We start from the raw sequence: 288,358 nt of genomic DNA on the forward strand, positions 1-288,358 counted from the left end.
GTCAATTAGATAAAGAACGTTTTTTTAATGGCTGTGCATTATAAACACAAAGCTGACACACAGCATAAAATATGATGGATATAGAGTTAATTAAGTTATCCATATTAATAATCAAATTCTAAGAAAATCATTGATTACAGTCATTTTCATTGAATAAATTAGTTTAGATAAAAGTTCTATTCTCCGGGAGAAACCAGCTACAACCCTGAATCTTTATTTATTTTAGAGCTTGCAGCGAGTCTGCACTGCAACCTCAAGCAGTGTTTCATCATATGTGCCTCAGCTGTCCACGTGTTGCTCCACAGCAAAGGAATTTCTTGCCTTATAATCACACGCGTTTAAATTAAAATCTTATTTATGGTGGTCTTACTTCCATTGGCCCTGCTTTGCGCATTATAGGCTGCACAAAACCACCATAAGACAAGCACAGGGACAGAAAGAGAACCTTCAACAACAGCAGGTAATTGAAAAGCCATGTAAAATGTTGTATTTCCCCCTCTTCCAGATGGTCTCCAGAGCAGAGAACAAGCTGTGGAAACACAGACCCGAACTGTAAACGTGACGGACTGCATGGCTTACATTACCGTAATGACCATAAAAGATTCCATTGTACAGTATATACTTTTGGCTAAAAAAAGGTCTATAGTTTCAAATTGTATTTATTTATTTTACTGTTTCGTTAGTTTTTACGTGTATTTTTTTTACTTAAACACGTAATTTACTGTGAAATCTGTCTGTATTTACTGTCAGATTTTTGTTACTGATGCATTAATGTAGAAGCAGCAAGTTGTTGCTGTTAGTTGAGCTGGAAGACAATATATCTATATCTGCGTAAAATGAGCCATATTTTAAAAACTAAACACATAAGGACGAGTGACATGGTAAGCTATGAAATATAAATTATTTTAATATCTTATAAAGTATTTGCGGATTTTTGCAATAGAGTAAATACAATGATCTACACACACAGAAGGACAAATAAATAAACATATAACCCCACTAAGCAATCAAATAAATGCAGTGGAACAAATAAAGTAGCTGGAGAAATTCTATTTTAAAATCCAGAGGTAGATTACTTTGATTACTTAAATATGTTTGTAGGCTACTTAAAATTGTGGTTGAAAAACAAAAAACAAAATCAGGAGGCTGCACCAATCATTCTGTTAAAACATTATTTCTTTTCTGCCCATCTGTCCGTACTAAAAGCTCAGAATAACCTAATGTACCTTAAGGCAACACAATCAACCACGAGCAGGAATGTCCCTGCGCGTCTGTCAGCAGCATTACGGTCTGTGCTCCGGGAGGTTCTGTACGTGGCAGCTCCTGCAGCCCATCTCCGTGCTACATTCACAACCCCGTGGGTGCCAAGCGGGTCTGCGTCCACAGACCGGAGTGTGACTGCGTGCTTTGAAATCCACGAGAAAACAGGTAAGCTGTCAATAAATGTTATTTGTCGTCACGGAAGCTTTTATCTTATTGACATCCCTGTGGAACGGTGAGCCCGCGTGCCTCCCGAACATGCTGGGATGGTTGTCAATAACTGACTCCAACAGGCTGCCGTTGTTGTTTTTACTACACTAAAACGCGATTGTGGTACAAAAATAAGGTAAAATAGTGAGGTATGTGTTTATTTCCGCTCTGTTCGTTACACTGTAACACGAGACGTAGCGAGGCAGAGGGGTTACAATGCTCCACAGCGCAAAGTTTTGAAACTTTGCGCGAACTTTCTGAGGCAGCACCTCACAGACCGACCTTGTTTTTACGCTATTTAAAGTGGGGGGGGGGGGGGGGGGGGGGGTAAATTAAAGAAAGAAAGAGCGCAGAGCAAACAGTGCTGCACATAACTCTGAGCGGAGACAGCAGGACATTGAGTGGACCAGCAGGGCCGGGTTTCTAGAAAAGACTGTCTTGGCTGACGTCACCGGGACACCCTCAGCCCCAGCTGGTGATGATGAGCAGTAGACTCGGAGTGCTGCACACACTCCAAGTCCACTAAAAGTGTCCACTAAGGGTGCATTATACCATAGAAGAAAAGTCAAATCAAACTAGGATTGAGTTCATATTTGATTCTGACTTTTATGTAGAATCAGTTTAGTGTTTTTAGTTTTTTTATTAGCAGCCAGCTGATCTTATAAGTAGAGCGTAGGTCTTTGTCTGTCCTCAGCAAATGGCACTTAGTGTCACTGAGCACACAGCCTGAGTTTAAAAGGCTTTTTGCCCACAAGGTAAGTGAGGCCCTGCAGTGATTTAATGCACAGTACAATGGCAGTGATTGACTGTGGCAGCCATTGAAGCATGTATAAATGAAAGTCAGCAAATAGAGGGATGCCATGAATCTGTCAGGAGTAATTAGATGGGAAGGCAGGTGATGTGCACTCTCTGCCATTATTTATTTTATTTTTTTGCCCTGGTTAAGTGTATTTTTTGCTGGTTTAATATCATCTATGTGAGCACAAAGATGGCAAAAGCTTACGTTTGTATAGTATAAACATATTTCGTATAATCTGCCTTTGCATCAGCTTTGGATTTTATCAGAGACTTACACTGTCCAAACCTCTGCTGGCTGTCTTATGTATGCTGCACGAGACTGTAAAATTGCTTCTCAATAAAATAATGTTGTAATTCTCATATGATGATTAGTGGAAGTGAAAGTCAAAGCTAACATTTGGGCTGAGATCAGGGTGAACCGGATCAGTCTAAGTACAGGAGGAACAGCAAGTTTGAATCTGAAGTAATTTTCATTGCTGCAGGGGAGAGTTCACCGCGAGGTTTGTCCAAGCATGTCTCCAGATGCTGTACATGCACATGCATGTATGTGTGTAACATGCGCTTACCTCTCTGCAGCATGCAGTGTGTGTATGTGCCCCAGTGGTTGTGGGGAAATTGCAGCATGCGAGTCCAGCTTACTGATTACCATTAGCCAGAGAAATATCTGTTTAGCATCAACTGCTTTTTGTTTGTATCTCAGTGGACCTTTTACAAACAACCTTAGTGGAGGGAGGTGCTTTGACTAGTTTACTTAAAATAGTGGAATTTAGTGTTTGCTTCTAAAATGTAGGGCAGAAATTATGTGAATTGCTGCAGCGCAATGTGCATAAGAAAATCCAGGGTGTTTTCACACCATGCAAAGGAGAGAGTTTAATCATATTTAATCATATTTTCACGTTTTGCTCTTGGTGCCTGATGGATTTTTGTCACCTGCCTGTTCTTGCTGTAATTGTTTCATGGAATGGGATGATTAGTTTGCAGGAAACTTTTCTAAAAGAAGTTTTGGTTGAGGACCTTGGCAACGTTTTGTTTCGGTTGTCTTGACAACACTGCCTTTATCATTTCAAGTGCAGCTTAGTGTGTTCCTCTTATTTACACTGATGAAAAACTATCTAGGGGGAAAAAGGGATTGCTCAAGATCAGTCTAATCATTTCCAGGCTTGAGACTTTCGTCTTGACACATGCTTTTTCTTTCACTCAAAGAACAACATGTCCATTTTTATCATTTCCCCACATAGCACTGACCAAACACAGCTGTTGCCTGGACCAGAGTGTTTGCTGCCTGTGTGTTTGTTGTTAAGTGAAGTCCAGTAGAAAAGTCAAAGAAAGCAGTAAATTTTACTGTTGGTGTAAACATTAGCTCCTAAGGAACCCCTGCCCCACTGGAGACCTTGGATCCTTACTACTTTGCCAGTGTGTGTGTGTGTGTGTGTGTATTTCTTTGGCTTCTTATCGCACTCCGGGAGCCACGCCTCCATGTATGACAAAAGTCTGGAAAAAACGTAAGTCCATTTGGACCGAGCAGAGATTCTGACTTTTGTTGTCAATGTTCAGTCAAATAAGGGCATTTTTCGCCGAAGCAGGACATAACATTGATGCTGAGCTCAGAATTAATTTTGTTAAAGGAGCCAGCCACCTCCCATGTCCCGTTGAATCACAACCTGCCTCAGATAACCTACATTTTCTTCAATTGCCAGGACTCAAACATTTGTATAGTAAACGTACATGACACGGGTGTTTACAGAATGCAAACAACAGGCAACAGACTGTTTAAGCTGAGCACACAAATTAGAACAGGTTTGATTTGGGCAATTCATTTGCAGTTTAGGACCTGGGGATCTGGGACGGCACCTATTAAGTAAACCAAAATAACTCATAGATTTAAAAAAAAACAAAAAAAAACTAGAGAGAAGGACAACAGGATTATTTATGAAGCATTACAGTCAGTGAGGCGCAGATGTTCTTGCAGCTCTCCGACATCCAGGAGAGGACAGAAGCCCAGAATCTTTATTTTTTATATTATATATATTTATTTTAGATACTTTAATAATCCCAGAGGGAATTGTGTTGCTCTGTGGATTTCAGCCCAGTTGCATTCTGAACTGATTGATATACAGGCACTGATTGATATAGTCAGTACTGTATAATAAGTATAATAAGTACAAGCATTATGAGTAAAAATAGAAAGAAAATAAGCCCTTTCTTTTTTTAACTAAAAAATAGTATTCAAAGAGGCAGGCTGCTCATTATAAAAGCATTACACAGACACTATCCAGAGTTGGTATCGGATGTTTGCCCAGTTTGCCACAAAAAAAAACAAATTCTACCTTCTATTGTGATAATGTTACAAAGGATGTTACAAAATCCATGTGGTGGGCAGAGTGTATATGTGCACTGATATTCCTTTCTGAAAACATCCTATTTGCATTTTAAACATTAGGTTTGTGTCTCAGTGCCACTTTTGTGAAACTCTTTGCAGCAACAGTCGAACTGCTTTGTGTCATAAAGGTGAAAATTTCACCTGGAGCAGATTCCTCCCTTGTAGAAGAAGGTGCCAATTTTATGCTTCAGATCCTCTGCTGCTCTAAGCGCTTGATTACATAGTGGTGGAAATGGAAGATTGTGTGTGAGCTCGTATTTTTAAGCTTGGATTTACACGGTGAGATGTGATGTGGTAAAGCTGAATTAGAAATGGAAAGTGAAGCAGAGTGACTCTTTATTTTTTTTTTACACAGAACAAAAGCTGCTCTCAGTCTGTGGACTGTGAACAGAGAGATTGTACCAGGTGATACTTCATTATTCTGTCCTGCTCTTTCAGCTTCAGGCTCTGTTCTTGGCTCTGCTGTGGCTGAAATGCCACACAGCTCAAGTTCCCTTTGCAGACAACACTACAACACACACATTGTGTCTTAACTGTGACAAAAAAAATCACAATAAACAGAGAAACAATGGGCTTTACCCATTATACTTGGATTACAATCCAGAGATTACTGTCACTTTGGTTTATTAGATGGATGGATAATAAGATACACCATGCCCCACTCCTTTTACAGAATACACCGTATGTGCTTGTGCTTTTTTTTTCTGACTGGGCACAAAAGGCAGTAGTGACTCATTAATAGGAAACATATTGGAAAGTTTGAATTTTGTTAGGGCATCAGCTAATTTTATGCCAAAACACACAAACTGTCCACTCATTTGTGTTTTTTGTGGATTTGTGGTTTAAATATAAGACAATTTAAAAAAAAAAAAAGTGTTTGTCAGCTTTTTGCAGTCAGTGTGTGGGGAAAAAACAGACAGCCAGTTGTGACAGACCAGATTTAAAATATGATTAAAAGGCTTACAATGTCCTGTTTTGATTCCAGTGCGACAAAATGTGTTTGTGTTTGTCTTTGCAGGCAATTGAACGAGACAGAATGAGGTCATTTTTCATCCCCTGGGTCCTGCTCTGCTGCTGCTGCTGCTGGGCCACACAGGCAGAAATCTTCACTTCCATCAGTAAGTTTGTTTTCTTATATGTGTTTGGAGGCAGCCTTAATATTGTCATGTCATACTTCATTTGTGTTGTATTGATAACGGCATGCAAATAATCTAATTTACAGCCTGTTACACAATATATTCACACACTATAATTACAGAATATAATATCTGCTTCATCAATGCAAAACAAATTTGGCACACTTCAGCTCCTTTTATAGACAAAAAAATCTATATATATGGCTGCTGAACTGTATAGGAAATGAACAGTCTATGGAGGCAGTGGTAGTGTGTTTTTCTTCATCTTATTCCTGCTCCTTTGTCCACAAAAACCTACAAAAGTATGGCAATATGACCTTGTACTATACAGCTAGGGTATATTTGGTCACTCAGGAATGCATGTCTGTGCTTAGCCATAAAAATTGGTTTTAAATGGTGGATGTGGGCAGCAGGGTAGTAAAGTCCTATGACCCACATTCAGTTTTATTTTTGGCTTCCAAATCTTTTGGACCATACATTCTTTTCTCAAATCTGTGCAAGAAGGAGCATGGAAATGTGCTGATGTCTGCATAATGTTTGTGTATGGGACCTCGCTTGTAAGAAATGAAAACATACACCTCATATTGTTTTAGTAGTCTTTTTGGTTTATTTACAAAATGCCTCTTGTAACGCAGCCGGTTGCTCCTCCTGGGATAAACAGTTTACTTAAATCACAGTGAATTATAGCTATTGGCTGCATGCTGAAACAATGAAAGTGTTTCATTAGTGCTTTTCCCTGGCAGCCCTTGCGACCTAATCATGGCTGAGTGTTTCAATGCAAAATGTTTACTTAGCACACTAAGCCCCAAACTCCTCCACAAAGACTCATGGATGGATGCTCAACTGTAGCTTGTTGAGTAATTCTATACTATCAAAGTCCCACATTTTGTGGCTGAGGACCTAAAAACAGTGCTGCTAAAAACCATTTTATAGGTCTTAAAAACAAAGCCCAGCAGCTTTACTGTCAATACTCCTGTTACATAGAGCTCTAAATACTCGATGGGTAGTTTTATTTTGCAGATAATAAACGTGCATATTAACTGAACAGTAGTACAAGACATGGTGATGATGACTTTATCTTTGGTGACATGTCTGACTGTAATAACTGTCCTCTGTGTCTCTGCAGGTCAAATGACAGACTTGATTTACACAGAGAAGGAGCTGCTTCAGTCTCTGAGGGAGTACATCACAGCAGAGGAGTCTAAGCTTGCTGCTGTCAAAAGGTACATCCTGAACCCTGTAACTTTTAAGTGCCTTAAGACAACTACTGTTCTGAGGTACTTGTGTGTAGTTTTCTAGTTTTATATGTCTTGCATCCCTGACAGCTAAATTGTGCCAGTTACTTTTCATCAGTGTTGCAAACTCTCATGCTTTTGGAGTAAGACATCTGTTTTCAGGCCATGTCTCACACTAGTAAAACAAATAACATGCCAAAAAAAAGGACGCTTCAAGTCTGATCATCAAACTGTGTCTACATTTCAGCACCAATATTGTGCAACACTTCTCTTTTCCTCTTATAGCTGGGCCAGCAAACTTGACACTCTGACCAGAGTGTCCACCTCTGACCCAGAGGGCTACTTGGCTCACCCAGTGAATGCCTACAAACTGATGAAAAGACTCAACACAGAGTGGTCTGAAGTGGAGACCCTGGTGCTCCAAAACCCCTCTAATGGTAAAGACATGTTGCATGATGAGTTTGAGTTGGAGCATTATTGTTTCTTCAGGATTACATATCACTGCAGCTTGTGTACATGTTGCCTTCAGTTAGGGGCTTTAACTCTGTTAGTCTTCGTTCCTTTCCTTTCCTGTCCAAAATTGTACCTGAAGGGCAGCATTCACTACTCTTTCATAAAGCTTCTCTCAACATGAGCAGTGAGCGAGTGGCGTGCAGCAAATATAAAATCCAGAGCGGATGTGAGGAGAGTGATTTGAGAGTGATTTGACTGCAGAGTGGAAATGTCTGCTGTGCAGGTCTGCTCTAATACTTGAACACCGCCTGTTATGCTGTAGCTGCAGCTGTTCCTCATCCCTGCATATTTTGGCCATGTTCTCCCTTTTGTGTGTGTGTGTGTGTGTGTGTGTATTTTGGCTTGAAAGTGTGTGCGTGTTTAGACTTGGTCCATATCTGTGTGAGGCTGATAAAATAGGAATGAATTTGTGTATGTGGCTGGTTAGTTAGAGGAGGAGTAGAGGGGCTCACTTTAAACCTTTTAAACATAAATAAATGCAACACATACTCTATTTGCTATGACCTTAGGATATAGGTTATTATACAGAATATATATCATAGGTTATTATATAAAATGTATGTAATAGGACTGAAATAAAATGCTTCATATATGGAGAATTATAGTGATGCTCATCAATCTGACATCCAGACAGATCTGGATATAAGATATAAGTAAGCAACTTTATGTTCTGCTGACAGTGCTGAGTACTGTGAGTAGTGGAGTTGAAGTGCACTCTGCTGGACAAACTTTGCAACAACTCTTTTTTAAATTACCCCACAAATCTTTTGTTGGCAAAATTATAAAAATGAAAACATAGTTTTGCTTTCTTATCAGATTACACTGTCCACTGTCTCATAATTTGCTGTAGAATGTTTCATTTTGTTTGCTGAATTCATTAGTTGACTTTAATGCTTTCTAACTTTTTGTCTAGGGTTCATTGCCAACATAACCGTTCACAAACAGTACTTCCCTGATGAGGAGGATGCGACAGGTGCAGCCAGGGCACTAATGCGTCTTCAGGACACATACCAACTGGACTCTGAAGCCTTCTCCAAAGGAAAGCTTCCAGGTAGACAAGAAGAGGGCACTGACTTCCTCGAAGCAGGAATATATAGAGAAAAGACTAGAGATATACATGCGTCAAGAAACAAAAAATAAGAGTTTGGGATTAACTCTTATCTGGTTAGTGATGTTCTCATGGTACTTTGTGAGAACTAATAATTCACGATTGCATGTGTTACACTGCTTAAACTCACTACAATATACTGACATAGTTCTGGTGAAATTTTCTCAGGTATGCACTCCAATGCCGTACTGACAGTGGACGACTGCTTCGACATGGGAAGGACGGCTTACAACGATGCAGATTATTACCACGCCGTGCTGTGGCTGCAGGAGTCCTTGAAGCAGCTGGACGCTGGAGAGGAAGCTGTGGTTTCTAAGGCTGACGTTCTGGACTACCTCAGCTACTCTGTTTACCAAATGGGTGACTTGCCTCGAGCCATTGAGCTTACACGGCGGCTTGTGGCTATTGGTAAGGTGACAACATCTGCAAGTGAAACTCTATGCACACTAATGCACATGCCCTGCTATTGATTAATCCCAGCCTGTGTCAGGCTGAGTGTTTCCTTTTCTTCCTTGTAACCATAAACTGGGTGGATAGATATGTGGGTTCATGGTCTCAATATTTCAGGGACTAAAATAGCACTTTTAATGTGTTTTATTAAAAAGCACTGCTGACTTGTTTCCCATGACACATACAGACAGTGACCAATACAACCGCAGGTCTCTGCTGTGGTGTAATTGATGGGTTGTCTTGTTCCTGTTTCTCTGATCATTGCAGTCCACCCTTCTCTGTGAATGCAGTGAGGTGCTGTGCTTGCCAGAGCAGCAGGGAGTTGTCCATTCAGAGTGAGGGCTTGTGGTTTTAAACTGTTATTTCTGCCTCTGCATCAAGGGTTCTGTTGACAGCTGCAGGCCATCTTTTTAAAGCTGTGGTGTGTGCCTGTTTACAAGTGAAGTAAACCGAGGTATGGTAGAGTAGACAGAGCAGGGTAGGTCTACACAGACCGTCAAGTACTACTGCAGTAACAGAATAAACATCAAAAATGCTCACACAGATACTCCTACATGTAGAAATAGTTTAGGAGAAGGTGTGTTTAATGGGTTGTTAGTGCTAGATTTGTTGATAGATCTTTCTAAATATGTCAGAGGGATACAAGAATAACTAACTTAGACCCAGCAAATTGTCACGCTGCACATTTTCCTCCTAGAAAAACAACCTGAGGTCATTAGTTCCTTCTAGAAGTGAAAATGACCCAGTGCAAGAATTCAGTGTGCTTCCTTTAAAGTCCACAAGAGGGTGTGCTGGTTCTTTCTTCTGTCTCAACTTTCTTTAGTGTCTCACATTAACCAGCCCTCTATTGAGAGATATAATGATGATGAAAGAAGCGTTCTGTTTATTGCCTGACTGCTTATCAAGGAAAAAAGATGCAAAACCGCAATAATGCAAAAGAAATATTACTAGAAGACACACATCAGTTTAATATACGGCACTGCATGTCATTTCACTTCATCATTTGAAATATTGTTAACCTGTTATTTTTCATACTGACAGATTCTAAGCACGACAGGGCAGGAGGAAACCTCCGTTATTTTGAGCGACTGCTGTCCAAGCAGCTCAATGAGATGAATGAAACCTTCCAGCCTGCCTCTGAAGAGCCCATCCAGCTGGGGACCTACAGCAGACCTAAAGACCACCTCCCTGAGAGAGAGACCTATGAGGCTCTGTGCAGGGGAGAGGGGGTTCAAATGGTGAGACAGCATTTACATGTTAGGCTTTACATGCAAACTCACATTATGTAGAAAATGGAACTGAGACATAAACTGGCAACTTTTGAGTAGTTAAGTAATCAGAATTCTTCAGCGAGCAGACAAAGAAAATCATTTTTTTTGTCAAGTATTTTCCATTGTGATCTTAGGCTGTGCTTTTTTCCCCCACAGAGCTGTAATACTGGTGTATGAATGGAACTGTAACTTTGTGATAAATGTATTTTATTTCCTATAACTTCAAAAACCTGCCGCTGAAATGTAGCACAGCAACAAATGTTTGATTTACGTCATCTGTTACTTAACGCAGGCCATCACAATCATGTGTCTACAAGCACATCAATTCCTTTTATTGATGCTTGCATGGTGATCTAACATTCCAAAACATCGAGCTTATTTATCTGTGCAGTTCAAAATTAAACAGTGATTGAACAGTAAATTTTTTTTTTTTTCTAGAATGAACGGAGGCGGAGCAACCTGTTCTGTCGCTATCAGGACGGTAAAAGGAACCCCCGTCTCCTGCTGAAGCCCATGAAGGAGGAGGATGAGTGGGACAGCCCACACATTGTACGGTACCTGGACATGCTGTCAGATGAGGAGATTCAGAAGATTAAAGTGCTGGCAAAACCCAGGGTGAGACAAAACACACCTAGCATTAATGATGCTTTCACTTCTGCAACATGTAGTTTTTGAAAAACACCGTATTGATTCAGTTAATTTGGAGAGGGCTGAATAAAGTTTCCTAGTATGGCATTTTAAGATATATTACTTAGTTTACTTAAGTTAGATAGACACAACATGTAATTTGTAATGTATGTAATTGTATTTATATAGTTTTGTTTTTGTTTTTTTAAAGCTTGCCAGAGCTACTGTCCGAGATCCCAAAACAGGTGTCCTGACCACAGCCAATTACAGAGTGTCCAAAAGGTAACCTGCTCAGGGGAAAGGTTCCCTGGGCTTCCTCTTCCTCATGTTAGCATTTTTTTATGTAAACCTAGATTTGTGCTTTTGAATTTCTTAATGCGAACATAGCAATCTGTGTTTTTAAATGTAGGCACACCTACTAAAAATGCATTTTTAGCCTTGTGCAAGGCCGTGGAAAGGCCAGGGACTGTAGTCAGCAAAATGCAGGCAAAAAAGGAGAACTGAGAAGTTGACTACACAAACACAGCAGGGAGGACTACGCAATTGTCGACATAGAGAATCTAGCAAAGTAGGCCCTAAATAGTGACTAAACTATTTGAAATACTAATTGTTGATGAGGAGTATTTGCAGTAGTAGAAGGCCCATTTTAGGCTCTCAATTCAAATGTTGTGCATGTGTTGTTTTCTTTAGTGCATGGCTGGAAGGAGAGGAAGACCCCATCATTGATAGAGTCAATCAGAGAATAGAAGACATCACTGGCCTCACAGTAGACACAGCAGAGTTACTGCAGGTAATGTGCTTATTTCTACAGAACTACATTTTTATATATTCAGTTTTTATTACAAATAATAATGCTGAAACTGCAGAAGCAGAAGATACTAAAATAAACTGTGAATGAAATAAAGGTTTTTTTTTTATCCATCGTCATTCACAACTGCGCTCCTCCAAAGTAAACCCCAATAACAGTGTGTCCATCCAGAAACAACGTCATGGTCACTTATGGTTACCCACAGACCATTTATAAACACTGTTTAAGTTCCTGTCAAGGCACAGGTTATCTTTATCCACTGTTCTGCCTTATTTAACAGCTTCTCAGTAAAATTTGTAGTTTCCGTTCATTTAAATCATACACAGGGCAACATAATGACATTACTCAGTGGACAGAAGGGCTCATTACCTCTTTGTATGTATTACCTTTCTCATTGGTTGATCAGGTTGCAAACTATGGAGTTGGAGGACAGTACGAGCCTCATTTTGACTTCTCCCGGGTGAGTTCTCTTGTAAGGTCAAAGTTCGTGTGTGTGAAAAATGTGATGTGAGCTGAGCTGTGTGTTCTGTTTGTGTTTCTACTGGCAACTATATATGATTCATGTCATCCTTAAGTACAGGATACATTAGTATATATGACAAAGTAAGACATCTTTTCTTGGTTCAGTGCTCAAAATAGTGACAATGATTAATGATTATTGTCTTCTGCTTAAACCATACACATTTTTGTATAAGTTCTTCATGGTTTTCTTCTATTTATCACCTATATATATGCTTTGAAGTATGTAATTTAGAGCTACAGTGCTGATTTGGTAAGAGTTTGTGCACTCAGTGGCGGGCTCCTTGTGTGTCTTTTTGGTCTTGGGTTAAACATATAAATGTCTGTTGCAGCGTCCTTTTGACAGCAACCTCAAGGTTGATGGAAATAGACTTGCTACCTTCCTAAACTACGTAAGTAATGTGTGTGTTTTTTCATTGTGTATTTTCACTCTTAAATTTTATCTTCATAGAAAGATGAGCCTGATGCTTTCAAAAGATTAGGCACTGGAAATCGCTTGGCGACTTTTTTAAACTACGTAAGTACGCCCGTCCAGTCGCCGTTGAATGAGGGTCGTTGGTGGCAGATGCCTGAAATCCACTTTCCATCCTGTTTTTTTGGCTTCATTGGCATAAGCATAAGCTCTGGTTCAATCTTGAACTTGAATTGATTGACTAGGAAATAACATTTGTACAGATTTTGTTGGGCGTATCTCATCACATGGATGAAAAAAAGATGTCTAAAAATAGAGTTTTGTCAATCAGTTCCAGTACATGTTGTAGAGAGTTTTGTTGGCCATTCCTCATTAACATGCTGGCACTGAAGCCACTTTGTATACTGCCTTGCTAACACTGAGCTGTAGAAAATAAAATGTAAATGGGAATGTACTTAATTTTTTTCCTGAATGTAATGAGCGATGCAGAGTGTCGCATGTTTGAGCATATTCATGACATGCAAAAGCAAATGCAAGATACCCATAGGAAAAACAGAAAAGCATTAGAGTTTAATGTCTGGTACAGTAGAAACATTTTGTGTCTCAGAAAAATGTATTTTGAGGCGTTAGGATATTCGAGTCCCAGTGTGTGTTGTTGAAATGATGACATAGCCAGTTTTCTTCTTTCTTTCCTCAGATGAGTGATGTTGAGGCAGGAGGTGCCACTGTGTTCCCTGACTTTGGAGCAGCAATCTGGCCAAGAAAGGTGATTGTGTGTTTATGTACCTGTAAAGAAGAGCTATATTCAGTTATCTAGTATTGACTATGTTCACTTTATGCTGTGTCCACCTGGCTGCTACAGCAGGTTTCCTTGGCTTTATTCTGTATTTACATAGTCTGCCAACAGCTTCCAGCATATAGGAACTGATATACAGAGACAACATGCCACATTTTGACACTAAAGCAACCCCTAATGCAACCCCTTTATCACTTAAAAAGAATGAAATGAAAGAATGTTTAATATCTGTATAGAACAGATAACGATTAAGAACATTTTAGCTTATTCCTCCAGGACAAATCGCAGGTCATCTATCTGCCACCATAGGAGCATGTAGCCAGATGAAGGGTAACATTTCATCCCAGAGGCTTTGTCAAAAAACTCTGTGGTACAAAACACACTCCAGCATAATGTATATCTGGTCCGTCTGCTCCCACAAATGAGCTGTGGAGAGAGGGAGAAACACATCCAAAACATGCATTTTCTTGGTAACCAAGAATTAGACAAGCCTGGCACATATGAATATGCACAATTTACAAAGGACAACAGAGAACCAGCATTATTTTAAAACATATTCATATGTGCCAGGGGGCATATTGTGTCAAACGATATTCTGCATGTACTACAACAGAATGGCTAATGAGTCCAGGTGTTGAAAACTGGCCTGTCTGATGTCCACACTCGTCCCCCGTTGAAAACATTCGGCAGATAACGAAAACAAAATGATGTGCCCTAAAGGATTGAGTAACTGAAATCTGATATCAAGCAAGGATGGGAAAATATTTTACTTTCCAAAATTACAGCAGGTGGTCTCCTTAGTTCCCAAGTATTTAAAAGTTAAAAGAAAACCTCATGCAATATAAGCATAAACATGTGGCTGTCCCACATGTTCCTGACATCAAGTTTGACACAAGCATAAAAATAATGTTAAACTGCATCACCACTCTCTGCAAAAAGCCTCTTCTACAATCCAGATCCTTTGTAATGCAGCATCTGCTTCGTTGTTCAGCTGACACCCCTTCTCTCATAGGCACACAAGGCGTTTTCTACCATTTATTGACTGTGCTGTCATTTCCTCACAGGGGACGGCAGTGTTCTGGTATAATCTCTTCAAAAGTGGTGAAGGAGACTACAGGACCAGACATGCAGCCTGTCCTGTCCTCATAGGTAGTAAATGGGGTGAGTCACATTAAAAACACTCATTTGCGATGCATTAGTGAAGCAACACCCTCAGAAGTACAGGGTACCGTGTTCAATAAAACCACATTTCCCTTTTAAAGGTCACACACGTACACTATTGGGTACACAGTGTTCATAAAACTTTACTATTATGATACAGGTTACAATATGTAGCCCTGTGACAGGTGATAAAACCAGCTCTTCTGGTGATTCTCATTAGTTTCAGAAGCAGCATGAAACAAAGCAGCATTCAGGGACATCATGTGGATTTTTGTTATCTCAAACTAGTGCAGACTAGGGGGGGCGGCAGACTTTTGTCTGACCTTTCGTCATTCTCTTTGTTAGAAGACGTTTGCTGCACAAGCCAAGAATGTTGGACCTGTATGGACTTTTTCATTAACGTAGTGTATACCGAGTAGAATAATAACAGTAAAGTGGGAATCCAGTTTCACGCCATTTGCCTAAAGAACAGCACACCAAGTAGGTTTACTTTAAAAACTGATTCCAGCATGCTTCTATAAGCTCACAATTTCTACACCAACAACCTGAAATGTATTGTTACGTTTGAGAAATGTAGATATGATTGAACTATAGCATGTAGATGATGTTCACTGCAAATACAGAGTTCATATTTATAACCTTTTTTTGTAATGTTAGTAATGTAGACTGTGGAAAACTAGGGCTGAGCAATAAGACAATAATGATAAGTATTGCAAAAATAATGTTTCCTCTGTAGAAATATAAGTGGGTTATATGACTTCAATAGAACATACAGCACATAAAGCATGAAAATGATCAAGAGCATAATGCACACCAATCATGTGACTGGAATAGAGTCACATCAGGTTAGGTAGATGCATGGTGAGGACACATTGTTATGCTAGGTCAAAAAATAGCAAGGAATGCTAGCCACACATGAGCTAAACTGGACATTACATAGACTTTGTACAAGAGAGCAAGCAGAATGAAGTCTGCTTATTGTCTGATGTGACATTTGTGCTCTTAGTACACCACTGTGTGAAAAATGTCATGGCTGCAGAGCCTACGGTACATTCAAAACACAAAACACGTGTCAAACATTAACACTGCCAAACACTGTCACAGGAAGAGTGTGTTCTTAAAAAGCTCAAGTGGAGGAATCCTTTTACTACATTGTAAATAATAGCAGTAAGAGGCTTCACTAAATCTCAGATGCTTATGGTCCTTTTGTTTTTCCTCTTTGTTGCCAGTGTCAAACAAATGGATTCACGAGCGAGGACAGGAGTTCAGGAGACCCTGTGGACTGACAGAAGTAGACTGAAGTTAACCGCACTTCATTCACACATCAATATGTAGACACTCCCCCCTTTTTAGTGCCTTAATTCTGGCAATGATGCAACTCACAGACACATTCTACAACACTTACATAAGTGTTTTCTCTCTCTCTCTCTCTCTCTCTCTCTCTTAACTTGTCAGCGTGATTATTAAATGGTTCACAAGAAAATTTTAGCTCCCACTTGTGTGTGTGTGGGATCCGTCTGGATCTTTTATTTTGCCAGAGGCTGTAGAGCTTAGCTGAGCTGTCACGCATCCCCACGCCCCCGGTGCTTCTGTAACTAAGGACTACAATAATAGAAAATATGTTCTGAAAATAGGAATGACAGTGAAGGTTTACAGAACTCCACCAGTTCATACACATTTTTAAAAGGTTGAATTCTACTGCCAGGTTATCCCTACAATACCAAAAAAGGAGCACCAGGTCAGCTGTTTTACTTATACAACAAGCAATACACAGAATCAATTGACAAGTTAATATCTGTCGTGGCCGCTTGAGGCTGGCTTCGAAACCTTCACAGACCCCCAGGGTAAAATCCCCCAATTTCAAGACAATAATACATGAAAAAAGACAACTGTGACTTTTATACTATGTTACAAATATACAACAAACCTGTGGTGACAGCAGCTAACAACTGCTTTTCTCTATCAGCAGCCATTTAAACACAAATGATGTTCAGTGCTGTACTTTGACTGCTTTGTTTTCTTTTAATGAACAGTTACAATACTCCATGACGTACAGTATGTGCTAGAAAAGCACTATAAACCTGTTTCCAAACAGCCTCTTGAGTTTTGAAACTTCATTTTGTGAGGTCATTTGATGGTTATTTTCCCTTTCAAAATTGGCAGAAGATCATATTTCCTCCCAATCATGCCCATGCTGTGTTTATTTATAGTGTTTAAATTATTACACTGTTGTTATATTGTACCCTCTTTTTACAAGCTGGCAAACAAGAAAGTCAATAAACAGTGTGTTTTATTAAAAGGTGTTGTGTCTCGTCTTCATTCACGCTTGCATGTGGATTCACATTCTGTAATCAGACTTGTTCACTAATTTCTTCTTCTTCTAAAAAATCACTCCTCACACAGCATGTGGTGTAACATTAATCAAAAGACTAGCCATGACTGAACAGGCTGTGAACTCTGAATGCTGTTTGTCAGAAAGGCTCATCGAGTGATGCTGTTACATGTAGACAACCACAAGGCACATACACCATGCTTCTCCAGTACTCCTGGCCTTTTACAAAATGGCACCGACACTCAACATTTCTTACTCAAGTCTTAGAATAACGCCAACACTCATAAATGTTCTTCACACCCGCTGTGCATCACTGGCACTCGGCCTGAAGCCTGTGGGATCAGAAGTCAAAACTTGGAATAAGTGCGTTGCTCCGGCCCAAGAGAGCTCTGAGCTTGAGCTGGAATTGTGCATGTGTAGAATTACTGGAGATTTATAGGATGACACAGGGACACGATTGTGCAACTCTTAGAGCAAAAAACGTTTATTTGCCATGTGGCCGGGGTCAAGATCTGACACGTGTGCCTGCAGCAAGAGTGGGAAAAAACTGGGATGCTATCAAGTTTACTGCATCTTTGAAAAGGATCAGGGGGTGAGAGTGTATGAAATGTATATTCTGCATTTATAAACACACTTCCACATATGAGGACATGGAGCAAAGTTGTGAGGTTCATGTACCCAGCTCTGGAGGAATAATAATCATCTTGTTACATGATTATTTTAATAAAGACGCCCAGCAGACATCTGGCACAGAGAAGACCTGACCAACACTAAAATGAAATCAAAATGCACATCTGACTGTTTGATAACGATGACTTAAGAAGACGAGCAGAAACAGATCATGTAACTATGCTTTGGTGATTTTGAATGAGAATGATCTGCTAACATGTCTTGAATTGACATGCACAGTGTGTCTAATCAATGTGTGAAAACACTCATATAAACCTGTCCAAGTCAATTACGTTTGCGTTCATTTGAAATGTTAGGAAACGCCGCAGTTACGCATTGTTTACTTCTTGACGCTGTGACGTATGACCTATGACCCGTGCGCGTGCAAAGCCATCCCGGAAGTCTCCGGGCGAAGACGGATATATAGGGGTTATCTATAAATGTCACTTTTCAAGATAACAAAAAAACTTTCCTCAGTTCTTCGACGTTTTCCAATACCGGTAGCCGAAAGATAGCACTTCGTTACGGGTTCTGTGAAAGAAAAGAAAAAGAGCGGAAATTGACCGACTTCATGCTAGGCTAAAGGGCTAAAAACAAACCAGTTTCTTGGTCTACCTACAGACAGTCGACTACACGGCAAGAGTTTGGAGACTACAGCATGGTTGTTTTCAGGAATATATGTCTTGAAGAAGCCGTCATTGGGCTGGTCGTCTTATTTCTTGCCGACATTATTGCACCTCTGTGTGGTAAGTCTTGTTGTGGTGGCTGGTGTGTTGCTGGTGGAGCAGTGGAAATGTTCAGCTTCTACTAAATGTTGTTCTGGCTGCTCCTGATTTAAATACCTCTGAAATCAGCTAAGCATTTTTACATCATGATTAAAGTCTTGTTTAAGAAAATAAGCTAAACTAATCTCATCGAATTGCTTCGTTAATTAGTTTTAACACAATTAACTAAAAGTGGTTAAGTAAACCAGGCGATGGAGCAAGTGCTTAACAGGATATTTACTTATAGAACTTATACTTCAATTATAGGACCTGTTATTAATATAACATTTAATAGAATTACAAACATCCAGCAAGTCATATTTTTTTCTTCTTATTCCAAGTTTTATCAACAGGCTGCAGTTTATACAAGACTGCCTGTGGTTTAAAAGAATAAAGCCAGATATTTTTAATCAGACTTTTTCAGATGAACTCACCCCATCTTCTACACTATTCCAAACATGTTCATGTGAAATGAATGCAATTCATCAGATTTAATTACCACAGCTAATACTGCAGGTGTAATGCGTGACTTGGTGAAGTAAGCAGTAGGCGGTTGCTCTAAAAGCTTTAGATGTGCAAAGATGTTCACTCTTGCACCTCAGTGCCCTCATAGTTGCTAGCTTTTGAAGTGTGCAATTACAGCAAGCCAGACCTCCACTCGCCCTGGAGGAAATGCCAATTTTATACGTAAGCTTAAACATCTTACATGAGCTAAAGTCAAGACAAGACAGTAGGATTTTGTTTTGTTTTTTCTTTGAATTAATGAGATTTCACTTGTAGATTCAGTGATGAGATGTGCTCCCTAACAATGTTTTCCTTAGTGATTACATGAATGAATTCACTGATTCAAATGTTGCAGTCACATGGTGCCAGGTGCTGTTAATCTTATGAAATTTTAAAATGCTTAAGAACTTTTTGAGAAAGACATGAAAGAGTAATCTGAACACTAAAGGAAATACTGATTGGGAAAAGTGCTTCGGTTGTAGATGTTATTGACATGTGGGCAATGAGCAGAGATGAAGAAAGGCAATAACACAAAAATCATAAGGTTTGGCATGAGTTCAGCAGTCAGTATTTGATGTAACCCCACCTTCATTTCACACCTTTGATAGGTCTTGGCTTGCTCTTTGACAGTTCTTTAAAATTGCTTTTGGCTCCTGGTGTGTAAACGTCTCCAAGATGGTATTTCGAAGTTGAAAAAATCTTCACTATCAGTGACATTACCACTCTGATAATTATTTAGGCTTCCCTAACATACCTGTTAAATAATATTTTTTTGACATATTGCCCCAAAGGTATGTCAGTATTTTTCTTCAAGAAAGCCTAAATTTTGTTCAGTTGGCTGATTTTGAAAACAAGCCTTTCTCCTCTGTCACATAACAATGCTCATTTTAACTGCTATACTGTAGTGACCACTGAAATGTTAATGTTAATGTCAGAGGACAAACTTCTTTTCATGTAAGGGAAATATCTGCAAGGTTCAGACACCTATAGAACACAAAGGAGTTTTGTGCATACCTGGGATTTTACAGCAAATGTAACCCAGGACACAGATGTTGATTGAAGGTCCAGCCCTGTTCATAATAAGCAGTCAGCTTCTTTGTGTGGCAAGGCATGGAATCAAAACAAAAACACCTTATCAGCTGGTATCACTTAGTTCCCAATTTGTCACAACCTGACTGAAATATTTCACTCAATATTAATATTAATATTGGCTTGCTCTTTGACAGTTCTTTAAAATTGCTTTTGGCTCCTAGTGTGTACTCATATACTCATGTACTATACTGTACTGTACTCATATACTCATGTACTGTACTGTACTCATGTACTCATATACTCATGTACTATACTGTACTGTACTCATATACTCAACACTCAATATTTCACTGAGGTTTAGAGTGGAAATTGGGAGACATAGGAAGCTAAATTTTCAAGTCAAAGCTGTGCACAATAAATCCACCTGTGTATATTTTAACTTGCAGCTCTGTGGGTGTCTGCTAGAACAGAAATAGTGCTAGCACTCCATTATATCATATTAGATATTGAAAGAAATAAGTTTCATTTCAGTTAATTAATGACTTAGTTCTACAGGAAAGATTGATAAAATGATGGTATCCTTCATTAAGGGTTATAGGTGATTGGGACGATGTGCATGAAACACATTTATGGAAGGAACAAATTAAAATTTAGTTACATTACTTCATGTACAACTGGAGTGCATAAGTCTATATTAGAGTGGTTACAGTCTAAACCAGGTCTATGTTTAAGATTTCAGATGTGTGGCAATGATGATATAAATATTTTATTACTTATAAAAAATGCACAGGTGTCACATCAGGTAATTTAGCAAAAGTGTACTTAAAGTTAAGAATGGCCTTTGTAGAATAGAAAATCTATCCCATTATAGCTATTCTATTCACATTCACATGAGGCTCTAAATAAATTATATAGATCAATTTGGCACTATAATTTAGCACTTACTGATTTTGTCAAATATGACAAGGATTAATGCTATTTATGCCAATAGAGAATACACTGCCAACATCTTTTTCATCCAATTCAGATTTGCTGATGGTTTCCTAAAAATAAACCTTGCAGGAGGATTTAACATAAAGGATTGTGTTCAGTGCCCCTTGGCTTACAAAGGTGTGAACTCAGTAACAACAGATAGTAATTAAAACAATATAATTGGGTAAATTTTATTTAGCTGCTTACATTTCAGGGTCCTGTTGGCTCACTATCACATCATAGTCTTGTATTTTCTTGAAAACACAAACTCTAAAACATCATTGAATGACCACATCGCATTTATTTATCTGCCATCCATGTTTATTTATAGCCACAGTTTGTATACAGGGAAAGACAAATATATTACAATGTACCAACCAGCAAATCATGAAAAATACCATACACCCAACATATGTGGTACCCGTTTTAGCGTTTTTGTAAGCTGCCCCTCTTAGAAAAAATGCACATCTGCAAAAACCTGAACAGCCCATGTACCAGTACAACACATAGTATCCATTATTACCAAATTGTTACCTAAAGAAGTCTAAAGCCTAAAGCTATTTATGTTTGAACAGAAAAAAACAACCTGTCCTTTTGAGACACTTACAACATACATTTTAATCTGGTGTGGTGACAAAAACCATACATTTCCTGTTATTTTTAAATTATGTCAAATTGTTAATAGAAAATTGTAGAAAATTGTTTGCTATAAAGACATGTTTATATTGCTACAGCTTCCCCCAAGTTAATTTCAATAAAACATCCAAATCAGAGTAAGATGCCACTGAGAAAATGTAAGATTCCCTTAAAGACATGAAAAAGTTCCCTGCAATAGTTAAAATCCTTGCTACTGCTGCTCATCTGGGCAATGTTCAATACAGTGCACTTTAGCTGCACACTATGTTTTTGTTCACTGCTTGAGCTCCCCACTGTGGGTAAAAGGTCTCAGCTCTGTGTTAGAAGTGCAGCCATCAGATTCCCCTGCAGGAATGTAGGATGAGTGATCCTTGGGGAGATCATCTACAGGTTGACATAGCAACAAAAAACGCTGAGGAGAGAAAAGATACAAGAGGACAGTAAAATTCATTGAATTGAGAAAATACAACAGAAGTGAGGAGGAAATAGCATTATGCTTCTACATCTTCTACATCTGTCACAGTCTACTCTTCCATTACAACATATCAGCCCCACAATGGGATGGCCAATATGTACTCCCTAGTCCTAGTATATATGGCAGAGACAGTTCAGAAAGGCAGAAGAGATCATTCACCTGTCGAAGAGTGCCTTTTCCTTGGATCATTTTATATACCACAAACAGTGGGATGAGGGAGAGGGAGACCGTTGCAATAAACCACCCCAAGATGTTAGCCCAGAGTGGGTAGATGTACGTGTTGCTGAACTTTAGTGGAGAATAACTCACAATAGAGAAGATAAAGGTGCCCTAAAATGAAAGGAAACAAAATGGAATAGTGTTAAAAAAAACATGAAATTTGTAAAAGATGGACATCAGGCATGTTTTTACAGCGGTGTGCCTCCATCCTAGATGTGCTTATAATTCTCTCAGGGGTAGTCTTCTCTTTCCATTTCTCCCTTTAAACATTACATATTATACTGTACATCAAATGGAAACTTTCATGAGAAAGATGGTAACACAAATGGGAGAAACAAATCAATCGCATTGAGACAGTGAAAACAATTGCAGAACATACAAAACAGATGAAGGGAGTGATGTAACACCAGCTGTATTTCATAAATGGATGTGGCTGATAACCAATCATGTCTTTGATGTTTCCATAAAAACGGTCCGCACCTTTAAAGAAAAGAAATGACGTTTGTAAGTTTATATTCTGAGATAAATGCAGTGGTCTTTGCACCATTAAACATAGCTGTAACCTACCTATGTGAAAATATGAAGACTGAATGGCTGTATACTGTTTATGCCTTACCATAGACCCAGGCAACGCTGACAGACTGGCAGAAAGAGAGGAGGAGCAGGGTGGTTCCACTGCAAACATGATGGTCCAACAACTGGAGCAGGTATATGCCCCCCTACAATGATAATAATGACTAAGGATAATTGCTTTTTTTAATGCTGTCATACCAGCACCAGATCCTGCCTGTTCCTACAGTTTGTTGTTCTTGTTGGCCACATATCCAAATATTGAATAGATTATGAGATTATAAAAAGATTATAAGATCAACGTTAATGTGGCACCATAATCCCATTAAATTACTATATTATACTGTATTACTGTATATGAATTTACCCCCGGGATCAATAAAGTATCTATTATTTGAGTCATTCAAGGTCAGTACTCAAATCTTATTGGCAATAATAAGATGCTACAAAGACGCATCTTTGACGCATGTGTTTCCTATGCCAACTTGATCAACTCAGGTCCTGCAGAAACTCCTGTAAATATTTAACACTGCTGACATTGAGTCTGTTCTTTGTTCTTCCATCTCTGTGTGGTTTGGATCTGCAACTACACAGGAAAAGTGTTCATCGGACTGCTTAGATTGCAGAATAGATAGTCAATCTCTAGGTCCCATCCTGCCAGCACATTATTCCTGTGAGCTCTTACAAGCATCTTCCTCACATAGTCCTAGCTTCTTTTATTAAACAAAGACACTAATCCTCTGATCTAATCCTCTGTGCAACCACATTTACTATTTAATAATGGGAATAGTAAACCCTCCCTACTAGATACTCGTTGACAGCTCTGCCTCTCCTTTTTCTTAATGACTCATGTTGCTAAATTATGTGTTTTGCTTTGGTAGAAAAAATTAGGATTTCTACAGCGAAGGATCTGCACCCCCTTCAGCATAGCAACAGAGACAAGTTGAAAACGCAAATGATGCCAAATTATCTTACTGTAAAATATTGTGCAATAGCTTGTGACTTACACATACATTAAAGGATTATAGCTACAGTATTGAAATGATGTGACTCAACTTACTGAACTTACTGATCCCAAAGAACCAAGGCAGTCACTAGGTTATAGAACAACAGATTTAAAAACAATTGTTGTGCTTTGATTTGATGATTAGGCTAAATGTTAGTGACATGTGTCAGCTGTTAAGCGTAGTGTGTAGTGTGTACAAACCTCGGTGACCAGGAATAGTCCCAGCAAACAGCAAGTACAGCAGATAGCCAGCAAAAGCAGCTCCCGTCTGTAGCCTTGATGCAGATATTTAGGGAACAGGTCAACCAGTGATGTCATCAAACACTCCAGACCAACAAACTGAAAGAGAACATATCAGAAGAAATAGAGTGAGCCATGTATTTATTAATATATTGCTTCATCTACTTGGTCAGTACCTGACTATCCAGTCCAAGCAGAATGATCATGAGGAAGAAACACACCGACCACACCTGAGGCATGGGCATCAAGGCTACAGCACGGGGGTAGACAATGAATGCCAACCCTGGACCTACAGGTACAAACACAGAATTTATATGCAACAAACAGAAAATGTAATCAAAGTATGTCCAGACACCATGCAGATTTTTTTTTAATTAGCATGAAACAAGGTACAGCTGAGGCCAAAAAATGCAGTTCCTCAAGAGACCAGTTGAGGCTTTAGAAGCAGAGTAAAAAAAATGTAATCCGTTGATGTAGCTATGGTGCTTCTTGAAAGTTTGTGAGGCCTGTAAAATTTTCTACATTTCTACACAATGTGGCCCAAAACATGCAGTATGCACTTCCACAAACACAACAAACACATATTGGGAATGTCAGACTCTGATAGATCACTTTTGTTAAGTAAAACAGGGCATTCATTGACATCTTCCTTTCATGGGCACATTCTAATTTGCCCTTTAAATAAACAACTAATCATGAATAAATAAATGACAAGGTAAAAGTTTAGCTCTGCCTGAAACCTTATTGTATAAGAAAGGATGGATAAGAAAAGCACAAAGAAGAAAAAAGTAATCTTGAGTTTAACCCAGGGTATAAAGTCTTATTATTCCTCGAGCTTTGCCAGAAAGCCTTGCAGCACCAACACACAAGTTCTCACCAATTACCTGATTCTGCCACTTCGGAAATATCCACTCCTTGTTCATATGTCATGAAACCCAAAACAGAAAAAATGGCAAAGCCTGCCACAATGCTGGTTGCACTGTTAAGCAGACACAAGTAGAAGCAATCCCTGGAAGAAATACAGTTGTAGAAAGGTGTAAATACATATTATCAGATAAGCAAATAATGTGTAATATCTCATAAAGGAACATGATAGTATTAATCCCACACTTTATATAAGTTTCACTTTATTTCTCCTTCTGAACATATTTCTGACATCAAATTTCACAAAGAAAAGAAAATAAATGTCCACATGCATCAATAATTATCTAAGGCTTCAGCACACTTATCTAAGAAAAGTTAAAAAGTTACATTTTAATAAGCCTGTTTTGTCAGTATAGCACTGCTTTTACCTGTAACAGTTGTTGTTGTAAGTGTTGTAACTCCCAAGGGAAGTGAGGAAACCAAGGCCAATGGCATATGAGAAAAATATTTGAGTGCCAGCATCCATCCACACCTGAAACAGTCAAACACATATATGTTTGTTTGGGTTTGTAAATATTTGGGTGTAGCAGCTACATTTTCAAGACTCTAGGCATCTGTCTTCATACCTGTGCATCTGAGAGGCGAGAGATATCAGGATAGAGGTAGTAGATGATTCCTTTCATAGCCCCTGGCAGGGTTACACCCCGTATGAGCAGGACAAACAGCATAATGAAGGGAAAGGTGGCGGTAAAGTAGGCTGCCTGAAAAGAAAGAGATTATATATAGATTGTTGCCAGTTTTGTCATCTTTTCTTTTCTTGAAACAATCAGTTCCCATGAACATGAGTTTGATCCACAACTCACTTAATAGTGCAATGCAATTTTCATACTTCATACTAGCAGGAATCCAAATAGGTATTTATGAGGAAATCGAAGAGTTTTATAAAAATCAGGTGAGCTGCATCAATTGAAATGATGATGGTGATTAAAGAATATACATAAAGGCATTAGCTACCTCTTGATATGACTTGGCAAACAAGACTCAACTGAAGACTATGGAGAGTGGAGTTTAGACATGCTAAGAGAGAAAATTGTCAGGAAGCTAAAAGCAGATGATACTGTATCAATGAACTAGCTGCTCAAACATGATAAACCAGCTGCAACACTATAAAGTGATGCAAGCCTGAAAAAACATAATGTCCCATTTATCCTTCAGAAGACATTCATTAAAACTTGTAACTAGATCAAAGTCTTGTAAAAACGTTAAACTGATTTTTTGTGATTCCAGGTTTGTAAACTTTGTGCAACAGAATGCTTTCTCTGAATGTATTTATGAGTTATCTGGTCATTCAGATAGTTTGGATTCACATTGGGTGTGTTATGCATTTTGGGCCCAAGTTAGATTTATCTGTTATACAGCTTAACTCTGATTCTGCAAGTTTGCAACTGGTTGAGAAAATGGACGACATCAGCCAATCTGCAGTCATTTATTGACACAATCTCAAGGGTTTATAGGCTAAGGAGATGCACTATTCCCTGTGAATAGTGAACAGTGGGCAGCTGAAGTCAAATATGGTAGAGACCATGTGGAAGATGACCTCAGTCTTAAAAGGCCTGTCACAGTCACCACACACACATAAGCCATTAACAAGATCCTTTACATGACCATGTCTGATGGAAGAATAAACGCAACTGTACTTCACCACAGAGCTAGAAATCTGGAATGTTCATACAGTTATCCACAACAAATTCCATGTCAAGGAACAACTTCCTGCAATTTGTAACTGTTCTCTTGCAGCATGAGAATGCCCTGCATCTGAGAGGTTGCAAATTGACTGCAATGCTGATCCTGAACTCTTCCGGTGCCTGTCTGCCTTATTCATATGATATGACACTCTCAAACCTCTTCCCCAAGATAAAGAAGGATCTCATTGGACACCATTTTGACAATGACATTGATTTATTGCTGTTTGGACCACTTTCAGGAAGTCCAGGGTGGCAGTTTTTACCAGTAAAGGATGCTCAACGACTGCTAGATTCTATGTAAGGTAAATGTTTAAAAACAGGTTTTCTAATATGAACTTTTCAGGCCACAAACACATCAATCAGCCACCTATATTATTTCTTACAAACACTGAAGATGTACACTGGCTTATATTGGTAATTTATATTAAATGCTACACATTTGATTGACGGGTTTGATAGAAGTGAGAGTCCCTGGTTATAGAAACTGTATGATCAGTTTATTTGCTAGTGAGCAGGATCTGTGGAGATGTCAGATTTAATAACATACGTGATATTCACTGGCTGAAAACATTAAATTCATCTTTATTTATGCTTTCACTTTGGGGATTATTTTAATATAAACCTGTGAAATATTTATGAATGTATTTCAGTGTTACGGCCGCTAACCTTTCCTGTTGACTTGATGCCCTTCCAAACGCAAAAATAGCAGATGATCCAACTCAGGATAAGACACAGGACCAGTTCCCACCTCAGGCTGCCCACTTCCTCTATGCCACCAGAGATATTTAAAACCCGATGCCTGGTCAAATGAGGAGAGAGATGGTGGGGGGTGAGTGAGACAAATGAATGATAGGTGAAAGGGAGGGAAACAGAATAATGAGGGAGGGGGAGGAAGAGAGGCTCTGAAGAGATGGGGGAGGCTGAGAAATGACAGAGAAAAAAGGAAACTTGTGTGAGCCGACTACATGCTTACTGCCAGAACTCCACAACTGGAAGAGTGGTGTTCAGTCTGGATGGCATGCTCACATTCACATCGTTCAAGACCAAGCATGAGTCTAGTATAAGAGGATAAAACACCAGGAATGTTAAAAAAAAATGCTGAATCTCAATATTAATTGCCTTCAAAACAACATAAGTAATTTACAGTAATGTAATGTACATAAGTTGGCAATGTCGTAAAAACATAGATAAAACAAACGCAAAAAATGTGATTTAATGTATTTTTACTGATGGAAATGTCAACTTAACAAATACTACCTGTGTTCCAGTAGTTCCCACATGATGCCCAAGGTAATTCCGCACTGAAGGATGCGAACAGGTAAAAGAACGCCCATGCCAGGATGGTAATATAAGAAGTTGCACTGAATGTAATGATAAGGTTACTGGCATAGCCCATACCTGATGAAAAGAGGAAAATATATGATACTGTATATGAGCTAAATCTTATATTTAGAGATTTATATATATGTAAACATTTTAAATATTTCCTTTGCAGAACACCTCATGCCATTGTTATATACTTGCATATATTATAGTACTATTTATCTGTATTTATAGCTGTTCTGTCGTTTGTTTATGTTGTTTAGGCCATTTACAATGACAAGTCCATTTATCCATCATTCCGCTTGGGAGGCTGGAGCCTATCCCAGCTATCTACGGGTGAGAATACACCCTGGACAGGTCCAATGACAAGTCAATTCAAATACTGAAACGGTGTCCCTTGCACCAACAGGGCCAAATATTATATTACTAATATAAAATGAAAGTTATGTTTCAAAACAATAGGAAAAATTTCACAATATAGGTTCTCCGCGTAATTACGCGCACCGTGCCAAGTTGGAGATGTTGGCACCACATGAAATATATATATTATCATAGATTATTTAACGGGCATTTTTAAATGTCCTTTAGACTTACCTTGAAAAAGTGGGCAAATTTTTCTCCAGCATGTAATCCCACCCTGGCTGGTGTGCTGTCCTAAAGCAGTCTCAAGGAAGAATAAAGGGATTCCACATGCAAATATAAACAGGATGTATGGGATGAAGAACACGCCTGTAAGAGAGACGCGATTATTTTTTTTAAGTACACATTAAGAATAATACAAACGTCAGACGGACCGAATGCGCTCGCCAACTGACAGCACGCGTTCTGCCTAAAAGCACCCACCTCCGCCGTTTCTGTAGCACAGATAAGGAAACCTCCACACATTCCCAGGTCCAATGATTGCACCCATCACAGTCAAAATAAACTCCGCTTTGGTGCCCCACTGTCCCCGTTCCTTCACCTCTTCAGAATTCCTTTGGCATCTATGCCTATTTGACACCAAATGCGTAGATGTGCCATTCTTTCTGTCTGTGGTCATCTTCCACCCTTCAGATCTTTTAACTATAGAAATAAATGTCCTCTGTCCGCTCTGAGCAGACTCCTCACACCATGCACGAAGATGAGGAAATTAGGCGCAGCTCTATAGTGTCGGAACTAAAGGCTGTTCCATACGAGGTTTCAGAGGTAGGGTGTAAAAGAAGCGGACAGGGGCGGCGACTGATCCGCCCTAAAACCCCAAAGTGTGAAGTCTGGCAGACACAAACATTTAGTCTAGTGCTGTGACCGGCTGCAACTGCTGTATGCAAAAAAAAATATTATGCTGGAATATTGAACTTTATGCATTATCAAGTGCTTAGAGTGCAAATTGAGCGTGCTTGTGAGGGAGCTGCAGGCATCCCCTCACTAACTCAGGTGGCCCTATGTGTTTGTTTATTCATATTTGTGTATTTATGTATTGTTGGGTTTCTTTGAGTTTTTATTGTACCTGACCCTCTCTCTCTCTCTCTCTCTCTGAGGTGCTCTGACATCAGCGCAGTTGTGGAGGCGCGCCCATGAATGTACTGATGAGGCCCTGATGGAGACCTGGTGTGGCAGATCAGCCTTGTTGGGGCCTACTATGTGGATTGGAGAGAGAGGGGATTTATTTGTTCTTTTCATCTCTATGTTGGGTTAAATTAATTATAATATGGGTTTATGGGTTGGTTGTTTTTGCCTATTTTGTGTGTACATTGGTTTAGTAATTAGATTGCTTTGTATGGTTGAATATATTGGGTTGTGGTTACTTTTCCCCTCTTTTTGTTTGGAATGGAAGGGGTGGGTAGTTTTTATAAATATGGGAGGAGTGATTTTTTTTTGGCGGGCTTTTCTTTGCGTTTGGGTTGGAGGAGGGGATCCCTGGCTGTTTTTGTTTGTTTGGTTAATTAAATTTGAACTGAGCTCAACATCCTGGTCTTTTGTGCTGGGCTTTTTTTTCTCCAGAGGTGTCCGCCGTCATCCATTTTGTGTCAAGTTGCAGCTTGCAACGTAACGGTGCTTTTCAATTACCAACATTTTTAATGTTTTAAAAACATTTTCAACAAAACAAGTCAATGCAATGTTATAATTAAAGGGTTGCAGTTTGAAATATGCAAATCTTTTGCATATTAATTAATAGGCTACCCTATGGAGAACAAGGTAATAGCATTTACCTGCCTATATAATGTACTCATATATTTGCATATAGGTTTTATTCAAGCAACCTGTGTCATGAATATAATTAAAATAGCCTCCATGTGAGTGCGTAACTGCAGTTCACTCTCTCTTTCTGGTTATCTAGACTATGGAGATCCTGCTTGCTGGTGGACCGCAGTGATACTGGAGCCGCTGCAAGTGAGTGAGCTCATACTGGCTGCATGGAGAGAAGAGGAGGAGGAGGAGGGCGGGGCTCCCAGCATCATCACCACCGGCCATCACTGCTTCATTGTACGGGCTTGCTGCTGATGCAGAGATCATAGCGGAGGAAGGCGATCTATGTTTTTCTAAATAAAAAGGAAGGAGCATGCCATGGACAGGGGTTCACACAGGACTTCAGACATGATGAGAATTCATTACGAGGTAAGGCAGTGACGCCGTTTAAAGCCTGATTCTGTCTGTTGGAGGTTTATCATCGTGTGAACTGGGAGTTACTGGGACTAGCGGGCCTGTTGGGTTTAGTCAGATTGATCGTCTCAGTAGCGGCACGAGATATTTTACAATACAGCACAGTCGTGTAGAATAGGTAACACAGAAGGAATAGATGCTATATCCTTGTGAGCCATAACCGGAAAACGCGTCTTAATCGGCCGTGTAGCTGTGGCTTAGCCTGCCGGTTGGAAGTGGCAGAGCTTGGCCTATACACCAGCAAGCCCATGAATGACGGGGGAGAGAGCCTGTGTGTGTGTGTGTGTGTCCGCTGGGGGATTTTCATCGCCATGCAGAGCCTCTTTACACACGACGGATGCTCAAGCTGCACCGAGCATCCTCTGCATGTCTGCTTGTAGCCTTTTGACAGCCATACTTGTTGTGCAGCTGCTGCTGCTGCTGCTGTTGCTCCTGCCCTCAGGTAAAACCAGATTCACTTGTGTACACACACACACACACACACACACAGGGCCTGTGTCATGGGCTGTGTGTGTCTCTCTCTTGACAAATCACACATTTACTGGCCATGCTTTTAATGGATGCTGCAGTGATGCTGCGAGAGGATGCTTCAGTCAACAGTGGGTTGGCAGTGGCTTATACAGACTGAGGCACAGGGTCTGTTAGCCATGCAACTACCTCAGGGTGTTACACTGGCCTGATTTCACAGTCATCGCCCCGGCTGGGAAGGCATTTGTCCCACTAATGCTTCAGGGTCAGCACAGATGCAGGCCGGCCACTAGTTAATTGCTTATAGATTATTCCAATTCCAACAGAGTCATTAATAACATGTATCAATAGAGCAGAAAGTAGCTTGAATTTTGGTTGGTGTACCAGCAGACATTGCTGTACCCATCTACCATTGAGCCAGATACGTATACAACCTGCTTTACCATTTATCTGCTATGTGCAAAAACTCTATCAAAAATTCTAACATAGAAAAAAATGTATAATTGTATCATCATGACACTTTCAGCATTAATGTGCTTTTCACAGCTAAATACAGGCAAATGAGATTAAAGGGACAGTGCACACTAACATCAAATATTAATATTCCCCCTGTGGCCTAAAAGACTATGCAACCACTAAGCTTAGATTTCTGCCATTTCCTCAATATAAAAAAAATTAACCCACAATTTGTTTTATACAATATTTGCCACAATAGCTTGAAACAAGCTTTGTTAATATTCTCAAGTAAACTGGGTTATCATTTCTGGAAATAAATGGTTGATGCAAACCAACAGCCATGTTTCTTTTGCAATGTATAAATAATTTTTGACGCCAACTATTTCCAGCATCAGCGTTACCTTCCTCATACACTGGCTTGACATTTTTTAACCTCTTCCAAATGGATTAGAAGAATTTTTGGCCTGAGCTCAAATGTAATCCAAAAAACAAGCAGGAGAGTGCTGCTTTGCTCCAGCCGATGTAATGACACTTTGAACTAGCTTACGTCACATCTCCATCCCAGACTGATTAAACTTAAGTTGCTCATTGACATCGGGGAAACATTGGCATCAGTCTGACTAACTTTTGCAATTGCATAACGCAGATTAGCAAAATAAAGTCCTGAAATGTAAGAGTTTGATGGAAAAAGAACATGACTGGATGGTGGAGCCAAAAGTGGCAGGTGGTTGAGCAGTTATGAACACGTGGAAATCACAAAAGAGATTTGCCTGTCTGAGTAGGCAGTTGTATATATGGGCTGTCTATGCTGAAGTAATAATAGTGGGTTTTAGAATATATAAATTATATCCCTGGAATTTGCCTGTAATACAATGAAAGAATTTTAACAGCAATATTAGTGAAAATATGATTTTGTCAGCATTAAATTGGCTTTAAATGTATTAGTTGTTGCAGCTTGTGTGCGTGACCTGGATCTTTCAAAATTCTGACAGCCTCACTGTGGAGCTGTGTCTGTCTCAGCATAGTTCTAGAGGGCTTATACTAAAAGTCCAAATATAATCTCCAAAAAGCAGCCAAAGCTTATATTGTATGTCCCAATTCTAACCCCAAGCCAAGGCAAAGAGGGGTTTTCACAGGAGGAGAACTCAAGTAAGCAAGACAGCTGGTATAGTGGGTGCAGGTTGAAAGATTTATTTTGGAAATGACTATTAGAAATCAATCTTGTAATCAGAACTGTACAGCAATCCCATTGCATGTTTCAGGAATTCGTATTAAATAGACATTCTAATGGAATATTGATGCATACTGCGTCTCAGCAGAACACAGTTGCTGACTTTTCATTTCTCCTAGGACATATAAAACTAAAGTTAATGAGGACCATTTGGCAAAGGTGTTTTAAAAAATATTGCAGCATGGACATGCTGTCCAAATGTTCATTAAAAGGATAGGATAGAAAAAAGCACAGCTAAATCAACAACTAGTCATTTTTTATGTGGTTTATTAGGCCTTAATACCATCAGACTAAAGCTGACAGGCTGCGGCAAGACCTGTGTTTCTAATGCTGTTCTGTTAGACTCTGTCTGGAATATCCAATACTAACCCCCCAGTTTAATGTCTGAGGAATCAAATGTGGGTCATGGTGCCAGTGTGCTTCATGTTGTAGTATTTAACATACACAAGCTTGCACTGATAGGCTGTGTAACATTGGGATGCATGCGCGCACACTCACATTGAGAGTACGGCAAGAAAATAGGCCATTTGACTCAGCGGGGTGTCTGCCTGCTTTATTTCATTGCTTACTGTGTGTTGAGTTTCCTGAATCTGCTCAGACACACGGTTACAGTGCATGCACGCAAGACCTTTTGTCATCCCAATAGAGTTCCACTTGAATAATCTTTTATGTGTTTATACCTAGTTGTTAAACCTTCTGTATTGGATTTATTTAATGGTGACGACTCGAAAGATTACTTGCGGTAACACTGTGACGCTGTGATCAGTGTCAGCACATAACCACGTGATAATTATTGTTGATCTGAAAAGCCTCTTAGCATCTTTGTTTTATGGACTGCATGGTTATTGCATGGATATGTATATTACAGCTCCAACCACTCTTGTTTTAGCAGGCAAGTCCTGTCAGATTGATAAACAAGTTTCCTGCAGAGTAAGCTCAGTGTGGTGGGTCAGACTGTCAGTCATTTTGACAGCATGTTATTTCGCTTAGTTCCTGGCTAATCCAGCTAGCAACCTGTGGCACATCCAACTGTAACTCAAAGTGGCCATGTCCCCAAGTTCAGCTATAACTTAAATTAAAAAATAATAAAACAATTTGTTATAAAACATGTTGAATTGAACAAAAGAAGTGTGCGTGTCATTAGCACCCTGCTACACTTGCTTAGTATACACAGTGTGGAGGTAATGACTGTTTAAAATCCAGTGTTTTTAAGCCTTATAATTCAAGGCATGGCAGTGGGATGGATGCATGATGTTCTTGACCTGCTCACTAGTTCTTAAGGGAATACTGTAAACAGCTTCTGCAAGATCCAGCTCTTGGCATGAGCAAAGGGTTTTCATCAACTTATGTGAGTCCGTTAGTCCATAAAATGGTCCTCAGTGTGGTCAGATGGTCAGAGGAGCGAGTACCGCACTGAAGCAGTTTGTATTGACAGCTACCAGGAAAGCTGCCTAAGGTAATCATACCTCAATATTTTCTTCCTTTTTAAGATTTGAGGAATTGCTGACTAATGAAGTTGCTTTTGAATTTATGAATTTATGAAAAATTTAAATGAGTCTGCAAAGGCAGTAATCTTTTAATATTTCATTGTTTTGTTTTTATATAATGGTTATTTCAATCTCTACCTTTGCTCTACTGTGTTAAATATAGCTTGGTATGTTGCTGTTGCTTTAATAAGAACTACAGTTTTAGTAAGACAAAGTTTAGACAGTCAAGTATTGTAGTAGGAGCAAAGTGCCACAAAGGATAATAGAGCCTATCAGATAGTGATTTACAGGCTATAAAATTCTTTGGTGAGATATCTCCCACATTATTACTACCTGTATTTAAAATGTAAGGCTATTCCCTTGCTTAGCAAAAGAATGAATTGTAAAGCAAGAATATTCCTGAGGGAATTAAGAAGTCACAGGAGATGGAAGAGTGAAAACAGGAACTATACTGCTTGTTAATTTTAACACCAAGGGAACAACACAGTAAAATTAACCTAATTCAACCACCATGAAGAAAGGTGATACATTTAAAAATAGCAATGGATTGTCAACATAGGTTAGACAGAGGTGACATCCGGTGCATTCACTGCAATGCCTGTGTGTGTGCGCATGTGGATTATGTTTATTTGAATAGCCAGGCAGATTGTTTCCTAGCATAGTCCAAAAATGGAATGTGACAGTTAATGAGATTGACTCCAGCTCTCAGCAATTTCATATCTAGCCTACCCTTTCATATGTGTGAACAGTTTGTAGGTTAATACTGTATTAGTAGTCATGGTGAGCAGTAGTTGGCTTTGCTTGATGGGGATGTAGGCTGGCCAAAGATGAATCATCATGTGTGCGTGTGTTTTTTACATGTCGTTACTCAGCTTGATCACTCAGATCAGAATAAAAACAATATATATATATATATATATATATATATATATATATATATATATATATATATATATATATATGCTAAAACATTAAAGAGTAGTTGTTGGGTAAACCTTTTTTTGTATATAAACCTATACAGTAAAAAAATCATTTATTGCAGAAGATATAAGATATAATATTATTACATTACATTACACAAGGGTCACAGTGAGTTCAGCGAACAGATAATCAATAGCACCAGGGCACACATTCCATTTAACAAAAGCAACTTCAGAATAATTTCATTTAACGTCCAGAGTACAAAATGTAACCTGCTGGGCATTGCATTTTGTCTCTGCCCTTCTTTCAAAACATCAGCATGTATAATAAAGGCTGGTCTGAGATGAAGAGTGCAGTAGCTACTATAAATGGTTTGTACTCCGACACTATTACACAAACAAGTTAAGTAAACTCATTTGTCAAATAATTGTTGGTTAGAGGCTTTAGTGGTTACAGTTTATTACATAAGTGTCTGAAACTCAAGTTTTTTTGTTACTTGTTGTTATGTACATGGACAGCCTCCACCAGTGCTGCTTAAAAAGAGCAGCCACACTGTGTGACTGCTGAGTAATAAGCCCGTGTGGACTGAACGTGACGACTGCTTCATCTCTAATCTGCATCTCAAAATCTTTTAAGCAAGATTATGTCATCCCTCTACAGATTATGATGGACCCCATCATCCAGCTTCTCCCAAGTCATCCTGACAGAGTACATTTGCTGGCTCATTCAAATGCACTGTTGTGCATAGTTATTCCGAGTTACATACTTGTAATGTGCTATAGGCAAATCTTGTGATTTGTTTTAGAATTATTGTGAGTAGCATGATGGCAGTTCTTCACTAGAGGCTTCACCATTCCTTTAAAGTTAGAAGAATACTGAAGTGTTGTATAGTCCTAGTTTTGGTTTTGTTCCTGTTTTCTTTCCAGATCATTTTACTTTTGTTTTTATTTCTTTATTTACTTTAGGTTGCCGACCTTTTGGGTCTTGTTTTTCCATCAGCTCCTCGTTATATAATACCTTCCCCCATCATTGATCATAAAACAGCTTGAAGCGGGGAAACAGGACTTATTTGAGGTCCTTAAAAAGTTTTTTTCTGCACTTCCAAATTTAGCTTGTTAGGTTCTGACTTGTTTGGTGGGGAATGCAGATTTATATGTGTTAAAGGGCCACATATAATGGTGGATCTCTGTGAAACTCACATGAAAAATAGCTCTTCTCAATGAGTATGTAACAGACTTTAATGTCTGTCTTCGCTCTGGTCTCGGTAATGACGACCAACCCTGGGATTATGGGAGCCTGTGGTGGTAAAACTATTTAATGGACCGTTGTTTTAATGGAGCAGGTGTGAATCGGGGTGAAACTTTATTAGGAGGGCTGTTAACACAATATTGTATACGGCTGAAAGATAACTTCTGAGGTCGCCGGCACTGTTGAGGGAATGTGTGGTGATCTCATGTAGTCCAATAGTTCTGGAATTGTCCTGTATATCTTCATAGTTAGGTTCAAAATTAACGCCATTGTCAGTCTATTAGTACAGTTGTGCAATTATTGAATTAGCATTAATATGGACATGGAACAAATCCAAGCATCATGTGGTAAAGCAAGATGTTTGTGAGTTGGCTGCAGCAAGTGTCATGTGTACAGTATGAAGCTGCTATGTATGGATGGAGAAAATGATGCTCAGGTTAGTTTAGTTTGTGGTGTCATTCCATGATTTGTCCAGCAGAGGAAACTCCTACTCTTTACAATTCTGTCAACAACTGTCTTGAGCACATGTACTTACACAATATGTGCAGTGCAGTGTATCAGTCAATGTATCAGTATTTACCAGATTTGTTTGTTTCTATCCCTCACAATCTGTATTGGTTGGACTGTAGTTTCTGTAGGATGTGCATGTTATGTATTTTCTTGAGATCAGAACATTGTGTGATAAATATAATAAATAATAAATCAAGGAAAGTGAGAATGACATGCCATTGGTATTTATTTACGATGTGACTTTTCCTTAATCAGATAATGTTACCATCAAAGAAAACTGGGGATTTTTAACATTACATACAGCAGCTTCAGGGGGCAACATCCATTCAGCTATTCAGCACTGAACTCATCCATGTAACACAAACACAAACTTCTGCAGTCTGTGTGTATTAATCTGTTTCTCCTTTGTCTCTCTTTCACTCCAAGCCCTTGTGTTTAATAAGAGAATGAGGAAGAGGAGGAACTGGAAACCCTGGGAGCGCCTTGGAAAGTTTCTATGAAGACTCAATGAAAGCATTAGAGGAGCCTCTCTAGTTTCTGATTCAATGGCCAAGAAAGGGCGTACGAAGGGCGAGAAGCCCGAAGCACTCATTTCTGCCTTACAGGCAGCCAATGAAGATCTCAGGTCCAAGCTGACTGACATTCAGATAGAGCTACACCAAGAAAAATGCAAGGTACTGTACAACATCAAAAAAAAATCTTCATATTTGCTTATTTTCTTTTGGAAATAGTAATTAAATATCTTTTAAAAAAATTAAATTTGATTTAAACATGAGTAAATAAAACAATCTATGTTCTTCCTCATCAAAGGTAAGCAAGCTGGAGCGCGACAAGGTGCAGGAGGTGAAGCGCGTCCGAGAGCAAGAGCAGCATCGCCACACCGCCATGTTGACTGAGCAGAGGGCCAAGTGGCATGAGGATAAGCAAAAGGAGCTCCAGGCTCTCAGGGAAAACCTGACGCGACAGCACGAACAGGAGCTTGCACGCCATGCCAAAATCAAAGACCAGGAAAATCAAAGGCTTAAAGCTGCGCTTAATGCCATGCGTGACGGCAGCGGAGAGAAGGTGAGGTTAAGTTAAATTTTCCCTACACTCTGACAAGTGTTATGTTATGCCACATTAACACCCTTCCTCTTTCTGCCATCACTCCTTCAGGTACGCACAGCGCTGACACTGGAAGCTAAGGAGGAAGCTCGCCGCTTCTTTGACCAGGAAAGAGTGAAGCTTCTGCAAGAAATAGCAGAGCTCAAGTCTTCTAAGAAGCAGACGGACGAAGCTCTCAGCAACATGATTCAGTCCGACAAAATGAAGGCTGGAGACCTGCGGGTGGAGCACCAGCAGCACCAGGAGCAGATCTCTAAGATCAAGTGGGACTCTGAGAGAGATATCCGCAGACTGGTATGTACAATCAATGCTACAATTATGCTGCATGTGACCAGTGTGTGAGAGGATACATGGAAATCTTTTCAGCTTCAACATACTGAAAGTGAAATCTTACCCACGTGTGTGTGTGTTTGGGTCAGATTAATGAATCTACTTGGGCAAAAAAATCACAATATAGAAGAATATCATTAAAAAAGACACTTTAACAAAAGCAGGCGAGCAGCATCAAACCAGTATTTCCTTCTACTTTAACATAGGTGGATGAAATCAAATCTAAAGATCGCACCATATTCGCTCTGGAGAAGGAACTGGAAACAACAGCGGGCTTCCTACAGAAGCTGCAGCTTCAGAAGGATGCCCTGGATGAACAGCTGTTCCTTGTCAAGGAGGCCGAGTGCGGCCTGGGAAGCCCGAAAAGAGAGATTCCAGGCCGAGCTGGAGATGGTGCAGAGCACTGTGGCAGCCCGGTAAGTGGAGAGAAAAATATTAATATCAAGTTTGACCATTGGATTCAGAGGTTTCTTATCAGCTACAACACATGTTAAGTCCTATTAATATATCAAACAATTAAAAAAGGACATCATCAGAGTTTCAACTTAAAACATTAATTAAATGTCTTTATTATCTTTTCTCTGTCTTCTCTTAAGCTATCTTTATTGCTGACATCAGCCTCCTGAACACACTAATTTCCAATTCTAATAATACTAAACCTAAAGATAGATGGTAGTTTTGGGTCTAATAGAATAGTTATAGAAAAGAATGGTTGCTATTTGTTTGTTTTAGGACCTGAGGAGAAACCAGAGGCGCGTTGCAGAGCTCAACTCGACCATACGCAAACTGGAGGACCGCAACTCCCTGTTGGTTGATGAAAGAAATGAACTGGTATACCCAAAGGGTTTCATTGAAAGTTAAATTTCAATTTCCCAGTTTCCATCTCTGTTATTACTACTTAATATGTACCCGTTTGTCCTTTTCTGTCCACCAGCTGAAGCGAGTCCGGGAGTCGGAGAAACAGTGCAAGCCCCTGCTGGATAAGAACAAGCTGTTGAGTAGGAAAAACGACGAGCTGACCCAGACCATCCAGAAGCTGGACGAGAAACTGAAGGGTCTGGCAAAGGAGAACCTGGAGATGGTCAGCAAGTCATAATAGCATCATACTGTGTGTTAATGTGCAGGCTCACTTGGTGATGTGATCTCAGAGGACATTTCTCTTTCTGTTTCTGTTCTGTATATCTGCAGAAAGAGAGGATCAGCTCTCATCCTCCATTGAAGAAGCTGAAGTCTCTGAATGATCTGGACCAAGCCCATGATGACCAGGAGATAGCTTTTCTCAAGCTTCAAGTCTTGGAGCAGCAAAACATGATTGATGAACTGACAAGAGTAGGTTTTAAACATGTTGAAATTTTAGAAAAACAATCGAAATACTGACTACTGACACATTTTTTTTCCAGGACCGAGAAAAACTACTGAGGAAGAGAAGGCATAAAAGAAGTTCGAGGCCAATAAAGGTGTGTAAGATTAGTTAATTAGCCAAAGTGCAGTGATGTATGAGAGTGATGTATGTTAAAACATTAATCAAAGATGCTTCTATAGCTACACTGTAATCTACACTGCACTTCACAAGATATGCTCGAGACGCTCTGACCACAGGGGACAGTCACTTAGATCATTACACATTTTTCTTTCTTCCAACACATCAACTTCAAGAACTGAATGTTCGATTTCCACTTTTTGACAAGTGCCATCGTAATGAGAGCATCAATATTATTGTACACATAGCACACACAAGGCATGTTGATTATTCAGAGCTTAGTGTTAGCAACAGTTAAATCTTTGCCTTTCTTCTACAGAGGCACATTGTAGTAGACACGTTCTTTGGTTATGATGAAGAGTCGATGGACTCCGAGTCCTCCTCAGTGGCTTCATTCCGGATGGACAGGACCCCTGCTACTCCTGATGAAGACCTAGAGGAGGTGAGAACTCCAATCTATCAAGAAAGAACACATGCATTTATATTAATGACTTCAGAGGAAGGATGTTAGCCCACTGAAATGTTACTTTTGTGTGTCAAACACAGCGTTTAGGAAACGAGGAGTCAGAGCTTCGCTTCCGTCAGTTGACCAGGGAGTATCAGGCCTTACAGCGAGCCTATGCCCTGCTGCAGGAACAGAAAGGAGGCATACTAGATGCTGAGATGGAAGCCAAGGTACACACATATGTATGGGAACATCAAGTCATTTTGATGTTTTCTATTTCCCTTCACTGATTATGTTGGAGCCAGGTGGATCATGGTACATTCAGTCATATAAACTGTGGGAATTGAGTTAGATAGAATTGAATTAGCTCTACGCTGGAGAATGTATTGGAACACATGATTTGGAAAACATGTTTGTTGGTTATTCTATTATTAGAGAGGTACAGTATATATATGGTAATTTCCAGAGCATGGGGTTTTTATTATGTCGTTTCAGTGTAAGATGACGGACATCAGGACATAATCCTAAACATTAAGTTAACAGTGCAGTGGTTCTTAATCATGGTTTATGCATTGTGTGCCGAATGGCTTTGTAAATCTTCAAGCATGCAACATAGGCATATGAGGGTAAAAACCCTGAGCTAAACATTTAGGACTTTACCTCAAAAATGAAAAATTAGATTCATATACTATCTGTTCACAGCAAGGAAGGACAGAGAAATGTGACCTCAGCTTTGAATTTACTCTGGTCTTCTGACTAGTGCACACAACCACATTATATTATTGCTCTTGTGTGCACTATGCCTCACAGGACAGAGTAACCATTCTCCTTTAACACCAGGCAGATGGACCTCCTGCTGGAGAAACAGTTGTGAACCAGCTGCAAAGTTTCTTTTTCTTGTTCCTCATGTTTCAGGCTCATGAGCAGCTCCAAGCAGATGTTCTCAGGTATAAAGCCAAAATAGAGGACTTGGAGAAGGAACTAACCCTGAAGGGACAGGTGAGACACACAATCGTGTACACATGGTGGGGTGGGTAAAACAACAGTTTGATTATATACCGACTGATGAAAGACGGGCGTTTGTCCAGTGATTTTAGTGACATGAATGTTTTTTTTAAATTTCATTTAGCCAAAGAATCAAGAAAATGGAGACAAGGAGTTATAAAAAAATGTTTCGCCATGAAGGGGCTTAACCTGGGCTGCACATGTTTGTGAGGCTTTGCCAAAAAAGAATTAAATGATAAACCATTGGTTTAATTTTTTTCCTATCAGGACTCCAGGTGGGTGGAGGAGAAGCAGCTGTTCATGCGAAGGAATCAGGAGTTATTAGAGAAGGTGGGACTGTTAGTTCTTTATATATACACTCAACAAAAATATAAACGCAACACTTTTGCTTTTGCTCCCATGTTTCATGAGATGGACTTGAAGATCTAAACTTCATTCCAGATACACAATATTACCATTCCTCTCAAACATTGTTCACAAATCTGTCTAAATGTGTGATAGTGAGCACTTCTGCTTTGCTGAGATAATCCATCCCACCTCACAGGTGTGCCACATCAAGATGCTGATCTGACATCATGATTAGTGCACAGGTGTACCTCAAACTGCCCACAATAAAAGGCCACCCTGAAATGTGCAGTTTTGTCTCACAGCAAAATGCCACAGATGCCACAAGCATTGAGGGAGCGTGCAATTGGCATGCTGACAGCAGGAATGTCAACCAGATCTGTTGCTCGTGCATTGAATGTTCATTTCTCCACCATAAGCCGTCTCCAAAGGCGTTTCAGAGAATATGGCAGTACATCCAACCGGCCTCACAACCGCAGACCACGAGTAACCACACCAGCCCAGGACCTCCACATCCAGCAGGTTCACCTCCGAGATCGTCTGAAACCAGCCACTCAGACAGCTGCTGAAACAATTGGTTTGCATAACCAAACAATTTCTGCACAAACTGTCAGAAACCGTCTCAGGGAAGCTCAACTGCATGCTCGTCGTCCTCATCGGGGTCTTAACCTGACTCCAGATCGTCGCCGTAACAGACTTGAGTGGGCAAATGCTCACATTCGATGGCGTCTAGCACGTTGGAGAGGTGTTCTCTTCACGGATGAATCTCGGTTTACATTGTTCAGGGCAGATGGCAGACAGCGTGTGTGGCGTCGTGTGGGTGAGCGCTTTGCTGATGTCAATGTTGTGGATCGAGTGGCCCATGGTGGTGGTGGGGTCATGGTATGGGCAGGCATCTGTTATGGACAAAGAACACAGGTGCATTTTATTGATGGCATTTTGAATGCACAGAGATACCGTGATGAGATCCTGAGGCCCATTGTTGTGCCATACATCCATGAACATCACCTCATGTTTCAGCAAGATAATGCACGGCCCCATGTTGCAAGGATCTGTACACAATTCTTGGAAGCTGAAAATGTCCCAGTTCTTGCATGGCCAGCATACTCACCGGACATGTCACCCATTGAACATGTTTGGGATGTGCTTGACCGGCATATACGACAGCGTGCACCAGTTCCCACTAATATCCAGCAACTTCGCACAGCCATTGAAGAGGAGTGGACCAACATTCCACAGGCCACAATAGACAATCTGATAAACTCTATGCGAAGAAGATGTGTTGCACTGCATGAGGCAAATGGTGGTCACACCAGATACTGACTGGTTCTGAGTCCCCAGACCGCCAATAAAGCAGAAACAAAATGCACATTTCAGGGTGGCCTTTTATTGTGGGCAGTTTAAGGTACACCTGTGCACTAATCATGATGTCAGATCAGCATCTTGATGTGGCACACCTGTGAGGTGGGATGGATTATCTCAGCAAAGCAGAAGTGCTCACTATCACACATTTAGACAGATTTGTGAACAATGTTTGAGAGGAATGGTAATATTGTGTATCTGGAATGAAGTTTAGATCTTCAAGTCCATCTCATGAAACATGGGAGCAAAAACAAAAGTGTTGCGTTTATATTTTTGTTGAGTGTAAATATTCCAAATGTTGCCTGACATCAATGGACACTACTTCTACCTATCAACTAATTTACTGTGATTTTTCAAGGTGGAAAAGTTAGAATCAGACTGCAGTCGACTGCAACAGGAGCTTCAAGACTCCAAAGACCAAAATGAACTGTTAGAGTTCAGGATACTGGAGCTGGAGGTGAGTTCCTGACCAAGGCTGCGTGACAGACATGAGGAAAGTTGTGATCATGGGTCCAACAAATATTCTTGTAGTTCCAGTTACCAGCCAGAATATAGATCCAGCAGCGTGTTCCAGAGCGAGTTCCAGAATATAATTTTACTCCCCTGACAACACATCCTGTGCTCATTTTATTGGGATCCTATCAGGTTTCAGAATCAGAATCAGAAATACTTTTTAATCTGAGGGGGGAAATTGGTTGACGCACCACTCCTGGTGGTACTGCAATACCAGGTTGATGTGCGGAGTGGACGGGGCAAGCCCTTTTTCCATCTCCTGGATATAAAAATCTATTTAATATATGGGGACGTATTAGATATTAAACTGATAGAAGTAGAACAGATACTAACTACACTTGATCTTAGCCAAAAGGCAGAGAAGTGATCAATCTCCATTCTAGTCTTAGCAGGGCAGTTGGCCAATTCGTCATGCAAAAGACAAGAGGAAGATAACACATTTACAAGCTTTCAAAATAATTTTAATTTAACTTTTTGCCTTATGTTGAGGAATTACTGAGTTGGATTATATATTTAAATACCTTAATTTCCTGTTTATAAAAACAGGCATCCGTCTGTCAGACATGCTAAGAGAGATGATTGATAAGTTTGTGGCCACTGCGCTTTTCCTCTGGCCGTCAATAATAAAATGTGTCTGTCTGTGTTTATAGGAGCGTGAGAGGAGGTCTCCTCCTTTTAACCACTTGAGGATGCATCCCTTCTCCGAGGGAGTCAGTGCTTTGCAGATCTACTGTATGAAGGAAGGCGTCAAGGTATGAGCAGGTTTAGGAATCACACGCTTCTTCCACTGTTCTAATGGCTTTCTAATCCCAATGTTCTGTTTTTCTCACAGGATGTGTGCATACCAGATCTCATCAAACTACTAGATATCCTTGGAGACAATGGGGTAATTCATACATAGGGGTACATCCAATATCATTAACTGACGCTAAAAGTGTCACATTGTTAATGTTTTGTTTTTCCATTTGTACAGAACTTAAGAAATGAGGAGCAAGTGGCGATAATTCAGGCCAGCACAGTTTTATCCCTTGCTGAAAAGGTAAGATTATAAACATCACAGTTTATGTAATCACACAATGTTTTGTGCTTCAATAACTCATTCAATGTTTTGATGATTGTTGCCCTCTAGTGGATTCAGCAGATTGAAGGGACAGAGGCAGCGCTCCACCAGAAGATGGTGGATCTGGAGATCGAGATGGTGGGTCACAAGAATCACAAAATCATTCAAGATAAAGATAATATTTAAAGCAACACTTTTTCATTTTCACACATTTTCATTTTTCATTTGTTTTTTTACTTCTTTTCCAATCTAATTATCTAATGACCTGCTTCCTGTGTACAGGAGATGTTCTGCAAACAGAAAGGATATCTAGAAGAAGAGCTAGACTACAGGAAACAGGCCCTGGACCAGGCCTACATGGTATGTATATGCATCACATTATACGGCCAAAATCTGTTCACAAAGCACATTCCAGTTGACACTACATCAAAACCAGTGTTCACTGTGCCATGCTTTCAAGTATATTGTATGATTAAGGACTGGCGTCACATTTTTTTTTAATTCAGCTTCTCAGTATTTAATGGCAATTCTGTTTTTTTCTTTTCTCAACAGCAAATCCAGGAGCTGGAAGCAACCTTATACAACGCCCTGCAGCAAGACAAGGTGTTTTATACATACTGCATTTACAGTACAGCTCTACTGTTGCGATTGTAATGGAAATAGGCGGAGGCTTTGAATTTACAAACAAAAATACATAAAATCAGACATGCATTTACCCAGAAGTATTTAAATCAGTGTCTGATTCCACCAGGTGATAAAGTACGGCGAGCCCCTGGATGAACTTCAGAAGGATGAGCTGCGAGCGGCGGTGGAAAAGCTGAGGAGGCAGATGCTGAGGAAGAGTCGAGAGTATGACTGTCAGATCCTGCAGGAGAGGATGGAGCTGCTGCACCAGGCCCACCAGGTCAGTCTATGTCTGTACAAGTGAAATATGAGACAGGTGTAGCCTAATGTTATGTCAATAGCACTGAACTGAATTGTCTGTGAATGACTGCAGAGAATTCGTGACCTTGAGGACAAGACAGAAATTCAAAGGAGGCAGATTAAAGACCTGGAGGAAAAGGTAGGATGTGATTGATGTCACACGCACGTAAAACTTTCTCTATACACTGAGCTACTGTTTCCGTCTGCTGTTACTAACAAGTCCCAAGTGTACCTCTAATTCTCTCGTTTTCTTTCTCCCCTCTTTTTCCACCTCGTTCCACAGTTTCTGTTTCTATTCTTGTTCTTTTCTCTCGCCTTTATCCTTTGGCCTTGAAGTCTTTGGCGTGTCCAGTAGCAGAGGTGAGTCCTGTTAGGCTTTGAGCAGGAGGCATTCAAACCCACCACTACCACCATCACCGCCACCATCTTTCCTCTGTACATCTGTCAAATATTATGCTGTGAAAGCAGAACCTGCTCAGCAAGTGGTTCAGCTATGTGCAGCTGCCAAAGTAAAAGCTGCCGGTGCTGAATTGGCCTTGAGAAAGCACTGTTTGTTTTTCTGCTCAGGGTTGCTGATAATAGCTTCTGAGCTTCAAAATAAAAGCAGAGGTGATGTGATGTGTATTATTCTCACCATGCAGAATGTAAGTAATGAAAGAAAGAAATCTAGAGAAGTGACTGAAAATCAGCCTGTCTGAGCATAAAATAAATTGTTCTGAGAACTCTGCACATCTTATAGGAGCACCACAATACTCCTCTTTATCTGTGTTCAAGTCTTATAGTACTGTATTTAATCTGTTGTGTTTAAAGAAAGGAAAAACTGACTTCAGTGTACCAATTTTCTTTCTACAATTTGACCACTAGGTGGCTCCATGCTCTTAGAAAATTGACCTTGATCTGCACTCTTTTACACCTGTCTTAGCTTATTACCACTTTCTCTTTTTACTCCTTGTATCTTCTCACCTAAATGTCTCTGTTAATTGGCACATTTGTAGTGAGCATACCATTTATACTTACATGTTGATGAAGATTCTCAGTCATCCAGGTCATAACGTAGAGAAGATTGAAGCAAGGCGTCTGGACTTGTAGAGTTTTCCCTGAAGAAACATATATGTTTCCCCACCAAACAGTTAGACCTGATGAAGCTGCTTGGATGATCAGCGAAACGCCTTCAAGAAAACTCTACAAGTCCAGACTCCTTGTCTCAATCTTTTCTACATTTATACCTACTTACCATCAACATCACATAACTATGTGTTTTAACCACTGGGGGGCAGCAAACAAAGGTGTAGAAACAACTGACACTATCACCTAATGAAGTTGTTAATGCTAATGTATCCGCAACGTGCTTAGATATGGAGCTGCATTCATCGGTTTCACTCACCTCTTAGCTCCTCTGCTCCACCAGCTCGTGAGAAACATATCCTGCTCTTAAGCTGCGTCTGCTTTTACATTAGACCTGCCTCTAATTTTACTTTACTTTACATTAAGATGTTCCGATGAGCTGTTTTACTGTGCAGCAATCAAAAGATGACATGTTATTTGGCACTACATCACAATAAGGAAGCAAATGCAGCAGAAGAATAACTAAAAATATGTAGGAGAATCCTGGAGAAAAACACATATAGCTCAGAGTCAAGCAGGAAGCAAATAGGATACATGTCTTTTTGTCTTTTATAAATCTTTCTGACTCCTGTCTGTCTCTCTCTCTTCCTTTCAGGTGGTGTGTCAGCTTGGAGATCTTGTTTGTGACTGCAGTGTTATTTATTTTCTGGACAAGCATGAGACAGTGTGTGTAGCGGTGGCGGCTGGTGTCATAACATTGGTGACTGCTGTCAGTGTAGGTGGATATGTTGTGCGTTGGCCTCTTCTCACTTCTGATGTTTTTTTGTTGTTTTTTTTAATGGGGGTGGGGGTTTCTCAGGATGCTGCCCAGAAATGCTATTTATAGATGGACAAACAATAGAGAGTAACAGACTGCCTGCCTGCCACACAATTTGACACTTAAAGTACATGCAAACACACACACACACATGTACCTACACATGTAGTTTACGGACACTCATGCACACACACACACACATGCTTTGACAAATCCAAACCAAAGCCTGGGAAATGTTCTCTCTGCCATGCAGGGTAATAATATGTCATTCACCACCATTCAGCCACAGTGGAGATATAACCAGACAGACAACGAGGAAAACGAACCACCAGACCACAGCCGCTCTTCTTTTTTTTTTTCCTCTCTCTTCTTTCCTTTACTGACCAAACCTGAAAGAGGACGTTCTTCTTCACGAATGCAAACACTCGGTCAACAGGAGCGAGCCAACTCAGGGCCCACGAGTGCAGAGGCCGTTTGAACATCGCCAGTCTCAGGTCAGATTAAGAACACTCGGGAAGTTGTGTCTCGCCGGCTGGCCTGCCTGCCGCTGTTCCCAGAATGGTGCTTACACACTACTGCTTGCACTCGCCAGAGGTTTTATCTGGAAACATGACAAAAGACAGAACTGCACTGCAGAAACACTGGTGTGTACAGACACTAAAGGTGGAACGTCAGGTTGACGCAGACTTGAGTGAAGAGAGAAAAAGAGTGAGATTTTGGAGGAAGTGACTTCAAACCTTCGGATTGTCAAACTGCTTCTTAATTTTTCTCAAATGCCAGCAGACTGCAAGAGCTTTACTCTCTGGTAATTGCTTTTTTTTCTTTTTTACACCTCCCAACACTCAAATACTATGTGCAAGATTTCCACTGAGGAGACGTCCCTATGTAATATATAGACTATATTGTTAATATGTACATGTGTTGGAATTATTTCCTGTAGTCACCCCCCCTTTTTAATTTTTGTTAATAGTGACTCTTTTCTGTTACTCTCTGAAGCAGCCTGAACAGTTGATGTACTCTGGAGTTTATAAATGACTTGAATTCGCTCTGTTTCATTGTGGTGACGGCTGCAAAGATGAATTTTGTTTCCTTGAAAATAATAACTGAAAAATCGTTGGAATATGAACGTGGAATGATGGATGCCTCCCTGTTTCCTCGCCCCCCTCTGTCATCAACAATATACAAGACTCATTGTTCTACTGTGTGTGTGTGTAAATGTCTTGCTCTGGTTGAGCAGCAGGGGGTGCTGTTTTCACCTGAGCGACTTTTAAATTGCCCTTTAAAGTTACAGGATCTTTTAAAAGCTGTAAATATTTACAGATCAAAATCAAATCAGTTGAATTTAATGTGAAAAATGCAGATTATGAAATCACTTCTTTGTCCTAAACATACTGCAGGTTCTGTTCTATTCTCTTCACTGTTTTACTAACTCAAAGCACCTTTGATACTAACACCCCTCCATTCCCAGGAAGTTTGCACATACTCACAGCAAGAACAAAGGGCTGTCAACCAGTCCCCCTCCGGCAGTTTTATAGTCGTTAGCCAGTCGTTACACACACCTGGCCCAGTCAGCCAGAACATCACAGGTAATTATGGAAACATTTAGTTTTTTTTTTAAGTTTTACCCAGACCCACCCACATAGGTCTGTAACCACATATAAACCATGTTTCCCCACCAAACAGTTACAACTGATGAAGCTGCTTGGATTAGCAGCGAAACGTCTTCAAGAAAACTCTACAAGTCCAGACGCCTTGCTTTCAATCTTCTCTACAAACACCCCTCTTCCTAAATTCAACTGGCCATTTCCCCAGCATGAAACAGGAGAAAGTGAATGCAACACTACACCTGCTGCACTTCTCTCCTGTGAAGCTAACTTCTCAGTCCCTGAAATATTTACTAGCTGACTTGTGCTTGTCCCCCCTCCACCGTGTATCCGGGGCTAGTGTATCTGCCCCTTTTGTGGCTCCATTCACAAGCCGAGAGCAACCTCTGTGTGGGATTTTATTACATAGCGGACAGTAACTACAGCCCACTCCATTCACTAACAAAGGGGAATGTCTGAGACTATTGTTGTGCAAAGTCAGCTAACGAGCAGTTGCCTTAAATGCACTTCACCCTGTTTTTTCTGTTTTATGTTCCTTTTTAACAGTTATTTTTTTCAAGTTGTTTTATGTATGTCACATTTATACATTACATTACATGTAATGTATATCTATATATATAAATATATATATATATAATATATTGTTTTTATTTCACAGAGAAGTTTTTAACCTTTTTTCCCCGTCTGTCTTCCAACGAGACTATAATCCCTCCTGATTTAATTTAGATTATTTAATATACATAAAATGAGTAATGCTGTAATAATAAAAAACAAAGTCATGGCCTTTGACCTTTCAGATTAATTTGTCTTCTTTCTATATGTGGGAGTTCAAGATGAGCAATTTGAGCCCCCCTTTTTCCATTACTACAATTTAATCCATACCTCAGGTTCTTAATCCTCTGTGTGTTTGGATTATGTCAATTCCTCATGCATCAAGTGTGAAGTTAAAGGTATTTATTTAGTTGCCATAAATAGAATTTTTGCTTACATTTCAGCATAAAAGAAAGTCATAGAGGGCTTTTATTTTGAAAAATCCTAGTTCTAAAAAGGATTCAGCTGCCATTTACAAGGTCAATAAAAGGACCTTATATAATATATTTAAAAAAAACATTTACCCCTTGTGGATTTCATTTGACACTATGAAGCAGTTTATTGTTTGTGTTGCACTTTATTTCTGACTACTGTCATTGTCTGTTAGCAGCTGCTGCCATTGACAGGGTTCTGCTTTGTTCAGGTCAGGAAGAGGGGACAGGCACAGAGCTGTGGACGCTGGTATTGGTAAACCTGCACATGTTCCATTCATAATCAATAGACTTGAAACATCAGGGCTATTGTAGCTTCAGTACATCCAAAGGTCAGAGTGATTTTTTTTTTTTAATTTTAAAGTTGTTTTTACAAAGAGTTCAATGTTCACAAACAGCTTCAAGGCTTGTGATATAGTGTGAGAATAAAAATTACCCTGAATACTTCATTTGTTTCACAAGCTTGTTAAACAGTGAGGGCTTCCACATTGTGGGCTCTATGGGACACAGAGAAGAGTCAGTCCAGGAGAACAGTCTGTCTTTTCACTTTAGTCATGACTGTCCTTGCCAAACCAGACGAGAACAGAGGTCGAGCCAGGTTTTGTGCCGTATATGGACCAGCCCTGCCAAAGGATGTCTGTCATGAAAGCACGTCTATCTGTCCTCCTTTCACCGCTCACACCGAGGTCATGCTCAGAGATTAGGGTGTGTGCTGGCTAAATAACTACCATCTACAACCAATCTGAAAAGAAATTAAATACGTCTTAAATCACTTTTTTCCATTGATTTCCGAATGTGTCAGGCATAATCCTCTTTGCAGGAAAGATGCTTCTTTAGCACAAAAAGCTCAGAGAAAAGTGGTTGGTTTAATAAAAGTCACATTTTCAGCATCACCATAGTGTGTCAGAAATCCTCCCCTGAAATGTCTGACAGCACTTCCATCCTTGGAGGCTCTTTAACCTTATTTCAGCAGCAGCTGGTTCAGAGCCAAATCATCCCAGCCGGATGCAGCTGCCCAGTCTGCTCTGCTTCAGCTGCTTAGCAACACTGACTTCATAGCTTGTACTCTCACCCTTATTTATGTGCATTTGTTTTACCTACAATGTAGTTAGGAGTAATGATTCAATGCAGTTCATATTGTTCCTTTAAGGTCAAGTCATAGTATATAGGTAGGTTCATTAGCATTGTGGTGGTTTTTCTTCTACTGCAGCTTGCTGCTTCTTTTTAGCTGCACCCTATGTATTCTTATGCTGCTTGGGTTACTAAAGGTGGCTGTTGGACACCATGGAGACAAACGTTGTAGGTTTGATGGCATGTACAAACCATAGAGAGGGTTGCTACCTTTTGGCTTGCCTTCCTTGCCTTATCAGTTGACTTAAGTCTCACAGACTAGTCTGTGGAACAGTGGCCCACTTACCTACTTCTTCAAAAGGGTCTCCATTGCCGTGAGGCCTCTTGTGCCAAATCAATGAAGACCACTGGGCGTGAATTTGCCAAACTCTGTCCTATCTGCCATTACTCCATCATGCCTGAGTGAACATGCTTCTTAGACAGAGCCATTGTTTTATTATGGGGCATTTTACAAGCTATAAGAAAAGGACAGTCAGCTGCTTTCTTTACTTCTGTAAACACGTCCTGATGAAATGGCAAGCAAAAATTCATGATACATTTTTCTTTTTGTATAGATGAAGTAAACAAGTGTGTGTGTGTTTTTTGCAGCTATCCTGACTCTTGAAGCCAGACACTGCCTCCCAGTCAGTCTGCTCTGTCCTGACCTCAGTGAAACAGGGTACACTTCAAGACAAACACACTCAGCACCAGCCTCTGAGCTCTGTCCTTGTTCACCCTCACATAATATTTGATTCTCCCCAAGGCAGCCAAACTGGTTGGTGTCTGCACACCAGTGTGACATGAGGCCTGAAAAATCTAACTAACCCTGTCAGATATTTGTCCCCACCTCTGTCCAAACAAATCGCATCCTGGAAGACATGAGACAAGAGACACAGACAGAGTACTGTACACCACCACAGAATTACAGAGGAGGGAAATTTTAGCAGGCTCTTGGCGTCTCCACAAACCTTTATGCTTTAATCACATTCATGTGAGGGGAAATTTCTGCTGGCCTGACAAGTTGCTGCATTAGATGCCAGCTGAGCCACGAGAACTGCGACAGTGTGTTCAGCCGGGAATGTGTGGAAATAGAGCTACTTATTATATTGTAGGAAAAAATCTGCATCAAGCTGCCTTTTAGAAAACAGTTCATGATTATGTGGGTGACGTCAGCTGCACACTGACATTTCTACCTTTCAAATATATATCATCTTATCAAAAGTTTACTTTTTTCATGCATGTGAGGCACTTTTTTCTTGCTGGAGTAAGAGGAAACATGCTGATGTGACTGCCCTGCCCTGCCCTGTATGAAGTAAGCCCTCAGCTCAGGCCTGAAAAGCAGCCAAGGCTTCATTTCACTGTTGACAACCTGTTAGATGAGACCCGGGGACGCTTGACTTCACTGTAGCCTACAGTGTGACTGACCTTCATGAGTCTTTCTCATCTGTGCAGAGACATACAGGCAGGCCAGGCATGCTGCCGGCTGTTATTTCTAGTCCTCCTGATGAAAGTTTCCATCAGTTCTTTCACCACTCTGTGAAACCAACACCGTTCTCACACTGTACCAGACAAAGACGTGACAGTATAGTTTACACTAGTGTCCCAAAGTGTTTCTTACATGCACATGATTAAAGTGTAAAAAGTTTCCACACTGAAACCTGTGAAACACCTTTAAATGTGCCTGTTACATAAGGACATTCTGTCGTCCTCAGCAGGCTCAACAGCCTGAAAGCTGCTGCTGACACGATCCTGTCTCATTTGTGCTGGCGCAAGTAGCAATCAGCCCGGGGTGTCTCCGCTGAAAGGCCGGACAAGCGCTTGGAGAGCTTCTTTCTACTTTGAGTTGAAGTTCGGAGACAGCCTAATCACGTGTTTTGAGTGGTGCTGAAAGGACAGCGACAGCCCGTGGACGCTCGTGTAAAGAGCGCCACAGGTGTGCGCATGCGCTCTGCAGGTCCTGCAGGTGTCCAAGGCGCACACCTGCATGCGTCCATTTAAGTTAGCCTCACAAAAAGTTTGTGACAGCCAGAGGAAATGTTTCATATTTTGAAATATTTTTTTTTTAATCAACACAGATTACCGTATAAAAAACGTTTCCTGGTCACAGCATACCTCCTTTGCATCCAGCGCCACTACAGTGCCACCTCTGGCTTTAATTCCACTCCTGCCTGCCTGCCTGCCTGCCTGGCTTCCCTGTACGCACACACGCACACACACAGAAACAGACACACACACACACACACACCACTCCAGCACTTAGTTTCAACCGTCTTTCTAGGTTGCTTGTGCGGGGCTCCACCATGGCAGAGCGCAGGGGAAACTGGCCGAAAACAGAGGACGACCTGCCGGTCTACTTAGCCAGACCAGGCACAGCCGACCAGGTGCCCCGGCAGAAACACGGCGGTTTGTTCTGCAGCGTTGAGGACGCGTTTGAGAGTAAAACCATAGACTTTGATGCGCTTAGCGTTGGCCAGAGGGGCTCCCGCACACCGAGGACTTCCAAACGTGAGACCGGACAGGAGGCGAGGAACCCGGCGAGTGACAACAAGAGGAGCTCCCCCGCTGAGGAAAGTCAGCTTGAGATAAGGAACAGCGGGGGTAAAGAAGTGCTGCAGAACCTGGGAGAGGAAAAGGTAAGGAGACAGGAACTTTTGACAGCAGGATGAGGCAGCATGTGTCAATGACAGGACAGGTTTCCACAGACTGTCACTTATTTTACTATGTTTTATTGTGACCACAGCGCTCAAATAAAAAAAAAACAAAAACTGAAATACAAAATAATCATGATAATTAATATATTTAAAGTCTGCAATAAACGCGTTCTATTTTAAAGCCTAATTATAGGCTACATGAGCTGAAGTGCAGACAGTTGTAGTGTTAAAGAACCTCAAAGAGACAGATGAGTTTGGAATTTCATGAGCAAACTTAATTTCTCAGAAAGCATAATTAGGTTATGAGTCAGGCTTACCTTCCACAGACAGTCTTTATCAACTTTGTTTGGAGCTATTCCTTAATTCTAGATGAATGATGCTGGAAAATTCATCATAATGCAGAAAAAAAACAAACCCAAGGCCACAAAGCCTGAGTGGAAAGCCTGGTGGCCTGCAGCCACTGCAGACATCACTTCTGCTAAAGTGAAAGCACAGAGCCTGTGACCATGAGGCTTAATGTTCTTGCCAATAAAGAAGCAACAAGTGTTGCTCCCTAGTTACTATTGATGTACTGTTACTGTGTGACAGCCCATAACAAGCTGCAGAGCAGGTCAGTGACATAGTGGTGTTAGAATGCAACGTTTGTAATGTGCTGCACACTAAATCAGTGTGTAATCAGCACAGTGTGGAAAGCATGTTCCATATTGTGGAACATACATGCAATCCTGTGGCAAGTGATATGTTGTTATCATATGGCAAGTTTTCAGGTGGTTGCTATGGTGATCTGGTGGTTGATCCTATGCATATTTAGATCATTATAGTGGTGGTTGTGGTTTTAAAGGCAGGGCAGTGTGGTTTCCATGACATGCATACAGGTAGTATTATTATTATTATAAGTCATGGTAAGCAGACAAATTTCAGTGTTTTTACTGTAGTCAGAAAATAACATGTTATGGTTTACATGTGGCAGTAGGCTGGGTGTTCAGCACCATGGAGAGAGACCAAATTCAGTAATTAGCAATGCAAATCAATAATTACAGGTCACCATAAATGCAAAAAAAATAATAAATATTAGAAGAATGCAACATACTGGTGATGTCTGAATGTTTGACCAATCATGTATCCTTGGTATTTGCTCCATCCAGGGTTCTTTGGTTCTTCTTATGTCAGACTGAGATCATTCCTGGCACCAAAAAATGATGATTCACATCTCTCTCTCTCTTTAACTCTGGTGCACATACAGAGATGCTCACTCACAAATTATTTTGGCTGAGAGAGGAAAGAGTTATAAGAGAAAGTGAGGGTAATTACTAGTTTAGTCATTGCATTGCTGGCCACATACTGGCACACAAACACGTTTGTCTATAATAGGAAGAGAGTGAGCAGATGAATAACATATCACATATTACAGTAAAATATGAGCTAATAAAGTCTCTCTTTGAACCAGCAACTTTTTAAAACTCTTAATATAAGCTTTTAGTTTATTACAGTACAAAAAAAGAACCTATTAAATATAAAGTGTCAGCTCTGACACAAATGAATCTCAACATGTTTGCTACTGTTTCTGCTGTGGTGGCAGATCTGGTGCTGTCTTCCAGCTTTGACTCATCAGCAGTCAGGCTGACAGACAGACCTGTTGTCAGACTAATGTCTCCACATTAGTCTGAAATGGGCTGATTGAAGCTGCAAAGCTCAGTTTGTTTGAGAACAATAGTTCTTGTTGTACTTTTTTCTGCTCCCTGAGTTGTTCATCTGCTTTATGCCTCTGTGATTCTCGTGCTGTTATTGATTGAAGGTCAGTGTGGGATGGACTGCTGCACACACTCTAACTAACCCATGTGTATTATGATGTCAATTTATATTGTCCTCTATGCATTAATGTAGACATCCTGAATATGGCAGGCTGCCTGATCTTTCCCCCCCATGTGGTCTGATTGGTGAACTGCAATATTGCACCTCATGAGGGTCCAGATGATTCAGCAGAAACCAGACTGTGTGTGTGCGTGAGAGAGAGTGTGTACTCACAGACATCAAAGACAGGGCAGGCCTCTGACAAGATCAGATATAAAGTAAACCTTTTCCTGCAAAATACTGAGCTGATGCCTCTGGCTGCTTTCATCTGCTTTTTGCCTGCAGTGTGTGTCAATAACGGTCATAATTATAGATTTTATTGGTCTCTTCCTGTCTGCTGAGCTAATCCGTGCAATGAGCTGCCTGTAATGGACCGAATAATGGAGAGTGGTCAACCAGATGTCCAGAAGAGCAGCAGGGAGAAACCCCCACTTTTACCTTTGTCCCGCAGGGAGGACGTCTGTCAGATTGAGAAGAACAATTTGCAGCCAGTAAACAAACATGCAGCGATACATTCAAAATGAGACATTCAGCTTAAATGAGAGAAGAGTGTAGCTTAAACACTGACGGGGGAAGTTGCTACAATGGTACAAAGAAGACGTTCTGTTGCATTATGGGAAATGTATTTTGTGGAGCTTGTCTTTTGCATGTCTGCTGCTGGAGTTCCCCTGATTGTCCCAATACTCAAATGCAATTCCTGTGAGGGAAAGAAGCACTCACCAGTGTTACAGTGGATTATTTTGCCCTCCTAAATACATTCTATACAAAGAGATCACATACAAACTGGCGCAGTAAACTCTGGATCACTAAGGTGTAAAATGTGCTGGATGGGATCCCTTCTGCATCCTTGAGCTGTCCCCCTCCTCCCCCCATCTGTCTGTCAGTGTCAGCTGCTTAATGTGGTTTGCAGCGATAGCAGGCCCTGCAAACTTAAAAAGAGTGTGTGTTGTTGTTGCATTCTCAGAGGCCGGGGGAATGCTGAGGTAATGCTTTATACCGCTCTCACTGCCATGAAAGGACATGTCAGCATGCAGGCCCTGCTTCCTCCTGTAGCCAAGATGATCTCTGACTATTTATTCTTATACTATTCTTAAATCCCTTCTGCCTATATAGCATAATAGTGATTGTAGATGTTACACACACACACACACATAGAAGGCACGCCTTCAGTTCCTGCTCTCACATGTATGTCAGGACCTCTCTATGGCTGTTGAGGAGGGGAGTGGTGAAGGCAAGGACGGGTAGAGTGAAGAGGGGAGTGGGAGGTTGGGGAGGGGGTCCACTTTAGGTTCAAACAATAGAGACACATGGCTGGGTGGCGACATGCAGAGAGAGAGAGAGAGAGAGAGTGTGTGTGTGTGTGGTGTGTGGGGAGTAGACATGTGGGGTGTGTAATGTAGTGGACAGGCTCTGTGACAGCTGCTACACCATTTTGCTCCACAAAACAGCAGAGAAATAATAATTATAGATTTATGGACATAAATAAAGCTGTGCATTTAATGTTATCTCACACTGTTTATAAACATACTGTATGGCTTTTCTTCTCAGTAAATAGATTTTAAAATTTTATTGTAGTTTGTAGCAAAAGAAAAAGTGGTTGATTACTATCGACAGTGTATTAATCCTTCAACCTGCATGATAACGTGCTTTAAGCTACAAAAGTGTATTGGCTTGTTACAGCAGCTGGGCCTTCAGCCTTTAGGGTTAGGGGGCTTTGTCAGTGCTGGGCCTGGAAGCAGGCTATAGGCTAGATACCATGGTATCTAATGTCTGCTTACCCTGAGCTTCAGCTATTGCTGCATCTCATTTGTGAACTCCCTGTCTGTCAACATGATTGACAAGAGGTCAGAATGAAGAAAAATAGCTTCTCTTCTTCCTCTTCCTCAGTAGTCAGTTAGTCACTTTATAGCCTATCTTTGGTATTAGGATTAAGATTAAGATGAACCTTATTAATCCATGTAGGGAAATTAGGTAAAAAATAATGGTATAATGGTAAAACTAAACTTCTTTGGCATGCCACTTATAGTACATATCCCATTTTTTAGGTTTATATACTAACAATATATATATATATGTACATATTTTTTGCAAATACTAAGGATTCATTAAGGAATACAGTGTTTATGCTCCTTTTGTTCTTTTCCCCATATTACTTCTAATCAATCAAGTATTATTCTCCAATCAATAATCTTTCTCAATGGTTTTAGCGATCAATACACAGACATGGAATTTTAAACCAGCTCCTTCAGATCAATCTCCTTCCATCTCAGGCAGGAAAATCTCTGATATGTGAATTGTATCTTGTACTGGATGCACTTTATGTGTGGTAAAAATGTGTGACAGCTCTGTAATGCAAGACAACTGGATGGAGGCTGCTCAGCAGCTGCTCCACTGCGCCCTCAGGTGGAAAGATTGTGGCATCGAGTCTCTATAGAGCCTGCTGCTATACTGAAGGGAGGGGCCGTGCGAGTGGACCATAGACGCTCCCACAGCACTCCATACGAGGCACTGCACATCGCGCTGACAGAGGAGCGACCGTTCCTTCAAGCTCCCATCCAGGCGAGGCTCGCTGCAGCATCCGTAACGAGGGATTTATCGTGTTTTTGTAAAGGTGGACTCGGATAAAAGATGTCTTATCAAGGAAAAAAGAACATCCCAAAGATCACAGTGAGTTTTGAAAAAAGGGGAGTTATTTCTGCTTCACTGGCTGCAGGAACTTTAATGCCTGCTGCTGCAAATCACTGCGTGCGCTGTCGTTTCTCTGTGATTTATTAGGAGGAATATGCACTTGAGTGTTTAGTCAGACATGAGTGCAGGGAAAGACAATATAAAATGCGCAGAGTGATATGGCATGACCGGCTGCCATAGTGACAGCCAGGCAAAAGAGATAAGGCGTTTTCTTAAAGGTGTCCTGCATCTTCTTTGTTAAAGGGGATCCATGCCGGCTCACCGTGGAAAAAATCTGTGATGTTTCAGCCGGCAGTTCTGCTGCGCGCAGTGAAGGGTTATACCCCATTATACTATCATATATAATAATATGCATTATTGTAATTTTATTGTAAATTAAGGAAATACCTTTATTACAAAAAAACATTAATTAAACTATACACCAGGCTGATATTTCAATGAAAAGAGGCCGGTTTTAGCCATTTTTTGCCAACCAACCCAATCAATCACTAGCATGGGAGGATATTGAACAGTGCTGCTCTCATTTTCAATGACCCCCCCCCCCCTTCATTTTGATGCACTGTCTTTAAAGTATTTTCTAATATGTTAGAAAATGAGCAAGCTAAAGTGAGCAATGAAAAAAAATGTATTTCTTGTCCATCAGCTCATTGTTTCTTATTTATTTTATGCAAAGAATGAAGTACACCCCCACTCCTGCATGTTACAGACAGGGCCTGTGTTGCAGGCTGGTGTGGTGCAGCAGAGAGTGAGAGGGAGAGGAGGAAAGGAAAGGACATGAGGAGGAGTGGGGGAGGAATACACGCCCATTTGTGATGAGGAGCCGGCCTCGTAACGGGGCGCTTGCATTTCTGCATCAAGGGAAGGAGCGAGGATTCAGGCTGCCTGTCAGAGGAGGGGTGGGGAGAGAGGGAGGGTTGAATTCGGGGCAGACTGGTGTTACACACAGCGAGCCAGCTGGGTGTGTGTTACAACTGCAGAGGAACCTCTCCCACTCCCCACTCCTTCTTTTTTCTGTGCCACAGTCTGAAATGCCTGCCTTCCACTTCTCATTGTTGCGGCTCGGGCTGCGGCTCAGGGGTGTGTTGCTCTGCCTTTGTCTCATCTCCTCAGCTGATTTCACACCACGCAGGGATGATTTGAGGTAGACTTGTGTAGCCGGTGTATTGTGGCTAATAATGCCATTACTCCTAAAGTAGGGCATGTCACTGTGATGTGTCAATCTAGGCCAGAATTATCAGTGTGCACTTGTTTTACACAGTCATTATGAGGATGGACATTTTAATTTTAACAATGCCCATAAAGGCATGGTGATTATGTCAAAAAACACACATCCACAGACAGAGAGACAGCTTTAAATGGAGCGTGACACTCACCAAGATAAGATCTGTCTGCTCTCTTCTTAGATTATCAGGTAAATCACAGACTGCGAGGGTTTGTAACATGAGTGACTTGTGTGCACGTCGATGGCCTCAAGATACATGATATCAGGTTTTTAACAGGAAATTGAGACAAGATCTGTCCAGCTGCAACCAGCAAGTTAATGCAGCTCCCACCACAGTACAAAGTAACTCATTGATGTCACAGATATAATGTAGTTTCATGCTTCTTTTATCCACAAGGAACTCATTCATTAAGAAATGTTTGTATACAGATCTGCCAGTGTGAAGTGGAGTGCAAGCCTTAAATCTTCTTAGGTTTGTTGACACAGGTTTGGGGGTACAAGAGCTCTTAAAAATACTTCACACAATTCTGTTTTGCATCTTGGTGTCAAAGCTTTTCAGCAGCTATTATCATTCAAGCAGGATCCTTGTTATTTAAGGTAGACAACCTCCATATAAGTAAGCACCACTTATCATCTACTAACATGTGAGGAAGGTTGGAAGGGTGGATAGATGGGTCAACAACAACCAGCCAGTGTAGGAAAATGTCCATCCAAAGATAAAAACTAGCCCTAGCTGGACAGATGAAGTGTTTATCCCCCATGGTTGAGAATCGAAGCCAATGTGGAAGTGTTAAAAATTGCAGTTCACACCACAGCCTCTAGGGGCTGACTCCAACAATGAAAAATGCCCAACTCTACAGCCAGGTACAAAAAATGTTTCTGGTATTTATAAGTTCCCCTTATGGACTCAAAATTGTGCATAATTATGATCGCTTTGAGTGTCAGATGTGTGCTGTATCACAGCAGGAGCTGCCCATGTGTCTCTGCTTCACTCACGCTCCACCTCTTTGGAGTTAAGGCAGACTGTGATGCTGCCAACATGGTGCCTCCCAGAGACTCAAAACAGAGCTTGAGAAACCAAGGGGTGCTATCACAGAAGCTCCCTTCATAGTTTTGTTTATTGTAAATGTCAGCTTGATTGAAAGTATACAAGAAATAAGACTGTATAAAAGTGGCCAACCCTACTCCTTCATCCTCTCATATTAGACTTTAGAGCAGATGCTAGCAGCGCTAGCTGGTCACTTAGATAGATAGGTTCCTCTGCAGCACTATACTCTGACATAAAGTCACAGCTGTTCTTATAAATACCTAAAAAATAAATATTGGAGGCACTCAATTATCCTCGTTGGTTTCTTTAAGTAAAAATGTGTCCCCTCTTAGGTCGGATTAACACCACAAAATCCTTCAATATCAACACAAATCCTTCCACAGGGTGACGTTAAATATTGTACCTGTGTCCGACCCTCCTCACTTCTCTGACTCCCAGCTGTTTATACATGTCTGTCCTCTGCCAGAGTGGCTCTGTCAGATTTCTAGGTGTGGTTCTTCCCGTTCCCTCATATACCCACTTACAGCAGCACCAGTGTTGTTCCAGGCTGGGACATGTCACCAGTAATCCCCTCCTCCAGCTGGAATGAGCATCTGTGGGCATAAAAACACAGCAGCTCTGCCCGGGAAAATGAAACCTGTACCCCCACCACCACCCCACCGCCCCACACCCCACCCTAACTCCCAGACCAAACCGTCACCATGCGGGTTGCAGCAAAAGTGGGCTTGAGCGCAAACAAAATACCCCGCGGCCACCCAGACGTTGCAAGTGGGACTCGCCATGGCAACGGACATACAGGAAAATACAGTTCAGTTTTTCATGTGGCCATGTGATTTGACACACACACTTAGATTCAGCAACACACACAAACCAAAAAGAAAGTCAATGATTCAACTAGTTTGATTCAGACGGATCCCAATTTTTTGTGTTGCCATGGTTACGCAGTTACTCCTGCCTATCACAAAATCAGCATTCCAGCTGAGCAGGATCTCTGTGTGTCTGGCAGGAGACTCTGCAATTAATTTAGATGGATACGTTTCATTGTTTTCACGTTTCCAGAATGAGAACTGTGCAGTTTTTGGGTAAAGAGTAAATATTTTTGATTGCTAGGCAACAGTGCTGCAGCAGAGGCACTGGTGCACATTCACGATGACTTCCCTCTTCCACTGGTCCCCCGCCTGCCTCCCCACAGCTCCCTCCTCCACCCACACAAAGGTCTCCGTCACAGCTAATGGAGGTTTCCTCTAATATCCTGTCAGCCCTCTTTGACCTGATTTTGTGGTTGTGGAGTTTTTCCAAGAGCATTCCCACTTGTGGAGTGGCTATTAGTAATTTGCATCCCATTTTATAAGCTATTCTCCCTATACAGTCTGGTGAAAGTGGAAAAAAGTTGTCAGAGGATATCAGCGTAGTAGCACAAGGACAACATCCTGCTGGCTATTTTGGATTGCTGGCTGGCTTGTGTTACAAAAAAATGACAGTTTCCTGTGCAGAGAGAGAGAGAGAGAGGGACTTTATTTTTGGTCCTTTGTTTTTGCTAAGAGATAAATGGCGAGATATTTTTTTCCACCTGAACTTTCCTCTGCGTTGTTGGCAGAAATGAAAACAGATGAGCCTGTCAGTACTGGTGAAAAGTTGCAGTTGAAGCAGTTAAAAAGGTTTAAAAATAACTTCATATGCATCAAAAGTAAAAGCGAATACTGACATGTTGTCAGAATATCGAGGCATGATTTTTGCATTGAAGCTAATCCTCTGATCCTCTGAAGAGAGCTGAAAAAACATCCACTGTTAAACCAGAGTTGCAACTAGACCAGAGTCATGTAAGTTTTACTACCCAGAAAAAAACATCCAAAAACACACTGTGACCTTTCAAGCTGCCTCTGTGCTGCGTTTCTTCTCCTTGTTGCAATCATTCAGGGATTAGATCAACTAAAATGTTGCTTCATCATCATCTCTGTAATAAAATATCAATAAGGTACTTCATCGGTGCCAGACTGCTATACAAAAACAGAAGTTAGCCCGATTTGAGGCTTTTTGGAGAAGGAAGCCAGCCGTGCACAGCTCATCCATGGAGGTCTTCTCTGGAAGCTGTAACAGTAATGTGACTGACAAATGAGGACATGGCCAGTGACCCTGGAAGGTCAGAGCAAATCAGGATCAACATCATAAATGATGTCTTATGTAAAATATAAGAAGATCAAATGCTGAACCAATGCATATTATGATGTTGTTTTGAGGGTGTGTCCCAGTTTGAATGTTGACTTTTCAACATTAGGCCATGGTTTCAAATCAATGTCCACTACATAGGCAATGACAGGTCTGATGCACTTGATGTTTTGACTCTTTGTTTTGCATCTAGACTTAATTGGATAAGTCTCTTATTAAATCCGATGTTGTGCCAAAGATGCATTAACTCAAGGCTGCTAAAGGCCAATGTGCTAATGGTATTAATGGTAGCTATACACTCCACTGTCTCCTAAGTGGTCAGGTCAGAATTGTTGTAAATGGCATATGGACAGATGGAAGGAGATGGAGTTGTGTGATGTTTGATGTATCAGTAAGTTAAGAAAATGTTTGAATGTATACATCTATAGGTAACATTTGCATGATAAGTTTATTTTCTCACTTTCAGAATGTTTAAACAGTCTCTGAATGTACGTACAGTGACTGAAGCCACCATCTTGTGGTCAAGCAGTCCAATCTCACACTCCATAATCTCCATATGACAACATTAGCCACTAAGTTTCATAAAGTTGTTCCAGGGCTGCAACAACAAATGCATCACATTGTGGATTATTCCATCTCGTTAGTGTTGTGTCAAATGTTTTAAGTTCATTTCCATAACCGCATAATAGCACAGAGGGTTAACTCACTGCTGGAGAAATATTGATATATTAAGAAAAGCTGCAAAAACTTTTTACAGTGCACAGTCCTGGATAGATCCTGACACATTTAACCACACACATGCACATGTAACTGTGGCTTCATTTTGGCAACATCATAATGCTATCTGATATATTTACTGTAATATGTGTGACATATTGCTGTTTGCGGTTGAATGACATGAGCCCTGTGTTGTTTGAGGCCGTTGGTCACAGATATTCTAAGCCACAGTTAGATTTATGAAGTGTGAGTAAGACAGACTCTTTTTTTATGATTATGTGTTTTTGACAGGTTGGACATAGTCTGCACAGCAATCACTTGGATTTAAGGCATGGGTGTTTTTACATTTTGGACATGCTGGTTGCTGCTCAATAGATGCATACTGTTATATGTCTGATTGATGATTTGAGTTGTTGATGTTTTAACATCGAATTTCCACTGACTGGAAAGGCATTGCCTGAGCAGCTTAGTCCAAGGACAGATACTGGGTTATAATGGAAAGCTATTGATTGTTAAATGTGGCCTCTTGCTTGTTATCGGCCAATGGGCAGAAGCTAAAAAGAAGAGTGTGAGTGTTGTGAGAGAGCGAGAGAAAGAGAGAGAGACTGGTTAAGCACTTCACTGAGGGACCCATGCATGAAGGCACACCCCTCACTGCAGTGTTATAAATCAGACAAAAACTCTTCCAGTGCAGTTGATGAGAACAGGTCAGCATTACTGAGATGAACTCCATTACTGTCATGTTAGAGTGCCTGCTTATATTATCGATCATGCTTTTCATTAATCAATAAACTGATTTTTGTTGTGTCTAGCCATCTTTACAAAACATTTTAGGCAACAACGAAACAGTAAGAAGCCACAAATTATTAACTTTACTCGTTAAATGACTGAAACTTTCTTCACATACATTTCTGTGCATACTGGTAGATTCATTTCTTACTAACTTTTTGTGCTGTTTCTCATGCAACCAGTAGATTAACATACTCTCATGAAGTTTGAGTCCCTGGGCTAATGAGAGACAGTGTCAGAGCAGCGAGTTCCACAGTATGATCTATGCTGCTGCTGTGTTCCAGCTGCTGATCACTGTGTGTGTTGTAATGTGTTGCTTCAGGGTGTGGTTGCTTGGCAATTCTTTGGGCTCTGCTTCACACTCCTCCATCATCACCACCACCACCACACACACACAAACACAGGAATACTCACAACGTGTATGAGCTCACCAGATATTACGTATGCTTGTACATGCAAAACCATATTGTGTATTTTTTTTTCTGTTTTAATGTGGGAGAGAATGGCTGGAGTTTATTATAGTGATGAAACTCTGGGTCCACTGCCAGGGCTCTAAATCACTGCACACATTCACTGATGGGGAATATGGTAGTTTGTCCCTCCTCGCAGGGTGAGGAACTGAGTCATGCCATTTTACAGTGCAGATATATAAATGAGGATACAACTCTACATTCTTTTTTTCTTCAATAAATTACCTTTAATGGTCTTATTACATACACATATGTGCATTTCATGTTTCAGCTTAAAATGTCCTGATTCCAGCCAAAAGCTGCTGTGCGTCTTTGTCTGTGCTAGCCTCGCCCCTTTCTGGAAGGAAAGGACAGCCAAAGAAAGGCTGTGTGATTTCAGTACCAAAGATATCCCAGTGAAAATGAGGCAGGACATCCAAAATGGCAGATGAAAAGAAGCTATGTTAGGAGGCAGACTGTTGATCGTGGGGATATGTGCACCCTTGTGACACCTCAAGCTGTTTATTTTTTTCACTTGCTGTCAGAGCGTTATGCAACAGGGTATGGAGTTAGGTGAGGATCATCATAAACACAAGAATGTACAACATTAAGCACGTTATAGAAGAAAAACCACTGTGATGAGTCCCCACCCCGATCACTGCTTTCCATATGTGGCCGAAAAAACATGTTATATTTTCGAGGGCTGAAATATCGACCTCATGTTACATTTTCCCGGTGACAAAAACACACAGTTTGACTGTACACTTTAGACCCAGCTGAGAACAGGGCATATCCCCCTTGTGAAGTCACAAGGGGCTGCAAACCTTAATGGCTTACAGAGTGCTTATAGACATGAATTTTAAGCCCAAATAACCCAAATAAAATTTCTTTGTAGTGTCAGAATCAGCATTTGATTTGAATGATTTAACCACTACATCAAGACAGTGTCTAATTGAACTACCAGTTTAAACAGTTTGATATAAATCACCTAACCAGCAGCTCAGACTGCCACCTCACATCCCCATCTTTCCCTGCAGCCCTCCACCCTGCTGCACAGCCAGTCCATGTACTGTACATCACATCAGCAAATCCAGACACCCTGTCTCCCTTTCCACTCTGGCCTTTTTTTCCCCCCCTGTAGTCATCCCATTGCCATGACAACAGCCTGCAAGAGTCAGTCTATGGTGCAGCAGCATTTTTTTTAAATGTCTGACTGCGTGGCAACATGGAAATGCCCAGCACATCAGGCGATGTTACATTAAAGAGCTGCTCAGAAAGTAATGCTGCGTTATGGCTCCACAGTGGAACATATGTATCACATTAAATGATAAGAATGTTTATTTCATCATCATTAAAAAAAACCCTTCCTGTATTGCGTTTGGTCTGTTGGATAAATGGATTATGCTGTGAAAATAACATCCTTAGTTAGTTTTGTTGCGTAACAAAATCTGGATGAACGCGGTTAAGATGTTAATCCACGATCAGTCCTTAAAAGCAGCTTCCAGCACCAATCTCCCAGCTGATGGTCATTTCAGAAAACAAGACTGCACAAATCAAGAGAAAAAATCTTTACACTTGTGCCTTGTTTTGCTGAGCAGGCAGACCTACAGGGTGGTCCACAGCTAGATTGTGTCTGGATGAATAAATGAATGAAATATTGTTCATGCTCTCTGGGTGGGAAAGGGACATGTCCAGGCACAGAAGGATATTTATTATTTGGAAGTAATTCTTATCTAGATTCATAATAATTCTCCTCTTGTCCTCCCATTTTTTTTTCTCTGCAGAGCGACAGGCTTCTGATCAAAGGCGGGAGGATCGTGAATGATGACCAGTCCTTCCATGCTGATATCTACATGGAGGATGGCCTCATTAAGTAAGTCCTCCACTGACCCAGTTTCTGCTTTCACTCTTTTCCATTCACTGTATCTGTCTGCTCTTTCCTAAATTGTTTCTGGTGGTCGTTTACACCTCATTGCGGTTCAAACTTTAGCACCCAATCTTGTCCCCAAATCTGTCTCCACCCGACCAGATGAGGCCCGGGTAGTTTGGCTGAATTCCTCTCCTCTCTTTTTTTTTTCCTCGCTGTCCTGTTCTCTCTTGATTTTCCAATTATAGGCTCTTTGTCCCTGTCGCCCCTCTGAGAGAGCGAGGCACCCACAGAAAGCCTGGTGTTGCATAATAAACACCCAGATGCCTGCAGCACTATTGAGCTGCTGGCAAACTCACTGAGACACTGGCTTCTGCCTGCCTGGCTGCCTGTCTGTCTGGTTTGTCTCCTCTATAAAGTCTGAAAAACAGAATTTTTTTTTGTAACAGGGTGGAAATGTTGATGTGTTGACATGGTGACAATGTGCTGCTTCAGGCTTGAGTGACTGTTTAAGGGTCAATTGAGGACTTTTTTTTCCTGTGATTCAGTTGTATTTGGAAGTTGTGTTTGTTTTGTAATAGGCTGTAGTATGTGCTTATGGATTTGCTGAATCTGAGGAAAAGGGAGAACGACGTGAAATAACCTGCCATACCCTGTGTCACATTTTACATACCCAAAGTCCTTTTAGTTGTTTCAAACCGAATGTGAACTGTCTAGACCCTCCATTGTTTCTTATCAGACTGTTTTTCTGGGTATTGTTGTTATCATAATCTGTTGTAACTGTATCCCTACTGTGTTTTTACAACAAATTTTCCTCACAACAGGCAGATTGGTGACAACCTGATTGTGCCCGGCGGAGTGAAGACCATCGAGGCCAACGGGAAGATGGTGATCCCTGGGGGCATTGACATCCACACCCACTTCCAGATGCCGTACCGTGGAACCACGACCGTGGATGACTTTTCCCAGGGATCAAAGGCCGCTCTCGCCGGTGGAACGACCATGATCGGTAAAAGAGAACGGACATGCATGGGACAAGTGCTGGGAAAGCTGAACACAAGGGTGCAACAGAGGGGAGGGCAGAGGGGAAGAGAGATTTGGGCAGCCCTCCAAAAGGGGACTGCACAAAAGCTTCAGCATAGGGGGCAGGAGTGAAACAGGGCACCAGTTTGTGTGTGTGTGTGTGTGTGTGTGTGTGGAGACGCTATCACAGCCAACAGCTGGTAGATACCACAGTTCCATTAATACCATTAATGTCTTTTGAGCTGCTCTGTGTGCCCAGACAGACAGACTCACTAACAGGCGTGCTACTGTAGTAAGCTCCATTCAGGGGATCCATTCATTGAGGGATTATATTCCACGGGGTGATGTGTGAGAAAGTGGAAACTGTGTGTCTTGTGTGTCTTCACAAACAGATGATGGAGAGTATGCTGTGATGCCGAACACAGGATGTTTTTTTGTTCTGTGACTGCCGTTTCCAGCTCTATCCTATTAGCATAAGCAGATTGAGTTATCTTTAATGAGATAAAGAAGCTGGTCAGGTGGTGAGCCAGCAGGAGGCCTAACATTAATATTACAGCTGAGTAAGACAATGCGGGATATTCTGTGTGTAGTGATACTGTTGTGTACAATAAGGATTTACTATGTGCATGAATAATTTCAAAACCAGACAACAAGAGTAAATATTCTCTGTACAAAAACTTGCTGAAGTGACAAAAACTTTTTATGGACACACACACACACACTGAAAAAGATGTACAAAATGTAATGTGACATCTGACAAGGTTAGTCCCCACAGGCTGAGCACAGCAGGGACAGACAGCTGATTATGCAAGACAAACTCTAGAGGGAGGGGGCGAAAAAAGAAACACCAGCAGCAGAGAAATCCTGACTCTGTCCCGTCTTCATCTCCATATATTTGACACGATCTCCTCATTTGTGTCTGTCCATTCATTCAGTTTCAACTCTTCTCCTCCTTTTCATGATCTTTCTCTAGTGGACCATGTGATCCCAGAGCCCGGCACCAGCCTGATGGAGGCCTACGACCAGTGGAGGCAGTGGGCTGATGAGAAGGCCTGCTGCGACTACTCCCTCCATGTGGATATCACCCACTGGAATGACAGCGTAAAGCAGGAAGTGGATAATCTCATCAAAGAGAAAGGTAGTGTGTGTGTATATGCTTCACCAAAGATATCAATGAGTGTCCCAGGATTAGAATTGAAGTTTAATGATTGTTTTCACAGGTGTGAACACGTTCCAGGTCTACATGGCTTACAAGGACTACTACCAGATGACTAACAGTGAGGTACTATCATTATAATAATAATAAAAGTTAATCTGTGAATCCAAGTGTTATAATCCCACATTAATCTAGAAGTTTGACCTCTGAGCTAAATCTTAACAAGTCCGATGGTTTGTTACGAAGAAAAGATCGGGAAACCAGCCTCTGATTGGATGAAGCATCTGCCAATCACAACACTTCTTGCTATCACCACCGAATCTAAAACACACAATAAAGGTCTCATTGTAAATGATTTACTGCCTGAAAGCATCACATTAGTAAGGATTATTTTTATGGACTGTAGGAGTTAGAGAAATGAATACGACAACTGAAATCCATGTACATATGAAATATTTGTATGTGTGGCTTCAATAGAAACCTAAAAATGGCGAGCTATTACCTTGGTTTTACTCAGTGTGTAATTTAAATGACATTATTTTATTATAGCAGGCACATGCTTAAAAAATGAAAAAGTTGGCTCTAAGAATGTACAAGCAGTATGAATGATTCAGTATAAAGTATTAGAGAAGCATTTATTGTTATATATTGTTGCTATGTAAACTGTAACATATAGTTCAGAATCCCAGACAGAGGACCCTACATGTTTCTCATGAACCCGTAGTTAATGTGGTTGGTCAGAGGAGCACATGAGGCAACTGAAATAGTCCGGCTTGAAAAACTGATGTCATGCCACTCGCAAAAAAAGCAACACACCACCAACTTCAGCTCATCCCACACAATTCTACCATTTCTGGAGACCACACAGGATAATTGCAGTGTGTCGTGGCAGACATCACATGTAAATTGTGGGCTTCTTTTAAATTGTGGCTTATGGGTGACCCCTGAGTTAAAGAGGAGTGTCTTACGCTTTGTGTAAACAGCCGTGCAGGATTGAAAATATAAATGTGTGCGTTTCTGTTCCAGCTCTATGAGGTCTTCACCTTCTTGGCAGAAAGAGGAGGCATTGTTCAGGTCCATGCTGAAAACGGCGAGATCATCGCTGAGGTATCACAAAAAAAACCTTTTTCCGTTTACTTTCTTTTTTGTGTGTGATTTATTTCTGTTTAGTTCACTTCAGTTCACCTGTCAGGTCATGGCCTTATCAGAGTGCATCTCCACTCCACGCAGACTAAACATACTGTCACTGATGTGAGGACGACTGTGTCTCCTGCAGGACAGTAATGTGTGGGTGTAGTTTATACTGGGCTGGGCTATATTGTGCACCAAAGAAAGTGAATCAGCTGCAATAGCTGGTGGATTAAGAGGGTTGGCATTAGTAAGAGCTACAGGCCATGCCTGGATTCTGTCAGTGTGTGTGTGTGTGTGTGTGTTGGACCTGATTCATTGAAGCTTTGAAGAGCTTTTGCGAAGTCTGATTTCTTTCAAAAATTTTTTACATCCAGATGACTTCATGTCCTTAACTTTAGACCTCAGCTCAGACTTGTGTGTGATGAATGCTGTTAGTGCTGCATGCTCTAATCGAGTGACAGCCGCCATGGATACGAGCCGAAACTGATACTAATGTGCATAAATCTGTTGGGTCTGCTTCAGGTCAACACTGGCTTGAACTTGAATTTTTTTCTCTCTTGGGCCTATATTTATGGCCATTTTAAATTCTTGACACATGCTTCACCTTTCACTTCTATTGCAGGGAATCAGGGAAACACATAGTATGGCGAAACGTGGCCTAAAGCTAAATCCATGGATTGGGTATAGCGGCTATAGGCATCTAAGTACTTACAGCCAACGTAACCCTCTTACAGACACACCTGTCCGTTAATCTGGTGGCATCTGACTGTGTGCGCTTTGTGTCTGAACAAAGGACTGTCTTAATAGACTTGAACTGCCGTACAGTACAGCATATACCCTGTGTGGGCAGAGGATAATAATGCTGCTCATTATACCTTACACAGGCAGCTAACAGCCTCATTTCTGTGTGTTTGTTCAACAGGAGCAAGCCCGGATGCTGCAGATGGGTATCACTGGACCGGAGGGACACGTGCTGAGCAGGCCAGAAGAGGTATAACGTTCACACCCTGTACACAAATGACACGAACTCTTAAAAAATAAAGATTTAAATACCAGGACCTGATGTGTGATTACAAACAGACCGCTGAAGTACAAACATGGCTGTGCATAAACTCACACTTACATTGTTCAGCAGGACATTTTTTTTGGACACATTGTTCTTGTTACACACATGTGTTTTCAGGCACATAAGAGACGCTTAAAGAACAAAAAATCCTCGACTGTTGCTGCTAATGTTCGACAAACAGCAAAATCAAAGACACGCTTTTAACTCCGCAACTTGTCTGGCTTGGATTTTCCATTATGTGGTGCAGAGAAGGGTCCCAACACTATTATAATGTCTAGTGGAGTTTAAAGAATCGAAAACTTTTTTTAAAATTTATTTAATTGAGGCCAGGCCAAGTTGGATTTCTCTTTTTTTAATTTTTTATCAGTATCTGGTGTCCTGTTTGGTTTGAATTTATTGGTCATTGGACCCAGGCTGAGCTCGAGAGCTTAGAATGCAATAATCAGCTGAAGTGTTTGCAGAGTGCAAAACACATGTAGAAGACCATTGTCACATCTGGAGGCATGTTCTTTACTTTTTTCCGTCATTATGTATTGAAAGTGATTGGTGGTCTGGCACTTTTTCAAACTTGGGTGGATTGGGTAGAGTATCGGTGCACTCGCTGAGCCAGCTCTGGCCTGCCATATTCAGCTAAGCTCTGACTGCACGGATATGTCCAAACTAGGGTTGGATTTCACGACATTTGGACTGACATAAGCCTTTTCAAGGTGGATCAACTCAGAGAATGGAGCAGCCGTCACATTGCGAAGCCTTTGCACTCTGGACGTGTCCAAAAAATACGTCCTCCAGTTAGAAAAATGTGCAAGCATGCCTCAGCTTGGTTTATTTTAGTGATTGTTTTCTAAGCTTATTAAATGTGACTGAACATCCTTATTTTATGTAACAGAAGAAATCTTTAACCTCTCCAGTTTATAGAGTTTAAATTATAAGGTTCTGCTTGTCATTTGGGTTAAAGATAAATTGTATAAATAATATAGTTCCAAAAGTACATAACAGGCTGTGGTTAAAAATTTAAGGTTTATTTGAAGATAATTGGAAAAAAAACGTTCTAAGTCAACCGCGCTGTCCTGTCCTTTCTGTAGCTGGAGGCAGAGGCCGTGTTTCGTGCCGTCACCATCGCCAGCCAAACCAACTGCCCTCTCTATGTGACCCGGGTCATGAGCAAGAGTGCCGCCGACATCATCTCACAGGCCCGGAAAAAAGGTACACGTTGAACAGGTTCAAATCTGTGTTCCTGGATGGCAGCCTTTGCCACTGCAGATCCTCCTCTGCTCAGCTCCCCATGCCAAATCTTTTTGTTTCTCCCTCAGCTGTCTGAAGAGATCAGCATAGTAACACAGCCCCTTTACTGTTACTCTGACCTTCTTCCAGGTAGCCCACCAGCAGCACTCCCAATTGGTTCCCAGACAAAAGTGACTTTCTTGGGAGTCACACATTCTGAATGTTTACACTGTTTTGACCAAATTGTTGACGAAATCATCCAGGATCCCACTCTAGGCATCCCCTAGCCTGGCAAGCTATAGAAATAGATCTGGAATCCCTCCCCTTCACAGCCATTTCCACTTGGTTGAAACCTTATCATGCCAGTTATAACAGTTTCTCTATAATGGGGCGGGCTATATGTGATGACATGCTGCTTGCCTCCTTCAAGAATGACTAATACCACCTTGAATTTTCAAGTTTTATAGCAAAAACAGCCATTCACAAGTATATGTATTCCACTGCATGCCATATAGAATAGAAAAATATTAGGCTGGCCTGCCAGGCTATGCATCTCCTGCAATGTCTTAATGCTGCTTCCGGTTCTCATCTGTCCCCTGTAGCTTCAGAACCTAGGGAGCTGCTCTGGGGCAGAGAAGTATGTTGCTGCTGTGTCCTTGTGAATGTACCCTTGAGACACTGATGTTTTTCTCTTTAGATGTGTAGCAACCTTGATGTTGCTTTGCTTTGAAACTTCTTAGGTATTCCACCTTCTACATTGTGTCAAATTCACTGCTTCTATGCCCTTATAAGATGATTTTACTGTCTTTCCTGAAGCTATGTAGTCTGGGAGTCTGTGTCTCTGCTTTCCATAAGGAAAAAAAGATGCTATTCTTAGGAAGATCTTTTTCATTAAGGTACTTTTCTGTGGTTCAGCTGTCACACACATTTCTCTCAGGGAAGAGCAGATGTCTTTGTTAAAAGGCTGGATGTGAGTGCTGACCTCAGATGGCTTTGCAGCTGCATACACCCGTTAGTGGCCTTTAGGCACCTTTGATTGGATCCATTCCTAAGAACCTACATTGAAAGCAGAAACACTGATGTGTGAGGGTGAAGGACCATAAAAAAAAACTCAAAGGCAGACACGTGTTAGTGACAGGAATCAGACCCTGGATCACCACGCATGGAAGAAGAGGCTCAGCTGCAACTGAGCCAAAGTGGAAATTTGTACGTAGCCAAAAGCAGGATGGTTCCTCTGCTGCAAACACTCTGACGAATGAATTACTTAAGCTTTTAGTTAGATTAAACTGCTGGTAAATTAATCAGGCCTAAGTGATGCAACTCATGATTCTGTAAATGCCAAGAATACACCTGACATTTTGCTCTTATTTCTTTCTCAGGAAATGTTGTGTTTGGGGAGCCAATCACAGCCAGTCTGGGGACCGATGGGACACATTACTGGAGCAAGAACTGGGCCAAGGCTGCTTCTTTCGTAACATCGCCTCCTCTCAGCCCTGATCCCACCACTCCAGACTATCTGCACACACTGCTGGCCAGGTACACATCACTTATCACTTTTGATAAATCCACAGTTTTTACACAACCTCACCTGGCAAGTGAGTTATAGCAACATATAGAACCAGGAAACATGAGTAATGGCCCGTACTGGAGGAAAGCTGCTGTTGGTCTGTGTTCTGTCTGTAGATATATGTCATTGTTTGTAGAAAGTTTCTTATGTGCACAGACGTGATTTAATTTCATGTACATGTTTCCTCTTCTTCTCTAGTGGAGACCTGAGTGTGACTGGCAGCGCTCACTGTACCTTCAGCGTGGCCCAGAAGGCCATTGGCAAGGATGACTTCACTCAGATCCCAGAAGGTGTCAACGGAGTGGAGGAGAGAATGGTTCTCATCTGGGACAAAGCTGTGGTGAGGAATCCTTAGGTTATTTGTTTTTCCATTTTTTTTAAACTTTGGAAAATTAGAAGATTTGTTTCTTTTTTATTTTCATTCACTTGTGCTGTTCCACCTTAGCTTCAGCCATCTGGAGTGTCTTCCACTGCATTTTATTTTACTCTCCCTTTTATAGTTGTGTTTTGCTCTCTTCTTTTTTTTCATATCTTTTCATTTAGCACACTACCCTTATTTTTCCTCCTTTCACGTTATCACTGCATCAGAATGTGGCTAACGTGCAGCCTTGTTGAACTCTGTAAAGAAAACTTGGGCTAACAGCTGGTGTTTTTTTTAAATCATGACAGACCCCGACTTGCTGCTTCCCTCTGCTTCACCTTTTTAACTTCAACAAACTGTTCTATTTGGAAAAGATTTTTTAAAAAATGAACATAGTGAAAGATATAGTTCATCTGTTGGGCTTCATGTATCCCTCCGGTGGTCAGTACGCTAACATTTCCAGTCACTTTTTCTTCTTTTTTTGTTTCTTTTCTACCCTCAGACTACAGGTAAGATGGATGAGAACATGTTTGTGGCCGTCACCAGCACTAACGCAGCCAAGATCCTGAACCTGTACCCCCGTAAGGGTCGGATCGCCGTGGGCTCTGATGCCGACCTGGTCATCTGGGACACAGACTCTATTCGCACCATCACTGCCAAGACGCACAACTCGGTATGCACACTTTTCCACTGCAGATATGTATTTTAAAAAAGCACTTTATTGGTTCTCAGCTTCTCAGTTTGGTGATTAAATATGATCACTAAGTGGCAAAATCAGGAAAAGACAGTGACAGGGAATAGGAGTTAAACGCTTTGATGAAGTGGGGGGATTTCTTTTTAGGAAAGCAGTCAAGTAGAGTATGTGATACGAGATAAGTGTCTACATCTGTGTGTGTGTGTGAGTATGAGACAAAGGAAAAAAAGACAGAGAGAGAGAAAAAGAAGGTTTCAGAGGAGAGATATAGAGCGAGAGCACATTTTTGAGAAGCTTCCAGATTACTTTCAGTTCCCCTGAACGGAAATGAAGTCTCAGTGGATCTTCACTACTAATCTGACTCGCACCGCACTCCCCGTATGACCAGGTCTTAATGTGAAACTGAGCCAAAAACCATCAGCAATGAATTAAAGTATGGATTATTTACATGTACTTTTATTTAGTTTATAAATACAATAAAAAAAATCTGTCAGTGATACCCCAAAAAAATCCCTGTACAGTCTACCAACGGAACCTATGTGCTGTATAATCAAGAGGTATTTCCTTCCTCTATATCACTTTCACTTGTTCAAATCATCCAAAATACACTAATGAGTGGAAAAGTGGTTTTTATAAAGAATGTATTCACCACACAAGATTCTGCTAAAGAAAATACTAATGTTTCAAATACTTTTCATAAAACTCCAGAGACTTTGGACATCTGTACACACACTGCATTTCATACGTAGAAAAAGTTTTCTTTGTGGGGTTTTATGGGAAATGAGCAATTAGAATATGAACTGGAAGTTCAACATGACTTCCATTTACTGCATCCCTTTCACTCTCACTGTATTTACTTTGACTCTTTTTCGTGCAGTGGTCAGGGTCAGGGGTTGCAGGAGAAAGCCATAAATCACAGCTAGAAGGCCACCCAGTTTTAATACATTAATATGTGGAAAAGTCTGTTCACCTGGCTTCTCTCAAACAGTCCTTAGACGTTTTACATGTTCTAGCAGTGGTATTGTTCCAACAAGCGGTTTTACTTTTGGAAGTCTGGACCACCAAGTGCAACAAAAACACAAGCCTGTGAGGTTATCATTTGAAATGTCACATTATGAATGAGTATTAACATCAGTAACTTTAAACTTAAAGTAAATGATGGTTTTGGTCTCTGTTGACAAGTTCTCTGTTCCTTATGTGAGGGAGTGATTTTTTTTCCATTACAACCGTTTTAATTATATGAGGACTCACAATTATGAGTGACAGGCACAAGCACATTATAGCACAACCTGCCTTCCTCTGTGGCCCTAAGCTCACCTCAGCTCCACCGCTTTGCCTGTATGTGGTGTTTAGGTGGACTGTGACACTGCCAACATGGTCAGAGCCTCCTACAGGGAGTCAAAGCTCTCTTCAGAAGCCTCGGACACTCTGTCCATAGTTGTACACTGTCTGTGATCCTGCTGCATCCTTTGTCCTTACATAAGGTCTAAGAATTTGTCATGTACACACTGTGTGTATGTATCAATATACACAGACATATGTAAGTGATGAGGATCCCACACAGGCAGCAGAGGAAATTAAAGCTTTACCAGCCTTGAACAAAACATTTACAGAAGTACATGAGTGGGGGAAGAAAAGTGTTTACTAACAAAATATGTTAGACTTTATTTTGCCTTGTTTTAAGGTTTTATGTTGGCTTGTTATATATAGAATAGTGTGCTGTCTCCTGATGGAGGAGACAGTGAGATCTGGACTAATAATATGCTTTCTCTAAATGTGGAGTACTTCCACTGAGGATCAGTGGGATCTTACATAATGATGTCAACCTTTCATTTCCTGCTGCTGCTCCTTCCAGATAAAATAACAGAAGGAAGCAGAGGACAAGAGCGCAGCGGCTCCCAGTTACAATACCTTAATGGACAGTCTGAAACTGCAGTAACTCTGTTTACCAGCTCACAGTGGTCGGGGAATGCTTCCCTCAGTCTTATCACCAAACCTACATGAGGTGCTTGTTGCTGTCAGCATAAAAGTACATAGATGCACATAAGGATATCTGGATGCATAGAAGAGAACAGACAGCACTACACACACACCGAGACACACTCGGCTCCGTCATGACATCATGTTTGGCATGCAGTGAGTCTCAGTTATGTCCTGTTCTGGCCTGATTTTGGACGGCAGCAGAAAACTGTGCCGTGTGCAGAGGAAGTGAGCAACAATGGAATGATGGGAGGGGACCACCGCAGATCACACAAAACATGCTAAGAAAAAAAGGACATAAGGGCACAAACGGGTAAAGAAGACAAAAAATAAAGAAAGAATAACAGGAAAGAATGTGCCAGAGTGAGAACTACTACAAAAGACAGCTGGATGATGGCAGCTGCTTGCACATGCCAAACCAACAAGTGTAAGAAACAAGGTGATAAATGAAAAAGGATGGGAGAAAGAGAGAGAGAGAGAGAGAGGGACGTTTATGCCTCCACTTTTTCTCTTGATCGGTCCTCCCACAGCCACCCCTGTTCCTCATCTGCTGCATCCCTTATTATTTAATCAGGCCTCCAAGGGGTTTGGATGTTGCAAAATAACAATGCAAGCACACGACAAAGTAATTGAAAACACAAGTTTTTCTCTTATTGCTTTTTGCTGCTGTGTTACTTTAATGATCCTGTGTACCCATGTTTGTTTACTGAAGCCGCTCTCTTTTCTCTTGCTTTAAACACTGTGTTGAATTGGATTGAACAAAGTTTCCTTCCTATTTCTGTGTTTGTTTTAGGCTGCTGAATACAATATATTTGAGGGCATGGAGCTGCGTGGAGCCCCACTAGTGGTGATATGCCAGGGCAAGATTGTTCTGGAAGACGGGAACCTTCATGCCACCTCTGGAGTGGGCCGCTTCATCCCCTGCTCTCCCTTCCCTGACTTTGCCTACAAGCGTGTTAAAGCCAGGAAGCAGGTAAAAACGACCTCAGTATGAACCTACACTAATAATTTTACATACCAAATGTAGCTGGAATCTGAAATGCAGAAAGCCGTCACACTGTCGGATGGTTGTCGAAAGCCTGCGCCGTGACTTCACAGCATCAAACTTGTTGTATAAATGAAGGCAAACACAATAAGAAAAATAATTCTTGGTGCTTTAATTACACTTATTTTACAAAAGGGTGAAGTGTAGGGCCTGAAATCGAGGTTAGGATGATGGAGAAAAGAGACGGCAGGGAGGATGGAGGCAGTGAAGTGGGATGCGGGGGAGATACAGTAAGTCTGACATCACCCTCCAGGGTTCAGCCACAGGTCTGTACTGTGAGGGTGGTCTAGGCTTTGTCATCATGGCTATAAAGGGATAAAGTGAATTTGGTTTCAGATAACTCTTTCAGATAGACCTACCACATACAGTAAAGGACCACTTATACTTTAGAAGTTTTAAAAATGATTCCCAAATTTACAGTGATAGAAGTCTGTGCCCTTTCACACATGCAGCAGACTCATTCAAAGGGCCAGGATGATGGTTTGTGACAAGAAACACATTGACTGCAGGAGTCCAGGAGATGTATCTTTATGCTAAGCTAACTTTAGCGTACAAGCATGAGAGTTGTAGCAATATATAAGAAAGGATCCCATTCCTAAAAGAGGTCCAAGGTCAAAGGGAGTTTGCACCTTGAAAGAAGGTAGATTTCCATTCTCAGCACATCCTCCAGGATCCCATTGAATCAATAGATTTACATCAGCGTCTTCTTCAAGCAGACCCTGCTGTCTGCTCTCTCGCCATCATTCTTACGGCCCTAGAAATCTCATTGCCCAACAATTTCTTAATTCACAGCTGGCCTCTGATGAGAAAATTGAGCTGTAGTAACAGTGCGCTGTTTATCTTGGTAGCAGTCACTGTTATGCTTTCTTCATTCACAGATGTCTCTTTTTAAGTCTTGTCAAAGCTCCCAAGATTCCACTGAGTCACGCCACTGACAGACATACAGACAACGGCTTGTTCGCTAGCAGCGTAAAGTTTCAACATGAATTTCAAAGAATACAAATGCTGTGTTTGTGCCTCTAATCTCTAGAAGGGTTTGATTATGTGTCTGTGTTTGTGTGTGTTTGTATAAATCTGGAACTCGTTCTTAGGAAAAGGGCTCTGAGAAACGCATATATAATTCCGACAAACATTTATACAAACAGCTATGTAATACTAAACATGTGTGAACTTGTTTAATCTTTTGTTTTCACCACCTCCTGCTCTGGTTCTTTTTGTGCTGCAGCTGGCGGTCCTGAGGGCAGTGCCTAGGGGGATGTACGACGGCCCCGTGTCTGAATTCTCCATGTCCCGCGGCGGGACCCCCTCGGCCTCGGCTCGCACTTCGCCCACCAAACAGCCTGTCAGAAACCTGCACCAGTCTGGATTTAGTCTAGCAGGTAACCCTGCACCATGCGGTGAGCCCAGCTTTTTTAATAGAACCGAAACATCTCTATTAGTTTTGTATGTACACACGCCCATGACTCTCAGCCCATCATGTGATATTTAGCATGTTTAGATACAGTATGCATTCTCAAGATTGCTCTTGGCTGTAGCCTTCAGTCTGCAGAGTAATAAACTCTCATTATCTTGTTTCATGCAGCATATCACCCTCCCTTAAAACAGAGTTTGGACTGTTTATACAACAATTTGTCTGTTTATGCATGTCATTAAGTTAGCGCTCTAGCTAAAGCTAGCACATAAATCTCCACAGTCAGTTGAAGTTAACTGGATATCTGTGTTTACATGCTACATGTGACACTTTTCTCATCTGTTGACTACATTTTACACACAGTTAAGCCTCAAACATGCACTTTACCAACAATTTATTCACAGACTGCCTCAGGTATTCCTTTAAAATCTAATCTGAGCCACAAATCCTCACTTTGAATATCACACCTCACTAAATGTAGTCTGGAGCTTTACCAGCACTATGAGAGGTGATTGATGAGTTTGTAGCAACCATCACTGTTTTGATCCCTGAAAACCAAAGGCAATGACCTCGCTTCACAGAGCTCCCTTGAAGCAAAAAACTGTTTTGTTTTTCATCTCTGAAGTCAGAAGACGTGTTGGACCCAAGACCTCATTCAATCAGTGGGTCACAGTCTTGCATTGATGACAGTCCTTCCAGGACAGCTGTCATCTTCCAGGCTTTTATTTTCCATCTTAGGAAGACTGGCACCAACCAGCGCTGCCACTACATCCACATGGACCTGCTAGGGTGAAAAGCTCTTGTGGCCGTGGCAGTGGATGACTGAACTAAGGCGGATGTTCTCAGAGACTATTAATGATCCGGACCAGATGCACAAAATTGATCAAAATCAAATTAATTCAAAGGGCTGGACTGCACATGAGTGTAATCACAGCGGCACAATCAATCAAAGTGTTCCATTAAATAAGTCTTAATGTGACTAAAATATGTTTGAGGGCTCTGTACAGTCTCCTTTAAGCATTAAGTCCAAAAGAGTTTTGGCTTCAGTCCTGAAACATTCAAAGCATCTGGACACAGTCTGTTAAGAAGTGCCTATCTAATGTGAGAGATCACAATAGGATCATTTGCCTTTGACATTTGTTCCATTATGCAGGGCTGCTGAGTGACACTGATTGTGCCCATATGCCTGTTCTGTTCTGTGGATTAGTGTAGATTCAGTGGAGGCTTGTGAGAATGATCAAACTATCAAACAGTGACACATTATGGTGAAAAAACACACACACACACAGTCAGCTTTTCCACTGTTTTATAATCAAACAGAGCGAGCAAAGATAATTCTGTCCTCCCTGACAGACTAAATGTGTCCATGTGTAACATGAAATCAGTGAGAACAATCAATTTTTAATAGATGATAACTCATCTTGAAAGGAAATTACACAGACCCATGTTTAGCTTTTGGCTGTCCTGAGCGACCTATGAGATGATGTATGCTACCTCATTGATGCAAAAAGAAAGTGACCTCGGCTGGAAAGAATTTCCAAATTTGAGTACATGAATTTAGAAGGGGAGTAAAGCTGCTCCTGCTTTCCCAGGCCTCCAACGTGTGTGTGTGTGTGTGTGTGTACACTCATAAAGAGTCATATCTATTTTAGTTGTTTCAGGGGCTACCACCTGCAGAGCTGATTTACTGTCTGGGATAGATTGCTTGCTTAGACACAGTGCATCACCGTCTGACATCACTCTGCTTTCCATTTATACACTCACCGATAATTTGCAGCAGCAGACGTTGTGGCTCATGCTTTGGAAGCGCCCTTCTTTATGTCAAACTCTAGCATCTTTTGTTAATGTTTCAGCATACAGCACACGATCTGCTGAAATTTGAATTCGGCTGTCGCCTCGGCGACACACACACCATACATCACTGATGTCTCTAGTGCCTGGAAAGTAATGAGAGTGCATGACAACAATTATTTGTGTGTTATGCATGGAAGCTACTTCAGAACAATAGCCACTTTTGTCACAATAACCAACAGTATGAAGTCTATCTCATTACATTGTTGAATAAATCCTTTCAAAATAACAGTACAATTGTCATTTTACACACACAGAGTCTCTCCAGCTGCCATTTATGAATGAAATTCCATCAGTTTCCTTCAATTTTTTTAACTATTAACACTCTAAAAGGTAGGGTAGAAGTTTTGAAAACTCAGTGAGAGTCAGCCAGATCTCGAAAGTAAACACACGCCCCTTTCTCTCGGGGCTCACCCAAAAGCCACGCCTCCCAATCACATGGATGCGCATTACCTGAAGACGAGCTGCGGTCTGTGACTTCGGCCACCATGCACTCTGGTGCGTGCAGAGCAGGAAGAGAGCAGCCAACCAGCCAATACTCCGCGCAGGGGCGCCTCGCAGGATTGGCTGATGTTTAGCGTTTTATAGCTTCCACACGTGATTCATATTCTTCATTTTAATGTGAAACTGCCGAACTAATTGGTTGCTATCGGATTGTAAAGAGAAATTACACTAATTTAACAAAAAGTGCATCAGAATGAAATCTCCTACCCTACCTTTAATCTTTGAATTTCTCCTCTTTTTTTATGTCCAGGTCCCCCCACCCCAGATGACATCCCTATCAGGCCTGCTGGCCGGCGTATCGTAGTGCCCCCTGGTGGTCGTTCCAACATCACATCTCTCAGTTAAACAACCTAAAAGACGACAAGCCAGAGTGCAGGATGGTTGGAGGGAGGGAATGGGGAGGGAAGCAGAGAAGGAAAGAGGGAGGGAGGGAGAGGGGTGGAGGAGAAGATGCAGAGGACCATGATTAGTTAAAAAAAAAATGCAAAACACTGAATCCTCATGCCTTACCTGTCACAATGCTACTATGCTCGGATGAGAATAGCATCCTTTTTCCTGGAGAGTTTGGGCCAGACTTGGTTTGAAATTGTTACTAAAGCACACAACACATGACCACTGATAGCTTCACTTCTACTTAGTACAGAATACACCACACCTACAGGGGAAACAAAGGTCACTTGGTGCTTTAGTGATACAAAAATACACCAGTAGAAAAATCATATTAAAGCTTTGTATTCTCAAAGGAAAACGGATACAGCTTTTCTCATAATGATGCTCTGGTTCTTTCATCCTGTTTGGCTTTCAATGTCACCCGCCCCCTTTTCAGTAGCCTGCTTTCTCCATAGTCGGCAAAAACACTAGAACCCACATAGCCATGTATTATCTTGCAGTACCGTTGATTAGTTCTAGGTGGCATTGTATATATAGTAGATGTAGCTTTGTGAATGATGTTGTTGCAGCCTGTTTGGGATTACTGGACCAAGTAAAGAGGTACTTATCAGATCTCAGAGCAGGAGTGCTGTCGGGCGTGGAGCTGCATGGGCCGCATTTACACTGGTGACGTGATCCATGATCCCATTTGCTCCCCTCCTCTGAGGTGTGTGATGTATACCGTCCCCTATGATGTACTGTACTGACTATTGATGTTTTAAAACAAAAAGAAGGAAAGAGACTTTGTGAAGAAGAAATATAAGAAAGGATTTTACTAGTCTTTATCCCCAAAAGGTTTATGTCCGTTTTTATTTTCCTGCGCTCCAATCATTGCTCTATAAAAATAACATTGCAAGAAATTACATTTTGCATTTGCTTACTGGCTGCTCCTGTAATACTAAAATCATAAGAGAAGAAGGAAAAATATCACAATAATAACAATTGTCTCTTTGAATGGGGAGCTTTGCAACTGAGGAAAAAAAAGAAAACAAATAAATAAATGCAATGAAACAAGTAATAAAAACCTGCTTACAGATTACAGCTTTTCACCTCTGGCTTTACGTTTTTTCATTCCTGGCCAACTGGGCAAAAGACCATCATTCCCTTCAAAGCCCTCTAACGCAACGCAACATCAGCCTGATTATAACTGATCCCAGCTTGATTTACCTAAATACTCTGGATCTGATTGTGTTGAGGGGTGTGAGGGTTGCTCTTTTTTTTACATCTCTGCTGTCTCCTGATAAGGCAGAGGATTGTAGTGCAGTAAGGGAAGCTTTTATTGAGTTGTTGCCCCGATGTGGGGGGAGGGAGGGATGGAAGGTTTGCCATTTTTTATTTGGCAGGTTGTGGTTTGTTGTATTTATGTTAGTTTGACAACCTTTGTTACTGTTTTTTTTTTACTGTTGTTTTCCTTTTTTACTGTTGTATCAAAACCCAGAAATGGCAGGTCAAAAACATAAGGTGTGATGTGGAAGTATGAATTGTTTCCTGAATAAACATGAGTTGCAACTTACTGATGTCTGTTGTTTTTAATTCTCTTTCACACACAAAAACATATAAAAACAAGTGTGTTATATATAAAGGGTATATATATATATATATATATATATATATATATATATATATATATATGTGTGTGTGTGTCTTAATTAACCACTAGTGTTGTTTGTGTTGTGCCTGGAAAGTACAAGAAAATATGGCAAATCAATAAAAATGGTCAATGCCACCTTCTAGCAAATTAATAGTTTGATTGATGTAAAATAAAACATTTTATTGTATTTTATTTCATTTTATTTCATTTTATGCAAACTAAGTTTAATATCCTGACAATAAATCCTAATTGCAATACCAACTTGCAGCCACTATGGGGCATTGCTGACTCTCCAACACCGGAGGCAGCACTTCCGGTTTGTAATCAACGCCAGGTGCCTGTCATGCTAATGGGCCTACAGGCTTTGCTAAATAACAAACAAAAAGCAAAGCTGAAGTGTTGTTAAAGAGTTCGTTGGTGCCCACAGAGTGACTCTCAAAGCACAGCTGCACGCAATCAAACATGACGGAACTATGCGCAAACCTGCTTTTTAATAAGTTCAGCCTTAAGGTGGAGTTATTTTATGTCCTCTGCTTTTGAAGTTGTAGCTGTAACATTAGGAGAGTAGCGATGAAAATACATTTCCACATTAATTGCGCAGTTGTTTTATGGCGCTGAGTGAAGATGGAAGAATCCAGCAGGACGCACAGGTATGTCACATCTTTCCCCCACCCGCCTTCTCTGTGGCAGGATATTGGAGTGCACAGATTTCAGGATGGTGCGCAGACAGAATCTAACTGTAAGCTTTCATAGTCGGTGATTACAGTAACAATCCAATTAACACTCCATGCAGCGGTAAAACAGCTGCATGGAGTGTTAATTGGAGAGTAAATGTCCCATCACATTGTAGAGATTATGTCAGATGACAGAGAAGAGGATCATAAAATGCAGCAGTGTGTGTGCTGTAATCATACATTGCCCTGCAGATTACCAAAGACATGAAATCTTTGTGTATATGATATAAGATGCTGCTTTTACATGCTGTGATGCCAGACAGATTGTGAAAGCATTTATCAACTGAAAGTACCTCCCCGGGCCATTAATGTGGAAAAGTGCTGCCTCAGCTCTGAACACATGCCTTCTAGATGACCTAGAGAAGTGGTGGTCTCAAATGTGTAAATGTGAGTATGTGTGGGGAGGAGAAAGGCAAATAGTGCATGTCAGATGCTGAGAGTGCATTATCAAGAGACTAATTAGGAAGAAAAAACTATTAACAGCAGAGCAATGTGAAGATAAACAGCTTCCAATGAAGCTTTATGTTGCTCTTTCATTGCTTCCTGTGCCTTGGAGTGACTGTACTACCTGTCAGTCAACACTAGGGGGCAGCATTATGTTTAGGATACATAGACATAAAGTGAAATAAAGCCACAAGTCAGACTGGTTTCAGAAAAAGAACGTTATTATTTAAGGCACACCTTAATAGTTTGCAACTCCATCACGTTTGAATACAGTAAACACACAGTGACAACTGAAGAACAACAAAACCTTAGAATAGGGGTGAAATTCACTTCACAGGTGTTGAAACAAATGTGTTCTCAGATTCATTATGACTTTTTTCTTTAAAAATTGTATAACTGTGGTCAAATACTATTCGTCTGTGATACCTTCACACCTCTGTCATATGATTATCAATCTTTAACTTGATGCTACAAGCTAGAACAAGATAACATTTACAAATGGTGCTGACTCCAGCCGCACCTTAACTATCTCACTGCATCTTATACAACTTCTACAGAAAACCACCTTTGGAGCTGTAAAAGTACACAATGACAACAACAACAACAATAACAACAACAGCAACAGCAACGACAACACAAAGGTAAGTCAAAACTTTGTACCAGTCTTCAATAGAAAAGTGCCAATAGTAATGAGAGTGAAATAGGTTTTAACTGTAATTACAAGAGGATTGAGTTGTATTGGAGCTAGCTAGACCCAAGTCAATAGATGGACTATAGGCATTAGTAGAAATCACATTAAGTACTTATTGTGAAAAAACGTTGTTTTTACTAACATACTGTACACATACAGTTAAGGGAACCAGCTGTGTGCCATATCTGTGGTGTAAGGCATCCCTCTGCACATCTCAGAGGCAGGTGTGGTTTTAAACAGCAAATCGTACAGTATGAACAACAGGAGGGGGAAGTGGGGGGGTTGTCTTTATATTTATTATTCTGGTGCTGAATTAGCATCGAATGCCGTCTGCACAAGAAGACGGCAGACTGTAAATGTGTCTTTCTACTGTGGAAGCAATTAACAGCGAGTGTACAAATTTACAGACTTATCTGGTGGCACGTACGTAATTGGCTGTGTTGGACAATAAAAGAGGAAGGACGTTTAAAAGAATGTTGGACAAAAACAGATTTCAGTGCAGACATTAACTGAAAACCAAAAAAAAAAAAATCTTATCTCGGAGTCGGCTTAATCCTCATCTATAAAACCCTTCCCTAAGGGAATAAATATTCACTCACAGCTTTATTTTTTTTGTCTCTCTGTGTATAAATGCTACACATCATGAAGAAGCATGTGCAAAGCCAGGTTCAGTGCAGAACATATAACATCTACCACGTACCTTTTCTAGCTATAAAGACCCCAGTTAGCAGATTGAGGCAAAGATCAGTGTTTGTGTGCCTGAGCTTCTTCATTAGAAACACATTTTGAATAGCTGCTTCTTATTCTTTTTCACAAATTAAACTATATGCAAGACAGGGGAAACTTTGCCTATATCTGCTCTATCACTGGAACTGGGAAAATACAGCAAATACTGCAATTCTACCATCTTTGTTAGCTTGACTAGCAAAGCTCAGCATAATAACCACTACATCTTTGTACCTGCTGCAATGATAAAGCGAGCCATTCATGCCTAAGCCTACAGTTCAGCTCCGTGAATTCTACCTTAGAGGAATCTGTGGTTGCCATCTTAAGAAACCTAGAAAATCCTAGTGTCATGCTCATGAGCCCTGTCATTTAGAAGAGATGGAATAAAAGCCATCCACCCATGTGTTATTTAATATGCTGTGTGTTTCTAGCCAATTTTTGGTGAGTCAGTTTCCAAGTTGTTATATTTAAATAACCATAATTGACCAGAAAATGGCTCTCTTAGATTAAAAATCATTTTCCTTCCCTTGCAGCAGCAGCAGCAGCAGCATCAGCAGTAGCAGTAGAAGCATGTATAGCTTTCGGTCAGGGTTGACCAGCTGAGCAGGTGTGGCATTATCTCCCTATTTTTTTTTTGGCAGAGAAGTGACTTTTCACTTCAGCATGCTGCCCAGAGTAGAAGCTGAGCAGACATTAGAGCACCAGAGGGATGTATGGGAGCGTGCCATGAGTGACACTCAGCTGAGAGTCATCCTTCTTGGTGACAGGGGGGAAAGGGAAAGGGGAGGAAAGAAAGACCAGCTCTGGCATTGCTGCTGCTTCAGGAGTCCATTTCACTCCTGCAGCTTTGGAGTTCTTTTCGGCTTCTGTGAGTGAAGTGATGCACACAGTGCTGCGTTTGTGTAGACGATGTAGGAACATGGAGGACCAGTTCCAAGTGCCTGTGCTGACAATAGGTGTCTGAGTGTAAACAGCTGATCTACAAGCTATGGGCAGGTGCTAGTGTTGAGAGAAGTCTTGAGTCACGGGACCTATCCTGATAAGAAGGCAGCTGGCTCCACATTGTTGTTCTGTCCATCTTCTATTGCCTTGTTCTTCTCACTTATGGATAGCTCAGAGGACTCGGAGTCCACCAGTGCTTTTCTTGATCTGTGGAGAAAAGAACATGTCTTATTTCTGCAGTTCTTTGAATGGCCACAAGAGGCTGGCTTCAAAACTGAGCATATTTATTCTTATAAAACATCAAATATTAAATGTTTCCTGTAATGTTATAATTGAGTTATAGGCTTGGCTTCATGCTGCATGAGTAAACATTGCGCCTACATTTACTTATGCAAATCAGCGATGACTGTTGTTTGTTTGACTTTACTTTAATTTATTCAGTTTTGCATTCACTTCGAGAAACAGCATATCATCAACATGGGACACACACACACACACACAAACACTCTCCTTGCCAGTCACTGTGTTTCTGCTTTAATCACACACCCACATCCTGCGTTCGGGCCAGATCTTCAGCCACAAATAGACACTTTACTGTCCTCTCACACCATCCTACATGCTTTCACTAGCCAGCAAGGAAAACTGTTTCCTTCACTTTAAAAACTACTGAACATCAATGTAAAATTGTAGCCTTAATTTGAAAAAGCATCATTGTTTGGGGAATCTTTTGCAATAAGACAGTGTAGTTGGTGTGTGTGTGAGAGAGAGTGAGAAGGATACTAACTTTTCTCTGTTGAAGACAATAAAGTCTCTCTGGACATTGTCCAAACGCTGCTGCAACTGTCCATTCTGTTGGAGAGGTAAACAGAACAACATCAGATTATTAGGGACTTGTTAAAAAGGGAACAGACCTCTATTATTATTATTGTTCTAATTCTTCTAGTGAATTTAAATGCCCAAATAAGGGCTTTGTTGTCCTTTACAGGGAGGAAACATAGAGTTGTACAGTTTCTTGTGGCATACTGTACACACCTCATGCCTTTGTCCTTCAATAGGCTAGTTTAAGGAAATGACCTAACTTTAGAGGATGTTTGCTCCAGTGTCTCCACCTGCTTTGTGTACTCATACATATTTGGCCCACTTAATCATGTGAGAACACCCGGCTGTGTCATACCAGGCTGTCCTCACACTACTGGAGAGCCAAGACAAGTAGACAGGTGCTTTCTCACTCTCTGGAGGAGGCAATGAGGAGAGAGATCATGGAGATACATCATCATCATGACACTCTACACTGTGTGTGTTAGAGAGAAAGAGAGACACAAACTAGAATAGAAAGACTTTTATAATCTCTAAATCATTAACTTTAAGGGTATTCTCAATACAAGGCTGAAGGCTCACACATGTATAAGCATGTGCTGCTCCCCCTCAAAGCTCAGGCAGATTGGCCCTCAAAACTCCAAAATTGCTGACTTCCTGCCCGGAGCTGTCAGTCACACAACCCACAGAGAGGTTCTGTACAGGTGCTGTCACAGTCGGGGAGCTGCCACTGGCATCCAAAAGCCTTCAACTCATTTAGAGCAGGAAGACTGAGAGGAGAGTGGAGAGGCAAAGCTCACGACGAAAGCAGAAGGACTTGAGTCATTTTTACACAATTGTACAAATTTACGAGCATGTTTAGGAGGGAGGGATTAGCGTCCATGCACATGGACCTGTGGGGTATACAGCAGATTCAGATTCACTGTGTGTGTGTGTGATGTAGAAAGGACAAAGAAACAGGCAGACACAAAGAAAGGAGTGACACAGTACTGCACATCATCTGTCAAATATGAGTTATACAGTGGATGTGAGGCATAAAAAAAGACATGATGGATGGGACATATGATCATCTCTCCCTGGTGCTGTCACAAGGACAACACAAACACAACCTTTGGATTGCCTTTCTAACACTGCATATGTACAAGTGTGTAGTTCAAGAGAACTCAACAACGACTGACATTTGGTTTCGAAGGACTAACACACTCTTATTGGTATCTTGTTGGATGTCTGTGTTTTGAGAGCATCTGTTGTCATTTTCAGATACACAGGTAGAGCTCAGTTTTTGCATCCATCTTGGTTTTTGGCAAGCACATCACAATAGATGCTTCTCCTACATTTGGAGCTGGTGCCAAATATATGAAGACCAACCAGATTATAAACACTGAGATGTGTTTAATACTTTCTCCTCTTTTGTTCTTCAACATTTCTCTACATTGTATAACAGAATTTCTCTTGGCTTCTGTACTGAATACACTGGTTAGTTTGAGCCAATTGTTTGCCTACTTTGTCTTGATCGTTGATGGTCTGGTGGAAATTAGTGAAAGCTTCCTTTAAGATGGTGTAAATAGGTGGATGGATGGATGTATAGAGAGATGGTGATAGAAAATGATGGCCTCTAATGAAGCTGTTAAAAGAAGCCCTTGGCCTTTGAAATGGCTTTAACTGTAAACAATTGACTACTTGTTTATCTCTCTCTGACTCTTCTTCTCTCTTTATTTGATGTTTTTTTTTTAAAAAAGACAGTTCAGAAGCTAATTGCTAGATTAAACTTTCCATTTAATGAGACAAACCAAAAGGGAGTACTCTGCTGGATGGCAGCCCAGAAGGGACAATTCTCAAGGTCCAGATTTCTCAGGGGCCACATGTCTCTGTATGTGTGTGTGTTTATGAAAGAGCGCATCTGTGCCATTAATTCTGAAAGATTAAATTGTTAACAATGTTTGAAATAATATTTAATGGGGGATAGTAAAAAGAAAGGAGGATGCTCGAACTTGATCTCATATTTTATTTATTATATACTTTATTTCAGCTGTTGAGTGTAAAATCTATGCAGAACAACATGTTCTTTTTGAGCTATACAATGGTTCAGCAGTGTCTGGTGATATTCATGCTTTCAAATCAAAGCCTTTGACTCTGCACTTTTAATCAGTGGCACCCATGGAGCTCATCAGTCGGCCAATGGTCCGTCAATTTACATGACTCTAATACTAATTAAATGATTTTACATTATATCTATGCAGCTTCTGTTTACCTAGCAGTAAGTTGATCAATTCCTGTGCTACAACTTCGTCAGGAAACCTTGACCATTACCTTTTTCCCAACTCATGCGTTTATACCATTATATGTAACTTTTATTGATTTTTGGCTGCTTAAAAGACTGAGACACTGGAAAAGAAAAAGGAAGCTATAGTCACAACGGTGTCACAGGGTTGATGTGAACCTAGGTCAAGGTCCGGAGGTTGTCTAACAGGACACAAAGCTCTTAAAAGAGCATAGCCATGTAATGAATTTAAGGTTGTAGCTTCTTTAAGATGGCTACACACACACACACACACACACAGACTTTTTTCAGCTTGTATCTGTTCTGTTATTTTGATTGTACATTCAACAAATAAATTCAATTAGACACGTTTCCAGTGTATCTCATACATGCAGTAAATAATAAACTTGAATGACACCTCTGATTAGGAAAGAGGTGTGTGTGTGTTCGAGAGAGGAGTGTGCCAATTTATTTTGTTCACACAGCACAGGTCCAATTTTCTGCTGTATATTATCAGTGATTTAATTGCACTAATTCCATGCTACATTATGAGCGTAGCAGTGACAGAGAGGGAGCGGCAGAAAGATAAAAGAGCAGCTCGAAAAAAATTGATGAGGAACGGCGGGGGGAGAGCGACGTGTAGACGGCATTGTGGAGAGAGTCTGAGGACAAGGGAGGAGAGCGAAGGTTGGGAAAAGAGAAGACAAGAGGAGGAATATGCAAAAAGAATACAGAGCAGCCCTGGGGTAATGAGTAAGAAGCAGGCTGGGACAGGCATTAGGGCAGCTTTCTTCATTTAATATTGATCTGCTCGGCTTCAGCAGTGCTGTACAGACATCTCTCTCTCTCCGTCTCTTTCTCTTTCTCATACACATGCATCAGACACTCACTTTCTTTCTTAGCCTCTTTCTTATATGCATCCATCACAAGTGGCCCCACAGGGCCTTGGTAAATGGATATGGTAAAGCACTGCACAAGTGATAAGTGATATTTATAGACAGCAAAGCAAATGTTATCCCTGACAGACACGCAGACCAGCGCACACTGCAAAATATGATGCCACAAAAGGGGTGTTTGGCCACATCGGCTTCAAACAGGGAAACGGACGACTAGACTAGAGTAGGAAAAACTAAAGCTACATGATACTCTTTATAGTTTTAAATGTTTACAGTTTCGTCTGGCTGTACGCTCTCGCTTCATCTACCTCCATAAACATAACATAACGTTCCCCGGAAAGGCTGCTGTCATTATTTTATTAGAATAGGTGGCATTCTCTTTGTCTGAACGGGCCATCGGATGACAAATGCCGTCTAGCTGCACAGTAAGATATCACCGATATACAAGCATAGACAAGTCTCCACAAGCAGCTGTCAGCTTTCATAAAACATGGAGCACTTTGGGGCCAGCTCTGACTTCTTATTGCAAGCTGGCAAAGTACGTGCTCCAGAGTCTAGACTGCACAAATGGCTTCACTTTTCTTAGAAAAGACTTCCATAAACTGTTTTAATGTGACAAACACCGGGAGAAGGGCCAAACTTACTGACTTGGTAATGTTACATGAGCCACAGATTAGCTTGCATGCCAGTTTTAATCACGATTTAAACTCGGCATGCAAGTAAATACACATCACTTGATGCCTTTGGCCTTAAGATTTGACAAGTGCAAAAAAAAGAATCAAGGTTTTCAGTATCACAGTGTGTTAATGTGCACGTTTCTTCAAGGTCTGACTTGACCGGATGATCAAATTAACCTTTACTGTGTGTGTTTTTTTTTATACATACACACCACAGCTGATTTATGTTAGAAACAAATGGACACAATAAAACAGCTAGGTGATTTAAATCTCTGTCTTCCCGTCACACACATCGCAGTCAGGCAGCCTATTTATTTCAGTTGAAGGTGAGGAAGAACAGAGCTCTAAAATGTGTCCTTGGCTTTCTTAATGGTGCTCCAGACACATTTAAAAGACAAACTAAGGAGCAAGTTATCACCTGTAACTGGGCCAAATGGAACCAGCTTTAATGAATGATGATGAGCACTGAGAGGGTGAGAGACACTTAAAGAGCTACTTACTGTGACATACACATATGCCAAGGGCACACTAAACCAAAATAATAATCCTAAGGGTTTCAATAGGGCTCTTGCACCATTCGGTGCTCGGGTCCTAATAACTGAGTGAAATCCCTTTCAACACGTTTTTTTTCTCCCTGTGTGTAAAAGCTTACCTGTGGAGACTCATCAGACCCCTGGTCCCTGGTCTTTCTAGCAAGCCTTTTCTTCTTCTTGTGCAGAGGTTTAGACTCCAGGATCATTTCCTCCAGCTCAAATGTGGGGTCACAGTTCAGCCTTCGCCTCTGTTGATACACATAAAGCCAGAATTTAATCAAAGGGAGAGGGGTCATGTTTTTATAGAAGTACGTACAAATACTGACATGTTCCAGATACCAGTGAATTGCTGACATCTCCATTACAAAAATGTAATATGATATAGAATAGTGCTAATTTAAAGGGAAGGATTGCAACAGAATATATAAAAAAAAATAACAAAACAGTGTCTTCAAGCATTAATTGTCTTTAAGATGGGAGATGGGCCTGTAATTAGACAGAGAGACACTGTCAATTCCCTATTGATCCTCTGTGCTTTTCCACTGCTGTGCCAGCCTGACCGCTGGGGCTACCTGCTGCTCTGCAGTCACAATAGACTCAAAATTAGATCAAGTCATCTAGTTATCTATTTACCTCCAACAGTAATTCTGTGTTTTTTCAGCTCTGGCATCGAGCATTGACGGTCACCTTTACAGGAGAGTTTATGTGCTGCTCCATCATTATGCTCTTACACAATACTTCTAAAGGCAATTGTATAAATCTAAATCACATTTACCGAGGTCGCAACACACAAGGACTCGCACGCAGTCCTTGTGTGCTGCCAGCTGTACTGTAAGAAACTGGCACTACATCAGCCAAGCAGCTTGACGTCCAGCCTGATAACATTATTACATTGAAGCACCCGACTTGTCATAATGACCCACGGACCACCTGTACAGCTGCAGGTAGACTTGCTTTCTCTGTTTTTTGACTGTAAAGTAGGCGTGCTGCTTTAGCATCTGCCTCTGTGGGGGATCCCACCCAGCAGGGGGCGGTGTTTACAGTCTGAAAAATAAAGAGTGGCTCTACATTTTTGTTTGTACCCTTAGGGGAAATGCTGGTGTGGGAATAAGCATCAGAGAACAGTAGATGAGAGGATTGGTATTGCATGGAGAGATTGTATTCTAAAATGTTAAAGAACTAAATGACACCTTAAGAAAGCTCAGTTCTCAGGCACTGGCTACAAATTAAAGCAGTGGACTTATTTAAGGGGAATATAGGGTAAAATAGTGAAAGTGTCTTATCTCTCTGTGTGTATCTGCTCTTTTCGGATGTCAACATTTTGTGGTGTTGCACAGTGAGGCAGTGCTGAATTTCTTTCTGATACTCACATTGGGAATAAAGCCTGGAGGAACTTGTTTGCTGAGCACAGCATCCCAGTTGACGTCTGACATGTAGTCCAAATCCTGTAGCTCTGCTAGACAGGAAATGCGCTTCTGGACATCTATGCAGAGCAGCTGAAGGAGACAAAAAGGATAAGAGTAAGAACAATTGCCTACGGGAAGGCATGGCCGAAAAGTTAGCGTCAGAGTCCCACTGAGGCACGAGAACATGTTTACCCTTAAGGATGTGTCTGAGAATGAGGATACAAGGACAAAGGGGTTGAAGGTGGATTAAGATGATGGGAGGGAGAGAGGGAGGTAAAGGGTAACACTGGGAGGAGGAAAAAAAAAAAACATAGAAAGCAAACGGTGATGAGGAGAATTCAGTGGGCTGCGTAGCATGGCAGACAAAGGACAAATAAATTGGCCATAGAATTCTTCTCTTACATTCTCACTTTTCAGCTCTCCTCTTTCTCTCTTTCTACCATTCATTCCCACACACACACACATACACACACATACATGCATCTGGAATGCCAATGAGCTTAGAGGAGTCTGAGCACGAAGCAATGCAACAGTTTGACTGCAGTGGATTGCTGCCAGAACCAAAATGCTACGACAACAATGCATCACAATAAGGACAATACACTGTTAGCAGTTAATTAATGGCAGACTTGAGGTTTCAAGAGTAGACTAATTACATTAAAACACTATCATCTAAATCACTATAATCAAGTAGTGATATTAATAGTGTGCATTCGCACGTTTTTCTGTTGACTCTCTTTGTTGTACAGTTACACTCTGACTCACCGACACACATTTCAGTCCTGATTGTACTTGATAATTATCATTCAAAGCCACACTGCATGCACGTGGGATGCAACAATGGAAGTGACCCCTAATTAAGATTCAAACTAAATGCCAGGTATGAATAATTGTCTTCCCAGGGGGGCATAAAGATTTTAAACATTGACGAGAAATTTCCTTAAAAAGTAGAGAAGACAAAAAGAGACAAATCCATATTATTCTCTGCTCGGTTTCTACCTGTACTACTCATTTACCTTTCTGAGAAGAGACTTCATCTCCAAAGACCAGGCTGCCGGGTAACTAGGATGGACCTTGTGGAACGTTTGAAGGATCTCATTAGCTGGTGTGCTGGATCTCATCACGTATGGTCTCTGAAATATGGAGAGGGGAAAGAAAAAGACAACTTGTATTCACAGTCATGCACTGCCTGGAGGATTTTTTTGCTAAATGTGTCTTAAAGTTTGCCCTCTCCTTCCCTCTCTGTCTCGCTTTTTCATTTCTCCTTGTGTTCACCTTGCATGGACCCATTTTCTGCCCTGATGAGGACAAATGACTGTTATGACTGTACAAAAAGCAGCCAGTATGACCTCTTGAGGCTGTGTAAAATTTCATGTTACCATGGAAACGATAGAGAAGCATATTGCAAATGCAGATTTAAGACAGTATCTGTCTGGTTTAATCTAACATTAGAAAAAGAAAAAAACGCCATGGAGACAAAAAGAGGAGGAACTTTGTCACAGTGACCGGCGCTGGAGTTATCCAAACCAGAGCCTGGTCAGACCGAGCAGGGGACATGGTCATAAAAAGGTGTTAAATGCTTAAATGAAATGGATCAATGTATGTAGTGAGAAGAGCTTAAAAAGAGAGTTGAAGTAAAGGGTGAGAGGGGATCAAAAGACGCCTGCAGCCGGATCTCACTTTTCAACAGCCGAATAAATCTACACATTCTACAGGCTAGTTTTTACACCCTGAATATGACTTTTGCTTTAGAAGAGTGTTGAAATGTGGCAGTCGGAGAAAAGTGTGAGAAGCAGACGAGGGAGATGAAGTGAAAATGAATGTCTTGGTGGAAGGTGAGGGTGGTGAAAGTAAGTACGGTGGGGAGCTCAAATCTGTGGCATTTTATGAAATTTGGTGTGAATATGTGTTAACAGACCTCTCCTGAATAATATGTAGCTTGGAGGTCAGTCAAAGGACAAACATATATTTAGGAAGTGACATAAAGCTTGATGGTGGACTCAGGAGAGAGAAGGATATAATTGAAGGTCAGCAAGAGGACAGATGAGGTAAAATAAGTGTTAACAGTGTTAGGAAGAGGGGTGAGGGGCTCTAAAAATGATTTCAGAAACACTTCACGGCAGCTTCAGATCGGTTTCAGGAGTTCCAGGTTGCCGTCATTGTAGACGGAGGTTACGGCAGTTTGTGCAATCATCATCCTGAAATTTGAGAGGAGCTACTGCAGCTGCAGTCTAATTTGAGTCCACAGTGACCACACCACTTTCAGACTAATAGATTGAGTGAAAACATTATGTCCTGTGTTTATATCCGTGACATCAGAATTAAACAGATGGGACCAGCAGTTATATATAACAATCAATTCTAATTATATGGCTCTTGGAATAACTTAAATCTCATTGTCCTGCAGCAATTTGTCTCACACCATGACTAAACAATTAGGCACCTTCCCAGTAAGGTCAGCTGAAATGTAAAATTCAGTTATGGTTTCATTCTTTTTTTTTGGGTAGGATAAAGGATCTGACTTCCTGCTGACATGATTCTTCTAGCTCTCACTTGTAGGTGCCACAATTATGCGTTATTGACTGTCGGAGTTACCTGTCCTCTTAGGAGCTCGTAGGCTGTTATTCCCAGTGACCACCAGTCGACAGAGAAGGAGTAGCCAGGGTGGGACCCCTCAAAGGACTGAAAAAGCTCAGGAGCTGAGGGACAGAAAATATAATAATCACATTTCAGATATATGAACATTCTTATTTTAACTATTTTAGCAGTTATATTAGAATTTGTTGTGATAGTTCATCCATCTGTTTTCATAAACCGCTTGACCTGAATGGGGTCATGGGGGTTGGAGCCAATGCCAGCTGTCAACGGAGAGAGGCACAGAGATCCCTGAACTGGTCGTCAGTCTATTGCAGGGCCAACATAGACAAACAACTATTCACACTCGCACCTACTGCCTACACCCAGGCCCTGTTCACACTGGAGCAAGTCAATCCAGCTAGAGTAGGATTGTATCCTGTTTGTTGTCCTCCAAACCACTAGGTGGTGCCTCGTAATATACAAAGTCCGTTCAGGCTGCTTGGCGCATGCATTGTGTGTTTTGATGTTGAGAATCTTCATCAACATTGTGTGTTTTCTTTGTCCCGTGTCGCTTGTTCTTTTGTTCTTTTGTTCTTTTCGGTTCAAAAATCAGTTTATTCCTTTGTAGCCCTGTCGAAAATAAACTTATTGCAAAGCTGTCGTAGTTGGACGGTTGTTTACATACGCCTTTTGTACGCAACCCGGACACTGTCCCGTGAACCGGAAGTATTAGGCCGCTGAGCCACATTTGAGCTAATCCGGCTAGATCCACCTCCGAGAGGTGGATTGAGATATATCCGGATATATCCTGATTCGCATTGTTCAGACTCTGAAAAAAACTATCAGGATATATCCAGATACAGCCCGAATCCCTCTAGCTGGATTGATTTCCCCAGTGTGAACGGGGTCTAGAGTCCCCAATTAACCTAATGACCACGTCTTTATTATGTGGGAGGAAGCTGGACAACGCCCATGTGCAAACTGCTGAAAGGGCCTTAGCTGGATTCGAACCAGGAACCTTCTTGCTTCTTGCTACGTGGCGCCGTGGCTTAGTTGGTTAAAGCGCCTGTCTAGTAAACAGGAGATCCTGGGTTCGAATCCCAGCGGTGCCTTTTGTGGGCAGCAGTGGCTCAGTGGTAGAGCAGGGTTGTCCAATAACCGGAAGGTTGGTGGTTCCATCCCAACTCCTCCCGAGTCACTGTTGTGTGTCCTTGGCCAAGACACTTTACCTGCATAGCCTCCAGTGTACTCACTGGTGTATGGCGCTCTTTGGGCTGCCTTAAGCAATTTCCCCATTGTGGGACTAATAAAGGTTTCAAATTTAAATTTAAAAAGTTGTCCCTAAATAAAACATGCCAAGCTAAAGAAATAGCGATGTTGAGTTGTAATATAATTTTAAATCGCCCATGACTCATCTCTTCCCTCTGTGAATCTTTATCTGCATTACAGTCAAGATTATGAGATATGTAAGATATGCAAAGCCCTCCTCCTCGTCTGGTTTGTTGTGCTTTCTTGTTGAGGAAAAAGTGCAGTTTATCTTCAGTCGCCTCGCCTCTATGAAGAGTTAGAGAGAGACAGAGATGGTCGGGGGCTGTGTTTTTCTCAGAGTACCCATGAATTATCTATCATACCTCGCCTAAAATCCACTCACACATGGTTACAGAATCCTTCTCAATCATGAGCACATGCAAGGGTAAAAAAAACAGGCATACACAAACAACACATGCATAAACACACACACACACACATGCTGTCTCATCATTCAATACCTCCCCCCCGAAATCCTGTTAGCTTCCATCAGATCTCTCTCTCGAGCTAAATCTATCAATGTGATCACTACATGGAGGGCGACTGCAGCTGGGCTGGAAAGGATAAGTGGCATTTTTATAGATGCAGTGTTGCTTTAAAACTGTTTATGCTTCCATCCCTCAAAGTTTACAATAAAGTAGTGGGCTGTTTATTGTCTCATTGCAAACATTTAAGTGGCACTACAAAAAAGCTATTTTCTATTCTTAAAATGTCGAATTAACTGCATAGAAATTCAAAACTGGTGACTATTGAACGCCTATGATTTTGTATAAATTAAGGTCATAGGTTCATTTCTAACCTCTGGCCTGCCTTGTCAGAAATGTGGTTTTCTTACCCATGTAGGGTTTGGTCCCAGCAATGGATGTTGCTTTAAGGTCTTCTTTTACAATAGCTGCAATGTTGAAGTCCGTCAGATGGACATGCCCTGCAGAACAGAGTGACACAGAGCATGTTTTAATATACATTTACAGCATCTCTCTTATGTGCATTTTAAGATCGGGGAGCATACACATTTAATCTAAGCTCAGCTCAAACATTTACACTCATTGTATTGTAATTACAAATGAGTGTTAAATTTGGAGTCAAACGCTGAAATGTCGGAGTGATTGTTGATAAAAATGTGCATGTTATTATACTGCAGCAGAGGTGGAGGAACAACCTCTGTGTTGTTTCAAAGTCAAATCACTGACCTGTGTCTCACTGTGCTGCAAGATGGCCCAGAGTCTTTGCCATGCACACCGAGCACACAGTAATGAGCTGCATTCAGTGTAAGAGTTTGTGTGTGTGTGCGTGCCGCAGAGTGATTGTTCGGATGAATGGCTGTCCCTGGTTTCCCTACATAACACTTACAGTAGGACCACCACACGAGCTGGGTTTTAAAACATGCAACTGTCAGAATAAGCATTAACAATTAAAAAGAAATCCACCTCTTTTTTTTCTCTCCTTCTATCTCCCCCCCTCGTCTGCTGCAGAGCTTTCTTCCCCTTGTCTTTACTGTCACCATGCATTATCACACATGGTATGTTTTTATTTCCTCCTCTCCTCTGTTTTCCATTTGCCAGCGATAATTTTCTCTATCCTCTTTATTATTATTCATTCTTTTCCCTTCCCATTCGATAAGCCCCATATCTCTCTTCTGCCGCTTTATGCTCCTCTTTCCTTCACCCCTCTGTGTCCTTTGCAGTTTGGGGGACGCTCACACACGGCATTCAGAGATGTGCTGTGTGCACATTGGTGGGAGATTGGATGGGGCTCTGTTGATATAAAGGGACTATTGTTAATGAAGTCACTGATAGCTGTGAGGTGCAGCAGGACTGAAATGTCAGATGATACTTTAAATGACGCTGATGTGAGTGTCTGGCTTCTCTCTCTCTCTCTTTCTCTCTCTTTTGCCTCTTCGCAGCAGACAGATTTAGGACAGATGTTTTGGATAACAGTCAGTGGAAGAAACAGACATCTGTCATCAAAATGTTGGGCTACTAGGCAGAAGTGTGTAGCAGCCACAGGAAGCAGTCTTACTCCTTGGTTCCAGTAGAAGCCTTTTTTAATAAGTAGAATTCCCTACTGTCCGTGCTCATGTCTACAGTAACTGTGTGGACAGTGAATGTTTCAGCGGGATTCCTGGTGGCTTAGTTATCTAACATGTTTTACTGGGATTACCTCCACAACTGTCGAGGTTTGATCCTTAGGTTATGTCATGCTGCCGCATATCTCTTCTAATTTTAATTTCTCTTTGCTTACTGTTACCTCAGACCACCCCCTCACCCCCCCTCCTGCCCCAGATGACAATCGCACACAGTTCTGTACACAGTCAAATCCATTTCCTTGTGATCCTTATCGTTATCTGTAGGGAATTTGTAAAGCATAGCACACGTGCTGCAGACTCCCATTAGTACTGTCTATCCAAAGCCTTTTTGCCAAATCATACAACCACTTGATACCACAGCAGTTTCCTCTTTGTTGTGTTTCAAATGTATTTCTGTAATCCAGCAACAGAAAATGGAAACTTTACTGTCATTTTAACTAACATTACTACATTAGGCACATTAAAGCCATTTTGTTCCTCATATAGATGGATAAGACTACAGTCCTCCTCAGTCAGTGCAGTGATGTACCGTATATTATGCTGGGGCTTTGTGATGCAAAGCCGTTTTCACATCCTACTTTCACAGACTTTGTTTGCATGCACCCACCCCACCATCCTACCTCTGCTGTTGTTTTACAGTGAAAGGGGTAAAGTACAGGTCTGTGCAGCAAACATGGGTAGAGCGTGGGTTGAATTCATGCGAAGGGAGAGAGGTGCTTATTGAGTTTAAAAGCAGAAACCACAGGTGAAAATGTTGTCCTGTTGGAAATCCAGCTGAGGCTGACAAAGCTGCCTCTTTATGTCCCTCCTCCCTCAATCTGTATGTTCTTTTTATCTTTCCTTCCGTCTGTCTCCCTTTGTTGATTCCATTTTACCTCCTTAGACAAATCTTTTTTTTTTCCAAAAATGTTTGCTCATGATTTTCCTCTTTCTTGTCTTATCCTTGTGGATGTCCCCGTTTGCCTCACTCTCTCACTTCTCCCTCTTTCTTTCTTTCTTTGTCTGCATTCAGGTTGTAGTGACAGCAGGGCTGTCATCCTGCATGTCCTCTCAGGAGGCCCAGTGGCCTCTGAGATCTCAGGACTTTCACATGTTTATCTTTATACACATTGTGATGTATAACCTGGAGTGTTTAGGGTTAGGTTGCTTTGTGATGTAAAGCTGTGCATATAGCAAAACAGATGACGAATTGTGTGTGTGTGTTTTGTTTTTTGGTCTCATATGCTAGAGTATTTCTTGGCCAGACACAATAATCTGGAATTTTGAGATTGCTAGGCAACCAGCTGAGACTTTAATTAACAGGACTGATGGGAGTCCTTTTGACCAGACTGATTCTTATTTCTTGTTCAAAATGGCACTACAAATGTAATGATGAACCAACCCTCACTCATATAGGTTTTAGAGCTTATAGTTAAGCCTCCATACAGAAACTGTTTGACTGAGTGGCCTGAACTATAGTATGTCACGACCTCAACCTCACCTAACCCTGGCTCACTTACTTCACTAATGGTCCTGTTGGTGAATAGAAACAAATCCCTTTGACATATTAATGCCCATAGTGTGATTATTGTAACACATGTGGGGACATATCACACCACACCATATGAAATAGTCACTTAATCAATCACTCAGAGCAGGACTTTCCCTAACAGCCCAGAAGAAACATGATGGATATCCTGTTATATCACTCAGTTTTGGATCATTGAAAAGTAGATGCAACTGTCTCCTATTTGGGCCCAAACTCTCAGTGACAGTTTGAGAAAGGAAGTGTTTACTTGTGCTTCTCATATGTTACATTTTTCCAAAATAAATTACAAGGTATTTTTTTTCTCCTTTGTGCTGCGAGGCTGTGAAACTGCCTCTGAGCATTGCAGCTCCTTTGATCTGTGCAAAAATGATCCCAGAGGCTTGAGGTTTGGTGAAATCCTCAGTCAGAAGTAGTTAAAGTCTCCAATAAGTCGGGTCGGGTCAATTCAAAAAAAGTGACTTTTAGTCACATGGTGCCACTTCTTGGCTTCCAAATGATTCATTATAAATGGGTTCTTACCATGCTCGTCCAGGAGTATGTTGTCAGGTTTGATGTCTCTAAAAGAGGGAAAGCAGAGAGTAGAGTTATTATTTGTTTTTATTTGTAGTGGCTTTAATCTGGATTACTTTCCATTTGCACGTGGTTTGTGTCCTAAATATTCAGATTGCAGCGGTATGAGCCATAAAAAGATTTGAAAAGAATACAGTAAAAGACAAACATTCATGAAAAGTACAGTTGTTTTTGTTAAATAATAAAAAAAAGCTAAAGTAGCTTAGTTAAAACAGAAAATAAAAGATGGAGTTGTAGCTGTTTGAACTTCACCACAGTGGAGGAAAATTATAAAACACGACAAAGCACGTACAGGTTCATCAAATGTAAAAAGCCATGTATTTTGAATTTTTAACTATCATATCACATTACATCAGTCAGGGGATCACTTCGTCACTTCACTTTGTAATGATCAACACAATGCTGGACTTGTTTTGTTCCAACATCTTCTATAATAAGCACCCGAAGCTTTGCTGCGGATTGCACCTCCCACAGTTCACCTGTAAATAATACGGTGTGGGTGTTATTTTGTTCGTATTTGCCGCTGATGACGTTTCAGGTTCTGTAGGTGGCAGTCTGCTCTCTGTCTGTCCTTCTAGCGGGTGCATAGATTGCTCAAATTAATTAGTCTCCAAGTCTCCTACTTATTCTGAACAAAGCACATTTCTGCAAAAACAAAACACATCCAGCCAATTTAATACCCAAAATTGAATGCACAAATCACCAAATGTAAATGCTTCAAGGAGGTGAGTGGACTGTAAACATGAATCATTCCCCTTCAAAAATGGACAACTTAATACCTCAGATGGAAACTTTAAGAGTCTGCCAGGTGTGCGATGAAAACAAATGATAATGCATTTGAGAGGGAAGACGGAAAAGCAGGTTAAGTTGTGGGAGTAGCTGAGACACCTGAGAAGGGGGACAGGTGTTGACTAAGACTCATCCTGAAGTCACAGCTTCTGCTGGTTTCTCATCTGATTAGCACCTGCTTTTTAAATTAAAAGCACCACAATTACACAGCTTGGTGCTGAGTAATGTCCCTCCTAGGACTTATTTTTCCTTGTTGTCACAGCACTCTTCTTCTTTTAAACTTTTAACAGTTATGCACTGCAAAATTCTGAAGAATGTCATATTCTGATAACTATCCTATGACATATAAATGAACGATGCATGCACGAGTGCACTTGTGTGGCTAAAACTTGTGTCAGTGTCAGGGCACAGCGTGTTCTCAGCCTCTCTCTGTTCTCTGGAACATATCCCTACACCTCTAAAAATGCTTTGAACTGCAGAGATGATATTCAATATTCAGAGTCCTTCTCAGATTATCCATTTGTTCTTGATCATCAAATGCAGCTTTCATTTCGATATTACCAGATGAACACATCCTGAGAGGTGCGTATTATGTGTACATTATATGAGATGAGGACATCACGCCATGATTTCTTGAAGTGACTTAATTTTTACTGGCATTTTTTAAATTTATAAAACTACAGTTTAGATTTTCAGTATACATAAATGACAATAGAACCAGCAACAAGTGAGCTGCTCTCTAACACATTGTGCATCCTTGCTGTCACCTAATTATGTCTGCTGCCCCATAGGAACACAGCAGTATTTAGCATATCACTGCCACGCTGACCTGTTGTTTGTGCATGCACATGTGTGTTTCTGTGACGCACACTTGCCGATAATGACAACCTGCAGCATGCACTTTGGCTCTTAGGTGCTCCGGCAGATCGAGTGGCAACGGCCCAGGTGTGGGTGAGAAAGGTCGACCGTGTAACCCTTAATTAGATGGCATTTGCCTCAAAGGATGGCACTAAGGGAGGAAGGAGGAGGGGCTAGTGTCGCTGCTTAAAAAAACAGCCTGTGAGTAAGTGAGAACAAGGCAGCTTCTTTTAGAGCTAAAGGCCACGCTGTCATTGTGAAGCCACACACATGATGACCAGGAGGGGCCAAGACACCTGGCTGCTGAGATAAAGCAAAGCAGCAAGTCTCATTAGCAGGTGGTGCATGGTGAAAGCCGAGCTGTCGAGATAAGAGGTGATGGTGGCGATGATGATGATGATGGTCATGACTGCTTTTTTTCTGACTGTTTCTTCTGAAAGTCATCATTAGCTTGAATGTAGCAAACCTGTAACATAATCCAATGCTGCACTGTTTTTCACTTGCAGGGACCAACATGTAGGAAATGTAGCTTAGGACATTGCAGGTACATTTGTCTCAAACATAACTTCATCTCCAAGTTGCAGATGATGACTTTGACAATGATGTCAATTCGCCATCATCCAGTCTTGTTGTAGTATCTAGGGGAGCAAAGGCCTCAAGCCACTTCACCCAGCTCCTCTCAGAGCATCCTGGGAGATATTATCCCTTTGTAAATCCTGGCTGTGCCTGGTAGACCTTTAAAAGTATGAGCCTTATTAGCAGTATCAGACCAAAGGTGGGTCAGCAGCAGTTCTTGAGGGTATGCACTGCTATCCTGCTGTTTTCAGCTGCTTGTATTACCCTATAGGACTTTGGTGCTATGGCATGAAGGCTTTTATGTTCTTGTGAGCAGAATACTCTGGACAGATTCAGACAAACCCAATCCAAAGAACCTCTTTGTAAAAATGGACGAATAAAGTGTTTCCTTTGAACAGGGAAACCAGGACCTGCCTCTGGAGATAGGTCTGGGCGTAAAGTTTGCCAGCAAGCGGCTGGTAGCAAAACTCAGCCCAAAATGGGGGTGCTGCATAGTCCAGATTAGCAGTGAGGTGCAATGTCTGTCCAGTGGCAGGTAGGGAAACTGGCTTTTAGTATGTGGAACAGTTTATGCTGTCTTATTATGACAATTCACCTTTATTTACCTACACTCACTATAAAAAAATCTGGTAAATTAATTGCTTAAAGAACTATATTGTTAGTATAAAAAGGGTTTCCGGCAAAAACGAGTAAATATTTTATAAACCTCAGAGACTATGCAGACAAGTTAAAATCAATACGGTTTTTTTCTTTCAGTTGTATTCTGTTTAATGATCCATGAATTAAATTCTGTTTTTCTTTCAAAGAAGCTGCCATAAAAAGAACTACCCAGCAATTACCAACTAAAGTCTTTCTATCAAATCCAGTTGTAACAGAAAATAGGTCAGACAGCACTGTAATGATGATGTCAGGGGAAAAGAAGAACAGTGCTAATATTCACAGAATTCTTTTTCTCCTTGACTGTGCTGAGACAGTTTTTACCCTGCCATTCACCTTTTTATGTCCCAGTTTACCAGTACCAGTCCCTGTTCCAATCCTCTTCATTAAGGATTTTTTTACACTATTACTGATTTATTTTAGAGAAGATGTGAGAAACAACTTTTCACCTTCTCCTTTTTTTTAACCAGCTGTTCATTAGCTTAAATAACTGCAATGCACCAACTATTAATGCTGAGAAACAGATGGGTCTGTTGCAGCCTTGATGACACCAGGGCTGTGCGAAGATCAGACTGCTTGGCTCGGTCACACCTCAACCATCTGCAGCCGTTAACAACTTTAAGCAACATGCTTTCGGGGGTGACAACAAAAAGGCATAAAAGATGAAAGAGTGGCACTATTCTGTAATCTGCTTCATAGAAAACAACAAGTCTTTACTTAGACTTGGTAGACTTGTAGCTCTGTGTGTGGGCATCTAGATCTGAAACTGTACTGTGCGCTGACAAGCCAGTTTCTGTCTTTGTAGCACTTCCAGTCGCTGCTTAGGTAGCTTAAGGCAATCAAGATTTAGATTCTGAGTTTAACTAACCAGCATCAATCCTGCTTTTTACTTCTTGCCCTGCAGGAAGCAGTGAAAAGAATACTCACTTTAAAACAATTATGTTTGGCTGACGATCACCAAACTATGAGCCAGAAATTTGTAATCAACAGCCATTCTTTGTCACGGCTGTAGTGCATGAAATTGTCGCCATTTTTGAAAGACATTTCCCAGCCTGACTCCTGTTTTCTTTCCTCTTTTCACTTGAAAAAAGTCATTATGTAAAACTATAATCCATAAGGTGTGAAGTTGCAGAGACAAGGAATGTGATGTATGTATAAAATAAGACATTCAATGATGAATTACAGGTACAGAATTAAAATAAGTTTGATCATTTCAGGCACAGCTGCCTTGCTTCAAGCTCTAGAGAGATGGTGTGCAGAGAGAGAGAGGCACAGACTACAAAGAGTAACTTGAGTGAGTGTAGAATGAAAGGGATGAAAAGAGGGATAGAAAGAGCAAACAATGGAGGTTAAAATTTGGGACTCTCATGATCGAGGAATGTGTGGATGAGCCTGGATGGCTCAGTGCAAACTGATCCTCTTGGCTTTTCTCTCAGTTGACTGACCCTACAAGCTATTAGCAGGATCTAATGGCCTCATTACAGCCTGCTATCAGAGGCAGAGGGGTAACTGAACCCTGTACCTGGTCATACGATACTGCACTGATACTGGAGTGGGACAACACACCTGAGAATGGAGGCTAATACGCACACACAGGTCATGCAAACACAGTCACTCATTCAGATCACATAGGAAAGCATATACATGCTGACTGCCAAGCCTTATGCAGAGACATAATAAGAAAGTATGCATGCCTGCCAAGTTACTTCCATTAGATGGACGTCTGGAGGGATTTTCAGGGTGTAAAATCAGACGTGTTCACACTTGTTTTGACAATAGTGACACAACGGTTGATAACAAAAACACTAAGATACTTGCAAATCTGACAGCATATTTTTTTGGTCTTTATGACTACCTATATTTTTATACATTTTTTTAATTGTTTTTGGACCAATTTTGCAATTAATGGATTGTTCTGGGACATTTAAATATTTGAGTTGTTTTGTACTTTAAAAAACTTGAAAAAAAATCTCCCTGTCCCTGGTTCTCTGGACATAGATTGCTGGCACTTTAATCACAGGCTCTTTGTAGCTCTCTTCTCCAGCCTGGCATTAAAGCAGAGAGCTGTTTGAGATTGTGCCTCTCTCTCTCTGTCACAAAGGAGAGTCGAGGAGCTCTGGAAGCCCCAAAAAGCCCAAAGCTCAGCTACATCACACACTCCAAACAAGCCTTACACACACACACACACATAAAAACACACATCAGTGCAGTAATACACAGTCTGTGCATAGAAGTATGCACACACGCTCACACACAGTGTCACAATCCCTCAGTTCTAAGTACCCGCGCCCACCAGCCATTGAAGAGCGAGTCAGACAGCCGCTGCCTTTGAACGTGAATTGAAAGCTCAACTCGACCCACAGAGGCTAACAGCTCCGATCCAACAAACTGCCGCGTCTCTTGCTCGCCCCTTTCTTCTCTCTGTTAAAAGAAAGCAACTCTGACAAGTGTGAGAGTGGCACAGGTGCACACGTGTGTGTACCTGTCGCCTTGTTTATGCACATTATTTAACATTCTTTTGTGTGTGTGACAGTACCAACTCTTGAGCTGAGAGATGTTTATTTTTTATTAATCCACAAATACTAAGTGTGGCTGGCTGATGAAATTGGCCTTGGCACGTCAGTGGCCTAATATAGAGCTGATATCTGGAAGATGGAGAGTGACATTGAAAGCAGCCAGCCAGCACAAAAAAAACCCCAGACACTGCTATAGCCTAGATATCATCCAGCAACTAACCTCGGCACACTATACAGAAAAAATCATGCCACCTTTATTTTGATAATTCTATATTTATTTATTTAAAGGTGCTTTTTCTATTTTATGGTAAGGGTGAACAGACCAAAGCAGCTCTTAGGGCCATCTTGTTGCGGAAGTCCAACAGCAGCATTAGCTAACCAGCAGTGACGGCTTTGACAATGACTGCCAAAAAACTGATACATGTCCATATTGCCACTGTATGTAGTGATGATGGTGTGAGTCAACAACCAGGGAAGGATTGTCCACGCTGATGCTTTGTCTCATAAGTGGTGAGTGGTCCATTGTGCTGAAACAACAGACACAATGCTGGCATTTGTAGCCACCACTGTGTAAATATGAACTGTGTGGAGGTGATGTGACTCTGTGTGTGTTCTGTCTTACAAGGTGTGCAGGCTGTCCAGCTTAGTCAGATGTTTAGCAGCAGTGCACTGGTTCAGGTCAGCGTCACACTCTGCTGATCGCAGTAAGGGTTGATCAGATGCCCGAATGGTTGGATAGCTTGTACGCCAGGTCTTGTAAGAGAAAAAGTCAAGCACAGAGGGAGCCTGGACTTGTTAGTGCAGGTAGACTAGCTGATAGCAAGTAAACAGGTCAATGGTTCTCTCTACTGCCAGGAGTCAGTGTGATAAGAAGCATGTGACCTCCCTTGTATCGTTGAAAGCTTGGTAGTCATTGTCAAAGCAGTCACAAGATCCTGTTATGCAGGGTGGCAAAGGTGTAAATACATTTGTGATTATTTTAATCTAGCTTCATTGGCAGTGCCAATCCATCTCTTTAATCATGCTACAGCCAGTGTTTCATTTCCTCTTTAAGCGGCAAGTGGTTCGTTGTCTAGAGGCAGCGCTTAACTCTAGTGTTTGTACCAGTGACTGCGTAAGTGAGCTTAATGTGAAAGGAATGATTTTTAAGCCAACATGGCTCCATCTGTTTGACTTTCCCTCTTACAACACTGGGTGTACAAACTGTGAAATGGGTTTCTGTTTCGGGGTGGCACAGTGGTGCACTGATCAGCACTGCTGTCTCACACTAAGAAGATTCATGATTCAAATTTCACGTTTCTGGTTGGAGGTTGCACTGTATCCCCATACCTGCATGGGTTTCCTCAAGGCACTCTGGCTTCCTAGCTCTAGATCTTACATGCAAGATGTGCATGTTAGGTGAACTGGGCACTCTAAATTGGCCACGGCTGTGATTGTAACTGGTTGTTTGTCTCTCTGTGTGAGCCCTGCGATAGACTGGCGACCTGTCCAGGATGTACCCTGGAGGCTCCCCACGACCTTGTACATGACAAAGCAGGGTGAGAAAATCCATGGATGGCACAAAATTGTTGGATGGAAACACATTTGCAGAATCAGTTCTGACGTAGTGTGAGCTCACATATTAGGAAAAGCCTATAATACTAAAAGCAGAAAGTAAACCAACATTAACAAAGTGTGCATATATTCTATAAATTTACAGCTGATGCAAATGTCATTCTTATTTGTAACAACTATTGCCTTACACTGTTATTCAGTGACAATTTGAAGTGGTGATGCACTTTCTTTGAACACCACTGATGAATAATTCACTGAGTCAGAAATATTCATAGAGTGTTACAAATTTTTTTCTACTCTCCACACTCTCTGCCTGGCTCTTTGACTCTTTATCTTTGCCTTCATCTCCTTCTCTCTGCCTCTTTGACTTCCTAAATACTCTGATTTTTGCCAAAATCTCTCTCTCTCTCTCTTGGTTGTTTCCTCCTGGAGGCACACACGTGGGTTAGATATACAAGCAGAGGCAATTAGGGATCCTTTTGGAGCAGACTTGCTGGTAAACAGTCTATCGTGTTTGGAGGGGAAGAAAAAAAGAACTCCTCCCATCTTCTAATCTGCTGTTGTGAGGACGGGCTGAGCTAAGGGAGATTTTCCACAATGATAATGCTCAATTCATCGTTTCGCGGTGGAAATCAGAGGGTTGGCACCAGCTGCCACCTTAATCTGCATTTATGAAGTATGAGCATATAATTTCCCTCCCCTCTTCTCTCCCTCTTGGTTCTTCTTTTTCTTCTTCTGCTGGGAAATAAAACATTAACACACTCTCACACTCCATGAATAAAGAATACTTCAGTTGAAGACATGACAAACGCTCCCCATCTCAAACAGCTGATGTGGAGTAAGAGTAATGACGCTGCCTCTGTGCAGTCTGCATATTATCTCTTCTTCTAAAGAGCCATCCAGGAGAAGAACCTCTTCCTTTCACCTGCAGTTAACCAGAGAGTTGAATTAAGACCATATTCCCATTTGGCAGCTTAGAAAAAGGCCTCTGGAGGAGAAGACGGATGAAGAGGCAAATAAATTATTTGAAGCTGTGCTGTGTGGTTGTGCCACTTCCTTATGAGAAAGACCAAGGAAAGAGGATGCAGGAGAGCAGAGCACACTGGAAAAGTACAGTAGTAAAAATAGCACGGGGTAGTGATAATAAGAGAGCTTATAAGGGTAAAAGGAGGTGTATACTATGGCTATGAGAGAGAAGATGGGGAAAAGAGATAAGAGCATGCAAACAAGAATCGTCCTCGCCTGAAATAGGCTTGCTGCTGCAACAGCTGGGTCTCAGTGTGCTTCAGTTCATTTATTAAGATGTAGGAATCTGAATAAATAGGCTGGTCAGCCAACAATGTGATCTGTCTCTCAATATCTTCTGACTTCCTTAGCCTGTTCTTATGACACTGAGCCCCAATACGTTAGGTCCAACTGAAGTGATGATGAAATTGTTAAAAATGTATGGAGGTTTGATGTTTTCTATTGCAAAGAGGAGTAAACTCTTTAACGAGGCTTCTGTCAAACACTTTTTCATAGAAGTAGCTGAAAATAAGTGAACTACATTTCCACCACTTTGATTTCCTTAAAGGTTTAACAGCTACTTGAAAATTCAATGTCATAAAAAAGCTTCTTTTTTTAAATATCAAATTCAGCCATGACTTAACTGCAGGCAAAAACCAAACAGCTCGTGGTGTCAGGGGGGCTTGAACTGAATTGGACTGAGTGAATGTTTGTTGTGTTGCAGGTACCTCTAATATGCCTCCTGATTCTTGTAGCGTCCCATGACGCAGCTTCTCATACCGTAAATGTAACATAATCTTGTATGTCGGTTCTGTTAGCATAAATGTAACCATGTGTCTGCTGGATCGACCAAATGTGGCATTGTTTGCTTGCTTTAAACCAGTCTCACATAAAATTGTTCAACACGTTTTTTTTTTAACCCCATTAACTTATTTATTTATTAAATAAATTAATTAAATTAAATAAATTTATTAATTTATTTACTTATTTAATGCTGCTTTGTTAATTTTAGACTTCAAACGCTTCCCTAAACCACTCACTCTCAGTTTGATAAAAGCCAAACAATAAGTCCCTTAAGACTAAGACTTTAATGGGCAGTGTGTTTCCTAAATGACAAGCTGCAGAATATTGACTCGTTAAAAGCATCTGCTAGCTGACAACATGCATGTGTCTTTCCATTACGAGGATTCCAGGAGGCACCAAAATGCACCTGAGGTTTTTTCCAGGGATAATTGTTGATGTCAAAGAGACTGTGGTGAGGTAACCTTGCACACAACCACCACAACCACAAAACCCACATGCACACACACGTACGCATGTTATCCCCCGTCACACACTTGCCATTTATCTTTCCACTTGTTTGCAGAGAGTCATCAGGTCTCAGAAGATGGCATCTAATTGAGACTCAGTCTGTTGTTAATAATTTAAAATCCCTGCAGAGCTTCATGTTAAAACACTAACTATTCTTCAATTAGATATATGAGAGTCACCGGAGTGTGACACAAAATGTGGCGAGATATTGTGAATTTACACACATTTAGATTCCATTTTACTGTTTATATTTTTTTCCAACTGCTCTCAAATGTGAATAAAAGGAGGGAAAGATGCAATACTGTTGAACCCTATGGGGGTTGTTCAGTTGTGAGCAACGGGAAAAGCACCCAAATGATTTTTGTATTTGTTACTTGAGGCCTTGAAATGCAAAGTTTCATAAAAGCAAACACACCTAGAAAGTTTTTTTTTCTGTTTCACTGTCAGTTTTTACATTGTGTAACATTACACACACACCAAATTTTAATTTCTCTCTGAGAGATCTGAGACATGGGTAAAATGACCCAAAATGGCCAAAACCTCAGAGCATTAACCTCCACACGTGGGTGTAGATTTGAGGAAATTACAGAATCGGTTGGACACAGCTCTCCCTAATCCAGTGTCAAAAGGTTGTTGGGATACTTCGGGATCAGACAAGCAGAAATGACGTATACAGGCCTTTAACTGACCATCTGTCAACCACTCTATTTATATTTATTATATATTGTATTATATATCACTATCAGTCTTCACTTGCCTGGATTTTACTTGAATGTTTATTAATGTTTAGAATTTATTAGGTTTTATTTTTATTTTACTCTTACTACTTTACCACATTTTATATTTCTAACCTGTTTTTTTTTGAGTATACATGACGCGCCTGGAATGAAAGCAATTCCCCCTGGGATCAATAAAGTATTTCTGATTCTGATTCTGATTCTGATATAGGTTTTGAGGTAGCCAATCCTTATAATAAGAAATAAATACAGTAAAATTCTTTTCCATTTGATGGAACAGTGAAATTACACAGACCTCCACCTTCGTCAGCGGTATGTCCCATGATGCTTCTGCCTTCCCTTCTATTTTCCATTTGAGATGAACTGAACTGTTATTAATCCCATTGTTGCTCTGTCCTGGCTCTCATGAGATTACTAGCGGTATACTTGCCATACAGCATCATCAAGTGCCAGAGGTCATTGTTGAAAATAATAAGCAATACTTAACATGCTGCTGTCATCACTGCTGTTTTCATGGATTATAGAATAGATACAGAGAGATCTTCATGATGGTTGCCGTTACTTCAGTCAAACTGTGTCTAAATTTTTACAGAAATAGGACACATTTTAACACAATGTCCTACATCTGCAAGTTCCAGGCCTCAAGACTAATTGGTACTACTTTAAGCTTGTTGTTTTATATGTACAAATTGTGATATTTTAAGTAATATTTCTGTTTGTTTTTCTTATTTTGTAACTTACGTGTCCTGATCTTTTTGTAAAATACACCCTGATTTTAGTCTGACTAACATTTAATCACGCTTCTGTGGATGCCGAGCCATCATATAGAAAAAAACTATCACTAGCACATCCTGTCATACACATGATAAAACTTGCAACTCGCACAATTACCACATCATCATGTCGCATGCAATTAATGTCATTACCGTCATCACATAACCTCATTATCCTTATCAGTAAAATCAGGACCAACGCAGCCAGAAATATGTACATCCTGCATTCACATAAACACTGTTGACAGGTGCACACACACACACACACACACGCATACATACAAACACATTCTGAAGGCTTCAAATGCTGTCACACTTGCCGTACCAAAGTCACCCGGTCCACATCTGAGGAAGGAAATTATATATTCAATTTCCATAGAGATGAGCTGAGAGTTACTTTCAGCTCCTCTTCCTATTTGAAGCTAATGAATGCAGATTGAAAAGATGTTGATTCCATCTAAACAAACGCCCCCAACACCTGCACATCGAGTGGCAAGACTGTCCTCTCCGGGACTAAAATAGAAAACATAATTTAAATATTCATATCTCCCAGTGGACTGGATGAATAAGCAAATTATTAATCCAGCCCATCTATTCCTCTTCTTCTCTAGTTCCTGTGGAGGCTGGAGAGCATGGACAAGAGCAAGTAGCCTGCTTAACGTTAAATGGTGTAATTTGTTATCTGGGGGTGTTGATAAATTAGTGTTCTCGCTTGCAGTGATGTTTCCTATTAGTCATGATCTGAGATGGCCTCTATTTCTATGTTCACCTCTTTGCTCAGTCACCAGATTGGAGGAGTAAGTCCGAGTGCTAACCTGCGTAGAAAGTGGGTTTTTTAGGTGTTTTTGCTGTCCATCACTCAACAAATCAATATCTGTTCCACCAAATCTATCAATCCACTCTGACACTGAATTCCACATGAAAATCCATAAAAATGAAGAATGCTGAGTGTTCTAACTTAGCTGTCAAGAAGACTATTTTCTGTGTTTGTCTGCAATTTGTTCCAAATCATCTTTGACAGATAGATAGCTTGTTCTGAGGATACAAACTCCAACGAGGTTAGAGGTGGGACAGACTAGATTTTTCGGTAGTATTTATAATTTCAATGTGAAATCACAATAATAAGGTTTGTTTTAGTGACCAATCACCATGATCTACACCTGCTTTCTTTGATGAAGTAATGGCAGGAGTTTAGGCATTAATGCCAGTGACAATAAGAAGCAGTCTGATTGGTTAAACTAGGCCTGTGATAGGCAGCTGGTGCATCAAAGAACGTTTGGTTCCAAATAGTTATGATATCTGGTGCAAATTAGGTGTTATATCATCACCTTTGCCCTGTACAGTGTTAAAAGAATCACTGGAGTGTTCTGTTTTATGATGATAAAATGCAAAAATGTGCAGTCGTAAGAAGTGGAGGGTCGTGTCATGATGTAATCATGTAAGCAGCTTTATGCATCTCTATATGTTCATGAGGGCATGGACAAGTCTGAAAGTGACAACTGTGCAATGGTGTATGTTTAAAATGTGTTTAAATGCAATGAATTGGTCCCATGATCAGATGGGACTAGCACGCTATGTTACACTAGCACAACACAGAATAGAACATAACCGTGTGTCGCATCTGGTAGACGTATTATTAGACCAATGTGGTGTTTTTTCATGAGGACATGTTGAATTTTATTTTGTTACAGAAGTGAAACTGAGATCAACACAGGCTTGAGTGTGGCATTGCATTTGTGTTGCACAGCCTCAGTTATTGTTATAGAGGAAAGTCCAATTAAGTCAGGACAGCAGGAAATAATTAAGCATCTTTAACAGCTCCAGTGGGGAAAACAACAGTAAAACACTTTACCGTTTTCTTCTCTGCAATTGAGGTAGATAACTTCTTTATCCCAGCAAATAACCACAAAAAAAGATTCAAATTCTAGACTCTGATGTTGAAATTCTGTGCACAGCCGCCCACACTGACCTCTCATCACCCTTGGTAAAAATTAACCATGCCACACTGGCAGGTTTGGAAAAAAGCACAGTAGCAATTATGCAATTAGGAAGAAAAAGTAGCATTGGTCAAAATTGCTTTTTATGTTCGACTTCTTTGCTGTTACATGAACAAGGCAGGTCTGTCATGTTCTGAGCTAAAAGAGAAAAAGTTGGTATTTTGCTAACTTAGTTCATGGACTGCATTTTGGCAGTACCTTCAGCTGTAATGGAATATCCTAAGCACTTTCAGTCAGTTCAACAACTTAAAATAATAACATCTGGCAGTAGCCATGCTTTTCTTGGCCCTGTGAGCTCATGGCTCTGCCTTAGCAGCAGATATTTCTGCCTAAAAAGCACTTAACCTGCATTTTGTAAATTAAATAAGGCATCAACACGGCAGCATATTCACGACAGTCATAGTCTGCAGCTCAGGGTAAACTGTTGTGTCAGGTGTGACCTTCATGTCAACACATCCTGACCTTTCCTTCATATTAGAAATTATATATAAGTGGACAGCCAAGCAGAAGAGAACAAGAGGCTTTAAACTACACGGTGAAAAAACAAGGCAGTAAGCAGAAACCAACAATAAGCTGTTTGTTTTATGTTATCTGCTAAGATAACCATAAACCATCAAACTGATAGGAATAAAGAGAAAACTCCTCACCTGTGTATGATGCGCTTGGAGCGGAGGTATCCCAGAGCCAGGGCCAGTTCACAGATGTAGAGCTTGACCGTGCTCTCTGAGAAGTGGACGTTCTGCTGCAGGTGGTAGCGTAAGTCGCCTCCCAGGAGCAAGTCCACCACCATAAACATGTCCTCCTCATCCTGGAAGGAATACCTGTGGGGTGAAAAAAAGAGACAAGCCGAAGTTAAGATGATGGGGCAACCAGGCAGTGGGAAACCCATGAACAGGAGTTGGAGAGAAGAGGGAGATGAGCAATCACAACAGGAGAAGTGGAAATCAGAAAACAAGTGGAAACAAGATTGGTGATAGAAAAGTTGAGGAAAAACAAATTTACACTGCAGGCAAGGTAAATGTGGAGAGAAGAAGAAGTACAATAAGCAGCAAGAAGAAAAAGAATGTCAGAGAAAACCCCGAGAAGTCACATGAAAGCCCATGCTGCAAAAATGTCCTGACGTTCTGTATTGACAATGGATCCTTTACAAGCAAATACCTCCAACAACAGCTGCAGCTCTAACACTAAGCAGAAGGATCACAGTGTTTACCATGGCAGGGGGAGCACCTACATGCTGGCTCTGTCATGCCTGAGGCAATGCTCATTATCATGTCTTCAAGTCTAATGAGGCAAACATTCCATTTTATCTTAAGTGTAAGGGGCTGTGAAAGACACATTTTTGACTTCTTTGACAAGATCTATATCTATAAGACTATATGAACTATTAAAGTTTTTTATTAGTCGTCTGTTTCAATCCTTAGAAATCCTAGAACTAGATATATATATCTATATATATATATATATATATATATATATATATATATATATATATATATATATATATATCTATATATATATCTATATATATATATATAGATATATATATCTATATATATATCTATATATATAGTAGATAGTCAGCAAAGACGTGCTGTTGTCTTGATATTAGTGATCCACTAACGGATTACCCTGGCTCTTTTTTTCCACATGACATGGTTCTATTGGGTCAGTCTCCATCCCATCATCATTGCAGCTAGTGGTCATCCATCTTCCCATCAATCATCATAACACAGCAGGCCTGCATCAGCTGTGCCACCCTTTGAGAAGCTTTTGCACAAATTATTGATTTCAGATTGCCAGCAGGGCTGTACCTTTTTTCTTTTTCTTCTCCCTCTACACAAAGAGCTAATTACATTGACTCTCAAAATAAACTAATTATGCAAAAGCTAATTGTGCAAAAATAATAACAAAAATAATTAGTCAATTTCTAACACACCTGAAGCGTTGCTCTGTGCACAACGCAGTGTCCTACATCTAGAAGTTTAAACCTTGTATATAATTTGAGGTTGACCGTGAATCTGTTCAGCTGCAGCACCATTCTAATCTAAGCTGTAATTTCACCTTTCAGTGGTCTCAGTAACCGTCCACAGAGGTTTCTGCTGGACTATCATCTTGGTTCAATGCTAAATGACCAAAGGTAGTTTTTTTTGCCACATTGGTAAACTGCTTTCTCTCTGGAGCCTTCAATAATAAACTAGAGGTGGTGCTTTTTTTGCAGTGGATGGATAGGGATTGATTGAGCTGACTCCAAACTGTCTGCTCAAGCTCAGATAATGCTGAGACCACTTAACATCTGATTGCCTCCAGAGTGTGGAAAGAGTATATGTAAGAAGAAGACGCACAAAGTCACAAGGACCCGTGAGGTGTGCAATAATATCTTTCTTCTCAGGTCTCAGGTGCTTCAGATGGCACATTCATCATTACACTCAATGAGGTACATGCTTTTTAAAAATAATCTGGAAAAAAAAAAAGAAGTCATGAGTCACTAACCTAAACACTCACAGATGCACAATCACGCACACAGCACATCAATAAACAGTCCCCTGCAAAAAAATACAAAAAAGTATTGCTTTTAAAGAAAAAAAGAAATAAGACCTGTGAATGCACTGTAATACGGCTGAATGGAAGGAAGATGCTATCAATCATTCAGACAAGCAGCAATTACTTAGCCACACATGCAGATGCAAGGGTTCACCCAAGTTTTTGGTTAATGGGCCTGAACGTGTGTGTGTGTCTTTATACTCTTCCATTACTAATGCTGTGAGGACATAAAACAGTTACATAGATACAGTTAGAGTACTTTCGATGGCTCCAAATCATGAAGCAAATTTGCAGCTGCGACACAAAAGGTGAGAAACTGCATGGGGAGCCGACAAAGACTTAAATCTGCTTGAAGCTCAAGCTGCTGACATTAGATGTACAGAAAGGCAGAAAGTACTGAAGCAGAAGAGTGACTCAGTGTGTGTGTATGTGTGTGTGTGTGTAAAGATAAAAGTAAGAACTGGAATAATATATGACATGACTCAGAAGAAAGACCCAGATCAAACCTTGACTCTATATATATATATATCATTATATCCCCCTAAATATCAAAGAAAGGCTTCACTTTGATAAGATTAGTAGTTTGTGGTAAAAATGTTCATATATGGTCAAATATTCCTCACAATGATACTGTATGTCTATATACTGTAGAAAAATAGCAAACATTTAAGATTAAGAATTACTTTATTAATCCCTGTAGGGAAATTAGGTTGTAGATCCAGCAGCACACATAAAAAAATGAAAGAAAAAAGTACAGCATCACACTGGAAGCTGCTGCTGCTGCCTGAGACAGCGCCATCTTGATGTAATTGGGATAAATAAGTGTAGGATTATATCCCCTTGTAGATGTGGAAAGTAGGTTTTAAGCAATCTGTATGTTATTTGATGCTGTTTTGTGCACTTTAACTCACGTTTTAAGCTATTTATGTGTTTTTTGACACTGTTCATGGCCAAAACAGGACATAGGTGACGTATTGAACAGATCATTGAACGAATAAACAACGCTAAAAACAAGGTAAGCTGCAAACAGCAAGCCATTTTACTCTGTCTGTTTATTAATCTTTTTATTAGCTGTCTTTGTCCCCTCAGTTACACACATACACACACACAATGTAAATACTACTAACCCAGCAGAGTTACTTAAAGCAGAAAAGAATCTAAGCGGCTGCTGTCACAAGCATTTAGGAGACAAAGAGTGGACATTAATTGCTCTTTTCCTTGGCAAAGAAACAGCAGCCTCTCCCAGGAAAACAGCAGTTTATTTATTTAATTGCTAAAGTAGGTGATACAAGAAAAGGCTGTCTTCTCTAGTGTAGTAAGATCTGCAGTAGATGCAACATATAAACATTACAATCATACAGTAAATAATGATTTGCTTGCTTTTCAGGGGAGACAGAAAGGCCATTAGGTCAATCGATATCACACTTGAGTCCTCTGTGAAACCAGTTTAATCGGGTAGAAAACCAGCTCTCATGCTTGACTGAGGTTTCTGTGTTTTCTGTCCCACTAGGCTTTCCATCAAAAAGCCAAAGTGGTAAAAACTCAAAATGGGCTTAGCCGTCATTGTTGTCCTCAAAGCAAACAACGCTGACCGACTTGCTATCTCTCACATGGCTGCTCAGGAACAAAACGGCCTTAAAGACACACACACACACACACACACCAGTATTCTGTACACAAGTCCAATCTTTGTGCTACTCATACAGTACTTTAACAGCTGCTAATCAGCAACATCTCTCTGGAGCTACCTAACCTGCTGCTAATCTGCTCTCTACTTAAAAGTGCAAATTGGTCTCTCCCTCTCTCTCTCTCTCTCTCTCTGTGTTTCTTGCTCTCTGACCATGGCGTCATGGTACTTTGCAGCCTTTTGAATATGAATGAGGTCTCGGCTGCCCTGCTGCCACTGCTGTCAAAATGAATTAGAAATGGCAATGATTAAGATGTTCGTCACAGGTAGACTTTGGGTCACATAGGTTACCTGAGTTACTATGGCTATGACAACCATACCAATGTGATGTAATAGAGCCAGTTTCAGAATTAAAGCTGCACTTTTAAGTTAAGATTTTACATGAAAACTATAAAAAGGGAACCTCTCATGGCAAAAGATTAAAGGGGAAGCTGTCCATACAGACAAAAACAGTTTTTGTACCATGCTTTGATTATGTATTTCTGTTGTAAAGATGGGTAAAGTCAGGTGGATTGGCTCACTTTAGGATCCAGCCTCAAGTGGTTACCAACATGTTTGATTTTACTGCTTCACAGCTTGCAGGAATGTCAAGTTTGCATGGATTTTATGTGCGTTACTCTTATAGGTAAAATGGATATTATAAACTGCATTAGAGCATGGCGATGAACAGATGTAATCAGCCAGCCATTTGTGTTGTGCAGCTGCAGCGGACTGAAAAAACAGGCAGAACACAAAGTCCTCAAGCATCCATTAGCAGCTGTTGCTTGATGCCTCAACCAGCATTTCAGACTCCAGATTAGCACCTGTACACTATGTTGAAATGGTGCAGACTTTTCATTAGCCTCCCTGGCATCGAGCCTGGTCTCTCCATAGAGTACTTGTTCTCTTCTTGTCCTTTCTCTTACTCCGTCCGTCGTTCAGTATCTCGGCTCATGTCACACATGTATTTCAATGTGACCTCCTGGTGGCCTCCAGGCAGTGAGTCTGATGGGAGAGCATCCTGCACAGAGCTTTTAGAGGCACAGGCACCCCAGGCCACTTCAGTAATGGAAGGCTTGAGAAACCACAGGGGCTCACTAGCTAATGTGTTCTTACAAAAAACCTCCCTTTTCCCTTCTGTCAAAATAACAGTCGTGGCGTGTAAGGCAATACACAATAATATGAAAGCTGCTGAAGTTTCTAAAGAGATTTCTGTTGCTTATGGAAAATTATAGACCCTAAATCCACCATGACAGGCCCTCGAGCTGCAACACTTCAGCATAAAATCTCATTTTAAATAGTATAATAAATTAACTAAGGTGAGGGGTCCATGGATATGTTTCTTGCATAAGGTACATATATATGAGTTATACAGTTCATTACATGCATGTTCTGTGTCAGCACTGTCCGAGTAAATGGACATCACACAGACATGATCTTGGCTTATCACCCAAAGAGGTCATGGAATGACATGGTGGCAACAGAACGGGAGGGTAAATGTTACAGAGTGGTCAAGATTTGATCAATATGTGGGATGCTACAGTATAAAAAAATCTGTGAATCTCAGTCATAAAGTGCTTAATCAAAACGAACGTCCACAGACACACATCTCACATCTGACCGCAGCATCTTTGCTGAAATGGACACAGCCAGCCAGCCGCTGAGGCTGTGACATGTTAGATCGATGCCGACAGCCCTCCGACCTTCCTCCCAACACCTCCCTTTGACTGACAGCTCTTATCAGACTGTGTCACCTCGAGCATGCACCGTGTATTGTCATGCAAAAAATACACACAAACAAAGCAAATCCATTTTAACAAAGACATATATATGCAAGTATTATTCAAAACCTTACTTTTTGATTGATAGTTAGCCTGGTCTTGTTGTGTCGGTTTCTTACTTCTTACATTTTCCCTCTTGACTGCTCAGATTCTGTGATGTTTCATTTTACCAGGTCACCTTGACATCAGGCCAAATACTTGACATGCTGAAGTGCCTGTTTCTAGTATTTGCCAGTGTCTGCAGTGTTAAAAGTAAAATAAGGATGTGGTATGTATATTTTGCAGATGATAAAGGATACTGTTTGCACCTTAAGTACAAGCAGTCCTTACTATTTTGTACTTGTGATGGAGCTTTTAAGCTTTTCTTAGCTTTTCCAGCTCTTTTAGCAGTGTCTCCGTGTCAGCTTGATTAAACCTTTTCTATCAGGGAGTGATGTGAGCAGGCAAGTCAGGGAAATGCATGGAGCCCCAGGGCAGTCAGAAGCCCCCCAAAGGTCGAAAAACTTTACACTTACTGCAAAGAGTTTACAATGGCAGTAGGAGACCTCCCTAAGGGGGCCCCACCTGACTCTAGTCATTTCTAATTAAATTTATGACATAAATAGACAATGGTTGGAGTCCACACTGACTCTGGAGGAGCCCCTGCTCTCAGGATTCCTGTTTTTTGAGAGAAGCCTTGCCTTGTTGGGACATTATGGCATGGCTCTTTGGTTGTCTGAGAATAAAACAACATGTGAATGGAGAATAACACTGAATGCTTGGCAACAGAAATATAATGCATTTTGTAAGATTACATAAGAAGTGAGCAAAAGAAGTACTCCCTGAAGCAAGTGAAGCTTTTACTACATAATGTTTCAGACTTTTATAAATGTTTCTCTTCTTTTCCTTTGACAGTTTCCAGTACAGTTACTTTTTACAATAGCACGTTATGTCATATGCGAGCAGCAGCTGTCCCAAAGTTTGCCTGTGAGTATTATTACAGTGCACTTAAGCTGTACAGAAAAAAATAATACTAAACACAAGCCTATTTTTAAATTATTTTATTTTAAGCATTCACTCCACAGTCTCTACGACAGACAGGGATCTGCTAGCTTGCTAACACAGAGTCCCACTGGTGTGATTTTCTGTTGAACTGGATGAAATTTAGAATAGAATAGAATAAAATAGCATATACTTTATTAATCCCTTTGGGAAGGTCCCTCAGGGAAATTCAAAAATTTGAAAACAGTATAGCCATAGCATTTACTATTTCTATACCTGTCTTAGAAACCTTGAAATATTATTGATCTACTACAGAACAGAGCTTTGAAATGTCCAGAACTTGTAGCATTCTCACAACATATTGATGGAGAACAGAGTTTACATGTTTTTCAAGCAGAAGCTCTGCCATTCTCCTAGTTGTTGTAGCCTACTGAGCCTCTGTTGTGTGCTCTACAAACCAGTCATTGCTGATTAATGTGTGTAGTTGATAATAGGAATGTCAGCACAGACACTAGATTTAAAACTCTGATGTGAAATACAAAGAGGTGTACCTGGCCTTGTGTGAACTTGTTTGGCAGTGGCTTGAACTTAGCTTTCAATCATCTAACTAAATGTGAAAATGTTGCATTATGACTCTACCAAATGACACGTTTGCAGTCTGTGGAATTATTTCTGCATTATACTGTTTTCTTGTAGCTAAACTAATATGTACACGGCCTGCACTCAACACATCCATCACACCAAACTTCAAAAAGGAAGAGGTTTGTCCTCCATCAACAAACAAATCAACTGTGAAATCCACAGTTAAACAGACAGCATAACTGAAAGGAATCTTAATGCTACCTGTCTGTCTATCTACCTCTCTCCCTCTCTCTGTCTGATACAGTGTGAGTCGGCCCTTATGTCAACTTAGTGCCAATAAGGGCTCCCCTTACAGAGTGGGACTTGCAGACACACAAGGGAAGTGCCGCTGGTGCTGACACATCAACAAATTCTTCAAAGTCACTTCCTGTTTTTTATGGATAGAAAATAACTTGTTTGGAAGTCAAAAAAAGCTTTTGTTGCTCCTGTCGTCCAAAGTGCACCATTGTTTGGCTGCACACTGCATAGAGATAGACATCTGAGGTCAGGCCCTGTAGCAAGTGCAGTGACAGCAAGAGGAGAGAAAAGGATGTGAAGCAGGTGGTGGAGGATGGAAATAGGAGAGGAGGGGGGAAAAAAGTGGAAGGTGAGAGAAGATGAGAGACTGAAAAGAGGACAGAGCAGGAAGAAGAGACGACAGGCAGGGGTACGGGTTTCTGCTTGTCGCTGGCTCAGTGCGATTCATATGCTTGCAGGTAATTTCTCCCCGTGTCTGACCTTCATCGCTTACCTCAGGACAATCATAACTTGTGCCAACTCAACACAGCGAGAGAGACAAAAATGAGAGAGAGAGAGAGTGGGCGAGTGGGCACAGCGCTGACCCAAGCACATCTCTGGAGGAAATCACCCCCACACAGGGGGGGTTTACGCTGCCAGCAGCATTAACGTCTTTTTTTTTTTGTCCATCACAGCATGCAATCAAGCAAGAAAGCAAGCACGGCCATTGTGGGTCTGATGAGTCTGTGCACTGCAATTCTCCCTATTTTTTCCACTCCTTCCTTTCTGTGAATATCGCTGTCATTTTCTATCCTCCCTTCTTTTTTTTCAATGCTGTCCCACAAGGAGAGAACATTTGTTTCCTTTATATTAGTAATTAAATGATAGCTATTGATTCTGCCAAAGGGAGCTTGAATGTAGATAAACTGAAACCAGAGGATAGATACCTAACAATAATTCATTGAACTGTTTTTTTAATGGCTGCAAGGATTAAGGCTGTTGCTTGGACAGACATGCCCTCCTCTCTGCTATTCAGTTAGACAGAAAACCAGCATGGCTCCTCTCAAATGTTGCAGAGTAGGAGTGCTTATCAAGAATTAATGATGCCTTTCAGAGGGAGACTTAACAAGCCATACTTATCAGGCATCTCAAAAGTGCGGTTCCTGGTGCTCTGTAAACTCTGGCTTTCAAATTATGATGAATGAGATGCTTAAGAGTACCTGATGAGTCACCTTAGATTAGCGCTCACGGTTTGAACGGGCTTCCTGAAAAGGTTTCCTCAAAACGCACTGAAGCAAACATGAAACTGCCAAGAGAGAAACCCATGAAAGTTCAGCTTGGATCAGTGAGCAAACTATATTTTCCTTTTAGCGACTTCAAAGGGTGAGATGATGTAGATGGAGGATTGTGAGATTTTTTTTTTGAAAGTGGTCAACACCTGTCAGAATGAATCTGCTACCCAAGGCTGTGTAGGAGGCTTTTTTAATAGGTGATGTGTGTTTTTTGTGTCTGTGCCCTCAATGTTTTAATGGACCGGATACAATGAAAACGAGTGACAAAGAGTGTGCAACAAAATCAATCAAACTGCTGCTCATAACAAGAAACACAAGCCTTCTGCGGAAGTGAATCACATTCAGGCAGGGTGCTTAAGATTTCAACAGCAGCTTCTTCCATACATATTTAACATGTCGAGGATCTGTCCTTTATTCACAGCATGCAGACACTTCACATCTCACATTGTGACTCACCAGAAGTTGACCAGGAAAGGATGTTCAAGGTTCTGCATGATCTGCAGCTCTTTCAGGACATTTCTCACTTCATTCCGCTCCACGCATTTTAGTTTGTTCATGTACTTCATGGCGTACATCTTCTTAGTGTCTTTCTTTTGGACAATGCAGACCTGAAAAGATCAGACAAGGAAACACTCAACTAGTGTGCAAAATAGACATACTGCTGTAGGCAGTGAACAGTTCACATGCAAAATGAAAACTGAATCTAAATACAAAATATCAACATGCAGCAATGAAGGGTGGTTGAAAAGTTCCTGGACTAACTGAGGTTTTAGAAAAAAAAACCCACCATATTTGTTTGTTAATACAACACATTATATTTATGCTAAGGGGATATGTCACATGATTGTACTGCCCGACTAGTCAAGTTGTTGATGGCTGCGCAGCGGACCTTCACTCAGGGGTCTGTGGTTCAGGTTCCCCTGACACTGCAAGCTGTTTTGTTTTCACTCATAGTTGGAGTTAAGGATTAAAACCTACTGGTTAAGGTTAGACATTAAAAACTAATGGGTTAGGGAAAAGACTATGGTTTTCTTAAATTAAACAAATCTGTCACATTAAACCCATTTTACAAGGAAAACTGTTCCCTCCTGTAGTTGTGTTTTCAACTACCATGGCGACAAGTCCCATGAGACTCCCATAGACATGTGGCCAAAAAAACATGCACATGTTTTGTTGTTAAGAACTAAAATATCAACCTCATGTTACATTTTGCTGGGTATAGGGCACTTTCCAACTTGTCACTGATCTTGTTATTGTGGTTTACATGATCGGCCATTTTCTAAGACTGTGCTGCTGTATTTTTTGAAAACAGAACATTTAAAATGCAGCCAGGCATCATCCACACAGTGTGCAGCTTTTATTGCATGTGATACATGAACACATGTTGCAACATTCCTGCAATAACCAGAAATGTTGTCCATCTAACAAGGTCAAAGGAAACTTTCGAAGGAGAGGATTTGTCTTTAATCTGTGTGATCAGTAATTTAATCTTCTCCTAACACATCTAACTTTTCACACCAGTATATTTTGCATTTAAAGATAGACAGCATCATGTTAGCATTCATTACAAGGGCTAGTGAATGTCAGCACATACACAGTGAGTTCTTTCAAAACAGTGTAACGGACATCAAAATGCACAACATGTCCCCCAGTGCATCCTGGGAACTTGTTACTGTGTGCATAATTTCAAACAAAACTGATATACATTATATTTGATTTCCCCCCTTTTCGACAGTGGGGGCTGAGAATAGATGCATGCATACAGTAATAAGCAGAGGTGTAATACCTAATATTTATTTGTAGCCATGCTCGTCTGTGCTACAAGCGTCAATAAGCCAGTGATTACTGCTATCTAAGAGACTGATCTGTGGACCAGCTGGCACAGTTAATCAGCCAAACCCTGATCACATCACTCCTCCCATTGAACAGCTTGCCATCCACTGTGATTAGACTGCTTATCTGTTGTTGGGATTGTGCGGTGATGCTGTGCTCCATGAATGCATGTGAGTGCGCATCTATATATGTGCTTACACGTGCTGTTTTGAATTACTCGGCACTATAGGGCTTAACACCAAGTGCGAATGCTATCACCTCAGATTTGTTTTCGCTGGCTGTTCACAAGCAAATTAAACCCGAAGGCTTTACTGTTGTTTATGACAATAACATACTGTTGGCCAGACAGATGATATAGTATTATTTGTCATCATTATTATGCTGTAACTTATGCTGGAAGGGGCCAGTTCTCCTTACTTAAAACATCCAAGATCAACCGGGTGATCCGAGATCTGCAGACCCTGGTGACTATAATCTGTTTTTTGTTTTGTTTTGTTTTTCCTGTTCTTTAACCCACATGCGAATTTGATTACTGGACTCATTTGGCTTTTATATAGAGGGTCATTGGAAATTATATGGTCATGATGGGGAACTTTGGCTTGTAAATTTGTTACACAACAACAATTTGAGTCCTTTTAACTGTTTCTATGATAACTGACACACCAAATAGTCAAAAATGGAATCCAGATATAATCCACATGCGTAGAACAGGCAACAGAAAGGGTCATAGAGGAAAATGCAACAGACAGACAAGTAGTCGCCAGCAAACTTAACTTAACTTAACTTTATGAGAATCTTATAGTTATGACAGCTGCCTACCTGTTCTATGTGCTCTGGCTTTTGATGATTGTAAACTATCCCTGCCCTGCCTCAGTCCAGAGTAATTTCAGTTTTGTTACATCCAACACTTAGCTTAGACACTACATTGTTCACTCATTAATGCACCTTTACGGCTGCTTTTACTGACTGCCACACTGTTACTATTGTTACGTAAATAAATTACGGGCCTTCAACCGGCGTCTTCTTAAGTTGTAGCAGCTTTTGAGACAGGTCAATAGGAAACTGAATAGCATTTCCTCAGTAATGCTGAAGCTGCAAACAAGCACTTACCTTTCCAAAGCTGCCTTTTCCTATTGCCCGCAAGATCTGGAAATGGTCGAAATTGACTGTGGGGGCAAACAAAGGGGAAAAAAAATGAACCGTTATAGTTTAAATAACACAAAACAACAACAGAAAGAAACATGTCACTCAACATTAAACCATTTGGAAAAGAGGTTGAACTGTTAACACTGGCTTCTGGAGGGGAAATGTATATAAATGTGTTACAGGTTTTAGATCAAAAACACCCAAAGAGGTGGAGATCTTTGGAGAAAAAACTGGGCCATCGAAGCATTATAATCTGAAAGAGCTAAATGTCAAGTGTCAGACCAGCTACAGTTGTGAGAGGTTTTTTTTTTTAGCTCATTTGAACAATACGCCAGTCAAGCTGAAGCAGATGGAGGTCCCCAAGGCAACCAGAAGCCTCTGACATTATATGGCACGGAGCTGGAATAGCCCTCAGCACAAGGATGGCTTCTATGAAAACAGCATGTTTCTTCTAAACATCCAAAAATACATTTCTTTAGCTCTACTATTTGCAGCATCCTGTCCTCTAGCCTTTTATTTTTTTTATCATTATGTCACTCTGTGTCTCACTCACACACACAGACACACACACAACCTAAAGCAGAGCTTAACTCCCTATCTCTCATCCTCCTCCACTTATCAGCAACATTTATCGCCAATTGGAAGCGGATGGGACTGTTTGTTTCTTGCTGCCATGACAACCAGGACAGAAGGTTTTCCCTCTCTGCTGTTTCCCCGAGGATGGAACAGCTGCTGCCCACTCTTTGCACTCATCTGGCCACGTACACACACACGTAGGCACATACATTCACAGTGGCTTTCATAGTCATTATCAGAAATACACACATTTATTGGACATATACTCCTGACTTAAAACATAACCTGCCTTTTTGTGCAGCAGCACACACTGACTCACTCACATGCTCTGCCTGCAGTCACTAGATCTATTGGATGTGACAGTTAATGTTATGCTCTGTTAGTCACGTATCACTGGCACTTCCTTTTCTCACACTATCTGTGCTGGATTGTTTACACAACCTGCACTGATACGGTCCATATGAGGCAACACATTGCAAGCACAATTATAAAGCAAATCGTATTCGTCAAGATTATTTTTCTTTTATTGTTAAGCAAAACAATGCTTCATTAAAAATGTTATTAATTCAAGGCAATCCAATCTGCAACAAGCTTCTCTGCCGGTTTTGCTTGGCTGACCGGTTCCAGCAAAACACTGATTGCAAGAATGTAAACAAATGAGTCATTTAAGTCTCCTTAAAAATTGAAACCTCATTTTTCTTTCAAGTTTCTTGAACACAACACATCAATCATGGCGTCCTAAATGCTGTTTAAAGAGGAGCACTGTTGTTGCTGTCTTCTCTCTTTGTAACTATTATGTTTGACAGAGGAACAGAGGCAAGTTATTATCCATACCTAAGGTCTTTGCTGACAAGCTCAACAGTGGACCACTTCCATGTATGTGATAGAGCAATTTCATGAAGGTCCTGGCCTTTTTAAATGCTGTGGGCTCCTGTAATTTTCTCAAACCATTGACCAACAAAATGTTAGCTTTGGATGGTCACATCTCAAAGGCTTCTCTACCTCATGGAGGTCGTATTTGTCTTAAAAGCATTTTAATCTTTTAATCTTTGACTTCAGCTTAAATAATGAAGCAGCCTTCCACTATGCTTTAATTAATAAACACATATCCACTAAAACTTGTAAATTTAATAGGTTTTTAGAATCTTGGAGATGGAAAGCCTTTGGATGGGAAGCCTTATCCCTTAAAGCCTTAAAGCATTGTGCAGAAAGTTGCTGTCTACTATCCCTCATTATATAAACATACATTATATCACCTTGAACTTATTGATTCCAATAAGTTTCCAGAGTCTGAAAATGCCCATGAAAGCAATCATATTATCAGAGTATTCTGACTACATATAGCCATTTACACAGATTTACACATGCCGATTTATCAACTCAACATGTACACACCCTTCTGATAAACATGCTCATTTTCCTGCTGAGCTACTTGAAGATTCTGTCCTGATGGGTTTTTCAGAAACACAGCTGTGGTCGGGGATAAGAGGGGAGAGCAAAGAGAGAGAGAGAGGGTAAGGTGGGGGAGTCATTTTTTTACCAGCAGATCTTTGATTGGTTTAATCTGCTGCTTTAAATGATGGACAGATGAGTAACAGAGCGTGTAATGATTGAAGTCTGCACATGAGTGGAATTGACAGCCTTTCCATGGCTCAAACCAGCTGAGGAAATCATCTGACTGAGGAACTCATCTCCCAGTCGATTTGAATTTGACTGACACATGCTAATCGGTTTGGATTGAAGTGATCGGCCTTGTTCAATTTGATCTCATGCACTCTCTGTGTGACTGTACCATATGTTAGAATTTTCTGTCTGAGCTGTTCCAACCTGGCTGCTTCTGTAAATGTGTATATTTAACATCATCGCACATTTGGTGCTCTGTGGAGACATTATACTATGATGTTTTGGCAAAATAAACTATTTATTTGACTTCAAGCAAGTAACAAGTAGCATTTATTTTACAATCAATTGACATTCAGTGCTTTTTCAGTTGTGACAACAGAAGTGGAGGACTATAAAAGTATACTGCAGGTGATCACAGCAAGCATCCCGATAACACACAGCGAAGATGCAACAGAGCATGAGCCTGTCTCAACTTTCACTGGATGACGCCCAGTTTTTAATATTTCAAAAATGTCAATGATTTTTAAAATTAGCCGGCTCATTGTGGACATAATGTCCCCTCTGTTTCTTTTTTTTTCCTGAGTCACTTCCTCTCATTTCTCTGACATACAAGCTTGTAAATCATTCAAAGACCCATCCGTGTGGGAACATCAGCATTCACCCCCGTCGCTCTGACGACTGAAACAGAACCCGTGGGTCCATGTGTCGCTGCAGTGTGAATAAAGTATGGTGAGCAGTAAACAGGGCTCGTCCATTAACCCAAGTCTCCTGCTCGCACAAAAGTGGTAAACATATGTGGCACATGAGTGACGCGTGAAGAACACACCACACTCTCTGAGGAGATAAACATGTCTTGACAAGAGTTCACCTTCACGCACACACCTCTGTGTAAATCAACTAATATGGGTTGAGTATGAACCATAAAATGTAAATCCAGAAAACTATAACTAAACCAAAACTATATTTCCTTTAGAGAATCTGTAATTCTAACCTCATGTCAGTCATGTTGACAGCCAGGCAGTCAATGAATAAAACTATAGCTTAGCATAGGCCTCTTGCCATGCTTCTGGTTCTATGGATGAAGACCTCTGAGGTTTTGATTCCAGCCTTCGTATATGTTTCCTGCAGATATAAATGTCTTCCCTGTGGCCAAAATCACCTTGATGTAACCTCTGATGCTCTTGAAGTGTAAAGCGAAGACTCAATTTGCATCTTATTGATACTCATACGAGTGAGTGCATTATCTATGCATACATTGGAATTGATTTTTTAATAAAAACATGTCAATATTTGTGTTCATGTCTGTATCTCCACACTTCTCCTCCCTCCCCTCTTATGGGCTGTATATCCCAGGTACCTTGGGAGTAGTGAAATAATAGCCAATGCTGCAATGTCGAGCAATCAAAACAAAGTCGAGGAACACCCATCAGGTTCCTGTGACCTCAGACGGAGAACCCTTTCTGCCTCTGACGTGAGTTCCATCAGCGAGGGGATTACTTTGCTTCCTCTGAGCAGCGCTTTTGTTTTGTTTTTTTTTGTTTTGGTCTAATTCAAAGACAACATCTTTATTATCCCCCTGCCCTCGGCGAAGTCGCCCACGCTGTTGTGCGAGAGAGGTCAGAGATGGTGCGCTATTGCATTAACTGGGAGTTCAGAGGAGCTCTGTTATGAGTGACATTTCCAGAACAGCACGCCAGATGACTAAGCTCCAAGGTTAACCATGAATAATGGCTTCAGCTTTGATAGAGGTTGCCTCTAGTTGAAAAAAAAGAAAATTACAGATTTCATTTGAAAGAAATTTGAGAGATTGAAGTTAGAAAAATATAATGAAGTGCCACAAAGTTCATACATCAGCATGCAAAGTCATTATGATTTATTGTCTCCTATGATGTCGAATAATTCAAATTTAAAGAAAGAAATAACAACAAAAACAAACAGAAAACATCCTGGGAAAGCCACTTCACCTCCGACTAAATCACTGACTCATGTAACACTGACTTATTTGAAGTCTTTGGGACGCAGCCAGGGTGGAATTAATTTCAGGGACTGACTCAGATCAATAAAATCACAATGTATTATCTACTCCGGGCACAAAGAAAAAGAAAATGAATTCAAACCAAGAGCTTGGCCAATCGGGGCAGTAACTCCTCTTTGATCCTGATTGCCATCAGTCTGGATGAAAATATAATAAAATTCTGAAGACCTACACACAAAATTAAAATGAAATGCCTTCAGACGGACAAAACTCAAGGGGCACCCCCGTTTTTTTTTCAGTGCTGGGGACTCAAACAATAACTAACTGTAAGTGCACCAAATTTGGTCAGAAATTATGAATATCTCCAAAAAACATCAAATAATATGATGAATGACTCACAGCCTGTGTCCTTTTAGGTGTAATTTTACCTAAATATGAGCAACAAAAGTAGAGAAACAACAAACAAAAAGTCTGTTACGAATTATGAATGTTTTAATGTACTCACCCTCATCTGTGTCGTCGGTGACCGGAGCCTTGCTGGACTGTCCGAGCCCCATGGCTGCTCCTCCTCTTACAGATTTTCCTCTTGTGCTCAACTCAACTCAGCATCGAACGGCTCTCCCTCCGAGACGCACTCATAGCCTAGTCAACAACTAGATTCACACACACACACACTGTGTATATATATATACACACACACAGTCTCACGTGCTGGATTCCGTTTTGCTGACTTTGAATAGGTCCTGTCTTCCTCTTAACTCTGCACCTTGACACAGCCACACTTCAGCATTGATCTCTCACACACACAGCGAAGAGCTTGGGGGAACACTAAAAGCACTGAAGTGGTGACACACACACACACACAGTAGGCAGTACCACTACAGTGCACGTTTCCTGTCTGTCTTCAGATGAATGCAGGCAGACGACAGACTCTTGCCAGCCAGGAGGAGGGTGGGTGATGTGTGTGGCTGTGACCCTCTGTTGACTGAGAGCCTAACCTGTGAGAGGAGGCAGGAAAACATGACACCGCCGTTCCAGAGAGGAAAGGAGGGACGGAGAGAGAAAGAGGGAGGAGAGAAGTACATTTTTGAACATACTACAAAGAAAAATGTGCTTGATTCCTGAAACAAAGGACACTTTCATTACTACTTTTTTTCCATCTCTCCTACATCCTCTCCTTCCTTCCTTTGTCTGTCATTTATCAATTATTGAATGTTTACATTTTAATCAAAAGCACACCCCACAGGAGCTCTGTCTGCAGTGCATGTGATGAATGGCACAGTTTGTTTTCTCATAGGGAGCACAAAATTGGAGGCTTTTGATTTATAGTTGGATGATGATGTGTACTGTAAATGGAATCCCTCACAGGCTGCCCTCTTCAGGACGTGACATTTCATGACTTCCTAGTTTTTGTTCCACCGTTCTAGATAGGCATCCATTAAGAATTCTAGTGTATAACAAAGAATATTTAAGTTGCCTTACTGTACACAAATATGATATAAAATCACCAGTTCCCTGTTGAAGTCAATGGGCCTGTCTACAGTAAGATTAAAGAGTTATGGGATCTATAAGTGATGTAAGCAGGTAAACCGGCAGCATTAACCTCCTTAATGAAAGTCATTTCCACGCTGCGTGATAAGGTCACCACGGCATGTTTAAATATCACTCGTGGGTTAAATGAAATATTCAAAAAAACTATCGTGCGGGACGCCGCAGTGCTGAGCTAACCCCCGCAGAGGACATGGGGCTCGGGGCTCTTATCTGATCAAATGTGGGGGGGGAAACATGCGCTGAATGGAAAGTACCCCCCCTCCCTCTGTCTGCATCCATGCAGGGCAGCTGTGGTGACACCTACCTCTGAACGCTGGACCATCTCTAGCCCAGTCTGCTGCAGGGATGCGAAGCGACAGCGGAGCAACAGTGCAGCTCAAAACATCACTTTTTGTCCGGACGACGACGCACCGGGGACACCTGCCACCCGAAACCAAAAACCAAAAAAAAAAAAAAAAAAATGGAACCAACACAACGAGACGTGACTTGCACCGACAGAGTGCAATGCGAAATCCCGTGCGTGTTTGTTTCTGGAGGACAAAGGCAACCCACAGGAAAGGAGAGAGCTTTAGTGGGACAACTGCTCGGCACGTTGCACTGATGAGCGACTGACCTCCACATCGCCGCCTGAACAATAATGCGCTGGCCACCACCGCGCGTTTGGAGAGGCACGTTTCATAAGACTGACCGGCTGATCCGCTGTAGCTGTGAGGCTGAGGTGTCCCTGTCGGCGGCTTTTACGCATGTTAAATAAAGAAAAGTTGCCTAATGCGTCTCCACAGTTAAAATACATTTCATGTTAAAGGCTTTATAGGGACATCATATTTTTGAAATGTCACAGACAGAGAGAATCAAAAGTTTAAAGTCAGGACACACAGGTTATAAGAATGAGATGTGACAGTGTCCTATACATTTTACGCACTTGGATTAAATAATCAAAAAATAAATAAATATGTCTGAATGGGGTATTTTCCCCCTCTTAACTGGCCTCCATGAAGCCAGAGGTCATCTTTAGAGCAGCGACCCCTGCAGTTCACTTTGAGATGCTATGTCTGGAAGGCAGTTTGTGGAGAAGCTGGTTCAGCCTGGCGTCTCTTTATAGCCTGCTGCCTCATAATAGCCTGTAAAATAGTAATTATACAGGGAGAACAATATATGCTAAACGCTCATTCAGGGACCACTTGTGTATCTTACTGCGTTTTATGGTATTTTCCCTACATTGTTATTAGTACACTGTTCTTTATGTTACATTTTGACTTCATCAATATCAATAATTTCGATAAAAGTGATGACGATGAACTTTTATATTTGGTATTTTTTGCTTTAATACTGAGTCATGAATGACTCCAACAGTTACTATCGTCATCCTTTTGATCAAGGTACTTAGTATTCAACCTATTTGAATCATAGGTTTCCTGGCAAACTACTTTAATGTGAAGCACAGTAAAACATGATAGAGAGTATGATTCATTTGTTTCCTAGACAACCAACATTTAAAATGAGAAGAAATTCCCAGAATATGTGCTGCAGTGCTGGATTCTACTCAGCGTTTTGGTGCATATTCCTATAGTCCAGTCATATATTAACTTCTGAAGCTATTAACTGTAAACTACACCCATTCATTATGAGGCCTGCATGGTCACCTGTGTCCCCTTTTTGTAATTGAGCAGGCCAAGGTCAAACAGCTGAGCGGTGGGAGTGGGGTGGGGGGGGGGGGGTGATGAGCAATATGCTTACAGTGCACACTGTACATTTTCTTCCTTTTTATGCCTTTGTCATGCCAAGACACACTCAGTGTGGGTCATCCATCTTCATGCAGAGGGGGGGAGGGGGGGCAGACCTCCAACTCTTCACTCTTCAGTGAAAGGTGAGTATCACTCAAACCCAGGCCAATCCTTATTGGGCAGTTGGCAGCATTAGGAAGTGTGCTTTTTTGATGCAGTGAGCGATGGCCGTGTCATATCACACCCAGACAGAGACGGAGTAATCACGCATGAGGATGCAGTATGTGGCAGTGCTGTCCTGGTTTGTCCAGAAAGAGAATCCGTCATAATTAAGTCCTGATTTTATTACATCTAGATTTACATTAAGGACGGATACAGTTTTCTTTTTGAAAGCACTGAGGGAGGTGTGGAGACTATGGGACTGTGGATTTTGCCCCATCTAGTGGAAGAAAAGAAAATGACAGTTTAACAGCAGCCAGACACAGTTATATAGAGATGTATGTAAATAGTATTAGTTATCAATACTTCAATCTTAATATCAGTTTTTTAACATCTGGTGTTTAATTTTGGTAAACACTTATTGAATTGTTTGTTGAAAGTATTTTATATCTGAGGACAATTGTCTAACAAAAATCAAACAAGTATTTTTTTTTTAAATTCTGTTTTGTGTCTTAATTTGTGCACAAAATTTGAGGTCCATTATCCGTCTTCACTGTCTTCCACTGCTACACATGCTGTGTATCTTCCTGTGCTGCCCTCAGACCAAACCAATCTCACACAAAGGCTCATCGAATCATCTGACCTCTGCAGTTGCATGATTATTTTGGAGTAAACAAAAGGGTGTGTTAAAATCCGTCCCCATGCATACGTGGCTGCATTGTAGAGAAAAAAAGGCTCCTGGTTAGTTGCAGTACAATAGGTGACCCTGAATCATGGCGATATTGAACCACTTGTTGCTTGCTGTTGTGGTTTTGGTCCTGCCGGTGATGAGCTACCCTTTCTACCCACCGACATGCTACACCAAGGTGCTGCACATGGCACAAGAGCTCACCCAGTGGGCAGCAGATCTGAAGAGGGACCCTGAAACCGTAAGTCAGGAGCTGTGTTACAGTTTTATTTATCAATCCTTATCATATATTCTGTTCAAATTTGACAGCGCATTTATGGTAAAAGACAATTCACATTTTATCCAGAGTTACTGCATGGCACACCTGCCTGATCTCCACCTTGATGTCCATGTGAGTATGTTTTTAAATCCTCATAACAAAACTTAAAAAGTACTCTGATTTAATTTAACATTGAATACAAGCTGAGTTGGTGTTGTTTGTACTTCAGACCTCAGCTGCTGTAAATCACACACAGGGACACTAATTGTCACTCCTGACAGAATTCCTGTGTGATGCACAAAATGAGCACTTACGTCTCCCTGGTGGAAGGCCTGCGAGATCGCCGCTGTGCTTACACCAGAGAAGTGAGAAAGCTGGGCGTCACTCTGAGACAGCTCTACTACATCATGTCGCAGAAATGTCACGGGGTAAGACAAGAAAAACGTCCAAATACACAGCAGAAATGATAACAATAAACTTTCTTTCTCAGAAATGAAACAAGCACTCCCAACAGACTCCCATATATGAGCCACCTGGGCAGCCTGACGTGAAATAATAATAATTAAAAACAAGCTGACAGCAGTTTAATGGGTCACTCAGTGGGTGATTTTGCAGGATTAAGCAGGTTTGTGATGCAGATTATGGAAAAAAAAATGCTGTGCTCTGTGGACGTGTGATCCTGCTCACCTGATGTGTGAAGTCAGACACATCGGGGGCAGTGGTGTGTCGACGAAGGGTTAGAGTTCAGAAAATTTAGGTTAATTTAATGGCCTGTACATGTGTGTATGTACAGCTGGTCAATGGATTCACTCTCATGTGACTTCTGGTGTCTCATTTTTACAGGACTTGGCGTTCACAGTGTTTGACTGTTCCTTGCTGGAGCGCTAACAAATGACAGTGTTACTTACTGCTTAAACATTCATCAAGCCTCTGTAATGACAGCATTGTGTAGAGTTGGAAGACACCAAATTTAAGTGAGTAAAAGTAGCAGTCTCCATTTTGTTCCAGCGCCTGTGAGGATGTGTGGTAATTACAGGTGTGTGTTTGAACCGCATTCTCAGAGATGAGTCAGTTAAATGTTTGCTCTGCATACCCGGCTGAGTGATGTAACACATGTTAAAAGTGAGCATTGCTTGTTATATTTTATATTACAGTTTATATTACTGTGAATATAAGGACTTTAATAAAAATCAATCATCATATTCTTACCTTATTTGGCAGCAGATTTGCGACTTCATATTTGTGCAAGTAAAAATCATAGATTGCCACTTTATGTTGATTTAATTGTGTGACAAAGAAGCAATATCTGTCTGTAATGAGCTTTATTATCAAAGCTTGGTACATTTGTATAAGCTTTATATAATAAACTTTATTCTTAAGGCATTTCATCACTCTTTGTTTCTTGATCTATTTTATGAAAGGTCCACAGGTGAACAGCTTTTTTATAATACACAGAGCTTAAACAGTGTTGACATTGAAAGTCAGTAGTGTTAGGAGATAGATGTCTGTGGGCTTGTGTGGACTTGCTTGAGCTTGCCTCTTTACTGTATGCTGTAATCTTTGGGGGATTTACAGGAGGTATGATGACGCTCTCTTTAAAGTGATATTCACCAGCATGGTGGGTCTAGACAATCAAGCTACACCAACATCATCAACAGCATGTAATAAAATGTGCATTATTATATTATATTATATTATATTATATTATATTATATTATATTATATTATATTATATTATTATCAGCATTAACGCTAGCTTATGATTTCATTACCATCTGTAGTCACCATGTTTTTATGTTCAACGTCATTGTGCTGATCTTGCCACTAGAGGGCGGTGCAGCACTGCCTGTACAGGTAATCTAAAGACTAAATATCCCACTTGTTTTATTGGTCTAATCCTTCTTTTTAATTTTTATTTGGCACATTCGTATCACGATAAATAAAGATGAATTGCATTTTTAAATATAAAATATATGAATACAGACGGCATGTAGACAGTAGTTTTTCAGTACAGCACTTTTGTGTCGTGTTGTTTAAGTGTCTGTTGTTTAAGTTCTGAAAGACGCCGCCGCTGTCAGAGGACACGCCCACCACCAACCCGGACATGCAGTCCTTTCACCTCACCGGCGCTTCAGTGACGACAACCTGCCCTGGTTAAGGGACTACATTTCCATGACGGCGGTGAGAGGGCTGTGCAGGAACAAGGTGGGGCCTCTTCACTCGGTTTGAACCAACAAGTCGCCCAGAGGAGCAGAGACAGGCAGCTCGGCCACTCCATCGTCTCCACAGAGCGGCAGGTGGCCACCGCGCGTCCATGTGTTCACCTCAGACCCGCAGCGCTAACAGCTGAAATGGACGGAGTAGAATAACTTTTTTGTTGTTGTTGTTTAAAGTCTTTCTTTTACTCAAGGACGTTCCAAGTGAAGACTACACTGCTAATTGTTCGACGAGCTGTGCGTCTCAGGCGTGCGTAATGGTCTCAGTGTAGAGAATCTGTTGATAGTTTTATTTTTTTAAGTTGAAGTTGCTGGATGGTAAAACGATGGCTCTGGCTAGATTCAGCAAAATACTACGTCTGCCCACGATTGATATCAAAAAGAAAGTGAAGCAGTACGAACACGTCCATCGAGACATCAACCCGAACGACTTGTGGGAAATTGTTGGAGAGCTGGGCGACGGCGCGTTTGGAAAAGTCTACAAGGTAAATCCAGGCACCTGCTCACGCTGACCCAATGAAGTTCACCCTATCAATCTATTGCTTAGCCTCCCACCTGTTGCCACTCCTGTTTGTCTGTGCTACATGCAGGTGCTACAGCTTGTATGTTTGGGGTGTGAACAACTTCGATTCAGCTGTGGATGCCTCACCATCCCAGCCCTGCTGGCAGTATGAGAAACATGTTAACAATGTTGTTGGTCCAGACTTCCAAGTGAGGTCTCCCTCCTCTTCTGTGATCCATGTTTACAGTTTTATTCACTTTATTGAGCTGTTTTTTTTGTCATCACAGTTTGGAGAGGCCACCCACATGTTGTGGGATTGTCCTTGTTGGATGTCTGTGGCACACAGGGTTTAGAAAAAGCCATTATTCATCACCACCACCCCGTGTCCGTGCTGTGAATCCAGTGTGAAGTCAGCCCACAAGGACAGTGAAAGCACTTTTCATTAGTTCTGTTCGTTCCTCACGAACCTCAGCAGCACTTTTGGCTCTGAGGAGGTATTTAATCTGGATCTGTTCGCTGCTCAGGCCCCCTCTGCAGAGCAGGGCACAGGCCCTCTGTGTCTTCACAACCCAGTGGAGCACAGTGGACGTCTTTGACACATTTCAGAGGGGTTGGCCTCAGTGGAAGAAGTGATGCTTAGGCAGAACAGAAAATCCAGTCTCTTTAGGGGGACTCCACCTTGTTTAGATATTAAGTTTTTACTGGAGAAGGTGCAAAGAAAGCAGTGTAAATTCCAACTTCCTGTTTGCACAAAATCTTTCATAAATAATGTTTCAGTGGGTGAGGGACTTGAATCTTGAATCTTGTTTGTGCGACCACAGGTCTGGAATAAAGTTATATAAATCTCCTGACAGTGTATGTTTTAAGGCAGGGAAAGTGATATTACACAGATAAAATACCATGAGAACAAACAACGCTCTCAGTTTACTGAAGGACTGACTGAACACGAGGTGGATGATACTGAATATATGGCTGATACATTTATTATGATTATAACGCAGCTCCTCTGCGTTTGCCTTTTTCCTATCAAAATATCAAGCTTTTGCTCTGGCTTCTGTTTCCTCCCCTTAAGTGGGTTGGGAGGAGGACAGCTCCACACCTGCAGCTGTCAGATGGAGAGAGCTGAGGAGGGGAGTGGGAGCAGATGATAGCCGAGAGAGGAAAACGTGGGACTGCATCAGAGAGAAGACTTCCTCTCACAGTCCCCAAATCTCAGAATAATTGCCTAATCTGTGGGAGGGTAAGCACCTCGAGTGTTGAATTGCACATGTTTTCCGTCATTAAAGTCTTTGATAGAGCAGGCGAGAGGGGAGGAGGTGAAATCAGCTGCTTATCAGAGTGTTGGAGGGGGCAGGAGTCATATAAAAAGCTGGCGTAAGGGTTGTGTGGCTGCCAGCGGGAGGGTAATGCAGATCATCTCTTCAATAAAAAGACAGAATTCATGGTTGCATGTAGAAATGACCTTTTGTCTCTTTCTGTGAGGCACTGACATTGTTTGAAGTGTGAGTGTTGGTGCAGCGCCCTCCTTTCAGTGTAATTCTCTAAAGGTTAATGTCACCACTGGAAACGTTATAACTCTTCAGGGTGAGTGTGTGTGTGTGTGTGTGACTTTATACCGCAGGAGCACTGTTAAAGAAGCATCTCATAAAAGACATCAGATATAAGCTGCAGTCTATCCCTGTAGGTGCAGCTGTACTTTTCTGTTATTGACGCTTGAGTCAGATGAGGGCCCTGTGATGAATTTGAGGAGTTGCAAAATGATTAATATGACAGGAAGGACGGCTGTCTCAAGATCTCTCGTTCATCTGATGATCAAACTACACTGAAGGGTGTGCAGACACAAACAAGCTGTTGTTTACTCTGGTTTCATGAGGTCAAAGTTTCACTGTTAACCTGCAGGGTAACTCACCTGTGTGGCACAGAAGACACAAATAAGCATTTGTAAGCGTTGTTTTGCTGACGTGCAAAAGCAATTTGAGACAATTTTTTTTGAGCGCTGTACATGTGAAGTAAAATCATAGGCCGATTGAGTTTGCTATGATTGCGTGTGATGCGGTTTTGGCTCATGTTGCCCACCCTTTACACACTGCTCACAATGGCGTGCACACACACACACACAGACCCACAGATAACGCCACAATACTGCCACCCTGTAGACTTTTTACCTACTTTATCACCACTCATACTTTGAGTCATGGCAGGAGAAGGGGTCACTTCCTGTACATCTAGTGTCTGTCATAGGATGTTTCCTTTGTTTTGACTGTGTATGCATGCTTGTTCTTGCTGGAAAGACTCAGTCCAAGTGTGTTTGAAGGTGTGTGTGTGGCTGCAGTTGAAGCATGAAAGAGAGGAGTGGTATGGTTCCTCTGGCTTATTAATGAGCCACGTGCCACTGAGCACATTGCCCTGCTGCTGCTACTGCTGCTAAAATGTTTCCATAGACACACACACACACACAGGTTATGTGCTGTCAAACTCCCATTGTGGGTTGAAAGCCACAGTGAATCTTGTCCCTGTTGGTCTGAAGTGTGCTAAACCTGGACTTCAGCTGTGGTTAAAGAGGACCGTGTAGTTAGCCACACGCACAAGTGTAGAAAACAGTTTAGTTTCCTCATCTTTAAATGTTTATTGCGAGGAATCAGAGGCAAGTCCGACAAATGAACTAAATGGTGATAAATTGATAGATAGGCCCACTCACTTGGCCAGATGTATGTTGTGGGGAAACATGTGCTGTTCCATGGCATACAATAAGACAAGTTTTGTTTTGTTCAGATGGCCTCATAATGATAGATGGCAGAACGACTCTAAATAAGTGAAAGAGAAACCTTGTGCGTACATGAGGGAAGGTATACACAGGTTGCGACATCCTCTGTGCAACGGAAAGCCACAAGGTTTATGTGAAAAGCTGCATGCTCAGGGACACATGCTTTCAGCGGGACTGTCGTCACAGCTCCTGAAACACTGAGTTTCCCTGGGTCTAATCTCAAGGAGCAGCTGGACCCACGGTGACTGATAAGAGCCCATCTGGGTGGGTGTCGGCTAAGTGTAGTACCCGGCTTCCTTGTGATGACATTGTTACAGGCGCTCACAAAAAGCTCGATCTGTGTTCCTACATCCAAATACTGTTATAGCAGTGTGTGAATGTTAGGGCCTGTTCAGTTTTTAATCAGTACCTGTCTGAGGTCGATTTTAGCAGCGTGCTCTAAACATGAGCGCCCTGCTTTGTAAAGGAAATGAATGTCAGTCATGAGATTTGTGGTTTCGAAGGCCTTGCATGTACGAACGAGTGTTATTTTTCTTTAAGGCAGTCTGTGATGTCATCACTTCCTGCCCCCTCGACCTGCTTTTTGTGACTTTTACTTGTCAAGGTTGAATGTACCGCATTTTGCAACACTGATCAAAACTTTCACATCCTGAAACTCCTCGTTGCCTCATAGCAGGGCGTGTGTTTGCTCTGTGATGTACTTCGCACCCAGTTATTTATTATCTATAAATGCATAAATTTGTGCTTTTTATGGAATCAGCATGTTGAGAAAGAGAGCAGGAATCTTGGTGGAAAAGAAACAAGTCTTCAGCTATAGGAGCTTAGGACCGCTGATACATTTAGTTACTTCCCTGCACTGTACACTTTTAGCAAACTAACACCAACCTCAGTGGTGAGATGACTAAACTCTTTACTTCACTAGGACACATACGGTCCTAATTCTCAGGAACAGACTCATTACGGTGATGTACTATATGTGCTTAAACAGGAACTGAAACACTGACCTTAGGTAGCATCATCTAAAAACTGGATTATCCATTTTAAATGACAGGTTCAGTGAAGCTTCCACACCAACCAACTTAGTGATGTCACCGTCTCTGCAGTGACAAGGTGGATCTAAACATGTTGAGAAATTGCATTTTTTTTATCCTGCTTCATTGCCAGTGATTTAAATTCCATTTTTTATATTATGCTAACCACAGTCAATGTGATTTATTGATTTAGTCAATAGATTGTGCCCTTGTATTGAGTATATTGTCTGTAAGTAGTGCTGTAAAGAGTAAGAAATGCAGTCACGAACTGCACACAACCACAGCAACCACAACCAGTAGCAGTTAGCACAGCTTGTACGTTGCCTGGGAGGCAAAAACCATTCCATGTAGCTCTGACTTCTTGTAAAGCTTAATTGCTCCGAGTGGAGGCAACTTGGATAAAATGTTTTAAGTCAGAAAAAATGTATATTGATGACTTATAATACAGCTTCAATGGAATAAAACAAAGTCTTATTATTTTCTGTGCCTAGTCTAGCCTCCATTTCCAAAAAAAAAAAAAAAAAAAATCTAAATGAGCGGTCATCACATCAGCAGACGCCTGCTGTCAGGAGCTGGGAACCACATTCCTGCTCACAGACACGTGGGGAGAGCCCACAGAGGAGGGGCGCTTTACAGGTTTATGATGGGGCAAAGGTCCAGCAAACACACACACACACACACATTCCCCTGAAGGGAGTTGTGTGTGTTTTGTAAAAGACTGTAGCAAGCCAGAAATACATGTCAGCATGTGGTATGCTCATTCATCCTGGAGGGGACTGACCTCGGAGAAAGTTCTGTGTTATCGGTCACATGAGGTCATCTAGTGTCCTATACAAGGATCAAATCTTTTTATCATAAATAACGCTAATAGGCTTTGTTATTATGTTATTTTTGGTTAGTTTCCAGATATCGTAACTGTAGTGTGACTGAGCATTGTGCTTTCAAACTCAATACACCCACAGTAATCATTAATACCTTTGTGACCTCCTGTTTCCATCTGGAATACAAATGTTACACAAATAGGAAGAATAGCAGCATGTGTTGCTTTTGTGTTTGTGTTTACTTTGTCTGTTGGTACTTACAGTATGTTTGTATGCTGACACATTGGCCAGCAACATCTGCTTTTGCAGCTAAGCCTCTGTAATGCTTTTGTCGAGCGGTGGATTGATGAATACAATTTTCATGACGGGGTGGAGGGGATGATAATCCAGCAGGGATGCCAGACATATTTGTTTGGGGAGACAAACTATTTGCGGTGTGGACCTATGGGTGTCCAGTGTTCTCCTGTGTCTCTTCAGCAGCCCACATCTTCACCATGTTCGAGCAACCTGCGGTTCCACCAGTGACAGAATATCGATGCTTGTTACTGTTCAAATGGCCAAATAAGGAAACAATATAGTTACCATCAGAGTAGTTATTAAATAAAATCATCGCCCCTATCATCTGTAATCTGATCTGTAAACTGTGGTCAGTTAATGTTTGGTTTAATCACATATTTGTGGAATTTACTCAGGGCAAGTTAAAACTGAACAGATGCCAGCTTGGCGCTTTAGCTAATGGCAAGACAGCCAGAAGGAGAGCCAGAAGGAGAGCCAGAGAGAGAGACAAGCCACAGGACTGTGAAGAGACAAGTCCTTCTGATGGAAACCATGGAAACCAAACCCAAACAGAGCCAAAGACTGTTGTTGTCCTCTGGAGTAGAGTTTGAGAGAGTGAAGAGTCAGTGGGTCTGGAACAGAGAACTGTTGTTCTCTCCTGGGATGGCTACAGTATGGAGTTAACTGTACTTCTTCTACTCCCTCAAGCTTGTGGCTTTGGTTCTGTCTTGTTATTAAGTAATGATTTACAGTGTTTATGACAAAACTAACATTTGTAGATGTTTGGAGCAGAGGGTTCGATGTTCGTATGCGCTCTTAAGACACAATACCATGTAGTCAGAATATGATGGATTTAAATGTGTTTCATTTAAATACAAAAACACTTGCATTCAAATGCGTTGACGTTGCTCCCTGCACAAACATCCGCACACACTCGTGTATTGATATCTGTGATAATCACAAGGAAGTCAGGGGGGTTCCACATGAGACGCAATGAAGTGTTCCAGTGTCGTTTCCTCTCTGCCGAGTGTATACAGTCGCACACGCAAACAAACACATGTTTATGTATTAAGGACCTCTCATTGACGTCACACGTTCTCCACCCCATACAAAAAAAGCAGCACATAAATGCATGAAGTGCAGCTCTCTCTGTCCACTCCCCCCCACCACCACCATTCAGCTGAAGGCCAGAGGCACATTCCTCAGCTGTGTTCCCACTGAGATGCAAAGGTGTGTGTGTGTAAGGACAGAATGCCCTTGTGAAGCTGGGTCAAAGGGGTGAGCTGTTGAAATGTTACGAGTATGCAGCAACAGATTTGAGTTTTTTTTATAGTCGCACTTTTTTCCAGACATTTAAAATTCACGACACTCAAAAATTTAATCGACCATTGATTTTAATGTACCTTACATTCACTGTTGTGGAACCGGACCCCAGATGGCGAGCTTGTTGAGGCTGACAGTGCAGCTGCAGAGAGCTTGTGTCTTTGCAGAGGAGTGAAAGTGTCAGCCCTCCCACTATTTACTGTTGAGGCTTGTTAACGGACTGACAATCTCTACTTGTGTGTGCACCAAGGATGATGAGAAAGATGAGATGGAAAACTCATGTGACATGATTGTGTCCAGTTGTCCTCTTGCTATCACAGTACTGTACGTCCAGTTTGACCACATAATCGCGTATCAGCTTTCACAGCATGTTCATGTCTCTTTCAAGGACGAACATCATGGTGATGATGTCACTCAGTGATTTTGTTGTTTTGTTTCCTACCAGTGAGTAATCTGCTTGTGCTTGCATGCATTTTTTGCTAGGAATTCCACTGTGTGTGTGTTGGCAAAGCCACTGTGGCCACTTGGTTCCTGTATCTCCACAGTGGCTTTAGGAGGGTGTGGAGCACCCTTTCCTGTTTTCTCTTGAAATGTTAGTTAGCATTTTAATTGCTGTCTTGTGGCTCTTGTTTTGTCTTCCCTTCAGAACAACTGAAACTACTGAAAAAAATACTGAAACTCATGAATTGTTTGTCATTTGTCCTTTTGCTTTATATATGTATTAAAGAGACTTGTCCTTACCAGTGCACCTTGTTGTTTTTTTCTCTCTCTGTCCCTCAGGCCAGGAACAAAGAGACGGGGGTTCTAGCTGCAGCCAAAGTGATCGAGACAAAGTGTGAAGATGAGTTGGAGGACTACATAGTGGAGATTGACATCCTGGCTAAATGTGACCATCGCTACATAGTCAAGCTGCTTGATGCATTTTACCATGACAACAAACTCTGGGTAGGTAACGCAGGAGTCTGTGTGAACACCAAAACTTTTCACCTTGTCCCCGCTTTCAGTCGGCCATATTGCTTTGATAGATTTTATGAGTGTATCTAAAGAAGGAAAATAAATGTAATCACAAATTGGTAAACTCAGTTTTGGCTTGCTACGACTTTGTTTATACTGTTTTAGAAAGTTTTATGGTAACAATTTTGTTATCCTAGTTGTCAGGGATGGTAAGTGGCAGACTCATGAGACGTTCTGTTTCACTCTGTGTCACAGCCTTGTTGTTTTATTGCAACGATATCCTGAGTACATTTCTCCTACGTATGGAAACTGTGTTCAAAAATAATAAGAAAAGTGGATTGCCTAAACAGGAGTGACAGAACACCCAATACATAACAAATGATGATCCTTTCCTCACACTGATGTTACTAAAAGAATGATGATCAGTTTCACTTTTTTTTGCCTGCTCGTGAGTTATCGCCCCCCCCCCAATCCATGCTTGCACACTGGGTCAAGTGTAAACTTTTCAACTCCACTCTGTAATCTTCCACTCTGTCTGGCCAAGACAAATAATAGTGACCTCATGCTGGGGCAGGACCTTGAATATCTGAGGAATTAGAAGCCAGTGTTAAGACTAAAGATAGTTGTTTTCTTAGCCCTTCTATAAGTGGTTTGACTATAAACACATAATGGAAAAATGGGGTTTTGTCTATGTGTCAACAACAGCTCCACTGTTATCTAGTGTTAATATAGTTATTGGATTGTTTTCATAGGTTGTTACGGGTAATTAGGAATTTGTACTTTCCTGGAAAGTTGCCTCATCCTGCTCAGATTTCTGTACTTGCTGCCTTTATTTCCTTATTGTCTGTTGTCTTGGGCACGTTAGAGAGAATGAGTTCCTCATAGATAAAAAAATATGAGGAAAACAAATGACAAAACACTACTACTATGTAAACTTGTGAAAGTAAATGAGACCTCGAGAGAGTAACAGCGCTGATGCCCCGTATGGAGAAAAAAATCAGTGAGGTGGTGAGATTACAATGAGCTTGATTATGCATGTCTGTAACTGAACAGCTATAACAGAATGCTGAAAAAATGAGGTTAGAGTTTATAAAAATTCTAAACTTTATAGCACTTAAAACACACACAGCAGTGTAGCACAAATTCCAGATTGTGGGTGGTTCCCCATCAGTCAGAGCTGTGAGACTGTTAGTTTATGCTGATAAGTCAAATGTACAAACATCCCCGCCTGTTGATTTGTTACCACGTGCTTCCTGTGGGTTTGTGTGGGTTTGTGTGCGGCTTTAGTCACAGCCTTTGCTTCAGTATCTTACGTCAATCACCAAATGGACCTTTGCTCAACAGTAGAATACGTTTTTCTTTTTTTTCCAAAAGGACAGCCTGAACACTGCCTCTTACCTTATTGTGATAAGTGCATATACTGAACAGTTAGCTCAGTGGTTGGTGGTCGGGCCTTGGTAACCTCCGGCGGGTCACAGGCTGATGCATTCCAGCGCCGACCCACCAGTTCTGCTCTCGACTGAGTGCAAGAGGGTTGAGGGCAGAAAGAAGAGAATCAAGGAGATGGTTGAGGGAGAAAGGCTGTTTGTTCCACTTCAGGAACAATCTGGTCTTGAGGCAGCCAGGCCCGCAGCGTGAGAAAAAGAGGGCCTTTAACATGGAGACTGCTGACATCAGCACACAGGGAGGAACAAGGAGAAAGAAGTGCAGTTAAACAGTTGGACAACAGTGCAATAAGCACAGAAGAGAATCTGTTAACTCATATGTTTCAAGGGTCATTTCATCTAATTTCATCCTAACTTAATTAGGAGACGTTTAGGGCCTTTGTTAGCCATCAGCAGAAATTAAATCGACGTCAGTGATTGTGTATCATTCCATTCCAGAGCCTCCGTTTGACAAAGACGCTTGTGAAGAACGATTATCGTTCCGTTGCCAGGCTGTGCAGTACTTGCCACTGTTTGCTTACAGTACAGACAGGTCAATATAATAGCACCATCTCAGGTTGCTAAGAGATTTTCTTCCATCAATACATCACACCTTTGTTTGCTCTCTTATTGTAAGGACACACTTTAGAGAAGACGCATGCTTTGTGTTCACATTAGTCATGATGAGTTTAGGTGTGTGATTCTGGTTTGTACAGTTGTGTCGGTCTTCTGCTGGTGAATGGCCTCTTACATCCTTTTAGTTTCTGCCAGAACAAAGTAGGAAATCGCTGTGAAAGTAATAAGTGATGAACATTGTCGGAACTCCCATGTTGCTTTCTTTTAAAACTTTTGGTCCGTGATGCATTGGCAGAGTTTCCTGCATGTCTTGAGAAAGCATGCATGCTCAGCCCACAGTGGGTATGCCTTACACGCAGCATGTCCAGTTTGAGCACATTCTTCACTGCCGGCAGCGGCAGCAGCAGCACGTCATCCAGAATTCCTTCAGGGAGGGAGAACAGATTTCAGATCGCTGGTGACAACACAAACCCTGACACATTTGTGTAATGTACAGCTGTTTAGGATGGCCTGTTGCTACTGAAGTGCAGTTCATTTAAGTTAAGAGGCTGTTTTTCAAACAGAAGAAAGAGTCAAGTGATGTCGTTTTGGTTTGCGGTATACAGGAACAGGGAAGTGGTGTAGTCTGAAAAGTGTGAGCACCCTTCCTGTGTCAAGAAAATGTATAAATAGATGTACGTTCAAACCATCAGTTTATACTACCCACATTTTAACACTCAGAATGTAGCTGTACTCTTTTAAAGGGCATGAATCCCAACGTTAGGTCATCTGACCTATAACCAGTACTGATAGGACTGATAGGACAGGCATCACAATCTCGATCCAAATCTGTCCCTGAACTGATTAAGCTGCTTGGAGGAGCAGTGAGACGTCTTTATCTATATATGTGTGGGGTTTTCCTTTAAAGTAATATTTAATATTTATATATATATTATATAATGTTGCATTTAAAATGTATGAGTTTAGCTGTTGAGCCATTTATTTCATATTTAGTCGTGGCAGTTTTGGTCCTCCCTAAATTGCTATAAAGCAGGGGAGTGTTTGAAACGAAGGCCGGCCAGACTGTGTTTCATAAGAACGATGAGATAAGAAACTGTCTTTGAGATGACAGGACAAAACGGAACATCATTGATAACACCTGACAAAAACCAAACTAATGAGGATTGTCAGTCTGATCCTCACAAAGGAGCATTGTTCCACCTGGAGCTGCCTGCCAAGATTTGACATTCCTTATCTTCTGGTTTTCTGTCTTCATGTGACCTGTCTTCATGTTGTCATAGGTATGCTTAGTTACCCACATGACAATGTGTCCTGCGTGTGTGTGTGTATACACTCCTAATTCTCTTCATGGCTTTGTCTGGACTGAAACTCCACACCTTGTCCGGTGACAGGTTGATGCTTTACAGTGTTGTCATAGCAAGCAGGACCTGAATGATTATGTAAGAATGAGATCACACAGCAAGCAGCCTGGACACCACCTCTGACCATTTGGATCACCTGCAATTAAGCATGTGTGTTCAGACTTGAGGACTAAAGTCTAAACCTTCACTGACCCGTGCAGGATTTCTGTTGAGTTTGTCATGAATGAAATGCCCATTTTATAATAGCTGCTATGAGTGTGTACGTTGGCAGATTGACTATGTAAGGAGAGGATATGGAAGGTGATTGCTGGAAGTTTCTGTTGGCTTGCTAGACACCATTTAGGGAGTGTGTTCACAGATTTTTTTTTTCTCCCGCTGCTCAGCCTGTGTGTGTTTTTACTTCGCTGCTGAACTGGTATTATGTATTTGGCAGCGAATCCCAAGAGAAGTGTGTGGAGTAAGAGCCTGGCAGTTTATCACACACTTCAGTCCAGCCGTCCACTTTGCAAAGAGTCTTTGGACCAAGCATAGATTTCTGATATAGAACAGATCTCCATGATACTGCAGCTTTATCAGTATAAAGATGCAGAGATCACTGTTAAAACCCTGCTAAAAGCTGAAATATCTGTGTGCATTGTGTGACACTGTTTGTCTGCTATTGGAGAAACTTCCACCAGAGACGTCGACAACAGATGGAGCCCCGACTGTCACTGCTGGTGCAGTAAATTCCACAATAATTATCTATTATGAAACATATTCCACTGATTTACTGCCGGGGTGAATTTACAGCCGTTTACAGTAATTACATGTCAAAGTCTGCTAGTATTATATCACACTCATAAGAAAATATTAGCAGGGAGGCAGCGTTCACTGCTGGGAACATCGTCTCACTGACAATGCACCGCTGGGAGGGTGCGTTCACTGGCAGCGGGGAGGAGTATCTTTCATTCTGTTCAGTTTGCTTTACAAACAATTGTTTTTTTTAGTACTTTGAGGCTGCTGTCTCCCATTATATGGCATTATTGTCATCACTATCTTATGCTAAGGCCTCAGGCGTTGCTAATGATGCATAAAGAGTATGAGTTTAAAAAAAAAAAAAAAGTATACATACTAAAAACAGTGAAACAAAGCCCAGCTGTCAGTGACAGGTACATATCTGTCTGATGAATATATTACCTTTCTTCCAAAGACTTCAGATTCTGCAATGCTAGCTGCTGCTGCTGCTAATGTTATCTGATGGTCTATAGGCATATTATATGCATGTAAAATGCATGCATTTGTATTTAATTTACTACAAACACTATACGTGTGATAAAATAATAAACCAAATGCCGCTGTCAGTTGTTTGCTTGTACTCATGCAGCTGTGTCAAGTTTAACCTCACCTCTTCTCTCCTCTTCCCACAGATTATGATAGAGTTCTGCCCTGGAGGTGCTGTGGATGCCACAATGCTAGGTAGAGCCTTTTTTTTTCTTCTTCAAAATCACTTCACCTTCCCCCCTCGTATTGCAAGAGTTAGGTTCCACACCTGCGGTGGTGCTGTGACTTCCTGTGTCTTTAGAAGTGAATTTGAGGACATACAGGGCCCTTGCTGAGGTTCAGGATGTACATAAAGATAAAGTACAGTAAAGATTTTACAGTGGAGAGTCCGTTTGCAGACTGCACAGTTAGAGGCAGAGCATTCCACAGGGTGGGAGCCACAACTGAAAAGGCTCCGTCTCCTCTAGTTTTTAAATGAGATTGCAGAACCTCCAGGACCATCTGATTAGCTGACCGAAGGGCTCTGGATGGTCAATGCAGTGCAATGAGTTCGCATCAGTATTCCAGAGCCATTCAGACACTTAAACTAATAAAAGAATCTTAAAATCAGTCCTGTCCTTGACTGCAGGCCAGTGAAGAAAGCACCGGAGTTATGTGCACATGTGTCTTTGTCCCAGTGAGGAGATGAGCTGATGCTCATTTCAGCAGTGATCATGTCCAAAAGTTTCACTAATTTGGGCCTGAAAGCGTTGAAGCAGGCAGACATGTTGGAGTTCTCTGGTGTGGGAAATCCCCCTGGTCTGTTTTCACTGGGTAATCCACATCCTCATAACTGCCTGTACCCCTCTGCAGCTAACAAAACACAGACAAAGTAGAATAAAGTCTGGAGACAGGACTAGCTTGGATGTGTGAACAATTTTTTCTAATCCAGGATTACCTTGGAGTAGCAATCAACACCATCTGATCTGATACTGCAGGTTTACCTTGTAATGTTTTCTCTTGTGGAGTTCACACAGTAGTATGGTCCAGAAGACTGTGATTGTATGTAGACTAAATGCACCCCGTGCTATGTGTACATAAGAGCCTCCAAGCCTTCCACTACTGTCCTTCTTCTTTAACCTCTCCATCTTCTGCCTCCACCTCTCCTGTTGTTATCAGAGTTGGATCGTTCGTTGACGGAGCCACAGATTAAGGTGGTCTGTCGCCAAATGTTGGAGGCCCTGGAATACCTCCACAGTATGAAGATCATCCACAGAGACCTGAAGGCCGGAAACATCCTTCTCATGCAGGATGGGGACATCAAACTGGGTAAGGATTTGGTTTGAGACGTGTAGAGTAGAGTAGGGTTGGGCAATGGGACGAATCTATCTGCTATCTGAGTCCATTGCCATTGTCCATTTCAGTGCTTTATGCTAAAGTGCAATCAAACTGCCATTAAACATTGTGTACTTTCCTATGTGCAGCACAGTCAAATAAGCATTTTTCTGTGATCGCTGTCACACTGATTGATGCCGAGAGGCCTTGCCAATTCATAAATAAGCTGTCCAATGACTCTTCCCTCTTTACTGAGTGTGTGCACACTCTCAAATAAATTGACAATTGCTGATTTGACGGAATAACAGTAGCCGATTGGAACATTTGAATGCATCGCCCAGGCCTATTATAAAGGAGAATGCATTGAACAGTAGTCATATGTTGGCCAATATTGTGTCTAAGTATCCCTGTGAAAACCATTTTACAGCCAATATGATGCAAGTAGAACTAATCCTCTGATAAACCCCACAGTCTCATTGCACATTGAAGGTTGTCTCTGGTTCATTGTTTCTTTGGAGTACATGCATGCCACACATACACACACACAGCTAGAGGCCCTGCACCCCTCCTGCGCTGCTGTCGGAGGATCATAAGCGAGCATTGTGTGGGAAAACTGCATTCTGAGAATGTTGCATATTTTCATTTATTGGCTTTTTGAGGAGTTCTCCGCATTCTTCATGTTAGACAGCTAAAGTTGTGGATCCAACCCCAAAGTATGTTTTGGATTATAGTGAAGCGTTCCAAAAAAAGCGGGAATGGTGTTTTAATATGTTTTATGCACTCAAGCGTCACTCAAGTAGGTGTGGATGTTTTCTAAATGGCTCCACAGATGTGAATGCGTGACGTTTTGCTCGCTTTGCTCCGTTTGGCTCTTTGTCAGTTTGCAGTCAATCACGACAGTCATACCACAAACAGTGTAACTAAGACCTCTGGCTGTTGGACTTCATGTTTTAACGTAATTCTGCGGTTTTATCACAATGATTTGGACGTACTCTGCTGACTGAGCTGGACCCTCATGAAGGTTCTTTTCCACTGCCTTACATTCTTCCCTCACACACCACGCTTAGATTTAATCACTGGGAGTTGTCCCTTTAAACACTGACTCATTTACAGTCTCCAAACTTATCTAACTACATGTTAATTTAAGCAAGAAGACGGCAATTAACTGTCTTTGAGGTCAGCCAAATACATCAAATCGCGCCCATGATACGTGTTTTTTCTTGAGGCCGTTTCTGTTTATGAAGGTTTAGGTAAACGGTGTTCAGCAGTTGAGCAGAACCGTGTTCCTCATACTAAGAAGAAAGCATACAATCAGAAAATCCAGAAATCATAATCAGGATTATGTCAATTGTGTTTTAGGCATCTGCTGGGATTCCCCATTTTAAACCTGCTATTGTGCACTCATTTAGTTCCTGGTGGTGTGCCCCCTTAAGAGAGCTGTGAGGCATGCATTATTCCTTCTCAATCCATTTTCACTTTTTCTTTCTTTTTCTTTTCTTCACTTCTTTGGTTGTTCTGCGCTTGGCCTTACATCTCTCGGTTGCCCACAATGTTAATTGTACTTGTCGTAGGAACTTTTCTTGGAAAAAGGCCTTGAAAGACGTGCACGCAGTAACCTTTGAGCAAACCCCAAATGGTCCGTAAGTTCCTCCAGTGTGTCCTCCAGTGGAAAAATACCTATTGAGAATGTTCTCTTTTGATTTCAGCGGAACAAGCTGCCATCTGTCAGGATATTGATGTGTAAACTCTTGTTCATTGCACAATAAAAGCACCAGTTCCATTTATTGTCTCTGTAAGGAAGTTAAAGTATCCTTTCTGCAAATGTTTAGACTGCTTCAAATGACTGGGAAGTCAAAGATATTTGAATTGTAGTCTACAAAACCGACAGAGCCATTTAAGTCCCCATAATAGAACATGCCAGTTTGTAATTGAAGCAACAAGCCTGTTGCCTTCAAGACCTGCCAAACACTTTTCTCCGCTGGCCATGCTACACATAATATTCCTACTTCTAAAGAAAAAAAACATGTTCAGCCAGAGTGAAAACAAACACCCCTGTAATCTGAGGGAATGACAAAAACTTGTTTAGGGAGCTGATATAAATTTACTAATTCTAGCGTTGGGCCCCCGCCCATCACAATGTCATGACAGCTTTACAACCTACAAACTATTTGCAACACAAGAAAGAAAAAAACACAACAAACACATCATTTTTTTTTCTCTATCTTCTAGCTGATTTTGGCGTGTCTGCAAAAAATAACAAAACCTTACAAAGAAGAGATTCTTTCATCGGAACGCCATACTGGTGAGTAAAATCTGCAACAAAATTCAACGTTATGATCACAAATGCATAAAATGCCTCTGATGATGTTTGAAAGGGCATGATGTTGTGTATGCAGACACTCAGCCCTGCGTTGCGCTTTAATCCTCCAACAGAGCAGCTCTCTTTTATTTAAGTGAAGTGCCTGGAATGTCTTCTCAGTAAACCTTAATCAAATAGTGTTATTGTATTTAAAAGCTTTGATTGAAACAGTAAATGATCCATGTGATCAGAGAACATGCAAAGAACTCCTTCTGATGTGATAAAGCCAGCAGTGGTGCATATCACAAGTCTGAAAGGCGTTTTTTTTTTTTAAAAGGTTATAACAATGCATGTAAACTCTTAGGATGGCTCCAGAGGTGGTTATGTGCGAGACCATGAAGGATGCTCCCTATGACTACAAGGCCGACATCTGGTCTCTGGGAATCACTCTGATCGAACTGGCACAGATCGAACCCCCACATCATGAGCTCAACCCCATGAGGGTGCTGCTGAAGATCGCCAAGTCGGAGCCTCCCACCCTGGAGCAGCCGCACAAATGGTAATAATGCATTAAAATTTGAATTCAGCTGCAGCATATTTTGTGTGACATGGGAAGAGAAAGTGAAAATGTATCACCATTCATTGTGGAATCTGCCAAGTGGAGTCAAAAGGGGCTTATATCTTGTTACTCACTGTACTTGAAAACAAGAAAACTCTACAAGTCCAGACGCCTTGCTTCAATCTTCTCTACGTATGATGACCTGGATGACTGAGAATCTTCATCAACATGTTACTCACTGTACTCTAAACTGCTGTTTACAAGTTACCCCCCCTCTACCTGCAGTCCATTCTAACCTCTCCATAACTACTCAGCAGAGTGCCAAACTATAACTTTTTTTAATCAGTTTTATGAGTACGGATGTTCCATTGCAGCAAATTTATTACTGTCAAAGTTATCAGGTGCTGCAGAAAGAAGGGGGATGAGGTGCTGACTCATCACTCGTTTTGTTTCTACGAAACACAGCTGTGCACAAAGACGATACCGACGTCAGAAATCTGGAGATGTTTATTCAGCTATGTTGTGATTTTTTTCCCCACCTTTGGCTCTTTTTGATTAATTCTGTTCTTCTCTCATTAACCCAAGGTCACGGGAGTTTAAAGATTTTCTGAGGAAAGCTTTGGATAAAAACCCAGAGACTCGTCCAACTGCAGCACAGCTCATGGAGGTAGGTGCTGGCTCAGTGTTTTCAATTATAACCTAGAGAAGAATATATACGGTCCTGGGTTTACCTCGCACTGGATTTGTGCGGGCAGACAAGGACGTGTTGACACACAGATGCATACACATGTGCTCAAACCCCTGAAGAAGGGAGTGAAACAGTGAGCAGGGTGTGGATTAAAGAACAAGAGCAGCGCCTATTAAAATTCAGAGCCACAGTTTCCTGTCTGTATCCCACAGCTGAGGGAATGCCAGCTATTTACATTCCGACTGTCAACCAATGGTGTGCCCGGATCACCCTAAGCTCACCATCTCTGGCCAGTTAGAGAGGAGCAGAGATGAAAAATCCTTAGACCCGGGGCCCGCTGGGAATTCGGCATGTGCTCTCCAGTGGTGGGGTGGGGTGAGGTGGGGGGGAGACGGGCGCGGTCCAGTTTTTGGTGCCGTGCTGGAAGTTTTAGATGTTTATCATGCCTGCTGCCGGACGGCTGGAGATACTTGAGCAATGATGGCGTTTTTTTTTTCAGTTGCGCAGTGGATGATGACCACAGTCTGTAGGTGGAAGAATCTGGAAGATGAATTATAGATAGTATCTGGAATTTACACTAAAGTGTTTCACGGCATACAAAGAGGAAACTGAAGAACAAAGCCTTTAAGCTTTTCATAGAAGACAGGAAATATCTTTAACTTCCTTCTATCTGTCCTTCTTGGCTTCTGTCTGTCCCACATGTGTGCGAGTAAGGAATGTATACAAAACAACATGACACAGTATCAGTCACTGTGGCTGGCGGGAGACCATCTGGATGACTAGTATTCATTACAGTGAATGTAGCCTCTCCTCCCACATATTTTCTCATGGTCAGGATTTTTGGGGTGTTTTTAGTCATAGCTAAAATCACACAAGACAGAATGGTTAAAGGAGATGATTAAACAACCTAATGTAACCAATATTTCAAAATTTGGTAAATAAAAGTCATGTCCGTTTTATTTATGTAGACCAAAATTGCTACTTGCTTAACCGCAAACTTAACCTAAACCTAATTATAACCTTAAAACCAAGCTTAAATTTAGACTTTTTCTGAAAAAACAAAACTAAAGTCAGAACACCAAGAAAACAGCCGTCATTGCTCCACAGGTAACTCGGCCCTTATGCAGCTCTGGGGCCATACTGGTCACATTTTAACCTTTTCACGCCCAGCCATGCATGTCAAATCTCCGGCCTCTCAGGGTCCAAAGCAACATGAAACCTAAAAGAGTGGCTCCGCTGATCCACATCTTGATCCGCAGTGTCAGTAAAGAAAACAGCTAGGCTTAACAAGGGAGCAGAGCTACAGTTTGTTTTTGTCCTCCCTTCGAGTTGCCTCAGGGAGACTGTGTTTAGCCTGAACTCAAGAGGTCTGATTTAATTTGTTACAATAAACAGTATGAAGGTGAGTTTTTAGATGTTTACTGGTACCTGGAGGTAAAAGAGGAGAAATAGTATTTAGTTTAGGTGACATCACAAAAGCTCTTCCAAAATCTGGGCAATTTTAGGTCATTTAATTGAATATAAATAGAGCCTGAGCAGCAATGATGAGCTACAAAATGGCCAATAAAGCAGGATATAGAACAATAGAGCTTGGCTTCTTTATGATTCAGATGTTGTGTCATTGTGTTCTCAGTCAGATCCACCCCTTTAAGTCAACCCCCATGTCCAAATGTGGATCACTTGGGTCTTCAAAAAAATCAGATAGTGATAATATAAATTTCCAATCCAACATCCAACAATTTCTTTGCATTTTTGAAAACATTGTTTAAAACCCGTTTGACACATACATGTAAGAACAGTTTATGTCCTCATTCCTTCCACTGTGTTTTCTCAGTCAGCATGTGCACTGCTCGCTTGGCAATAGCTGACTGTTGTTTGTCACTGGAGAAGCTAAAAGCTGAAGCCTAATGTGATCCTGAAGGGCAAGCCACTGCACAGAAAACAACACACACACGCACTTCCTCGCACACTTAATGGTCCAGCACCACTTGTAGCCTTTTCCCTTTGTCAGCTGTTCCAATTAAATTACACAGCAGTGCAAAAGTATCTAAATAATAGATGATCAGCCTTTTATCCCTGCTGCACTTAACTTTTAATTTAGCTCTTTATTTTCCCTGCACTCCACTTATTATAGGCTTATTTGCGCTGCAGTAAATACACACATTTTCTGCTTGCTATTTTGGGCGTATGATTTAAGTATTACATCACAGGGAGAGTGGTATTGTAAAGTCACTATTGTTGTAGCTGTTCAGGAACAGACAGGTGGCAGAAGTTTCCCCTGCAGGGAAAGTTTGCATGCGAGTTGCCTTGTATGAAAACATTTTTGTACCATTAACAGTCCCATCGATGTAAATGTATTCATAATGTTTCCCGTGGCTTCCAGCAAATATGGTTTAATGGTTGTAGGAGTTGTTTATGCCATGGTCACATCACACCTTGTGGTTCATTTGTGGTGGCTTTTTGGTGGTCATCATGTATGATTGATGCCCACCTCTCCCTGTGTCCGCAGCACCCTTTTGTGAGGTCGGTGACGTCCAACCGTCCACTGAGAGAGCTGGTGGCCGAGGCCAAGGCTGAGGTCATGGAGGAAATAGAAGACAATAGAGAGGAAGGAGAGGAGGACGACGCCATGGAGCTCACTGTGGTACCAAACCTGCATCTTTATTTTTTTCTTGTCTTGTTTCACAGTTTCATGCCTCAGTGCTTGCACAACATCTATATTTTCTTAATATTGTCGTTTTTTTTGTTCTTACTGTGTGGCGGAGAAGTTTTAGTGTAACCAGAATTAAGTTGCACATAATTACACGAAGGCACGCATTTACCTACACGTGTGCCCATTTCCCAAAAAGCATGCAGGTCCTGCCTTTAACCACTTCCCTCATGTTTGAAGTCCTGGCCAGTTGAACTCTTGGAACAGCATTTTACTTGTTTTTTTTTGGTAAACACAGCCTTCCTGCAGAGGGATTGATGGCCATTCACAAATCCACAGAGGCCATAAGATTAGAAAGTAGCATGGTATGAGAGGGTGTACTGCCTGCCCTCGGCACAAACAAAGGAACAGAAACCGGAACACTGGCATTCACCCACACCCACACGTGGTTAAATATAGGTGCTCGCTCCTGTATAGAGGCGACTGTTGCCTCACAACCCCTGATGGAGTAAATTATTCACGGCGGCTCATTGTTCTGCTGCTTGTACTTTGACCCTTAAATAAAAACAGATGGTTTCCGAACAGCTATAGTGGATCTGTGGAGGATCATCGACACCATCTCGCTCACAGGAGGCTCTGATGGGACAAATGTGTTGCTGGTGGATGCTTTTCTCTTCATAAAGATTTATGTTTTCCTCTCCCAATGTCAACAGTTAATGTGACATCTTCCAAAGTGAAAGTTGGAGGTTCACATATTTGAACTGGCCACTGCTGAGTTCATCCTGTTAATCAGACACTGGGTTGTGTTTCTTACATACCAAACCTAGGCCTCTGGGCCAAAAACGATCCTGGTGCCCTTTCAGTGCAGCCCACAGAGCAGTCCAGCCTGCACTAGAAAACAGAACAGCAGAGCAGAAATGGCAGGAAAGCTGGGTTGGGTCACCCCACTCCACCCTCTCTATATCTCTGTCTTTTCCTTTCTCTCTCTCTAGCTGCTGACATCTCTTGGTTGTTTTTGTTGCACTCGGTCTAATCACTCACTCTAATAGTTGTCTTCAGTAAAGTTGTCTACACATGGACATGCACAGGGTCAGGAGCAAAGAGGACAGAGAAGTAAACTTACTAGAACCAACACACATTGTCGTCTTATCTTTTTATTGTGTGTTTGGCTCTCTTGTACTGTACTTGTACAGTGTTATTTCTCCGTAAATAACAGTCAACAGCAAAATGGATCACATTTCTCATCCCTCTCTATTACAGCATCACACTTGCTTTGTCATCTCTTTTCTGCAGAGGCTCTTGCTTTTGCAAACGGCAACATTTTGTCACATACAGTTACAAACACACTGAATTACTGCCAAGCCAGTTACTCTTTATCTCTTCCAATAGCTCACAGACAGCCAGACAGAAACGTTTGCTGAAACATTAGTTTTGAGGTATTGTTTACCTCAAGTGGGAGCGCTTTTTCAAGACATAGTGAGACAGATCATCATCAAATAACTTTTTAAAGTGGTTTTTATAATGAGAGATTTTATAATTAGAGATCACAGAAATGTGTCTGATAGTTGTGGCCCTACCTGTTGTGCACAAACCTGTCACTATCTTAGTAACACTTAAAAGAAGCAATGCAGAGGTATAAATCAGAAATGACAGCAAAACCAAAGCTTAGGCCTCCTCACTGCTGGTTGGAGGCCTGATGATTAGCATCCATTAGCATTTGGAATGCATTTGGACTAGAAGCACTGGGTGACCACAAGTGACTTAAAAAACACCTCTCTCTGTTCTTTTAGTCTCCAGGCAAGGAGCCATGCCAGACCAGTCAGACCAGTTTGGAAGGAGACCATCCTCCAGACACCCCAAGCCCTACAACGCCCTCCCCGACCACGCCAATAGCTGTACCGAGGAAAGAGGCTGAACCAGATACACTGGCAGAGCAGCAGCCGGGCCCCGTCATGGTGGTCCCTGTTCCCCTGCCGCGACACAATCTTCCAACAAAAGATGCAGAGGAGACGGGAGACAAGCCTGCTGATGAAGTCATTCTTGAGTCAGAGAAATCAGAGAGCGAGGCCTCAACTAAGACGTCCAGCTCAGACTCAGGCATTGAAGATGGGAAGAGTACCCCCACTCTGGAGGATGAAAAGGTTCGCTTTAAATGTAGCACTCTCACAGCACTGACCGCTATGCTGTTAAAGATTTCCTATTAATGACACTAGCATTTATTTTCAAGGTTGCTGTGGAGACCCCAGAGATGGAACAGCCACCATCTGTCTCCCAACAGGAGGCCTCAGAGGAACATGTAGACATCATCATAGACTCATCAGAGCCAGAGGTGTCCAAGATCCAGGCGACACGGGAAGAAAGCAACACTGTAACTAACGGAGAAACTTCTAGTCCTGCTGTCACTCCTACACCAACTCCCACACCATCTTCTGCTCCAACCCCGGTACCTACACCCCGCTCTGGGCCAAATGGCAGCCTAATCAAGGGTACACCGGAACGAACTTCGATCGGAGGAATCAGTGATAATGTCTCACCGTATATCAATGGTGGGATTATCAACAATCGGTACTCCTATGCTGGCAGCATGGTATCTGAGAGCATGGACATGTCAATCAACAAGGAGACCATCTCCATGTATTCAAGGGTGAGTGAGCCCAACTTTCTCTACTTGAAGAAAAATGTTAGTTATGCATGGTTTTCTTTAGTGTCTTGCCTCTGGAGGGAAACCCCTCCTTGGAAAAAAATACTTCTCTGCACTCGCAGAGGAACTGAAAGTGCATTGTGTTGTGTTTTGGGGTGTGGGTGTCAGCCATCTGAAACAGATGATTGCCTGTCTTCCGTAAAGCTTCCAGGGAAGATGATATCAAATTGAATAAATATTCATGATGCGTTTCGTTCCCATTGGAATTCATTTAGTGTCTCTGGGACATCTTGTTGCCAAACAATCACCACATTTTTGTGAGGGAGTGAGGGGAGAAGTTTGGAAGCTACAAGCTGAAGAGGAGATGCCAAAATGTGCAACACTTTCCATTCATCGGGTCCACTGGTGCCCTTTGTGTGGGCACAGTTCAGCATTCATCATTGTGAAAGGAAGTTTCTATGTAGCTCATTGTCAGCCAGTTACTTCTGGAGGCTTATGGACTGACCATGATTGAAGTCCTGTTGACTGGGGCATGGAGTCATGTCTGCTTACGGCATGTAAAGTTATTCCAGAACATATTATTCAGTGAGAGAATAGACCATGTTTGTTTTTAGATAAGAAAAGTGTGTGTGTTTGTGTGTGTCTACACTAGAGTGTGTGTTTGGGAGCATCAGTGTTTGCATGTGAATCTATCCGTGTGTGTGGTTTTTGTGAATGAAGTGTGATGGGAAGTCACGCCTCAAACGCAAACAGCTGAGCTACAGAATGACCAACTTGTCATTAGATAAAAGTGTCAGTGTATGGACAATAATGCATCCAAACACATAGATTTATTGAAAGTGAATCCACAGCGCAGTAGCCTCTATTGGCCGTCATGTGACAGAAGCCTCACATGGAGTCTGTTTGCTCAGCTGTGTTAGCTTCATGAGGAGGCCTAAGTGGACAACACTGTGAAAAAAAACCCTCTCTGCGTGGAGATGAGCTTCTGTACTCTTTTCTGTCCACTCTTCTCCACTATTTATAAATACTGATGTGACATGCAGGAACTCAGCTGATTTTACCCCAGATGCCAAGATCTTCTGTTGGTTTTCTGTAACAAACCATCTTGGTAGTTGTCCTCGGAAACAGTCGGTCTGTAGTTGCCAGTAGTTCCTCTCAAGATGCTGATTGGTCCTCAGCTTTTGACGCATGTTGTGTGATCTCTTCTTTGCCTTAATCGCCTTTCAGGACAAGCATGTGACTCTTATGCATGCAGAGACTTGTACGATTTGAAGTCAGGTTATTTTCTGCTACATTTCCAATTCACAGATGTTCCCTGAACGCCTCACAGGATCTGTAGACTAGCTAGGTGCTGACATAAGCCGCACACTGCGTCATGTGCATGCAGTATTTGCAGATTAAAATTATCATTCAAAGCAGGAACAGCAAAAAGTTTGATGCTGAGAGGACCCATAACAAAAACAACTGTAGTTCTCAGTGTTATTTATAAACCAGGAAATGAGGACATGAGGGTTTGAACTACCCACTGTTTGCCCAATAAACCCTGCCATCTTGCTTTTGCAAATATTGTCCGTGGAGTCAGATTTAGATAAGGTTATACTGGGTAAAGGAACCGTTTGACCACACCAAACAAAATTGGTCATTGGTCTGTTCTCTGTCATCACAAACAACCTTGTACTGGAAATGATATTTTCTTTATGTTTAAAGCCCCACATTTACATAAAGCATCATTGTAAAGAGTTAAAGAAATCTGAGAGGTCACATTGTGTCATAGTTTGTGAATGACACCATGTATTTTTAAGTTACTTCCTGCAATGAGAGATAAAACGTCTCACTGTTTGTTACAGCAGAACCTGATTGACAGGAATGGTAATTCCTTTTTAAATACACACACACACACACACACACACACACACAGTGGCCTTTCCTTTTCTTTCTTTTTTTTAAGATCACACAGGGAAACATAACATCACATGTAATTTAGTTGCAAATCAACAATAAGGCAATGTAAGCAACAGATGTTGAATAAAGGCAGACAGATGATCAGTGTAATGCTTAATTTTCATGTACTTGAGGTTAAAATGAACCTTTTGGCATCATTGTGTGTGTCTTTGTCTCCCCTCCTGTTGGCCTATCAGGACTTTTCGAGTAAAACTCTGAAGCGAACCAGAAAGTTTGTCATTGACGGCGTGGAGGTGAGCGTGACCACCTCCAAGATCATCAGAGATGACGAGAAGAAAGACGAGGAGATGAGATTCCTCAGGTACGTGGATGTAAATATGTATTCAATATTCAGAATGTAGATAGTTTATTATTTTTAAACAAGAGCCACAGTGATGAATGACTTGCGGCTTTTAGGGTATCTTTCTCTTTTGGTCTTCAGTCTCAGGGGAGGAAAGAATAGAAATAGCCCAAGTGTTTTGGAAAAATAAAACCGATGTTATTTAAAGGTCAGAGTGAAGTGATGTGAATGATGTTCTAACATTTACACCATTTATTGTTGTTGCCCAGTCACATAAGTTATTCACAGTTAGGCTTGTGTTAGACACAGTAAACTGGCATCGAAGTCCAAAGGAGTTCATGTGAGTTACTCCTGCCATCTAGTGGTGAGAATATGACACAGCATATAAATGTATTATTATGTTGGATATCTGCAACAGCACTGACAGTAAAAATAAGTATTATTATTAATATTGATTTTGCTTTTGTGTGTGTTCTGTGTAGACGTCAGGAACTGCGTGAGCTCCGTTTGCTGCAGAAAGAAGAACACCGTGCTCAAGCTGTTCTGAACACCAAGCTGGAAACACAAAAGGAACAAATGCAGAGACGCTTCGACCAGGAGATGAACGTAAGTCAGAACAACACCAGCTGAGCTGGTGCTTAAAAAAATAAAAATAAATAAAGATCTTTAACCATATCTATAGATCTAAGTCTAACTAGATCATTTTCCACTGTGTCCCAGGCCAAGAAGAAGCACTACGATGTAGAGCTAGAGAATCTGGAGAAGCACCAGAAGCAGACTATTGAGAAAATGGAAGCAGATCACAACATTAAACTCAAAGAAGAGACCAAACGCATCAAAGCAGAGCAGGAGCGAGACTACCACAAGTTCCTGGACCAGTTAAAACACAAGAAGAAGGAGGTACAGTAAAAATAATGTGTGCATTAACTAAACACTCACATTATAATTAATACACAAGTTTGGATGGTCAGCTCTGTTTTTATATGTGTCTTCTTTTAGGTAAAACAGTCTGTTGATAAGCTGCCCAGGAGTCAACGTAAAGACACCTTGAAACAGCGGATGAGTTCCTTCCAGGAAATGAAGATAAGAGAGGTGTGTTGCTCGGCTCATTTGAGCTCAGCAGGAAGCTGAACCTCAGTGATTTATTTGTTTTGTGGTCCCTTCTTCCTGTTTCCTGTGGTTTAGGATGAGAAATTCCTGGCAGCTCAGAAGAACTACTTGGACACAACGCTGAAGAAAATCATCTCCAACAACAAGAGGGAGATCGCAGATACGGAGAGGGAGTGCCTTAACAAGAAGCACAATCTAATCAGAGGTACAGTATTATCAGATGTCCTTAGCCTGCTGTAGTGGGAGGTTACATGTGTACAGTGCTGATGTATTATTTTACATTTGATCAGAGCGTGAAGCTACGATATGGGACATGGAGGAGAAGAACCTCTATGAGAGGCACCAGTTATTGAAGCAGCAGTTAAAGGACCAGTACTTCCTCCAGAGGCATCAGCTTCTAAAGAAACATGAGAAGGTAAGTCAGAGGGGTGGCACCTCCATTGTACATTGTACAAGTCCGAAGAATTCATTCTCTGTGGGATTTGTGTACAGGAGCAGGAGCAGATGCAGTGCTACAATCAGCGAATGATCGAGATCCTGAAAGCTCGGCAGCAGCAGGAGAAGAGCCGGCAGCCCAAGCATCAGCGCGGCGAGGCGAAGACTCGCATGGCCATGTTCAAGAAGAGCCTCCGCATCAACTCCACAGGCAGCGCCTCGGAGGACAGGGAGAAGATCAAACAGGTTGGTGGAGGATCATCATCTCACTCCATAGTTAATTAGTAGGTTAATTATATAATAGCTCATCACCCCCCCCTTCTTTTGGGGCTCTTTAGTTTGCTCAGCAGGAGGAGAAGCGACAGAAGGCAGAGAGGCTGCATCAGCAGCAGAAACACGACAACCAGATGAGGGAGATGGTTGGTCAGTGTGAAAGCAATATCAGAGAGCTGCAGCAGCTGCAGGTGAGCATCTAATCCCTTTATGTCAAGATTTACAGCTGAATTAGCACATTAACGGGCTGACAGTTGTTAACAAGACTGTTTTTTTTCCCTGCAGAATGAAAAATGTCACCTGTTGGTTGAGAATGAGACTCAGAGGCTGAAACACCTGGATGAGCAACACAACCAGCTGATGAAGGAATGGAGGGACCATCTGAAGCCTAGAAAAAAGGTCAGTGTGAGACACCTGTGACATGTTTATTATTGCATTTCAAAGTGACAAACAGTTCAAACTGGAAATTGGAATTTATATAAGTGGCCATCTTTTCTTTTAAAGAGACAGATCACTCCAGGATCAAGTGTTCATGTTTGTCCTGTGGTGTGCAGACATTGTTTTGGTAGTAGCAGTAAAGACTTCTGCCTTCTCGCCACTATAATGACTTAAATTTACACTGAACAGGATGTCTGTTGGTGCGTCATGGCGGAGCAGTGCTGCCTCACAACAAGACCGTTCCTGGCTTTGGTCTTTCTGTGTGGAGCTTGCATGTTCTTCTAGGTTTTCTCCAGCTTCCTCCCACACATCGCAGACCTGCATGTTAGCATGTTAACTAGGGTCGTAGGTGTGAGACTGGCAACCTGTTCAGAGTCTACTGGGACTACTGGGACAGCCTTCATCCCCCTATGACTATGTAGTACAGAATAAAAATGGGTTCAGCACATGAATGGATGGGTTAGGGTTAGGGTTAGTGTTTGGGTCCATGATGAAATCCCACTCAAAATCACTAGCTATGCAATGTTTGTTGCACATCCCTGTGCAAATGAAATGTATATATTTAATAATATATATATATTTTTCCATCTTCTTAGGCCCTTGAAGAGGAGCTGAGCATGAAGAAAAGAGACCAGGAGGCTTTCTTCAAGATGAGTGAGTGTTCTGATTGCCCAAATCCCAGCTCACCCAACAAACTCTCCAAGTTCGTGCCTTACCAAGACTCTTCTACCACATAGAGACACCTGCTGTGATGCTGTGACACACACACACACACACACCAACAGGTGTTACAGTTACCTGCTGCCTCATTTACTTTTCTATCCCTCCATTATGTTTTAGTGAATATTTATGTTTTATCCCACATTCTGAGGTTTTTCTCTTGCGGTGTTTGGTGTGACTCACCTGCTCGCCTTTACTTCTTTCTTTTTTTTATTGCTCACCAGTGAAATAATATCGATGAGCTTAACACCAAAATAATTTGATGTTTTAATGAGTAAACATTAAGAAAGAAACACACTTCATGATTGTCCAAAAGCACCCAGCCAGTAAATTTCCTTTTGCATGACAAGGAGGAATGAGCCATTGACAAAGCACTTTTTTGTTTACCCCAAATTTATAAGTGCTGTTCTCCAAATATGACCAAAAATTCTATGTACACCCCCCTTTTTTTTCTCTGTGCCTTGGTGCGTTATGTTTTGTCTATTAGGTTTGATGCATGTCACATAACTGCCAAAGCCTGCCTTTATTTATTTTTTACTGATAAAGAATATTATCCACATTTATCTTTGTAAATGTTAATTTAAATAGCTCTCTCTCTTTAACTGACCCATGGTATGAAGGACTTACTATAATTTTATATTTTTTTAATGTGGGGAAATGAGGCTAAATCCAAAGTTATTTGACTTTAATGATTTTTTTTTAATGATTAGTTAGGATTTTATTTTAGCAAGCAAGGAAAATTGTGTTGCTCTTTCTGTTGCATGTTTACTGTAAAACAAACAAAACATAAAAAACTTGGTCACACTGGATGGGAACTGACGAAGCCAAAACAAAATACTGTTTTTCTTTCTTTTTTTCCTTCTTTTTTTTAGAACAAATTTAAAAATATATATTGTGTACAAACGTGCAGCGATTGGACTGCCTGCTAACCAATGTGCAATATTACAGGTCTGTCCTAGCTACGCTTTAAGAGGGTTTATTTTTCTTTAACTTTGCCTTCCTTTGCACTGAGACAGAGAATAATGTGAAGAGTTTCCAAAAACAGAAGAAAAAAAAACTGCAGCAATAAAAATGATGAGCTGTTTTTGGAAAATAACTCTTCATATCATTTTTAAGGGAGTGAAACTATTCCGTCTGCTGTAATGTGCCTGACGTAGATGTTTAATCTTCAACTGAGACCTGAAGAACTTGTTGCCTGGTTGAATGAGTGTTTTTTTTTTATATATATCGCAGTTCTTGCCTTCAGGTACAGCCTAATCTCCCTCTCATAATCTTTTTAGTAGTATTTAAATTTATTGTAAAATGATTTTTTTCTGACATGTTAAATGGCATCTGTGTCTTCCTGTCTGCCTCAGTTTACAGAGTATTTGTTTTTGTGTGTGGAAGCGGGCTGTGAGTATGAATGAAAGTGTATCAGAAGGAACCACTGTTGTAAATAAATCCTAATAAATGCATTTTTCTAATTACTATACATGTTTGGAGTCCTGTGTGAAGGGGTCAGCCTTACAGTGATGCTGCAGTCCGAGCAAAGAGGAGGCGTCCAGAGGCCAGACAAGTGAAGCGCGCATGCGCAAAGCCGCCACCTATCCCTCCCCGGTTTCTCGCAAAACAAAAAACGCCAACAAAGCAAGAATCAATAGAAGTTTATTTGTAGTTCTACACATGTGCTGTAATGTTTTTACACACTTTTTGTAGCCACCACGACGTTATTTGCCTCTACTACAGCGTCTATTACAATTATATGCAAATTAGTCGATGAATAGTTAGCAAAACCGCGGGGGTTTCAAAATCCCGGAAGTTTGACAATCAGCGCGGAACCAGGAAGCTGGAATCGCTCTTACCCGCTCCTGTTGTCTTATTATTGGACGCTTGACACTTCATACATTCCTAACTACTCCGGTGAGTTCTGTTTTCTTCAGCACTTTATTATTCCACCTCTCCACATCTCCTTATTGTTAGCCCGCTGCTAGCGCTAGCATGGTGCGTTACCTTAGCCTACTTCAGCAGCACGCCCCTTTCTAGGTGTATGGTGTAAGTTCTTCTCCTTGTCACAGACAGGTGTTTGAGTCGATGGGCCTTATGCATTTGATTTTACATGTCATTAATCATATGGTGTGGACCTGACTAGCCAGCTCCACAATGACTGTAACCACCCACCATACTGACACAGGCCGGGGTAAGCTAGCCTTCAGTCTGTTCCATCTAAACCAGCAGGCAGTTCAGTAGGTAGACCCATGGCGGAGCTCTGCTGCTGGCTTCTTTTGGCTAATTTTACCACATTTATAAACAAAGGCTGTCTTTACAGTGATACTTTCAGTGTTAGCATGCTATGACATTTGCTGGATATGAGGTGTGTGAGCAAAGTTTCTCTTGTAACCAGTGTTTATCAGACAGCAATTGTTCGTTTTGTTATTGACTAAGCGTTGTTGATTGATTGATTTGAGTTTGTAATTCAGTAGTTTTATTGTACACTTGCTGGTGTGAATAACGCTTGGGGCCTGCAGCCTTCACAGTGAACCTGAAAGCAGTGTTCTGGTCAAATGGAGAACACATCTTTAAGGAAGTGATTTAATCCTTAACTTGAAACTGAGGGTCTCTCAAAGATTGACAGGCCAAGCTCTTCACATAACCCTACACACCATTACCTATGCTGGTCTGTTGAGAAAACCTGCTTTAGACAAGGCTTTTCAGCAGATGTATTACTGTATTCTGATAGGAGTCCAGTCAATGTTAGTCTCTGGTGTCTTTGTCTCAGGGAGCATTGGTTTAAATTTGTTTTTTTTGTGAAGCTGGCCTCTAAGTGCCATGATTCACATGTGTATTATTTACTCTTATTTACTATTATTTTGACTCTGCTAATGATGAAACACCGTTCTTTAAGACAGTAGAACTTAATGAGTCCATGTGAGAATGAGTGCAAGGTATACAAGATGCAGAACTTTAATTAGCCACTAGAGGGAGACAGATAAATTAAAATCAGACATGTTCATCAGCTAATGACAATGTTCTTAACAACATAAAAAAACTGTCTGTAGAAAACCTGGCAGGACTTAAAATAGCAATACAGAAACGTGTATAAGTTCAAGTGATCCTTTAAATATGAATGATTCTGTTGTTTATTTATATCAGCAGATTACATGGTAGGCCTGTTGTCCCTGGTAGAATCGTAGCCTTCTGTCTATAGAAGCTGCTGTGTTCTGCACCTTGTTGAGGTCAGCTGTCTTTAAATTAGTGTTTCTCAAACCTGTTTCAGTGCGGCCCTGCTTTTGTAGAATATTGTCATACCTCTGCTTTAGACTTAGATGGACTTTAAATAAAGTTTGTAGGATATTGAATCAGCCCTGTGTGCTTTTCAGGAGATGAGGATGTTTTCCACCTACACTCTGATGTACACCACACCTGTGTTTGGATGGCTTGAAAACTTCATCTGTCCTAAGCAGCAGGGTCTATGCTGAAGGACACTTCAGTTTGTAAGTTTCTGTTTTTAATTTTGTTTATTTAGCCTGTGTACTTGTAACTTTACATAATCTTGCTATAACAGTGCTGGATGTTTAACACAGTTGGCTGGGCTGACAGATTTACCTTAGAAATTTAACAGGACACTGCCTGTTTTGCTAATGGTGAGCAAAGATTTAAGCCATGTAAATTACCTAATGATTAATAATAATAATAATAATAAGTTACCACTGGTAAATTCATACCGATAATCATGGTAAAAACATCAGTACAATGAAGAGGTTCAGAGATGCCTTTATTGTTATTTTAAAAAGATTAAGTCTGATGCAAAAATTAAAGTGAATATTATCATATAGTAAGAATATAATGGTTAACTGTACTCTACAGTACAATATAAGATGTAGAAAACATTTTATATGGCAGTAGAAATGGTAAACGATAGGCTTCAAAATGGTAGTTTATTAACTAATGGGTGTTGTTGCGATGGTTGAATATCTTTCTGATTAGGGTCTATAATCTGATCCCATGATCTTCTTGCCTGCTTTTTTATCTAACCAATCAGGATCTGGATCCGTGTTTAGGTGGGCAGAATGTAGAGATATAAAGACTTTATAGAACTGGGACCTTTACAATCAGACACAGTGTGACACAGATGAAAAATTTGAAACTTTTATTGACTTAAAGCAAAAGCAGACTCATCTTAATGAAACATACAAAAAGTAAATAGTTTGCAATACTGAAACGATGATCATCATCAACCCATACATTATACTTGCATTGTAATGTACCTTCCTGCTGTCCACTTATTCAATGCCATTGTAGATTTGTTTGAAAACAAATACTGTGTACAATATAGCTGAAAGATGATGTGACATTATAGCGACTAGAAGCAGAACAATATATGTTACAGCTTGCAGCCTTGTCTAATTATGTCCAGAACCGAGGACACATTTTTGTAAACCTAACACTTAATTGCGTGATGTGAAATTATCGTCCACAGACCTTTCTTAAGTAACTTTCAGAAAGTAATCCTCTATTTTCTGTAATTAGCAAATCAACCAACCAAATTCCTTCTTACCTCTTCATCAGTACAAAGTTATAAAATTTAAAAAAAGAACATAACTAATAGATGGAGTATCAAAGAAAAGTGACAACACTTAAGATATGACTCTCATTACTGTACAATAAAAATAATTTGATATTCTGACCGTGCTTGAGACCAGTCAAGCATTCATGTGAAACATTTTTTTATACAATGATTATTAATTTGCTGTTATCTGAGCACCAAACTTCTGTACACTTCTGTCAATCATTGCACAAACCACTGTAGATCTTCAATTGTGTATGGGTAGATGTGCTCTGTAAGTCACATTTGGATGGAAGTTTGTGTCAACTTCTCCATTTAGAGCCTCATCTTTACATTTTGTGGCTTTTTTTTATGAGGATTAAAAGTAAACAAATTAAAATGTCCTGTGTGGCATTCTTCCCCTTCCTTCAGTGTGTGCAAACATAACCTCAACTGAGCTGACTGAAAGTGCACATCTGTTACAATTCACTGCAACATTAACAGTGAAGAAAAGCATCACAATAAGCAGAAAAAACTAATACACGTGTCTCTACTTGGCAAAGATATATTGTGTAGTAAATGGCTAACAGCACTTAAAAGCCCAGATGTGGTGAGTTCAGTCTTATTGTCTAAAGGATTGTTTTGTCTAATACTGTGGAGAGACTGGCAGGATTTTAACATCTAGTCATTTTTGCCAAATGATTTCAAACTAGGACTACGTCTACAGTTGCATATTAAGCACTGAAGCACTTTGCATATAATATTGAGGCACCGTATCATTAAAAAGGCAAGGGTGTACATACATTTACTGCTGCTCTAATGTCAAGCCTGGGCAATAGCAAGACTGACACAGGCCGTGGCTAACATATAGCAACAAAAAGAGAGTTAAGGTTAACTAGCTACAAAAGTAAACGTCACAAAACCCAAAACAAGGTCATGTGTTATTGCTGGTTCAGTTGGTAGGTAAAACTTTTTTTTTATCAAAGTGAAACAAAATATGTTAATAAAAAGGTACCTATAAATAAAAAATACTAAGTAGCAAGAAACTGGTGATATTTTGTTGACTTTTTTATGTGGTGTTTTTCAAGCGCACATCTACTACCTAAGGTTTCTTGCTCAGGTAATTTGAAGGGATCCAGCTCTCAACTTCTTCACCTACATTTTTACAGAACCACCAACCGCTGCTGTTTTTCTCCAGAACCTCAAACACTGTACCCATCTTAAAGCTGGAGTTTTGATCATCGCCTTCAAAGTCTGCCACGGCTAGATACAGCTCATCCTTACTGGGCTCTTTCAATAAAGGTGGAAGCTTGTCCTTGGGCGGCCCAGGCTTGTCACTCTTCATCTGTGGTTTGGGAGGAATGGGGATTTTATTCACCTTGGGCTCATCTTTTTCTTTGTTTGGAGGTGTTGTAATGAACCCTTTGGGTTTCGGGGGAGGGGGTCTGCTGAGTGGTGGTGGTGGGACCTTAGAGTTGTCTTCTTTCAGAGCAGGTGAAGGCTTGAGTTCAGTTGGGCTTGATGGGTCGGTTTTCTTTGGAGGAGGGGGTCTCTTTGGAATCATGGCAGGAGGTCTCTGTGGGGATTCTTTGTGAGGAGGCACCACTGGTTTTGCAGGGGGAGATGAGCTCTCCTGGCTATGACCATTTAGATGTTTTGGAGGGAGTTTTGGCTCATCAGAGTGCTTACCATTATTTAGGGTAGGGATCGGAGGAGAACTTGTGGGTGAACTTGGGTGGGAACTATTTACTGCTGCAGTGCCATTCTGGTGGTTTCCCTCAGCTGAATCTGCAGGCTTTGATGGTCTCAGTTTGCTCCTCAGGTTGGTGATGTCCAGTTTGTTCTCTGCTGGTGCTTCTGGCTTGGCAGCTGGTGCTGGTTTAGGTCTAATCACTGGCTTGGCTTTTATTAACACTGCTGGGCCAGGAGCATCTGGTTTCTCCTCTTGCACCTCTGCTTTGGGTTTTGGTGGCTGTTTAGGTACAGGTTTTAGGTTAAACTTCTTGACCTCTTTGGCAGAGACCTTGTGGCCACATTCCAGACCCATCTCATTTCGAAGGTGAAGAGCTTTGCTCTTGTCCTCTTTCTTGGTATCTGTTGGTTTGTCTGCTTTGAAAGGAGCTGGCTTTGGTGTAACCAGTGGCACGATGACCCCAGGAGCAGGAGGTTTGGGTGGCAAATGTTTGGAATGATCAGATCTTGGTTTGTCTGCAATCTCTATTTCAAAGCTTTTATTAATGGACTCCCTACGAGGTGGCAGAGCTGGTTTCTCCTCTGCTGGTGGAGCAGTTGGGGCTGGAGGCAAAGGCCCAGAGAAGGCAGGTGGACCCTTAGTGGCACTAGACTTCCAATCTTTCAGCTTAGGCCGAGCAGAGGACTCAGAAGCTAAGGTTGGCTCATCTGGTAAAGGCTTAGACCAGCTGTCATCATTAGAAGAGCCACCATCTTCCAGTTTCAGCTTCTCCATTTCATTGGGCAGTGGGGCAAGAAAATTGGGTCGTAGGGCATTACTGGTCTTCTTGTACTTGTCTATAAAGGTAGCAGGTGCCCAGCCCTCTTTGTCATCTATCTGTATATACCACCAACCACTTGCATTCTTCTCAATCACCTAGAAGATTAAACAGTTGTTAATACCTTCCAACTAAGTCTCTGCAACAGAATCTGAGAAAGTTTCACACCCACCTCAACTTTAATTCCAGCGTGGAAGCTAATACCATCAGGGATGGTGGTCTGGAAGTCGGCTATGGTGTAGAATTCTTCCTCAACTTGAGGGGGAACAGGTGGCTTGGGTAGGTTTGTACCACGTGGCTGTGGGATGTGAGGAAGAAACACAAGGTTGATTGAAAACTTTCTTTACTGAGACACGTTCTTTAGATACATAGATTTAGCACAATATAGAAACTTACAATGGTAAGATCCCGGCGTGGAGGAGGTCTGTGTCTTGATCCCACTTCTGTGTAAATAAATAGTGATAGTGTGGTAATCTTACATATCCTGCATTGTGTTTTATATTTCTCTCTGATGGGGCAATAAGATGTTGGATAAAGGATAAAATTCACTTACTTTTGTTGTTATCAGAGAACAGCGAGAGCCTGTTTTCTTTCTGCCCATTGTTTTGCTGGTTCTGTTTAGAAAAGCCATCTAGATCGTTTGTACTGGCATGAGCAGCAGCACCTGCTGACTGCTTCTGGCTCTGAATGTCAGTCTTCTTCAGGTAAGAGGCTGGGGCCCAGCCCTCACGCCCTTGGTACCTGAATAAGAGATAAACAGAAACATTGAAAAAACACGCCTTCAATCAGCACTTCATAAACTGAACCACCTCCTGTTCCAAATTGCCTTTTTTTGGGTAAGCTCTTCTTTGTACAGTTCATAATGGAACAGAATAAAGGAAAGTAGTATAACACTACTTTTTACTAAATCACCTGATCTTCCACCATCCTTCCAAATTCTTCTGTATGATCTCCACAATCATGCCTCTCTCCAGATCAATCTCATCCTGGTCCCTGGCTGAGTATGGGTAGATCACAGAGTACTTCTCTTCTGGAATTGGAGACAAAAAAAATAATTTAAGTACACAAAGTCAATGTTGAAAATATTGAAGTTCACAAAAACAGGTAGCACAAACCAATGTTCATGGAGGGTAATAGCTGGGGAAGCAGGTGCACAGTGACACATTTGGGATACAAGCTAGCAGTGCTTCAAACTGTTCTCTGCAACAGTAGGATAATTTCTAATGGTAGTAGTACATTTAAGAAACTGCTTAAATCTTATCCTTAAATCCCTCTCCTTTTGTACTTCTCCTATAGACGTTGTACACTGGTTTAACGTTGTGTAACTTTTAAATGAGGCAAGGCTTGAGCAGCATCTTGTGAAGTGAAAAGATGTAAGATAGAAAATATGCAACAAACAAAGACACCTACATACTCAGCAAAAACTGAACAAACATACTTTTATATACTTAATATTCTTTGTTATGTCCTAATATGCTATATTGAAGAGCCCCTAAGATAGTCAGTGAAGTGGCAATTAATGCTGGTTAATTGAAAAAATGTTCATATTTATATTCTGACACTGATTTTTGTTTTTGTTTTTTTGTATTTATAAAATACAGTACATATGTGCATGCAAAAATGTTTCATGCTTGGGTCACTCATGCAACATACACAACATGCAGCCACATGGATAAACATGCACACATACAGACACATATTCAGTATAGGGGAGAAAGAAAGGCGTGCGCTCCACCTTGCCCAAAGCCTGTGCTGAATAGATCCCCTAAAGTTCTGCGACGACCCACGTGCCTTGGCAATGACCAGAATCTCCGAGGCACTGACATCCCAGCACAGTTATTGGGGCAAAATATGAAGTGAACAATACATATGCCATCAGGAGGATGTTTTCATCCTACTGTAAACAACAGCATCCTTCAGTATTGTTGGACCTACAGTACATTTCTCTACCTGAATATTACTGTACTGCTACTTTTCTGGTGGGACTGTCCTAAACATGTCCTTACGATTATGTTGGCGATAGTACCTTACTGTGGAACTGACAGCTTGTAATAACATACATAATGGTTAATTCTGCTCTGAGAAATGGTTCAAGGGTATTAAGCTAAGCCTAAGGGGCATAACACTGCGAAAACAGATGCCATTAAGGGTGTGACGATGCTTTATTGTGCACTTGCTTGCTTTGTTTTTGTTTGTGTTACCATAAACCACACGTTTTTGTGGATTTTAGACACTATAGCATCCGATAGCAACCAATTAGTTCTTCAGTTTCGCTTTAAAATGAAGAATATGAATCATCTGTAGAAGCTATAAAACGCTAAAAACATCAGCCAATCCTACGAGGCACCCCTGCACGTAGAGTTGGCTGGTTGTCGCTCTCTTCCTGCTCTGCGTGCACCAGAGAGGTACGTGCATGATGGGGTGAGCTCCGAGAGAACAGGGCGTGTGTTTACTTTCAAAATCTGTCTGACTCTCACTGCGTTTTCAAAATCTCCTACCCTACCTTTAAGAGCACCCTAATATAAAGATTTATGTACCTTCTTCTCCTGGGATAGTGAAGTCATCAGGGTCATCCTGCGCCTCAAGGCAGGTTGCAGGGACCCAACCTTGTGCATCTTCTGAGCTCACAAACCACCATCCTAAATGACCAAAAAGATCAAGATCATCCTCAATTAAAGGACTTAAAATTTGCAGAAAACAGGGAAACTGGACCTCTAAAATATAATCAAAAATATTTGAAGAACTTGCCAGACTCATTTTTCTCAATGACCTCCACCACTTGACCCACGTGCAGGCTGATCTCTGAGCTCTCCTGCTTCTCATAATCTGTTACTGCCACATACTGGTCGAGGAGAAGAGGGTCTGCTGCAGTGGAATCTCCTGTTAAAGAAAAAAAAATTAAAACTAAAGTTAATTTTCTTTCTGCTCCTTGTTATGGCAAGTTAAGAATGAAATCTCAATAATGTGAAAAAGCCTCCACTCAAGATCTGCTGTAATATTTGCTAATGTGATATTAAAAGAATTACTGTGAGCTTGAAATCATTAGATAGTATCTGGGTGGTTTTAAGGTATTGACCTTTAAAGGTTGGATATCCAATTCATAAAATGTTATATGACCTTTTAAAATGTCAGATTTCACACAAAAGAACTTTACAAAAAAAAAAAGAATTTATGCACAACAATAGCTAAATTCTTCCAATAGAACTACAACTCATTTCTAAGTTTCCAAAAATAATTCCACGGTCACAATTTGTGCAAAAGCTAGACTAAGTGAGAGGAGGCTTCTGCACAGTATGTAGATTCACTCAGATACGATGCAGCGTACGTGATTGGGAAAATGGCGTGAGGGAAATGATGAACAGACAGAGGAACAGCGGGAGATTTGGAGGACGGGAGTGAAGAGATGGGATTAAAGATGGTTAATATAATCATCAACATTGCTGTGACTACACCACAAAAACAAACCAACGCCACCTAAAGACCCACCACCAGTGTTAGCACCAAATCAGCAAAAGAAAAATCAAGTCATAGCACGCAGTATAACCACTGGTTAGACACTTGTGTGTGACTTTTTTGACTCTGCATTAAACAGAGCAATGGTGAAGGGACTTTTACATCCAACACAGCATGCGGCTCACTGAAGGTGCATTTTGACACACTAGTCCAGACAAAAGTATTATTCCGCATGGAAAATTCTGACAATTTGGTTCTTAAAGCATAGCTTGTGTTTTCATGCACGTTCTTCAGTGAGCAGCAGCAAGCTAAGAAATGGGTTTGACGCACATATTAGAGAAAAAGCAAGGAAAATAACTAAACTTGAAAAAAGATGATGAGCTAACTACAAAACATTGTGTATGAAGTAGAGCCCAACCAATACCATGTTTTTTTTAGGGAAAAAGAACAACAATAATGGCAGTTGCTCATTGTACCAGTTGGGCTCTAATATGAAATAACAGCATATTAGGAATTCGATGACAACAAGTTTTTGTTAATTTGTGATAACCACATTCACAAAAACACTGGCAAAAGAATCTCAGGGGTTTAACTTCCCTAACATTATATGTCCTTAATGCATTTAAAGCATACAGTAAAGCCACAGGTATTCTAAACAAATCACCAACACCACGATTTGCTTCCTTTACAAAGGCAATGTAAGCCCCGAGCCTTCAATAGAGCCACATCCCACCTGCCCAGGCCAGGGGAGGAGAGGAGGGGACAGGCCACTAGCAACCCGCCAGGTTACACACACAGCACGACCAAGCATTTACTACCTCGCTTTAGGAAAGTAGTCGCTCTCTCCACAAGCCCTGATGGAAAGGAAAATGAATGGAGAAGAAAACTGAAAAAAATAACATGGATGCAACTTAAGAGTAATAGAATTAAGAGTTTATAAAAAAGAAACAGAGAAACAATGTCCAAGGCAGTCTTTGTTATAGGTACTGTAACAGTTTTACTCATGGCCACTAGATGGGGGTAATGCCATGTTACAAAAGGAAATAAAGTTAGAAGAAGTGTTCATAATAGTTCCCAAAGCAGTTTAACTCTTCACTCATTTCTAATACAAAATTAAAGCTGTGTCTTACCTGATTTCTTCTTTCCAATTGGTTCCCTGTTAAAGAGAGGAACATTAATGCTGAGAAACACAAAATGATTCAACAATTATCAATATATCTAACAACTGAGGTTAACTTGTGGACTTAAATATATTTATGACACAGTAGCTCTAATTAAGAAATCACATATTTCAAAGATTTTCTTTAAATCTTGAATTTGACTTTATTCCTATTGCCCTAGGGCCTAGAGGATATTTGGTTGCTTTGTTTAATAAAGCTGTACCGGTTTAATTTGAATTTGCACCTACAAAAACCAATGGTAATTTAACCTCTTAAATTTATAAATATGCAACAGAGAGGCAGGAAAAAAGTCCCTGTCCCTACCTATTGCTCTGACCAATGTGAACAAAGAGCCTTAGATAGCTGATCTTTGAAATTCAGCCTAATGTTAAATTCAATACAGCATCTGTGGTGTCTGGTTCAGACATCAGCCAGATAAATAGACCATCACTCCACAGCAGCAGTCAGGGAGCTGATTCAACAACCAGATGCCTCGAAAAGTCATTGGCAGCTAATGCTAAGCATTTTACTCTCTCACTCTCCCTGTCTCTCTCTTTCTTTTTGCTATCTAAATATTGCTCCCTTACTTTATGGCCTTCCATTTCCTTCCCTTTTTTCCATCTCACATCTTCCATTTCTACTTATCTCACTCCTTCATCTCTCTTGATCATTTTCTGTGGCAGCTACTCCTAGTTTGTTACCCTGCATCAACATGAATGCTCTCAGCCACATAAAGCATTATTCGATCGGTAGAACTGTTAATTGTAGAGGCTTACGCTTCAATAAATCATTACCCGTAAGTGTGCCCATTAATGTGCTATAAAAAGAAAAACCCAGACAGGCCAACCAAAGCATTACCAATGATGTTGATCATTAGGGAAGAACGTGTGTATACCCCAAGTGTTTACTGTGTTTGCTTGGGTTTTGCAGGGGTTAAAACCAGGGTCATGAAATGCAGCAGAGACCGCCAATGACCTAGATCCTTGGCCTGATAAGATTATTTTAATTAGCTTAGTAAAACAAAAACAAAAAAAATCAAATGAATCCTCCCACCTATGTTTCCATGTTATGCTGAGGCTGAGGCTTACAAAAAAAAGAGCATTACCAGGAAGAACAGTTTCACATCTAATCGTCATGGAAACATTCACATCCGGCGACCACAACTGAGTAGGAGAATAAACCGTAACTGCAACTAAACATCAGAAATGAAAGGCAAAATCAGGTGGCATCTATTAGAGTGTATAAACCTATATCTGAATTCAATCTCTGCAGTGAACTGATGCTGAATCTCAGAAGACTATTTTCTCCCTTTATCCCACCCTGCCTCACTTGAAGTGCCAACCTCTCCCTCATTCTTTCCATCAATCTCTTATTCCACTTTTTAGCTTCTGCCCTTTGTTTTCCTTTTTTTCTTCCAGCCCCATCCTTGTTGCAAGAGTTCTTTTTGCAGCCTTTTTTACTTTCTCGTGTCTCTGCCAGCTATTTCCTTCTCACAATTAAGTTCTCTTGTTCCTCTCTCCCTTTTGGCTGCTCTTCCCTCTTCCTCTCCTCTTCTCTTAAGGATAAAGTGTAACATGTCTCTCTCAGTGCAGTAGATTTATAGGCCATGATAAATCATCTCCCTTAGTGGCTGCTGTGTCTGTACACCAGCCTTGTTGTCAGTCAGCCAAACAACAGGCTGCACTAGAAGAAAGCAGTAATCCAATTTCAATAAAGACAAACCAAGGTCTTTCCTATATTCATCCCGCCTCTCCAAACAAATGCTTGGGGTTTGGTACAAGGACCAAGGAAGTATGTGTCCTTGGCAACCTTCTCTGAGGGAGGACGAAAGATGAAGTACGTAGATGAGGAAGACTGGTTGTCAGGAAATATATATAGAGGCTGCTGACAGGTTTTTGATTAGCCTAGACATATTCTCCATTCTCCATATCACACAGTTACTGTTGCCATTTAAGACATCTCCGTCAAGTTAGTCTTAATGTACTAATTCACAGACATTTTGTTCTGTATGCCTACTTTTAATTATACAGCATCATTATAGATATCATTTTAACAAAAAACAACCATACAATCACAGGCCAGAAAAGGAGTAAGCTAAGTAAAGTAGTACATGAGAGTGGGACAGTACATTTCAAAGTGACATTAAATCCATTCACGTTATTGCTGACAATATGGCAGCTGGGTGTTGCAAGAGCCTATTTCACATTCAATCCCCATAGCTGCTATGTGTCCTGTTAATTGTCCTTCAGCAAGAAGCCCCAGCTGCCCACTCAGTTTAGTGTAAGTCAACCCCGGCAATGTGAGACATAACATGAATATAATTGTAAATATTGTTTTGCTTTTGACAAGATGTATTAATAATTCCGTTATCGAATAAGTAACAATTGTTGTTTTGTAATTTTGGCACAGAATAAATAAATATATACTGTAAATCGGCATATTTATTATGATTTATACTGCTAGCTGTACGTGCACACCTGATATACGTCAGATTTATTAGCTCAATTTCCTGTCTATAGTAGAGGCAACTTCTCAACACCACACATCAGTATGTGATGACAGAGAGGTTAAAACTAATGTTGCAGCTGACAGCTGCTAGTGGAAAAAAACACATCTCTAGGGTCAAAATGTGAGCCCTACATTATGGTCTCCTCTGAAGCCAGCCACCCATAACCTCTACTGCCCTGAAAGTGCTTGTAACCTTGACAACACCTGAGACTTGTGTGTGGCATTATGTGTGTCAGCATGTGTAAGTGTTAGCTGTGAGCACTCACTGCCCATTGATGTCTTAGTTTTGGCACGTAGTTAATGTCAACGCTGGATGTGAGGCTAATCTGTTGAATGAAATTTACAAGAGCAAGTCTACATGCCTTCAGAGCAACCATGCAGTCTCAGCGGTCTGGAGTCTGGTGGCTGAACTGTAGCTACATGCTGAAACGCAGGATCAGCATTTAAAAAGGACCCCTTAAGTGTGTTTCGTCTTGGAAAAACCCAAGAGGAAGTAGTGCAACAGTATGAAATCATATTCATTAGAGGGTGTAATGAATGCCCATTACCAGACGAATGGAGGGTGCATTCTGGCAGGACATGACATGACATGAGCCAAGGGAACAATGTTTTGGAAATGTGTGTGTGTTTGTGTCCATGTGTACAGCGGTACTTACTCCTTGGGTGGGTTGAGATCTTCAGGCCTGGTTTCAAAAAACACTCTGACCTCCTCACACTGAGAGATATAGACTGGCAATTGAATGAGTGCCTGCACAAACAAATGATACCAGAAAACATTGTTAAACACACACAATGGCAACTACAATTTCTTCTTCTATTCTTCAGAATAAAACGTCCAATAACATAAGTTAAAGTAAGTAAAATAAGCAATTCCAGCTGAGTTTTTGCAAAGGTTTTCAGTTGCACCAGTAGGTTTCTTTCTTTTGGTGGTCCTGAACTTGGTTCGCTGACCTGTCTCATCTATCTTCCTCCCTTATCTAATGCCTCTGTGGAGGATCACTAGCAGCAGTGATACGAGCCCTGACAACATGGCTGGGGATGAAAGACACACAGCCACATTCCCTTTTCTCTTTATTGGCATGATCTTTCTCTCTCACACAGCTAGACAAGTTATCACAAAGTCTCTTTTTTTCTCCTTCTCACAGTCTGTGTTTTATCTGCTTCTTCTACTGTGTCTTTCAATCACTCTCCATCAAACCTCTAAAGGGCAGTAGTGAAACAGATAATCACCACAACAGCTTGATGTTCCAAACCAGAAGACAGAACAACTGCCCCATAAGACTCTATGGAGACAATCTTTCTTACTTCTGACGGGGCTAGGCCACTCCTTCTCCAGTTGTTGGCAAGCAAAGCTCAATACTATCAATCAAGCTTCCTCTGCTGGCCTCTACCTCTGATTTTAATACCCCTAAGTGTTTCAGTTTTGTCCTTTAGGGAGCAGAGTCTACCTCTCACACTCTCTGACACACACAGATATAACATCAGGGCTGACGGATATGAAATGGAAGCCAAAGACCCAACCCAAGTGTCCTTGTCCCATGCAGCACATTTGACTTACTGGTACTCATGGCCACATGATCTTGCCAGCAGCAGCTGGTGTTGAAATAAAGGAGTGACATCACTACAATGGACAAAGTATGACTGTTACCTTAGCTGTTATATAGAATACAAATGACCACACATGTGTCTGTCGATTCATGGTACAAGATTATTAGGCTTCAGTAGCGTTGTCTGCATCCTGACATTCCAAAGCTATAAGAGCTGATGAGTTTTTACTGGTTATCACCAGAGGACTCCCAAGAGGTTTAGTCCTACAGCCTAGAATGCTGCACTATAGCTGTGGTCAGAGTGCTCCTTCATCTAGCTATCCTCTTCGTGGATTTATTCCTCTTCTTGTGTCAGCCTGTGGCCTGTCCACTCATTACAATTCTCCCCAGGGAAAAGACAGGAGGTAGGCTAAGGGTACATTACAGCAAATTGACTTTATGAGTGTTCTTTACAGGAGACTGCATTAAGATAATTGTGTGCGCATGAGTGTGTGCTTGTACACATGCACAATGTGTGTGTATTCTTGAAGGAAAATATGTTATGGAAATTAACAATCTACTTCTCATAAAAGCAATTGTATCTGTGCAATATATTATTTCAGTGTACACATATCTTGAATGGTGCCTCGGTAAAGACAAGGCAAGGTTTAGAATGTTTTTACATCTCACAAAGCATCATCCCTTAAAAAATGTTTATTCTTAAATAGCAAAAAAAGTTTATCTGGATTATGTATTTAAAACATTGAAAACAGCTCTGCAAAAGGCTGTCTATATAAATCATATAGAAATGCATTCATTACTTAACAGATGTTTTGTTATGCATTTCATCCAGCTGTGTGACCTAGCCAGTGGTCTTAGCTCAGCAGTCTTACTTTTAGTGTAAGGTCACTGATTCCATGTTTTTTGTTTTCTTTCTTTTTATCCGAGCGTGTTTCCTGACATGAATAAAAACATAAGGCTTCATAACCAGGGTATTTCCATATGAGTCAGGTTAAAGCCTCAGCTGTACAACAGAAGAGCTGACTCAGCTATTCCATAAGAAAAACATTCAGTTTCAGCATGTCAATCCTGGCTAATGGGGGTTTGATGAAAAAAAAACGGTATCCTTCTGTTTTTACAGTGCATTTTGTACTTTTACTCTGTGCTAGTTCTGAATCTTGCCTTGCCGTGAATTACAATCATAACGTGTCCAAGACAACTTTCACAAAATAATCCCCAACAGGTTACTTTTTCATAGCTTTTCATACATTTCCACAACAACTACTTGCAGCAACAACTGATGTAAAACTGGCTCAGCCATTCTCATAAACATCCACACCCACAGACATGAACCAACAACTCTGCCCATTCCTCCCCCAAAACTCCTATTTTTCACATAAGTGGTTAAAGATGTTGCCTATACCAGCTGTACATTCCTTTAACCCCAGATGACATGGAGCCACTCCGTTCTCAACAATGTTTACCATACATTCTCTTATAAATAGTTTTTTGTTTTATTTGGGAAGGAACTGCATTTCAGTTCCACAGTAGATACTAATTTGTAGTTGACTTTGTGAATCTTATGTGAATCTTAATGAAGAAGTGAACCAAATATAAATTGAGACAGTGGGAAAACACAGTACAAGAAGGCTCAGAAGTAGGCTTTCCTCCTGAGTAAGACAATGGGAGGTGTGTATGTTTTAGAGCCCTAAGGCAAACCCTGTTAAATTTATATATATGCTGACTGGAGCAAGGTCAGCGACAGCAAACACAGCTGTTGTTCTGATAGATATACCAAGGGGGTTGTTGTGGTGACACTATAAAAAAACAGTTTCATGCCTAAATCATGAGGCATTGGGGCCAAGGTAAATTTATACATATATGTAATTGTACTTTTTTGTAATCCAGCTTAGAGAAATGTAAATCCTACAGCTACTGTTTAAATGTATTTCAGATGCCAAAAAACTGAGCTAAGCATTAATCATAACGTATTCATTTAGGTTGTGGTGGTTACATTTCTATCAAATTGAAGCAATTAGTTGTTAGCTATTGGCAGTTTTATAGTTGTACTTCTACTACAGTGGAGCTGTAGAACGTACACTTGCACCCCCCCTGCCCCCTTGAAGCCAAGTGATTAATGTCTTTGGTAAAAAGCAGTGTATTAGCCTGGATTAATGCACATGCTTTACATCCTTTTTTTAAATTGACAGAATCAGCTGTGATCTCTCAACCAGCAACACCTAGAATATAATATAATCATAACAATAGGTATATGTTGTACACAAATGTCCTTCTTGTTTTCCTTCCTGCCAATGACAGCAACCTAACAATATAAATAAACATTAATCACCTTGCCCAGGGAAGGTTCATCTTCATCTCGCCCAGATATTGAGTGGGGCAATCCTTTTCTCTTATCATTTAGTTACACAAAATCTTTCCTTATACACTACTAATCCCTAGATAGATCTTCTCATTTAGTGTGTATCCTTTTTACAGAGAGGTCAGTGCCTGCAACAGAGCACCTGGGGAGCTCTTAGGACAGCTCGGCCGGGTAGATGCCTGCTGTCACGAAGGCTTGCTCCAGGGAGTTAAGCATGATACACACCACACAGTGCCAATTTAGAAGGCAAGGCCAGTAGCATTATTCATAGAGCTGTTCTTGGAACAATGGAAACATATAAATCTTGTTATGCAAATCTTACAGTATGTAATTTAAGGCATGCAACAAACAAAAATGTTGGTGCCTCATTGTAATCCTGAACGTTTTACTGTGTTCCTGTTCACGACTGAGTTGACCATTGTCCTTTCTACCTTAATTTTCATATCTGATGCTGAGAATATAAATCCTCACAGCTGTTATTGATAATATGAAATGACAGATTTACAAGTTTAAGCCTTGTGTTGGTTAATACACTCACCCTGCAGTACTCGTTGATGGGTCTTAGCCTTTTCATCGCCACATCACGGATATGGCTCCTTCGAAACAGGATCTTTCCTAAAATAAAGCAAAAAAACAAAACAGGTCAAATCAAACTTGTTAATCAGATGATGTCAATGTTACATCTTTTTATTTCTTCTTAATCTCCACACTAGTTACGGTAACTGAAGGACAATAAAGGACAAAGTGGCTTTTACAAAACATGATTAGTGAATAAGCACGCAGACACAATGCAGTCACGTCATCAATAACGCTGACAGCACAATAAGGACCTAGGTGAATAGCTGGCCTTTCCGAGCCATGAATAAATGATTTCAGGAAGGCAAATTATGTCTGCATGGCACTTTAAATGCTGCTCCCTTGTTCTTATCTCAGGGCACACATAACCACAAGCACAGACAAGCTGGGTCGCCATAACAATAACAAAAATGGCTACAAATAGGCCTCTTAAAGCATTTTTTTATCTTAAAGGTATGCAGGAAATCTAAGAGCCAGAATCTATTTTTCTTAATTCTTAATGCGGAAGCTTCACCCATAAATTCAATGAGACAGCTCAAATGAAAACATATATGCTGGGCAGGAAGTCAAGAATGTAATCAGATTTTATGCACAGACAGGGACATGTTTTGAAAAGTTAGTGTATCGCCTACATCAATAAGCTACCGTGTTTGTGTTTGAAGCACAGTTGCTGAAACGTGAATCTACCTCACAGAAGCGCAGCAAGAGTGTATGATCACTTAATTCTGTAATTAACTCAAATTTTTAGGCCACATGTTACAAGATTAAAAGGGAAATACATATATAGAGTGAAAAACTAAGCTAAGAAAAGACAAAATAATGATGTGTAGACTGCTGGATGCTGTGAATAAATGTGTGGTGGCTCCTCAAAAACACAGATATTGCATATTTTACACAATAACCACAACTACAGACATGACCCTAGCTCTGCACTCCATCAAACCTGCCTGCTCTGACTGCAGTCTACATCCTAGCTGATTCAGGTGGGTGACAACAAACAAAGGCAAAACCAAAGGATATTACATAAAGAAAAGACAACAATGTCAAGGGGCCATACTGTAAAAGTTGTCAGTTGATATGAAGCTTGGTGGTTTGAATATTAATACAACCTTGAGCAAGCTGTTCATTTCAAAGAGTATGAGTAACTGCTTCAGTGCGATTTTGCTTTCCTGCACTTTTGGATTTTTTTCAATCAGTAATTCTACCATGAGGATGACATTTTTAGATTATGAGTTCAATATTATGAGTGACATGTGTTGACAACAATATTGATGGATTGCAGTAAAATGTGGCAGATACTCAAGGTCCCTAGCTGAATTAAGGCCAATGACATGAGTGACGTTGCTAGATAAACAAACTTTCCCCCACTTTTTATCTTCGTTACAGTTTTTACTCTAAGCCAAGATACTATGACTTTTTGACTTACCGTATATAAACTATTCAAAGAAAGTAAGAAAATAATATGTAAATGTGAATTGTCTGACCAGTTAATTTCTCTCTACATCCAGACAAGAACGGTCACCCACTGTGAGGGAGACTATTACAAAGGAGATTAACTAGGTGAAGAATGAAAGGAGACGTTCCAAGTCTCTAAGGTGCTGGCAACATCTTGCCAGAGAAGCCGAAAAAGACAGGCCGCCTGGACAGCTTTCGAGAACTAAAGAGATTTCAAAGTCAACCCTCTGACGCCCACTTCTCCTCCTCCTGCTCGTCACTCCTCAAACAGAAAGGGTTCTTGATGATTTTCCAAAGCTCTCTGGGGTCAGCAGAGAAGCACTGACTCAACACTGCCCACTTTGTATGCGCGACGGCTCACGGATGCAGCCGATGAAAAGAGCTTGTTTGGGGAGGGAGGAAGGAGGGGAGGAAAGCTGAGGCAGGGTAGACTTTATGGTAAAACTCAGAGCCAGCACTGACCAAAGGTATCAAACAGCTTTGGTTTTCCCGGGAATAGTGAAAGATGCAGACTGAGCGAAGTGACAGAAAGACTACATAGAAAATGTGCCAACTTGAGATTATAAGTGGGTAATACTTTTATATATATACTTTTACTTAATACAAGACTTGCAAAATATTACTTAGGCTTGGTCTGAGACACTGAAATGTGAGTTGTGAGTTTTGGTGTATTGAACAACAATACAGTCATATTGCTCTACAGACTTGTAGAGCAATATGACTTTTTCTCGGGCTTAATCTAAACGTAGTTGCCCAAAACGGCTTTAAATAGCACTGCAACAATCCCTGTGGGGATATTAAAATGTGTGTTTGTGATTTGTGTTGTAATTACTGCGTTCTTTGGTAAGTTGCTGACTAAGGACGATGAACACTATAAACTGGCATAATTTGTTGCTCCTGGCCCCACACATTCAAGAAGGAGACAGTGATAGCTCTCCCCTGTATGCAAGAAATGTGATACTGTATGACTCCAACAAGGTCACAATAACTTTTTAGCTATTTTGTTTGCTTTTTTTTGCCCTTCATGGAGGACTGACTAGAGATTTCAGCTCCATAGAATTGTACTTGACCTGTCCAACATACTGTGCCAGGCAGAGAGATCTCTAGCTAAACAGAGCCACTGGAAAAGTATGCTCTGTAGTTCTAATCATTATGAGGCAAAGGTTCACAAATTACAAATTCTCATAGGTTACTTCTGAGTGAACATCTCCTCCTTTATCATCCAGGGACCCTAAAGAAACAGACCCACATTCCATTTTGGGTCCTGAAACAAAAAAAAAAACAAAAAAAGCTGACCTGCTGACACTGCCTTATAATGCACCCCTCAGGGATGAAGAGTAAACAGACAAAATTTCTCATTTTCTCTAAATGTCATGTATGAGTACATCTAAGGAACGTGGCACTGTGAAATGTATTCGTGTAAAGATGTGCACACATACTGCACAATCCAGAGATTAAGAATTAGTCAACCGTCTACACACCTGGCAATAAAACACTGAGTAGACATTCTGCACTGTGTACACATGAAGACAAACCACTTTGCTGATTTGGAGATACCAAAAAAGTGCAAACAGCCTGGGGCCTTGAACAAACCAAGAGGAGAAAACCACTTCCGTGCCTTGTTAGATTTGAATCACATTCCCTGGTTGAGACTTTTGCTTTGTAAGTGAAGGATTTTCTAAGCTTTTAAGACAGCTTAGCAACTTAAGATGAAGGTTGGTTTCATCTGGTACCTAACACTAGCAATGGCCATTTTATTCAAACATGCAAGTTCTAGAGATGTAGAGATGTAAATGAGAATGTTTAAAGCCATCCAGAGTCAGTGTGGTTAGCCTGGCTGGTTAGCCTGGCTCCCCTTCCTCCAACTCAGACTTCACCAAACACTGTGCACGTGTGTGTTTTTGTGTGTTTTCTCAATGAGTTCCAGACCTGCATGAAGAAAAAAACTTTTGTATTCCCTACCCTTCCCAAGGCCGGTGGTGGGGGGGGGGGGGCATGGGTGGGGTCTATGGGTGAGACTTTTCTTTCTCCCATAAAGTATTACTTTCAGCAGGATCTCAAAAGTTGGTTACGCACACCCAAACCTGTCATTCCAAACTTCTTTGTAGGAAAATAATGGAAGCTAAAGAGAAGAAATGATTTTGGCTCACAAGGTTTTAAATAATAACACACTCCAACCTTCTAGATTCCATGTGAAACTATGACAATTATCCAGTGTTTCCCCTTAATGACTGTGCTATGTCTAACATGAGAAAAATCAGCTGGGTCAACTTAAAGTTCAAAGAGTAGTACATAGGCGAACATATTCATGCTTGGTGAACAGAAACATTGATGTTATGAGTTATGTCTGCAACCACAGCAAAAATCTACTTCCCTCCAGTTCAATCAAAGTCCATCAATGAGTCACTGTTGTCTTGTGTATGTGAGCGTTGTTGAGGAATCAGTTGTCTAGGATTTCAGAAATAATTTCTCTAACTGCAGGAGGATGTGCTGTGTATGAAGGTGGTCTTGGGGGACACTGTGTTTAAATTTTACCTGGTAGGAATGGAATGATCCTGCGCTTTGGGTCTTTCTGGCCTCCTTCCACAGGGAACTTATCCAGCAATTCCATCTGAAACCCCACAAATAATTAAAAGTTATTAGCACAAAAATTATTTACACTCACACATACAGTGCATACACATATAAATAAACAGGATAACCGAGGGTGGTAGGGAAGGAACTGCAGGTTTTTTACGTATCAGCAGTTCCTGCGAGGAATTCGGCCAATAAGAGCAGGTCTGCCAATGATTAGGAATGTACTGAGCAGATGGTATGGTTTTCCCCTCTACTTCATATGTTGCTGTAGCTAAGGGGCTGTTAGCAGCAAGGCACCACTGACATAGTGGAACATTTCTCTTTCCATATTTTTTTAAAAGGCCAGTGAGGAGCAGTTCCTTATGTCTCTTGTTTAACCCTGGATTGTTCTTTTCATTACTTTTCGAAATTCTGAGAAAGTCAGATGCTTATTTTAGGATATATGGTTTATATACACAATACAAGTGTGTGTTGACAATTCTACATGCCCCTGAAGCCAATACAATGATACTTAGACATGCCAACATGCCTAATCTGTCCACCACTTCACTAGATCAAATTATCTGTGTGTGTGTGTGTCTATGTTGTCGTTCATACCAAATATGAGCAAATCTCCTCGTTGTGGAATTTCTCAAAAAAAGATGCTTCAATGGTAATTAAAGCTATACTTTATTCATGGTTACAAACTGTTTTATCTTCTGCTTCCAACTAATGACATAGCCGAGTATAACATAATAAGAGAAACAACATTTCTTACAGTGTTCTCCTTCATGTTAACCTGCTAAAATGACTTGTCTATCAAGGCTGCATTCCATTGAGGCATTTGAGGGTCAAAATAAATCGGCTTTCCAAATGTGTAACCCAGTGATTATGTTAATTCCCTCCACATCTGAATATCTCAGAACCTTGATACGAGAGACGTATTTCCAGAATGTGCAACACCAATAACCCAACAAGAATATAAAGTATATCGCCACATTTATTTATTTATTTTTTTTGTTTACAACTAATTACAACAAAACTTGTATTCTATTTACGCTGCGAATTGGATGCCAGTATGTGATGTGTAACAAGATATGATATAAACATTTGGGGTTAGACTTTATAGCAGTGTTCCCAAAAAAGTTAGAAAGACCTAAGAATGTTATTCCAAACATTCAGAATTTATTTGACCATAAAACAGCAGCCCCTGCCTTACAATGCATAATAATGGATTATTCTGATCCCACTTCTTTCCTAATGCACCAAGACAGCCTGGTAACAAATATACCAAAGTGCACTTAGTGCACTGCGACTGGGTGAATTATTAGGCATTGAATAGCGCTCCATTTTATCTGCCTGCCAGACATAATTTTCACATGAACTTTACAAATTCATTGAAGTTCTTGAAGTTTGATTGATACAACATTGCCTTGAATTTGCTGTTAATCTAGTTTGTAATCAACAGAAGGTGTTACAGAAGGTCTTTAAGTAGTTATGGTTTAGTTCATTGACACATTTGAAAGAAACAGTGTCAGTTTGGCCAACACTAACAAAGATGGAAAGAAGTATAATACAAGGTGAAGTGATTAAGAGGTTATAGGAAAATATGTATCTTGTTAAGACCACTTTTTAATATTTGTATACTTTTTAATAACCCATATTCTATGCATCCACATTGATGACAAGGTTGGGTAACATTCTCATTTCTTAAAGTTAGCCATTTAATTTTAACCTAATTTACCTTCTATAAAAGCAAGCCAAACAAAATGAGGCAAGTCAGTTCATGAGTCCTGAAGTTTCTTTAATACAAAAAAGGGGCAACAAAATATATTCTAAAAAAGGAGGGGGGAAACACTCAACTAAAAGCATCAATCTGCTTAGCTCAACACTGACAATGACACAATACCACCTTAAGACAGACGGTAAAAACACAGAGACAGCCAGACAAAGAGAAGGAGACAAACACAGAAGAGCCAGTACCCCACGCACTGTAATTGTTCCCATGTGTCTGGCTCTGACTGTGACTTCAGACACACCCCAGTCTCTCTGTCTACTCCAAACCTTGTATCTTACTCTGTAATCAGAGCCACTCACACAAGAGGAGGCATATGGAGAGAGTAAAGATGTCTCTTCAAAATACCAGTTACATCATGCACTCAACATCAAATATTCATGCTCAACAGAGCGGAGGAGAGTGACAAGCTAGGACAGAGCACAGTCAGCACCACATGGCTTTCCCAGGCCATTTTAAAACATGTCATTTTAATTCATGATTTCATCTCCATTACAAAGAAATACATGTCAGATTGATACTGCACAGGCAGTGTAATGACAGATGCCATCAACAGCAAAGAGGACCAAAATTCTACTTTATCCCTGAACTTCGGCCACTAGGAATATTTCAATATGTATAAATGTCATGAATGTGAAAAGTTACATTCAAACCACAAGTTGCATTGCCAAGACCACTATTCTTAACTGTTAACTTTCTAAAGTTGGTCAGTTATGTTATTTCCTCTTATTTCAGTAACTGTATACATCCCTTGCTTGAGCAGCAGATTAGTACAGTGATGTAAGTAAACCTGTCAAACAATGTCACGTTTTCTCAAATCTCAGCTGAGCATCACAGAAAAACAGTTTGTCAGCATTACCCATCTAACCAATTATTAATGTGCCTTCAAGGCTTCTAATGTTCAAACACTGTTATTTCATCTAATATATTCTTGCTTATTCAGAGAGACTTGTAATCTTCCGACAAATAATTTGTCTAGTCTATATCCGCTTTAAGCACACCATCAGCATTCAAGTGTAATAAACCAGACTGCTGAATGAGAGCATAACAAGGTCCCTGAACAATGGGTGCTCTCTTTGCAACATGCCTACATGCCTATCTCAGTAGTCCTATGATTCTTTTTCTCAGTTCACTGTACATTCACGCCTGAGATAATGCAACTCCTTGTGAAAACCATACTGTTACTCATAGTCTTGTGGTCCGACTTGTGGTGGTGCTCTTAAAAAGTTGTGAGATTTTGAATGACAAAAAACAATCAAATACACTTTTCAACTTTGTTTATAACTAACAAAATGTGAAGCATGGCATGCTAATGTTAATTCTTATTTTTTACAGTAACCACAATGGGCAGAGGGTTAGTCAAATGTTTATATGTTTGTTTCTTGACGCCCACACTCAGTGAAACCACATACAAGATGGAATCATACATGGGTTCATTTGTTTCCTGTCATCTTTCAGAGAAACAATAATGATAGACCCTAAAAATTAGTAATCCCAATCAAAGACAACTGATGGACAACTTTGTCTGGTGCACCAATCTTCCATGGGTTATATTCCTCTGTACACAGGGTGTGTCTCTTTCTGCTTTTCCTCTGTAAAATTAGGTGGTTTGCTTTTTTGTACATTGTTCCATGTACAGAATGCACTGCTTCAGGATAAATACAGTCTTTTCGTTTTAATTTTGCCCAAATTTATAGTACACAGGGAGGAAATTCGCTCTTTGCTTCTGCTTTGTAAATGACCAAAAGAGGCAACATCACTGCTCTATATAAAATCTCTCTTAAAAAGTTCTGACATTTGATTACTACTGATGGAAAATATGTGACAGCTGTGCTACTCAAGATAAGCGTGTAACAATGCTTTCACCTTTTTTTCTGCTTTGACTTTGAAATACAAGAGCAATGAATGAAAATACTGGGAACTTGTGAAGTTGAGTGGACACGTGTGCAGAATGGAAACTGTTCAGTGACATGGAAACAAAATTGCAAAGCTGCTGGGATGAACCCATGGTTTATTTTCCACACTTTCCATCTTTCTATTTTTGTACAATGGCAATTTAAAAAAACTGAAAGTTGAGGAAGTACTCCTCAGGTTTTATTTTATTCTTAATTTATTCTTCAGTATACTTTTTAGGGCTTTTTTAATCAGGCAGCCACAGAGACACTACTTTGAATGTTGTGGTAAAAGGTGGAGAAGTAGCAGAACTATCTTGGGGAATACAAATGTCTGTCAAGGTGAGCAAACAAAGTCTATGCCTCATACAGTCATACAAAAAGCACTTGTTGCCATGGTTAACCTAAATCGTCAGCTGCTTAGACCACCTCTGCTGACACTAAGTGATGAATAAGACTTCCTGTCTGGCTCGCTAATGTGGCATTTTCACAAATATATCATCAGGTTCTGGTAATATAAGATAATTTTGAATCACAAGACAAAAGCTTCAAACCACAGAATGAAATGACCAGAATAGCATAGGCAGAAACAAAAGGCAGATGACAGGAAATGGAGAAATAGTAACTGGAACGTAACATTAAATGACTCAGCCTTATGTCACCATCCTGCCAAGACACCTGGTGTGACGTTTGGCGACATCACACTAGCCTTAAGGCACAGAAATTACACAAAAGAACTTAAAATGAGCTCCATAAACAGTATAATCAGATTGTTATGGTGACGCTAATGAGGTTTTAAGCATGCTAACATAAAATCTTTCTGTAAGAAATTCCACAGCTTAACAGCGCCTCATAATATATTGAAGCCAAACTTAACGGGAGATAAGGGACCCATTTGTAATCTCTCTAAGTAGGTTTATCTACAGCTCCCTCACCACTGAGAGCCCACCCACAGGCTGTCAACACAGCAGGAAGCAGCTGAATGGCGGGGTAGGGTTGAACACCAGCGGGGGAATGCCACAGCTGAAAATATCACATCCCGAATATTATGCTCATCTGATTCTCCTGATTGCCAGTGATCTGATACTGTTGTATCAGTTTGTGAATGATAAAAAGAACCAAGAATCATGGTGTGTGTGGTCACCAGTTCATTCTGATATAGCAATTACTTCATCTGCTTTCTATATTTCTGCCTTCAAAGACTAACTTGCCAGGGGAGAAAAGCTCCCCTCCTATTGACATTTGAAGGTGTCCTAATTTCCTGCTGTTCCTCTCTTTAAAAGCAAGACTATGCTACAGCAGCAGAGTAATTGTATCGCCAAGCCTGGAGATAATTTGTAATACCAACACAAGATGGTCACTTCACATGTGCCCCTGGCATCATTTTACATCAGCAATCTCTCATGTCCCTTTTATAAATATGAAACTTTATTGTTTGGACCACAGATAATTAATTTTTAAGAGTGATAGGGTCTGTGTTTGCTTGTGTAGGAGGGTCCATTAGTGCAACAGTTGGCAGATGGCTGCATACCCATATAAATGTTGTGAATAAAAAGCAGACAACAGCCATTACTCATCATTTTTAGCCAATCTGTGTTCATTACACGGCAGATAATACTGTTCCTAGCTACACATGCTATTCGTCTTTGGCAGGGCTTCACCAACACAAAGGTTATATGTATCAAAAAACAATTATGAGTGTAATATGAGCAGATTTATAAGTGTTCTGCTGGCAGGCGTATGTCAAACTAATGAAATTAGTAATGGAATACTTTACATTCTTTTGTTGTTTGCTTGGTGGGGCTTTATAGCCTTATATTTCATTGTGTGCATGTTTTGAGCATCCTAATCAATTAAAAGGAATTTAATCCAATTAGGGCTGATAGTATGCTTTGCCAAAATTGACTACACGCTAATTAAAAGCAATTGCCTTTCTGGATTTTCTGGAGTCCATGCTCTCTAAGCTCAGATGTGGCCAGAGCACTAAAATCCATTACCTTCAAAAGCAGAGGGGAGACTAGGATACTAATGAAATTCCGTCTTTGTGTAACACACACCAACAGCGTGACGTTAGTGATTCAGACATTTCTGTGGTCATCACATTCATCACTGTCCTCTATTAACTTCATTGGGACATTTTCCGACTGCTCTCGCACAATATAATTACTAGTGTCACATGGGTGGAGCAGCAACAAACTGCCAATGAGTACTAGTTGTATAAAGGGACAGTCTTCAAAGATGAATGCAGTGCTTCCATCCTCTTTGTGGCCTTTGCTCACATTTTATAGTGTAAAAGTTATAAAAAGACAGAAAACCATACAGCCACATGCAGACACCAAGATGCTTACTTACCTGAAGGTCGAAGAACTTGCTGTAGCGTCTGTAAATGGTTTCTGTACTGCCATCGCTCCAGGACACTCTGATGATGTAAACCTGGCAAAACAAAAAGGCAAGATTAACTGGAACACGTAAACTAACAAACAGTCATTAACTGTGAAACCCATCATCCTTAAAACCCCTTGGGGGGCATCACTCCTGACTCACTGTGCTTTTAATTGGCAGTAAGGATTGCATGAGGAAAGGCAGACAGCAGCAATGCCATCATCCGCTCACATGAGCAACAACAGGGATATCCGATTAGTTCACTTCCTAGTGCTTTAGCATCACATCCTGCTGCGTAGGGCATCATTATTCTGTATAATGTAGACTGTGATACCTACTTTGAGAAATATTACCAATTACAGAGGGAAATACATTTAAAAACTACTATTTGTACATCTGCAACTAAAAAGGTAATACTCATAGCATGAACTATTACAACACATCTAATCCAATCTAATCACAGTCTGGAAGCTACAGGCTGTTCTGATTTTGTTCTCTGAAGAAAGAGGAGGGTAAAGCAGGGAGGTGATTGGAAACTCCCTGGTGGCTCACTGTGTCTGGCTGAATTCTGCTGGCCCCGCTCCCAGACCTTCTCTTCTGGCCTGGCTTTCTGTCTTTCAGGGCAACAGAGTCAGATATGGCCACGGGTGGACCAACTACAAGAGCTACTTAGATGAGCAGAAAGGTTGTCTTCATTATATAAAACGAGTTATATGCCAAAAAAGAAACATGAGTGTTTTTCTGTTTTCTTTTCTTTCTTACTTTGATGAGCAGATTAGCTTTAAGCTTTAAGCTGCCTTTTTGCTCTCAGGGTCTGCACACCTCAGGGTTCTGGAAGATATGAGGTGTCAGGTCTGCCTGTGTGCACTGAGAATACCAAAAGCAACCAAAAAAAAAACCAACATGGGTTGCTCCAGAGAGTAAACAGACAGATGGAGAAGACACAGGACCACAGGAACTCTGTGTCCTTGACCACTGACACTCACAGCGGTACGAGGCGTGTTGGTCCTTCAAGCAAGGTTTACATTTTCACACATACAGTGCATGGATGGAAACCAACATATTCACACATAAGCACACCGAACTGACACAAACACCTGCTATGGTCTTGGCTGTGGCTCTCTCACATCGTATGATGTCATTGGTAACGTAATACTGACTGTGTAAAAAATTTTGCAGACATAATCGCCCACATTTAGCTCTCTGTATGCAGACAAAGGCAATAAAAGCTTCTTTGTTTGTGAAGTGCACAAAAGCTTTGACTTTCTGAAGTTCTTGTCTCCCACGCAGGCTCTGCAAAGATTCTTGAGAAAAGAAAAAATATACCCATAACCCCCTACGGAGGCAGACCATAAACAAAAAGAAGGCACAACAGAACCACACTCTAAAAGAATATCACATTACAACAGTACAGCTGTTGTATTAAAAAACCTGGCACAAGTTAAAACTGTACAACTGTACTACAAAGCTGAAACAATAAAAGCACAAATGCTGCATGACATGTGGTAATGTTTAGGCCCATCCCATTTTCAAACACTGCCTTCACTGTGACAACCTTACAAAATCTGTTCGTTATACTCCTGAGCTGCCATTGCCTGCAGATATGTTTTCTTTCCAGGGTAAACTGGAGAGCTTGGGGCATGACAAAGCTGGAGAGCAGCTCAGATTGAACCCTGTTTGCATAGAGATTAGTCTGAATGACTCTAAAGACTGGACTGATGCGTTTTCTCTGACCATTTTCTTTCCCTATGTTGGCAGTGCTGGAGGAGAGTTTGAGTTCAGTTCCTGTTGATATAAGGTGATACAAAGCCTATATTCACATTTATGTAATACAGATTAACATGGATCAAATATGCAGGGTCATAGGTCACATGAACGCTCCTTAGTAGTGGAACCCAAAACAACTCCATGTAATGTAAAAACATGTAAAACATACAGACACCATCTTTTCTCCACAGCACAAACTACTGCAATAATCCTAATCCTGTAAATTGTAGTCTTCAGAATAAAATCACAGTGCTCAAAAATCTCTCCATTTTTTTTTCTTTTTTTGCTGGCCCGGTAAACTGTAATCTGACACTCTCTTTGTTTTGACTTTTCCCAGCAGGAAAAGGAGCAGAGCCGCAGAATAACACCGATCTGTTGCTCAATTTCTGGCAGTAAAACCTCTTATGGTGTAACACATGAACAAAAAGGCTTACGTAGTGTTTGTTTGGATTCCTTCGCTTCTGGACATCCTGCACGATTACTTCTTGTACGGTGCGCCGTGGCATGATGTCCTCTTCTTTACGGTTCCCGTTATACAGAAAAAGCGCAATTTCCCCCGTTGGGTTTTTACGAGCGGTTAAAAAAAAAAAGTTTGCACCTCGACGCTTTTTTTTGTCATCCGCGCCTCTCGGTTCTGTGACCTCCGGTTGCAGTAAAATGCTGCTTTCAGTAAAGCTACCTACACTCACTCAAATTTCCTGCCCCACATTCAGACGCCTAGAAGCCAGAAGTTAACAGCGTGTCGTTTCCTCCTCCTTTCCCCCCTTTCCTTCCTTCTTTCTTTCTTTCTTGTCCTGACACGCTGACGGCTCCAACCAAACTCCCAGCCTATCCCAGCTCGCCCACTCCCATTTCAGCGACTGGGATGCTCCATCGTGCTCTGAGGACCAACCCCTCCAGCAGCGTCAGAGCCCACAACAGACACCGGCTGCAGCCAAAAGGCTCATTCGGCGCAGTTAAAGCTGTAACACTGCGTCACCTCACTGTACCTACAGTCACACAAACGCATTGAAAGTCGGCAATTCACACACCAGATAATATATTTAAAGCTGCATTCAATAGCAACACGCTTAGTTTTTTAACTTTGCTTTACATCGCCACAGTATGTCATATTATTTAAGCACATTATACCTATTATTTATTGTACATTAGTATATAGCTGAACATTAGCTTTGATGTACTACTAGCTTAGTGTACGGTTAGCTAGCTAACATGATAATTAGCCATGACATTTAGCGTTAACAGCATAACATTTACTTGGAATATTTTACTTGCTTAAATATGTAAATAGCTTATCGAAATTTTAACATATTTTTATTATATTTAACTTTTTATTTTCGACAGTATTCAATTTAGCAATTTGTTAATTGGCGCACACAGCTAACTGTTTAGCTAACATCTGCAAACATAACATAACGTCTCAATGAACTCGTAATCACATAAAAATATCTGTTCAAGCCATGTCCCGGTATACTATACATATTTTCTAAAAATAAAAAAAATGTCACAATTGTTTGATTTTGAAACTCTTACCTTCCTATTTTTACTCTGCAGCTGCATCACATGATGATCCCATGTCTGCTGGGTTAATGTGGTGGTGACCGTCACACTGTTTTGTCATAAGATGATGTCAGGTGTGCTTATTTCAGTGTTTGCATGCAGTTCTTACAAAGCTACACATTTAAAATGATTACATTCATATCCAGTCTCATGGCTGCTATATGCTGTATTCCTGATAGTTTTGTTGCAAAACAGCTCCATCTGTTGGTGTCTGTCGCTCATTACAATAATAGTGTACATGTGGCCGCTCCTTTCTGCAGAGAAACAACCATCTAATCCAGAATAGACAGTAACAAAATAAAGAGTACATATTGTCAGTAATGGGTTAACTGAGCAGTTTATTTTTAGGATAACAGTAAATAGAGTTCACTCAAGCTGCGATACAAGGAATAGAAACCAGTTCTTAAACAAAAGCAGAAATGAAACTGGTATCTTTTTTTCACCATTCAATAAAAGACATTCATAATTTCACTAAAAAGCAAAAAAATATATTAATAATCCAGGTTTAATTACATTTCTCCAGCTCATTGTATGCATTGAGAAGAAAATAATAATAGAAAAATATAAAGATTATGAAAATACAGATTAAGAACAGTCAGATGTCATATGAAGGGGGATGGGTCAGTGCCATCACACATCTGCACCTCCAGGTGTGATGTGATGCCAGAGAAGCGTTCCTGCAGCGGTAACAGATAGCCCAAGGCTTCTCCCTGAGCCACCGGGCCTAAATAACGGTATGGACGGATGTTGAAGATCTTCACACAGAACACTAGATGACAGAGAAACTCATAAATCATAATACTTTTAAGGATATTAATGCTTTTATAATGTTTTTTTTAAATATTTTTCAGTGAAAATCAATAGAATTTGTGTCGCAGGACGAGCCAAAAAATAACTCCAAAGTCAATTTATATATATATATATATATATATATATATATATATATATATATATATATATATATATATCCTTGCAACAACAGATTTACAGTTTCTCATTCATAATCCCAAATGGACAAACATAATGAGTTTAAGACACCTTAAAATAAAACAGTACCACCTTCCTTTCCCTAATCCTGCACACAAAAACAAGTTTGCTGCCAACTTAGAAACAAACAACCTCAAACTAAGCTAGTTTAGAGCCAACTCAACAGCATCATTAAATCCTTCGAGCACCTAATGATCAGTGTCTCAGCATTAATGTGGGTGTCATGGCGAGGTAATGTGTCTCTGTGATGTCTAATCATGTCTGTGCTTTACCCGGAGATGAAAGGAGCTGACAGTACATGTGTTCCTCTGATAATGCAGTTCAATTAGGGGTAGAGGCAAAATGAGAACTAATGATGTTTACTCATCGTTCCAGCATCTTATCAACTCAGGATGTTCTTAAAATAGATTATTCACATGAGCACATATATGCGCCGTAAAGACATGCATGGGCATTATCAAGCGCAGATGCACTGCTTTGTTCTGTAATGATGACTTTTAGTAGGAGGTCATTACTCGTGAACAGCCTTTGATGGGGTTTTTACATGAAGATGAGTCCCAGTGTTAGAGGCAACTAAGAGTTCAATGGAGTCTCAGGCCCCCATTTGAACACCTTGACTAATCCCTCTAAATCACTGTTTTTCATCCCCATGTAATACCTCCACCATAATAAATCAAGCATCGCCTTTGCCCAGGCTGTAGCCCCATAAACTACAGCTTACAAGACTACTTCCAGAGAAAACACTGCAAGGTTACAGTGGATTAATTAAACCCATGTCTTCCCTGTTTTCTGCTGTGATAAATATTTTTCAACTTTTTCCACGTCTATAAGGAGATGCCCAGAAAACTGAACTGTTGTGTCCTGTGATTTTTTTTTCAATGTGGCTTTAGAGATGCCATGGTGCTTTAGGGGAAGTTTTCTGCACTATTACTTTGATCACATAATAGTTAGGTCACTGTTACTCCGCATGTTTAACCATGTGACAGGGTCGTTTAGATCCTGTAAGGCAGCGGTCCCCAACCTTTTTTGCACCACGGACCGGTATCATGTAAAACAATACTTTCACGGACCGGCACAGAAAAAAAAGTGCATAAAGAGACAACTTACTCTTATGCTTAATTAGTGGGAGCCTTTGAGCTTTCTCAGCAATGAGGCGGTCCCATCTGGGGATAATGGGAGACAATGACACCCGAAGCGTGTTTCTTATGTCCAGTCCACTCCGTAATTTTGTTTTGGCCGTCATTTATTGCTTCAGTCGTTCTTGTTCATGTTTTCTTCCATGGCTTGTCTTTTAATGCAGGGTGCTCGGTCTCGCAGTTTTGAAGGCTTCGTTGCCTCATTTGCGAGTCTGTCGCCACATATCACTCAGAGCGGACTTGGTGTGTGAGAATCACCTGTTGCAATAAATCCGTATTTTAAATAGGACTCCTGATATAGTCTTTTAAATGCGGGTTTCTTTTTCTTTGAAGGGGTATGCTCCTCTTCTTCTGTCTCCTCGTTAGGCCTTTTCCCCTTTCCGAAGAAGCTCTCCAAAGACGTTTGTTTTTTATTCATTTTTGCTGCTTGTGGGCTTAATTTTGGGGCGCCGTGACCGAGACAAGCGTCTGGGCAGGTGCTTAAAGGCACAGGCGGATGAATCTGATCGATTTATAAATGAAACAGCTTTCAGACTCAGATAATGAAAAATATATGTTTTGCTCAGTCTTTCTGTGCGGCCCGGTACCAAATGACCCACGGACCGGTACCGGTCCCCGGCCCGGTGGTTGGGGACCACTGCTGTAAGGCACCACTGGAGAAAGTCAATTCAGCTCGAGTAGGATTGAATCCGGATAGCCTTTAAGCTGGATACATTCAGACCTATTTTCAAAAATCTGGCTATCACACGTGTGTGTCCACGCTCAATACAGTTTAACCCGGCCTGTTTGTTGTCCTCCAAACCGCTAGGTGGCGCCTCGTAATATACAGTCCATTCAGGGAGGACCGCGTGCGCGCTTGCGTCGTTCACAAAAAGCAGTTTATTCCTTTGTAGTTGTCTGTTAAAAATAAACTCGGGGCAAAGCTGTCATAGTTCGACGGTTGTTTACATACGGCTTTTGTACACGACCCGGACACTGTCCCAGTGAACCCGAAAGTATCACGTCCCTCGCTATCCACATTTGCGTTATGACCTGAGCTAGATGTAAGCCAATAGATTGAAATCAATCTGGATATATTCGATTTACGTTGTTCGAATTCTGCTCTAGCCGGATTGATTTTCCCAGTGTGAACGGGGTCTAAGGTACTCTCATTACTAAACATACATTTGCGTTACTAACCCTAACTAACCCTTGCACTCAATTTTTTTGATATACATTCATGTCTTGATCCTAAAAATTCAAATAGTGGTTAATAATCTTCAGAAACTCGCTTCTTTGCTGCACTCCCTTTCATACTAAACTCACATATTGTCCTTACCATCACTGAGAAGTTTCACCCCATCAAACTGATTACCATCTGGGTCTGTCTGCCTCACTGGGCCTGCCAGGGAGCCTGAGAATGGAGCGTTGATGACACTGTAGTCATCACACACCAGGTCCACTGCTTTATGAAGGCCATTCTTTCTGTAAGAGGAGTGACATGAAAGACCAGAATTATGTTGAAGTGTTAAAAAGGCCTGTGGCAGTTTGTCAAAATTTACCAATAAATAGAAAAAGTACATCCTTTCACCCATTTAAAGCCAGACTGACCACCATGCTCTTCTGTAAAATGAAATAGCTGCTAAAGCTCTTGCCCTGCCAGAGTACAGAGCCTGAAAAAGACAGTAGTCCACTCAGGCTTTAGCGTAAACATCAAGAAGAATCACCTTATAGAGTTGAAAGCCCCACAGCCATGTGCGTCGCAGGCCCTCACTCTGTTGTTGTTGTGACCAGCACAAAGGACACTCCAGGCTCCAACTACAGTAAATGTAATACTTTTATTACCAAAATACACGATTTAAGGGCTGCATCATGGCATACAAAAACAGCAAATGTAATTTTGAAAAACATCCAGTCTGAGTCACTACATGTTCCATTCATGTAGAAATAGGGCCAATTACAGCAGAAAGGCCCTATTTCAATGTCATTTACTGATGTATTTTCTATCAGTGGTGTGTCATACACTGATACAGCCGCAATAATGTTTTTATGAGTCAGAGAGGGAAAAGCGCTGCAATAAATCCCTGCTTCAAACAGAACAGCAGTGTGTATGTGTCTACAGAAGCTTGCTGGAAGTTAAAGCTGCATGTGTTCTTGTGTCACTGTACCTTCCATGCAGCACTGTCGCGTCTTAGCCCCCGAGCACTTGTCCTTCAGGTATCGGCCCTGGCAGATGTACCGGTTTGGCTGGCAGATGCCTCCGAGCCTGGTGCAGCTGATGTCAGTTGTTGGTCCAGAGGAAAGTCTCCTACTTCCAGTCTTTCTGACCTTTTTTCTCTGAGTCACAGTCTGAGGTCTCCTGTCATTGGCTGCTGTGTAATTTCTCTTCACCTTGATGTCGCTGTCAGTGCTCTTGTCAGAGATTTGAAATTCTCCTCTTTCCCTCTTTTCATGTTCTAAAGAGCAACTTAACATCACATCTTAGGGAGAGGAAAGGAACTATAAGAGTTGGAATTAAGAGAGTTAAGGAAGAAGGATTAAAATAAAAATGGTTTCAAATATCTTTCTTCGTTCAAGGATTAAATCATACTTCTGTGAGACTGATATTTGGGGTGACCTTTAATTTTGGTTTTAGTTACTTAGTCCTAGATTTTATTACTTTTCAGATAATACCACATATAATGCATCACTCAGAAGGTTTTGGATGCTATTGAGGTTAAATATGACTGCCACTGCCTGGAACTCACCCATTATGGGGCCGCGAAGGCTGACTAACTTTAATCCAGCTGGGTTTGTGTTCACTAATTCACTGACTGCAGCTCATTCTAATTTAAATTGTGTGCAAACATAATACCCCCTAATATGAAGAGTGTTTGAATTCTGTAGTTAAAAATTCCCATTAGGTCAATCTGATAGTTTGTATTTATTTTCTCTCTTTTCTTGATGACAGCTCAAGCCTGCTGAAGTCTTATTATTATGATGAAAAGGAAGCCAGGGTTTAGCATTGTTATGGGGCGCTATGATGCTATGGCAGGTGTATAAATAAGGATCCTGGGATGTGCAATGTTGAGTGTGAAATAGTTTGGATGAATGACTTCAGATAAGGCTTTAACTCACCATCAAGTGTTAATAGAAAAACCTTTATTGACTTGATGGAAATGGTTAATTGCTATTGGTAAGCATGTTTTTTCTTTAACTATTTTCAAAGTTTCCAGGTAAGTCTTAGCTCACGTCGCTAGCCACACTTATTTAGGGTATCCTTGCTTGTCTATATAGACAGACGGAGTCATAGTTCATAGTGTGTTTGACTGCACACTAATTAAACTGCTCAGACATGAGTCTTTGATCTTCATTAACCTCAGAAGCATGAAAAAAATATTTCAATCACGCCATCCTGGCGCAGGAACACACACTGAGCTCGGTGATTGAAAGAAGCTGCTTATCACTAAGGCCTTAATGACTAGGAGAGAGTCAGGTAGTGTTTGGCTGTGGCATGATAAAGTAATTTTCCTCAGCATGCAAACTTTTTCATTTTTTCATGCAAGCATACCTTAGCACGATTAGCTTTGACTAGTGTTTTACTAACTGGTTGTTAATGTATGCAGTTTCTGCCTTAGGGTATAAACCTTAATATAGAATAAACAGATTTGATATGACACTGATTGAGTACAGATTTTTAAGACTCTTGACTGTGTCTACTGTGTGTCATGAATCATTTTACCTTAGTAACAAGATGTCTGTCTCATTTTCAACAATCCCCCAGAGTTACTGTGTGCCTTAAGCTCTTTAGTTAGATGCAATGATGTAATGTTGCATTAAGCACTCACTCATGCTTTAAATGTGTCATCCAAATGTGCCAACACACAGTGTCTCAAGCAATGCCCCCCCCCCAAGGTCTGTGTTTACAGTCTCCTAATAGGGCTCAGTTCATGGTAATTTGCAGGGGCAGGCGGACATTTATACACCATTTATTGTTTCCATAATAGGAATCTTATTAGTGTGCAGCGATAAATGGAAACTTGCTGTGTGTAATGTGCATGTGAGTGGGTGTCTACAAATGCATGCATGCACTAAAATAGTCCTGGCATAGTGCATATGTTATGCTGAATATTGATACAGTGTACTGTACAAAAAATAGAATACTCACAATATAATACAAGCGCTGCAACGACCCTCAACAGCATCATCATCAGGCAATCAGGTCAGAACTAGAGAAAGAAACTTGCCTTAAAGAATGAAGAGAAATTGTGAAAAAGCATGGGTTAATGTACGTACCAGTCATACGGAGAAGTTGCAGTGTGGCTGCAGGCGCAGTGGGTACAAACACAAAGCAGGGACTGTTGGAAAAGCAGCCTGCTGTGGAAGCCACAGGCACAGGCAGTGGGACACCCCCCCTCCCCACAGTCAATATTGATTTTGGCCTTTAGAAAACACACCCATTTACCTACTGGAAAAGGGAAACTTTATTGACTTTTTGTTGCTTTACCAAAAGTTACACAGAAAACTGAGAGTTATAGGCGGCAGAAAGTGAAAAAATAAATAACCTTCCGTTATTGTTTGCTTTGCACCACATGCATTTCTATCACACTCATGCTTGTACTCTGTTCTCTCACACATAGAGACATTTCATTTCAAGTTCTTACACTGTCATTAATAACTCTCACATACATTGTGGTGGAAAATAATAACTACTGAATCATGTTGTACATATTTGTATTGAACATATGATAAGGTGACTCCTTGTAGGGCTCCAATTACATGTGCAGTGCAGTGCAGTCAGCAGGCATAAGACTCATGTAAACTTAATAAGGAAAAATCATGTAGCTGGCATTTATTATAAGATAATTAGCTTTAAGGCGTCATGCAAGTCAATCAATAGGATGAATTTTTCTCATCTCCCAGTGGGAGAGTGACAAGTGGCTACATGGATAAGTGTTGTAAAGCATGTGGTATTAAAGACTTGCAAGATATATGTTGTAAAAGCAAAAGACGGCTGGTGAAATTTTGCTGTAAGGTGCATGGTTACTGTCTCTGATCTGTGTGCAATGTTGTTTCCTCAGCTCTTTGCTGGAACGATAATCAAAGCTGATTTGTGTATTATTGGAGGGTTATATATATACAGATGGTCTTTTGTATATTTTGATTGATATTTTTTGATTATTTTCACAATAATAATTGGATAAATCTCATATTGTGCAGACCTAATATTCTGCTTTTTTTAATGAATAACCCCCGCAGCAAGTAGGAAATGAAATCCAGAGAAAAGCTATTTGATTTTTGCATCTGTTTGCAGCAGGTGTATTTTATACTCTGCTGATGTATTGTGGTGCAGATGAGGTCACTGCAGAATTTGAATGCTTTTATTCTAATTCTGAGCTGCTTACTTGCCCTGAATTACAATAAAGTGAGTGTAGAGGAATGGACTCAATAGCAGCCAGTGGAGAGTTGAGCTTTTTGCAGCCAGACAGCTTTGATAATTAAATATCTGGGCAGAGCTTTACACTGATGGACCATATGGCTTGGAATTTGAAAAGGAGTGAGTGAGTGAGTGAATGAGTGAGTGAGTGAGTGAGTGGAGAATATAAGGAGGAAAATGCAGAAAGACAGTCGAGCAGACAGAGAGACAGCAAGCATGAAGCAGCAGAAACAGCAGCCAGCTCTGTCTGCATCTTAAACACTCAGCAGAAGAAAGGCTGGTGTTGACTCCAGCCTGAACCCTTCGATAAACATGGCTACTTAAATAGAAACATGCACCACTTTCTCCAAACTCCTGGGAGGATAGAACTGACATTTCACTCCCACTTCTCTGTCAGTTAGTTCTGGCATTTCAAAGAGAGGGAGAAGAGATGCCACAAGTGTTTCCTAGCAACAGTTTGCTGCAAAAACCTCCTTCTCCTCCTCCCACCTGCTCTCCTTCAAACTCCCTCCTTCCCTCAGTTGCAGCAATGCACCACTTGCTTTAGCTGCTGAAATACATTCTAATTCTCTTGACTCTCTCTCCCTCTAGTTCCCTTCAGCAGCAGACTGCCAGGCCTGCATCAAATGACATTCAGGCCCCTGTCATCTGTAAACAGACAAAATATTGGAAGAATGCAGCCATATTTCACTTTTTACAAGCTAAGCGGTTACTGAGCATAAGCTCCTTTTTCAGCACCTCTTTGCTGTTCAGGTGAAAGGAACATCTCACAAAAACAGGCTCTGTGGTCTCTTCATGGACTGGAACTGCTTTGACCGTCTAAACCAGCTTTCGTAACACAGCATCCCAGTCACACCCACTTGGCCCTGCCGATTTGTGAGCACATTCATGGGGCTTCTTGGGGAATGGATATTTAACCAAGCTGAGCCGGCAAACAGAGCACCATAGAGGGAACTTGGTGATGCAGGTGACAACAGACAGGGGGCACCAAAGTCCAAGTAATTTGTTCTATTAAAAGCATTTCCATGTCTGCCACGGGAGTGCTTTCAAAGGGCATTAAGTGGATGGACTGGCCACATGTCTGTCTCTCTCTCTGAGGGTCTGTAGGGAACAAAACAACAAAATTTATGTAGAGAATATCCTTCAATATATACAAATGTCAACCCATGTCCTTCATCTCTCCTGTGCATTCACACGAACCATCAGTATGAGTTCAAAGTAGACGTGAGCAATAAGGGGTGACCACAAAGGACAAGACTGAATGTAACCGAAATCCTAAAAGCCAGCAGCCTCTATCGGATGGGTTGCAATGTTATTCTATGGCTATAAATAATCTGTTATTCTGTGTGCGTTCGACACAGCTTGAAGTACACTACACTTAGTGCTTTTCCCACAGGTACAAAAAGGTTTGAAAAGTATAGAGGAAGAAGTCATATGGCCTTTAAAAACTCACCAGCCTCTGTATTTGTCCTCTAATGATAAGGTACCTGCTGTCTCAGCTTCTCTGTTCAAACAAATGGCCCCATTTGACACTTTAACCCTTTAAATCCTAGCAGTACTTCAGGGAAAGGAAAAAAAAAATGCTTAAAAAGACAAGAAAATTAAGAAATGCGTATTGGAAGGGGTCCAGTGAGTGATGGTGGAGTTTAGTGCAAAAGGGTGGTAGTCATTCAGACATGTAGTGGGGAATTTCTTGTGGTCACCCTGTAGCATGTGGGGACTTTGGCCTGCTGCAGGGAGAGGTTGAAGATGGATGTGAGGACCACTGCCAACTGGTCAGCGCAAGCTTTGAGGACCCGTCCTAGAATGCCATCTGGCCCAGGAGACTTCCACTCTCCTCTTCTTGTTGGCTATAAAAATAATAACAATTGTGATTATTTGGACCATAGATAATGAAATATGTACATTATGTCAAGACAAATGCAGTGAAAAGATGTAAATACAGTAATGAATAGGACTGAATCATCCTTCTCCTTTCAGCTGTTCCCTTAGGGTTCGCCACAGTGAATCATCCTTTTCACCTAACACTACCCTCTGCATCCTCTCTCATAGGTCCCTATTTAATTGTGTATAAATTAATATTTAATAAAATAACTAGCGTGTTTTTCATTTTGTTTAAACTGATCAACACAGAGGTTAGCAACAGTAAACTTCTGCTAAAATCTCCGGCATGTCCCTGTTGACACAGTACATTTTCTTCAGCATCATCAAAAGACAAACTAGCTTACAAGCTAAAACAACTCACCGCCACTCACAGGCACTCACTGAAAGTCACTGAAGCACATGTCTTGTGTGGATGACTGCCTGTAATCTTTGAAGCCTTCGGCGGGCTGAGTGGGTTTAACAGGTTAATAGAGATTTGATGCTATTCTACTCTGAACGTTATTGTAAAAAAAATAAATAAAAACAATTCTTGTTCGGCCCCAAAACCAAAAAAACATAAGGTCCCCTGCTGTATGTCGTTTTCAATTTTCAGACCTATTTTCACCTTTGATGCATATTTGAGGATCACTTTCAATAATTGAAAAAAAATTACATATTTGAATTTGACCCTTAAAACTGAAAAAAACATAAGAGTAACCCCTTACGTCTTTTCCATTTTTTTGTGCGTATTTGACTTTTTGTTGTACCTCAAAATTGTAGCATTTCCTTCATGTGCCCTCCCAACTTTAACTCTTACAGAACCAATATAGCCAATGACACAATAAATATAACTAGAAAACTTAGAGAGGGAGAGAGAGATGAACAAAGAGGAGGAAGTCTTTGAACTACCCAGGACTGAACATAAGAGAAGTGAATGTGTTAGGCCAAGACGATGAATGTCAGGTCCAATCATGTATGGATCAAAGCCCAGGCTCGTGATTGATAGATCAGCACGGGGGAAAGTGAGAGTACATGCCGAGGACAGCTAAATCACATCCATTGGCTTTGATGAGGAAGAAGGCAGCGAAAGAAGAGGTGGAGGTGGCGAATTACAAGAGAGAGAGAGCAAAGTCACTGCTGAAATATAGCCACATCTCTCCAGTATCTGATCCCAGCTGGGGGGGGGGCAAAAAAAGTGAAGACACTCTTAGACCACTCATTTCTTAGAGTTTGATTCTCAATCTCTTCTTCTTCTTTCATGGAGCTTTTATGTGATTTGAGAAGGCTGGAAATAGCCATGCAGGAACAGCTTCACTCATAAATTCCCACCACAAGAGTGCAGAATAATATTTGCCTCTTGGTAATGTTCAGGATTTATCTGCAGGAGATATAATGAGACAAAGATATTCTGTCTATGGCAAAACATATCCCAGGTGTTAAATGTGGGTAGCACACCCACAAGATCGATTAGCCCGCACTGTGAGTTTGCATTGATGAGCTAACGACACGAATGACCCCTATTTTCCGATACAGTAATGTTTTTGCAAACTCATACAGGAGAAATGGACTGATGTAAAGACAATGCATTACAAGTAAGTTCCTATCTAGCTTCTACAACATCTCATTTAAAGTCTGTTCATTAAGAAGTACCTAATTACACCCACATTATCTATAATTACAGTATTTTTACATCACGCTTCCAAGATAAATCTCCTTAAATGCAGCTTCACTGTATAATTAGCATTAGTAAGCTCCTACTGCACACATACTTAGAGAAATTGATACTAATACACCTGCCTACCAGGAAGAATAGCAATGTACTGCAGTAACTCTAAAGTTATAAAATAAAGCATTTGATTACTGTTTGAGTGAATAATTAACTTATAACCCTGCTGGGATAATAACACTCAGCTGAACAGGGAGGTGTGAAAGTAAGAAACTGTACCTATTGCATATCTGTGGATTACAAATAGCCAACAGTTCCCTTTATGGATCAGCATTGGATGGAACTATTGAGGGCCGAAAACAGTTGAGGCAGCTTCCGAAGAGTCAGTGATCGGACTGACAGCTACAGTAAAAAAAAACACAGCTGCAATGACATAAACTTGCAAAGCTTCCTGAAGGGGCCCTGTTTCTGTCTGGTCCACCTGCCTGCTTTGACTTTCAGTCGGCAGAATCCTTAATCCTGAGAAGCAAAACAGCAGAGATGTCCTTCCAGGGAAGAAGAGGAAAAAAGATAAAGAGGCACAGAGACACAAAGAGGTGGAAAGAGTTATCATTAAGAGCCATTACAAGCAGCCATGGTGGGTCTGATTCCGAATTTGTCACATATGGACACAGCATGGAGCAAAGTCCTGCTGAGTGAGGACACGTGAAGATGGGACACATTTGGCATGAGGACGTAGGAGGGGGATAGTGTGGGACTTCTCAGTCACAGGGAGGCAACAGGGAGATCTGATATTTCATCTTTGCTTGTGGTTCACTTGTTTTTGTGGCAGCTAATGGGTTATGTTCGGCTAAAGAAATAGAAGACAAACTCCCAAAACTTTTGCCATTGTCTTCCATCTATAATAGGATGAATGTTAAAACTGTGACGTTGACTTCATTGCCATGGCAACAAGGTGAAAAGAATTCAAATTGGGAGCACATAACATGAAGAGTTTTGAAATAATCACAAATTTTACAATACAAAATGGCTTCCCATGGAGTTTATGGTTAAATTTCAAAGCACATATGCTTATTTGATTACTTATTATTCTGAGTTGTTAAATTTAGTAATAACACAAAGTTGTTAATAGTTTTCAACCCAATGTTCGCGCCCCCATTGCACGTTGCACCACGTTGCTCTTGACAGACAGACAAACTGCGTTTTGCATGGTCACCTGTTTATGACTTCTCACTGTGCTGCGATCCATCATCTCAGCAAAGCTTTGGTATGAAAATGTCAACTCCTTCCTCTGTCACACCTTTTTTTTCCCTGCATCCTCAGATTTATCGTTGGCCAGAAGATGGCAGTAATAATCCATCAGAGCAGCCACCAGGGCAGGCAGCAGGCACGTTGCATCAGCAGGATTCTCATAGGTTAATTACATAGCACTCTCATGCCAGGGAACGTGATCATTCAAACAGTATCTAACTGGAGAGAAGCGCAGAGAAAGATGGGGAGAGAGAGATAAACAGAACATTTCTGTGTGAGAGGGAGATGGCAGGTACAGAAAAAAAGAAAACTTTTGTTTTCCTTGCTAATAATTGTGTCACTGTGTTCGCTTGATAATAATCACCTCAAGTCGATTTATTGTTTCAGCACCTCTTTTTCAGTCATTGTCCACATTTTAAAACGACAAAGCTGGTGTTCCAATTAAACAATCGACCTATCATGGAAGAGATCAAACAATCAGAAGAATTTCTCACATCAGAAATCGTCAGAGATGTCAGACTACTATCCACGACTGAAGAGGTGTGCTGAGAAAGTAACCTTAAAGGGCGGTCACTGTCACTGTGTTTTATTGTGCAACAATTTCTGCTAATACTTCTTGTGTAAATGCCAGTTTGAATTCTTGTGGTTGTGCATGGGGAAAGTTTTTGTCAGTGTGGTCTTACATTTAGGTGCTGTTGCAGCCAACAGGACAAGTTTACATGGTCATTGATTAGTGATTATGACCTATAGAGATCAGTTAGAAGAATCCACTACATTTGAGGTTTGCTTAGATCAAATAATACTTCTGTCCTATAACATCCAAAACGAAGACTGCCACTCAAGGAGAAGTAGGGAAAGGGCAAAATGTGGAGAAAAAAAAAACAAAAACAGTATCAAAATGATACCATAAAAAGTCCAAACACAGGGAGAAGACACACTCAAGGTCAAACATCAATTAGGACTCCACTAACAAGAAATGATGACAAAACTATTATGAGTGATTAGCCGATTAAACAGCTAACAACATGACAAGAGAACAGACCATTTTCAAAATAAAACAGGAAGTGAACAGTCCAACTAGAGCATAACAAGCCTCACACATAACATTAACACTTAAACAGTGTACATAACAGAATAACAGCAGCTTTGGGTAATCAAGACAGAATTGGATAAGTTACAGTGACTTCAGCAAGTTTTTAAGGGTAGAATTTTGTTATGATTTTTATCGCCCACACACCAGTTTTCAGTCTTTCCCCTGAACCTGACTGTGCTTTTTCCCCTACAGTCTTTAAGAATAGAAGGTTTTCTCTGCAACATGCTGATTGCATAAACACAAAACTTCTGGCATGGTTTGCCATCTAGAAACTTTAAAGACTTGAAACACTGTAAATACCGGGCAACAGGAATGACTGACAGCCCATGTTTCTACAAGGTCACATAGGGGTAAGTATTGATCTGATGGCCTTCACTGACGATAATATTAAACTCTGCCTTTCCAAGCACATCCTTTCCAAGATACCATGGCGATGAGTTACCTGACTGCTGCTGAAATGTGACAAAATCTAGAAAACAAGGAGAAAACAGATTTCAGATGGATTATAATAGTAAAAAAAACCTGATTCTATGCCTAACAGATTAGAAATAAGAACAAAACATAAAAGATTGTATAAACTGCATAATATTTTGTACTCTTCTTTTCTGTGGCCATGCACATCATGTGTAGCTTTGTGTATGTTAAGACAGAGGGGACAAGGTAAAATGAGGTGGATAGCAAGGAAGAGAAAGAGGATGAACCGCAGCATGTGCTAATGGGCCTACAGACTATAACCATGGGTTAGAAGCATGGCCATTGTTAACAGGCATCATTAGTGTCACCACAGTCGGACATAAATAGTATAAAGAATGCACCAGGGTACCTTTTTTGCCCATTTAGCCCAGAAAGCATTGACCAGCTTGGTGAAGAAGCTCAGTATGTGTGAGAGTGAATCCCAATTACATGCTACTCCCACAGTGGCAATGTTCTCTCCTTATGTCCATGTAGAAAGAAAAAAAATGTATTTTTGCCATCACAAATGGTTTGAATATTTTCCAGGATGGCACAGTAGGGATGTGATGACACACAGACACACAAATATGCCACATTATCAAGAAAGTAAGAGCTCACACAGAAACTTAAGAGGATGTGAGGAAACACTTGAATTTACACTGATGTCCTTTGTAATCAAAGCGTCTGTTATTAGTGTTGCAATGTGGTCAAGTTAAATTTCTTACTTGGGAAACCAGCTTATAGATTCAGCCTGGCAAAGTAATTCTATAAGCCAGCTGAGATTTGTGACCCCCTTAAAAACAAACCTCTCTTAGCTTTCTCAGTTCTCTTTGTGATTATGATTGATTGTTAAAGAAAATACATAAAGGCTTTGGAGTTCTCTCTGAGGGAGTAGGAAAGGTGAAAGAGACAGAGAAGAAAGTTATGTGACAGAGGAGACAGAAAAGTTCAAAAAGAGAAACTCTTCAACAGAATAACAAAATGTAAGAGGGCAGGAGTCGCTGTGTGCTCCGCAGGCTTAAGACTCCTCGGTTAGGAGTGTGTCGGTAGATGGGTAGCTGGGCTACAAGGACAGCCAATCAGGAGTGACATGCTTCACCCAACACTACTCTCCTCAGCAGAGATGTCTCCATTTTCTGCTATCCAACTTTCAAAAATTCTCTTTTTCCAAAATTTAAACAGCACACAGGCCAGAATGACTCACCATTAAACAAGAGGGGGATATTCCTTATATACCAAAGACATACCAAAGAGGATTCTTTAAGTGAAACAGTGATTATCACTGTATGATTTCATTTCAATAGCAGTTGTGAAAACATCATCCAGTTGCATCTTTGCTAAAGATATCAAGTTTGTTAGTTGTGAAGCTATTAGAATAAGGAGGAAGCTATTTATTTCTGACAAACTATAAAACTACTACCCCCAGAGAGAACTCCAAAGCCTTTAGAAAAATCAATATTAAGCTAGAAATTAGCTAGAATGTCAGAGTGCATTGAGTGCTTTCAACTCTCACAAAACATACTGGAAGACTTATTGTGCGTATGGAAGAGAAACAGTCGTTATTTTCAATTGACAAATTGAGAATACCTCTGAGGTTTGTTTCTTACCCTGTGTATTAGGGCAGATGTTTGGTTTGGTTGTACTGCACCTTCATTACAACTCTGCAGAAACTCAAAACATTGCTACTTGAGATTCGAAATACTAGTTCGTTCGCACGAAATTGTTACTGACAAGGCGCATGGGAGCGGGCTGCCCGGCCAGGGAGCTCCCTTCCCGGGATGCTCATTGTAACTGTCAATAACAATACTAATTCATGGCCTGAATGAAAAAGCATGCAAGGTGTTTACTTTAAGGTAGGTGTTTTTGGCATTCTATGCTATTCGCATCCAAGTTGAAAAGAATACAAAATGGCTATTTACAGGTGGTCAGCCAGACATAAGTAGCCTAAAATGCTATTTACTCCTGAAATGTAATCATGTATGGAACTACTTACACCCAAATGGCAGACTAGGATAGCCACATATGCTATTTACTTCTGGTCAAAAGACATTCAAGGACAGACACTACAACCTGTTAGCATTTATTGATTCTGCTGCTGCTTAATACTACTACTTAGCTAAAGGTAGCTTTCTGCTAGAGGTAGCTGGTAGTTAGATGGATATCTACTTCTCAGGGCATAGACTCACTCAAGTAATGATAGAAACTTTTTTCCTCAAAACTACAATCAGTCCAGGCTCAGGGGAACATTATGGAGATTCTGTTTAAATTAGAGCTCACTGAAACACTCCTACCTGCCAAATGCATTTTGGGAAAGGCTTTAGGTCCTGAAAGTCCATAAAAAGGATTAAGTTGGTGAGGGAAGAAAGAATGAATGAAAGGATTAAATGATACTGAGACAGTGAAAAGATGGATTTCAGTCACTGAGAGATCAAATCTTTCACTAGCATTCCACAAAGTGAAGAGTTAAGTATTACATCATAGAAAACCGTCCACAACTACACACAATCATCATTCAGACATGTACGGTGAACAGGACAGACACATTCTATCATGTGTTTGTGTTCTACACAAACACTGAATCAAGCGCACACTCATACACGTTCACACTCAGAAGCATCATATCTCTGGTGTTCACCTTGACTTAGCAGAGGGCTGCCTTCATAAATCCCCTCTTATCTCGAGTCTCAAATGCACCCAGATGTATGACCGTGGAATCTGACTGAAATATGTAACACTATCAACAGCAGCAATGGGCCCCTTTCTCTCTCTCTCTCTCTCACACACACACACACACACACACACACACACACACACTTCAGAGAACATCACATCAACTGTTATTAATTTTCTGGAGACTTACCCTAAGTTAACCCTAACTAAAATTGAATGATTAGCATATTATGTGTAAACATGCACAAATGCACAGACAGGAGAAGAGGATCGTCACAGAATAAGGTTTCTATTTTTGGTATGTGCAAGATGCTGACCGTGGGTAGGAGGTGTCCATGATTTCACGCTCGACTATTTGACCATTATTATTAGCTCATTTACTCACAATGTAAGCACATGCATTTAAACTGAATTTCCATGCACAGTATTTTCTTATGTGCACCTGTGTGTTTTTATATTGGCCGTGTGCCCAATATAGGAAGTCTGCTGGGTTGCCAATAAAGACCACACAGATCATAAATTATATTATGTACCTTTGACATTCATAAAGTCTATTGTCCATCCATTTTCTCCCACTTACTGGGGTCAGGAGCAGCAAAGCTGTCCAGACATTCCTCTCCCCCAGCCAACTCCTCCAGCTCATCCAGGACAGCACAGAATTATTCCAAGAGTAGCTGAGACATATAATCCCTCCAGCATGTCCTGGGTTTGCCTCTGGGACTCCTGGACATGGTAGAAACACGTCAACGGGGAGGCGCGCAGGGGGAATCCTTATCAGATGTCAGAACCACCTAAGCTGGCTCCTCTCAACATTTAGAAGCAGGAACTCTACACCGAGCCTCTTCCAGATAACTGACTTCATCACATTTTCTGTTAGGGTAATTCTCTATCACATTTAGGTCACTGTCCACAGCACTTGGCCATAGGTCAGGGTAGGAACATAGATTGACAGATAAATCAAGAGCCTTGCTTTTTTGGCTCAGAGCTCAGACCAGAGCAGAGCATGCATACCTGCAGCTCAATCTGCTGCTCCATTCCTCCCCCGCTTGTGAACAAGACCCTGAGAAACTTGAAGTCCTCCACTTGAGGCAGTAACTTTTCCTAACATGGAGAGGACATTCCACTCATTTCCAGCTGAGCTATGGTCTCAGATTTAGAGGTGCTGACTCTCATCCCCAATGCTTTACACTGGACTTCAGACCACTCCAGTGAGAGCTGAAGGTCTCAACTCGATAAAGCCAACATGACTATATCTGCAAAAAGCAGAGACTCGGTCTCAGTTCTAACCAAACCGGACCTCTTCTGCTCCATGGTCGTGCTGATAACACAAAGCCAAATCCACAAACTACACGTAGACCGGTTGGTCAAACTTCCATCCCTCTTCCAGGACCTTATTGAGGATAAAGAGGTGGCCCTGTAAGGGGTAAGGAGTGCAATTCTCCTGTGGTTGTAACACACCCTCCTGTCTTTTTTCTCAAAAAGGGGGACCAAACAAGGTACAAAATACATCTGCTACTTTCGTTCATATTCTAAATGCTGAATATCAGTTAAATAACGTCAGTATGTTTATACTCTTTCAAAGCTGTATCCTGTCTGCTTGCATTAGTGTTTGGAGAACTTGTCAGACAATCAAACAGGCACTTACACAGCTCACTTTAACATCATTCTCCCTCAAGGCCTGTATCAACAACTCACTACACAGAGAGAAGAGGATGGAGTGAAGAGACATGTGAGCGGAACAAGGCTGGTCAATACACCTGGGAAACCAAAGCCACAAGTGCTTCAGAAACTGGCTGAGTGCTGATGCAGGTCTGGCTGAGTGTATCATAAAACTAGAGCCAGGAGAGAGAGAGAGAGAGAGAGTGTGTGTGTGTGTGAGAGAGAGAGGCAGAAAAAATTATAACTTAGGGTGAGGAAAGCATGTTGACCTTTTTAGAGGGTCAAAGCAGGTTTCAGTACAAAGTTCCAGAGAAGTAGATGACTGGAGATAGAGGTGAGTTCGATGCACATAGAGGGCATGCAAAGGAGAGCCATTCGAGGTAGCATCATCAGTGCACCAAGGGATAAGAAGAAAAGAAAAGTGGGGAGAACACAGGTAGAACACTGAGGTTGGAGCCCTGGCATCCAGTGGGACAAACCACCTGCAGAGCAAAGCCACTGGGCATTGACACCGCCCCTTTCCTGATTAATAGGGCTGTCACTTGTGACAAATGCTACACTGTGTACGTGACCTACTTCAAGATAGCACAACGCAATGCTTCTTCCCTTGCTTCTCTTTTCCCCTTCTTCCTCCATAGGTAGGGACAACTGCTCCCCATACAAATCCTCTCTCTTGTTGCTGGAGTTCTGCCAATGCCGCGTCTTTATCTGGGGCTATAAAGATCCTCTGCACTGACAATGAGTGCCTGCGTTTTCCATGTGACTGCAGAGGGGCCGTAGGACATTATTGAGTCTTTGTGGCAATGAGGTCCCTTACGAGTGCAATCAGGGCTGACAGTGGTGGAAAACTGGGACAGATGTTGTCAGACTCAAGTCCATACGGTAAAATGTAAAAATTATTTACATAAGATTACAAACACCAAAGTAATTTGCAGTGAGGTAAATTTGCTCAGAGACCTGAGAGGGAAAACTGTGTTTGGGCTGTTGTCCCACCTCTTCTTTGTATGTGTTCATGTTTTCTCTGCTGGAACAGTGTTTGGTTTTGTGTACACATTTTAATAATCACACATTAATTTCTAACATTGCAGTAAAGAAGGTCCTACTGTGCCAGTCCAAATTTCCAGATGAACCTTTAATTATGTTAGCACACACTGGTTTAACTACTGCTTTTAGGTTCCTGGAGTCCTAAAGTAGGGCCTGTAACTTTTACATTTTGCCCCAAGAGGTAGAACTACATCCTGCAGTCTTGCTTCTGAGACCAGTTTTGATGGTTCATCTCTCTATATAGAGTTTTTTTTGGAATGCAGCTGCCTTTAGGGGTTATTAACCCGCATGGAAATACAGCCACCGTGTTTGGCAAAGCTCAGGTTTTGTTAGGTGTTATATATTCAGTGTTATATTCATTTGCATTCTTTCCCTTTTCTTGCTTGCACAAGTTTGGAAACAGAGTAAATTGGAGACTGAAAGAAGAGTCTGTTCTATTTAAAGTTGTAAAGTTTGACACTGCGTATACCTGAACTCAACAACCTTGCAGCAAACACAGACAGCCACAATAGAACAATCTGCCTGATAGGTGAGTGCCTCAAATGTATTCCTGGGTACAGCAAGAAAAGGTGAGAAGGAGAGGATGCAGAAATCATGTGATTGTGTAGTGTGTGATGTGTGAGTTAACCTGTTGTGAGCTATTTATTTTTTTGTCTATCCAGAGAGTTGAAGCAGCAAAGGTTAGGGGTATGCAAATTGTTCTTTTTCACATTAATACCATGATATGACAGCAAGTGCTTTATGGGGGTTGTTACCTTGCAATTTCAGAGATGCTAGATGGAAATGATTTGACTGTGAAATCCGTGTCACAAATACACAGACAAAGGGAGTCAAAAGTAGTTGATTGCACAATTTAGGGGTCACAGCCTGTTTGAATGAGTGTAAAAAAAAAAATAAAACACATTTTTGTGTTGACTGTGCAGGAGGGGATGTGGGTAGGTACAGAAAGCATGCCTGTAACCAAACATGGTCAAATGTTTGCCTTCATTGAACACAAATGTCTGCAACCAAGAGACCGACATCATGATCAAAAAGCCAGTGAAGTCATGGCCGTACCTACAGTCCATCTGGATATATTTACTAACCTCAGCAGTCTCAAAAAGCACTGCTCTTGTTCCCAGCATATATTCGAATGATTCTATTTTTGTGCACATTTTCCAGATCCTGTTTTTCTGCATACAACTTACCTCAAAGGGTAAATCATCACATGGCAACGCTAACTTGGCACACAGCACGCAGTCAGAGCCAAAGAACTGGACTGCCCAGAATGAACTCAGTGAAGACTTGTACCAATGCAACTAAATATTTGTTAAGGCCATCAAACATTCTGTGAGCCTTCCTGAACACAACAATGTTGGGTCAGAGCTGTGGTATAGATGCATGAGTTACACTGAGAACTGAGATGTGATTCTGCTGCTCACTAGCTTGTGGCACTGAAGTTAAACTAAGTGTCACACTGTAGACATTACTGCATTTGATGTTTGGCCACACTGATGGCAAGAGTGGGGGTGTGATCAAGATGCTGATCTCCCACATGGAACTGTGGTGAAGTTGCCTGAGATTAGTCCACAACTTCATCATCATTAGACTTGAATTCATTCTTGGTTATCACATATAAGAAAGAAATTATAATTATATAATTTATAACCAACCCAATTTATACCCACGAAGACCCCTTTCAAAAAATATAAACCTCACAAATGGGTGTTTTCCACCTGCCAGAAAGTGATTAAGGTCTCTACAGAGTGCCTCAGTGGTTATATCTGCCTAAAAAATATATGATTATATTCTTGTCTAGTATATAGTATATATAATTTAAGCACAGTGTTGTTTTTTTACATGATGCTTGCAAGATTGATTTTCTGCCATCACACATATCATAATCTGGCAGCATTTTTCAACTCAGATTAGTAATCTGCAGTCAAGTCCAGGGCAAGACTCTTTGCCCTTGGTTGACATTCCCAAACCTTTGGTCTTACTGTGAGAAGCACATACTCATTTCACAAAAAGAGGCCCAGTAGTCTCCTATATGTACACTCATATCCTGGAAGATGACGGGCATCATTTAATATTAGGTGTAACAAAGTCTAAATAAAAACCTTTTTCATTTTTTAAACATCACTTTCTGGATTCTCAGGATAAAGTTTTTTTTTTAAATTAATGTAGCTCTTTTTTTGAAAAGGTCTTCTGTGATTTTATGTTCTTTTCCAGTAACAGGCTGTTTCACAGTCATCATAACACAAGGGAGTGAATATGCCACAGATGCTCACCAGTCAAAACATGTCTGTGTTCCAGGAATGTCTTGAATAGAGCCGGCTGTCAGTTACACAGCCTGTCAGTCCCGAATCTTACTGTCTACCTTTAACACTGTTCTAATTTTGTCCCCTGTAGGCACCTGTGGCCCTAGTGGTTTATACGTGCATGCATCTGTCTTCGTGTGTCTGCACGCACACTTTTACACACCCCCCTGTCACTGTGTCTCCTTGCATTGCTTCATGTGCGGATGTCTGTATATACAAATGTGCGTCATTGTGTTGTTAGTGTGACCCTCTGTATGACTCGGTGATCCATGAAGTGTGCGTGAGCAATTCTGGAAGTGTGTGTGAGCAATTCTGGAAGTGTGTAAGCCATGATGGAAAGGAGAGTGACAGCTCATGTCACCCCTTTTCAGTGGGGGAGATCAGAGGCAAGAAAAGGGGGAAAAAATAAAATAAGTAAAAGGCAGCCTCTCCTTGCTACCTTGAGTCTGCCGAGAACATGACAAGTCCATTCACACATCCCGGAAAGAAAACAACACACACAAAGAAACACACTGACTTTTTAAAATTTGACTTTATTGACTGCCTTCATGTCCTCACCCCTAACACTAGGGCATATCATCCACGGGGGAAGCATCAACAACAGTTTTGATGTAAAGCCCAAGAGAAGGACCTTTAAAAGGGCCATGGCTGACCAAAGCTGCGCCTCGACGTACGTGAAAAGTCTTTCAGGGTTATATAAGGACATTACCTTTGTAGTTACACCTTTGGGAAGTCACCATATTCAGTCAATATAAAAGCTTAGTGTACTCAACACACTTAGGGGTCAATGATGCAGGATACTTTTTGATGACATTCCGAGAAATGTTCTTGTGACTAAAGCTTTTTTTCCCCATGCACCACAAAAACAAACAGGAGGAAGAACCATTACTAGCAAGCGTTTGAGGAACCTTGTTAAGGTAAGCAGGTAAAAAAATATATAACCCTGTCCAATGTCTCTTTCACTGTAAAAAAAGCAGCTATTGTAAGATTGATGGATGCATTGTAAATGTACACAGCAATGTACTATATACGTCAAGACTCCAAGGACAGTCAGACACAGTTAACGGGTTACATTCACACATAACCACTGTGCATCTGTGCAAGCATTGATCAGTCTGACATTCCACACTGTGAGACATGTCATCATCACTGTAGAGCTGAGATGACTTTCATCACTTGGTGAGGACACTGAGGAGGGAATGGATCTTATAGTCCCTTTGGTCAGACACACCTCTAGTTTGACAGATCATCCCGCTGATGTCCTCAACTTTCACTTTCTCCTCTCTGGTCTTTAATACCTTGTCATGTGCCTTTTTGTTATTTTCCCTTTCTCTCTTTTTCTTCTAATCAATGCCTAACTTCTTTCACTTTTCTCTTTACCTTATAATCCCACAATTCTAAATCTGTCCTACAGCTCCCATTTAATCTTATGTATCCTGTAATCCTGTATTTATCATCCACAATGTCTGTCACGGTGCTCGACTTTGACCTTTTTTTATGTGAGATTTGAATAGTGACTGCAATGGTGAGAAAGGGTGTAACCACATACTATAATGGAGTTACAGCAGCAATGTGATGATCTACATTAGCGCTGTAAAAACAATGGTAATTCACAATGTTTCTATTATTGATCTGACGGAATACGATGCTCTGCCTTTATATTTACATCATTTATTATAACTGAGTACCTCAAATGAGAAAAAGACAATTTGCCATGACTCTAGGACGTGTTTCCATACAATCACAACAAACCAGCAAATGGATGATTGTGTTAGCTCAAAAAGAACGATTTTATCGTTAGTGTGGTAGTGTTGCTAATAATACTAAATTTGTGACTTCACATAGGTGCAGTGAGGGAAAAAGCAACTAGAGCTGAATTGACTCCAACTGTACAAGAGCTCTGAACCGGCTGACCAAAATTTCTAACATGTCAGAAATTCATCAGCCATTTGGCAGCAGTTAGTTGGTCCTCAGTCTCTCCCTGTATGCTGCACAGCAAATGACGTGGAAAGAAGCAGAAATTTGGCCTGACTGAAAGGAGTCATGCGGCTCAAGAATCAGGTCAGAAATGGCCACTGATAGTACAGTGAAGGCCCAGCTTTAGACTTCCTAAACCATTAAGTATGCTGCACATTATTTTGAAGGCCATATTCTTTCATTAGTCGTTAGAGTAGTTCTACCACTTCCATTTCTCACCAATTTCCTCAAAAGTTACTATAGTGAAACACGGACATCTTCTCCACAAGAGAAAGAAAAATGATCCTTTGTGCTTGACGAACCCTGATGGTCGACCCACAGACCATTTTTTCACAATTTTTTCTTGTTCACAGATAGAAGACTAAGAACTCACAGACAAAACTCCATCTCTGTCTTTCTGTATCTGTTGCCTCATATGATCCTCTCTCTCTCTTTGTACTCCTTTACTCTAGCACCTCTCCACCTCCTCCACTCTCACATCACAGGGAACATTGTCCAGAGCAGACAGGAGAAGCTGTCATCATGCATCTTGAAAGACAGATTGCGATGAGCGCTGCTTCTGTCATAGTAAGTGGATATAACAAAGGCCTGAGGAGAGTCTCTTGAGCCATTGTAACCAGCTAGGCATCAAGATGTATGCAGTGAGGCAGAGAACAGGAGATCAGTAAAAAAGCCACCGATAGTGGTTTTTCTGTGTTGTATCTTCTCTTATTGCAGGCACAAACTGAATAATATTAAACTAAACAAAACAAAATTCAGATTAGTAATAAAAGATTGTGTGACAGAGAAAGGCATCCTAAAAACCAAATGTAGGCAGGCGATGGTTTTAGACATTCTAAAGTTGACTGCTCAGCATGACAATGTGAATTTAAAAGGGCACAATGCTGTGAGGCTGCTGAAATGGACCAAAAGAGGATAGGCAGCCTCAACTCCTTGGTTGCTATGGATACAGCTGGTGTGAAATCTCTCAAACAGCAAGCAGTCATCAAACATGCGCTGTCACCAGAGCCACATTGATCTCATTATGCTTTTAACACACACGTATGACCAGCATCACAAACAAAATGTCACATGCATGTATCATGTATGCAGCAGAAATCTGTTTGATATTCAGCATCCAATTTCCATCTGAGACTGACAAATCTCACTGCTTTGAATGCATCAGGATGCATTCAAAGCAGTGAGATTTGTCTCATTCTTCCCTGAGCACACTGCAACTAAGCACTGTTTTTTAATATTAATAATTCTGTGGGCTGTTTTACCTATTCATTATTAATCAATAGAGGAGCTTGAAGCAGTGTGGTAGTTTACAAAATTTCAATTGATTCTCAACATAAATGCTGATAACTGTTCTGTCAATGCGCTCAAGCAATCAGTTATTTTGTAAAGCCAAAAAAAAAGAATGTCACAGGATCTGATGTGCAGCTATAAATGACTTCTATTCAACGTAATGGAAAACTGATGTTCAAAATGTATTGAGGTATCAGAGAGTATCACACGCTTCATCAGCAAAAGTGTTGCCTGAAAGCTCCGGGAAGATAAAGTGAAAACATGACATTCAACTGTCCTGCGTAGAAAAACAAGCCATGCCAAAATTCAATTCACAGGTCCCCTCACCTCATCCGACCCCCAAAGTGAGTTAAGCAATAGTTTGAGAGCATTCTCTGGAAGATTAAATTCCCCTCCAGCTAAATCTCCTTGTGTCCTATTTGATTCCTGAGGCAGAGATGAGAGAGACATAATTACCATCTCAAATATTGTGTTGTGCTCCTGGCAGGTATCGGTCCTGTGTATCTGGTCCTGTGTAACGTGTTTGTTTTTTCTTAACAAACACGTTAAAAAAAATTGTTTTTTTCTTTCAGGAAAATGGATTTTGAGTGCAATGTCAGACAAATTTACTTTACTTCCTACATTTTCAGGTTAAAAAGTGTCACTTAACCCAAAAGATTCCACATACATTTACTGACACATTATCTGGAAAGTGCAGTCATATACCATTACCATTATTCACTTTGTTTTGATACCATCCCAGACATATCTGACTATAAATGAGGAGGTAGAGGCTGATCCCCGAAAGCATTAGTAGTGTTCTCACTGCCTACAGGCTATAAGAACGGCTGCGTGATCATTGACTATTTCAGACACCATTAAATTTCAAAATGCTTATTGTTCCACCTGAGTGCTGTGCACTCCAGGCATCAGAGGAAATGCGCCGATTAAGTACAAAGTGTGAGAGAAAGCAGATCTCACACAGCTCAATCAAATAAATCAACACCATTAATGTGAGCACCAATGTCTCTCACGTCTTTCGAGTCCAACTGCCATGCACCAAAACATTTAGACAAAAGAGAGAGGACTGTGTTCTGATGTTTCACAGATAATATCATCATTTTTCATTTTTCTGCTGAATACCAGACCATGTGCAGAAAGATGATAGCATCAGACAAAGATCATGTAAAGTTCAGTTTTAAAATGGTGATTCATGTCACCTCAGAGGCAATGTGCCTTCAGCATCCTTTGTGTGTGAAGAAACATGGGAGATTAACTGCACTCTGGGATATATCAGAGCACCTCTACATAATATATGTAGCCCTAAGTTAGACCTGACATTGGGCCTCTGCAATGTAACAGCCCGTGGTCACAAACCTCCCCAGTAATCAGCTAACAAAAGAGCTGAAATGGAGGATCAATGTGAGTTAGTGTTATCTCCCCTCGGTGCCTGCAGCATGTTGCCCAGGAAGGAAATGTCAGCGAGGTAAACTGATTCACATTCAGTGTTGGACCATGGCTGTGAGCTGCAGAATCTACAGTGCATGAAGAATGATTCAGGGCTGATTCCACAGAGGTTCAACCGATCGTTCATATTGTTAACAGCAGGCTAAGCAAGGTAGCCCGCATGCCTTCACCCCATCCACAGCTCCCAGTTTCATCCTGCATAACGACCAGGTAGCATTAGTAATCCCTCCAGAGGGCTGTGGGCCTACTCTGTGATCATTGAACACATCAGTTTTCCCGTCATATTGTAGTTTCCCGAGGCAAGGTCACATTCCCCTACAAAAAGTGATTGATACATTTGTGGCCAAAAGGTAAAAGGAGTCATAAAAGTTCATAAAAGTCTTGCACATTATTCTTAACATATTGCTCCATTCTTCCAGCTGTCATGGAACATGTTCATAGTAGGTGTTTCTGAGACAGTGCTGACTTAAATATCATACATGTAATGAGAGCATAGACTGTAGCTAAAGATGGATGACATGAGAGCTCCCCAAAAGTGACTTATCAGCTATCAAAGCACCGTGCCCATTACCACAAGATGGGATAGTGACTCAATGTGGCATCTGTGCATCTCTGCATGCGCAGCTATTGGAGCACCTACAGTAAGTTTGTGTGCAAAATAGAAATCCTCCATCAAACAATGCTAATTAATACAAAGCATCACCTCATCTCTGTGGGAGAATTTTGTGTAGTAATCTGTTATTCCTGCTTAAATCAGTTTTCACTATAGACTGCATATAAAGATAGATAACATGACTATCTTTGGCTGGCTGCAGTATAGGTCCTAAGCCTCACCTCTTCATGTTAGTGAGGGTGACACAGAGTAATTCAAGGTATTTGCATCTACTTCAGGGCATTGCTCATCACCCCTCATCTGAGTTTTTATTCATCCAATGACTACTGTGCTTCAGCTGGTATAACCACACCTCTCTCATCACTCTTGTCAGAGGCAGGTAGATATCATGTAAATACTGACGAGGAATGAATGTAAATGCTGCTCATTGCCTGCTGAATGCATATTAGGATGTTTTCTATAACAACTTTAAAAGTGGTGTGTATACAACTTATCTGCTTCTTCCAAGTGGGCCAAAAAAAAAATCGATTAATTTTTAAAACACAGCATGTGGTAAGCTCGCATGGACTGGTGTAGCACATATTTCCTTGAAAGCCCCCCCTTTAGGCAACCATTATTAATAAATGACCAGGTCTGACTGAATTCAACGGCATGAGCTGATTATTGTCTCCAAACGTATTTATTTTTAGGTTACAGAAAGCACTTTGAAAAAAAAAAAAAATACAGTCCTTAAAAAATAGATGCCTTGAATTGTGACCGCTTTATTCCTCTGTGCAGCAGTAACGTCCTTTGCTGTTGCTCGCCTCTGGTGAGAACACAGCGTCTGTTCCATAATGACTTCCCACCTGCTTGACTATTTACCAGCCCACAACAAATCAAGACAGAGACGTGTAATGTGTTATTACGTGTGTGCGTGTGTGTGTGTGCGTGAGACACCTACAAAACTAGTTAAGTGATGTTAAACCGAGAGGGGACTTAGGAGAAAATCCCATGCACTCTGCAGCAGCCACTTGGTAAAGCAGAGCACCCTGTGTTATTGATCATTTCTTTATTTCTTTGGTGTTAGCGGACTTCGCCTACACAGCATATTGAATCAAACAGTGTGTTAGAGCATGTGTTGCATTCACATGTGCAAAGAAAAAGGAATAATCTATCAAAATAAACAGATGGATGCAGACAAAACAAAAATATATATTTTAGACACACTAACTAACAGACATAGTGTGTACAAAATATTCCAAGAGTTGTTTTTTTCCTTACTAGAGGAAACACTAAAAATAAAATAAAGCAAATGTCTCTTTTTTTCCTAACTGTCTTTCATATCCCATCATCTAACAAACACTTGGGACTGAACCCTCAATGTATTCCTGAGTGCTCTTGACCTTGTGAGCTCCTTCAAAACATAAAGAGAGATGAGAAGAACAGATTCACCTCAAGTCACCCTTTTAAAAACAGTCACACGGACACTTTGTTTACGGTCGGTGCATGTGTGCTTTCGTGTGCCTGTATGAATGTACGTTTATTTACCCTGTGTCCTTGTAAGCTCCTGCGCTTCCCCCTTTTCCAGCTTTGGCCTGCTACATGCTGGCAAGCTAACGTATGGCTCTAAGCATTCCCAAGGCTTCCATCTAATTGGTTCTCTACAGGGAACGCAGACGCTTCCACGCATCCCATATCAAAGCATGCCTTTTAACTTTAATCACGCACTGTAATAAGTCTCTTCCATACAAGAACAAACATGCATGTACATTCTACATGCATTCACCTTCCTAATAAAGTTGAAGCTAAACAGGCCTGATTGACATATAAATTAAGTGTCTCCAAGTGATACGCAACAGAGGCACCATCTTCTGCTGGAAAGCTTTAGTTGACTCAGCAAATGAGGGGGCGAACAACAGATGAGAGAGAGAAAACAAGAATAACAGCACGATACATAGACTAATTCCATGTCAGAGGAGTGTTTACTTACATGGAGCAATGAGAATTATTTGTTGACAGATGTGTTCTCTGACTTTTCCATTAATAAATACATGTACATCTGCGCCTTGCACAGGTTTATACTGGAAGGGAGCAACAATTGCAACAGACACATGGACAGGCAGTCAACACAAAACAAAGGACACATGTAAAACATAAAAAAGCTTTTCACACAATCTCCTTCAACCATACAGCCAATTTCACCACAGAATATTAACAACAATTTCCAAGGAATTAAAGTGTAACTGTGAAAGCTGTGCAGGTTTGACAGGTGTTTACACCATAGGCAGACTCACACAGCCGAGACACAACATATGGTGAGACAGCCTTATTAAATTATGTATATCAGTTCTCAAGTAACATGTTGTTGTATCTTAAGGCCGTTATACAAACATTCCCTACTAAAGATTTGTCTCACTTTCTTTCATCATCATCATCAGACCTGTGGTTCATGTTCTAGAGCAGGAATTGTCACCACATGGTTGGATTAAACCCTTAGTAATTTAGATAATAGAGAGCAAATGTGTATTAACAGAAAATTGTGGGTGCAATAGCCAGCCTGTGACGGTGTGAATAAGGAATCGATCTGTTAGCATCCCTCTCCTGATTAAGTTGGGTTTGTATGCTACTCCTCCTCTTGTAAGACAAATAAATTGTGGTTGATTCAAATCAGACAAGTGTGATTGAACAAAGGCCAGAACACATGGAGAGCTCAGGCAGGCGATCGATCCCCAGCCGTGCCAACATGGTAATGTGAAAGGTGATTAAGGCCGACAGACTAACAGGGTGGCTGACCTTAAAAACCGACGGATGTGTCCTTCGGCCTGCAGTCAAGCCACATCTGCCGCCCGCAGAGCCAGAACTGGGCCAGTAATTCTTTGTATAATATTTAATTATTAAAAGTTTTGACATGAATCTTAGAATGCTGTTTTAGCAAGATACTGGCTACATATTACATGTTGTTATATAAATAGAACCATCTTGCTTTAAAAAAAAAAAAAAGTAATTCTATGCTGGGCTTCATTTGATTTTAAAACTTTTTGACACATGAACACAACACATGGAGTACAGGTGGGAATTGATGAAAGCCCCATTCATTTATTGTGCAGCGCTGCATTAAAGAAATAAATTGATTTGGTCCACACATCATTAGATGTTTTCCCATATAACCTTCACCCCTGGGCCGCCTTTGAAGAAGAACAATGCAGAAAAAAGAGAAATTGGATTGGACAATGTTGTGCTTGTCAGAGGCAGGTCTCTCAACATGCAGACCTGTCAGCAGATGGCCTTCTTATCATTTAATAGGCAATAGGTTGAACCATCTGATTACTCCCACTTCCCATTTACCCCGGATCCATACACCTGAATAACAAGGAAATCTAGGTTAGTGATTTGAGGGCAGGAAAAACACGAGTAGTTCATTCAAGCATCAGATAAACATTACACACCTTAAAGGGAAAATACACCCAATACGCATTTTATGTGGTTTTCCAATCAGTGTATGCTATATTAGGTTTTTAGAATGTTATAGGCTACACGCACCAGGATGTTTTATGTGCAGCCATTATTTATCTGGTAACAAGAAGCCATGTTGAAAAATAGTTTTAATGTAGTTTTCAGTTGAAAGAATGCTCGACGACAAAAACTACTCCAGCTTGTTGACTTTCATGTGATGGTTTGCATTGCACAGACATACTGGATTTATATATTATATACTGGTTAACATCATATTTCTAAGTATATTCAGTGTGTCCTGCCTGCCATTATTTTCTCAGCATGCTGTTTTTCTGTGCCATTTTCTTTACTCTGATTAGTATAAAGTAGAAAAGCAATGATGCCATCAACTATGCAGAATGTCAATAAATTGTGTAGGCTGATTTGTTGCTCTGAGCCAAAACGCTGGCATGGTTTTCTAAAGCTCCTACAGGTTGCATATTTGCAGAGCAGTTGAGTAAACAAAGTGATGCAAAATGTGGTAAATTCTCATAAATCCTCTCTCGTGTACGTCCTCTGCATTCTAAATATCTTGCCCACACTCTGACAGAATATTAAGTATTTATAAGTGTAGGCATCTATAATAAGATACATTGTGCTACATAAAGAGCAAAACTAGCTTTTAGTGTGCGCTGATGTGCTTTTATCTACAGCACGTCAATGTCATTATGATATACTGGTACTTTGATGGATATGGTCAACACAGCTTTGATTGAAGCTGGTTTTGTTTGTGGATTAAAGGGGATAAGGAGATTTTGTGGTGGCTTTTGATTAAAAATAAGAAACATCATGTGTAGAACTGCATCAAAGCCTTGAGCAAAATTCTTGTTGTTTGTATTCTCCAACCAATCATAATACGTGCTGACACTGAACACTGGGGGGTTGATGGGTGTTTTGAAACTGTGTATCCAAACTTTCAAAATTACTTTTTGCACTCATGTGGGGAACAGGGTTGTAACCACAATGGGAGAGAGGCAGATGTCAAGTGGAGAAAATTTTAAGTGTTCTCCAGGCAATCATAATCACTGTGTTCAGAGTTGTTTGTGCGTCTTGTGTAGACCGTTGCAGATGTTTGACTTTCTAAATTTCAGCTCAGCTTGACCATAACAAGATCTGATTAAAAACTGCCCTGTGTACTACATGGGTAATAATAAAATGAATACAAACAAAATCCAAAATGCAACAATTAGATATTCTGCACATTGTGCTGCTGACATATCTATCTATCTGAAGTTTGTAAGGATGCACCCTTTCATTTAAAAGACATGGCAGATAATGAATAAATTATGAATCAGCCATTGGCCAAAAAGATGGATATATCAACGAATAAATTGACACTGGACAATACTGTCCTGAGTGTACACATCAAAAATGATGTCAGCATGTCAGTGAACATTTAAAAAGTGACAATATGTCATGAGAATTTTAGTGTCTGCCTACACAGTTGCTCTGAATTAACATTCCTTTAACACTACACATTTAATTACCTAGTTTGATCATTTTAATTATTTAAGAAAAGACATGTCACATGTGGAAGTTAGCATGCTAATCAGCTAAACATTGCAAGAGGATCGGACAGTGACACAATGTACCAACTGTATGAACATCCATAGATATTGGAGTATCTATCAACCAATGATAATTTATCTAAAGCATCACTAGGCCTGTCACGATAACAGATTTTGCTGGGCGATTAATTGACAAGAGAAATTATTGCGATAAGCAATAATATTGTCGTTTTGAGACCATGTTCAACTAATATAATAATGACATATAATGCAAGTACACCCTTTCAAAGATTAATAAACTTTAATTTCTAAACAACATTTAACACTGGAAAGGTCCCAATCATCAACACTATTATTATTATTATGAATACTAATATTAATACTAATGTTGATATTATTATTAATATGAGTATTGGTAGGCCTATTACCATAGCTTATCTGAGCATAGTCTATGGAGTTACGTCAACCCAGCATGTCATGAGCAACAGAGAGCAAAACAACACACACTCTACCTGCTGCTGCGAGTGGGCTCACCTGTATGTGCGCCCATGTGTCTTGCATGTGTGTTTGTGTGCGCACATGTTTGCGTGTGTGTATGCGCATCGGGCCGCAGTGAATTTTAAAAACGCCACCATGTAGACAGAAACGCATAAAATAAACTGATAGATATGGCATAAGAGGACTGGACAAGAGAACTAATGTGTGGCGCTGCCGCGAGTGCCGCCAGTAAGAAGGCAGAGAACTTCACTTGTACAACGCGGACTGTCTCTGAGAGCACGTTGTATACATAAGCATGTTTAGTCTCATGGTGAATTGTGTCGAAGTGCTGAACCGGTGTTGTGCAGCTTCAGAGCTCTCAGTGTTGCTGTAACCAGTGTCCAAGTCTTGCAGCACTGTGACGCACCGTGGCGACGCAGACAGCGAGCTGACCGTGGTCTGCTCAGAACATCCCATCACCTTATACGCAACGACGCACCGAGTGACGCCTTTTGACTCTTTGGCAGGGAGAGGGAGAGAGAGAGGAAAACAAACAAGCGTGCAAATGTAATTCATCGCGGCCAAAAAACTTATCGAGCCGATTAATAGTTATCGTGCAATTAATTGATTTATTGTTTATCGCGACAGGCCTAAGCATCACTGATTTGTGGAAGTAGGCAGAATTATTTTCAGAATACACAGATGTTGTCTGTGTATTCTGAGCTCCTCCAAAGTGAGGCCACTTGTGCTAGGATAAGATAAAGACAGTAGCCAACAGATCTACGAAGCTAGAAAAACAGACAGGGGTGTGGTCAGCGCAGACGTGGAGAGGTGTTTTGGCAGAATATGGACTCACTTTCCAACCTCTGCTGCACAAACTCTTTTATGCCTTACTTTGCCCTTATATTGATTTAACTTTAATTTAGCATACATATGTTTACTATCATAGCACATGCCTTCATGATAAAACTGACTAAACCTTTTACAAACTGCTCCACTCAAACAGCTTCCACAAAATGATTTTATGCATAAAGAGAGTGAGTGTAGAGCTACTTTTACTGATGTCAAATAACACTGTCAGAATGGATTATTCATCAATGCCAGAAGGAAAGTTAAATTCTATAGTCTTCCTCTAAACATCTGTTATATGAGATTAAACTGGCAACCTCACACACTGACACCAGGAAGAAGAGTGACATATCCAGTCAGGAGAAGAACATTAGCATGCTGCTGGCTGCTACGGATCACAGCGTTCTCAGCCGCTGATGAATTGCCTCGTGTCCCAGTCTCTAGTTTTCTCGCTCTCACAGGGCCAGTTTCTCAGAGGTACAACCCCCCCTCCTCATCCACTGCTTTCCTTTTGCCATACTATCATTTTGCTTTTAAATGCCTTCGTCAAACTTTAATTTGTATGGAAATGGACATTCTGGGTCCCGAGATAAAGTCTGTATTCTGTGGGAGAGGCAGAGAAATAAACAATTTCAAAGTAAACTGACCATGTGAAAAATAACTGTAAATTGGTCTTGTGAGCCATTGAGAAAAAAAAATCAAGAGCTGTAATTGAATATGAAGTGAAAAGTTGGAGAATATATGCTGGTGTGCATCATGAATTCTTTTTCTCTCAAGTTTGAAGGTGTGTGCAGTGCCAAGGGCAGCACCTGTAGATGCAAATGCGGTCCCTTTTTTAATCTCTGTGCCCTCCTCGCCAAAATCCACTTTAATAGGAATTTGATGGAAAGAACCTAACTATGTCTGGGCAAGAAAATAAGCTAAGCCCTCACTTTTTATCCATGAATAGGCTTTGATATCACTCCATATTCAAAAGATTCATTCTCTGTCTCTCATGTGCACATGCACAAGGACAGGATATCAGACAGGATCACCTTGACATAGCCTCACTCTTCAGAAGGAATTCAGGGGACCACCGATAAACTGCTTAAATGTACAAAAGGAGCACTGTACATGTTTTTCTTAACGTGAAACTTTCCTGAAATCATTTAAGTCCACTTGGCAAAGAGTATCAGCAAGTGTACTGCTCACTCCAGATAACAGAATGATGTATTCATTATATCAGTGTGCCCTTGGGGAAGATAATATAGAAATAGAAGTGAATGCCTTCCTTTTCTGGCTCATCCCACTGTGAGCTTTGGAGACAGCTATCCCAAAATACTGGAGGGATGATACAGGAGAGAGGACACACACCCAGGCATGCAAATTTACACATGCACACCCGTGCATGGACACACACATACATTCAAACATGGTCCCAGGTCTGGTGTGATATCATGCATTTCTGTTTTTATCTCTGGAGCTCCATTCTTCTGTGGTGAGAGCTCCTCAGTCTCAGTGTCTGCGACTGAGCCAGAAGACCGGTGTCAGAGCGATGAGGCATAACAATGATATGGCACAAGGAGCCACCCTGTCACCTGAAACAGGGACACACAGAGAGACAGCTGCCACCAGACACTGGAGCCAGCATACCAGAGACAAAGGGGGTGGGGTTCTACAAGACATACGCATCTGATTTTGTGTGCACTCAGTCAAAGAGACAAGAGACAGTTAAAGGCAGCAGGCATGGAGGCTTTACTGATGTAACAGGATGAGTATGAGCAGTGTGAACAGACCGATGAAACAAAGTAACACTTTCAAGAGAAGCTAAATCAAGTCAAAAATTCTAGCATCTTCAGGGCATCTGAACCAGGTGACTGATCCACCTCAACTGGCTCCTCTTAACATGAAGGAGCAGCGACTACTACTCTGAATCCCTCCCAGAAGGCCCAGCTCCTGACTCTGTCTGTCTGTACAGGGCCAGCCTGCGAAGGACACATTTCAGCATTCTGTATAGTTGAGGGTAGGAACATACACTATGGCTCAGATCTCCCTTCACCACAATGGACTGACCAAGAGCCTGCATTGCTGTGAATGCCACACCAATCTACCAGTTGACCTCAGACTACATTCTTCCCTCACTTGTCAACAAGACCCTGAGATACTTAAACTTCACAACCTGGAGAAATAATTTCACCCTTTTTAAGCTGGGAACCAGGGCCCCAGACTTGGAAAAGCTAATGCAAAAACATGCAAAGAGCTGAGGAGAAGCAGTGCTGAAGTGGTTCCATTGGCTTAATTTTATAGCAGATGAGGCTACCAGCATCTTTCTGGTGCTAACACCGGCTTTGCGATGCTGTTTATCTATCACACATTCAATATAGTGGGATAGATTATTTATATAATATGATTAGATGTAAGACGTACCCATGATAAAAAAGAAAATTGCATTGTTAACCACCTACAGCCAGCTAATAAAATATATTATGCTATGTAAGGCTGAGATCAATGACTGTGAACTACATTTCACATGGATGATAATAGAAAATGAAAATGAAATCATGAAACGTAAACCAATTTGTACCAAGTCATTTTGCTCTGTTTGCTATGTATTATTACAAAAAAAGCATAAAACGTCAAGTCGGGGTGTTTCTGAATAACACAGATACATAGCAGTCAATTAAACAAGTAACATCCAAGCTGAAAGCTATCAGTTAAAAGGCAATTAGTTTTGCGCTCAGGGGGAATACAAAGTTACTCAGGTTCTTCCTTTTAATCAGCCTTGTGATGGCTTATTAGCATCAAACAATTCATTCAAAGTTAACATGATTTGAAAGTGCACAGCGCTGAGAAATGAGGGCAAAGTTAGGCAAGACAAATAACAAGCGGCGCTGACAGAAAGAGAGTAACAGCAGACCAAATTTAATAAAGGTCAGCAAGGCACAGAGTAAGACGGCAGAACACTTCGTACATGCATTTTTATGTGAATTAATTTCAACCGTTTCGGCTTATTTCCTTGAAGGACAGAAAGTTTTTCACTACCCCACCCTTGTATTGTCATTAGTAGCTGGAACAGAGGAGGGGGGGGGGCTGTAAAACTTTTGTTCATTTCAATAAAAGAAAACACATCTAAATCAAGGTGACATCTAGCTCAACTTTGTGCAAACTATAGAGCCCACATGCGTCAAAAATGAGATTTCTGCTGAAGGAGGAAACCTTAAGGAGAACTCATCAGTGCAAGTACAGCATATTGCCTGAAATGGAATTGACAGATTGACTTCAGCAGCCATGTACACTTTATCAGCATGAGGTCCATGATTAAAAAGCTTGTCCCACTGGATCAATATGCTCAGGCTCCATATAATTAGCTTGGCTCTTACCTGTTTCATCCAAAAGACCTACAGCAGTAATTATTGCCAGTGATGGTGTGCTTCAGGACATCATCAAAACAGACGTTAGCTTATATGCTGTCACAAGCTCTATTTAATGATGACAGCGTACTGTCTAATCAACGTTATATTAAAGCACAGACTGCTGTGCTGGGATATGTTGGTATCCACTGATAAAGTTGACCTTTGCAGTGTGACCTCCTGTCACGAGTGAACCTGCAGATATAATTGGCCCTGCATGGCTGTCGATGCGAGTCGATCCGCTGAGTAAGATTTATGTTATAAATACAATACTGCCATTAATGGCTTGTTTCATAACCCCAAATTATTCTTAGTATACAAGATATGTAAGTGATCATTCTGCCCACCCATCCAAAATTCTCAATGTTTTTATTTGGCTGAAAGAAAAACCTCTCCTACAGCGTTCAATTTAAAATGATCTTGTCAAGCAAAGTCAATTTGTGCTATGGTAATGGCCTGGTCCTTTGCTACATGCCTATTCTTCATGAAGGCGGTGCCTGGCCAGGGGCCATTGCTAAGCTTGTAGCTCATTTTCACAGGCCAAGCCGGAGGGAAAATTATATGCCAACTAATAAAGAGTGTAGGCACCGCAGCAGAATCAATAAAGCCGGACAAATGACTACATTTGGATATGCATTACTCCGGGACAGCGTGACCTCAATCAAGTTTTACAAGTGTACTGATGGATTTGCATACATATGATGCTGAATTTCCTGTTATACAGTAAGCATATGAGTTGTACTTTTTCATAATGCATATGTGCTAAATTAGCATAGCAGATTTCAAGTTTAATATGGAGGCTGAGTCACTGCACTGTTCCTACTCATGTCTAAAGTAGAAGTTGGAGTGGGGGTGTGAAAGGCAGATAAGTTTGGAAAGTTAACAGTGAGTGAGAGATGATACGGACTTTTACATATACTTTATTGTGTACCTGGAAGTGACTGGGAGTGGATTGTTAGTTAAGTCAGTCTAAACTAGTGACCGTAGAGTTTCCAAACTAAAATTGAAATGAGTCCTTGGAGTACACTAATCCTATGCAAATAGTGCAAATAGCAAAAGACGATGCTATTGGTCAGATGTAGATTTTGTGGTGTGTTCGATTACCTTAACCCTCATGCACTGTTCGGACATTTTTGTCCTCTGAGAGTAATTTTTCTGTTTATTTTGGCCATAACTTTGTCAATATGTGAGCAAATTGAATCATTTTTGCTCAACAAGCTTAATTTTACATAAATTCTGTTAATATGATTTTAAAATTTTTCATAGGTCAACAGTACACCGTGGGCAAATTTTACCCCCTTATGTGTTGTTCGGGACAAAAACGTCCCCTAACTTTAACGGTTTTAAAAATATATCAGATAAATATTTTTTTGAATTTTTTTTGCATAGACCTTTTAATTAACTTCAGTTCTAATCAACAGTAGTGAAAAAAAATCATTTTCTCCCAGGATTAAAAAAAATATTTATCTGATATATTTTTAAAACCGTTAAAGTTTTTGTCCCGAACAACACATAAGAGTAGTGTTTGCGAACAGTGCATGAGGGTTAATATCGTTTCTTTTTCAATGTTAGTTATTTGTGCCTGAGCCCGAACAAATACACAACTGACAACTGTTCCCTACTTGTCATGTCTTCTGAAAAATTGAACACACGCTGTAACTGACCTGTAACAGAGATGACAGGCCAGTCCACACACCTTATATAGGAGATTATCCGCAATTTGTAATGCACAAAAGTATACGCTCAACTTCTCCGATGACATTTTGAATTTCTCTTCAAGGATGAGTACATACATACATGGATTAATTTGGATTACACGATCTGTAAATAGGCATAGTTATTAGTTATACAAAGTGTTTTTGTTGGCTTAATTTCAAATGCAAAGATGTTAATACTGTTTGAAAGCAGCTCACAGTGTCTTAGTTTTCTTTGTCAGGCAAAGTTTCTAAGTGTGAAATTTTAATTAATGTTCATCAGTGTTATTTAGATTGTAGTCCAACTCCAAAGAGACTCACACTGATAAACGGCTAAAAGGTTAGATTTCATCTCTTTCTTTATCTCCTCACAGAAGTGTCAGCCTGCATCTAGCTCTCCAAACAATAATTAAAACACAGGTACGATGACAGGGACAGGTCATATTAGGCCAGCCTTTGGAAACAAACGGAAAGTGGCCTGACAGTATTTAATTAAAGGTATGTCTTCTTAAGTGCTGAAACAGAAGTTCTCAGATTCCAATGTTTTCTTTGTCCAGGAAGAGACTTGTTTCATCTTCTATTATTTGCTTTGCTCCTATGACCTCAAACAATGAAACAATTATTGGTCCGTCATGGAATCTGCCCAGAGAGGCCTAGAGAAGAGGAAACAATACTGCTGTGTTTCCTGTTTTCATTCTCCTGTTGCAGCCATTGAATCCAAATCAAACATTGCTTTTGTCTGACAATAAGCAGCTGATCTGTATTCCATTTACAGCTGCTCCAAAATCTTTTTTTCCAATCTGCTGGAAGTATTTTATTTTCCATTTTAAGAGGTTTAACAGTTTCCAAAATTATCCCTGATTTTATTGTAGATTTACTGTTAACAGTTGGTGTTATCCCATGTTTTACAGATGGGATAGGTTCATATACTAGATGTGCAATGTCATTCTTTTCTCCAACATTAGGCATCTTATTTATGCCTAATAAGTCTATTCTGGTCTCATCTGTCCACTAAATATTTTCCCAGTAGCCCTCTGGCTTGTCTACAGGAGCTTTAGCAAACTGCAGACCGGCAGCAGTGTTCTGTTTTTCTCCTTGCAGCCCTGCCATGCACGGCATGGTTGTTCAGTGTTCTCCTGATGGTGGATTCATAAACCATTAGCCAATTTGAGAGATGTTATCCTGGCTCCCTTGTAGCCTTGCAGCCTATTACATAACTTCTTTTTGGAGTAAACTTTGTTGATACACCACTATCGGGGAGGGTAACAATGGATTCCTTCATATGCACAATCATTATAAACTTCCACCAACTTCCACACTCACTGACCTCTTCCATTGATTAAAAACACCTACCATTTCCTAGAATGCAGAAAACATGGAGCCATGTTTGGTTTTGTTGAGCTTATATCTAGGTTTCATCCCCAAAAAAAGTTTTTCCAACATTTTCCTTTTCAAACTGATATGTATGCCTTAAATTGCTTATATAACTACTTTATGTTTTATTTTGAACGTGACCGACATTCAGCAGAGTTTGAAGCACCGGTTTTTCCAAACTTCAAAGCAGGATCCCCAGATGAGCAAATTCTTTAATTTCCTGCCTGACTGAGGTCTCACCAGACAGCTGGAAAGGTGAAACAGAGGTCAGCAGCTCGGCCAAAAAGCTTGGCTTTTTTATCACACAAAAGAAATGGATAGCTGTGCTCAAAGCCACGGAAGCTCGTGCACTGAGAGAGCTGTATTCTTGGATGATATATATAAAGAGAGAGAAAGAGAGTTTGAATCTACTTCACACTTTTTTCCAACTGTGCAGAGAATATGTGCAGACAATCTACCACATCACAGGACATTTACAAAAAATCAGACCCTGTGAATTTGAGCATCATCACTTCCTTGCACACTCATTTTTGCTCACAACCCCATTTTGTGAGCTGAGTTCTGCTTGCGATATTGTTTTGTGAGCGGTTTAATCTGGGCACGACTTATGTCAGTGATTCTTAAAACTTTTCCTCTTACAAGACCAAGAGCAAAGGCAGTCTGTCAATCAGCTGTTAGGTAACAGGTCATTAACACGCTTTTCTGTCAAAGTGTCAAAGCTGTCACTGCTGGTTAGCTAATGCCAGCTAATGTCAGACACCCACCCCAACCAACTCAGTGACATCACTGTCTCTACTAGGAACAAGATGACATTATACATGTTAGGGATATGTAAATAAATTCTTATTATTGTAATCCTGCTTCACTGACAGTGTTAAACCTGGGGTTATTTTTTTTTAGGTGGATAATCCCTGTTTTAAATTATGCTAATTACAGCGAGTGTTTTATTTCCTCTTTAACCTTTCTGCTGTGTTACCTTCTGCAGGATGAAGGAGAAGAAGGCAGGTAGTGATTTAACTAGGTCACACAGTAGGTGTGCTGTGTGTTTTCTATGAGCTAAAAGACATTAGTAATCTGTTTTTATTATTATTATATAGTACGAAACCAATTTAAACAGCTGTGAGAGAATTTCCTCTTCATTGGAAAACAAATCAGAATTTATGAGACATTAAAACCATTAGCAATGCTTCTGCAAAGTTAAAAATACTCCAGATGATGAGCCGACTGCCTTGTTTCATGTTATGACTTTGCATCGCTCTCTCTCACTCTCTATCTCTCTTTTCTCAGTACATGAATGAGCAGATGAATAAGCTCCATGCCTAATTTACAGATGATTTCTCCCATTAATCTGCAGTCTGCAGATGTTAATTTATTTTACTCCTCTAACCTCCTGTTGTCGCAGCTGTTGGAGGGTGAGAAAGGGGAACTTTGTGTTGTATGTGTGTAAATTTGTGAGCCAGCATATGTAGGTGGTTGCTGGTGTGTCATTGTGCGTGTTTGTATACGCCGATCCTGTGCCAGTGTAGTGGGGCGTTAGGGGCAAAAGAAACAGGTGGAGCACGAAGTGAGACATGCACAGTGAGCAAAGCCAGTTACATCTCTTTGAACTGCAGCCACCACAGGACGTGACCAGACTCCATCTCTCTCTGTTAAATCCTCAGCAGAAAACCACAGTACATGAACTGAGCGTGTGCACAACTAGTGTGGAGCATTTTGACACCAGCCAGACTGAAGTTACAACTCATAGGAGTTGTAGTGGACTTCCAATTTAACTCAAAAACATCACTGACCTTTTGACCTTTGGACAGCCAAAGTCTAGAGATCAAAGAATGTTTCTTTTAAAAGATATCTTTTCATTTCTTGCTTGCTCCTGAACATGAACCAGTGCTGTATTTAACCATGTGTGGGAACATGCTCAGCATATAGATTGCTTCTATTCTATGTATTCTATGTAATTCACCATTAACTGTTGAATGGTTCTCGTCTAAATGCATGATGATTTGCGTCTCCATGTGTGCATGCACTATTTTCTTTTAATGAAAACATCTGATTGGATGGCGAGAGCAAGAAACAAACACTGACGATCTCATTTGGTTAATCAATGGTTATTTTTAGATTTTCTGTTGTCAAAAACATGTCAAAATAAGTTTCATGCTCATTAATCAGAAAAGTAGTTGCAGTTTACAAACTGAAATAATGTTTTGCACTATACATCAGTATTTATTCCGCAACAGGGGGAAAAAAGGCAGAGGCAGAACCTGATTTGACACAAATACAATAAGAGACATGCAGTATATTATATAAGACGCGTGGTATTTATATGCAATATCTTCATAATGCTCACAGTATGTGATTCTGAAATAAGCAAGACTGCTTCAATAATAAAACAAGGAATGGTCTGTTAAAGGTCAGCAACTGATCATACACTTGTGGTGGATGTTATGCTGGGAAACTTGTGAAATAAACTTAAACATTATGCTGCACTCCACACAACTGTAGAATGAAAAACACACACACACATACACGCTCTCATTGATCCTTCTCTAAACCTTCCCGACCTCTAAACTGAAAGGTTAAGAGCTAATCATATTGATAACTCATTGGCTCTATTGATCCTGCTCAGAAGTTAATTGGGTATTACTCATTAAAGTTTACACTAATTAGAAGCATTAGAAACTCACACACAACAGTGGCATGGACTGTGCTTGTTATTATACACCTGCTAATTGCCTTTACTGAAGCCTCCTCATTACCTCCACAAACATCCACAGAAAGTCTGGTTAAGTACGAGCCAGCTCAGTGGAGAGGGGAAGCCACTGATGGGTCAAGTCTTTTTTTATCATCACAATCAACACTGTCTGTTTGTTATCAAAACGCACAGCATGGGCTTAGTCAAAGTATGTCAGGACATCCTCTAAATGTGCACTAATTAGAAGCAATGACTGACACGGGGAAAACAGCTTGAGGCCTCATCTCCCAGCATGCTGTCTTATTGATAGCTGGGTAGCTTTTTTCTACAGTATAAGAGTGTGTGCTTTAACATGGCCCTGTAACAGCACACATCCCCACTTGTATTGACCTCTAAGTGTTTACTCTCCATGTGCACTGTCATTATTTAAATTAGAAAGAAAAGTTTGCAGATCCTCTGCAGAGAAAAATATATATACACAGTATGTTACTTAACTTCCCTTCAGGGATCAATAAAGTCTTCTCTTATCTTATATACATTTATGTGAAAACTAAAATGACCACCTCACTGTTGAAAGGGGAGGGCACAAAACACATTCAAAACTATGACTGTTTCATGTGATGGATGAGGCTGGATTGAATGATTGACAGCACAGGATGAATATGTGTATTAAATGTTGTTAGGATTAGATAATACATTCTAAAATGTGTTTTCTGGGGTCATAGTGACCTTTGACCAGCTAAAATCTAATCAGATCATTCACTGAGCATGTGTGGTTAGTTTGAATAAATTCCCTCAAGACGTTAAAGATCACAGTTACAAGACAATGGCTGCCCATGTTGACCTTTTACCTTTGACTACTGAGATATGATCACTTCATCCTAAAATTAACAGTTTGTTTCATTTTGTTATTGAGTCCCTGATATAAATGGTTCAGAAGAGGCAGCATGATTGACTGATTGATTAATTTGACAAAGCAGTTATACAATACAGTCCATTTGATTTTCAAAAAGCTGACGCCGAATTATGCTCAGGTTTTGTACACAAAAGTTGAAAATAGCATTTCATGCCTGCTTTCAATAGCAGAACGACTTGACCTGAAAAGAACGCTGATGCTTATGTTACTGTCATACAGTGTGTCTCCGTCATGCAGTGTTTCACACCAATTGCACAACCTGCTGCCGGGCTGACGCCTGAGGCAAATAAACGAAAACATGACAGAAACTGCATGAGCCAAAGCTGCTGAAAAACAACCGCCGTTTCCATTCTTTCTGACAGACCTGAGCTCTGATAGTGTGTCTGGAGGGTGGGGGTGTTACCTGGCAGTTGAGCTGGAAGGTGGGCCGTGGATGGAGTCTGCTCCCAGTGGAGCCCATATGCCTCATCTGAGGGGGGCTGAGCTACAGAACCCTTGTCCTGTGGTCAGCTACTAGGGGCCAAAATGCCTAACCATATGGAGAAAAATAATGTGAGAGCTTTGAAACAAAGTCTGGACTCCAGTTGCATAGTGTAGCAGCTTGTTAACAAACATTTGTCTTTAAATTCTCCTGTTAAAGATTCTTATCTCGGTGGAAAAAATACAATCTGATGTGATGGGAGATGGGTAATAATGATTTTATGTAGACTTGATACAGCAGGTGCAATAATTCTACTGACCAGATCGGCTCAATTTTCTTCCAATTTTACAAAAAAAAGTTGTGTTGTGTATTACATGTGTAGATTTATAAAATAGAAAATCAACAACCAAAGAGAAAGGGCAGACTTTATTATCATTCTGTGCCACACAGCGCAGCAATCATATCTGCAGTATGAACCAGGCCAGTTGAACTGGTGCTAGAATATTGCGAGATAATAAGCTGCCCATTAGGAACACTGGCGAGAGGTACCACGCTGTGCCGCTATAATAGAGTGAATAATCAAGATGCCCGCTCCGGCAGCAATAGAAGCTTTGGTACATTGGCAAAACAGTCCATTCTGAATGAGATATTCATCTGTGTGTATGCATGTGTGCGGCTGAATAGACTGGAGCACTATCGGGCACAATACCCTTAGCAAAGATTAGATTTTGTTCTATTTCTGTTTTATTACTTGCATTAACATGTTTGACTTGACCTACAGAGTGAACAGCCTGGCTGTGGAGAGCTTTGTTTTTAGCGTCATGTAAGATGCTATTTTTTATATTTTTCTAGGATGACATTTTATGAGTGTGTATCTTATCCACAGCATTAAAAAACATTAAATTATTTAAAATTTTTTAAATAAAAACAATGTATTACTGTTGCAAATGTGTGCTGTTTATTTTCTGTGTTGGTAACGCATATTTAAGTGGGAATATAAACCATAAACCAGAGCTGCCATTTCCACGGGGCAATTGCAGAAATCCTATTTCGAACTCAGAGCCTGTCAGTATTCTGCCGTTGGCTCGGCTGTATCTCATTATCCCACATTTTCTGACAAGAATTTCTGCCGACATGGATCATTTACAACGGATGTGTGCCTATCCGAGATGAGTCTGCAGCTGACCCTGGCCTGGCCTCCGCTTGAAAGGTAAGAAAAAAAAAAAATCAGAGGTAGCACGGTGTTCCGGAAATCAATAAAGTAATATAATTTTATTGTCATTTATGTAAGAACTCACGGCCTCACAGCTGCCATTCTGCACTCTTATAACTAATATGCCCACAGTAAAAGAACATGATGTTGAAGCAGCTTAATGGGATTCGCTGACAGTGTTCGTTTCACTTGGCATTACTTTCTTTGGCATCTACAGCTCAGGCTTCTGCAGGTGTAATGAAAGTAATGTGGCACCCATCACAGTCTTCGGTGCGGGTTTCATTTTGACCCACTCAGGCTTTTTTTTTTGCATTGCATAAACAACTCTGGCATTTATAAATAATACCTCTCCCTGGGTAAAGTAGACAAGCAGACATGAGACTGGCTGGCAGATGCCTGCTTTTTCAGCTGGCACCTGGTGAGTGTAGCTGTCCCCGCTCTTTCTTTGGTGCTTTGCCTCTCATTCCTGCTGCCATCCATTTTGCCTGTCAATCCACGCTATGTGCACGGGTTGTAAAACTCCCCCTGCCATAATCATTGCTTTGTCTGTGGAATTCACTCTCTGCGTTTTCACTTCATTTATCTTGCAACACTTTAGAACAAATAGATTTGATGAGAAATTGCAAGTATTTGTGTATGCAGGGAGGAGTGTCAGACTTAATCTTACTCTTCTCTATCTTCTCCCGCCATGTTTGTCTCCTTATCATTGCTCGCCACCATAAGAGCCTTCCATCAGTCAATCAGCGACAACTCAGAACACTGGACTGTTCGTCTCAGTGGAGGGAAAGGTAAACACTATCATTGGTCGTGAATGAGAAAAGATGTCAAAGGAACAAGGAGATTTGTGGTTTGGCATTGTCAGATCCACACGTCTCGGCCTTCGCGGGGCACCTTTCAGGTTTGCATTACCTTCCTCTGTGAGATCCTTTCATCCATATGCATGCCTTGTTCAAGGTAATAAGCTGCGACGCTCCTGAGTCTCCCGCGCTTCAGTGTGTATGCCCAGCAGTTATGTGCGGAAATTAAAATCAATGAAAATTTGTAACGGCTGAGGTGGTCGAGGTTTTGCTGTAATCTTTATTGAATAATGCGCTAAGCTTATCAAGGAGGTGTGGGCTAGGTGGAAAAAAAAGAAATTACTTTTGGGAGTAGTCCACATTACATTTGTGTTGGAAGAGACAATACACTAAGGACAGTAAAAGCACATGACAATTTTGGGAAATTTTTTACTTAAAAACAATGGCATTCCTTTTGGATACTGAGCTCTTTCATTAAAAAAAAAAGGAAAAAATAATTGCTATGGATGCAAGATTCCCTAAAGTTATTAAATTGCTGGCACCTAGCATTACAATGCTAAGATGATTAAGCACAGAGACAGAAAGATGTGGCCCCTCTGTGATTGTTGTTGAAGTCTGAAGGTCAAATTCCATCATGTTGTACTCTTGGTGTGACCTCTTCTTGCCCATACTTGCCAGAAATGGCTGCCAAGTGAGAGACGCATCCTGTATTCCTCACAAAAGGTCATATAGAGGTCTGCATGAGAGATAGGAAAGGTCAACTTAACTTGCCAGTGAGATTAAAGTGACCCGTTTCTACTCCGAGAGAGAGAGAGAGAGAGAGAGATTAAGACCAAGCAACAGACAGCTGCAAGGCCCAGAGCTGCAATATGTGTGTACAGTGTGTCTGTGCAGGGACTGATGCATGCCATCACACTGACACCTTCAAGACAGACACACAAGTGTGAATTAACAGCCTCTGACCAAGGATATGGCACACTTTTCAACTTTGAGTTCTCCAGCTCAGGAAGAGAAAAAAGGAGATGATGGTGAGGATGATGATGTGTGTAATGTAACAAAGTTGAAAAAAAGGATAATGCAAGAAATTAAAAGGTATTAGTTAGCATTGGCGCTAACAGTTGAGTAACTATGTTAGCACACTGCTAAAATGCTGCTAATATAGTATTAGTATTATTAATTTTTCTTTTGTGACTGTTTCCTTCAAATTTCTTCTTGCTTGAAAATACAATAGAGCTTATCGTTTTAGCCTAAGGCTTACAACAACAAAACAACAAAATTATGTACTTAGACTTACCTTCAGTTTGAAAGGCAGTAACATCATTGACAAAAACTTGTAGCCCAAATCGACTATTCAACAGGGCAATGTCAGGTCAGCCTTTTTCTTCAGGAACTGAAAGACAAGAGAAAAACTACAGTTAGTCAAACAAAATGAATTAAATGAGCTTTAGTCAAATTCACAGGCAAAAAGGACACGAAAGAAAAAGAGGTGGATCAGAAAGAGGGACATAAGAGATAGGGCTTTGTTACACAGCTCAAAACTGACTGTATATAAAGATGGATGATGTGGCTTTGCCTCAGCCCACTGTACAAAGGTAAGGTCAATATATCTTGTGTATGGGACCTGGAAAAAGATACCATCTTTAAACCAGAGTCTGCACAGCAGAGGTCAAGAGGTGAAGCCACATTTGCGGTTCCACCCAAACACCCACTCCTGTGTCAAACATTTTTATACTGTCTATGCTTTGCATGAACAGCATATCATGGGATAGTGTCAAATCCCCTGTCTGAAATATAGTTACAGTCTACTGCAAAAGCCATAATCACACTAACCAGGGGATACACTTCTTCAGGTCTCTCCCAATTAAGCAGAACAGTTTAATTAACTTAAGGTAAAGTGTTGGCTTATTTGTCTTTACAAAAACAAAACTGATGTCCGCATACACATTATACAGATTATTCCCCACAGAGTCATTAGGTGAATATACAGCTAGAATCATGCTGTCAAGATTGATGCATCAAATTAAGAGCCATTGACATGTGTGTCAGACATTTCTCCTTCTGCCACAGAGGTAATTACCATTTGTTGTTATTATTGACAATCTGTCCGGACCTCTGTCACCACTCATGATTGACAACTGCTTGCAGCAAAAGTAAATGGCTTTCATGCTCCAACTGACATGATGAGCTGCTTTTCTTTGTTAATAAACTAAAGATTGGATTTTACATTTATTTTCTCTCCTCATATCTGCAAACACAACATGTGTCTGCAGATATGAGGACTCATCACAGCTAGAGGTCTCAAAAAATTGCAGTCAGCCAATGTCACTTGCAAACCAATGCTAACATCGAAAGATCGAAAAAAAGAAAGTGTTCCCAGGAAGTGCTTCACTTGACATGTTCATGCTGCTTTCCATTTATATTAAATGTGAACAAAAAGAAGTGTTATTGTCATGCAAATCATGTTTACTAAGATCCTCCTAATCCCATGGACATCTCTCTGGTCCTCCTACGCCAGTGCCATTAGAGACATCTAATTCCATCTTTTGAGACCGTGTGTTCACATTCGAAGCAGTTTGACTCGCCGCGATCAGCTAAATCTAAATGTCACTTTCCTGCCATCTCTGGAGCATCAGGAGGTCTACTCTGATGTGCTCCGTCAGTCCATGGATGCTTGCCAACCACTGTTTCAGAGCTTCCCTGGGTTTGATGGCTGAAGAGTAAGACGGCTTGTTTTGCATTCAGAACACACTCACATCGTGTTTGTGCCAGAGACGTTTCCATTACCTGACAGAGGGGACTAAGAGTGCTCGGCTATGATCCCCATGGCAACATGACACATGAAGAGATCAGACCAGATAGGACAATGATGTGAAATAATGTGACATTAAACCTTCTTCCTCTGAAGTGTCTCCACTTAGTTTCTACTGATTTTTTTTAAGTTTGCATGAAGATGATATTTTCCAGTGTCTGCATCAAAAACACCAAACCCTGAACAACAGGCCACGATGACATACATTTATTGTTCTGACTAAGCTGCAAAGCTTAGTCACGTAGATCCCTTTACATATTTGCCTTTAACCTACATGAATTTTATGTGTTACACAGCTGTCCTCCTCTTCTTTGTAGTGCAAATATCAGTGTAATTATATGAACTACAGGGTGTCCGTCTGTAAAACATATTCAGTTAGATAAGTGGGATGCTGATTGAAGTTTATTGCTTCAAATATGTAAGCATGGGATGAAAGAAAATAATGAAAAAGGAAAGCATAAAGTAAAAAGTTTCAAAGCCAGGTACTTAACTCTGTAATTTGCATTTTCATGTTTCAAAAGTAGCTTATCATATATTTAAATATGTAAGAATACCAATTTAAAATGTCTTTCTAAAGCTGCAAAACAATGAATTCAGAGCTATTTCACCTTTTACCATTTAAACAAAAAACACGCCTTCATTGTAATGTTGATACTATTGCATCCACATGACATTTTCTTCCTTGTATAAAATAAATCTTGACCTTTCCATGTCAATCATGGTATTCCTACCACCATATTTATTGAGCATAAATAGTGGTGGGGAAAAAAACGCTTTCTCAACTGCAACATGTACTCTGCTACAGGTGCTGCAGACAGTACTGAGAGTATTATCTAAGGACACAATGACTACAAGCATTATGTGTGGTAAAGTGAAGCCCATATGAAATGGTCAAAAATGACCCTCCATGGCCTCTGGGGGGTTCTAAAGTGTTTGTTTCACTTAAGCCAATCCTCCATAGACCCCCATGTTAAAATGTCCAACTGTACAGTGGAAATAAAAATGTTTACAGCCTGGTACAAAAACTATTTTGGTCTCTATTGATACATTCCCTATTGGGGAAAACTTTAGACTTTAGATTTAAAATTCAGCATATGATGAAGTGGGACTGGTTGTGACAGGTGGGTGCCAGCTCACAGCATAGCAGATATTTTGTCCATGGTCATATGGCCAAAATGTGCTAATTACTGATTAGGGTTTCAAAATAAAGCAATGTAAGTAAGCAAGCCGATACTGCTTGTGTTTAGCTGGTGAAGTGAAGAGACATAAATGTGACACCAGAAAAAAAACTAAGGAGACAGGCATCATCAAGGTCATAATGTTTCAACCAGTAAGCCAGAGCATAATGTAAAAAAAGAAACAATTAAAATGCAGATCACTGGATGTTGAGACTTGGGGAAATGAGGCATTTTGCCAAGACACTCTCTTAATAAATTCTATGTACAACCTCATGCAGCCTGCTGCCTCCCTTAAAAACTGAAGCAGGCTCTATGCACTGAAATCAGAGTTTGTCCACGGGAAGTGCTTTAGACAGACGGTCCATTAGTCTGCTTTAACATTAATCTCCATCACAGCACCACTCCTATTCTTCTTGTCCTCCTCCCAATCCATTGTTCCCAAAATGAAACTACTCACAACATTTTAGAGGATTGATTAGGGCTCAGTACCACCATCTAAAAAATTGAGGGTTGACCTAGCGATGATCCATCTCTGTAAATGGAAAATGAACCAAAACATAAAGTAGCCTCATAGACTGTCATACTGCCTTCCTCTCTCCCTTATCCAGCCCATTCTCTATATGATGATCGGCCTGTCTCTTGGCTGAACTTCCCCATTTTTAACCACTTAGTCTCCTTTTTGGCCAGTTTACCTTCTACCAATGATAGCAGCTATAGTTACGTAACAACAATTCATTTGTACACTAGCAAAACAAGTGGCATTATCCACAATGTAGATCAGTGGCTGCCTCATGTTTCACTTTGACTGTCGTCCTAGATCAGCATTAGTGGTGAACGTACAGATGCACTGGGACTCATTAGACAGCTGAAATCGGCTGAGTTCCCCCCCATCTGGAAAGATAATAGTTTCTCTCCATATTTACATAACATTATTGACCATTATTGTAAAGCCTGTGACACTGTCTGCACACTGATTGCTGTGCTGAGAGCCATGTTGAATTGTAACCTCTCACACGTTGCACTGAAAAGAGGCAATCATCTCACTCACTGAAAACCATACCACTATTCCAAAACCTATTTTCCAGCATTAAATATTTAGCCAGTGGACTGATGGCTTTACCCGAGAATTTACTTTCTCAAGGAAGTAAAAAAAATGCATTGCAGTTTTCTTATGATACACAGAACTCACTTTCTGTTAAAGACTGTGAAACCAATGAGCTTCATGATGAGATTATATTGAGGCTGAGCAATGATTCTGGGAAAAAACAAAGCTTGAGCTTTTTACCTATATGCCTGTTATTTGTTGCGTTTGCATGCATTAATTTGCATTTTAAGCTACTTGTGTGTTATTTCATGCTGTTTATGGCAAAAATATAACAGGTAATGCATGAATGCAGGTGACATGAATGCAAACATATGTCACATATGTTTGTGCACCTGTTCAAATACCTCATGGTGTTGTTGTTGTTCTTGGTCTCAGACTAGTAAATCTTCCTAAAGACTTCTTTGTAAAACAGATTAAATTTGCATGAAAAATGATACACAGTGCACACTCATCTCACCATGTTTCTTGGTCTACATTCAAGTATTGGACCAACATAAAATGGCTATGTCACATGAGAATCGATGATGTGCGATTCCCAGTCCAGCATGGGAGCAAGTCAAGGCGAGGGGAGGAGAACAACTGTCACATGCCCTGAAGCAAAGCACGCGGTCTGTGACTTTTTCCTCCACCAGAGAATAATTTTATCATCTCATATGCCTACAGTATTTCCTTTTTTCCCCCCAAATCTGGCAACAAGCTGAGACTTCGCTTTTGCTTAGCCAAAAGGTAACAATACAAAACACTAATGAAGCAGCATCATTCATGCTGTGAAATGCAATGAGGTCTAGTTCTATGCATATAAATGAGACTGCCACACATCCACTGGCACAGTGGTCGATATATATATATTTCACCTTGCTCCACAATCACATGTGCTGCTCATAATCTGTATAGAACCAAGAATACCAAAGCCATTTCAAACATAAATTCATACCTTTGTTCCTCCATCAGTGTCTGATGAAACAACCACTACTTATATTTTGCAATTACAGAAAGCATCTGTCTAGGCTGCTATAAATCAGTTTCTATTAATAGTAATAATTACGCTCATAACGTCTAGAGTTGTGCCCTTTTAGATAGAAATCACGTCCTGAGAGAAGTAGGTCCTGCGGGGAAAATTTCAAAGGTGTCCTGCAGCTTTGCAAAGAGTACTTACAAAAAACACAACATTTTCAATCACTAACCACAATATAACATTCAGCACTTCTGCACCCTGCTGAGCTGTGAATAAGCTGATGCTTTGTCTCGCAAGTTGTATAATTGATTTGAGTTTTTTTTTTTTTGTCCCAAGCCTATAAGTATTGGGAAAAAAAGGAATCCCACATGTTTCTGCCTGCAGCTGAAATTCTTAAATCAGCATGTCTGCTGATGAAAGTGAATCTAACGGGTGGAAAAAATAAAATCATAAAATGACTGAGCAACCTTTTTGTGAAGGTGTTGAATAAAACATCATTTCCCTGTTGGTATATGAGCAAAGAGAAAGGGAGACCACAAGGCAATGTTGTTTTGATCTATATCTGTATTTGTGCTCTGATATCTACAACGTGACTCTCACAGCTCCTGGTGGAACACATGTAGTATTATTTTAGCCCTGGAAATCTTTCACTACCCCCCGCAGAACATAGATATTGTATACTTTAGCTAAAAAGTACAATAGCACAAAGCTAGCTTGTGCTTTGTACTACAGATCAGTTGCTGGTGGTTGCAGACACAACAACAACTTGAATGTGATACAAAGTACAAAGAGAGTTCTGGCGTTTTAGAGTATTGCATTTAATAAATCTTATTATAAACAAAAACATGAAAAGATTAAAAAAACAAATAAAAGTAAAAAAATGGAAAGAGAAATTTTACTGTTCTGTCCAGGTGTTTTCTACACATAGACGCATATAAGAATGGCGGTTAATCTTGGAGATCTTGTTACCAAAAGCTTCAGGTTTTCAGGTTAATGCCAATAACTGTATATAAACACTGGCGACATGACTTGATATGCGATGCTGAGCTGTAGGGGTAAGATGGGTAAGATATTTTAGCTATCTTCACTGGAATCCAATAGAAAAGATATTTGCTCCTACATGTCTCCACCAATCAGTAACCATACATTGTACAACATTAGCACACATTGGCTAAAACAACCTCATAGTGCAGTTTTTTTTTTTAGTTTTTTTATTCAATGCCAGGATGCCAAAAATACAAGAGATGAAGACAGCTGTGCACACATGCCCTTCCCCTTCCTCACGTTATATCTTTTCTGTGCTCATCTTTGACTCTTTCACATACCCAGAAACAGCCCAGTCTATTTTCTCCTCCTCTCCCAAGTCTGCCCCCACATCTGGTTCAGCTGTGGCTTGACAGGCTCAACCTGTCAAGACACACAGGAGCAATTAGAGGCTAAATAAAACATCCTGTAACATGTAAATGAGCATGATGTGTCAATCCCATGACACTCTCCTCCTATATATTTACACAAATGATCTGAAATTAAATTTAGATTTGCATTTGGATTTAGAACTGAAGCATCAGGGATGGAGGAGTGATATATGTCACACTGTGAAACACACACCGACTGTTTTATTTTTTTCTTCAGAGAGAGAACCATATAAAAAGACTCATGTATGGTATGGCTACATGTATAATATGGATGTCAGTCTCGGAAGAGGTTGGCATTGTGGGGATGGTGATATGTAAGAATGGTTGTCATCGCATGCAAAAGATGTTGGCAGGCTTGTCAAGACGCATGACACATTCAAGCACAATTTTGCTACAAGGCCTTACAGAGGCTGCCGTATATAGAATAAACACAGACACATTTTGAAGGCGTGCCTTAGGCTGTAAAGTCTGTTCTGTACACATCCTGCCATAGTTGAGGTTGCCACTGATTACTGTGACTCATACAGTGACATACATGAACATGTTTTATTCATTTGTGCCTCAAATCAGTCTTAATCAGAAAGAACTCACTGTTTATATGCAATGTGGATCAAGTGATTAGCAGCTTACACATCCGCAGATTACAACCATATAATCCTGCTTTTATTGAAATCTATAAAAAGTTTTGTCGTGGCAGTGTTGTGATGAAGTGTCACACAAACACGCATGCCTACTCAGGTTTTATAACCTAATGAGGCTGTGATTTGACATGACAGAGGGTGGAAAACTGTTTGAAAATGGCCAACTTAAAAATGTAATAATAATAATAATAATAATAATAATAATAATAACCTGCCAGGCATCTGCTATCTCTGTATAACTTCAACCAATCACATTTTCTTTGCCATCATCACCAAACCTAAAACACACATATAACGGATGGAACTTCCTTAAAATAAGCTAATTGGTGCAAACTAGTGAGAACTTCTTTGTTGACATAACTTCTAAGTGCTGTCTGAATATGTTAAGAACTATAGAACGACCACATACTGGTTGTGCTCTTTTGGGTTGGAGCTCTTATGCTGTGTCATGTTTAGCTTTCACTTTTTAAAGTGATTATACTTGTAGAATAAAACGTCTTTTTAATTACTGGTCTGTCAATGTAGATGGAATTCCATTAAGCTACAGAGACACATTTTGTTCTCACTAATGCATTTGATACATTAACATAATAGCAGCTGTAATTTCCTGTATTAACTTGATATAGAAAGAGTACCATATGTCTTCCTTGGTGGAGATCAAACTGAAAATTTCCACAGAAGATTTGAAAGAGGAAGAGGAGACTAAAGAGTGAGCTCCATCAACAACTTTATCTCTGCATGAAGAATCGTTTTTAGTGTGTGAACCTGCACCTGAGTTTAATTAAGCACCCAGAATAGGGCAGCAATACTGAGAGAAGGGCAGAATAGCCTGATATGAAAACTGATTGGCTCATCTTCAAAAGAAAATGACTCCTCTTAGGGCTGATTTGATTAAATTTGGTCACACTTATTGTTGTTTTTTTATGGAAAATAATTATGCCTAATTAGTGGTAACTCTCAAGTGCCCTTCAATAAGGAAGATGCACATATTGTACTGTTCATTAGGGACAAGAGTACAGTCAGAACATTCAGGTTGGTAATAGCAACCTGGACTAATCAATTTTGAGCAAAAACAAGTTTTATCAGCACATTTGGTCTGTGAGGACAATCAATGTACTTCAAATAGGAATAAAATGTATATATTCATCATACAAAACCTTAACAAAGCCAACCTCACAAAACAGTATCAAATAAAGTTAACTTAATGCAGCCCAATTAAAAGAAATGTCAGAGGGTTGTCATCTAATCTACTCTTCCTAGCAGACTCAAACTCAAGAACATCATCAGTATAAAACAGAACATTCTATATTTTAGACACTGAAGATTACCGAGGGAGAGAAAGTGAATGGTAAGTTGTCAAACTTATGGACATACAGCACATTTTTCTAATTTATGTAAGTGTAATGAAGCGTAAAAAGAAATGTCTCTTCTTGTAACAAAAAAAAAACCCACTGCCTCCTTAAGTAGAGAGACACAGAAAGAGAGGGAGCCAGCTCTGATGTTTATCTCTGTTTGATGAAGTGACAGCAGTGAAGAATGGTTAACAGGCTGAGTCATATGAATGCTGGAGAAATACATGACATAAAAATCATTTATTTGAGTGCGTAACTCCTTACTGTGACACATCACACTTGTAAAGTGCCCTTCAGAATGTCATAAACAAACACTGCACTGTGTCGGCAGAACATTAAATACCAATAGGTGTTATTTATGTACATGCTCAATCACCCAAATAAATCTACAGAATTTTTTTTTTTGCATAGCTGACGCCTATTTTGTATGATTACACTCACTTGTCTTCTAACATTACAGGTTGTTGTGAATACTTTTGTATTAGGTGTCGTTGAGTGAATAATCCTTTATAAATACTTCAGTTAAACTCTAGTAAAGTTAATGTTCAATTAATTTATTATCCAAATTATAATATTGAGTGTGACACTTAATTGACTTACTTCCAATGCAACTTTAAATTTAGTCATACTAAAATCTTACAAAAGAATAGGATGCCAAAGTGTGTCATTCACAACACATGTAATACACTGGGGCTTATCTTCTTGAGAAAATGAGCCAACTTGCTCCGTCCCCTTTCAAGCAGTAGAACTGAAGCCTGCCATCTTTAATTCCCATGAGCATCTGCAGCTGTGTCCTCTCAAGGGTTTACCAGCATCCATGGTTCCCTGGAGGGGAAGCCAGCCAACACAATCTCGAGCTGTTTCATTCAAAAGCACATTGTGCTGTATGAATTTTTAACAGTGGAGTTCAAGTTATGTTTCAGACAGGGTGAAGGAAGGGCCTAAAAGATTTCATCCCTTTTAGAGATGATGCAGAAAGAAATCTTAGGATACATGAAATTGTAATGACCATTGTAATCTCCATTTGCTGTTTATATAGAGTATCACAACTATGTTTATACAAGTCACACATTCATCTACACATACACACAGTCCCTTATGTCTGCAAACAAGACTTAATCCTAAAATAAAAGCGAAACATAGTGTCATTATTGAGCGTGGCTCAACACGTACAGTGACACTGTGTAACACCATCCCCTGGACTCTATTGCACCAGGGACTGAAGTGAAACCACTAAAACCCAACTGGAAATTGCTTTGATGGCATCGACAATTTCTAGGTCACCAGTTCCCCAAAGGACACAATGTAACTGGTGTGAGAACATTAAAAAAAAAACATAATTGTTAGTGTGACAAATGATGCAGATGAAAAGACATGCACACAACGAAGAGAATGCCACTCATGCTTGCAGCACAGAGAGGCTCCAAATCCTGGATTTAGGGTTGGGTTTATTGCAAGTACAAAGATTCTTTCTGCATCATATCATTGGACTTAGTTTATACTTCCAGCAACACTATATAATGGTTTTGAGACGCATATGTGCGGTAAAGCTGTACTGTGTATCCACGCCACTACACTTATGGGTAGTAGTAATAAACAATAAATGTTTAGCTGTAATATGATGAACATTACATTAACATTTTACCAACAGCTGAGAGATCTGTGATATGCCTAGAGTGATATTTTCATGTGTGGGCTTATGTTTCCCAAATGTCTTTTCTTATAAGGCTGTCAGTGTACAACAGCTTCTGGTTCCCAGTGGATGTATATATGATGTATGCATGCAGAAATATTCTCCAAGTCTTTTCAAACATTTTATTGCAGTCACAGTTGTTATTTTCTTGAGGTAAATCTTCACCTGGGGTGTTGTGGATGTCACCACTCTCCTGTGTGTCCGACTCTATGACACAGGTCTGATTGCAAAATTTTTTAACATATCATGCATAAACAACTAAAGCTCTCTCTTTCTTTTGTGAAAATTGGAGCCACCTCTAGCCATTTAGGAATGAAATATTAACCCCCCCAAGCGCTATTGTTATTTTACTCCACTATAAATGTTAACAAGGCATTCAATGTCTGACAGGAGAAGTACCAAACAGCGACAAAGTAAAGCTAATGAAGACAAACACCATCAACCTGCAACGACTCTCAAAAAAGAGCAAAAACAATAATACAGCAGGAATAAATGGAATGACACTCCAACAATCTGTAAAACATACAAAATAAAACAATGTTGAACACAAACATAAACTTGAAGGGGCAGTGGATTCATGGTACTACACAGTATCACTGAATTAACCAAACTTAAAATGATGTGTGTGAAGTTGTACAGAGCTATAGCTAAATGTCTTGGGCAGACTTGTTATTTTATTGTTGCTCTGGCTTAGAATAATTGCAAGCACAGAATGTCTCACTCTGGATGTATGTGTCAGACAGGTGGGAATCTGACAACCACGAATTAGCTGATAATGAGGCCCTTCTCTGTAATGTGGGAGGCACATTACAGTGAAGGGCTGAAGGAAATGAAAGGTCAAGCTGTGAGAGCTGCCACAAACTTGTTAAAAGGTTAAACTCCTCAGCCCAAACAGGTAGGGCATGTGCGTGGGCTGTTTGTGGTTACAGTATGGGGGAGAGGCTCTGCATTTGGGTCACAGGTTCACATTATCATTTGGTATCACCTTGGCATGCTTGGACCCTGAATGAAGTGGTACTAAAAACGGTGCAGGTTACCATATACCAGGTACTAGAGTTGGCCAGTGGAAGTGGCCAAACAATGAATGGAGTCAAGTAGAGTAGAGTAGGTATCGTGCAGTGGAAAAGCAGCAATGGAGAGAACAACAATTTCCCCATTTATAAAAAAAACAAAAAACTTCAGAATGAAAATAATTCTTTTCTGCTTTTAAAGAAGTAGGCTTTTGACCACCACAATCACCACAGTGAGACTGAAGTAGAGTTTAGAGAGTGTAGAGTAAGAGTTTTCCTTTCAAATACAGATGAAAACTACTGATGTTGTGGTTTGGATATGCGTCCTTACAACTAACCCCCTTAAGGACACTATACTGGAGTGCAGCACTAGTGCTAGAGTGATAAATCAGCAGGGCTTAGCTTATCACCAATACATAAAAAGAAATCCATGAGCATAATACAAACACACATTTTTTTTAAATAAAACATAAAGCCTTTGTAAAAGGACTATGAAAATGAATTGAAATTACTTTAAATGTTTACCTTCAGGCATTGCTGAGTTCAACTTTAAACAAGGGTACTTGGAGAGGGGATAAAAATGGTGGGTATTACAACAACTGCGTCTCAGTTCAGAGGTTGCATCCTTTAAAGGACATGTTGTTGTAGAGTGTAAAGGTCGAACCGACTGTTATTAAATCACACTGTCTGGCTGACGGAGAATTTCACATTTAATGTCACCAGCTGTCACAAAACGCTTCAGCTGTCACCCAAGGAAATTGACAGGAAGTGATATTTACATTGCAGGCCATGATCGTTGGCTGCTAGAGTTCATTTGCAGAAATCTTTCATATTCTTTTAGAAATATTTCAAACAAACCAGTTAAAGGTAAATGCCAGCTTCTTTTCCACTTAAATGCATTGAGGGATTTTAATGCTAGTATCTAATTGCTTTCTGTAATATTTCCCTGGGAAGTGTATGCATTTTAAATAACAAAATGTGAAGAAGACATGAATACTATTCGGATCAAAGCAGAATTATATCAGTTTGGTGGGTCTACTCTCTATATAACTCCTGGGTAATATGTTGTCAAGACTTCACTCCTTAGAAACATTAAAAATAAAGTAAAATAGAGTAGTTGGATGATGTATTGGTTCTGTCTCTCCAGTGTGAAACGTGTTGTCTGTGATGTAGATACAGTATATACATAGAAATCCTAAGTTCCCCAAGCCCTCGAGATCTTTCATGGGGCTTCCAGACCCCGATTCGTCCTGCCATGATGGATTCACTGTATTAATAATAGACAGAGCCACTATTATTCTGGGATATCCAATTTAAAGTGATGAAAAAGTAATACACCGACGCTGGAGTACAATGAGAAATAGGAGAAAAGAGATATAAAAGGTTTCTTAGAATGGGGAGATGTGCAGAATATCATATTAGTCCAGTGCAAATTACTCTTGTGCAATTTACTAAGTGCTCATAGTGTTGAAAGCCTTGGCTGGACCTCTGGGACCAGAAGCATAAAACTTTATAGATTCAGGAGTAATAAGTGTGTGTGCGTGCAAAAAAGAAATATGCAATCTTTGCCTGATTTATGAAGTTGTTGTTTCTTTTCATTTATATCGTTAGGAAAATATACACACATTCACCGAGCTAATGATTGCCACCACTATATGTAGCTGCTTCCCACTATCACCACTCATAGACCGGCAACTTTGCCATACCTAGCATCTTTAGCAATTAAATTTGACAGTGTCATAAATTTGAAACATTTTAAACATATGGCTTGACTAGGGTGAAGCGGAAATGCTAACACGTCAAGAGATCTATGATAACTGAGCAAACGCCATCTGCTGAGGAAGGGTAATGTGAAAAGTTTTGGAACAAGACTGAGTAAACTGAGCTCAAGTTGGGAACACTTTGCCAGTTTTTCAGGGTTGTTTTTTAATTCATTCACTTGTCAGATGGGGAAATCCACTGTGATGAAGCCCCATTTGACCCCATACACAGACTAGAGTGCTAGTTTGTAAATATGCATGAATCTGCAGTTTAATGCAAGCCTTTGCAGCAATGTCAGTTTTGTTATGACTTCACAGACTTAGTATGGAACATTTAAAAAGAACCAAAGGGGAGAAAGACAGGAAGGAGAAAGTGACAATAAATTATTTCTCCACTTGAAGACTTGTAAGATGATGTCTGAGAAATTAGCCAACAAGGGGGTGCCTCCTAACACATGCATTCACCCCTGTCCCACATTGGATGGATTAATTGAGCCTATTCATCACACTGACTGGATCAATTTACCCTTTGAGGACACCAGCCCCCTTTATATAAAGTTAAGTGAATCTGATTTAATCCTCCTCCTTACTCCATTTCACTCACTCACTCTCTCTCTCTCTCCTTTGTTTTTACCTTATCTATCTTTTTTCTCTCCACCACTTCTATATCCTTCTAAAAAAGGAGTACAAAGTATGTAAATAAAAAAATGAACACTCACTGTCAGGGAGTGATGAGAAATTCACTCCAAGCTAATGGAATATAAAGACAACATCTCCCTAATTTTAAATCCAATTATCTCATGATTTTTTATATTTTTTTTTTTTGGGGGGGGGGGGGTGTTCCTTCATTGTGGTTGTCATTCACTTCACCTGATTAAATAGCCAGTGCCCTGCCAAAACAATCACAGGCAGACTTGGTGCTGCTGCTAATGTTACTCAAGACGGGAACTGCGGAGGAGAGCATCAGGCAGATTATAATTACATTGTTATGCAGATTACAGATATTGTCTGAGGTGGATGCTTTGACTGTGTAGGTGCATGTTGAAGCAGCCTCTCCACTACACTCCAGCTTCTTTTGTTCTCATGTACCGTGACTTGATAGGAAGCAGAACCCTTTATAAAAATCATTTGGATATTAGCCTCTGGATCATTATCGAGGCATACATTTTTTTTGATAGTTGCAGCGCATGTTGAACACACATCGGTGAGCATTCAAAACAATATGCAACATAATGAACATTGTTTTCCTGATGATTATGCGTTATGTTGGAAAGCAGCCCCAGTTTACATCAGTGCCAAAATTGAATCTGCACAGTTGAAACCAAGTTGATTTGATTTCCGTAATAAAAACATCTCACTTTCTACATAGGAAAGGACAGATTTCTTGACAAGGTATAAAATCCTACAAACGTTTTAGGGTGTATGGGGTTATTTATGAGTGTCAGGCTTATGCAAAAATGCATGTATTTCCTGGTATCTCAGTGTGCCTGGCGCATGTTTCTTTTTGTGCATGCTTGTTTTTTTATGACCTTGAGCTGTCTGGATTTTTCCCCGTACACTAATCTTTAAGCTGGCTTTCAATGCCATGTTGCCTCAAGCAACAAAATGTCATATTGACATTGTGCCATTTCCTATTCTTTGATTTCTTTGATGTTTCACAATCCAGGTGAGTGAAAGATGAGTTTAACGCTTCTTTTTTTTACATTTTCTGACGAATCCAAAGGGACAGGATTAATCAATGTTAAATTATAGGTGACAGCCATTGTTTCAAAGACCAAAGTGGCATTGAGGCCTTGGGGATTAGATCACATTCATCGATCGCCTTTGTTGGTGAGGTTAGCAATCCCCCTCAATACATTCAGTTCTATGTGTGCCTGTCAATACACCAACATGCATCATGAGGCTGCTTTGCAATTGATCTTACCCAGATAATCCTCCGCTGATTTACCCTGTTTCTACCCCCTGCCCACCAATATGAACTGAAGTCTGGTGCTAGTTTAACTTGCAAAAATGATGGTGGGTTAAAACAGACCTTTTCACATTAAGGTAAAATGTCATGTGCAGAAAGCAACTCAACTTTTGTTTTGGCCACCATGGTGAAAAAAAATCGGTCTTCGTCACTGGGAAAACATAACCTGTGGTTGGTTTCTCAGTCCCTGAAGACAGAATGTGTGTGCATTTTTCTCTGACTCATTAATACATGTTCAGGGTGGTGGGGACTTGTTCCGATGGCAGCAGGAAATGGCAACCACGCAACTGTGTGTCTTGTAAAATGTGTTTAATGTTATGAATTTATGTGACATTGGGCAATACAATCATATATACATTTGTGTAATCATAGCTTAATGTCGTAAATCATCACTATGTCCATAAATCTGTTATAATAAACGTTGCCATGTGTCATATCTGGAGTATGTATAAATGACCAATGATGGCTTTTTTTTTTTTTTTAAATGTGTGGAAAAAGGTCCTTCCTGGCTGGCAGAGCTTAGTCCACATACACTTGCATGCCACATAGCTACATAAACACTGACCAACTATCTGCACACACATTCCCCATCAGTGCCGCATTGCAAGTAAAACTGAATAAATGTGTGATTTCCCTTGATATGAAAATCTTCAGATACATCAACCACATTATGCAGAAACCTGGGCCAAGTATAGTGAAAAGGACAAAAGCTCTGAGAATAAACAGCGAGACAACACTCCTCTATGATCAAGAAGCGGCCACTATAATGTAATAGGATGTTTACATGCCTTGGGGCTGTGGTGAAGTGTCATTATTTAGAGAGAACACTAAGCCAGGTCTAGGCAGGAAAAAGTAACAAAGAATAGCAGGCCTGGCAAAGGCTTGTTGTGGCCCCGGGGCTGAATTTAGCCAGTTTGATATGTTGTTGCTGCAGTATTGCACTGATGCCGTTTTCACCCGTCAGCTAGCATCTACGATTAACATCAAATTAAGTTCATTGGAATGTTGCCTTTCTCTTTTTGGGAAAAGTTAAGATGTTGTACAGGTACCACTTCTCAATCATTTTTACATACAACACACTTCTTACTATGAAAGATGTGTAAAATAAAACAAGTTTATTGTTAATTTTCCATTCAGAATCTTCACATTTCTCATTAAGACTCTGCCACTTAAATAAATTAACCCTGCAGAAGTAGTGCCTCCATTATATGACTTTGTGAATCCTTTCTGATGATTACGCAATAAGAAAGCACCTGTCAGCATTTATTCGCTCATCCATCACTGCTTTCATTCAATATAGCCCCTTTGTGACTGAAACATGTGCCAATGTATAAATATTTCATCACCTCAGGTGAGAACCTGACCATGCACCATGGTATATAGCAACACGTGTGTCTCTTGCTTTATTTTTGTGTTTGAATTACTCATACTTGAAAAAAGGACTTACCATCTTGCATAAAGTGTATGGATAGTATAAATTAAATCTTTAATTTATACAAACCAGCTGCCACACAGGAACAGCTGATCTATACTGTCCAGTGCAAAGGCTGGATTTTACATGAAAGTACCTCCTGGCTGCATTGCAGATATAAAATTCATATTCTGTGGCCGAAGCTTGATCTTCCTCCTTCTGCAACAGGGCCTGAACAGAATGTAATCATGGGAGAAACAGAGGATCAGTGTTTTTTCCCCCTCAACCTATCGACATTCATACAGAAATGAATGTAATGTTTCATATGAAAATGGTAACCTGTAACAGTATGCAAATGTCCGACAAGTTAAAAGGCAGTATTTTGTATTCCTTTAAAGGAAGAAGACTGCGATCGTTGCAGCTGTGACAGTTCGAATATCATAAAGCTTCTCTCGAAACATCTGTACCCTTGCGGCATAAGAACAAACACAGAGATCCCTGTGAGTAAACACTGTACAGTACAAGCTTATCTTGCAACATCTGGCTGCAAGTCATTGTTAGTTATTCTGTTTATTTCTAGGTGCACAAGCAAGAATTGTTACTCTCAGAAAAAAATGTGCCCCCTTCTTGTCTTTTCATTGAAATATCGCCATCACTCGAGGTTGTTTCTGTCCTAGAGAGCACTCAGCAGTTGCTCAAACAAGCACTTTTGGCTGAGCTCAAGCCAGCTCTGCAACAGGGGAGGAGGGAGGAGGATTTTTGAAAAGAGAGAAACAACCCAGTCCCCTGTACATCTCCCCGTGCATGTGTGTTTTTCAGCATGCACCACAGAAGGAAATACATAAAAAACAAAGATGAAAGAATGACTGACTGAGAGAGGCTAAGTGATCAATCGCACTATTGAATGAGTCATTCGACAAGAGTGTGACCTGAGGGACTCATCAGCCAACTGACTGACAGTGGGACAGCTGACTGACTCGCTGAGTGACTGATGTCCAGGTAAAGCTTTACTGGTTCTTAGCATACTAATCATGGCATTGCACAGGCAGGTGGAGGGAGGGTGAAAGTGAGAGTCAGTGAAAAAGAGAGAGAGAAATGGAACCTGAGATGGAAGAGCAGTAGGTAAGCAGAGGGGGGCTGTGTGAGGCTTCGCTGGAGTGCAGTTCCAGGTTGCTCCAGATAAGACTCAAACAGGAAATTGCAATATGGAAGCACAGTGTCTCAAGTGGAATACTAAGAGATTCAGTCTCTTTACCTTCAATAAAATACTGTAGAGGACACTGTGATACTGAAATCCCTAGTGCCTTCTTTTTATGATTATTACCACACAGTAATAGTCATATAAAACTGTGTAATTGCTCTAATTCTAAAGTCTTATGTTCTATCTAACCCAGAACACTGCACCTAGTCAGCAGTTACATGTTGGAAATTGAGAGGGGAATATCCCAATAATTAGTTACTTAGAGCAAATTTTTGGGGATTGACTTTTAGGCTAAAAAACATCTAAGATAACTACACAGAAGGTGAATCTCTTCAATCTGTACTCATTCTCTGTATGTGTAACCTTCATACTTCTACTGAGTAACATTTGAGAGGCTTCAAAGGACATTTAAATTTCAGCAGATCTGCAAAATAGCCAGCAGGGGGGAGTGCAGATCTCTGTTAAATGTGACAGAACGCGGGCACACACACACACACACACACCATCAGCAGCAGAATATTTACTGTTCAGACTTGTAAATATCAAACTAAACTAAATCAAAGAGAAGGATTGCTGAATTGCTGACTGACAATTATTTGAAAATTTAAATGTGCCTTCAGTGTCACAGCTAGTTTTTATTGCTAAAACTGATGACTTATATGACCACACCAAGGCCTTGTGGCCTCTTAGACATTACTTTTTCTGTTTTCAGTTGTATGTCTCACACACCTTTGATGCAGCCATTTTATTCAGCCCATCTGCTCACTCTAATGCTTAATCTTATGTCATACACTCATAAACCTGAGTTCTTTTCCTGTGTTTGCACGCATAACTACAGCAACTTGCATGAGGTTCAACACACAAGTGAGCTGCAGGTCACTACTATGCCAACAGTTGTGTTGGACCTGGACTCATATAAATAAGCTTCAATACATAAAACAGGTAACAGCAGGGCAAAGTATGGGAGTGAATTATGATGGGGAAAACCTCAGAAAGAAATTTTCACATGCTTCAGGAAATACATTATATCTTGATCTAAGGTATCTACGACAGATCAGATTTAGGATATTGCTATCCAAGACCTTGAGATACCCCATTAACGTGTGATGTATAGACAGCACCTATATCGTAGCGTGCAGTGAAGGGTAATAGTAGAATAGCTGTGTTGCAGATCAAACAAGGACGCGTCATGCATGTTGTTGATGGCACGTGGCTTGATTCAAGCTTCAATTAGGAGTATCAAGCTCTCAGTTTGATGCAAACAGCAAGACATTTCTAGTTGGCCTGGTTTCCAGTACTCCCAGTTTTGACAGTCCAGTGGCTTTTCACAAAAATTGAGCTTCATTTTTACATCTTAACCAGGTTCAGATTCATCCATTCATGGGTACAAAAACTGGAGTGACCCTTAGAAACCATTATAAGCAACTGTTTTGCATAAGAACACTTAAAAGTATTAAGGAGGAGCTTGAACTATCAACCCTCCTCTGCTTCCTCAGCCGCAATCACTGCACATTATGTTCCATGTTATACGTAGTGGGAAAGATGAGTCACCTTGCTGGGGGCGTTTGTACAGACATAGACTAGGTTCTATTGCAATGATGCAGATTTGGCTAAGGGTCACTCCCCTCAAGTGTTAGCAGTCAACACAATTCATTCTGTAGCTCAAGGGATAACAAGCTGTGTTGACATCCTCATGTGTTTATGCACAGACTTATTAATGTCCCCTGGGAGCACTTTAGACTACAGCTTGTTACATACTCCACAAGAACAGAGAAATTTGTTCTTGCTCTCGGCGCTCTGAAAACAAAATGACGTCACTTTGTTCTCGGTGCACTGGTTTGGCAGTTCTCGCAGGTTTTGCAGCTTGTTCACAGAAGTTTTTTCTTGGTTGTGTCCAAAATCTAGCGTGATTGGTCAGAGTATCTATCTCCATCCACCCATCCATCCATCCATCACATTATCGGCTCATTATCATCCCTCATTCTGGTAAACAGATATTTAGGCAAACAAGCAAAACTGTGAAATCTCGAATAGTGGCAACAAAACTTGCTCCTTCTCTGCTTCAAACATGTTCACCTAAACTGCTGTTTCTGCCGTTGTTCATTAGAAAAATTTCTTCAAAACCTGTGTGTGTGTGATGTGCGCTGCAGTAGGAGGGCCATATGAAGAGTGGAAGACTGGCCAAAACTGGCCAGAACTTTGTTGTTGCCACCTCAACAAACAAATATCTCTGTTCTCGTGAAGTATGTAACAAGCATAGGACAAAACTGTCTATTGTATTCTTAAGTTTAGTGGCAAGAACAAAGGGCACAGATTAATAGATTTATCATCTCTACTGTAGCTAATTATTCTCTGTTCAGTCTTGTGTGTGTAAAGATGCCACAATCAAGCAACTTGGGTTAGAAAACATCATTTAAGGACTCTATGGAAGAAAACGTTGTTTTTTGTTTCCTACTTCATGCTTCCATGAATTACAAAACTTTTTGATACTCTAAATGTTTACACATTTCCAAGGATTTTATTAAGTACAATGCTTATATATGTATAAACCCCCATCAATGTCAAGTGAAAAAGCTTTGCTATACATACCTGAGAATAACATTTGCTGCTGTTCTTCCTCTATAAATAGGTTTTATGTGACATTTTCGTCTAACAGAAGCCTGCATTGTCTTTGGAAAGCATTCCACAAGAACACATATTGGGAAAAATGTCACATTTTGTACCCCATGAACAAATCTCAGTTCTTGTGAAGATATTTATATTGTATTTTATAACCTTTCTTAAAGATAAATTGTTTCCTTTCCCTTTGGTCCCTTTGATTTTATATTTTGGCTGGTATTCAGATTTAAATAACAGCTGTCTTATTTTGAAGGCTCCTTCTAAAGTATCTAAGAAATGCTCTTCTTTGAAAAGGTGCAGCTTGAAATGAGACAACTTTTACGCTTGCAATGACTTTTGATGCTAAATAAATTACACTTTTTAAACTGAAGTGAAAACTTTTAAAACTCTGAGGTTCTTTTGTTCTACCATTGAAATTGTGAAGAGGATGAAACTTGGCACTCAGTGAGTTTGTTAGTGATTATTTTAAAAGCCTCGGGCGTATTATATACATTTTGATTCATGGATGTGTCATTGTAATTCTGCTTTTAGCGCAACAAAGAACACTTTAGTTTCATCAGCTGTAGTTGCTCACTTTTATGTGAGCCACTTAAAAGACTTGTTGTCAGTCTGTGCAGTCTTGTGAGTTAGAAAATCTGAGACAATGTTTTGCAAATTAAAAATTGCAATACTCATATACATGACATTTCAAGCAATTAGCTGACATTTGTCCGAAGCGATGAGTGAGCCAGCAGCATTGGTTCACTGATTTCCTCATGATGAGAGTGAAATTAGCTGCAGCTTGAATTTAGTGAGGCCAATTCATTAGTGATGACTGTGGGTTCATTCTGGTGATCTTAGTCTGTGTAAATTGGGCACCCTGCACATTGTTGTTGTTAAAGGGGCATTATGACAATACAGTATCATTAAGAATAACACCGCTATCCTCAATATGATCAATAAATTAATATTGGAAATCTGTTTTGGTTAGAAGGAATTCTGGGAAGCCTTTGCAGTTCCCATTCAGAAAACAATATTTATTTCATTATGGTACGTTCAATGGCACTGGCACAAAGTCATTTTGATTCCAAATGGAGTGCACGGTAATGTAGCATCCATTCAGGAACAGAATGTTTTTCATGATGTGGGGGTTTTGCAGAACTGCTCAAACATGAATATCCATCTAAATAAGCCCGCTCAATAGACACACACAACCTGCACAAACACATGCAAACAAATGTCAAAACCAATTGCACATCTACCGTAGGACTGAAGGACTGGAAATGGTAGCTGTGATGAATAATGCACAGGCCTTACAAATAGGTGAGGACTGATTTAAATGTATTACTTGTTGCAAAGTGATCTGATACCATCACATATTTTCAGAATCACTCAATGACGCCGGAGCATGTGTAGCATACAGGAAAGCCTCTGAATAATTATGTGACATTCTATGGAAATTGAAACGGCAAGCTGCCGATAATAATAATAAAAAAACCTCTGAACTGGCATTGTTATGTATGCTTATATATATACAGAATTTAATTCTGAGTATATTGCTTGAGTTGAACCAATATAACCTTGAATGCAATATATAAAATTAACCTAAATATGTTATGCTTTAATACTCCTCCACAATGATCCTGCCTTCCATTTCCTATTGTCATGTCCAGGACATTTATAAATATCAACCTAACAACAATCCATTTTTATTATTCATGTATTTATTTCAGATTGTGTTTTAGCTAAGTTGATCTTATTTTTAACTGTATTTTAGTTTCTTTGGTAGCTCAGGGCAGGTGCAATATTCAACTGTAAAAGCGGTTTTTGCACTTACTGATTCAGCTTGGTAGTTAACTTAGTGACATACCATTGAGGGTAATGTAAAATGATGATGGAATATTTTACAGTGTTGTGGCAGCCAAGTTTGCCTTTGGTTGATGTACTCGTTATACTCAGACAACACACATACACATACATATACACAACCCTCATAGCAGAGATATTAAATTCTTCACCTTCAGGATGAGTACAATGCAAACATAATGAGAAGGGAGAACCAAGAATGCTGCTGCCAGTTTCAAATGTATGTATTTGAATCAAATGGTTTTCCACCTGAAATAGCAAATCAAACTCCCTGAGGTGATCAATTAAACAGGTCTAAAAGTGAAGGTGTAATTCATCTTTGGAATTCAGAAGGTCTCCAAAGGTTAGTAAGTAAGTATAGATCAAGGTGGAGGAGAAATTAAACAGTCAGAGTCTGAAAATGAAGTGGCTCAAAAGCATGAAAATATTAACAAATGTGGCTCTGCTATCAAATGGCACAGTTGTATCACGCAAATCCAAACTGGCTTTCAAACTGCAGAATAAACTTTTTTCAACATATGTGTCAGCAACATTATGTTAATATCTGTCTGCGAAGAAAAGTTAATTGGGTTTTTCTTATTGAAAAAAACTATTTCTCTTTTCATTTCCAGATTATAGCTTCACATGTGGCTCTTATCAGTGTGTTACACAGAATGTACTTTTTTTCCATTACCAAGCAAAGCACCTTAAAGATAAACCAAATGACATCTAAGGAAATTAATCCTATCATGCATGTATGTAGGTAATTAAAATGAAAGCTGCTCATTACAAACCAAGTTAAAAAGAAGATGCCATTTACAATTACAGTCACTTGTGTGGAGCCATGAAAAATCTCTGGGTTATGACTCCAATTTGACGTACATCCGAGGCAGACTTCGCTCAACCTAAATGAACACATTAAGTTTGCATGTAAATTATCAGGATAACTGTGGTGATGTCTCCGAATCTCTGGATTGAGCCTCATGCTGTGCGTGTGTGACTGAGCAGAACAATTAATTCCAGCAGTCTCCTGTCTGTTGTAATGAAAGCTCAGTTTGGTGATGAGCATGGTTTAAGATTTAATTACCCTTAGAAGTAGGAAGGCTTGAACTAAGAGTCAGTGTTGGTTGTTTTGTGCAAATGTGTTTGCTTAAAAGTGAGAGAGAGCATTCTAGTGCTGCTTAGAGTCTAAGGCAAAAACAAATGTGTCAGGAAAACACTTACAGCCCACTTCAACATTTTGTAGACCTCTATAGAATAATTTAACAGCATAAGAAAATTGAGTTCAGAAATTAGATTACCTTACTTGACTATTGGAGAGATTCCAGTCTCCTAGTCTGGTGGATTACTTCCACATGCTGGTTTAAAAAACCATAAAACTGTCTCTTGAAATCAATGTGATAGCCGTGGTGGCAAACAGCAGCAGGAGCAGAACATTGCCATGAGCTACACAACAAACCACAAACCTATACATTACTGGAAAAACCTGGCAGGAGTATGTTTGCTGCTCAAACAGTTGCACAAACTACTGTTTTATACAGTGCTGTCAACCTATTGAATTCTACAGTGCTGTCCTGTTAAGTAGGGTCATATTCTTCATCATATTTTTTTAAGTTTAAGTTTTAAGTTTCCCTTGTATTCGAAAATAGAAAGATTACACAAATACCCCAGCTCTATATACAGGTTATGCATTATAATAATAACATAAAGGGATCTGATGTCTAATATACTAATACAGGTAATACCCACATGCACGCTAAGTAAGGACTAAGTGAACATTTGGACCAATTGCAAAGAAAGTCATCATGTTGACTTTTGTCAATCCACCAGTGAACCTTTTTTCTAAATTTAACTTCAATGCGCTTTAGTTGAATGAAAACCATGCACAAGGGTGAATCCCCATGGTCTCCCATGTTAAAATGGCCGATATTACTGGATTAAAAACAAAAAAAAACCACATGTTTATGGCCTAGTTAAAAAAATCTTTTGGTTTCCTTTATGTGATAATTGTCCAGTTCCACCTGCGCTAACTATAAATTATTTACTGTATTCTGTGCTGTACTATAATAATAATGATTGCATGGGATTTTTTCCTCTGGCGTTTCCCATATTTGACGGCTGTAGAAATTCAAAATTTTTGCGCGTGTTCATATGTGTTGATGTAATATCTGTCTAGAGTGACATACTGGTACATATAAAACATACAATCCTATACTGCAAATGTATGGTGTGATGTGCACATCGCAGTGCAAAGAACTGTTGGTTTTGGACGAAGCTCTAGAGAGTCATGTATTAGTCATGTCCTTGGACTGTGCTGCCTGAGTGGAAAAGTGTAGCATAGCTGTGAGTTGAAAGGCAGTGAGAGCCCTTGAGCAGGAAATGCTGTAATAGATACGAAAGAGTGTGAGGCTCGAATACAATACTATTGTCATGGTGTGTGTGTTTTTGTGTATCCGTGTGCTGGTATGTGTATGTGACTGTGTGCTTTTCTTGCAAAGACCAGCTGCTAGCAGCCGCTACATCACTGACTCTAGGCATGGAATTCTTCACATCAGCAATTCTTATGGACTGAAAATGGAAATGAAAAAGGTCTCTGGAACAGCATTTGCTACACATTACGAATGAGTGTGAATCTTTACAACTTGTCAAATATCTTTATATTCTATTTTTGTCACCAACTTGGTCAGCTGTGAATTTAGATATGAGTTGGAGTATTGGTACAGCTTTACACCTCTGCCTTACTGTGTCCCTTCACTGTCACTGTTGATAATGATGTATTGAGGTAGAGTGCTGTGAAAATAGGCTGCAGAACATCTCACTGTCAATACCTTGAAAACAACAAAACTCCCAGAATACTGTGCATCATTACACAACTTGTTCATTGCCCTTTGTGGATCTTTACACACAACATTTATTATGAAAAATTTGCCTGAATACAAAGAAGTATCTTTGTATTCTGTAGCCACCAAAGATGATCCCTGCCATGCATCACAGCTTTCTAAACCACTCACACACTAATTAGAGCTCAAATGAAGCAATATTGTAAATACTACAATACAAACTATTTTAAAAAGTCAGCTTAAATGTGTTTCTGTGCCAAAATTTAAACTAGAGCTGTGAAGTAAACAAAGTCCAGTTCCCTCCTGGGTTTGAGCCCTCATCTGATAACAATACATCCTCAGAAACAAACAACACATTAAGTCAGTAATTATCAGACATTACACGTTTACTCTGAATGCCCAGAACAGAATACATGGCGAGAGGACGAGCCTGGGGTTTGTGTCTGTCCTGACTTTGTGGCTGAAAGATTTTCTCATGTTTGCCTTTTCACTCGTCATTAAGGTTAAGCATAAAAATCAGCCATGCCTCATTCGTTGTGTTTCGTAAAATATTGACATATTATTATGTATTTTTTGTGTGTAGAATAATACAAGTCATTATCGTGACAGCCGGCAGGACAACCGACAACATTACCATGTCTAGGAGTGGAAAATGCTTTCTAATGTGGACGTTTGCAAATCTCATACCAAGAAAAGGCTGGTTCATGTACAGTATATGTGCATGAAAAAAAGGAAAACAACAACAAAAGAAATGTGTCAGCTCCACAGAATAAAGGCAAGACTTGTGTCGATGTACACAAAGCAACAAATTACAGTTTGTATTACATACAGTTATTTACGTAATGGGATTAGAATGTGTTGGCAAACACATGCATCCTAAAGACATTTTACAAGGAAAATGTTTCTGCCACTGCGATTTTTTAGGTGACCATGGTTATGAATCCTTCCCCCAATAATACATACAAGATGATTGAAGCCTCAACTTTGCACTATATTTTTCTGGTAAAGAAACCAGAGGATGGGTCAAATATTTCTTGATAGCTATCATAGGTTTTCTTTAAAATTGTTCAGTAAGATGATAACAGTATTGTTGGTTAATAGGAAACTGACAAAATCAATACTGTTGGACTGTTTAGGAATTCCTAATCTGAGATTAAATAAAATAGGATTCCTAAAAATCAATCAATCAGGAAAAAAACTTCCCATCTTAACACTAAGATCTAAGAGAGAAAGTTTCTCATGGCAGGGCTTTTCTCAACACCCTTCATATCTCAGACACTCACTCAAATTCAGCATTTGTTTCAGCAAGAGGATTATGTGAAATCCACCTTTGTGTCTCTTAAACATTTTCCTCTCAGCCCTCATCTACCTCACCAAACACAAAAGCAAAATGAGTCAGTGCATGGCTAAGCATTGTTAATTGGAGTCTTACCATTTGGGAAAAACCCAAGCAATTATTTTTCCAGGTGAGTAGGTGATCGACAGCATAATGTGATAATTAGGGAGCTGTGCTTTTCCTGAAAGGGGGAAGTGTAAGTCTCACCATTTCATGGACCTCCAGCTCATAATGATTCTCACTGTGAGAAAGTGATCAAATTATCTGGGTGTTCTGATCAAAGGTGATCAAAATATTCACATTTGTTTTGTTTTTTTTCTTCGCTCTTTGTAGTCCTATATGCATGTTTTTTTTTCATATGACGAACCACCCATGATGACCAGACCTCTTAATGACAGATGAGTTGGCACAACTGGCACCTTCTGGTCGCCCATAGGCCATAGTGTGGATGGGCAATATCTCACACATGGCTGGTTAGAATAAACAAGCTTGAGTGTGTCACAGAAAAATAAACTGAATATATCCAGCAGAGAGGAGAGAAAAATTATGGCTGATTCTATAATGACTGATTAAATCCTTGGTCCATTTTGTGGTGTTGTTTTGATGTAATGTGATGCAGTCTCACCGCTCATAGAGTAGAACTGGCAACCATTTAAAAAGAGCTAAAACGTGTTGGCACTTTCATCAGGTTGGCCACAGAGTGAAAACTGCTGTGTCTGGAAAAGCAAACTGGCCATGACATTGACTGTGCCACAATCAATCTAATTTGAGCCAGGGACTGTGGTTTAGAGTGTACAGCAGCCTTTCCCCAAAGTTGTATATGCCGAAAGTATCTGTGCTTCCTGTCTGACACAAATGGATGATTTTCACTTCTGCTCTTCTTCCTATTGTTACAGTGCAAAGTAAAGGATTTGCGGAGTCATTCATATTAATAACCTGTCAGCTTAAAAGGACAAAAATAAAAGGGAACAGGATGATAATCAAAGAAAACAGGCTTGTAATCCTTAACCATATCATGGTATAAAAACCAATTGAAATTCTGTTCCTTTGTTTGTTTTAAAAGTGCTGGAACAGTCAGCCCCATTTAAAGGCCAGGACAGCTGATTGTGAGGCCACCTGCACAGAGTGTGGGGAGGGCTACTTACTAATGTCAGGTTCCATTTGCTGCATGGGCAGCACCGGTTGGTTACAAGAACGGCTGACCTCAATACTCAAATAAAAGGTGCAGCGAGAACGGCTGCTTGTTGACTTGTAGTAAAGATCGCTACAAGTGGGTGAGCACACACTGCTAGATAAACGCTGGCTGCTTGTACAAATATTTAGGAGCCAAGGACTCGCAGCTGAATGCTAAAGTGTACAAAAGTTAAAAATGTTAGCCTCTCTTTCTAATGTTATCTGCATAGTAACAAATTGACACCTCTATGCAGAAATACAATACCAACAAAGCAGAAGTTGGTCATTTTAAGTTTAAAATAGGGATGTACAGATTGTGAAATTCTGGGCCGATACCGATACCGATGTTTAACATAACAACTTGGCCGATGCTGATGTTTTTTCTTTTTGTTTTTATTCCTTCTTTTGTGCACAGAAACATACAAGTCTTTCAACTCTTCATCATACTATTCTTGAATGAGCACAAATTCAACCAATTTTTGAAACAACCTTTAATGTCACTTTTTAATTGACATTTAAGATTAACCTTAATTTACATGTAAATTCTTTTCTTAAAAATTACTTTCAAAAACCCTCTTGGAATGCTACCTAATCAATGAAAAGATTGTACTTGAATTGCCCAACAAATAGTGGTTTTAGCCTGATAAACAAAAACTTACTCAATGAGATTTTTTATGGCCTAATAAAAAATATTTTTACAAAAACTAAAAACACATCAAGTATTTAAAATACAAAAAATAAGTGGGAAATAAAATAAATTATGTTACAAAATGTATACAAAATACAATATAAATAGGGCTACCTTTCACCTTATGTACTTCTCATATTAAAACATTACAGTGTTTCAGAACTCACAGGCTGGAACGTGGGGCATCTTTATAAAACAAAATCGGCCTCTGAGAAAAAACAGTCCCATATGGACTTCCTTTTCTGAACATTAATGATACATAAGTCACCTGCTGTGTCTCTTGCCTACTTTTTAGTAAGATGGATGTTTTTCTTTACAAAGATAAGCATCTCTGCCTGTCGCAGCAAAGTCTATTTCTCTTTTCATCCAAGACATGAGACACAGAGCTAAATAACCGCTCACTCTCCATGCTGGTGCATGGCGCACAAAGGTATTTGCGTGCCACTTGTGCCACTTCTGGAAAGCGCAGGTGGTTATTTCTCCAATAGCCGAGAGTAGTCTCGCTTCTGGGAATAGGGGTCTCTGCCAAGAAAATATCCAGTTGTTGGGATACAGTAGTACTTGGCCTCTCTGGTCTGTTTTCCTCCAGAATCTCCTCAAACATACCATGCAGGGATGGCCCTCCGTCAGCTCGTTGCCTCTTGAGCTGTCGGTGATATGCGAGTATTGCTCGTGCGCGTTGTTTAACGTCCTCATCGTCCTCAAGTAGAAAGCTGTTTGGCTTTCTCAAATGCAGTGTCAATTAAAGTCTGAGACTTGCTGGCGGGGGGTTGCGTTTTCTTGGCGGCTTCATTTTTCCGTTTTTGGTCAGCTTGCAGGTAATCCCTGTACACCTCCTCGTGTCTGTTTTTCAAATGTCGAATGAGATTTGTGTTAAATGACTTTCTTACCGCCCCCCTCTTGAAATCTCAATAAAACACGTATTGCAAACTGCATAACGCGCATCTTTTTCTGAAACTGTAAAGTATTGCCACACGACCGCCATCTTCTGTTACTCTACGGGGGAAAGTGCGTGGGCGCCATCTTCCATCTCGGCAGAGATACATCTCCAAAGAATGAGGGGAAAAGGGAGTTTCTCATGAGCACAGCGTTCATGCAACATGTAAATCAACTTACAAACATCGGCCACTGCCATCGGCAATTGTCATCTTTATTTGCCAATGGCCAATGGCAGTTAACGAGGCAAACATCGGCCGATACCGATGTTTAGCCGATGCATCGGTGCATCCCTACTTTAAAATAATCTGTATATTATCTTGTTTTCCCTAAAGCCCAGACATGATATCCCTATGACATCTACAGTATAAAGTTGTACCTGGGTGTTAGAATATTAGTGGGTGTAAAAAGTTCCTTTGACTTTCCCTCACTTTGTATAGGATATTATTGCACTGTGAGAAATCAGATTACTACAAGTCAGGGGTAGCATACATGAGTTTACAGATGCACCTGACTGCACTTGTATAAAGAAAAAGTCTTATCTTTATTCAAAGGTAAAATCCACCATTTTAAGTGAACAATTTATCAAGCAGTGGAGCTGTGCAGCCCACAGGCATGAGAAAGCATGATGAATACCTAACACAGGCACAAACTGTTCTCTTAGTCTTTCCAATGGTAATTATTACAGCATAATAGGTCCCCAGAGACTCATTGAAATTACTGGCCGGGACACACAGTGTCAACACAACAATCATTCTCCATAGATCACCGTTACTACCGGTAAGGCACAGGGAATGAGACAAACTCCTCAAAGTCACAAGGAGTACGATTCGAGGCACAACAACTCCCAGTGGTGATAGGTACTGTATGATAAGAGCTCTCACCCCCAAATTTTTAGGGTGGCTGGTAAGGGCTGAACGATCTATGGTTTTAGACCAAAAATTGCGATCTCAGACAAATTTTGAGATCGTCAAAGCCACGGTTTTTTGCAGTGCTCCTAACTGAATCAGGTTTTGTTTTGTCAAATGCTATGGCTGAAAATGAAAAGAAAACAGAGGAACTGGTCCCTAAAACAAACTCCACCTTTATGTTCGGTGCTGTTTTTGCCGGCAGCAGTGGCGCGTCTTCTATGCATGTGTCTGTGTGTGCAAGCGACGTGTGTCGCAGTGGAAGGGCCGTGTGTATACATCAGATGCAGACAGAGGCAACAGCTAATGACATCACCAAAACAATAACGCAGGCATTTGATGGCATGTGATGTATACGAATGTATTATAATGCTACAAGCACGTACGCGCCCACCTCTCTGAACATTACTGGCTCGTTATATTCAGGTTCGCTGCTGTTCTGCCGTCAGCAGCTCTACTACACTAGTGCGTGTGTGTGTGTGTGCGCAGTGGGAGGGCCGCGTGTGTACATCAGACAGAGGCAACAGCTAATGACGTCACCAAAACAATAACGCAGGCATTTGATGAAGAGGCTCCATATGAGGACTCTAGTAAACGGTGGACAGAGGTGACAGCAGCAGCTCCGTTTTTCCTTAGATAGGATTCTCATTAAAGTTTGATCATTTGTTCTAAATCACATTGAACTTTAGGAGTTACTTAAGTCTCAATACTGTATTTATTGTTTAACCTTAGGAGGCACACTTCAGTCTGTTTAAATGACTGTTGAATAATACTTTACAGAATTACATTAGTCTTCTTTTTAACCTATTTGAAATAAAACTTTATTTTGTTCTGTAAGTTATTTACATTTTCATGTTTATTGAAAACTAATACTGAGTGCACGCTATCAGAGTTTACTTTTAGATCTGAGAAGTGACAGAGTAGGCTACCTGAAGTCATTTACACAGAAACATGCAAATTAGTGTCAATGTAAAAACAAATCGTGATAAAATCGTGATCGTGATTTTATCATTAAAGAATTGTGATATAAAATGTTTGCCATATTGCCCAACCCTAGGTATGATGTAAGTTTCTGTGATCTTTGCAAATGCTCATGTGCACTAAAACTTGGGTGGATGAAATCAAAATCGCAATATTTGCCAGAAAAATCGCAATTCAATTTATTCTTAAAATCGTTCAGCCCTAGTGGCTCGGCAGATTGTACCCCTCCCCATCCTGTATATTGTGTGTATTAGCAGTATGTTAATTGAGTAAGTAGAAGAGGGGATGACTTTAAGACTTCTCAATAAAGCAGCTGTTTTAATAAATAGCCTTTGTGGCCAGGTTCACCCGTGTAATGGCTGTTAAGTGATTTTTAGTGTGATGTCCGATGTTAGGCATGACCCCTGTAGGTAATGTCTTCTGAGGCACAGTGCAGCGATCTTCTGCTTAGTGATCGCTGCACTTCATTTAGCATGAATAGGTGAGGATGCAGTGTCTATATGATTAACATGTTGGCCTAGGTCTTTTGAACATGGCAGTGTCACAAAAGAGATTGAATTGTAGATTGGCCTAAAATTTTCTTAACAGGAATTGTAGCAGTAAACCAATGGATTCACGGTCCCATATTTCCACAGGCATTTCACAGTTATGGGGTTAGGATGGCCCCCAAGGTGCCTCCCTTTAGAGGCAGGCACAGCCATCTGGACGGGAGACCATGAGGCCGACTCAGTACCTGCTGAAGGGATTATATCACCCGACTGGCTTGGGAGCAGCTGGGGATGCCACAGGAAGAGCTGGAAGAATTTGCAAGGGACAAGGAGGGTTGGGCATCACTGCTCCCCCTGTTGCTACCACGACTCTGATGGATTAAGCACTTTAGCAATGGATGGAGTCACAGAGTGAGTTTGTAATGGGAAGCTCAGAGGTAAGCTAGTTGGTGAGATAGTTTTGTCAGGATATTCCAATATTTGAACAAGGTTTTAGTATATCAATTTGGTATGTATAAGACAGAGCTAAAAAGAAAAGAATTCTGCTATGTTGTTAACAAAATTGAAAACCATGTATGTAAAGTAATGGTTGCATCTACTGTCAGTCAGGTCCTAATACCACTAATCTCTCCTGCCTGCTCACCAGGTGTGTTTAGTTTTTGTTCTGTCTTCAGCATGAACTTAGGTCCCACTGGGAGCATTTCAGAAGCAGAACATATCTAAGCACTGCCTGTCCAGACCACAGACTTTATGTAAAAATACTTCATATACAGAGTATGTGCTGGACTACATAAAATTTAAATATGCTATCAAGAACCTGCAGGAAGCGAGGGAGGAAGATGAAGATTGCTCTGCCACCCCTTTACACTTTTCATTTTCTTCTTCTTGTTTTTTCACATACAATATATTGTATTATAATGTAGCCAAATCCCCAATAAACCTTTTGCCATTACATATTGTTATTTTTCTGTTGTTAGCATTTGAGTAAGTTGCTATTAAAAAGGTGACTGATATGAGAAGGGATTCATGTTAACCAGCACTTGCAGCAACTTACAGGCTGGATGGTTCAAATATTTTTTAAGCCAGACCTTGTCTGACAATACACATATTATTGAGAGCAACTGTACAATAAATGTTTTTTTTTGATAAGCTAAGGAGTCCCATGTGTTTTATTTTGACAACTGACTTCTCTCTTTCTTGCTGCAGATTGTTGTAGCTTGGCCGCCACTGAGCACCAGAATAGACTGGGTAGGTATCCTTTGTGGAGCAGAGTGGAGGGTTGCTTCTGGGACACTTCAGAAATGCATCATGGTCTGTCTGGTGGGACTAAACCATTGAGTAGTGCGGCAAGTTACAGTTCTAAAAAGAGGTCTTTTGTAATATCTGTACAACTTGAAATTTGGTACCAACATGCTCGCAAAATATACTTATGTACTGGTTGCGAACTGCTGCATGCTCCCTAGCATTCTGTAGATGTCATTTGTGATGTCATGTTTAAAATGTGAAAATATCCTTGCACACAAAATAGCTATTTTTGTAGTTTGCTCCTCATGTATGTTCTCATCTTTTTTCCTCTCTTTATCTAGCAGCTCCCTTTGCTCCTTCATCTATCCTTCTCTTGTTTATCCTCCTGTCCTTCCTAACCTGGTGGGATTTGCTCCTCTTGGATAGGCTCAGAACCAGATGGTGCTCAAAGGCTTAAAGGTTCTGACTGGCACTGTTTCTTATTTGTGCTTATCTAGCTGTGAGCTGCCTCGCATGCTGCTGAAAACATCCAGGCCAGTGGTTCATGTCTGTTTATGCATAGCACAGCTGACCTTTGGGATTCTGGCCTTCCAGTCTGCTGCGCAGGGGACAAGCCGCCTGCCCCAAGTGCTCGACGATGCAAGGCACTTGATACTTGATAAAACCTTGACACCACATGTGTGGGTGTATGTGTGTGTGCACACTGAGAAAAAAAACTGTAGGTCAGACACACTGTGTATCCTACTGTGTCAGAGAAAATTGTTTGTGTATGCTTTGGGTACATAGTGGACACACACACACACACACACTTAAAACTGCCGAAAATCTCCTCCAGAAACCACTGAGAGGGGCAATTTAATATCATGCTCCGCAACTCTGAACAGTATCTTCCCTTATCTGCCTCGTCATGCAAACAACTGTGGGTGTTCATACTGCATGTGCTCCTGAAGAGGTGCATGATAAGAAAGAGAAGGAGGGTAAACTAAGAAAACAGAAACGTGACAGAGATACTGAAATCAATATGGCAGAATACTCAAGGCAAACACATGGTGAGACCAACGTGTGCTTTTATTGCCATATTGAAAATGTCACTGATTGACATTGAAATGTTTCACCAGTGAGCTGCATAATGTTGACATTTTTATTGTTTTTTGAACTATTGATACACACATCGGGTGATTTGAGATGGAAAGGGAGATGCAGAGTTCTGTGACTGTGAATTGGCAGACTAATGCTAACAAATGCTCCAAGGCACCATTTTCCTATCAGGTGTGTGTCTGTTGGTCTGTGACTTCCCAGTGAAGTTAATGTGATACCCAGGTCAGACGTTGTACTTGTACAAGGATTTAAGATAGATCCTTTTTTCAATTTTGATGATTTTTTATAATATTTAATAGTTAAAGCTAAACCTGCTGAATTTGTGCTACAAAAGTGGGTTAATCGCTTCAAAGCTTTGTCACACTGCAAGTTTGGCAATGCATCTGTCCGCTTACCCAACACAGTTTTTAAATAAATTCAGGGTAAGCCAGTAGGTGACACTGTTCTCTGTAAAGATCTTTGACTTTGGAGTATGACTTTGAGTGTGTGTGCGCTTTTTTTCTAAAATATTCCATGGATAGAAAGGCAATGACAGAGGAGCAGGGAGAGAGGCAGAAAAAGAAAAGTGGGTGTTTTCCTGGGCCACTAATTGTCTCTTGAAGTGATTGATTTCTGTTTAAGAAACGTAACTCTTTGTCAAGGACAACAGCATCCCATTGACTCCAAAAATAATGCCATGTTTGTGTCGTGCGTGTGTGTGTGAGAGAGATAAAGCATGCGTTTTTGTGCATTTTGCCTGTGTGGGTATATGTTACCTAGATTTAATTTTGTCCCAGTTTGCTCAGGTGCACAATGCCTCTATACTATACATACTCATGAATCAAAGCTGATGAGAGTCACGCATCTGTGATTGGAGGCAGAAATGTCCTTCAGAAACAGTTGCTCCATACAGTGTGGGACAGGCTATCAGAAATGAATCCAATGCTACTCTATATGTCTATTTGAGTGTGTGTGAGTGAGGACAAAAGGAAAGGCCTTATCCACAGCACTGTTTGTCATCATAGGATCTCAGGCCTTGGGTCCTTTACACTCACATTCATCCTCTTCCATCTGTCCCTTAATGGAAAAAACTTGCCCTTTCCTCAAGTACCACCAACTCAAAGTATCAAGCTATTAATAGTTGGTTGAATTTTTTCCTTTTTCTCTTAACTTTCCATCAACCTTTTTGATAGTTTCATCGCAACATACAGGCATACACCTCTGTCCTTTCTCTTCCCAACACACATCCCTTGACTCCACTGTGCCCCCATCATGGGCAACATTTTTCCCCATTCTCCTTCCATTAGCTACTGAAGGTCATCCTAATGGGGCCACTGGCAGACCAATGGAATTGCAATTGAAGACAAAGACAATTAGACATTGATAGAACAACCCTCCCACACACCCACCTCCGACACATTCATACATTCATACGCACACACATCCAGGGCATTTAACAGCAATCATTCTACTCCTCACACAAATCCCTGCCTTGATCGCCATCAATCTCCCACTCTCAGTCATTCCATCTGCCATCAGCAATTCTCTCTCTCAGTCACTCCATCTGTCCTTTTCTCAGTCTCATTGACCGTTTCACTCATTAGCTTCTTACTCACAGTTGCCCACAAGTGGAGAATTCCAGTGCTTGCTGCTACATGAAATAGCTTATTTGCAGCTGGAGAAATGAGATGCATACTAAAGGGGTGGGGGCTGGGGTTTCCTCTTTGACCTCTTCAGGACAATCTTTGTCCAACCAAATGATATGAGTAAACCATTAAATGCTAACCGGAATGCAATATATGATGTAAAATCTATGAAATGTTAATTATCATTCTGATTAAATTATTTTTTAAGAGGGAGAAATGTGTGGTAGCATTCCATAACACTTCTTAATATTGTGAAAAAATGTCATGCTAAACAAAAGAAAGGAGTAGTTGAAAAAATACTGTATGAAAAAATATGTGTTACACAATGGGATTAGCAGTGTTTTACAGTAAAGGAGAGAATCACACTTAAAATTGTAGTCAAGAGTCTGTACCTGCTCTGCAGGGAGACAAGCCATTGTGGGCACAGCTAGCTTTACATTTCTCCCTGGAACATTACACTACTGTCATCACACAAATGACAAAATATGTTGACTACTAATTAATCCCAAGATTACATATATGGTTATTGGAGCAATAATGCAGAGAGAAGCAGAGAGAAGGACTGTGGCATACAGTTGGAGACAAAATTGTTACCCCCTCTATTAAAATGTCATTCTTTTTCAAATCTTTCCCGAGGGCTGTTTCATAAAGCAAACAAATTCTAACATTTTTACTATAGTATTACCCTTGAGAAGAGAAAAGATTATTTTAATTTGCAACAATTGTATGACAATTTGCATGTGTCTCTACATCAATGACAGATGGTGTACTAACATCACAGTCCACCATAAAATATGCACTGCTGATCTGGCTAAATGCTAACTGTGTCCTTACACCCTCACTATCTCCCTCGAGAGTTCCCTACTGTCATGGCTAGCTGTGTATATATATTCCCCTAACATCAACATCAAGCAAGCAGCAGAGCTGGTAGCCAAAGATGCTAACACCATGTTAGCTAAGTATCCAGGGGCTGTAGTGCTTATTATGGGGGACTACAACAGCTGCAGACTGGACACTGTTTTATCATCATTTCAACAGTATGTGGACACTCCTACAAGAGGGAAAAAGATTTTGGATTTATGTTATGGCAATATTACCGATCCTTTTTGATCCTTTTTTTGCCTATACTAAGAGAAGATTATGTTTGAAGATGCTGTGGCCTGCATGCTTCATCTCCTGCAACATGTCCCCTTCGGTCCGATACAGCTCATTCTTAACTTCCTCTCCAATTGATAGCAGACCATCCTGGTAGGCACAACAGCCACACCTGTACTTAACCACAAACAGTGAAGCCCTACAGGGTTGTGTTTTGAGCCAATTCTTATATACATTGTATATAAATGACTGCATCAGCTACTCACCCGCCACTATATTCCTCAAATGTGCAGATGGCACAACTGTTCTTGGCCTTCTCTCAGACAAAAACTCACTTCAAACTTATCACAACTCCATTTCCTATTTCACACAGTGGTGCAAGCAGGATCACCTTCAGCCCAGCAAAACAAAGAAAATGGTCTTTGGGCCTATGCAAGGCCTTGGAGTGTATCACCCAGAGCAAAGGAGTTTGAGAAACCCTACTTCTGTAGTTTAAAATTACTGTAGCAATATTATTGCTATATTTAATAACAGGGTGAAAAAAGGAGAACCAAAATTGGAAACTGGACTTCCTAAGGATTGATAATGTTCATGACTAGCTAGATCTAACACGTTTGTAACAATAAACATGTGTTACAAGGCAAATTCTTCCATCTACAACAAGCTTTTTTAACCATTGTCATAGCTGCTAAGGCCATAACACTGCTATTGACTGCTGTACACAATTAGGGCTGAACGATTTTAAGAATTTATTGAATTGCGATTTTTCTGGCAAATATTGCTATTTCGATTTCATCCACGATTTTTTTCAAATCAAGTTTTAGTGCACATGAGCATTTGCAAAGATCACAGAAACTTACATCATACCTAGGGTTGGGCGATATTGCAAAAAGTTTATATCACGATTCTTTAATGATAAAATCACGATCACGATTTTGCATGTTTCTGTGTAAATGACGTCAGGTAGCCTACTTTGTCACTTCTGAAAAACTATCAGACACAGGCTTAGAAGACGCGCTGCTGCTGCCGGCAAAAACAGCACCGTACATAAAGGTGGAGTTCGTTTTAGGGACCATTTCCTCCGTTTTCTTTTCATTTTCAGCCATAGCATTTGACGAAACAAAACCTGATTCAGTTAGGAGCAGTGCAAAAAACCGTGGCTTTGACGATCTCAAAATCACGTTGTCTGAGATCGCAATTTTCGGTCTAAAACGATAGATCAGCGACACTAAGCTAAAAGAAGTGGTCAGCAATATACTACACTACACTAAACGAAATCTGACAGATTCCCTTTAAGCATAACACAACAAAAGGAGAAGATTTAGACAGTGAAAAACATTCTTTTCCAACACAATTTGCAGCACATGCCTCATTCTGCAACATCCCATGAACTTCTGACAGAGCCTTGTTTTGATGGAAATTGTACAATGATGAAATGGAAGGCAGAAAACAGGGGTGATAGATGCTGAGATATGCACATAGATTATATCTTCTGTCTTCCATCTAGCCTGTAGCATAAATCTCCTAAGGGCATGACTCATCTCAGGAAGTCAAAGTAGCGCGCAACCTAGTGTTTTCTGGTAACTCATATAACACAGACACGACCGCCTTAATTTGGAAGGCTGTCGTGCTGAGTCAAGGGAGGTAGGGAAGAACAGCACAGTTGTGTGTTCATCCATGTGTGTGTGTGGGTGTGTGCGTGCCTGTCCACATGTTTGCACTTTACACAATCTCACCTGATGAATAGCAAAGATTCATTTCGTCTCATTTAAAGGCATTACATGTCTCCCTGGTTTTTGGATCGTCCTAATCTCATTAAAGCTGTCAAGAAAAAAAAACTTTAACAAGCATCGGTGGGGAAGCACAGCAGACTGAGATAAAGCAGCTGTCATGGCCCTTCATTGGATAAAAAGTGTGATAGTGTTTGGTCAGGATAGATTACCTGTGTAAGTCTGTGTCTGTGAGTATGTGCGTCCGAGAATTTGCATAGACAACACTTTTGCAGAAGATTGTCAGAGATGATAAAGTGAATTGACAAGGGGATAGTCCTGCCGTCATCAGATTGGTATCACCTCCTCTGCTCCATTTAAAAATCACACAGATTTATCGGACTCATTTAATTATTTTGGATGGAGGGCCTGTCTTAGTATCATAGTCTTGCTGGCATTTGAAATGGGCTACAATAAGGTCTGAGGTATATTACTATATTGTATACTATTGTATTTTTACACAAGGCAATCAATTAGTTTGGTGACGTTTTTATTAATGTCTGTCAAAGCAGGCCTGAAAACGATGTATATTTATACAAAAAACTCCATCAGTAACATTCAGCTTCAATTCATCCATCAAAAAAACCCTTGCAGAATTCTGAGGCCATCTTATTCACAAATTGATGGGACGTGTTTGGCCTTTAACTTTCAAAATCAAATCAGATTCCAATACATCCAAACAACCATTTCCAAATGTTTGTACCAAATGTGAAAAACTGACCTTAAAATGGGAGAAAATGGTACAAGCAACCCACAGACTTTCCTCCAGCCATACAAACAAAGTCGAACAAGACAGCAGAGATCTGACATCTACCATTTTATCAAACAGTTAAAAATGGTGTGTAGTCCACCAGCTACCACACATGGTTATGTTTCTGCTAAAATATGGATATTTATGAAAATAGAATACAATGCATTGCTTAATATAGTCTGAACATAGGGCCGATAAAGCCGAACAAGTCTGAGCAAGTAGGTGGGTAGGACAGTGGAGGCTTGTGTAACACGGTGGACTTTCACTGAGGAATCTGAGGTTCAGATCCCCTGACACCACAAGCTGTTAACTTTTAATCACAGCGGGATATGGCACAAAAAAACACTGGTTAAGGTTAGGCATTGAACACATTTTCCTGTCGAGCAGACGTCATTTTGCAGCCAATTCTGCCCCACCATGAACACATAAATGCAACCAGAAAAATACGGACACATGTTCTGTTTTCACTGACCGAAATGTCAACCTCATGTCACATTGTCCTGGTAAGGACAGCTGTATGTACGAATTAAAGTTAAGCTACCAATATTACTTGCAGGAAAAAAGTGGAAACAATTCCACTAACCTAAAACACATCTTGCCTATCACCTTTTGCAACTGCCTTTACTTGAGATGATTCATTTGTTTTTCAGTTACTTGTAAGGCCCCAATGAATTGTTCTTTAGCCACTTAATGTCTCCTCAGAAGAGCTATACTTAAATGCTCCCACATTTATTCCTGCTGAACTTTGATCCTGCACCCTTTTAACCTTGTAACTTGTAAGCAACTTTCCTTCGCCATCACTCTTAATGGGATGCCCAAGAGCCTCTTGCAGTTCTGAGGTTGCACTAAATGTATTCAATGAGATTATACAGGGAATTAGTGCTCCCCGCTATTTGAACGTGCTGGAGGCTGGTATATAGAATTAAAAAAGCAGCAAGCAGAACAATTCTGTCTTACTTAGGAGTCTCCTTTGCATTACATACTGTCGGAACCATTGTAGGAATGTTTGAGGGCCTTGGCCTTCAACGAAAATCTGACATTAAGTATGAAACATATCACACAAAGTAAAATATGTCTAACCTTGAACAACAAATTTAAAGTTTACATATTTATATTCCACAGTGTGAAGCCTATGTGCATAATACTATTAATTTGTTTCCAGATCAGGAAACAGAAGAAAAACAAGCCAGCAATCGTTTCACTGTTGTACATAATGACAAACATTTCAGAGGAACATAAATGTTGGCTTGGTATGATTGAGTCTCAGTTAAATCAGTTCAGTGTGAGTATGATGGTGTAACATAAATAAAAGAAAAGCTAAGGACCTTTAATTAGAAGCTGAAAATGAAAATAAGAATACATTAGTAATTCAATGAAAATTACTTCATCTGACAAGATTAATGTAGAGGAATGGTGCTGTTGCTGTGGCATGCTGAATGTGTACCAACTGCACTCAACATATTAATTAAACCCAGATAAATAAGCGCTGTAGAGTGTAAATAAATGCAAAATAACATTCTAAGAGCTGAGAGAAAATACTGTAGATAAGGTATTACGCTGATAATTTTATGCGCTCCAGTTGTCTTTTCTCTGCTTCTTTGATCCAAAACAGCGCCTGCTGTAATTCAGCAGCACATTTCTGGACAATACACCGCTTCACACCAAAACACTAACCACTTATCATGCTGCGCGCCACTGTTTTAACATGAAAGTCATGTCGGTGGTCTTTAATTTACACTGAAAACACTTCTTAGTGTCAAGTCCCTGAGGCTTATGCATTGCTTTGGGCAGAAAAAAATTAAATGCAGAAGCAACTGCGCATATTCGACAGCAGCTGAGCATTAGCTATGCACACCAGATAATCCAACCTGAAATGTGCAATTTGCAACCCCGAGGTGCTGTGTTATTCAAATGCTCATGAGAAATGCCAGTCGTACTCTTGAATAAAATTTATCTCCAAGCGAAGGCTTCAGCACAAACCGATTGATTATGGAAGAGAAAATACAGTGTGAAAGATGACGAAAACAGTTTTGTTCATGCAGCAACAAACCATGAATATTAAATACATGCATTAAACTGTACTCTTCATAGTGAAAGAAGAGGAAAAAAAGAGTAAACAAAGTCAGGAAGAGACACAAAAGATACAAATATGTGTACAGAAACTGGCCAATGTTGCACCTTGGCCTTGTGAGATTTTGACAACAAAATTAGGAACTTTTTTTTTCCTCGAATAACTTCCCTCTGCACCTATTGGCCTGTCATGTTCCCTCTCTTAAAGGCTGCTTGAAGAATAATTACTCCCTGAGAACACATCAGGGTTCTGATGCTGAACATGATCCTCGCAGCTTTAAACAGGTCAAAATGGCTTTTGCCTCTCTCCTGGGTGCCTACCCCAAAATTACTTTCCAAGCTTCCTATTAATGTCAAATCTGCAGGGACGTTGCTGTTTTAATAGTGGTAAAGACTGAGTTTCTTAATGTGTTTTCAACGACTGTCATGCCTCTCTAAAACGGTGTAGAGACCATTCTCAAATGATGATGTTTTTATCTCTGCTATATTTCCATTCCACTAAATGTAAGAGGTTTGACCTTAGATTGATGCTATGCATATGTTCAAAATATAACAGGGCTGTAAATAAGCACTATTAGTGTATCTCCAGCTCATACGGTTTGGTTGTGAGCTAATGGAATACACAGGGGAGCTCCTGCAGATGCTATGCATGTTAAGCAGGCATCACAGTTATCTCCTACATTGGAACACACACAGTATGTAAAAACAGCATCACAAACACGCACACACACTTAACACTTTTATAAACAAACCTGCACTCCCACAAACATGCACATAAGCGCACACCTACGCCGCAACACTCCTACGCCGCAACACTCCTACCCAGGTTAACTAATTCAGGCTTGTGATGATGAACAGCAGAAAACAGTAATAAGCTAAAATGAATGGTTCCAGTTGAAAGAACTGCAAGCCAAAAACTCAGACAATAAAAGTAAACATTGATTGGCATCTTTGTTGCCAATAAGTCTGTGATCTTAAATAATCACCATTATACACAATGAAAACCAATATGGCAACAAAATGTTTGAGACAACCTGCTATTAGCAGAGACAAGCATAGCATATAATTATAACCGTTTTTGTCAAAGAACATAGGAAAACAAAATTCAGTAGTGACTGCCTTGGAGCCCAGGCTAATGACTCATTTTTAGCAAATTGCTGGCTTTGTTTGGTCGTGAATGTTTAGTGGTGAGTATTTTTCCCCATTCTCTAACTTTGTGACAGTTTCACAGACACACACATTGGTTCAGCCCATCAGCCCCAAGCTTTCTGTTGCCTGCGTTTGTGTGACTTTGCCTGCCAGAACACAAGTTCTTCTGACTTAAATTAAACATCAGCAAGTCAGTGAGCTTCAACTGCTTCTGAGTTGAAACAGGTGCACCAGCTGGCACTGCTAGAGAGAACTGAGTCCTCTCTCTACCTCCAGCTGGTGCTCCAAACACACCCACCAGTGCCACAAACAAATACTGCCACAGCTTGGATCTTCGTCACTTCCCTCTTCCTAAAAAAACCTTTCCTCTCATCTCTAACCACTCAGTCCCTCCCTGTATTTCATCATCATTGCTTTCCTTGTCACAGGAGAGTATGTTTGCCAAGAAGCTACTCATTCTACTCCAAGGACACTACTAAGACTACTGTTGTTTGAGCTTTTTGGTAATGTGTTACACACAGTGCAGCAGAGTTAAGGTCTCTTTACAGCAAAATGTGGAATTATTTTATGCATGTTTGATGAATGAGAGTCTAAACTTTTGGTGACTCTTTGCAGGGCTGCAGGAGAAAGGCAAACTATCAGCTATCAATCTAAGATGGCACCCAGAGCAGCCTTTTAGCTTGGAAAATACAGTTGTCAAGAATTGGGAAGGTCGCTATAAAAATCAATAGTCTTATCTACTAGGCTGTAAACATGTTTATTTCTGCTTGAAAGTTGACTTGCTTGTAGAAGCTGCCTCAGATGGACAATTAAGAAAGTGCAGCCACCAAATTACAAGGCAAACTTCCCTCCTCTGTTTTATTGGCTTTCATGCTGCCAAGTACAGCCCTGACTGAAGACTTTAATACCCCGTTCACACTGGGGAAAAAAATCTGGCTAAAGCGCCGATCAGTCCTTTTATACTCATTTACTTAAGTAAATGATATGAGGGTTTTTCTTCTTCTTTTCCACCATGCCTTCACCAATTCTCTAAATGGCATTCGAGAAAAGAAAAAAAAAAGAGGGAAAAAGTGGAATTTAAACAAGCGAAGCAGTTCCTCTGCTGACAGCCTTCTGGCCATCTGTCCAAACACAGGTCAGGTGTGAAATAAGAACAGCTCAACCAGAACTCCCCCTTCCTGTATGTACTGTATATGAGTTACTGCATGCACATGTGTGGATACATGATTCCTTTCCTTGTGTTTATAGGCATGCGTGTACTGGCTCTCTTTTCTTTGAGTGATGGTATGCTGAGACTGGTTGAAATCTAACTTGATGAAACCAAATGTGGACTGTGCAGCAGCTCCACACAAATCCCAGAAGGTGACCATCTCAATCCTCATGACAAATAAGAATATGAAAATTGTCTTTTCTTTATTCAGTAGAAGATTAATCCCAGTAAGCAAGGATTGAGTCATTGAGTTGTTATTGTGGCTGTTATTGCCTCAGTCTGCCGCCTGGTTTAATGATATTTATTATATTTCTGATTCCTTTGGGTCTTCTTGTAAACCTGCTTTTTGGCTTGTTCTTTTTCTTATGAGAACCAATAATTTTGTATGCTTTCAGCTTTCAAGTCTTTAGAAATCAGAAAAGTGGACGACAGATGTTATTGTCAAAGATTAATCAGTGTATTCTGTCATTTCATTGACTTATGAATACTGTTCTAAAAACAGTTGCTGTTTTCTGACAGGAAATAGTTTTAAACTTCACTGACCTGTGTTGCAGCTTTAGAGCATATAGGTGATGAATTTAAGTGTTTGTTTGACTCTTCTTTTAACACAGCACCTGACATCTGATTTATCACCCTTCATCAGACTTTGCAAATGCTTAAAAAGGCTTGTCATCTGTTAGGCTGTTTCTTGACAGAAAATACTACCCAAAGCACATGCATAACACAGCATTTAGATTCTCTAATTCACCTCAATCTCTAGAAGCAGAAAAAAGTCCTAAGATCACTCACACCAAAACAACCCACACTGCAAATCAAGCAAAAATAGCAGTGCATAAATAAACAAGCAAATAAGCACAAACAGCAATGAGTGGGAGGATGAGGGAGCAGCTGTCTGGCAGCACGCTGGCCTGGAAGTAGATTGTGTACGTTTGGATTCGGGCACTGTGGGCCCCTGTGAAGGTTGCTTACCTGAAAGCCTCAGCATACCAATGAACATGCATACACACACAAAAAAACACTAAGGAATACTTGTCAGATTGACTGGATGCCTCGGGATCTTTTCGTTCTGGGAAACTTGGCTTCACACAGAAGCAGCACACTCAACACACATGAGCAAGCAAACACACACACACACTCATCACTGTACATATAAAAACACCTGCAGAATTAAATTAAAAACAAAAACAAGGTTTTACCAGATTCAACGATGCTTA

General features: G+C 40.5%; 8 protein-coding genes and 2 non-coding genes across 13 annotated transcripts; 6 read left to right on the forward strand and 4 right to left on the reverse strand.

The window, feature by feature from the left end:
• The first annotated feature begins 1,293 nt into the window (after positions 1–1,293).
• On the forward strand, positions 1,294–16,983 carry p4ha2 (procollagen-proline, 2-oxoglutarate 4-dioxygenase (proline 4-hydroxylase), alpha polypeptide 2). 2 transcript variants are annotated; one of them, XM_028422281.1, is made up of 15 exons: positions 1,294–1,428; positions 5,667–5,766; positions 6,911–7,007; positions 7,305–7,456; positions 8,446–8,583; positions 8,809–9,048; positions 10,132–10,328; positions 10,800–10,976; positions 11,200–11,270; positions 11,679–11,778; positions 12,203–12,256; positions 12,648–12,707; positions 13,425–13,493; positions 14,588–14,684; positions 15,914–16,983. In XM_028422281.1, exons 2-15 carry the CDS (start codon positions 5,685–5,687, stop codon positions 15,982–15,984), a joined length of 1,605 nt encoding a protein of 534 aa, XP_028278082.1. In that variant the 5' UTR covers positions 1,294–1,428; positions 5,667–5,684; the 3' UTR covers positions 15,985–16,983. The 2 variants fall into 2 exon arrangements, with proteins under 2 accessions (XP_028278082.1, XP_028278081.1); XM_028422280.1 differs by lacking the exon at positions 12,648–12,707 and adding an exon at positions 12,767–12,832.
• A 4,384-nt stretch (positions 16,984–21,367) lies between these two features.
• On the reverse strand, positions 21,368–29,138 carry LOC114445752 (sodium- and chloride-dependent betaine transporter-like). The gene is made up of 14 exons (XM_028420936.1): positions 28,879–29,138; positions 28,630–28,764; positions 27,970–28,110; positions 27,686–27,767; positions 27,379–27,511; positions 25,594–25,728; positions 25,396–25,499; positions 24,988–25,112; positions 24,280–24,392; positions 24,065–24,202; positions 22,904–23,006; positions 22,667–22,767; positions 22,228–22,398; positions 21,368–22,005 (listed from the first exon to the last, which is right to left on the reverse strand). Exons 1-14 carry the CDS (start codon positions 29,072–29,074, stop codon positions 21,868–21,870), a joined length of 1,815 nt encoding a protein of 604 aa, XP_028276737.1. The 5' UTR covers positions 29,075–29,138; the 3' UTR covers positions 21,368–21,867.
• Positions 29,139–30,510: 1,372 nt separating this feature from the next.
• On the forward strand, positions 30,511–47,349 carry jakmip2 (janus kinase and microtubule interacting protein 2). Its single transcript, XM_028420935.1, is given in 24 exon segments — positions 30,511–30,630; positions 37,423–37,670; positions 37,807–38,061; positions 38,152–38,394; positions 38,637–38,846; positions 39,163–39,261; positions 39,365–39,511; positions 39,619–39,759; positions 39,831–39,887; positions 40,230–40,352; positions 40,457–40,585; positions 41,271–41,354; positions 41,628–41,690; positions 43,426–43,524; positions 44,231–44,332; positions 44,413–44,466; positions 44,554–44,619; positions 44,710–44,778; positions 44,923–45,000; positions 45,193–45,243; positions 45,392–45,544; positions 45,638–45,703; positions 47,285–47,329; positions 47,332–47,349. Coding segments are annotated over 23 exon segments (2,481 nt in total). The 5' UTR covers positions 30,511–30,630; positions 37,423–37,541.
• On the reverse strand, positions 43,761–43,948 carry LOC114446762 (U2 spliceosomal RNA). Its single transcript, XR_003671779.1, has one exon. It is a non-coding gene; the product is annotated as a U2 spliceosomal RNA (small nuclear RNA).
• A 10,828-nt stretch (positions 47,350–58,177) lies between the features above and the next one.
• Positions 58,178–82,350, forward strand: dpysl3 (dihydropyrimidinase like 3). Of its 2 annotated transcripts, none has more exons than XM_028421492.1 (14): positions 58,178–58,351; positions 66,548–66,636; positions 67,455–67,639; positions 68,627–68,791; positions 68,874–68,935; positions 69,836–69,916; positions 70,863–70,931; positions 72,089–72,209; positions 73,607–73,763; positions 73,993–74,134; positions 74,658–74,828; positions 77,623–77,802; positions 79,100–79,271; positions 81,891–82,350. In XM_028421492.1, exons 1-14 carry the CDS (start codon positions 58,313–58,315, stop codon positions 81,983–81,985), a joined length of 1,728 nt encoding a protein of 575 aa, XP_028277293.1. In that variant the 5' UTR covers positions 58,178–58,312; the 3' UTR covers positions 81,986–82,350. The 2 variants fall into 2 exon arrangements, with proteins under 2 accessions (XP_028277293.1, XP_028277294.1); XM_028421493.1 differs by having other exon boundaries at positions 79,100–79,253.
• Positions 82,351–86,881: 4,531 nt separating this feature from the next.
• stk32a (serine/threonine kinase 32A) lies at positions 86,882–132,838 on the reverse strand. The gene is made up of 13 exons (XM_028422348.1): positions 132,755–132,838; positions 131,405–131,897; positions 126,690–126,745; positions 124,203–124,354; positions 115,275–115,448; positions 101,804–101,841; positions 98,506–98,595; positions 96,381–96,484; positions 94,802–94,918; positions 93,750–93,875; positions 92,499–92,627; positions 87,982–88,046; positions 86,882–87,404 (listed from the first exon to the last, which is right to left on the reverse strand). Exons 2-13 carry the CDS (start codon positions 131,454–131,456, stop codon positions 87,287–87,289), a joined length of 1,221 nt encoding a protein of 406 aa, XP_028278149.1. The 5' UTR covers positions 131,457–131,897; positions 132,755–132,838; the 3' UTR covers positions 86,882–87,286.
• On the forward strand, positions 97,401–97,474 carry trnat-agu (transfer RNA threonine (anticodon AGU)). Its single transcript has one exon. It is a non-coding gene; the product is annotated as a tRNA-Thr (tRNA).
• Positions 132,839–135,025: 2,187 nt separating the features above from the next.
• Positions 135,026–136,260, forward strand: cytl1 (cytokine like 1). Its single transcript, XM_028422212.1, has 4 exons — positions 135,026–135,262; positions 135,368–135,412; positions 135,562–135,708; positions 136,124–136,260. Exons 1-4 carry the CDS (start codon positions 135,107–135,109, stop codon positions 136,166–136,168), a joined length of 393 nt encoding a protein of 130 aa, XP_028278013.1. The 5' UTR covers positions 135,026–135,106; the 3' UTR covers positions 136,169–136,260.
• A 1,179-nt stretch (positions 136,261–137,439) lies between these two features.
• stk10 (serine/threonine kinase 10) lies at positions 137,440–166,628 on the forward strand. The gene is made up of 20 exons (XM_028421215.1): positions 137,440–137,981; positions 144,994–145,158; positions 149,935–149,983; positions 150,947–151,096; positions 153,332–153,404; positions 153,766–153,960; positions 154,546–154,627; positions 157,158–157,292; positions 159,089–159,439; positions 159,526–159,942; positions 162,078–162,202; positions 162,664–162,787; positions 162,902–163,081; positions 163,181–163,273; positions 163,367–163,496; positions 163,582–163,706; positions 163,784–163,972; positions 164,065–164,190; positions 164,285–164,398; positions 165,034–166,628. Exons 1-20 carry the CDS (start codon positions 137,823–137,825, stop codon positions 165,172–165,174), a joined length of 3,123 nt encoding a protein of 1,040 aa, XP_028277016.1. The 5' UTR covers positions 137,440–137,822; the 3' UTR covers positions 165,175–166,628.
• A 2,638-nt stretch (positions 166,629–169,266) lies between these two features.
• Positions 169,267–196,517, reverse strand: sh3pxd2b (SH3 and PX domains 2B). 2 transcript variants are annotated; one of them, XM_028421058.1, is made up of 14 exons: positions 196,074–196,517; positions 193,843–193,923; positions 187,783–187,858; positions 183,755–183,831; positions 179,967–180,058; positions 176,773–176,798; positions 176,461–176,496; positions 174,938–175,069; positions 174,727–174,828; positions 173,102–173,219; positions 172,743–172,930; positions 172,586–172,632; positions 172,362–172,487; positions 169,267–172,287 (listed from the first exon to the last, which is right to left on the reverse strand). In XM_028421058.1, exons 1-14 carry the CDS (start codon positions 196,143–196,145, stop codon positions 170,782–170,784), a joined length of 2,679 nt encoding a protein of 892 aa, XP_028276859.1. In that variant the 5' UTR covers positions 196,146–196,517; the 3' UTR covers positions 169,267–170,781. The 2 variants fall into 2 exon arrangements, with proteins under 2 accessions (XP_028276859.1, XP_028276860.1); XM_028421059.1 differs by lacking the exon at positions 176,461–176,496 and having other exon boundaries at positions 196,074–196,516.
• Between the last annotated feature and the right edge of the window lie 91,841 nt (positions 196,518–288,358).

Source organism: Parambassis ranga, chromosome 14 (genome assembly GCF_900634625.1).
Source record: "Parambassis ranga chromosome 14, fParRan2.1, whole genome shotgun sequence".
NCBI lineage: Eukaryota > Metazoa > Chordata > Actinopteri > Ambassidae > Parambassis > Parambassis ranga.

Coding starts and splice junctions, on each gene's coding strand:
- p4ha2 (XM_028422280.1), top strand. CDS start 5,685: ATGAGGTCATTTTTCATCCCCTGGGTCCTGCTCTGCTGCTGCTGCTGC. Junction 8,584..8,808: donor CTCCAAAGGAAAGCTTCCAG/GTAGACAAGAAG, acceptor AAATTTTCTCAG/GTATGCACTCCAATGCCGTA. Junction 14,685..15,913: donor CCTCATAGGTAGTAAATGGG/GTGAGTCACATT, acceptor CTTTGTTGCCAG/TGTCAAACAAATGGATTCAC.
- LOC114445752 (XM_028420936.1), bottom strand. CDS start 29,074: ATGACCACAGACAGAAAGAATGGCACATCTACGCATTTGGTGTCAAAT. Junction 25,113..25,395: donor TACAACAACAACTGTTACAG/GTAAAAGCAGTG, acceptor TATTTCTTCCAG/GGATTGCTTCTACTTGTGTC. Junction 22,006..22,227: donor GAAAAGGCACTCTTCGACAG/GTGAATGATCTC, acceptor TTCTCTCCTCAG/CGTTTTTTGTTGCTATGTCA.
- dpysl3 (XM_028421492.1), top strand. CDS start 58,313: ATGTCTTATCAAGGAAAAAAGAACATCCCAAAGATCACA. Junction 68,792..68,873: donor TAATCTCATCAAAGAGAAAG/GTAGTGTGTGTG, acceptor TTGTTTTCACAG/GTGTGAACACGTTCCAGGTC. Junction 79,272..81,890: donor AGGTAACCCTGCACCATGCG/GTGAGCCCAGCT, acceptor TTTTATGTCCAG/GTCCCCCCACCCCAGATGAC.
- stk32a (XM_028422348.1), bottom strand. CDS start 131,456: ATGGGGCTCGGACAGTCCAGCAAGGCTCCGGTCACCGACGACACAGAT. Junction 126,746..131,404: donor CACCGACGACACAGATGAGG/GTGAGTACATTA, acceptor TTGCCCCCACAG/TCAATTTCGACCATTTCCAG. Junction 101,842..115,274: donor TCCAAGCGCATCATACACAG/GTGAGGAGTTTT, acceptor TCCCTCTTTTAG/AGACATCAAACCTGACAACA.
- cytl1 (XM_028422212.1), top strand. CDS start 135,107: ATGGCGATATTGAACCACTTGTTGCTTGCTGTTGTGGTTTTGGTCCTG. Junction 135,263..135,367: donor TGAAGAGGGACCCTGAAACC/GTAAGTCAGGAG, acceptor CATTTTATCCAG/AGTTACTGCATGGCACACCT. Junction 135,413..135,561: donor ATCTCCACCTTGATGTCCAT/GTGAGTATGTTT, acceptor CACTCCTGACAG/AATTCCTGTGTGATGCACAA.
- stk10 (XM_028421215.1), top strand. CDS start 137,823: ATGGCTCTGGCTAGATTCAGCAAAATACTACGTCTGCCCACGATTGAT. Junction 145,159..149,934: donor ACCATGACAACAAACTCTGG/GTAGGTAACGCA, acceptor CTCTTCCCACAG/ATTATGATAGAGTTCTGCCC. Junction 163,707..163,783: donor TTCTAAAGAAACATGAGAAG/GTAAGTCAGAGG, acceptor ATTTGTGTACAG/GAGCAGGAGCAGATGCAGTG.
- sh3pxd2b (XM_028421058.1), bottom strand. CDS start 196,145: ATGCCACGGCGCACCGTACAAGAAGTAATCGTGCAGGATGTCCAGAAG. Junction 180,059..183,754: donor CCATCAACGAGTACTGCAGG/GTGAGTGTATTA, acceptor TTGTTTGTGCAG/GCACTCATTCAATTGCCAGT. Junction 176,799..179,966: donor GATCTCAACCCACCCAAGGA/GTAAGTACCGCT, acceptor TCTCTTTAACAG/GGAACCAATTGGAAAGAAGA.